Source organism: Lepisosteus platostomus, chromosome 9 (assembly GCF_059453375.1).
Source record: "Lepisosteus platostomus isolate fLepPlt1 chromosome 9, fLepPlt1.hap1, whole genome shotgun sequence".
Classification (NCBI taxonomy): Eukaryota; Metazoa; Chordata; class Actinopteri; order Semionotiformes; family Lepisosteidae; genus Lepisosteus; species Lepisosteus platostomus.
The window spans coordinates 59680003-59923795 of record NC_142619.1 but is presented as its reverse complement, the minus strand read 5'-3'; the positions used below and the strand labels follow the sequence as shown (position 1 = coordinate 59923795).

The following is a 243793-nucleotide window of genomic DNA, read 5'->3' as shown; positions in this document are numbered from 1 at the left end:
CAAATCTACAATCTGTCTGTAACGCCTGGGAAAGAGCAAGCTTTGGTCCTGTTGCTGTTGTTATATTCAGCTAAGCAGTTTCAATTAGTTTTGAGTTATACAGAATTCTCTATTTCAGTTTGTAGAAGGGTCCTTCAGGAACCTCCTGGTTTCATAGACCAAACGTTCCTGAATCACACAGGATTCCCGAAAGATTCTGTATTCTGTTCTCTACTTACTGTACCACCTCCTTCTCTTACTACTGTAACGAATACACCCCTGCGCATAACAGGGGTGCTGGCCGCCTGGTCTGAGGAAGGTCTTCTTTATTAGCTGGCAAGACCCCTGTTGAGTGATGCCAGAGACCCGGGTTTGAGCCCATGCGGTGAGGGATGAACTGGGGAGGGATTTGCTACACTATATACCGTACATTCACGCCAGAATCCTGCAGGAGGCCGGCGCTGTCAGACTGCAGTGCCTGTATCAGGACCACAACTGCACCTGAGAATCGAGTGGCTTGAGCATGGCATGAAAAACACTTTTCCATCCCAAAGGGTCTCAAAGAATTTGTATTTATAGGAGGCATCCTTATTCATCACAGCCCACCTGGGCGACTCACAACAGTTGAATTCAGGGAGACGTCAGAGTGGAATTTAGACAGGAATTAACACATTGGGAAAATATCAAATGCACTAGATTAGAACAAAGGAAATGATGAGTTCATGGGTGTCTCGTCCTCTTAGGAAAATTCCCGCTCTCGTTTTGATGCCCACCGTTTTCATGTGGAGGGCGGAGGGCTGTGTTTCAGGAAAGCGACAGGGCGCTCTGGGAGAGGGACGCTGGAGCACGATGATGCGAGTTGTTCACTGTTCTCGCAGCTCAGACCGGGGGCAGCGATTCTGCAGCAGCTGGGGAGGGAAGGAATATCGGCCGGAGGTAAAGCGCTCATTCTGCTGTGATCTGCAACAGTTCGCTGGCACTGGGAGAAGAAAATAACCTGGAGGTTTTAGGTGCTGTAAATCGCTACAGACAGTATGTGGCCAAAGAAAAGGGTAGGAGTTGATTGCGTTATGTTAGCACCCAGAAGTGCGCACCGTGAAACAAGCTGGGCGTTTTTAAAATGCGTTGATGCACTTAGGTACTTTGTTGTAGAGTTTCGTCAATGATGGCTTCATAATTCGTAAGAATTATTAGTTTTTAACGCAGTGTTTTTGACCTATACTGTTACATCACATAGAGTTAGAACGACATGACCGGTTATTTTGATCAATGTAATGCGCGCCATAGCCATTTATTCGAAAAAGAAACGTTTGCCATATCAATGAGCACCGTTTCCAGCTTTCGCGATATTATCGCTACATTTTGTAATTCTAGCAATAAACAGAACACTGCCTTAGTTAGTTTCCTGTAACTTCAATCAGTGTGCTTGTAAGGAGACGCTCTTTCGCCGTACCTAAAACCACACAGCGCCAGGCTGATATGATTAGTTCAAGAAGGGAGCTGCGTCAGCATGGGAAGGCTGCAAAGGAACAGGTAAAGGTTTATTCCTTCTAAAAAGAAAAGAAAGGAAACAGCGGTGGAGCCTTCTTTGGGTGTGAACATTGTGTTTCCTTTCTTCTCTTTTCAGCATGGAATAAACCTTTTCTTGTTCCAACATGTTTATAGTTCAGTATTGTGGTTTGGCTTAGAACTTTAGCTAAACTGATCTACTGTATACTGACTACAGCTGTACAGTACTGGCAGATAAATTATAAAGAACTGTTATGTCTCTAAGTAGAGTCTATAAATAGTTCTATTAATAACCCTTAGAATTAATGAAGTGCCTTGAAAAATAATGATTTGGTATCTATTTAATAGGGCATGCAAATTAAAGTAAATGTTAATGGATCTTGGTAGCCTAGCAACAAAAAGGGGTTTCCGATCACAGTGCATCTTCTAAATTTGTGTCTGGAAAACTAAGATGCACAATGAGACTTTAATAGTTCATAAAGAACAGTAGATTTAATTTAAGTGTACTTTGCGGACCTGGTGAAAGAATTAGCACAGGCTCGTGCAATTGGCTCTGCTTTTGAGGAATGTGTACAAAGACACAATTGTAATTTGTATGATTGTATTGTGTTTCTTATATACAAAAGTCCTATAGCACACAACACTGCAATATTATTATTTAGTTGGCGTGTAGGGGGTGTCACCTGGGTAAACTCACCAAAAAATATCACTTTGTAGATTTATTTTTCAATTTCACGTCTCTCTTGAATCAAAAACCACATATAAAACAACACTTCAATTTTATGTTTAGTAAATCTGGAATTTACTCCATTTACTAATTGCGTCTTCCAATTCAGGGTTGCAGGGGAGCCAGAGCTTATTCCAGCAAGCAACAGGTGCGAGGCAGTGTCATGCCCTCGGCAGCCAGAGGGCGCTCCTACTCTGTCCTGTCCCTAGTTTCCTGCCTGGCTGGCCTTCCGGTCCCTCTCTTTCCCTTGGGCTATATATTTCCAGGTCTTGCACTCTGCCCTCGCTCAGCACTGACGTTCGGAAGTCCTGAGACCCGCCTAGCACCAGGTCGCCCCACGTCCACTACCTGAGGGCATAGGTTTCTATATGGCACTCCAGAACTCTTTGCACTAACGAGCCCGGGCCTTTTTCCCATTCCGCCGCTACGCATATGGGTCTTTTTCCGCTCTCCTGCTCTCCACGGTTAGTCCCTTTGGACGTCCGTGACAGGCAGGATACACCCCGGATGAGACGCCAATCCATCACAGGGCACACACAGACACAAACACAGCCATGCATGAAACTGGAGCACCTCGAAAAATCTCAACATGCAAACTCCACGTAGATATCTCCACAGGAATTGAACCCACGGTCCCAGCACTATGAGGCAGGAATGTTAACCATGGTGCCTATGTCCTGCCCACTATTTACATAGCAGTTCAAGTAGGGAGCTGCATCAGCATGTGTAGGCTGCAAAGGAACAGGTAAAGGTTTATTCCCTGCTGAAAAGAGAAGAAAAGAAACAATGTTTCAGCTGTGGAGCCTTCCTCAGGTGTGAGGCTCAACAGCAGAAACATTGTGTTTCTTTTCAGCATTTCATTATTATTATTTTTCAGCAACCTTTATTATTATTTATTTCTTTATTAGCCCTATACAATTTCTTGCATTAGGAATTCATCTTTTCACATACCCCAGCTTTTCTCCATGGAGACACAGACAGGGAGAGAAGCCTGGGGTCAGAGTGCAGGGTCTGCCATTGTACGGCACCCCTGGAGCAGTTGGGGTTAAGGGCCTTGCTCAGGGGCCCAACAGAGTAGGATTCCTCTGCCAGCCGTGGGATTTGAACCAGCAACCTTCCAGTCACAGGCGCAGATCCTTAACCACAGAGCCACCGCTCCTTGTTCCACTACTTCCGTATATTACCATCTATTTCTTAAAAGATTACAGTTCACTTGCATTTGTTTACCGCAAAAAGAAAATAATTAATTTTTGATGATCATTCCAACATACAGATCTAAACATTTTCGCTATTTTTAATAAGTATTGACAACTCATAGAGGTTTCTTGCTGCACTCTACAATTTCTTATTTCACGAGGAATAACAACACCCGAGAATTCGATGTGTTTGAGGAGGAGTGTTTGTGTAAAGTGATCTTTTTTGGCTTAACAGACTCTACACACTTCACTTCTGGAACACTAAGCTTCAGAGAACACTTCGGCTAACACAGGTCTATTTGCATAGCAGGGTCAGTAGCTGGTCATCTTACGGACTCCCGGACTCTCCCCGGCTACAACTCCCAGCCGGTGCTACGATACCCTCGGCAACTGGGTGCACTTCCTCCTCACCGCCAGGCGAGGGCGCTACAATACTTTCTCCAATTTTCTTGATAACTTTCGATTCACCAATTATTTTTGTTATACCCATCTGATCTGGAATAGCTCGCTGTGTGCTTTCACTTCTCAGCCTGCGGGTACAGACCCTGTGACCGCACACAGGAAAGAGTGAGGAAGTAGACATTCTCCTCCCGCCCACAACCCTGCAGGAGCAGCACTGACTGGAGGGGAGAAGCGTCCCTCGCCTGCGAGTGCCACGGGCTTGCAGCAGGGGGCGCTGTGCCACTGAGAGCCAAGAGAGCTCTGTTTTACTAACCCCACCCCACCCTCGGCAGCACTCAGCCACCTGGCGACGTTGTCACGATTATAGTCCCCCCTCCTTAAGGGCGCTCCAGCCCTTTCACTTAAGACTTTATTCTGTGCACCTGATTACTATTCCCAGCCCACCTTAAAAGCCAGGCGCTGATGCTCATCCGGTCTCTGCATCTGATTTCCGTATCGTGCGAGTCCGGGACCTGGAAGCGCCTGGTCCCGTTAAGGTTTTAATCTGTTCCCGTTCCTGTTCCCTGTCCGCCGGTTCCGGTCCGGCCTTTGTGTTTTAATTCCGCGTTTTGATGGATCTCCTGGTTTTGGACTTACTCGTGTGTTTTGGATACTCTAAGGATTACTCTTTTGGATTGTTCGCCTCGGCCACACCTCCCCCATGCACCAGCGCACCTTGGACAAGCCCACCTGTCTTCAGCCCCGTATTCCTGCATGACGTTTCCCTAGTGTTTCCCCACTTCGTCGGGTTGTGTCGTCTGCATAGGGTCCGGAAAGAACTGTTCGTTACAGACGTCACCCACACTGGAGCTTGCGATCATGTGGCTCGGTCTGCATGAGGGCTGGCACCTCTACCGGCTGAGAGGGTTAGGATGAGCCAGCTTTTGTGTTTGATATATCTCATCGAGATCAGACTAGCTGTCTTTTTTTTTTTTGCCTCCATTTTGTTCAACACTAACAAGTTCAGTTCCTTCAGCTGTCAGTGTAGTACAATCCCTTCAGGTCTAGACTGTATCTGGTTGCTTTTCTTTGGATGGATTCCAAAGCATGTCTTTTCCATAACAAAGTGACTAAAATTGTACTCAGTAATGCTCAAGACGTCTTACTAGTTAGTACATTTTTTTAGTAACATACTGTAAAATTCCCTTAATTTTAATTAGGTGATTTAGCTATTGTACCAACATTTTGACATTTTTAGTGCTTCTCAACATGTTTAGGTGCAACTGTCAATAATAACAATTAACTCTTTTTCCTTAATTGCCTTTTCCTATCTAATTGTTTCCCATTTTGTATTTATAGTTTGTAACATGTATGCAATACCCTACACTTGTCTACATTACATGTCTGACAGGTGTTTGGCCAGTTGTGAATTTTATTTAAAAATTTATTTTAATTTCATTTGCGGCATCTACAATGTTTTCTTATCTTCATGATTTTGTATGATCTGCAAATATGATTATAGTTTAGTAATTATTCAAGTTTACTAATTAATATGGTAAACCATACATATACAATATATTTTACATATACAATGGTATACTTTTTTACAACTCGCTGTCTCAGGAAGGCTGGAAGTATCGTTAAGGACACCAGTCATCCTGGTTTCTCACTTTTCTCCCCCCTTCCCTCTGGTGAGCGTTATAGGAGCATAAAGGCACAAATGTCCAGATTCAGAGAGATAGTTTCTTCCCACAAGCTGTCAGATTACTGACCTCTACCACTGGCTCACACTGGTGTTTTTCTTTTCTCACACTGCTCGTCTGACTTGTTTTAAGCTGTATGTTATTTAACTTGTTGTTGCTGCTGCTGTTCTGTGTTCATATTTTTGGTGATTCTTTTAATGTCTTTGTATGGGACCATACACGTAAATAAGCATTTCATTGCACTTGTGCATCTGACAAATAAACTGAACTGAGCTGAAGCTTCCTGTCATTGCTGGAAATGTTCTATAATGTTATCTACTATTTCCTTAAAAACAATCCATGCAGTATGTATGTTTATCTTAACAAGTCAGTTAAGCAGGTCCTATCTTTTTCAAATCTATGCTCACAATCCTGTTTCCTTAGGATATCTAGTTGTTCCAATATTTTTATCCATTACCGTGCATGTAAACGTAGTTAACGTATTGGCCTAGAATTACGTCGTTTAGTTTTCTCACCCTTTTTGTCAGTGAGCAATTCCCCAGCCCCACAGTACTACCTCTGTCTTCAGAAGGTGTTGAAAGGGTCAATGTCTTACATTACATTTTTACTATTGTTAAAAGATGAAGTTGATTATTCAGATTATTGATTATTCAGTTATAATTTAGAGATTGGGTGTGGAATTAAATAAGAATCAGGATTTAGGGACACTCAGCTACTTGATTGGGTCATGAAGGTTTTGGTCTTATTGAGGCTATTTGTGTTTTTTTTTTAATTTTCCATTTGCAAGACAAGAAATCCCCCCCCCCCCAAAAAGAAAACCTCTTGTGTAACGAACAGTTCTTTCCGGACCCTATGCGGACGACACAATCCGAAGAAGTGGGGAAACACTAGGAAAACGTCATGCAGGAATACGGGGCCGAAAACAGGGTCCAAAGTGCGCTGGTGCACGGGGGAGGTGTGGCCGAGGCAAACAATCCAAAAGTAATCCATAGAGGGAATCTAAAAACACAAGAATAAGTCCATAGCCAGGTGATCCATCCAAACTAGGAATTAAAACCATGAACCGGGTCGGAACCGGCGGACAGGGAACGGGACCAGACGCTTCCAGGTACCGGACTCGCACGGCGCGGAAACCAGATGCAGAGCCAGGATGAGCGTCAGCGCCTGGCATTTAAGGTGGGCTGGGAAAAGGGATCAGGTGCACAGAATTAAATCTAAAGTGAAAGGGCTGGAGCACCCTTAAGGAGGGGGGACTATAATCGTGACATCTTGTTAAAAATCACCCAGCTTTCATAAATGCTAAAACCTTGAGCTAATAACACATCGGAAGAGAAAGGTGAGAAGCACAGGATGTGCTTGTGTTGAGCTGGGTGCTGGTCGTTTGTCACCTGTCGTGTAATCACTTCCTGCTAACCCTGGTCCGAGAAACCTCTGTGCTCTGTGCAGACTCATTAGGACCGAGAGAGATTTGTTTATACCCAGGAGACACTTCTGTACCTTATTGTACAATAAAACATTGACTGTAAAATAAAATGTACCAGTGCAAGTACAAATTCAATTTAAATGCAGCATTTTCGACTTTTTCTGCCTGACACTTGCACATGTTTAGAATTTATTTTTTACCGGTTGTTCTCTTTATTTCTATGTTATTTTTTTCTTCTGTGCAACAGTGGTGTGTGTTTCCCAGCCAGGTCATCATTGTAAGAGAGAACATGTTCTTAGCTGAATGATAATTGTATGAATTCTTAGTTGTATGACTTTAGAGTTTCTTTCACTATAAAAGGTTCTGGTTTTGATTAATGGAGTAGCTGTTTGTTTAGCTGAATATGTAGTCACTATTTAATATTGTCGTATGCTGGATTATGACGTACAACTCTGGGGATTGTATTACTTATTTTAGGTATTTTGTACAATATCTGATTCTAAATCTTTGCTAAACAGAAGTCTTTTATACAGAAACATATATTTTTTCATCAACAGAGGATACCCCACCCGTGTTATTGACAGGGTCCTCACCTGAGCGAAAAACAGCCCTCGGACCATCAACTCGATCAGGAACTCCTGCCATAACAACAGCATTCCTTTGGTGCTTCCCTTCCTCCGTAACACACTCTCCATCCCCAGGACCGTTAACAACAACTTTCCTATCCTACAGGATGATCCCTCCACTGGGGCCCTCTTTTCTGATTGCCACATCATCTCATATTGCCAACCACCTAATCTGCATAACCTTCTTGTTCACAGCTCCCTTGACCGCCCTCAGCAGCCATCCACACCAGGTATATTCCCCTGCAACAGAGCTGTATCACCTGCAAGTACACAGCCACCACCACACTCATTCAAGGCCCCTCAGGACAATTCCAGATCACCCAGATGGCATCTTGTACCTCCAGCGACCAACTGTATCTCTTGCAGAAAATGAAGAAGTAAAGGTTTATTCCTTGCTTAAAAGAGAAGAAAAGAAACACAGTGTTTTGGCCTTCTTCAGGTGTGCTCTTTTCAGCAGGAATAAAGCTTGGCTTGTTCCTTTGCAGCCTACCCCTGCTGATGCAGCTCCCTACTTGAACTACGTATGTACAGTACAGTGTATACAATGTTAAAAATATCGGGAATAGTGTTTCAACTTCAATACTACCCAAATAAAACGTAATTATTTTTTAATTGGAGTCTATTTTGTGACTGTTATGGGGGAGAACGGCTATGTATCAGGGATCTGAAAACTACAACAGAAAACCCTACAGATTAGTGTACAGTATAGTCAGTGAAATGTTTTAGCTTCAGACCTCACCGTGTAAAGAAACTAATCAAATTAATTAAAAAATTTTGAAGGTAATATCCTCGATAACCACATTATATGTCTTTTTAAAAAAACACAGAGAGGTTTACTTTTTCTGCTCTGGTGTTACCAAGCGCAGCCCTGACAGTGTGATAAACTACAAATCCCAGACGTCTGTTTGGGTGCCGCATCCGGTGTGCGTGCGCCAATCAACCGGAAAAGCTTTACATAAACAGGAAAAAGATTCCGGACTAAGAGGTGCTGGAGTTCTCAGGTAAGGTTTGAAATTGTGTTATATGTAAAAATAGAAAAGTTAATAGGCCTAATATATAGTTGATTAATGTAGGCATTTATGTTTGAATGTGTACATTTATAAAATTAATTAGGAAGTTCTGTATATTCGGTGCAGCAGTCAGTGATACACTTAATTTAAACTAGATTACGTATTAATCACTTTAGAAATAAGGAAGTTCGCGTCATGAGTATTGCACTTCAGAGTAAACCATTGTGCAAATTAAAATATTTTATTTCAACATGGGCTTTTATGTATCATAATGAACATAGTGCAACAGGGGTGACCGTCGACACATTCGTTGTTTTTCTTAACACTGCCAAAAACTTCTGAGGATGTCAAATCGGTTCTCTGGTCTGGATTTTCATGATTTATAAAACAGTCGGCAGTTGCGTGTCCTTGGGGGAAAAAATGAATGAATGCTGCCCGTGTGATAGTGATCGGACAAAATCATTGGACAGAACCGTCGGTTAAGTGTCAGAATAAGGGAAACTTCTTGTTTGCTCATTGGTAGGAGCTGTAGATCAGGCTGTATGTTTGTCTTATTCCAGGATTCAGGGGGTTGGGTTCGATTTAACGGTTCCCGGAATACTGTACGCGTTCTGTGTTTCTTTAAATCCCAAACTCTGCCCCACTGATAGTTTAGATATGCTTTAATGGTCCTTAAAATACTTATAAAAACCGTAGTGGATTATGGTACCGAAGGATGAGAATCTTTCTGCGATCTAGCATCGGAGAAACAACGTGCCTTCTATTAGGACGTGTGTTCTTACGTGTCAGTCCCCACAATTTAATAATACATAATCCAGAAGGGGCTGCACATTGGTGGTGGTGGAGGGGAGTCCCCATTACCTGTAAAGCGCTTTGAGTTGAGTGTCCTGAAAAGCACTATATAAGTGTAAGCAATTATTATTATTATTATTATTATTATTATTATTAGCGCGTAAGAGTTAATGTTTACTTTAAAGTAAAACCAAGAATGTCTCAACATTACAGTTGATCATTCGGAGATTCTCCTGTGGTCCCCGTGACTGGAGTAGCCTACATGTAGCTCATCAAAGCTGCTGTTGTTGTTCTTGAGCAGCTCTAGCAGATGCCTTGTTCTGTGAATTAAAACATGTGTTTGTGAAGCACAGAGTTTGTAATACCTCTGGAAACCTAATTCTCCAACAGCAATGTTTTGAAAATTGTACATCTACAGAGACCTTTCTAATAATGGAACAGAAAAAGGATTCACAACACCACAGCCTTCTCATGAAAAAAGGTGAGGCTGTCTACTCAATTCAGATTAGGCCGATAAAGTCTGTTAATAATTAATAATAATAATAATAATAATTGCTTACACTTATATAGCGCTTTTTTGGACACTTCACTCAAAGCGCTTTACAGGTAATGGGGACTCCCCTCCACCACCACCAGTGTGCAGCATCCATCTGGATGATGCAACGGCAGCCATAGTGCGCCAGAACGCTCACCACACATCAGCTATTAGTGGGGAGGAGAGCAGAGTAATGAAGCCAATTGATAGATGGGGATTATTAGGAGGCCATGATTGGTAAGGGCCAATGGGAAATTTGGCCAGGACGCCGGGGTTACACCCCTACTCTTTTCGAGAAACGCCCTGGGATTTTTAATGACCACAGAGAGTCAGGACCTCGGTTTTACGTCTCATCCGAAGGACAGCGCCTGTTTACAGCACAGTGTCCCCGTCACTATACTGGGGCATTAGGACCCACATGGACTGCAAGGTGAGTGCCTCCTGCTGGCCCCACTAACACCTCTTCCAGCAGCAACCTTAGTTTTTCCCAGGAGGTCTCCCATCCAGGTACTGACCAGTTCTTTCTGTGATCACCCTGATTCCAGTTGATTGGTATTGCAGGTGAAGCTGGGGGGTCTGATTCTCTTAGGGTGGTGTATATCCATTCTTTCTCATCTTATTTTGCTATGCTATGAATTATTTCAGAGCGGTGTTGTGATTTCCTCCTTCTTACAGTGGAATCATGCGTTCGGAGCATGCCCCCTCTGATCGCTGGGATGCTCTTCACTCGACCTGCTGTGGGGTGTATTCTCTTCACGGTTGTCAAATGGCTTTTGTCCCCATGTTTTGCAGAAATGAGCTGTACGATAGACAGAGTTCTGGCTGACGCTAAAGCCCTTGTGGACAGGCTGAGAGACCATGACAGTGCTGCCGAGGTGCTGATTGAGCAGACAACCTCCCTAAACAAGCGAGTTGAAGCAATGAAACAGGTAACGCTGCCTTTTGGCAAACAGCTGTATGCATTTTGTGTCAGAAGTCGGGAAGCAACAGTGAATCACTGAAGATCAAGGGGGTGGATTTCTGTTCTCAGACCACTGTCTGAAGTTAAGGAGCTTTGTGCTTGTGAAATGCATGCCAAAGAAATAGATGAGAGATTTCGATCACTTGGTTGCAACAACACAAGGTGCCTACTAGTGCAAAAGAGCAACCACAAGTGAGAATAGGCCATTTAGCCCAACTAGCGCACCTGACAGTTAGTAGTGAATTGACCTCAAGATCTCATCCAGCTGTTTCTAGAAAGAAACCAGAGTATCAGCTTCAACAACGTGGCTGGGTGGCTTGTTTCAGACTCCCACTACCCTTTGGCAAAGACAGATCTCCTGTTCTCTGCTTTAAATACATTTCCACATCTCGGTGCACGAAAGCGTATTCATGTTGATGAAATCTGGAGAGGGCTTTTTGAGATGCACCTTTGATTTGCCCTCAGTACCAGGAGGAGATCCAAGAGCTGAACGAGGTGGCAAGACACCGGCCTCGGTCAACCCTGGTCATGGGCATTCAACAGGAGAACCGCCAGATCAGAGACCTGCAGCAGGAGAACAAAGGTGAGACTCGCGTGCCACGAGACGAAACACATCAGCAGAATAATCATTCGTATCTTAGAGAACCACACCTTTTCATCTCTTTTCTTTCCTCTCCATTTGAATGTGTGGCTGCAGTCAGCACCATTCAGACCCGAGTGAAGGCTGATTCCACGCTGCTCAGCAGAAAGAAAGAGCACAAGGCTTCAGCTGCTGAGCGTTTCGGACACTTTCTCACCTGCCGTTGTTCTCCTGTGCTTTATATCCCTACGTCCTCCCTCTTTCTCCCTCACACCTGAAGAAGGCTCAATAGCCAAAAAGTTTCTTCTTTTTTACTTGTTTCTTTGCAGCTACACAAACCCTTTCAATTGTTCAGATGTGTTAAGTTCTTCAATTTTGGGTAGTTTAAGATTAAGTGAAATCCCATTATTTTTTCCACCTGTCCATTCCTTAAAAATGTCCATTTACTCCTATGATAGAAGTCCTCAGTTCACAAAAATGATCTTCCAGTGAAAGTAAAGGCGTTGTCTTGGGTCACACCTCTTGTTAATATTAGCAAGAAAACAACAGTAGTTGGCAAAGAGTTGGGAAGATTAAGCATTGTCTGAAAGATGTATTGTAAATTGCGATTGTACCTTTAGCAGATTCCTTTTACTGAGTTACTCAAAGTAGTCAGCTTAGTGATTATTTCCTCCCCCTGGCCTACATCAGAAGAACTGAACAGTAAGTGTGTACATTGTAAAAGACTGCTTGTCGGTATGAGCCATTTTTGTACCTTTGCAAATCTGTGTCTGTTCTTTTTCACAGAACTGCGCACTTCTTTGGAGGAGCACCAGTCAGCTCTGGAGCTCATCATGAGCAAATACAGGGAGCAGGTCTTCAGGTTGTTAATGGCCAGCAAAAAAGACGACCCTGTCATAATCACAAAGCTGAAAGAGCAGCATTCCAACGTGAGTATCAGATTCACTGTTAGATTTAAAGGACTTTTAACTTTGTGTGGGCTTCTTAAACCTTCTTCTTAAACCATTTGTTAGGCATTACCCTTGGCATTCACTTTTACTGATGGCTTTTTTACTGGAATAATCAAGTACCTGACCACCGTGCTGCCCCGGATGCCTGCAGTCAAACACTGTATAGAAAATGATCCTTAAACCCGCTGGCACCTGGAGTGCTTAAAGGTTGTTTTTGTGACTTGGTAACATCCATTGAGACCGATGGGGGTTTTGGAAGTAGTATATACTGTATGATGTCATGCTGGATGACATTCATGTACGTAGCTGTGGTGCTTTCTTCAGGTGTCACTGGAAAAATACATTGTATTCTATTGTATGTACACTGGATTAATAATCCCCTTGCAATTACTCCATTTTATTCTCTGCTCTCTTTCTGCACAGGTGTGTTTTAGTGCTGCTTTCTTGCATATGCTTGTGATAGCAGTTTCTTTTTTGGTGCTCCGAAGTAATACAGTAGTTCAGAAATAGTTGCTTTATTGATCATGATATTCGTTTGTGTAACCAGTGGCGTTCTGAATTGTGTCATCAGGCAGATCTGTCTTTGCAGGAAATGCAAGCTCATATTGACAAGATCAGTGAGATGGCGACAGTGATGAAAAAGGCCATTGAACTTGACGAAGACCGGGTCTGTGAAGAGGAGGAACGGATCAGACAACTTGAAGTGAGTGTTCAGTGCCTGAAGAAGCAGCTGCAGCTCTTCCCTGTCCAAAGCCATTGATCCATGTTTGACTGCTCCGCTGGCCTCATTGTATTTCTTTGACTGTGCGATATGAAATACAGATTTCGTTTTACAAGCAGTGGAGTTGTTTGTGATCTATATCCCCCCAGCTGTACTCTCTCCTGAAACGTTTCTATATGGATTTTTGAAAATCTTTAATTGTACAATGTAGTGCTTATCATTAACATTCTTTGCCGGTTCCCCAGTGTTATTCCTCTTGCTGAGGATTTATCTTGCAACACAGATTGTGTTTTTGTAGTTATCATAAACCTTGAAGAGTTCAAGTCAATCCCTGAAAGTTCTCTTTTTTGAATTTTGAGTTATTTCTTGCATGCAAACTCTGCCCGTATTATTAACAAAAGTGGACAGCAAAATGAAATGCCCACATCGTCCTCTAAAGGATTGCAGTCGCTTGTTTAAATGAGGGGTCGTTTTTGTGGTTATTTATTTAACTGTGCTCAGTGCTGGGGAGAGTATGTACTGGTCACACTACCAGTGTGAGCAGCAGTTCAGAGTCTCTCCAAAACCACATTTATCAGCAGGAGCTGATCTGCACTGTTAACAACACATGTTGTTTATTGGGGTATTCAATACACTGTGATGTACACAATGCACAAAGGAGTGTGTTTTTAAATGAACCACTACAGAAATGCAGAAAATCTGGATTCAGTGGGAGGTTGCAGAGATTAACCAGTGCGCTCTCTGCCTCTGCACATCTTCTTGTCGCAAATGATAGCAGGATCATTGTTCTTCACTGCTCTCCTGTTGACTGATGGCTTGCGCACGGTTTTTCGTTACTTCTTGCCTTTAGGACACAAATAGTAGTAGCAGGATGTACAGCTCCTGCCTGTGCTGGGTCTGCTGTAGGTGCTTCCTCCTGACCTGTATTCACATCACTCGCAGACCGGCACTCTGCGCTAATAAAGATGTACAGGAAATAATGACAATAAAGCATAGTGGCAAAAAAGCGCGAATAGAAGCAGCACTAACTCGAACTTCTGTTTAACTTGTATTTAATCTTTAAAGTGTGCATAAAGCAGATTATGAAAACATGAACTTTGTCTCTTATGATCTTTAAACAGTATATTTATCTCATTCTGTTTGTGTACATGAAATAATCTGTCAGAAGGCCACAGAATCAGGCACTGTACTAAATATAACGCCATAATTTTCAGGCATAATATTCACTTAGACTGTTGGTCTATGCTTTACAAGGAAATGTGTCTATAAAGTAAGAGCCTAACCTCATATTGAGAAATCTGGAGTGGCTACTTGGGTGTTGGTGTATTCACCTTTCCTTAAAAAGGAGTCCCATTCTTCAGCTCCTAATAGGGGGTTAGACCATTTTGATGAGAGACGGCAAAGAAGAAGTAAAGTTTTTTGAAAGGCAGATTACTGTAGGACTCCCCGCTGTCAGGAGTGCTGATCTGTTAATCCTGAGAGATTTAGGTTACATTTTGTGAATGAGAACAAGTTAATACTGTATGTACTTAAAAACTGAAATCACGCATAATTTAATAAATGAGTAAAGTAACTCTTGAGCAGCTATAGTGAATATAGGAATTAGGGTCTTGCTGGCCAGACCTGTAGAAAATTTCTGTTGAACCCAAGCCCAGGTGTCAGGTCTCATTGTTATATAAATTGCAATAAATGTTTGGTCTCAGCCCACATACGAAATTAATTCATTAATCAAAATGCAGAGCTTTATTTTATCATACCAGATACTACATCACAATCTTACCGCAAGAGTGAATTCAGAGACTTGCTGTTTTATTTCTTTTAAACATGACTGTATAAAAGACTGTATAAATATAATTATATTTATGTAGATTTTCACATATTTTGAAAGCTACTGTGAAACGGAAAATGCTTTTTTCAAAATCCTAACCTGATGTAAATTTTATTATTCCACAAAAACACAGGAGTTAAGGCACAGTTACTGAATGAATATTGATTTTTTTTATTGTGATTTCTGTTCATAACCAGAATGCAAAAGTCTGCTTCTAGCTATACAACATCAGCTTTGATAGTCTTGCTTGCCTGCCCTTGCACTTGCTTGCCCTAATTCATTAATTTTCATCTCTTTTCCTTGATCTGCCGACTCTAAGATATAAATGCCCAGCTGCGCTGACGGTACTGTTCTGGGTTTTCACTCAAAATTCATATTTTCAGCTCGAGAACAAAGGGCTGAGGGAGCTGCTCAATATCAGCCGCGAGGCTTTCTTAACGCTGAAGAAAGACGACACGTCCGAGAGCACCTCGCTGTCCGGCCTGGTGACGAGCACGGACCTGAGCCAGAGGAAGAGCTAGGGGGCCGAGGACCGGCGGCGAACGCACTCGCTCCCCACGGGCGACGGGATCAGGAAGGTGTCACGCTGGGCGCAGCCCCTGAGCCTCTGCTTTTTACCTTTCCTAGCTAACTGTGGACGTGAACGCTTGGTCTTGGTTACGAATTGCATCGTGAACGGACAAAATGATGTGCTCCTTTTACCTTTTTTTAACTACTATTGTACAGAGAGATGCATGAATCCTTTAGCTGCAGCTGCAGAGCGGTGAAAGAACAAAGTATTTGTTGTTGTTGAATTTTACCCTGTATGTAAATGTTTCTGGCCATGTGAGAGAACGTATCAGTTAATATATTAACTATTTTATGGTGTTACAGATGACTAAGGGTAAGTCATTTGTAATTCTATAAATGCCACTTACTTATTTCCTGAAGTGAAATGTATCCAAATGTATCATACCACGGGGTATAGCACCAGGTGTGTTCATGATAATGTCAAGACTGGAATCAGAGTACTGTTCTAACAATAGGTAGAAAATTTTTAAATGACAGATGCAGGTTATCAAAACAAAGTTCATCATTAAGTTAGTCTTTGTTAAGAAACCTGGACTTCTGCAACGATGATTAGTAACACTGCGCAACATCCACACTACTTCGCAGTGTGACACGACACTTTTTTTCCTAAAGGTGTTCTCCCTGCTGTATTTTCTGTCTGGTTTCCTGTAGATTTATATAAAAAAAGGAATTTTAACTTACATGCTGGTAAAATTTGTAGTAATGTTTGCTGTTTTTTTTTAATTAAATCTTGAATCTTAAAGGCGAGCGGTTCCAGAGAAAGGCATTTCTTCTGAAGTGGATATCGCGCGCCTGTTTCTTTCTGTTTCCCGTACAGAGGTCTTCGATGTCTCTGAGCTCCCCTGAGGGTCTAGTGGGGCAGTATGGGGGATAGTTCATTAGGGCTGCACCTCTGGTTCAGGACAGTGGGTCTTGTGACTGAAGTGGTTGGAGGAGTCTGCCTGCACTTCCTCATTCCTCACTGCGCTCTCCTGTGTGCCGCAGGGTCTGCAGCACACACAAGTGACGGGCAGATCTTCGGCCTTGTATGTGAGAATACTGGGTTGAGCAGAAATCCTGAAGATTTTTGTGGCACTCAGAAATAAGTGTTTATCTGTGCTTTTCACCTATATTTACAAACTGAAGACGATACATTTTTTTTTAGGTTATATTATTTTAGAGGAAATGGCAATCATCTTAGTTCTGATAATCGGCATAATCAGCAAGGTAATGACTATTCGTCATCTGATTAATTTCAATGAGACCATCTCATCTACCTTACTGCATTAAGTATTCTAGATGAAGATAATTGAATTGTATGCATTTTTGCAATATGAAACTGATTAAATTACACCAGATTGGATAATCAGCCTACGTATGCTGACCCAGATTGGATAATTACTAAAATGTCATTGTCTACTGCAAATGTACATGCTGTCAAGTTCTGCTAGTCTGCTAAATGCTGTGTGGTTTTCATTATTTATCTCAGATTACAGAAGATATACTTTTAATTGATGACCAAATAACATACTGTAAATAACCAGTTAGTGCTTTATCTCAAATGAAACTGGTGAAGTTCTGTACTGTATAATCAAATGTGTTATGATTTTGGCAACTGAATGTCTCTGAAGAAACTAGGAGGTAGTGTCCTAAATTTTACAATAGCTTGTAAAACATTGCATCATAAAACATGTGTACAACATTTGGAAACAAATAACCCTATCCATGAATTTCAAGTTAAGTGAAATTCTAAAGAAAAGCCTAATTCAGTTCTATCATTCATTTACTTTTACTTTCACCTGCTTAAGAATTCTGCTGTGCTTTTGTAAAGCAGTTTATAAACAGACATTTTGAGAATTGAAATGATTTGTGCCCCGTGCATCTAAAATACTATTTAGTATGAACAATGTAGTCTTCAGTTATTCAACCAATGAAGCAGAAAACAATGGAAACATTAGTATAGACACAAGGAACACGGATGACTCCCTGTTAAACATTACTATATATATATATGCTATAAAATCACACATCTTCCCTTTGATCAGCCTCATTCATTACAGTACAGCAACTGACAACAGCGGCTTGATATTTATAAATAAAAAGATCTTTTTATTGTGAAAAGTAAATATTTTAATGTACAAGAAATGCTATCCAAATATAATGAATGTTTTGGCTTAAAAGGACTGTATAATAACAGGATGTGTATATTTTGATGAATATAAATCTAATAAAATGAGAACTATCACGTGTTGGCTCTTTTTATACAATAAAGTTTAAGGAAAATGGATGCTGCAGGAGTTAAATCGTCTTGTTTAAATTTTAAGCATTACATTGCTTTTTATTTTTTAATAAAAATTCAGAGTGTGACAAGACAAAGGGAACAGCTGTACAAAGTGAAAGTGTACAAAAAAATACATCTACATATGAACACACACACCAGGCCCTAAGTATTAGTTCTGGGACCTGGTATCTCTAACCGTTATCAGTAATTTGATGGGTAAGTTGGCAGACACCCATTTTATTCGTATATGGAATAAATCCTGAATACTAACGAGATGGTTCTCTTCAGAATTTGCTCATCGCTGGAGCACCGTTTTTCTCTTTTTCTTGCAACTTGTCAGACCTCAATGGCTCGATGGCTTGAGTTAATTGGTTAAGAAGTCAACTACCAAACACAACTGTGCATTCCAGGTCTCACGCAGATGCTAACTAAAATTTGTAGGGCCCCGTCACTTGGAAATGTCTACCCATGACCGTGGGCATAAATCTGTATTTTGGTACTTCTATATAAGGCTGTGGGCCCATTTATTTGAGTATATTGATCACAGTACCTTCAAAGAAGGGGGTGGCATTTTTGGTTCGACTACGAGTTCAAGGGTTTGTTTTTGTCTTTCACTACGCAAAGTATTGACAAGTTCAATGATTTAAGCTCATGATGACTTACGTACAGGGTGACACCTCTCCTTGAATTCCGAAGTGTTTATGCGAGGGCATTACCTCTGACCATAAAGCATGTGGATCGCTGCAAGCTGAAAAGATCACTTCTTTAAAAGGAGCAAGCACTTCACTCGGGAATCTGACAATTCAACTTCTAAACTTCAGTGTCCCCAGAAGCAGAAAATTACATCAGCTGTGGAACTAATTCTAAATAGTTGTTTGCACAGAATTATTCATGGGCCTTGAAATATCTCCAAAATTAAACAGGTATAATGTCCCCACACACAAACTATAAGACTTAAATTGGCAAGTTATCACTGTTTATATGTTGGACTATTGGAATACTGCAATATTTAAATAATGATCCATGATTCTGATTGGCACTTAAACTTGATGAACTAGGTTTCACCTGTAAGGGAATATTTTACTAGAAACAAACAAAAGCATCAAGTTAGAGAACTGGAAACATTTTCCACACAAGAAGTGGCTTTGAGGCTGAAACTTCCTTTAGGTAATAGGCTGTTCATTAATGAGTAAGATGCACTCAACAGTGTACATTTTTCCAAACATCAAACCTTTGTTCCTGCCTTTAGGAGATCTATAGGACAATCCTTTGCAATTAAAGTTTTGTAAATTAATACATGGTAAAAGAACAGCCTCGTCTTTTTTGTGCAAGACATTTTCATACTCATCTGCACAGTTTAATTTGGATGTTTCAATACATCCATATCTATTAATGTATTAAAATGTTGCCAAGTCAGCAAACAGGAGCAATGTACAACAGATGTGCCCAATTAGCAGTTGCCTTTTATGAATAATACTTAACTGGCATACTTGTGAACAAATGCTTTACTTGGCAAAAACCACTGAAGACTGTTAAATTGGCAAGAAAACCAATTTCTCATCTCTAAAAACAAATCTGTGCATTGTGCATCAATCAAACACTTTCTCACACTTGCAAAAAAAACAATATTTATTAACACCAACACACAAGGTTTTCAAACATTCTCTGTAAATCTTGTGTGCCTCGTGGGGCTTAGGAAATCACAAATGCATGCCTTTTTTGACATTTTACAGGTGTCACAGGGCAAAACAAACTGAATTCCTGATTCTCAAAGGCTATAAAGCACCTGAAAGCAAGCAAAAATCTCTAGGAAAACATGATGGGGTTCCCAAGACAGATTAAAGCAGTGGAAATACTCTTGCCTTTGAGAATAAATATGCTGATCTTCACTGCACAGTACTTTATCTTCTTTTTTCCAAATGCATACAAAAAATGTACTTTTCTGGTTTTCTACCGTGCATGTTACAAAGAATTTGTCAAAAAAGTCATTTATAAAAAAAGGGCAGGCACTCTAACTGGGGCTGATACAGAGGGATGCCTAATTTATATTTATATTAGTTCTCCTCTTTTGGAAGATGTATACCCCCCTTCGCAGTTTAAAGTTCTATTAAAGTTGCTTTTCACAATAATGGAAAAAATAACTTCTTGTTTTTTAAATATACTACCTATTGTAAGACACTGAATTACTTAAACAGCAGCTGGACAAAAAATTCAAGGTGAAATTCAAGGAAAATGAAGATTGCATATATAAAAAATACATACTGTATGTAAAAAGGATTCGAAGTGCTTCCTTCCTGTGAGTTGAAGTGATAAAAACTAGTGTTTTTAGTCGATAAGCAAAACAATCAAGAAGCGCTCACTAAAAGACAGTGCTGGTTTTCTTAATCTGAGTATTTAAAAACAACTGTGGATTTGAATGGTTCTAGAAAAAGGAACAACATAGTGACGGCTTTAAAACACGATTAACTCAAATGCTGAAAAAACAAATTTCCCATGAAAACGTGCTACATTTAAAAATATTTTAATGAAGACATGGGTGATGTATTTTAAAGCCCTTGATAGTTTTACAAGAGGGAATATGTAAAAGAAGCAAACGTACTGTCTGTCAGAAACACAACCATGAGAGATATTGTTACAGGGGAAGGTAGTCGCTCCCAATACAGCTATGTAGTGAGCATGATGATCCAAACAGTTTCCTCTGTTCCTCTCATCTCTGGACATTCTGATGGTGTAATACGAAGATACAAACATACAAACCTCCAAGATTAAATCCTTTACAGGAACAATAACCTCATGTAACAAACTGCTTAACAAATTATGTTAGGTAGGTTCAGAGTTGTTTTGGATTCCACACCATCAGCTCAAAGCACATACAAACTGCCCAAACCAACCTGGGATTCTTAATTCTGCACGAAGAAACGTCTTATACCTCACTGAGACGCTTAAGACAGATCAGATCTTTAGAGGGACGCATTTTCCATCACCTTCTCAAAACCCCTGACATAGGAACCCTCCACTAGAAAATAAACAGTAGCCCTTTGGAGTTCTTGGTACCAGGACTTTTTGGGATAATTTGATTACCTTTCAGAGAAACATAATTGCATGTCGACAATTGTTTCGCAAGTCCTGCAACAATCCAGGTTGTTGCGCAGTCGAAGTCAAAACCCTGGTATTTGCTTCAGTAGTGCAGCTCCCTACGCCGGGACCTGGCTGGACAAAGGGAATAAAGTGACATTTGGGGTGCAAACGGACAATAACTGAACATCAGTTCCACAAGCCGTTCACTGACAGTACCAAAGGAGTTTAAATGCTGGTGGCAAATCCTTAGTGTGCCTTACTCTACCTCACCACAACGATCATGTGCGCTTACAGCAAGAGAGCTTGTTCTCTGACAATCGGGGGATTGCCTTCACTGCAGTAACAGATGTGTTAAAAATACTATGGAATGGTGCCACTACAATTTCAAAAATATATATTTTTTTTTTTTTACTGTGGCTGGTACGCTCCAGGTGTTCAGGAAAACTTCCACCTTTTCCGTTACGTCCCAAGGAAGTCTCGGTTTTCAACAGCACCTTGATAATACGGCAGGTGTCTGGGTCATCGGCGCTAGAAATATTCCAGATAACGTGCTTTCGGCTTCCTTGGAGGCACCTGCAAGCCTGATGGAGCCCGGACGGAAGGTCGTTATAAAAGTAAGGGAGTTCTCTCTCCTGCAGGTTCCCTCCGCCGAAACATATCCTGCACTCTGCTTTTCAAGCGGCTCCGCAGCGAGGGGATGTGGTAGCTGGGGTCCAGGATGTTGGTCTTCCGCCTCTCCCTCTCCTGTTTCCACATGAGGTAGGGGCTGGGTGGGAAGAAGGGCCTGCTCCTCTCCCGGTACAGCTGCAGCACCACGCCGCTCACCGCCAGGACCGCCCACACCGTGGTCAGGATGTAATCTGCAAGAGCACAGGGAGACACCTCCATCCCTCAGTTGCGAATTTAACAAATCACACCTTTCACGAAGAGCAGTCGCAGAGCCCGAATAAGCCATCTGAAAAGGCTCCACCGATGCTTCTGAAGTTCAGAAAAATATCTGAAGCAGGAGATGACGAACAGAATGGAAAATGTGATTCATAACGAGGGCAATAACTACAAATAAAGGAATATGTTTAGTGCTTTTCCTCCTGCATGAAGCCATACTGCATGTGCTTTACATTCAAGAACATGTACCACTGAAGTACGGCTCTCCCTGTAAGTGCCACACCAGGTAGCCGTGTGAGAAACTGCTTCGCCGATGGAATTATTTCATCAACCTGTAGGACAGAACAGTATACGTGCTTCAGTACAAAGGAGGAGCGGTCATGCTCACCTATTCCTTGAAAAGGCACGTTTGTGAAGGCTCTGCTGAACTGATTGTTTAAGGCTCTCTTCAGGACATCTAATGTAATGTAGGAGAGGCTGGTGTAGATGTAGCTGTTCACAGCTAAAATTACTGCATAGCCGCCGGCAACTCCACAGGCAGTGATGTTCCCCTAGGGGAAATGAAGCATTTTATCATCCTGCACCCTCTGAAAATCACCAGTTAAGACTCATTATTCTGAAAATATACCACTTGAATTCAGCTACTCGACCAAGTTATTCTATACTTGCTCAACAGAAACACCCCACTAAGTGTAGGTGCTAAAACAGTAATGTGTTCTTTTTTTCCTGTCAATAAGGCAACAAGGGAATTAAATCAAGAACTAAATGGTCTTCTGCAGTACAGTGCCAGAGTTACTGAGTTGTGTAGCTAGGAACTGGAGGTGCTGTCTGAACGGATGCTGAAAGATGTTCCCAATCTCTCCACTGAGGAGGGAGGGCGGAGAACACACGGGCTTGGAAGCCCGCTCCTGGAGGAGGAGGGCTGGGATAGACCGCTGACGGGCAGAAGCAGGGAGCTGGAGTTACTTGAAGGCAAGAACCCGGGTTCTGAATTAGATGTGCGTGAATACAGGAAGCCACTGGAGGGAGTGGAGTAATGGAGTAGCATGAGAAAAACAAGAAAGATTAACTATTGTAGACGTGCCTACTTATCTCTATGATGTCTACTGTTAGATTCTGGATCTATGGTAATTTATACGGTAGTTTGAATGCTTCTCCTCTGCAACAGCCTTCTGTCACATGTGTCTTGTTGCACTTAGGATAAGCTTTGGGATGCTTTCAGCTACAGAGTAGCTCTCGAACTACACAATTAAAACCTCTTATTCAGGAAGCTTAAGATCTAATCATATACATGTACTGAGGAAAACTACTCTGTTCATGTTACTCTTCCAGCAGGAACAGACAGAAGTCACATGCTGTTATTCGGCATGTGGTCTATAAAAGAGCTGCAGTTTCGAGTACAATGGATGTTTGAAGTAACGGACGACTCATGGACGCGAATGACAGGGTGACCACGCACGTGGTCAGTAGTGAGATAAAGCAGGTCTAACCACTTTCTGTATTAAAGGGAATGTATTACGATCTTACCTCCCTGGGCCACCTGAAGAATATCAAAGGAATGACCACAACAACGCTACAGAATGTTGGCCAGAACACAGAATCCGTACGGAAAATGGACAAGTCTCCTGGAGAGAATAAAAAAAAAATGTTTTCAACATAAAATCCATCTTGGCATCCAATGCAGTAATTATGAACTAAAACAGGACACACTGATAAAGCAGATGCCACATCTTTAGTTACAATTTTAGTCCACAAGATGTCCCACTACATCCATCTGTTTTGTGACCACGTCCTTCAATTCAGAGTCCCGGGGAGCTGGAGCCTATCCCAACAAGCAGCGGGCATCCTGGACAGGACACCAACCCACTACATAACCCCCACAAACTTAGGAACAGACGTATTAAACTATAATGACAAACCACGGTTACTACAGCCCCAGATTAAGCATGCTGTTTTCCAAACTAAAGGACCAAACACGTTACTGAGGTGTAAATGTATTCCCAGCTACCGCTGACTTACCTATCGGGGTGAAGAATAAAAGGGAAGACACAAGGAACCCCAGGATCAGCCCTACGATCAAGACGCAGAGGAGCACCAAGCCGAACCTCCACCAGCACAGAACCAGCAGAACCCCTCCAGCGGCGCCCCCCAGGGCGGTCAGGCCCAAGCGCACTGCCGGACACACAGAGCACTCAGACTTAGGGCTTCGGCTTACAGAACACTTTCAGAGCATCTGAAAATCCCTGCCAACATCTTCTAATGTCAGAAACGTCTCTGAAGGGATCCAGTCCTTTCTACCCGCAGAAGAAAAAGAGCAGAAATAAGGAGAAAAAAGCACCCACAATATCCTGACCTTTCTGTTTGGGTATATGTCACGAAGGGTGCTAAAAGCTGGGCCAACACAACTGCCCTGTGTTTTCTGTATTATATTCAAAGCTTTCTGACCCCTGTTCATGATTTACACAAAGTCCTCTATTCCCTGGCCATGAGATTTGATTTAGCTTAATAAGCAGCACATGAAAGAAGATAAGGATTATTACGTTAAGTTACATAAAATTCAGCTTCCTCCCTTCTAATAACTTAAGGTCAATGTGATTGAATTTCAAAAGTACTATGAAAAACCTAATTTGCAGAAGCCATCATAAACCCCAAAGTGCCATCAAAGTAACTTATGTACTGCAAACTAATCATGGAATATCAATATTTTTTAAGAAAGCAAGTGCACGACTGAATGTATTTAACATCTGTCTACAATTGAATGATTTCACGCCAACTATATGTTATTCCATTTGTTTATTTAAATGAACAAGGACAAATTCTTGTTTTTAATAATGACACGGCCAGGAGGCTTATGAAAGCATAGCGGAGCAAGAGGCCAGATCTGACAATCGGGACAAGCCACAGGTGTGCTGGCTGAATAAAAGCACCTTTCTGTTCATGGAGAGGGGCAGCAGATGTGTGGACAGAAAACCAAGCTTTCAGAAGGAGAAAAGAAGGGATGTGAGTGAACTGGTCCTTCTTTGACATTGGAAGATAACATCAGAAAGGTTTACAAATGGTATATCATTAAAGTTACTTCTTGAAAGAAGCCATTGTAGGGACTTCAACACGGCTGGGCAGACAGACTTGAGCTGAAGCCTTTTCTGTTTTCTTTATTATTGACACAAGTCAGTTTTTGTCACTATAGCAGTATATCAGACAAGCACTGCCACGCTTATTTATTACAAGCAGGGGTGCCATATATTCCATCTGAATGTACAGTAACTGAGCATGTGAGGTCATGAGAAACAATGTTTCATTACATGACTATCACTGTCCACTTAATTAGCACAACAGCCACTCACTGTCGTAGTCCAGGGATGTCACTCTTGTAATAAGAATGAAGAACAGGAACGCCACAAAGACAAATCCCATACAGAACAGTTCTGAAGAGAAACAAAAAGTTGCATTATGATGAATACTACCTAAGCAACCACAACAGAAATGCTCATGCATAAAAAACACAAAACATTTTAAATAAACCAAGTCCATTTCTGTGGTCCTGGTTCTAACTAATCACTAATCAGTACTAATCACATCCTGAATCTCCTTCACCTTGTGTCCCTTTCTTTTGCTATTACCAACAACAGAACTCCTGTGAAATCAAATCCAACTTCTGCTATTTCATCAGTGTCGCTTTTACTGCCCTTCATGCACTGTTCCCAACAACGCCTCGCCATCACTAAGGGAAACCCGTCTTTCAGATCTCCATCTCAAAGTTAATTTGCCACAACATCTTTCAAACAGGAGAATTCTTACCAGATTTGAAAAATCTGTGCCCGAAGAAGCAAACAAAAAGGCCAGCTATACCAGCGATGGTAAAAAAGACCTTTGTAGATATTCTTCCTGAAATTAAAAACACATACAAATACTGTGTAGGGTTAAATATATTCAAACTACATTGTTGCTTATACACACTTGAGAGATCGGAGTAACAAAGTGGTTCTTCAATATTTATTACATATTTAATTCATATTTAAGGTTTTGAAAATGATTTCAAAATGATTAAATTCTATATCCATGCCTGTTTTTTTCCCCACAAAACAAGCCTTCGTCTTAAAAAGTATCTGTTAACATCCTGTACATTCACAGGAAGGAGATCTTAAAAAGTGGATCAACCTTCTTTATTATTGTACATCTAAAAGTGAGATTTATATTTTTTATTATTTGTTTAGCAGATGCTGTTATCCAGAGGCACTTGCAAAACTGACAAACCTACATCAAGTACAAAACAAAACATTCAACAGAAAAGAAAGAGTGCAACAAAGAATGGCAAGAACAGAGAAGCAGGCACCTTAGAACAGTGTCAGTGAAGAGCGAAGTGAAAACAATGTCTACTGAGCGGGAAGTAGTGTTCAAATAAGGTGTCACTGACTACAGAAAAGCAGGAACCGAGTACTGTACTGGTGAAAGTTCCCAGCAGTGTGATCAGAGTTCAGAGGTGCGGTCTGAACAGATGAGTTTTAAGGAGCAACGGAGTACTTCTGATTTCAACAGAGAGCTCATCTCAGCCCTGCAGAGCCAGCGATGAGCACGCACTGGCTCTGGGGATAGTGAAATGCAGAGGAGCAGGGAGAGAGAAAGGGCAGGAAAACAGACTGGGCCAGAGGGGTCAAGAAGGAGTGTTTTGAAAAGGATGCGCACATTTTGTCTAGTGCAGGATATTTCAACCAATGTTTGCTGTGACCATGGACAAACATCTGGAAGTGAATCCAGAAGCAGTCCACATGCTTTCCAGCCCATCCAGCTGAGCTCTGACTTAGACAATGCCCTACCCACAGCTAGAATGCAAACAGTACCAAATACATCCTCTCAGAGAAAAACTCTAGTAGCAGGAAAGATCCAATGAGACAGGCGATACATACCCAGAGTGTAGCAGTTGTCCAAGTTGGAAGAGAAATTGCAGGCATAGGTGTGAACGGGAACATAGGAGGCAGATGAGTTTAACAGTGGATCCCGCACTATAACGGAGTAGATCACCCCCTGGCCTGGAACAGAGCTGAAGGACACCATAGTTTTGTCGACTGACTTTAACATCACCAGCTGTAGAAAGAGGAGGAGGATAAAAATGTGAGGAACAGGGAACTAAATGCTGACATTGATCAATGTTCTACACTTTTAAGACTTGTGGTGTAAGAACTACCTTCTTATTCAGCACTTGGATTATATTAGATCTCAGAATGACCTTTTGACCCACCTGCAATGTATTCCTAGAATATCAAACTGAAAAGCTGCAGAAACATCCCCCTACCCCTTACCCCAGAATGCACAAATACAGTCCCTGACGTACGTGCCATCGGGAAGGTCACTAAGGAAGGCTGCACGCCATGCAAATACTGCTTCTGTTAAAACAACAAACCCTAGAGCAGGATGAGAGTACGAGGAGACAGAAGTACTTTACTTCTGTATTTCACCTGCACCTGAGACCTGCCCAGATCTTGCATTCTTTGCCTTTTTTTTTTTTTTTTTTTACAGTCGAGAGACTTTCTGTAAGTAAGAATTCCATTGTACCAGTTCATGCACTGGTTACATATGGCAATAAAGTTCACGTTTTACAACTGCCTCTCCAGGTAACCCAGAGAAGGTATGAAACCTTCACTGAACCTGCGAAAGGATCCCTTTGGCAGTGACACTGGAGGAGGGACTGTACTCACTTTTTTGCCATTGAGTACCATCTGCTGCACACTGGCCACCTTCTGTATGTGATCGATCAGGACCTGTTCGGAGAGGTCGTTCTCTGGCAGGAAGTACTGGTAGACGTCATACTCCAGGCGCCAGCGGGAGCTCTGCCCGCTGTTTACATCGCAAGGTGGTGGAGTGCGGCCCCTGGGACACAGAGAAGGGAGTAACTGCCGGGTTCCTGGACTGGATTGAAAAAGGGACTGGGAGAGTGCCAAAAATAAACTCGGAATCCACAGAGGAGCCGTTAGCCAAGGAAAGGAGAATGTTATTCCTGCAATGCCACATGCCCAAATGTAGGCAAAGGAGAATTCTCTTCCAGTATATCATTAATGTGGAAAGAAGGTAGTAAAGTGTAGATGCACAAACACTGTAAAACGCGTGCAACATAAAATCGGAAAAAGTCAAAGGTTAAATTTAGAGGGTTCTATGTCATTTCAGATACATTTTTTGAAGTGCATTTGAACACAAGAACAGGAAGCACTTCTTTACCTAAAGAACTGTGGGACTATGAAACAAGCTGTTCTACCCAATATCCCAGCTTCTTCCAGGGAACGGCTGGGAGAGATCTTTGGATTCATGATCTACTACAGTACCTAACCGACTAGGTGGGCTGAGTGCCCTTCCCTCGCTTGTAATTGCTCTTTTCTCAAGCATGTGGAAAAGGAAGGAATGCTCTTCAGAGCACTACAATACCTACAGAATGGCCATTTGGCTCATTGTCCCTTCAAGCTCCATTTAAAAAAAAATATTCTGGGAGCAAACTCCCCAGGCATGAAATCCCCTTGAGCCCTTGATTTTGCCAGTGGAATCCCAAACTATCTGGCGTTAACCACTGCTCAGACTGCACTGTTTGATGAAATGAAAAAATAACAGGAATTGGAATTTTAGGCAGCTGGGAAACGCTACCTCGCGTAACCAATATTCGCAGGTGCAAACTGAATGATGGTCTCGAACAAATTGTACTGCAGGTAAATGTTGGGATCAACAAGGAGGTCATACTCAGTGTTACAGCCTCCAGGAACAGGGTCTGCAGAAACAGAAAATAACATTTTCATTTTATTAATCCTGCTACATTTACTGAAAATATTAAAATCTTAAACTTCGTTCATGTAATTGGAACATTTAGAAACACTCAAACATCACAGGATGCTTTAAACAAACATTAAAATAGTAGCCCGGAGCATGAATTTGTAAAAACATAACCAGTTAACGAGAGACGTAACTGAAGAGTCTGAATTATCAGAAAATGGAAAGACATCCTGTTGTTGAACACCACAGAGATGTGGTTTTTAATCCTGGTCCGGGAGTACCTCTGTGCCTGCTGGTCTTTGTTCCAACTGGGCCTTTAATGATCACTGCAGCAAGTAACTCATCCATTTCCTTTTTTTCTGCACTCGGGCCTTTTTTAATAAAAAATCCTAGTAGAGGTTCTAGATGCAGATTCTGGGTAACTCTGGATCTTCTGTTCTTGCTATAACACAGTTCTTAATACAGGCTAACGTATTTCATTTGTTTAAATTTGTATTCAGCTCTTAAAAAGCAGAATACATTTTGTAATTGGTATGAAGCATGTGTAAAAATACTTCGTTTCAGGACTGCCCTTATTCAGGGGTGATAGCTATAGTATAATGAACTGGACTTAAAAAACAACAACTGTGGGATTGTCTGATACAGTATCATTCCTACCACTGATGATGCCTTTTCATCATCAATGGATCACCAAATAAGAGGAGACGATTCTTCATTCTCAAACTGCATGAAGTTCGGTGTACCGAACTATGTAGGAAATAAGACTAAGTAATTTTTTAAACCAATGACTGAAGGCAGAAACAAAAACTAAACCAGCAAGCATATACAGTAGGTTCCCTTCCCTGGTTTCTCATTTTTCTCCCCCTTTCCCTCTGGTAAGCGTTATAGGAACATAAAGCCACAAACTTCCAGATTCAGAGAGAGAGTTTCTTCCCACAAGCTGTCAGATTACTGAATTCTACCCCTACCACTGGCTCACACTGGTGTTTTTTTTTCTAAGATGTATGTTATTTAACTTGTTGTTGCTGCCGCTCTTTTGTGTTTTTGGTGTTTGACTTCACAAGCTGAACGATCTGAAACCTGTCCAGATTAGTGTAGCTGATGCGCTGTATGGCTTGTCTGCCTGACTAGGAAAGTTCTTTGAAACACAAAACTTGTATTTCTGCACACTACCTTACAAACAGGAAACAGTTGTACAGTATTTTCTATTTTTTTATACGCTTTATTGCACACAGCATTGGAGACACAATAAATACTGACACATACCTGATCAAAAAACCAAACTAAAGGATACAAATCACTATCTGGAGACTCGCCATGCACTGCATTGCAAAATTGCATGTGAGCCAAATAAATTTCAATAATTATTAAGTTACTGTATATGTATCACACAATAACAAGATGTATGTTATTTAACTTGTTGTTGCTGCCTCTCTTTTGTGTTTTTGGTGTTTCCTTAATGTCTTGTATTGGAGAATTTATTGTTTATTGTGCGTATGTCAATAAACTGAACTGAACTGTAGGTTATCAATTAGCACTGGTAATTAAACAAAAACCAGCAGACACAGATGGACTCTGGGACAAGGATCTTCAACATCTTACACACAGAAAGACACTCATTCGATAAATCTTTTCCTTAAAGACAAAGTGAAGACAGCTGAACTTCAAGTGCTGTTTAACTCACGGATTTCCCCGTAAGGTAAGATCACACCCGTGCCAGTAATGGCGCTGCGCTCAGGAGACCGAAGGTACCAGGTGAGGGTTCTCTGCAGGCGCATGAGAGGGAAGAGCAACCCTGCATCGGAGCCATTCAGAGAGGAGCTCGAGGTCAGCACCTGAAATCAGGGCAAAAGGGTGGTAAACTGGCATTCCAAGTTATTCAACTAGCAACCGGCAACTTCTGATAAGGAGGAGGTCTATGTGAAAGTCATTTTGTAGCAGGGAAACAACAGCAAAGGGCTGTTTAACTCACGGTTAAACGGCACTTCGTTAGCGGCATGGCTTCATGCCTTATTCAAGTTTTGCTTAATGATTATGTTCCTAATGCTGCTCATCATGGTGCAGGGTCTTGGCTGGCCCAGTCACTGCCACAGTCTGTAGCACACACAGCGTTAACAAGACTCATGACTCTCTGGTGCTCGCTGCTGTAACTTGACCTCTTGACAAGCAACATCACTTGACTTTCCCTCACTGTGTCACGCTTGTATCTTGTCTGGACCCTCATTCCCATGATGGGTGTGATGACCAAAAACCTTCCTAGAGAGGAGATAAACCTCAGACTACCAGAAATCATTTTTTACAGATCCTTCCAAATTATACCGCAGAAGTTCAAATCAACCATTAACAATACCGACTAGTACAAAAACAGGGAAGCGAAAGAAAGCAGTTTATAATCTTGGCTAACAACAGTTAACAGAAAATATCTTTAATTTAACAACCAAAGAATACTATATAATCTAATAATTACACAGAATTTAAGTTTATTTGTTGTGTTACAATAGACAAAGACATGCTTGTATAAAATGTTTTGCAGTTTAAAATGCTGCACATTTTAGAGACCGTATATTGATTTATTTTTAAATGAAATTCATCCACGAGGAAAAAATGAAAAGAAGCAAAAAAAATGATTTGATGGGAGGTAAAGCTCTGTGCAGATGGAGAGTTCCCACACTTAAGTAACCAATTTACTTTAGATCTAGGAGCTTGCTTTTGTCCCAGTATATCCACTATAAATCCACTAATGTCTACTTAATTGGCAAAACCGCCCTGTACAGAAAGAATTACCAGGGATTACTGAATAGCTCTTAGCTACGTCAAATTAAGCTTAAACATTCCTGGCAGAATCCCCACTTCAGTTTTCTGTTGAGGTATAAATACTGGAGGCTTTCAAGCATTGCACATATCCGAAATTAATATTAAAGTTAATCTTAAGGGCTGTGATCATTATGCACTGTTATATTATTGGCATTTCCAAAACCTTTAGTTTTCTGTCTCCCCAGAGCAGTATAAATCTCCGGCCACAGCAGCGGCTCCTACCCGGTGATAAGACACGGTGGCATTCTGGTGCTGCGTGTGGAGCTGGAAGGTGATGTAGGTGACGTCTGCGGGGATTCTGGGTATGACAGCCTCCACAGTGGCGTTCTGCAGCAGACTCACGTTCCGGGACCGTCCCAGCGCAAACACGAGGCGGCCTGGGAAAAAAGAAAAAAAATTTCAGCCCACGTGGCAAATTCCACCTTCGAACACGAGGTCGCGCTTGAAGAGTTACAACAAGGATGAGCCTTCTTTCAAAATGAGGACAAATTTAAGTGCTTCCTTCTACAAATCCGCCCCCGACAGTCTTTAATATAAGGGTATTAAAAATGTACTAAGTTAACAGTACATAGTACATAAATCATATAAGATAGCAGCAGCTTAAGCAGTAACATAGCCGGGCTTTACAGCTATATGATCATCTTTGTCTCTTGATAATTAGTTTACCGTGTTTTGGGGAATTGCTTCCATGATTAGTGTTGCATTAGAATTCCTTAAATCTGAAAAGGGAGTCGAGACAACCTCAGGCACTCTCAAAATGAGTTCATGCAACCCAGATTCTGTACTTTATTCACCTAAAAAGAAGAGGGTTTTCTTGAGGTGTTTGGACACTGCGGTTCACAGTTTACAGTGCCACCTTCTGCTTATTCTTTTACTTCTGTCAGCTACTCTGGGATTACAGGGGTGTTAGAGACGCCACCTTTTCTGGGACACTGGAGCCCTGCTGGTGTTGTCATTGCAGGCTCACTAGTAAGTCATGTGAGCTGAACGCTGGAAAATATCTAAAAGTATATGAAACAGACTTTTGATAACATCAAAATCTTAACAACTTCTCAACCTCACACGGGGTCCCAGGAATTTTCTTGTTTCCTTGAAAATGTGCTTATCACAACCTTGCCAGACACTTTAACTGCTGCTTTTATTGCCTGTAATCCATTTTTGGATCTCTGCTGTGGATTAGAGCACATGACTGTTTAGGTGGTGTAAAACACTCTTTAAGATGGATTAGCAAAATACCTGTGTAGAGCCAGATTTACAGGCCCTCTGGATTGTGAAGAAGAAAGCTCAAATCCCACTATGATATACTACAGAAAAAAAACTATTATGATTTAATTGCTTTTAAAGTATAAAAGCTTCCGGTTATAAATTTAACATATCTGTGAAGTAACTGACCTAAACAGCATGCTCTCACAAAATGATAGGGTTTCACTTGACGTTTGCAGTGTAACCAAGTTTATTAATAATAGCACTATGTGGCTTTAAAACAGTGTGTGGACTACAAACATTTATATAGCAAAAAGACCTCTGAAATACTACATTAATGAATGCAACATACACAAGCTTAGTGTACTTATTAGCGTTTCTCAACCAAAAGAGCCAGCTGGCAGCGTTTCAGAACACTTTTCCGGCGAGCAGACCGTCTGTGATACAGGTCGTTTTCACAGTTTCCTTTTTTATGCAAGATTTGTCCCCATAGCCTTTTACCTATAAGGCCTATGTGTAAATGCTAGAGCACATGCTGCAGCTTCACGATCTGACTTCACGAGCTGAACGATCTGAAACCTGTCCAGATTAGTGTGGCTGATGCGCTGTATGGCTTGTCTGCCTGACTAGGAAAGTTCTTTGAAACACAAAACTTGTATTTCTGCACACTACCTTACAAACAGGAAACAGTTGTACGGTATTTTCTATTTTTTAATCTGCTTTATTGCACACAGCATTGGAGCCACAATAAATACTGACATATACCTGATCAAAAAACCAAACTAAAGGATACAAATCACTATCTGGCGACTCGCCATGCACTGCATTGCAAAATTGCATGCGAGCCAAATAAATTTCAATAATTATTAAGTTACTGTATATGCATCACAAAAACTTTATTTACGGCTCAATTCACCCCAAGGAGCTTCACACACAGGAGGGGACCCACAGTTTCCACCACTGAAGGGTACATGTACCTGACTGGCTATTCTGCACCCCTGACCCCACAGCACACCAGCAGCCAAGCAGAGGAGCAAGACACTGCTTCACCAGTTGAGTTAAGGAACAGCTTGAGAGAAACCAGATTGTACAACACAAGGGTGACCAACAGTGAGCAGGAGACCAGCCTCAAATGAGCAAAGCCAATGAGAAGCCGTGTATACATGGGAGAATTCAAAGATGTATCACAGAGCCAGATTTAGAACCTTATAAGTCAGTAACAAGATCTTGTATTGAACACGTGACTTACAAGTATTAGTAATTAGTAAGTAATATGCTGCCAGAGTCTAGTGTGAGCTTACAGCCTACAGAGCTTTGGACATTTTGCAGCACATATTACCCATAGAGCAAAGACTTACAGAAATCAAGCCTTAACATTATAAATGCATGAATCAAGCACTCAGTGTCGGACATCGATAGAATATTCCTAATGCGGGCAATATTTCCAAGACAGAAAACAAAAGACGTCTTAATCAAATTTTTCACACGGGGTTCAAAGGACAGGAGAGGATTAAGTATGACTCCCAAATTCTGCACTAGGGGCGACACCTGAATGGGGAACTCACCCACCATTAGTGTGAAACTCTCCAGCTGATATTTACTGCCCAGACCAGTAAAACTGGTTTTGTTCTTGTATAGTTCCAAGGACTTGAGTGTCAGTCACAGCTTAATGTCAGACAGACAAGAGATAAGTGACAGAGATGGTAAATCAGAAGGGGGAAGAGGTTATGACATGGATCTGAGTAGTATCTCCATAGCAATGAAAGTTAAGACCGTGTCTGCATGTAGCCTGACTGAGAGGAAGCATATAAGTAATACAAAGCAAAGGACCCAAGACTGAACCCTGCAGCACACCGTAATTGACCAGGGACATGAGGGATTTATGCGAATCAAAACACCGCCAGTTGATCACGTCTGAAAGGAGCCAGTTAACTTCAGTACAACTGATAAAAATGTATTCGAGTGTTCGAGCAACACTCAATCATTTACCGTAAAAACTGCATTAACATCAAGACACATAAGAATACTTTGGCCCCAGAGTTGAATGCTTAAAGCAAACCATTCACTAAACTGACATGAGCAGACTCAGTGCTATGATTAGTACTAAATCTGGACTGGAAGGGTTCAAAAAGCTCATTTCCTACCATGTGAACCTGTAAGTGATCTGCAATCACATGCTCTAAAACCTTAGATGGGAATGGTAAATTGGAAATTGGTCTGTAGTTCATCAATATATCAGAATCCAAGCCAGGTTTCATTAGTATAGGAGTAATTAATGCAGTTTTTAACGCAGTAGAGACCACTCCCATGGAAAAGGAACAGATGATCCAATTAGTGTATTAATTAAAAAATGAGAAACAAATGAAGAAATCCTTGACTTTTCACTTATATTTCATATTTCAGAGTGAAGTTAATGCAGCAGAACTTACAATAAGAGGCGAGTTGGCTTTCTGTGACATTCTCTGTGCTTAAACACTTTTTTAAACTTTAAACATGCATTTTTTATCAAAATAAATAATACAAAATGTCTGTGATAATCCTTTTCAAATGTACTCAAGGTACTGGAAGCGTCTCCAGGGATTAACAAATTGAACAAGCTTCTCATAACAGACATAACTGTCTGATTTGGCCTAAATGTGATGAAACAGCTGTTTTTTTAAAGTTATGTTTACAAAAACCCAATAATTTAATGTTGTTACAGAATAACTAAATTACGATTGGTAATTAGTCACACTCCTCTCATGTTTAAATATACGCAATTCCTCAGAAATGCCATATGAGCCTGGATAATTGAATTTTGAAAAAGCCTCATGATAAACCTCAATGCTTTATCATGCATATCTTTTATTTGGTGTAGTCCTAATCCATTATAGACATATTTTCAGAATAATACAACCATTGTTTTTGAAAAGACTGAAATTTGATCCACCAGATGAAGCAAAAACAAAAACCCGTAGTCATTCTGGATGAACGTTTTGAGACGATCTGTGGTCCCCAAAATGGATCAGTGCACTTCAAACTAGTACATTACTGGGAATAACGGTGACATCATTCTTAAAACTGATACATGTTAAAATTCTTAAAAATAAAATTCTTTGTGTAACACAAAGATTAAATTCTCCGGTACATAAATGAAAAATCCTGACGTTGTTTGTAACGTCTTAATTCAGCAATGATAAAAAAAACAACAACAAATAAATTCTGTTCAACACACTGCAAACCTGCGGTGAAGGCTCCATCAGCTGCTATGGGAAAACCCGCCCTGTGTATCAACCGAACATGAGAGGCTGATACGCTCCATCTCTGTATCCTAGCGCAACAACCTTGACGCACACTCCCCATCAGCCATTTCACCAGCTGATAGGCAGGTCCGTGTCAGGGTTACCACTCTGCGACTAACTACCACCCATCCCCTCATTACTTTTTTTTAAAGTGTCACTATCCAGGTAAAAGGCAAAAAGAAACTGATGATGTTGGTGCGGGAGAGGTTCGGCTGACGGAATTCTGTCTCTTTCTTTTTACTTGAGCCCTGCCTTTGTATCCTTTTTAACTTAAAAAACTGAAAATAAATAAAAAAAAATCAGTAACAGAGCCACACCGGTATTATATGTGTATAGAACTTTAGTTTAGTTCGCAAAAAAAAGAGAAAATTGTCGTGCTGTGGAAGTTGGTGTGTTTTCTTTCATTTGTATGAGAGAGAGGTTAAAGAGAAAAAAGTTTTGGTTCGAGGCTGCAGGGGGTGATGACCAAGATCACTCCAAAGGCACCTGGGTCCAGGTCAACTGCAAGCACCTGAGGTCCTCAGCTCCAACACTTCACTCACATACTGCGGTTTTCTCGCCTCCCTGCCACGCTGTAGCGCACAGTAATGTGTAATTCTGGAAACTGCATGACTGATGTATCCAGCTCAAAGCTAACTCGCTCTGCTTTCGCACGAAACAAAAATAAACCGGCTTCCTCTGCACAGGCAATGCCCGCCTATTTGGCTGCCCGGTTTGAGCTTTAAATGGTTGCTCGCGGTGTCCTACAAAGGGAGAGGAGTTTTAAAGGCAACGTGGGGAAATCGACACATTTGCAAACGTGCAGATTGGGGAATAACTTTGTTTGGGGGCGCGTCAGTGGTTGTATATGATAGACAGATACTTTATTGATCCCATGAGGGAAATTGCAGTGCAACAGCAGCTTAACACACACACAACACAGCCACAGTGTAACGAATTATATAATAATAGTACAATACATACAATACAATACAAGAGTTACTCACAGTCCGGAAACTAGAACAGAACAGTACACAGAAAAATCGTGCGTTTCAGCGGCTGAACGTTTGCCTCGATCAGACTTGAAAGATCTCCAGACGCACGTTGTGTAAATCGGGGCAGACGGATATATCTGGATATATATATCTGGAGCTATGCAAGTTTAAGAATAATTACGAAGTCATAAGATCTTTTCCTGGAAAAAAACATAAACATCCAAAAATGTGTGTCCTATATTTAAATGCACGACCTCGGAGTCGTGCCTGAGTTTAGTCTCTTTCTCAGTTTCAGCGCTGCTGGGGAATCGGTCCGTCAGGGTCCGGGACCGAGTTTGACACCTCTGTGCTTGAAGAGCCTCTTTGAAGATCGTCTTCGGGTTTCTCGTTCCAAATTAAAAATCCCCAAACTGCCTCCGTCTGCCCCGACTTGCACAACGTGCGTCTGGAGATCGTTCAAGTCCGGTCGAGGCAAACGTTCAGCCGCTGAAACGCACAGCCCGGAGCTGCGCTCGACGTTTTGCAGCCCAACACTTAATCAGACAAGTCTTCATCAGATAAGGAGCTCGGGGTGAACAAAAAGGCTGAAGACCCATAAACTACCCCTGAGCAATGCATACTGCCATATGACGCTAAAACCCCCACCTATATTATTATTATTATTATTATTATTATTATTATTAACTGAAAGAATGACGCCTGGACTGCACGGCAGCTCTTCAGTGCCAATTTCCCAGGGTCTGAGGGTCAGGAAGCGTACATTGAGAAGGAATGCACATTAAAAGTCTTCTGCCTCGGCTGCTTTCATCTCCTCCCGTGTTTTCGTATAATAAGGCACTGGATCAGCACAGGCTGCCCGTGCTCAGCTGCTGCAATGAAATAAACCCAGCGACGCCAGAAAACAAAAGCAACACTCACCGGGACTCGAGACCTGGGACGCTGCTCCATCCCACAGCATAGCAACGAAGGGGACCAAGAATATCCCCCACAACGGCCGGAGGAACATGATTATTACCGTGCTGCAGCGGCTTCAAACGCCAATACAGCTCAAACGACAAGAGCCCGCTGCTCGGTCAGAAAGTGAGGCCGGCCACACGCCGTCTGTCCATGGTTAGGCGCCTGGGCGGTGAGGAGGAGGAGACGGTCCCGGGTCCGAGCCGGTCTCTAAACCAGCGACACCAGCCGGCAGCTGCGCGGCGCCCCGACTGCCCGCTTCAAGCGCGCGGAGCGTCCGCCCCCCCCCGCGCGCCGCCGCGCATCCTCACTCGCGTCCCCGAGCACCCACTTCCGCCCGCAGCAGGGCGCTCGCCCCGCTCCGCCCCAGTCACAGCCAACAGCCCCTCCGCGCCCCCGCGGCCCACGGTCCGCGCCGCCGCTAAAGAGCGCCCACCTGACCCGGCGGCTTCCGGGCGCGTTGCCGTGGTTACGTAAGATCGAAGACCGGAGGAATCCAGCCCCAAAATCTGCAAATACAATAGGGTGATCGTTATTTTTTTTTAAAAAAAAAAAAGGTCGTTGACCTTCTTCGAAGAAAGAAAGAGAGAGGAAAAAAAATTGCCAGACCGAACAATGCTGTTTTTTTGTTTGATTTTTTTGAAGGCGATTTCGACATTTCAGCCAGGCTCGTTGCTCTACCCGTTTGGGCAGGCCTCCCGACAGCTCGGCAGGTCACTCTGGGATTAGCTGGGGACATTTCGCCATGGCCAATTGTATTTGTAATGCGGGTGATCCTATTAAAGCATCACGCACCTCAGATCGCGTCTGATAAAATTAACCCCAGCTGCTTCCTTGGTCAGCCGTACCTGGGCGAAAATAATGTGGATTCAGCACATACTGTGTACACAGAATAACCTTAAATCCACTATTTACAAATTTCACAAGGACCAGTCCAGTCCAGTTTATTTGTCATATGCACAAGTGCAATGGAATGCTTGTTTGTTTGTGCGCTCCAATACAAACACATTAAAGGAATCACCAAAAACAAACACATAACAACAGCAGCAGCAACAACAAGTTAAATAACATACAGCGTAAAACAAGTCAGACGAGCAGTGAGAAAAAAAACACTTCAGCATGAGTCAGGGGTAGGGGTGGAGGTCAGTAATCTGACAGATTGTGGGAAGAAACTAAATCTGGAAGTTCGTGCCTTTATGCTCCTATAATGCTTACCAGGGGAGAGAAAAGTGAGAAACCAGGATGACTGGTATCTTTAGCGATACTTCCAGCCTTCCTGAGACAGCGAGTTGTAAAAATGTCCACAATAGAGGGGGGCTGTACCCCAATGATGGACTGCATTGACCTGATCACCCCCTATAACGCCTTCCAGTCAGACAGCGAGCTGCTGCCAAACCACACTGTAATACCACACGTGAGCACACTCTCAACAGCACACCTGTAGAATGTGGCAAGGACAGCTGAAGATAAACCAGATTTCTCAACTGTCTGAGGAAGTAAAGGCGCTGTTGTGCCCTCTCTGTAGAGGAGCCAGTACAGTTGACACTGGTCAGGAGTTACAAGCCGAGCCAGAGAAGTTTTTGTTGTTCTAGTATTAAGATACTTAGCCCATTTAGTATCTTAGTAGATACCTCAGTAAGGTGTTGCTGAAGTCTGATCTTGATTAAATAAAAGCATGATGTAAAAGTAAATGTTTATTTTCCTGTTTACGCTTTTCTACAATTTATACACACTTACATAAAATACAATTCATATGCTTAATAGTTATAGTTCGTTGTTTTGAATGGAAGCTGTCTTGGGGTAGCAGCATCAGGCGGAAAAAAGTTTCAAATGGCACCCGATTTGCCTGTTTTATTGCTGGAGTCATTCCACTGCATCTGTTAAGAGGCACACCTCATGTCGTGCAATACTTCGTGGTTACAAGTAAACACTCGTTTAAAGAGAGAAAACTGGCTCAAAACCAAATTATTTCATGCTCACTTACAAGATCTAAATTTATCCCAACTCAAACCCTTTGTGCATATTCTACAGCAGTGAAATACCAGACTCCCCTCTGTGACCCCGTAAGTACGCCTTTCTAGAGCCAGGAAGAGCGTGTCAAGATCAGCGCCTCTCATTGGCTGAGGCCGCCGATCTTCCTTCAATAGGAAGGCTGCTTGTTAGGACTGGACTTTCCCAAACATGGCGGATCGGTTGACACAACTGCAGGATGCTGTAAATTCTGTAAGAAATGAATTTGGTTTTCTAGGCAACGTTGAACGAAATTTAAATGGTTATTAATAGTTTATTTCATGATCTCTAATTATCGAGAACGAAAAAATACGAACGGTTACCGGTTTTATATTGTCGGAATGTTTTTTTTAATAAGCTGTTGATTATATGTTATCCTGACCATTTGAATACTCGTGTATTTAATCTTTTCTAATTTATAAATTGCTTTCGGTGTAGATTTTCCTTTTAAAAACTCAAGCGAAATGATTTATTAATATCTGTAAGTTTGTAACAACACTCCCAGATAGTAAGACTTCAGTAACTGTATTCGGATACAGTTCTGTCTCCCTGCTTAATGAAAGTTTAAACATTCTCTTTGAAAATGCTAAATACTCCAGAGCTGGCGTTCTTGGTTCTGTTTGTAGTGAGGTATTTGTACTGTCGTAGCTCTTAAAAGCGAAGACCCAAATCTGTGATTTCTAGTTCCACTCGAATGATTGATTTTTACCAGTTTTCTGGCCTTTGATCTTAGTCTTGCCCATAATGACTTTCAAGCAAATACTTTTCAAGATATCTCCTGTGCTTAACTACATTCCAGTTGGGTTTAATATTATAGTTCCCATCTACCTTTCTGAATAACTTGGATTATTTTTCGGTGATGTGCAGACGGGTGGCGATGTTACTGTGAAGCATACCGTAAGTGTTCTTAATGCTATGTGGGCCAGCTGAATAAATTCAGCCAAGTCAGTGAAACTAAACTAAGGGGAGATGAAATCAAGCTGCATGGTTTTCATGCTAATTTCTCATCTCGTTGTGCTGTTTAATAGCCGAAGAGATTTTAAAACTACTAGCAGGTAGTTCAGTTTAAGAGTTTGCCGAGCAGAACTGAAACGGTTCTCTTGGAAGTAGAAGCTGAAGACTCAGGTTATCCAGGACCTTCTGTTGAACCTTCTGTTGTCGCTGCAGTTGGCGGACCAGTTCTGCAACGCCATCGGAGTCCTGCAGCAGTGTGCGCCACCAGCCTCCTTCAGCAACATTCAGACTGCCATCAACAAGGACCAGCCATCCAACCCCACAGAAGGTCTCTGTCTGTTCTCCTAAGATGATCTCTTGTCAGAGATAAAGTTACTGGTGGGGGGGTGGATATTTTAATATTGTGTAATACCTCAGTAAAAAAAGAAATAAGGATACTGATGAAGGTCAATAACTGTCCAATAGCTATTGAAGTGTTTACCTGTACAATTCATAATTAATAGGTTTATTCCATGCTGAAAGGAGAAGAAAGAAAACGCAACATTTTGGCTGTGGAGCCTTCTTCAGGTGTGAGAAAGACAGGGCAGACAGCAAAGATTAAATAGCACAGGAGAACAAAAGCTGGGAGAGTGGAGGAGGCGGGAGCAGGGGAGAGGCAGAGAGGCCACTCAGGCGGTGCGAAGTGGAGAGAGGTGAAGAGAGGACTGAAGCCGAAAGCTGCATGTGAATAGAGAAGATCACACGAAAACAGGTCTGTCGTTGAGAGAAGGGGGAAGGCGTGAACCAGGTTTCTGGATATTTTTTGTTTCTGATGTCTTTCTGCTATGGGAGTAAAGAAACCCTGATCAATGTGATCATGGCCACCTGAGGTGAAATGAGAATCTAAGGGCTTGGAGAGATCTTTAATCTTCACAGCCCTAACATGTTCTCTGAAGCGGTCTCCGAGTCTCCTTCCTGTTTCCCCAGTATAGACAGCTGGGCATTTCCTGCAAGAGATACAGTAAAAGAGGTCACCTGGGTGATCTGGAATTGTCCTGAAGGGCCTTGAATGAGTGTGGTGTTAGATGTGTACTTGCAGGTGATACAGCTCTGTTGCAAGGGAAAGTGCCTGGTGTGGATGGCTGCTGAGGGCGGTCAGGGGAGCTGTGAACAAGAAGGTTATGCAGATTAGGTGGTTGGCAATATGAGATGATGTGGCAATCAGAAAAGAGGGCCCCAGTGGAGGGATCAGCCTGTAGGATGGAAAAGTTTTTATTAATAGTCCTGGGGTTAGAAAGTGTGTTAGGGTGGAAGGGAAGCACCAAAAGAATGCAGTTTTTAGGTCAGGGGTTCCTGATCAAGTTGATGGTCCGGGGGCTGTTTTTGGCTCAGGTGAGGGCCCTGTCAATAACGCTGTTAGGGTATCCTCTGCTGATGGAAAAAGGAGTGCATTTTGAGGGCTTGGTTCTGGAAATCCATGTCATCACTGCAGCGTCGTCGTAGCCGAAGGAACTGTGAAAAGGGAGATTTTTAGTGTGTTTGGGGTGAAATGAGCAATGAGTACAGGAGATAGCTGTGTGAATCTGTGGGTTTGTAATTGACTGAAGTAGAGAGTCAGGGATGATTAATGGATAGGTTTATGTCTAGAAAAGGAAGAGTATGGAAGATATGTTAACTGTATATTTGAGGGATGGGTGGGTTGGTGAAGTGATGCAGGAAGAAGTTCATAATTATTCACATAGTGGTGGCCATACCAAAAAACTGAGCTTGGCGTTTTTTTACTCTCTAACAGAAAAGGCTTTTTTAACAGTTACAGTGGTTTTCAGTGCATAATGCATTTGTTTAGAATGTTTGCGGTGGGACTTCAGGCCAAAAATAATAGCACTAAAATACACAACAGTATTTTTGTACTAAGGAAGGATGAAGTTATTTTCTGATTAAATCATTTTCCTTTGTGATTTCAAAGTGTCAGTTTTGTTGGATGTCTTTCCATGAAGAATAAAACATTTGATTTTTTTTTTTAAAAAGGCACTTTTATCTTTGCTTGCTCAAATCCAGCAATGCATGAATATGCAATTCTAGAGAAGCTGACAGAGCAAGGAACTGACCCTCAGTCATCAGAAGGCAAGGATATATCCAGTCACTGGGCAGAATGGTTTTAGAGCCCCTGCCAGAAGAAAAGACTTGGTTTTCATTGGCAGACCTTCCACTACTGTTCCCAAACAGAGTAATCCGCAAATCTTTATCCTGTTGAAAGCTGCTGGAAAGCTGTCATAATGGGTGAAAGGTGCCCTTCAGTTCAACACATCGCTATCCTCAGCGCAACCTCACCTGAGTTTGAACCGGCCAGAAGACGGGGAGGGGTCTGGGCTACAGGCATTCGAGAACAGAGGCCCGATGTACCAATGGGTTGTATTTTGATGAGTGAGTGTAGCTGGCAATGTTGGAAGTGCGGTGAACAGCAGAAATCATAAAAACCTTTTCCTTCCTCTGTAAGATTTCATGATTGCCATTGGACTGCATTTTCTCTGAGTCACTCTACACTACCTGTTTACGATAACTGCCAGTATCTACTCATTTTCCACGAACAAGTCTAAGCTTGTTACATTCCCTCTGGCCTGTTACTAATATATTTGGCACATTGACATCACAGCCTCATTCTCAGCTGTACAGAAATCCATACCGGTTTTCTTTTGTTGGGAAAACTTCTATCCATTTGCATGTGATGGATTCTGATTTTGTACATGGTCTTTTGCAGACACTGGAGTTCTTGATTAAGCTACACCTTTATATAACTACTTGTCCTATCCTTAAACTTTCATGAAAAGGTGTGATGATTTTTTTTTCTTTTGCTGTATGTGATGTTAAAGTGTTTTCCTTCTAGTAAATAAAGATACTGCAACTAGTTCTTGTACTGTTTCCCTGATGAGACAGTTTGAGTGACCTCAAATTGGATTACCTCAAAACTCATGCTGGTAAAAGAAAATACAATTTCCTTCAAATACTTGAGTTTCCAAGTGAGTACCGCAGGTTGTCTCATGTTTTGGGTTAAGGCACAAAAAAAGGCAGTGTAAAAAGTTTACTTCTGTTTCTCCCATGTGTGGTTTCTTGTTTAGCTGGTGGGAGGAGGGGATTACCATTTCAGGCACTTGTTTGAGCTGTGCAGCACATGGAAATATGGTATTAGTGGTCTTGTCAGTAGGATAAGGTTATTTAAGTAATCTTTTAACCAAACTGTGCATGATGTAGTGAAACAAATGAGACTTCCACTAATAAGCATCTGATACATTACAGGCTTTACAGGAAATCACACTAACGTAATCCAAAACCAGGTTCTAACAGAACAGGGGTCTGCAACTTGTTAACCTCTGTATGACTCATGATATTGTGCTGTTCCAGTCCAAGGTTGGTTTTTTTGCTGTGTCTTTTCCATTTTAGAAGTATCATATTTCTTACCCTTGAAACCCCTGCATTCTGCATTTTTTCCCCCGCCCTTGAGGACATTCTCATGGTGCTGTGTCCATGTTCTGCATATTTTACACCCATGTAGGATCTGCGTCCTAAAACCTTTGTTTGCTTTATTTAAAGTAATCCTTATCGTAGTATTTGATTCATTTTGCACCATTATTCAGAAACTACCAAACAGGGCAGTGATGTTGTGATGCTTTGGCCATTCTCTAATCTGGGAAAACAGAGAGGGTTTTAATTAGGCTTCTAGTTTTAAAGCTGTCTGGAGGAACCAACTTAGCTTCCTTAGAATTCAAACAGTAGAAAACCTGTTCGTGCAACACAGTGTTTTAATCCAAGTTCTCAAGAAGAGTGTTTTGTCTGAACTTTTACGCTGATTAAAAAAACTACATGGGATGATGCACAGAAGAAGACATTATATATACTCCCTTGGTTTATTGAAAAATCTGTAATGGAAAATTTTGTTCCCATTTTCACTTGATGTTGACCTTAAATCTCACTTGAGGTAAGTACACAGCTTAATTTAGTCTGCTCCAAAGTTGAAGATGTATAGTAGGTGGCTTGTCTCTGCTTTTGTTCAAATGCCCTTTTTCTGCTTTCAGAATATGCCCAGTTGTTTGCTGCTTTGATTGCCCGAACTGCAAAGGACATTGATGTGCTGATCGACTCGCTGCCTAGTGAGGAGTCAACTGCAGCCTTACAAGTAAGTTTCATTTTTTCGTCTTTCTCTTTTATACTGCCAGAGTTTGGAACTGCGGGGTCCTCCCATATGGGGGGAGCGTATGTTTGTCTTTTTTATTTCAAACTGGCTGGGCACTAGGTTTACAAGGAATGTTTTGCTTTTCTGCGTTTTTTTTGCCACCATCTTGTTTGTTTTAATCAACACCTTTATGGGGGCAGTAAATACATGTGTTTTAGGCACAACCACGATAAGTATAAAATCTCTGAGAAGAAGTCCTTTTCAGACCTTTTTCCAATTGCTTAAGTTACTGTACTATTGGCTGGTCATGGTAATATTTTGGTATCCTATACTAAATGTTGCTCATCTCACAGCCTATGAAAAACGAAGTCTTGTCTGGTGGCTTAACTGTCCCTTTAATAGAGGTTACCGAGGAAAGAAGGCTGTCTATCTTACTTTTGCATTTCAGACGAAATCTGACAAAATCACCAAGTACCTTACAAATTTGTCACAACAGGGCACGTTGTAAATATCAAGGTCTAAAATATAGATTTTACTGAATTCAATATTCAGAGCTTATAAAATGTCCATGAACCAGGAATAGCTGACAATGGCTGAATGAAATCTCAATCTTCAGAAGAACTGAGCTGTGTTACTGAATGCTTGTTTGGGTTAGGTTAGGTGAGAGCAATGTCCTCTGCAGCTGCCTGAGAGGCAGCACAGTTGCTTTTACATCCAGACCACAGAATATATCTTTATCAGTCTTATCAAAAATCTTAAGCAACCCTCAGAGTTGTTTGGCTCTTGACACACGGCTAGCTTATTTATAGTACATCCCTCTGCATGTGAAAGAGCTTGAAGACAGGATCCACTGTGGGGCTCTCAGCTAAATCAAAACATGCTCATGGGTTTTGTGTTTTTAGCAGCAATGGCTTTATGGACAGCAGTGTGTGTCACAGCATTGTACATCTAGCTTAAAAGCCAATAGAAAAACAGGCCTATTTGGGGAGACATTCATGTGTGCGATACAGTTTTTCAGGCTTTGAAATGAGTTTCACATCTTGGATAGTGGGTGTGTGGCTGTCTATAACAAGCCTACATTTCATCAATCAGTGAAAAGCTGAGGAAAGATTCAGAGCTGTCCTGACTTTGGTCAGTTGGAACACTTACTGTAGGCGTTTGAGTTTTTAGGGTTTCCCAAGTAGAAAAATGACTGGTCCTGTCAATATGGTTTTGCATAACGGTTTTGAAAGAAGAGTGATGCAGTGCTGCAGCAGCACGTGTTTGGGAGTTCACACAGAAGACTTTAAATCTCTTTAAATGAAATGCATTGAGTGTCATATCAGTGACTTAATTTTCCCAGTTTGTATGTTATTGAATATCAGGGGTCTGACATTTAGGTGTTTTATTTTCTGATGCCCCTTTTGTGTTTGTTACATCAAATTCAGTGTTAAAATGATTGTATAGTCATATATTACTTAGTAAGTACCTGCTGCAATGTTGCACTGATTGTTTCTTAACAAAGCTGACTCGTTATGCACTCTTAAGGAGGTTTTGACACAATCCAACTGCCATTTCCTTTTGTTACATCACATCACAACTGGCTTTAGGTCAACTGAATTGGGTTTGCCTTCCTGTTGCAGTTAAACTATTTTCCATGAATGTGATTAATCTAGAACTAAAAGCAGAACAATATCTAGAACAGAATGGCAGGTCAATTGAGATTTTTCTGCTAACTGTTTGCAAGGAGATGTGTAAATGCTGCGTGGTGTAAAACACAAATGCTGTGATTTTGCTGTTTGTGGTCTCACAGACATGAAGTGTTGGCACTGTTTGTAAATGTTACCTGCCTATAAGCAAGCTTTGCTCAATTTAGTGTGGATTTGTTATGTCATGTAACCCATAATGCTTAACCCTAATACTGCAAACAGTTTAGAACAGACTTTGAGGTCCCTGTGTTCAACTTATTCCCAAGAGCATTTATATTTTTGCCAAATAAAGAGCTTAAAAGGTGGATATGCAGTGTGCTGGAGTATTACGTTACAAAGCAAGAATTGTCTTGTATGGATTTTTTTTTTTGCAATCGGAAGATTTGTTGAAGGCACATGCCTCAGCAGGATGCAAAATGGCACATCTTGCTCATGTAGGGATATGTCTTTTTTTCTGAGGTGTTGTGACTCATTTCAACTAAAGGTTTAATTGCATGCAGCACTGTCATACATGCTTGGTACCACAAGCGTGCTGATAATCAGAGATATTTGTCAGAATATGAGCAAGTTCTTTAATAAACACCTTCTAACTGTTTACTTTTATCTTCTGTTGTCCGTGGCAGGAAATGGGATGTGGTAATATATCTTCAGTAAGCAGTTCCTCTTTCACACTTTATTACAGCCTTGGTGCTGCATTCAAGTGAGAACTTTGTGCTTCTAACATTAATGCTGGATAATTTTATATGTAATTAAAATCTGTGCTTAAATTTACAAACATGCCCGTTTTTATCAGACGTTATGCCAAAAAATAAAGCACATTGCATAGTTTCTGGTATAACTCAGGAATTTGGCAGTTTTTAGAATGCTATGATTTCAACGATGAGATAGTTCTACATTCTCTCAATGAAATGGATATTTCACTGTGCCTTTTAAATTAACAACACATCCATTGTTGAGACCTTGCTTGGTGGAAAAAGCCAATCCTTAGCAAAAAGAAAAGATGACAAACATCTGGAACCCTAGCTTCACAGCTTCAGAGTCCTGGGTTCAAATCTGTCAGTCTTTGAGGAGCTTTTATGTTCTCCCTGTGTTGGATATTTCCAGGTGCTCTGGTTTCCTCCCATAGTTCAAAGACATGCTGTCCAGGTTAATTGCCCTGTGCATGTGAGTGTTTGCTTGCCCTGCAATACAGGGGTGTCCCATCTGGTGTCCTGTGCCTGACGTTGAGACTCCTGCTAAAGCAGTGTTTCGCCTTCCTGGTCCTGGAATATTCCTGTGCCTTCTGTTGTTGAGCTGCTGATGAATGAAACTTACTCTGCCAGCAGATTTATAACTTCTCACTCGGTTCTTAGTCTCACAAGTCATTTATATTGATTTCAAAGAAATAATTCAAATGGATCTACATTTCAACTTTTTGCTTTCTGAACAGTTTACCAATTGCTGCTGCCGCTGCACAGGGGGGAATGATGCGGTCAAACTTTCTTTAACCCAGAGTTTAAATTCCACTTTGTAAGTCTAAATGGCAGAAATTCTGAAACCCAGCTTCTGATACAGAGTTGATGCTTATTTTGAACCTTTTTTCACTGTCCAGAGACGGCAGAGTGTTTTTAAAAACAAGTCATTCTAGCAGAGGTCCAGTAAGCTTAATGCTTTATGAGGTGGAATGAAATCAGGAGGTGACTCCAGTGTCAGGACTGGGAAATGCTACTCCGGAGATAAATTGGCCGCCGCACTGAAAGTAGATGGGCCTGCTGCTCCTTTGACAATGATTGCTTCACAGTTCAGGAACACATGTAGAGCTGATGCCATCACACAGCCGAGAGGACTCGTATCCTTTCATGAGGCAAAACTAGTAAATTTGTCTGGAAAAATTGAGGAAAAAGGTTTGTGAATTCCCCCCCCCACTTTTTACTTTACTTAGGCTGCAAGCTTGCGCCAGCTTGAGGAGGAGAATCACGATGCAGCAGCTCGACTGGAGGAGGTGGTGTATCGAGGGGACATGCTACTGGAGAAAATCCAGAATGCTTTGGCAGACATTGCGCAGTCTCAGCTACGGACGAGGAGTGGAGCACCCAGCCAGCCAGTTCCAGACTCCTAGCAGCAGGGGGCAGCACCCAGCTGTACAAACACAACAAGCCAACACATCTTGAGGACTTTTTTCTTACATTGAAAGCAAGATGCTTCCATGAATGCCAGAGTATGGCAACTATGTGGGAAACTATCATGTTAATGATTATTTAGCGCTTGCTTTTAACTGACTGAAGTGCCCATTAGAGATATTTTCTGTACTTTTTGTTAATGTTAACTTCCTAATATTGTACATTGTGTATTTATATCCTTTCATGTCTAATTCTAGACACATGTTCACTACTAGGTCAACTAAGAAATCCAAAGTTTTTTTCAACCTCTTTTTTTGTTGTCAGTTGTTAAATTGATGAAGTGAACAAGGATGACTTTAAACCCCTAATTTAATTAAAAACAAACACATAAGTGATGACTGTCTGTGTACTGTTGAAATGGCATGTGGCTGCATCCCATGAGCAGCTGTAGTTAGAATAATGCCAGTTACTTGGGTGGTGCAGTGGCTCTTTGACTAAGGATCTGCGCCTGTGGCTGGAAGGTTGCCGGTTCGTATCCAGCAGCCAGCAGAGGATCCCTACTCCGTTGGACCCCTTAACCCCAACTGCTCCAGGGGTGCTGTATAAATGGCTGACTCTGCGCTCTGACCCCAAGCTTCTCTCCCTCTCTTGTCTCATGGAGAGTAAGTTGGGCTATGTGAAGAGACAAATTCCTAATGCAAGAAATTGTATATGGCCAATAAAGCGATCTTATTCAGACATTAGCAAGCTGCAAAAGTGCTTATCAGCCTGTAAGATGTCTCTTTCAATGCAGGTTAATCAATTTCTGTTAAAGTTCCATTAAATCTGTTCCTCCTTATAAACAGATGAGCAAGATCAAGCAATCTTCCCCAGCAGCCCCTCTAGTTCACTCCATTGCAGTGTTTTACTCACACAAGCTCCTCGTTTTATTGATCATTAGCCATCTCGGAAATGTAAGTACTGGTTGCCTGAAGGAAAGGGAGTGAGCTGCAGGGGCAACCTGTTGAGGCCCTCCTGACCTTCCCCCAAGCTAGGCTGGGTGTTTTCTGCCTTTTCATGGTGGGGGGAGCCCTTTTCAAGAAATCTCTCCCAATAAAGAGCTGAAATCTGTAGGTGGGTGTAAAAAATTACTATTGAAAAGGATCTTAGACACTTCAACACACTTCATCATGCTGTCAGCACTGATCTGCCCTGTGAGAATGATCATCTTTACACACCCAGCCTGGAAATAGCTTCACACTGTGCCTTTCTAGCACCTGCTTTGGAGAACTCCTGGTTGGCCCTGGCCGCCTTGCTGAAAACCCCTAATCTATAATTTTTTTTTTAAATACATGAAAAATACTATGTGCCCTAAGAAGGCTATATTTGGAACTTTAAATACAAGCTTTCATTTTTAATCAATCAAATTGGTTATTTACCCTCATTTTTACAGTTAATATATTAATCTGTTTTCAAGTCACATACTGTACTACAACTTTAATGAAACAGGTTACAGGGATTAAAACCGGGAGAATGTCTGGCTCTGCGTGACTGAAAGTGTCCTCATGGCGAACAGAATTTGGAAATGGTTTGTCAGCCGTTCGCTCTCCGTTCACTTAGGTTAGTTGCTTCAGTTCTACAGTCATGTGAAAAAGAAAGTACACCCTCTTTCCATTCTGTGGTTTTATATATCAGGACATAAAATAATCTGGTCCTTAACAGGTCCTAGAATTAGGTAAATCTAACCTCAGGTGACAAACGCATAACGGATTCCACCATGTCATTTAACAAAAAAAAAGCCAACATGCAGAAGCCACATGTGAACAAAACCAAGTACACTCCTTGATTCAGTAGCTTGTAGAACCACCCTTTAGCAGCAATAGCTTGAAATAAATCATTTCCTGTGCGAGTTTATCAGTCTCTCACATCAATTCAGCCCACTCTTCCTTACAACAGTGCTTCAGTTCATTGATGTCTGAGGGCATTCATTTATGCACAGCTGTCTTAAGGTCCCACCACAGCATCTCAATGGGGTTGAGGTCTGGACTTTGACTTGGCCATTCCAACACCTTGATTCTTTTCTTTTTCAGCCTTTCAGTTGTAGATTTGCTGGTGTGCTTGGGATCATTGACCCAATTTCAGCCAAGCTGTCAGACCGATGGCCTCACATTTGTGTCTAGAATACTTTGGTATAAAAGAGGAGTTCATGGTCGACTCGATGACTAAGGTGCCCAGGTCCTGTGGCTACAAAACAAGCCCAAACCACCCTTCCACCACCGTGCTTGACAGTATGAGGTGTTTGTGGCAATACGCTACATTTGGTTTTCTTATCAGTGGTTTGGTCAAATGCAACTTTACAAACCCAAGCCATACTGCCATGTTCTTTTTGGAGAGAAGGGGCTTTCTCCTGGCTGCCCTTCTAAGAATGCCATACTTGTTTAGTCATTTTCTGATCATACAGTCATGAACTTTAACATTTAACATGTTAACAGAGGCCTGTAGATCCCTAGATGTAGCTCTTGGGTTCTTTGCGATTTCTCTCAGCATTATACAGTCTGACCTTGGGGTGACGTAGCTGGGACACCCACTCCTGGGAAGATTGGCAACCATCTTGAATGTTCTCCATTTGTAAATAATCCTTCTCACTGTAGAAGGATGAATTTCTAATTGTTTGGAAATGGCCTTATAACCCTTCCCAGATTGATGAGCAGCAACAGTTGCTTCTCTGAATCCATTGCTGATGTCCTTTCTTCTTGGCATGATGTTAACACACACCTGAATACTCCAGACCAGCAAACTGCCAAAAGTTCTGCTTTTATAGAGGTGGTCACACTTCCTGATGCTCAACTAATCAGGTGCATTTGATTAGCAGCACCTGGCTGTTAAATACCTTCTTAATTGCTGTGGAAGCAGTAAGGGTGTCCTTAATTTGTCCACATGGTTATCTGGGGCTAGATTTGTCTAATTATAGAAGTTTGTGAGGACCAGATGATTGTTATTTATGCCCTGATATGTAAAACCATTGAAGTGAAAGAGGGTGTACTTTCTTTTTCAAATGACTATATATCTATGTATATACTATGTATTTACCAGTCCATGATAACTGCATTGATTTCACATCTTTAGCATAGCCTCATTCAGTTGTTTACTTTAAAACCCCAATTTTGGGTGTGTCTGACAGAAAACTGAATAGATTGCAGAACAGGGAATTCTCAGTCAGAAATTCTTGACATTATCAAGATTAATTCCAGAGATTATCAGAGTTTGAGTCCCTACAGTGTAAGAAGTAATTGTTGGTGGAATTGAATGCTTTCACTCTGAAATGTGATTAAAATAGTTCACTTTTCATTTCCTCTTCACGTACTACAAAAGGTTTTGTGGACTTTCATTGTTTGCATAATTATGTAAAGAAATATACATCACTAAGAGAAATGGGACTGCTGTTAACTAATTCAAGATTTCACTTGTCCATAAATTGTGACAAATTAGCATGCCACATTTTCCCATTGTCTAGGAATCATTGTTTATATTGCTGATTCACCAACCTGAATGTAGATGTTAAGGGGTTTAACAAAGTGTAAGTGAATTTTAAACTGAGTCATATTTCAGATACATTTGAAAGGAATTCTAAGGATTACTGATGATGTGCATTAATTTAATCCGACATTCCGGCAAAACGTAATGAATGGTAGAATGAGAAAAAAAGTAATCCTAGGTTTTGTAAGTATATATTTTTGTTGAGCCTGAAAAACTCAATAAATTGATCACTGTTGGGTTGGGAACTTTGATTAAGTGAGACATAAAAAATCAGACATGCTTTGGATATTAATTCGTTGATGTAAGTGCCTGCTTTGGAGACCTCTCTCAGATGTGAGAGAAAAGGGACGCCTTTCTTACAAGCACTCTCAAGTGAGCATTCTGTCAGAAATACTGAACTTTGTTCTTGCAGTGAAGGGGAACTTGTGGTTTGGGTTATTTTAGTGAGCTATGTAAGGGCAGTGGGTGTGAGAAAGTAATGAGAGCAATGGTACAGTTATTGCAACTAGTACAGACCTGTTTTAATATGAGCTCATGTTGCATGATGAGCTAATGGGCTTTTTTTATTTCATGTGTTTAATGATTCTGACTACCTTCCTTTTTCTGCAGTGGCCACTTCTGTACTGAAAGTACCTTTGAGCCCAAATTGCTTCTTCTCATTTGCAATCTTCCTTGTGCTGTTTTATCACTAAATGGCGTTCCACTCGTTTAATGTGATTCTCCAGTATTTTGGTGCACCTCTGTAAATTACGTTTATTAAGTTAGCTTTCAGAAAACTGAGACACTTCATGTTACGTGTAGAGACAGAAATGTTAACCAGATCTGTCTAGACCTTAGTAAGACATTAAAGCTTGATTACTAATCTCTGCCCCTTATTGTTTACCCATTAAATTAATTTCCCAGGACCCTATATATAGATTTGCTTGGGGTAACAATTAAACCCAACAGATGTTTTTTCCAGTATTGATCAAAACCTATGTTGAATGTCTGGCATATTTTTATTTGAATTAATAATTCAGATTTTACAACAGTTTAATTCATGTGAGACGCCTTCAGTAATGGTTTGAGCAAAACCAGCGGCTCTTTATGTGAACAACATAGGTGTTGTCAAGCAATGAGGCAAAAGCAGATAACGGCTAACAGTCCCTAATAGCAGCATTTCCTGTGCTTCATTCCTAATGAAATTTGTGCTGTCCGTGAGTTGGAATTCTAGGTTTCCTGGCCTGTTTTAGAATGGGTTTTCAATCCCTTATCATGGCAACATTTTATTACCCATGAAAACAATTCTCTAAACATTCTCTTAAAGTTTTCAATTTAAAAATTCTCTGAAATTTTTAAGCAGCAGGACTTTTGTGATCACTTGGTCTCATTAAAAATGGTTTGAAATGCAGTGTACAGAGCCTATATTCAGTAAATCCTACAGAAGTAATTTAAACTCTGGACCACACTTTCCATTTCCTTTTTAAAGAAATGTTCTTCTGCCAACCTGGAAGGAGTGATTTACCCCAAACCTGAGTATTGCACTGACTGTGATAGAGCAGCACGTCTGGAGCTCAGAATGCGGTTGGTCAATGGCTGAGTTTGACCTCGGTCACGTTTATGAATGGGAAAGTAATACAGTGTGTAATGTATCAGTTAAAATATACCCTTTGAAGAAAATTTGTTTTCAGGGGATCTAACCTTTTTAGGTTTCATTGGTGATACATTTACCTTATTTCTTATAAAGCATTAGCTGTTTTATTTAATTTTCAATGTAACAATTACCTTTCGATGTCTGGAATGGGATGATATGTATTTATGTAATTCTGTTAATATTATGATAAGGCTGGAGAAGCACCAAAAAAATGCCACTACAATGCCTTAATGTTGTAACCCCCAATATAATAGATGTATTTATTTAAGACTCTTAAAACTGAAAATGTGAAAGCAAAGTGACAGGTCACGCATTAAGGATATTTAAATGCCTTCAAATGCATTGTTACCTACGTCTGATAGAATGAGATCTTTACTCGGATCAGCTATTAAATTGACTTAATATTTACCATAGCCCAAAAAGGTCTGTGAGATATCTTAAGACAATGTGAATTGTAACTAACAAAAAAAAGATTTATATTTCAGGCACATTTTCAGTACATTGCCATCATTCTAGACAGAATGCCACACAACTACATTTTGCTGTTCTTTAAACATCCACATTGAAGTTGTCAGAGGACATTCTGTAAATATTAATCTTTTCCACTTAGAGTTGACAATATACAGTACAGTATGTGGCCAAAAAAGGAAAAAAACTGCTCTCTACATCTCTCTTGGAGCAGCAGTGATGAATAGTGGTTCGGTCTCTGAACTGCAAACAGGAGGCTCAAATGCTTCAGTAAATGCCCTACTGTGTAATTCACTTACTCCAAGTCTTCTTTTTAAATACAAAAATGTTCCTAATTGACATACTTGGTTCAGTAAAGGATTGCTCCCATCTCCTTGTCTGTTGACACTGAACAGTTTCAAAATGAAAAAGGGTTACAATATTCAATGTTTATTAACAGCACAATGAGCCCCCATGTTATTACAATAATTTAATGTTATTTTTAAATTCAATTTTTTTTAATTTTTAATGAATATGAGAGGCGACGGTTGGTTTCAGTGATTTTGTTGCCCCTTAGTTTTTAAAACTGAGAAAAAGAGTTAGTAACCGCTCGACTGTCCACTCCAAATGGAAAGTTTCCGATCTCGAGCCACACTGGATGAGCTGGTGACACATTCTGCTCTGTGTCACGTGACACATTCAGCACCGCCAAACCATGCGTCAGACGTCAATCTGCCCCTTACAATAGCTTGGTACAGGAAACTGCACCCTCAGCTGCCAGCAATATTTGCAAAACTGAGGCAAACAGGTGTAGCAGGGCAGCACCATGATAGTAGCCATATCACCCTGAAACTGGCAGCCCACTGAAGCTCAGCAGGTGTGAGCCTGGTCAGTACCTGGATGGGAGACTCCTGGGAAAAACTAAGGTTGCTGCTGGAAGAGGTGTTAGTGGGACCAGTAGGGGGTGCTCACCCTGCGGTCGGTGTGGGTCCTAATGCCCAGTATAGTGACAGGGACACTATACTGGAAAAAGGCGCCATCCTACCAATGAGACATAAAACCGAGTCTCTGTGCTCCATGGGTGTTTCTTGAAAAGAGTCGGGGTGGGGTGTTACCCTGGCATCCTGGCCTAATTTCCCCCTGGCCTTCACTAATCATGGCCTCCTTATAATCCCCATCTCTAAACTGGCTTCATCACTCTGTCTCCTCCCCACTGAGAGCTGGCGTGTGCTGAGTGTACTGGCGCATCATCCAGGTGGGGCTGCACACTGGTGGGTGGTGGAGGGGATCCCCATTACCTGTAAAGAGCTTTGAGTGGAGTGTCCAGAAAAGCGCTCTATAAGTCTAACAAGTGTGAGGAACTATTTATTATTATTATTTGCGTGTGCACAAAAACTGCAGTAATTATGGTAATAAAAACTCAAGCTCTTAACATGCACAGAAAACAAGACAGCTGATGCTCTTGGTGGTGTCTCTCCCACCTCAACTAAGCTCCACCATTGATCCAACTAAATGCAGCCTGTTTTGGAAGCCTGCTTAGACCTTGGCATGGCTTTAGTGTTGAAAGAGACAGGAAGATTGTATGTTAAACAAATGACATCTGCTACCGGCTGATAAGGGCGGCACATGGACATTGTGTACCAAACCCCAAAAAAGGGCTTAACTGCTTTTCCTTTGCATGTGTCTTAACCCTAAGATTTCATTCTAACTCCTTGAATCCAATCAAGTTAATCACGGTTTGATGACGAATTTAAGAAATTGCAATACAAGCTATATTGAAAACAAAGCCCATATATGTCTGCTGTCCTAGGAACTTACGTATGTTTTGGCTTTGGTTAATGGGACAACACTAAGAATAATGGGTCTGCTCAGGCACCAATCCAATTTACAGTAGTTAAATCATCATTCTTACTTTCAGGAAATTATAAAGAACTGTACAGGGCAGATAAGGGGGCCTTTATTACAAAATAAATCTTCCCTCTGCTTTGTCTGTCCCACATTCTTGGAAAAAAAAACAAAACAAAATGAGTCGTAGACTGTGTCATCATGCTCTATTTTTAAAGAATTATGACACCGACATCATCTCATTTAATGATGTCAAGCATCTAAGTCCAGCCCCTACAGAGGTGGAAGTACCAACAGCAGACGTTGACATCATCATCAGCCGAGCGCCTGGAGGAATTGAACAGTCCCTAAAAGGAGCTGCTGTGGTCAAAGAGTGCCCGTCGTCCCTCAGGGCACTGTGATGTTAGTCCAGAATTGTCGATGTTAGTAATGTCCTTTGAAGTGTAACAGTAAGTTTCACTGACCAGCAGTATTTGACAGTACACCTAAAAGTTTCAACTCGCAGTAGGTAAATTCACTTTTTTTTAAAAGAGGGACTTGTGCTCCCTTTTATTGCAAACAGCACGTCTTAGTACACAGAACTATTTCCCCGTCTGCTTCTTGTCAGTGACATCACCACCTGAGGCCTGTGGTATTCACAAGACCCACACCCATTTTTAACCCTTCGTTTCTGGAGGTCAGATATTCTGCTCATGCAGTTTAGTTATAAAACACTAAAACTTTAAGCTGGTGATATTATTTTTTGTTCACATAATTTTGCCATGCAAAAGATTATAGATAGAGTTTTTTGCAGCAGGTAAAATATTTCAATTTTGCCTTTTGACAGGATTGTCTTTCTTATGATTGATACCATTCTTCACCCCTCTGCTCTTCTTAATACCACCTTCCACGGTCTCCTCTATTGTTATTGTTGTAATTATAATTGTGTCCTGTCTTGTGAAATCTTCTTATTTATTGTTGTAGTCTTCTTATTAATTGTTATTGTCATCCTGTAAAGCGCTTTGAGAAGCCACCTTTAAAGGCGCTATATAAAATAAAGTTTATTATTATTATTATTATTATTATTATTATTATTATTATTATACACAAAACTTTTTTGTTGCTTGGAAATAATGAGTAGGATTCCATTTTGTTATATGTTACCTTAGTATTTTAAATATGAATTGCAAAAATTGGGTTCTCCATTTTAGAACAATAGCAAAAATCAACTTCTCTTTCTTTTTAAAATGTTTACATGATTGAACAGTTAAGTTGTGAGTGTTGCAGAAGCACGCTGTGCATCTCACTGACTGACCATGAAGGTAGAGACAGAGGCTCAGGGGTTCACATACAGTTTCTCTAAGTCCTCTTAATACACTAATGCCACACGAGTCTTCACACAATACAATGTGACTGGAAGTCAATGCACATTTACCCATTACACTCATGCAGGAGAGCTTTTTTGTGTTGATCAGAAGTCACAGGAAGCTGTTGAGAAGATTTTGGCTTAAAATAGTTTTAGCTAATGCAATTGCTCTTCATTAAATGCAACAACAAATGGCCCATACACATTGCTCCAGGAAGAGAGAGTGACATCATTTACAAGAATGAGGAAATTAAAAGGCAGTGCTCAGGGCATATTGCAAAAGCAACAGAGAGTCTCCAGGGTACTGTGACCCATACCTAAGGAATAAACAGGTTTCTCATAATGGCTAGATGGAGGAATGATTGTTTCACCACTGTGCCACAGAAATATTGGAATGGGTCCTAAGAAATAAGAAATGTGCATTCTCTTGGAGGTGGTAAAGTTCTAGCAGAGGAAGAGGACCATAACAAAGGTTACAAATGAGAGAAAGCGATTTGGCCCATCAACCACATACCGTAACTGGGCTGTTTCATTCTCCCACAACCCTTTGTGTAAACAAGTGCCTCCTTGTTTTCTCTTGTTTTAAGAGTGCTCCCACATAGTTTCCACTTGTCTCTTCAGGTTTGTTGATTCTGAAGAAGACGTTCACTGGGTTGACTCTGTCATGACTTTGAGGATTTTGGATACTTGTATGGGGTCAGCTAATAATCTTCTCTGTTCAATTCCTGCAGGCTGTCCAGTGTAGGTTGTTCCCTTCAGCACCAGAGTGTAACTGGTTGCTCTTCTCTGGACTGATGCTAAAGCAGCAGTATGTTTTTATATAATATGGTGTCCAAAATGTGCACAACAACCCAGACGAGGTCATTCAAGTGTATTACACAATTTTAATTCGACATCCCTTCATTTCTAAATTGTGTGCTTTCAACTGCACAACTGTTTCAACTGTTCTCCGCATTGTAAGAGGAGGTGTAATTGGATAAAGGATATTTTCTGGGAACAAGCTGATGACCAGAAGCTTCCCTGGAACCCCTTATCCTGGAGTGAGTCTACAAACGGTGACTGTAACATTCATAGTACAGTACATACTGTTCATCAAACGACATCATCCAGGAGCCACAAAAGAAATGTGATATAAACTGTGTAAAAAAAATGGGTTGGCATTATGTGAATCACCCATTAAAAATCAAATCTGACGACCACTCCAACAGAGGGTTAACATTTCCCCAGCCCAGCTGTGTGTACGAATGGGTGCACTCTGTGGCTGACGTACTGTGCGTCCTGTAAATGGACAGAGTGGGCTCACGCCTCCCGTTCTGATTAGTCGAGACGCGCGGTCACCGCCCCCCTCCTCTTTTCTGATTGGCCGTGACGCCCGCCGATCACGGTGACGCAGGGATGCGTGGCGTGAGGTCTCTGTGAGCAGGAACAGGAAAGACTGGTTATATTGTTACTAACAGGGGAGAATCTACAAGGTTGGCGCTGCTTTATTGAAAGAAACAACTGGCGAAGTTTCGAAAACATTACCTTGCTCAAATAGAGGTTTTTTTCTACGTCTGCCGGATTACCAAAAAGTGCACGGATTTTTTTTTAGACTAGGCACAGGGGATGACCCTCAGCTGAATTTGCCTTAATCTTCTGAGACTTGTCTGGGCTCTTATTTTCCTTTACAGTTTTGACCGAGGTTTAATTCGTAGGGAAATTATCTCCAGTTCCAAATCGGAGAAAAAGATCGCAGGAGGACGCGTCGGTGAGTGTAAGGATATTTTCCAAACTTTTATTTCCGAAGCGTAGTTGTTATGCAGCTCCAAAATCTGTTTGCATTGGAGTGTGCAATGGGAGATGAGATTTCCTAGCATATTTTTGGAATTGCTATAAAAACCCGAGACAAATGCCTCACATGACGATAAAACACATCACTTGATATAAGAGATGGGATAATTTTAGCGTATCTGTGATAATTTTCCTTTTAAAGTCAAGGCGGTTGTGGTATTTTTAGAGAGCGTTTTAGCTAGCTTTATTTAAAAAAGAAAGTTGCAGCTAATCCTATTTTCAGGACGCCGGGGCTCTAGCTAAATATGTTTGTATCATCATATATTTTAAGATTAATTCTCAGTTGACCTCATCCCCTTTGATAAGACAGCCTACTAAGTGCTTCAAACAAATCATGGTTTTCAATAAGGTTGAGCGATTGCACCTTTCGTGTCAAGGTGATATTAAGTGGCATGGTTTGTGTCGTGTTTTCCGGAGAAAACGCCAGCGGTATATAAAACTCACGATACATTTTGTCTGTTGGATGTACCTCTTAGAAATCTCCTCTTTCATTTATTGCAACAAATAGCAAGTCAGGTTTACTTCAAACACCACAGAGCACAGTCATAGTTTCCCCTAGAGGTTTACTTTCAGACTTTTCCGTCTGAGCTTTCTTAGTATTCTTCCAGTAGTTCGAGCTCTTTTGGAGACAGTCCCTAACCTGCTTCTGTCACAACTCTTCATATTCTCCTCTACATCCGTTTTTTAAGTTGTCCATAGCGTCACATTTGAGCCCCATATTCAGAATTAGCCTTCCGGTGTAAACATAACTTTCTAAATGTGTTTTTGATGCTCATTCTATCAAGGTCTGGCGCCTAGTGGATATGGACTGATCTCTCCAACGCTAAGCTTATTTCCTATACAGAAATGTCAAATGTTAAATTGGATATCTTTGCATGTGAGCATCTACGAGTTGGATACCTTTTGGAAAGTTCTGATCGTGCACATTGGTTTCACAGTGAACCCTGTTTCAGTGGCATGATTTGCTTGGCTAAGATCCGTACTGTGAGTCATGTAATCACAGCCTTATCCGTAGTAGAAATGTACATACATTTTCTTGGGACCTGCTGAAACTCCCTATAATAACGTCAGAAAGTAATTCAAGAAAGCCCCCAATTTACAAAAGATTATGTGCTGGTGTAATGTTGAATTTAATTGCAAATACATGCAAAAAAGGGACATATTTATGTTTTAATTTGACCCTTTGCTACTAAATGACTTTTTTTTCTATGAGTACAGTAAGAAAAATATCAAATATATGAACAATATCCCCATTCAATCTTTAATAATTCCAAACCACACCCCATACATTGATGTGATTTTTTTCGGTAAGCAGTTTTTTTATTTTACAGCTTTGTATGTAGAGAGATTTGTAATCCTGTGTCATCTTCCGATATGAACACTACAACTCTGCAGTTCAAGCCAAACTTCAGGTTTTTGTTGGAGTGAAAGCAGCCTGAAGTTTTCTGAGGTTTGATACTCCCCTTTACCGCCTCTGGGTTTGACCTGAAAGAGCAGCTGCAGCGCGCGACACCTTCCGTGGTCTGTAATTGCACAGTGAGGTTTCTGGTTAGGACTCTGTCGCGATGCGGTTGTAACCATCCCACCTGCCAAGAAGGGCCTTTGATGTTCAGGTTTAAGAATCCTTTTTCGCTTCTGCTCACACCGCGCTCTGCAGCAGGTGTGCCTGTCTGAGAGGAGTTCTGTGGTCTGCCACGCCGTGCCTCAGGAGCCTATACCCCTGCTTTGTTAGTCAAATGTGCTGAACGTCCACATGGTCCTTATTGCACTTTCTCTTGCCTCTGCAAATAGCATGGGCTGAAAGGAACCGTTTATGAAGTTACGTGTGCTCACGTAGAGCTGGCAGTCAGCCGGCCCTCGAAATGAGTTGAAAGCGCAGTAATAAGTTTGTCTTCCAGCTCTAACCACTTTCATAGGTCCTGTAGCGAGTCTTGATCTTCTCTAGTCAAGCTTAGTTACCAGCTGTGTCTTCCACACCAGTGTGTTTCTGTGCTTGCGGTTCTGTGCAGCCCATCCGGCACTGCAGGTTTCATATAATATGTATAACTCTGCTGGGATTTGACAAAGCTGGATCTGCGTGCATGTGGATGAACCTTACTCAAGCATATCGACGCTTGTTCTCCTACTTTGGTTTACTCGCAAGAGACCTTGCCACCCGGTATATAAAGGTGTGCCTATTTTGGAATATTATTTATGCCTGATAAGTACTGGGAATTTAATTTCACGCACCATCTTTGCTGAATTCATAGTATTTTAGAAATGAATGGTACAACTATCCTTTGGATAGTACAAAACATTAGGAGCCTTAATGCACTCCCCGGTTGACCTGAACGTTTAAAGAAGTAGATAAATCTGAACCCCCAGCCTTCATTTCAAATCCCAGTGAAGATCCTGATGAAATCAAAGTTTCTCTTATTTTTTTCCAGTCCCTAATCCCAGGTTCTGTTTTCTGCTTTGTCCTGTTCGGTCTCCTTGGTCAAAATCCCACCGGCAATTTCTGGGTCTGACGTAGCTGCCTGGTGAGGAGTCATCGTTTTGATGGGATCCCTGTTCTAGACCGGAGGGTGTAATTTAAAGCTCTGATGAGATCATTGAATTAACGTTTGAATAGACACTTCTCAACATTAGTCTTTTAAGAACAATGGACTTTCAGAAAATATTTGTCTGAAACTGGAGATGCTTGGGGCTGACTGGCAGGTAGCCCTTCGGGTACTGACCATAAGTAATACAACATCTGCCCTTTGAGAGTTGTGAAATGTGTATCATGTGTAAAATGTCACTTCGAGACTTTTATTCAACATTGATATAAAATAAGTTTTAAAACTTCAGAACATTATTTTCCCCAGGCACAGTTTTGTTATTTTTTTGTACTTGTAATAGTCCTTCTAGACAGAGTCTTGTGAGGATGCAGTAGAGGTACCATATGAATTCCTCATTACAATTTGAGAGAAACATAGGGTGTCAGTGGTTTGGTTCAATTCCAAGTTAATTTTGTCTGTGGTAATGCAACACATTATTATAGCCTGAAGAATGAAGGGACCACTAATGAAGGATGGCTAGTGTCCAACATGCAGTCCCTCAGCTGGGTTAGTGCTTACTATCCTGCACTGTTACATTCTGTCTTTGCAGGTGTTGATTTAAGTTTTAACATAAGGACAGTGTTCACAGTGTTTACTGTAGTCATTCCTGAGCCCATGAACAGTGGGAAAGAATGCATTTAGGATCCACTTTCCTTGCAAGGGTAATGATTATTCTTCCATTGTGTTCAGATATACATGTTGTAGATTGTAATCAAAATAAAATAAATTAATTCTTGAAATACATTGTCGTGAACTTATGTGTCTTATAATGAAAGTTAGTCTATAAAATAACCAGTTCATTGAGTGCAGAAACCATGTGAAAGGTTTTGGATTTTGACCCTTTGTAGGTCAGCGAAGTCGATGAAAGGGGTTAGAGTCCTCAAGACCCTACATCTTTCAGGAGAGATTGCAAAACTGTTATTTTCCTTTCCTGGAATAAAATGACCATTTTGTTTCAGAGTGCTGTTAAAACTCTTGAGAGAACGTTTAAATTTCACTTGATTCCAGTGCAGTTGTCCTAGGGACCAGTGCCGTTGCCTAGCGAGTTATATGCTGGTGCTGGGTGACACAAACCACAGGATTCGCGAGTTCCCTTAATTGAGCAAATTACGTACTTCATCTATAAATTACCAAAGCTCCTGATGTTTCAGGGTAATCTGATGGATTGGCGCATGGATCAGGATTGGGGGCCCTGGTCCCCTACAATATCAGAGCCATTTGGCCTGTCTAACCTCTTTGGTAGTTAATAGCTTGCTCTGTACTCTCACAACGTAGCTGTGAGAGTAGAGAGTACTGTGAGAGTAGCTGTGAGTTAGGCAGTGTAAGGTTCTTGAATGTGCAGTGTTATTCTGGGGGAAGAGGGATACTGCTCCACTGTACTTTCTGCAGGGTATCGGATTTGATTTGCAAGTACAAATGAGCTTCATCCTAGCAGTGAAGCCCAAGTACACAACAGCAAATAGTCTGACCTGGAGACATTGTGTCAATACTAACAAATTAAGGTAACTGCCCTGAGTAAGTGGCATAAATCTGATTTAAAGCAGCCTCAAGTTCAGGTTATTTTCTTAGGTAGGATATTATGACTGTTTGACAAGCTCAAAAGCCATGGTTAAAGTGCGGGAGACGGATTCCAGGAATACATTAACAAATTATGAACGAATGTACCTTTACAAGGGCTGTCTCCATCGTGTCTTTGTATAAACCCCGACTGAAAAGATTCAAAGAGCTCATTTGAAGTGGAATTGTATTTGAGCTCCCTACCCAGTCTTGCCGCAGACTTAAAAGGAATGCATAAAAAGGAGAACTGGAAGTCAGACAATTGGTATGAATTACATGGAGGTCCAGGTCAGATTTGATTAATTTAGGCCAGATTTCAGTGACTTTTTCTTACTCGCCTCATCAACGTTGAACTCAGGGGTGTAGAAACAGGGACCGGGACACAGTAGGTCTCTTTTAAGCAGCCAGTTTAGTCACATAAGCAGCCTCAACACCTGTAAAATGAGAGAAACTCAAACCTGTGTAAGCAGAAGAGAATGTAGTTTTCATGACTGTGGGAAGTGAAGTCAACAACTGGTTATCATATTTTTGTGGTACAATTGTGTGAATGTCTTGTGCTATGTTATTCAGTAGAGAGTGGAAAAGGATATTATCTGGTCGCAACATCATTGATAGTGGAGAAAGGAATAATAAGTTCATTTTGGAACAGGTAATAGGTTTATTCCATGCTGAAAAAAGAAGAGAGAAAACGCAACGTTTCAGCCGTGGAGCATTCTTCAGGTGTGAGAAAGACAGGGCGGACAGCAAAGGTAATGTAGCGGGAGAACAAAGGCTGGGAGAGAGGAGGAGCGAGAGGCGGGAGCAGGGGACAGACAGAGGCCAATCAGGAGGGGTGAAGTCAGGATAGGTGAAGAGAGGTGTGAAATGAAACCAAAAACGAATGGAGAGAATTTAGAAGAAAGGTAGTCTGTCGTTAAGAGAAGGAGGAAGGTGTGACCCTAGCTGCAGGATAATTTTGGTTTCTGTAGTCTTTCTGATGTATGAGTTCGGAAAACAGTCTTTGAGAACCCACCTGAATTAGTTCATTTTGGCTTCTTAAGACTGGAGAAGGAGGATCTGGCTGCCTTAAGAGTGTTCAGAAGCCTGTAGATGAACTTGAAGGCACAAAACAGCATCGAGAGCAGGGGGCAGACTGTCCGTTTTTTGTACAACAGGAGGAACGAGCAGAAGAGAGATGTTTTCCACATTAGATAACAGAATCCTAATAATATAAGTTGGAAGTACCAGGTTCAGTATGCAGCCTTGTGATCAGTAATGCCCAGCTCAAATGCTTCTAGGCTGGATTGAAAGGGCTGGAACCTCTGCTCCTGACAGACCAAGTTGTTAAAGTAGACTGAGATGGAACCCTAGTAAAGGCTTTTTAATCTTGTCCTTGACAGAGGAGCCAGGAGAGTGCACACATTTAAGAGCCGCAGTGTGATCAGACAAATCATTCAGAAAACGGACTAATAACAATCACCCAATTTTACTAGAGAGTGCTTTTCAAGAACCTTTGGAAGTATGGGTTCATGACTGCAGGCGGTGAGGTCAACAAATGGATTGATGTTTTGTTGTGAAATAATACCCTGGATATGTTATTGTTCAGTAGATGGAGGAAAAGCAGACTTACTTACTAATACCTGCACAATTTCATTTCCCCATAATCATGATGTACAGATGTGCAGATCTTGTCACATTTCCTGCTGTGCTGTTTTTTTTTAGAACTACAGAGACATCTACCTGATGCTCAGCTGTGAAATACTGTTTTCTATTATACTTCAGTATTATCAGTCGTGGAGTCTTCAATGATCGGGATTAATCTAAATTCTCTTTCACTTTCAACTGTAAAAGTGGTTCAAACTCTTCAGGTAAACCTTTGCCCTGCTAATGTTTTTACAAAAGAACTGGGACTGCATTCTTTATTGTTGATCAGTTGTTTGCAGTATGCTTTATAAATACGACAGGGTGAGATCTTATCAGCTGCAGACCTGCACAGAGAACCTTTTACATACAGTTGATGTATGGAGGAAGGCATTACCTTGGTCAGCTGTGGAGGAGATCTTCTTGAACATAAATTGTACTGGAGAGCATTCCTCTCTCTTCTTTAAAGAATTATGTTTCTGTGAGAAATTGTGAATCACCTTGTGAGACACAATTTATAGATGAATGCTTTCATAAGGTATCTTCAAGTCTTGAAAGTCATTTTTCCCAATTAAGTCTTTGCTAAGGGGAAACTGAATGTTGAAACAATTCTAATTCAAGAGAATTTTCTCTCAAAAATAGCTGCTGCCATGATCCGCTGTAATCTATTAAATACTTTCTTCTGTAAATTTATAACCGGGCCCTTAACAGTGATTATATTTTCCAAACACATCAGTTTGCTTTTATTAAGTAACCTTAGGTGGAATAATTTTCTATTCAATAAATGTTGCTTTTGCTTCATTTAAAAACAATTAGTGGCTTATGGTAATAGCAGAAACCATTTTTAATATTTCAGAAACAATGAGAAGGAAGTGATAGAAGGATTATATCACAGTGATGTCCAGTTTTAAATACCTTGTAATTACCTGAAAAATAAGTGTTTGCAGGTAAATTTAAATTAAACAAAGATCGACTTTTATCATGCCAAGCAATTGCACAGGACATGTGTAATGCCACTTTGCGCTCAGTAACGTGGGGTTGGGAATTTCATATGTGAGTAATAATCCCTCATCTTTTTTTGGCCATCTTGGGATTTTTATCTGTATTCTTAAGAGGAGACTTGGTATCTGATTCAGCAATATGGCTGGGTATCTTGTTACAGACTCCTAAATGTAGTTTTCTTTTTTTCCCCACTTCAGATGGCTTTTTGCATATATGTGGTGTATGTGGCAGTTGATTTTTCTGTGAAGACTGGATCTCAGTGACCCAGAAGACTGTGGGAGTGTGGAACATGTTTCCCAGCATTCCACTGAAGCTGACCCCTGGCTTCTTTCAACAGGCTGCTGACCACCAAACAGGCCAGACTGGCTGAATGGCTCCTCTCGTTTGTAGCCTTTCTACATGCTTCTCGTAAATCATTATGCTCTTGGCATAATGGTGTCTTGGGTGTTTTTTACTCTGCTCATTTGTGAATGTGTTTTTTTCTGAATCACACAGTGCAGTGATGGATGAAACCCTTTTAAAATTCTTTTAAGTGATCTGATAATTAGATCTCAAGTTTACAGAAGGTCTTTCGTAATGTTTTTCATAACACGCACAGACAAAATAAGTTGTCTTAGTACATGGAAGATGAAAAAAACATGACACGAATGCTCTTATAGTTGTCATATTTATAGTAGTAGTAATGTTACACAGCACCTTTTATAAATATATCGCAAAGCTCTGCATGTTAGACATGCTTACATATTTATAGTGCCTTGGGAATTTGTGAAGGGCTTTGCATTTTCAGCACGAGATAATCTGAAGATCTCTTCATTTTCTGTTATGCAGGATTTACCTAGAAAAACTCTACTTGATGGTCCTAAATCCCACTGTAAGTCTTTAAAATAGTAAGAATGTAAGAGTTTGCAAACATGAGGCCACTTAGTCCTTGTAAGCTTGTTTGGTTTTTTCACAAGTAATTGATCCCAAGATCTCACCCAGCTGTTTTTGAAAGACCTGGTGATGTTGTCTTTGACAACGTGGATGCGTGTTCTGGACGTCCCACAACCATTTGGTACTGAATACCCATGTCTCGAGGTTCCACTTGTGTCCTGTGATTCATGTTACATGGCCTCGTTCGTGTTGTTTGTTTTATTTAGCAGAAAGAAAGTTTGTTCAAAAGGTCTGGCAGGCCTGATGGATCGTCATGAAAAATACCCTTCCTCTTCATGGCAGTTTTATGTTGTAACTGCGCCGAGAATCGTTTTCAGGATGTAAATGGATTCCACAGGGGGAGCTTTCGCGACAAACCGCTCGCTCGTTTCCACTTGGCCTCCTGAGGCTCCTGCCCGTGCCCGTGCCCTGTGTGCTTGTTCTGAGAGGATGGGCGTCATTGCCAGGCTCCAGTCAAGTACAGATGGAGGTTGTTGGCAGCAGCTCTTGGGTTCCTGCTCTGAAAGGGATGCCCGACGCCTTGGCTCCTTCTTGATTGTGTCCTTTAAGACCACCTTGCGGTGGCCACTCTGTGTTCAGTAGGTGAAGTATAATTTTGGTCTTCATAAAACACTCTGTACACGTCTTCACGAGTTTATGTCAAATTGCTTTAAGCTTCAGTAAAGTCATTTGGGTAAAGAATTTGCTCCTTGTTGCTTTTTCTGTTTTTCTGGCATGGTGATTGCCCCTGGTTACACTCCACCCCCTTCCCCACTGAGCAAGAGTCTCAGTGAATTGTTCCACTTCTGCAGAGATGACTTAAAGAGCTCGAATTAGTCCGTCAGTTATTTGTCTTGGCACGGGTGCCAGCCTGCAAATCTGTAGTCTGTTGACTTGGCCTTTGTGTGAAGGGGAGCAGCTTCCTGGCTTGGAAAGGCGAACCAGGGTGGTGAACATCTTGTCAACAGACTCCTTGTTTACCAGATGAAGTCATTTACAGTTAATGGGTCAGACTCGCAACATTCCAGTACAGCGTCTGGATTTTCCTGCACCTGCCCATCTCCTTCCTGACCACAGAAAATGTGTATTTGATTAGAATTTGTATTCAGGGGCTTGGCCACAGACCCCTTTCCATCTGCTCTACATGAAGAACCTCTTTCCCTTCTTACGGAAGGGAATTAGTGCCCTACATGACTAAGGAACCCCGATCTTTTTCGCAGGAGTCATGTTAGAAATGACGGCTATTAGGAAATATGGTTCTAAAACATCAGCACAAAATTATGAATGCTTTGCAAGTAGCAGTTAATACTCATTTTTAGTGCATGAATGAATAGTTTGTAAAATGATTTTTAAAGATATTGTTTTTTCTGTTAATGTGCGCTATCGTAGAATACAAGTTTTAGACACATTTTTTCTGGACTGAACTTATTTGTTATTAATTTATGTGGCTATATATTTCATCCAAACCATCTTTCATTTGTACCTACTTATACAGCTGGGTGTTTTACTGAGTTAATCTCTTGTGAGGTACAGTACTTTAATCAATGGTACAACTAATGTCCTGAGCTTTGAGCCCGCAAACTTAAATTAATGAGTCTAGAGCCCTTAAGACTATTCCACACTACTGCTTTAGGGTTAGAGTCACAGGTTCAAGGTTAGGTTTATTGGATACATTGTGGTTGTAACATCTTCGTTTTGTAAACATGTTTCAGAAAAGGAAGTTTACAAATCCCATGAAGTAAGGATCACTTGATGCCTTCAAGTCACAAACACCAGATATTGATCACTTAAGCAGGTTACATTCCTTAAACGTTTCAACACAAACATGCAAACAGCTTACATAAACTGGCAGAGAAATTGCCCCCAGTCTCCCAGATGATCTGAAGAGGTTATTAGGCTGTGATTGGCACATTGTGTCCATTGTGTCCTGCTGTAAGGTATGGTACCGAAGGTTATTCCATAACATTGATCTGTGAGGGAAGCAACAAGTCTGTTGTGCCCATACCCATGTGTTGGCAGGCATTATAGTTTCGTAATATTCTGATTACGCTAGTGTGTCGTGCTGTACATTGACCAAAACAAATTGGCTTCCTGGAGGTTGCATTAATAGCCCTGCACTTCAGTGTATCATGTCTACCGAATCAGTGCTGTTCCATTATAGAGATTTCAGCCTTACCTTTGCAGATTTTCTTGGTTTGTGTTCTATTACTGCCCAGTGGGGGTGCACATTCTTCAGGAACCATGATTCTTTGCTGGTATGGCAGGATTTGTCATCCGTGTGCAGACTGCAGTTGTGTGGCCCTGTGAAGCTGAGTCATGTTGCCATTGTATGAGCGGTTGCACTGGTTTCTGGCAGCTCTGAGTCATTTGATGACTGCAGTCGGGTTTGCGTGTCTTCCATGGCATTCAGTCTTGTGTAAGACGCAATACCTCTCTTGCTTGTGGATCTTGTAGATGGCCGCTCCTATTGTCTCACGTGGTTGACAGGGGCTGTGCTGGCTGGAATACAGTCTTAGTAAAACAAACGTGTCTGGAGGTTACTATATGACGGACAATCAGTCCAAGCACATTCTTGCACTACTGGTTTGTAATGAGAGTTGGGAGGTGAGCACCTCTTGCAACCACAGTGGTTCAGCTGGTGTTCTGTCCTCTAGGACATCAGTACTGGCTCACATGCTTCCAGGGAGCAGAGGAATAGAAGCGGAGGCAATCCTCTGACACTTGGGTGGCTAATGAGAGGGCAGAGTGTAGTGTGAGCTATATACAGTAAACTTGAGGAAAGTGGCTTTGACTATATTTAGCATCCCGTTAGTGCTGGCACCCCCCTGAGCACATTGCCTGCTGCATTTCCTCGCTAGACGTCTTTAAGGTCACTTCGGAGGCTGTTATTCTAAACTGCAGAGTTGGGGAAAGAAAAAGGATCAATTGCACAGAGCGCACTGCATGGCGTCAGCAGAGCTCTCTGAATGGCGGGGTGAGTACCTAGCAGCTCACCCCTTGCAGACACTGGAGTTGTCCGCAGTGCTGTCTTCTGTCCTGTCATAAGTGCTGGCTCACCTGCTTCAGCGGGTTGCATGGATGGAGGAATCTTTGTGTGGTCAGCTAGGGCAAAGGATGCTACTCATCTGCTTCCATTTCAACAAACCTTGTTTCAGAATATTTCACAGAATATTTACTACTAATTCTATAAAATATGTATACTATATATATCATATGACAGAATTGTAATTAATTACTATAAGGTTGTCTTTGTTTCATTCTTAATTGTACAATTGTTTGTGTGTGTGTGTTTTAAGGAGTGTCCTACATGATCTACAGTATATTACAGTAGCATGGAATTCGTTTGGTCATCTGTAAATAAAGGATCTAAGTTCTGAAATCCTGTCTGATGTGTCCCATTATGCTGATACAAGCAGTTGTACCTGAGGTTATGGGGGAAAAATGAGGAAGAAAGGGCTGGTTGTTTTTATGGTATAAATCAGACGTAATCGCACGCCTAGGACTTAATGATATGTAGTGAAATAAGCATTTTCATTGTTTGGTTCTAAAATGTGTTGATGCGGTTCCTCAGTTTTAAAATTGGCATTCATTTTTCTTTGTGGCTTATAACTGTTATGAAACCTGGTGGTCTTGGTCTGTATACTGCGGTATCGTTTTCCAGATGGTAGTACAGAGAACAAGCTGTGGTTAGGGTGACTGGGGTCTCCGAGGGTAGACCTGGCCTTCTTGAGGCATCTAACAGAGTAGATATCCTCGACGTTCAGTACCGCGCAGCTGGTAGTGTTTTGAGCCAGTTTCACCACCCTCTGGAGTACCTGGCGCTCTTGGGGGGGGGGGGGGGGGGTCTTCTGACCTTGCGTTGTCACTTGAAACATTACAAGGGTATCTTTCATCCACTAACAAAACAGTGCTCACGTAAGGCCCCCTTCTGTGCTTATCTGATGCAACTAACTGGGCTGTTTTTTTTATTATTTGATAAAATTGTAGGAAGAGAACGAAAAAAAGGAAGCCAGCGTTGGCAAGGCCTGCAGCTGTTCTCGAGTCGGCCCGGTCTTGTTCCGGACGAGACGTGTAGCACACCTGTGTACGAAGTGGCAAACGGGGGAGGGGGGGGATTCACTGGGACTCGACTGGTTTCCCAACCTTTGCTGACCCGAGTCGCACTTGTTTAATTAAAGTGCTGTGTGGCGCCCCGCCGCACCCGCCTGGGATCAGTTAAAATACGCTTCGCAGATGTGGGGGCACCTTCACGCGTGATGGGCATCGCTCAAGAAGGCCCATTGAGCAGTAATCCTCTTTGTCATTTTACTGCTCGCTAGATTTATTCTCAGCCACAAAGAAAGAGGAAGAAAAACAGGTAACTGAAATATTTTCAAATTGGGTAATGTCTTGTTTGAAATACTTTTAATTGTAATAGCCTTGCACAGTGAAAAGTCATTTTTTTGCAACCTTAAAGTTCGTGTTTTGTAAATCCTCCTTTCATTAGGATTATCAATATATGCAGGGCACTGTAAAATCTTGAAAAAATGAAAAGCATGAAGTTTAAGCTCTGTTTAATACTAAAAGATGTCTGAAAAGTTAAAAGAAAACGTTTTCGTTCCTCATTGCTGAATGCTTGGTTTTGTTAATTTTTACTTAGGAGATGTTTGCTGAACATTGTCAGTAATCTTGTGCAAGGCTCCAGATAAAAAAAAAAAATCTCTAACTTAATTTGAATTTCTGGCATCTTTCTCTGATTTTTATTCATTCAAACCAAAGGCATCTATTGGGTCTTTATCTGGGTGTGTAAATATCAAATCAGATTCATCCCCGTCTCTTTGTAAATCCTTTCTAAATCCTGTATTGCTGCATATTTTACATTGTTTAAATATTTTCAGAAATGACGGCAGTCTCTCTTCTGTTCATAGAGTGGTAGCCTCATGGAATGATTTGAGAAGATTCACAGGCTGTGTTTGGAAGGATATATATTGTTATACAGTTCCAGATCAGAACTGGGTCTTTCAGGGGGTGTACATTCAACATGCCACTAAAACTGCAAGTGTGCCTGGGTCAAAGATGCATTTGGGTCCATTAATTAGATCTTTGAATACCTGTTTTTTAAGAAAACCTAGTTCTCATCTTTGTGTCTGCTGAAAATCTGAATGATTTTGAATTCTAAAGGAACCGTGTGGTCTCTTTCCAGTTACTGTATCACTCAGTCATCACTGCGGGCATTAATGAAGTTTTCAACACATTTTAAGCAAAATGCAGTGTTGTAATTTCGGTGAAGTCACTTGCAGTTCTCAAAAAGGAAAACGCTGAACAGCTTTAACTACTTGTTCCCTCCCCATGTGTCTTTAATAAAAAACCAACAACAATGAAGCAGTGACAGGTGGGGACTGTAGGGAATTGTCTGATTACCTGGCCTCTTGGCGAACTCTGAAAACTTCAACCAGGCCACATTTCATTCATAGTTTTTCATTGTATCGCCTCCAGAGCTGCTGCAGACTGAGCCCTGCACTAGGTGTTCTGTTGCCTAGCAACGTGCGAGTGCTGACATCACCACTGAACAGTGATTAGAAAGGGAAAAGATCAACTACAAACGATAAGAGATGGAGAGGTCGGGCAGGTGTTCAAACCGGAGTTCCTAAATAAAAAAGGGGTACAGCTGTGATATTATTTCTGCAGATTCCTACGTGTGTGAAAAAGTTTTAATTCATTACTTTTTCTCTGATATGACCTTGCCAAAATCCTGCAGAAGACTTGTTTGGCACACTGGCTGAAAAAAAACACTGAGCTAGACTGTCAGTGACGTGTGCTAGGGTGCCATTATAAGGAGAATCCTCAAACAGAAGAGACTGAGCTACAGTCACAGCTAGGACAGAGGTGCAGATCTCTGCTAGCCAGGCCTGCGCACTCTGGAGCAGGAGCCTGGAGCACACAGCTAGGACAGAGGTGCAGATCTCTGCTATCCAGGCCTGCGCACTCTGGAGCAGGAGCTTGAAGCACACAGCTAGGACAGAGGTGCAGATCTCTGTTAGCCAGGGCTGGGCACTCTGGAGCAGGAGCTTGAAGCACACAGCTAGGACAGAGGTGCAGATCTCTGCTAGCCAGGGCTGGGCACTCTGGAGCAGGAGCTTGAAGCACACAGCTAGGACAGAGGTGCAGATCTCTGCTAGCCAGGCCTGTGCACTCTGGAGCAGGAGCCTGGAGCGCACAGCTAGGGCAGAGGTGCAGATCTCTGCTAGCCAGGCCTGCGCACTCTGGAGCAGGAGCCTGGAGCACACAGCTAGGGCAGAGGTGCAGATCTCTGCTAGCCAGGCCTGTGCACTCTGGAGCAGGAGCCTGGAGCGCACAGCTAGGACAGAGGTGCAGATCTCTGCTAGCCAGGGCTGGGCACTCTGGAGCAGGAGCTTGAAGCACACAGCTAGGACAGAGGTGCAGATCTCTGCTAGCCAGGGCTGGGCACTCTGGAGCAGGAGCTTGAAGCACACAGCTAGGACAGAGGTGCAGATCTCTGCTAGCCAGGGCTATGGGTAGATGCAGCAGAGAGATATTCTCTCTGGCAGAAGACCTTGGGACAGAGAATGGATTAGCAAGACTTGTCATTCAAAAGAGCTGGAACAAAACAAACTAGTCGATTATTTTTTGTAACGAATGATTTATAGGATTGCAAGGTGATTATGAATATGTGAATCTGCCTTTGCATCTTTCTCCTCAGCGTAGCTGTTATACCGTGCGATTCTGTGTTAGTGCTGGTTTTGTAAGCTTGAGAAAACCACGAGTGCTGTTAGGCTGTGGTATGGGTGTGTTTTCCTCTTGCAGATTATCAAAGAGCTTCCTCAGTTACAAAACTTTCTTGAGGAGCTATACGGTTATCTTAGTTCTGTGACTTGCCTGCCATTTCTTTATTTTTAGAATCTAGGTAAGGAAACCTAATATAACGCACAAGAACTTGATTGTTTTGTGTTAGAAGTGGGTTGAATACAAGTAAAAGAAAGAAATACTCCCAAGTTACCGTTACTGTAATAAAGTAGTTGCAATACCTATAAAAAACATTTAAAATCTAAATTGCACTCTTGCTGTACTTAGCTCAGTAATGATACTAAGATCTCCAGACTCTAGAAGATGTGTTCTAAGTTAGCGGGGCAGCCACTTGAGCAGAGCTTTCAAACTGCTTAAATAAAGAGTAATGTTGAGACGAACCGTTAGTATGTCCTCTGATCCCTGTCATGTTCTGCAAGAAGAATATCATCTCATGCCTTCAAATGTTTAGAGTCCCTCAGTGCAGACTTAAAGAAAGTTTTCATTTTGTTATCCCATATTCAATCAATAAAGGGGTATTGACTGCAAGTGCAGTTAGTGCTTATGTGTAAGATGAAGAGGTGTTGTGCAATTTAAGGGTCTCGGGTTAATTGTGGGGGGAGGTAACACCTAATGAAGGCTCCACAGCCGAAATGTTGTGTTTTCTCTTTTCTCTTTTCAGCATGGAATGAACCCCTTACCTGTTTCTTTGCAGCCTGTGCATGCTGACGCAGCTAGCTAATTGAATTATAATAACTGTGTACGTGTTGATGTCTTATGTTATTTATTTTGTAATGTATAATGTTAATACATTTTGGGATTATCTCCGTGTGTGAAACATAGCTGCTTGGATGCAAAGCAGATTTGTGTGAAATCGGACAAAGTGTTGTGGTATAGTACGTCAGTGTCCCACAGGTAACTAGACTCAGCTGTGACGTGTTTACCACATTCTGCTGCAAACAGCCACGCCTTGCCCAACTGAGCAGTGCTGTTATATAATACCCTGGCGGCAGAAACTGAGTTCGCCTTAACCCCTACATTACTTTGCACTGATCTGTGCTTCAGTGATGGATGTGACAAACGTGTTCAGGAGAGCCGACGATGCACATTAAAACATGAGGGGGAAAAAAGGGGTCAGTAAAGCGTCCAGGATTGCTTGACCTTTCACCTGTGACTTCCCTGGTGCCAGGAGGCTTCCAGTGATGTCAGGTGGGGGGCGCAGGCCGGTCTGTCTGCCCCCCGAGAGGAGGAAAGAAAGGTTCGGGTGGGCTCTGATAGGCCTCTCTGTGTTCCCCGTGGCTGCAGGCGAGTATGGCCATGACCGGAGGGACTCCAGCATCCTTTCCCATGAGCAATCACACGCGCGAGAGAGTGACGGTGGCCAAGCTGACGCTGGAGAACTTCTACAGCACCCTCCTCACGCAGCACGAGGAGCGGGAGATGAGGTAGGCCCCTGGTCTCGCGTGCCCCCACGCCCCCCCCCGTCTCCCCCCGGCACCCCCTGCTGTTCCTCCTCCACAGGAGCTCGAGAGCAACGGTGACAAAAGGTGTAAAGAGATGTTTTCCTGACTTACCCTGGAAGTGAAATCCCTGCGGGATGTGTTAACATCTTGCACTTTGTGTTTTATTCCTCGGTTAAAGAAATGGAGGCCTCTAAAATGGTCTGGGTAATAATTCAGGCTTGTCTGTCCCATAACCTGCAAGACCCTTCTCAAAAACATTGACCCCATCATTCCATTATGTAATATACTTCAGGTGTTTATTTTGTAACCTTTCTAGTTTAATTGCTTCTAAACGTTTTAATCATCACACCTGGCTATCTTATTCCCTCTGGGCATTTGAATATCCGCAAGCAGCACATGTCCCTGGGGTTTAAGAATGACTCATATATTGACAAGGCAGCTTTATCGACATCTAGCAGCTTTAAAGACTGCCTGAAGCTTCTGTAGACTTGTAACTCAAGACTTGGTCAGTATTTGGCCATAGATGTTCGTGTACTCATACTTGTCTAATTGTGTGAAAGAAGGCTCTTTATATAAGAGCTTGTGGACAGGTGGGCGCTGCCCCTTTAACAATCAACCGAGCAAAGACTCAGGGCTGGTCAGTCCCTGGATGGGAGACCTCTAGGAAAAACCAGGCTGCTGCTGTTAGTGGGTTTTGGTGAGCCAGTTGCTGGAATTCTTTCCTCTGCGCCAGCAGCTCGGTATCGGGGAGAGGATCGCTGTTCTATAGCAGGCACCATCCTCCAGAAGAAATATCAAATTAGGGCTCTGCCTGATTCGTCATTCAAAATCCCACAGGCGCTGTTCATAAGAGTAGGGGGTGTTAATCCTGCTGTCCAGGCCGAGCCTGGGCCTGGGAGAGCAGCTTCTTGCGCTTGTGTGATCTGCTGAGCAGATCTGAACAGACTCTCCACTACAGGATGAAGTGGTTCCCCTCCTCGAGCCTTGGAATCCTCTGCAATTTATCATTGTTACTTCTGTTACTAAGAGATTCCCTGTAAGCCAGATGTTTGATGTTGGCGCCTTGTTTCAGTTGACAATTGAAGCTGTTCCTATCACAGTGAATGCAAGAAGCTTTTTTTTAATTCTGCTCTTGCATGATATGCCTTTAAAAGTTAAATCGACATTTTTTTATATTTGTTTAATGTAGACAGTTTGGAATTGACTGACAGTTGGCCAACAATATTTTCTGCATATGACTTGAGCTTTTTGCAACCTATGTAACAACGGTTGTAGTTTTTTTGGTCAAATTATTGCAAAAAGTAGATGTTGGTTGAAGAATGAGGCACGTACACGGTTGTAGGATTAAGACTCTCAGGTGTTACAATATAAACATAAAAAATGTCCACTAATGCTACCCTAGTGTTGCTACTATTAAATCCTCTTTGACTGTTGATAGAGCTTAGTTTGCATGAGAAGAAACCAAGCCTGGCTTTAGCTACCTTGAGTTTACATGAGTAAGAATCTTAAAAGTGATCACGACTCAAACTTCATGAATCTGCCGACTTGGCATGGTACTTAATTTGTCACATTTACCACATGTAGCAATCAAATCTCATTGACTCATTATCATCATTATGTTAATCCATCTGGATTAATTGATTTTATAACAGTGACTAAAATTTCAATAATAGGAAGAGAAGACATTGAATTGTTTCTGCATAAAGAAGGAAGTCCATTGAAAACAGTATAAACTTTGCACAGCTTTGATATTTAAGCCTGGTTTGTAATCAATTTATACTGTTAATTAGTAGGTTAAGTAGATAGTAGTAATGAGTGGGTTGTAGATAAGTATTTTGTGTGGTCTGGAGTCTTTGACTGCAGTGCCATCTAGTGGCAAAATGTGTTTTCACCTTGCTTCATGAATTCTGCCATTTAATTGAATTGCATTTCCCCTGCAGGCAAAAGAAATTGGAAAAAGTAATGGATGAAGAGGGCTTAGCCGATGAGGAGGTAATGCACCTTTTCTGTTCTAAATAGTTTGGTTTTAAGTTCAGTTTTCTTAATATTTCTGTTATTCTGGGATACTAGTGTTTTATCTCATTCTGTCAAAACCAAACTAGAAAACATACCTGTTCCTCGTGCTGCCCTGGGGGAAGGTAAGTGTTTGAAATCCATTAGCAGCTCAAGTGGCAATTAGATATCAAACCAACATTGATTCAAGCCATCTACAAATGGAAAAATGGAATGGAAAAAAAATTGCCAAACAACACGCAATAATAACTTTCAGTGTTCTGAAACACTCACTCATTCTGAAAAAAAGTCTTTTACAGCTGGTGTAGTTATTATGAGCATTTTATTCCAGAGATGAATTGTCCTTGAAAATAAGAGTCGTTGGATCTTGAATTGTCCTTTTAAAAACAAAAAAAATGTATATATGTCCTCACAGCGAATGCAGGCCTGTGTGATTTGTTCTTCAAATCACATATTGATTTCCTGATAGGAGGTTATGGGGGAGGTGATGTCTGCGGTTGTCTTTTTCTAGCTGAGAGTAGGCTTTTGCATTTACTGAAATAACCTGCGTCGGCTGTTCTGTGACCCCTGCAGAAGAAGATGAGGAGGTCCCAGCACGCCCGCAAGGAGACCGAGTTCCTCCGCCTCAAGAGGACGAGGCTGGGGCTGGATGACTTCGAGTCCCTGAAGGTCATCGGGAGGGGAGCCTTTGGAGAGGTCTGTCCTCTGCCGGGCGCTCAGATTCTCAGTGCTGTGATTCCAGTATTTCTCTCTCCATGTAAGCGAGCTGCTCCAATGTGTCACCACCTGTGTTGCTGCAGGTACGTCTAGTGCAAAAGAAGGACACGGGCCATATCTATGCCATGAAGATTCTGAGGAAAGCGGACATGCTGGAGAAAGAGCAGGTATGAGGAGTGCCGTACTTCCTACTCCATGCCATTTCATACAATTTAGTTCAGGAAAGTTTGAACCTCGTTTTTAACTCCAAAGGTTTTGTTCAGGTCTATGAAGTGATTTGTGGTGTAAAGCCATTTTTTTCAATCTTCATGGTAAAAAAGAATTACATTGTAAGTTAAGTCTTTATTCTTTTTTTCCCCCCCCTCACCTTGTCTAGGTGGCTCATATCCGGGCTGAGAGAGATATTCTTGTGGAGGCTGATGGCGCCTGGGTTGTGAAGATGTTTTACAGCTTTCAGGACAAAAGAAACCTCTACCTCATAATGGAGTTTCTTCCTGGAGGTGAGGGATATGAAGCTGGGGCCGCGGGCGTGGTCTGCGAGGGGAGTCCAGTTCCGGTCTTGAGGGCCAGTGTGTCAGTGGGACGGAGCTTTTTAAAGCAGCAGCGAATGAAGAGCTGGGAGAAGCCGTTAAATTGGTCTAGTTGAGCCAGTAACCAGGTTTATCTTCAGCTGAATTGGAATTAAAACCTGCTGACCAGCCCAGCTGTGGACACCAGGGGTTGTCTACCCCTGGTCAACAGACACCAACCAAAGCAGTGTGACTGTGCGTATGACCACACTGCTCTGTTCACAATGTGCTTTTTTGTGTCTATTGCTGGTGGGGAACGCAGATTTCTTTGTCAGATTAAATGAAAAATTATTTATTTGGAAATTGATTTTTTAAAAGATTTTTAGTATATACTGTAGCTTCTGGAAACACAGTTTTTTATATTAAGCATGTAAATTACTGGAAGCTTGCTCTGTGTTGTTTTTGACATTGCTTAGATTTCAGAATGAAGTCATTTAGTCTGTAAAGACCTAGCACACATTTTATATAGTGAGACATTAAAAACCGCTATTTAAGGAAAACCGAACTCCTGTTGCCCTCTGTCTGTGCAGGAGATATGATGACTCTGCTGATGAAGAAGGATACCCTGTCAGAGGAAGAGACCCAGTTCTACATTGCTGAGACTGTGCTGGCTATAGATTCCATACATCAGCTGGGGTTCATTCACAGAGACATTAAACCAGATAACCTCCTACTGGATGCCAAAGTAAGGAGCATGATGCATTGGCTTAGTTTTGGATATTTTGCATTTCTGTTGGATAGTTGCGCCTGGGTTTCCTTCAATGATCTGATGGTGATCTGTGCAGCAACATCTTTGTCACACAAGCCTTTATCCACCACCCTGGCTAATTAGTTGGAGAATTGTCTCATAAGGCTAATTTCTTCAATGGTTAATTATAATATGATTCTCATTGAATAAAATAAGTTTCTTTAAAAATAAAATACAGTATCCCTATACAATTCCTGACATCAGACTTAGAACTTTTAAATATCTATCTGTTCAGCCAGGATTACAAATACATAAAATACTCTTCGGTAATTAACATATACAAAAGTTCATTTTCCTGAAGGCTTACTTAACAGTTGAGTGAATTCATTTTTGTCTCAATATGAGTGACCTGTAAAATATACTTCGAAAATAACTAGTATTGTTAACAACAGGTGTTGCAACAAATTATAAAATGGCATATCTTAATTATGGTTCGGAAGAGACCATTACCTTAATAAAGGAAGGTTGTAACTAGTTTGTTATAGTACTTCATTCCTTAAAGAAGATAAGGTTACAAACTAGAGCCCATTTAGTTAATTAAGCTCGTTTTTCTTGGATGAATTATCATCTAACACCTTAACCAGCCTTGTTTTGAAAGAAGCTTCAGCATGGCTGGGCAGCTTGTTCCAACCCCCACAGACGTGCCTCCTGTTCTTGGTTTCAACCGCACCTCTCTCTGGTGTTCATTAGTGTGCTCTGGATTGTGTTTCACAGTTGGTTTTAAAGAAGGCCGCCTGTTTGACTTTATCAAGGCCTTTGAGGATGAATGGGTGAATGTCTCCTCATAGTCTGCTCTGAAAAATAAATGTTTAGTCTGTTGAAACATAAATGCTTTTTTTAAATGTTAATATCACAAATGGGAAGGTGACTACAAACATTTTATTTTACGGTCTTTCAATACTGGATTTAATAACCTGTCCTTTTTTACAGGGACATGTCAAGCTGTCTGACTTTGGTCTGTGCACAGGGCTGAAGAAAGCACACAGAACAGAGTTCTACAGAAATCTCACTCACAATCCACCCAGCGATTTCAGTATGTTGTCATATGGTCTTGGCATGTAATGAGGATTATACTAACATACCTTTGTTATACTTTGTGTATTGTGGATCAAGATTAAATCTGTTGTTTAAAGACTAATTTTGTAACACCACCTTGGTCTTCTAATCAGTAATGTGTTCATATTTTGTTATAAGGAAGGGGTTGAGATCTGAAGATCTACTCATTCTCTCTCTGGATCAAAAAACATAGTTGGGGATTTATTTAATATTTTGTGTTCAGCTATTTGAGCGTTCTGTCTATTGTTAATGGTTGTACTAAAGGGAGCTTTTTCCTGCAGCATTTCAGAACATGAACTCAAAACGAAAAGCTGAGACATGGAAGAAGAACAGGCGACAGCTGGTGAGTTCAGTTCTGAAACGTCACAATGTCATTTTTTGGTGAAATAAACTGCTCCACTTTTTCCTAACATTTAAATCTGCATGCGTGTTATTAAGGCAAGGGTTAATGTTAGGTATTTATTTTGATCTACCAGCCAATTCCCAATTTGTAGTGTCCGCAAAACCAGAGCACTTGAGGCAACAAAAAAAAAAAGTATCCGTGTGGAATTGAGACTTGCTTGTCTTCTCCCAAACAGACACCAGGGCTCCTCAATGGGTGGGCTGTGGCCTGAATGTGGCCCTCAGACGACAACCCACTGGCCCATCCACAGTCTTGTATACATGCATGTCTTGGTCTAGAACTTACATCAAAAAGAAAAATATTCAAAAGAAAAATCCAAATTTTAACATCCTATGTCATATCGTGGTTGATACCATTTCTTTGTGTACCTGACAAAATTGTGTGCATTATGCATTAGTAGTGTGTTCCTCAGCGTGCATACCTCATACAGTCTGGGCTCTCTCAGTTCTGCTTTCAGTAGTATTGTGTGTGCACTGTGTGTGCTCTGCACGAGTACCTCTGTGCTTGTGGTGGTGCTTTAGTTTTGAAAGCTGAATAAATGTGTTTTTTCCCCCGTTGGCCCGAATGGGGAACATTGGCTGGTGCGATTCCAGCAGCCGCAGTTTGCAGTCCCTAGCAAAGGCGCCGCACTTCTGCTCCCTGCGCAGGAATGTGGTGATGAGCAGCAGCAGCTCTGACTCCGCGTTTCTATATGTCCAGCAGAGGCCAACGTGCTCTTGCTGCATGTGCCTGGGTTTGAACAATGAAGGAACGTGCTGGATGGGCTGAATGGGTCACCCTGTTCTGGAAGTCATGTCATGTCGTGCTGCAGCTTGGAAACTGAGGGGAAGCTTTTAAAGGGAGTTTTAAATATTCCTCCACTGAAATATGTTTTAAGCTATATTGAGGAGGTTGGTGGTGTACAGTAGTGATTACAAGAAAAGGTTCTCTTCTTCCTTTTTTTTCCCAGTCTATTTTTTTCGGCCTTGACGCTGATAATAGGGAAGGAGCCTTCTGACAATCAGAACTAAAGCTGGCAGGTTTACATGTGGTAGGACACTGCGCTCACTTGGGCTTCAGCAGTGCCAGCGTGTGAACAGAGTGGTATAATATGCACTGTGTAACAATTGTACTACTCCATATTCTGCATGTGTCCAATGAACTATCACATGTTCACGATCAGTAAATTAACATACTGTCGCGTGAGGTTACTGAAGTCTCGGGCACGCTGGTGTAAGGGGAGCAGGGCTTGGAAGATGTCCTTAACTATTTGCAGAGACAGGTAGGACCAGGCAGATGAGAGAACTACATGTCAGGCCTGTACTGCTCCACAGCCCTCCATACCCCATGCATGAGCTGGGGTACCCTTACCTCTCCATACACCTGCATGAGCTGGGGTGCCCATTCCCCTCCATGAGCAGGGGTACCCATTCCCCTCCATACTCCTGCATGAGTTCCTCCACTCATTCCTCAAGGCCGCCTGGGATTGGGGGCAGCACCTGGTTCAGCTACCAGTTGCTCTCGTCTCGTCTCCCATCCTGCGGCTTCCTGCCCTGGGGTCCGGCCTCTCCTGCCCCCAGGAGGAGGGGAGAGCTGAGCACTTCAATAATAAGTATTATTCCTGTAGCTATATCTGCAGCTGTATCACCCTGCAACTTGCAACTGGTAACGCCCTTAAGCTCAGCAAGTGTGAGCCTGGCCAGTACCTGGATGGGCGATTCTGGGAAAAGCTAAGACTGCTGCTGGAAGTGTTGTTAGTGGGGCCAGTAGGGGGTGCTCATTCCGTGGTCTTTGTCAGTCCTTAAATCCCAGTATAGTGACTATACTGTACTGTAAAAAAGTTGCCGTCCTTTGAATGAGAATTAAAACTGAGGTCCTGACTCTCTGTGGTCATTAAAAATCCCAGGGCGTTTCTCGAAAAGAGTAGGGGTGTTACCCTGGCTTCCTGGCCAAATTTCCCCCTGGCCTTTACCAATCACTGACTCCTAATAACCCCCATCTCTGAATTGGCTTTGTTACACTGGTTTGCTCCTCACTGATAGCAGAGTGTTGTGAGCGTAATGGTGCACTCTGGTTGTCGTCTCATAATCCAGGTGGTGGGGGGGATCCCCATTGCCTGTAAAGTGCTTTGGGTGGAGTGTCCAGAAGTGGAATTATGTATTATTATCCTTGCTATAGCACCACCTGGATGATACAGCAGCAGCCAAAGTGCGCCAGTACTGTCCCCAGTACCCTCACCTATCAGTGGGGAGAACAGAGTGAGGAAGCCAGTTCACCTCCACACGGTATAGAATTAGTGTTCAGTAATCCAGGTTGTGGAAAAATGTGGAAATTGATATTGAGAGAGTAGGGGATGCAATGCAATTAATTTAACAGGTTTCTCCTTGCTTGAAAGAACATCTGAATGAATGTCATTTTTTGTTTTTGTTACAGGCATATTCTACTGTGGGAACTCCAGATTACATTGCACCTGAGGTGTTCATGCAGACAGGGTATAACAAACTGTGTGACTGGTGGTCTCTGGGAGTTATCATGTATGAAATGCTCATAGGTAAGTTTGTTTCATACTGTTCTAGTAAGAATGCTGAAGAGGGGGGAGGAATCCTATCAGGTGAAAGCAAGTGCTAATGCGTCTGACAGTGTGCATCAATATAGTGTTGTGAGGCAGTTTACTTATTTTGATATTTTTATCCCAAACCACTTATTCTTTGTTGTTGTTTTTCAGGATATCCTCCATTCTGTTCTGAAACACCTCAAGAAACGTACAGAAAAGTCATGAACTGGAAGGAGACTCTTGTCTTCCCTCTGGAAGTGCCCATCTCAGAGAAGGCAAAAGACATGATTTTAAGGTTTGTGCTCTATGGGATAAGACATGCTCTAGTAATTATACATGGGGAAAAAAAAATAGTAGTATGTGAGGTTATGCTGATTGTTTACCACGTGTATCAGGGCTCATTGTGAACCTCAAACAGAGTGACTGAGACATAATCTGATGATAAATTGGATTGTGTTGAATGCACCTGAGCCGGGAGAGGATTTCCTTGCCTGCAGGGGTGCTTGGTCTGTGGACTGGGTCTAGATGGGGTCTGAGACACTGATCACATCCTGGCAGGAGACGGTGATAAATATACTTGCAAATAACTGGCATTGATCTGAATTTTCCTGCAAGTAGAGGATTTTGTTTTTCAGTTTTCTTTCTTCCAAAAGTCCAATTTTCTGTTGCAATTCCATTATTGCTACAGTAAACAGAATCTAGTATCTGTACATGGTACTGTTAAACAAGCTCTGTTCACCATGTGGAAATCCCTGAGAATTGATTGCAGTTTCTCTTACTAAAAGTAATAAAAAAACAGCTTAATGTTGTGTGTTCATGAAAATCAATTTTCTGCTGATGATTCTTTTAGGTTTTGTACTGATGCAGAGAACAGAATTGGTGCCACAAGTGTGGAAGAAATTAAGAGCCATCCATTCTTTGAGCCAGTTGACTGGGAACACATAAGGTATTTGTCATGCATGCATGCACTGCGTTCAGCACAGTGGCTTTTAGCTGTTAGTGTATGGATTTAAATGTAGGTTTTTCATTGTACGTTTCATTTCACACCTCTCTACACCTATCCTGACTTCACCCCTCCTGACTGGCCTCTCTGTCTGTCCCCTGCTCCCGCCCCTCGCTCCTCCTCTCTCCCAGCCTTTCTTCTCCCACTACATTACCTTTGCTGTCTGCCCTGTCTTTCTCACACCTGAAGAAGGCACCACGGCCGAAACGTTGTGTTTTTGTTCTTCTCTTTTCAGCATCGAAAACCTACACAAACCTTTGCAACCTACACATGCTGACACAGCCACCCACCTGATTTAAATGTATTAATATTTGTTACACTTACACAAAAAGTGTGTTTTATTAGCTGATTGTAAAATTATGATAACTCTTTTAACGACAAAACATTGTGCCTAAAAATTTATAGTAAAATAAAATTTCACAAACATACCAGGATTGCCACTGTCGCTGAGCTGCATGTGCAGGAAGTCCTTCTGACCTCTCGAGTCCTTAATGGGGTTAAAATCTATCGTCTTCACCTGATATCCTTGCTTTGAGTTCTGCTCTTTGCTTTCTGCTGAAACTCCCATTATAAACCACTACTAATAATCATGGGCTTATAATGTTTTTTACAAACTGTTCTTAAGGAGTATTCATTTTGAATGGTTTATGAAGGAGTCAGGGTGGTGGTTTTTAGCTTCATTTAAGTAAGGTGTTACATGTATTTTACAATGGAGAGCAGAGTTCAGAAACCAAGTTTTTAGGGTGCCTGTCAAATGCTGTGGAGGATCCTATTGTAAATGCATCACTACCCCCTCTTTTTTTAGGGAAAGGCCAGCTGCCATTTCCATTGAAATCAAAAGCATCGATGACACATCGAACTTTGACGAATTCCCTGAATCGGACATCCTCCAGCCTGGTAAGAGCCCTTCCTAACTTTCTTATACATCTGAATTTTAGAAGAACTTGAAGAGTTTTAACTGGGAGTTATTGATGGGGAAAAGAAACACATTTCTTATGTGAGAAGTCTTGATGAGTCCATTTGTAGAAAATTCTTGGCTTCTCTCCTCATTTTTTAATTTTATTAATCACAATGCAGGTAGGTACTTTTATCAAACCTAATGTGCAGTTTGAGGAACTAATCTTTAGTTTTGCATGATATTTGTTCAATGTTTCTTGGTGAGATTCAGGTTTTACTGCCTAAATATTTCCCCAGTTCCTATAATCAATTAACCCTGCACCACACCCTGAATTTTCTGTCTCCTACTAAAGGTGTCTTTATAAAAATGAGTTTAAATAAATGAGAAATGTCATTTTTCAGTAGTATTGATTGTCTCCTCTTTCAGTGGTAAATGCAACAGAGCCAGACTACAAATCAAAGGACTGGGTTTTCCTGAACTACACCTACAAGAGGTTTGAAGGACTGACTCAAAGAGGCACCATCCCTTCCTACATGAAAGCAGGGAAGCTGTGAGCTCTGGAGGGGAGGAGATGGACCTTTTTAAGCTGCAGTGCCTGAGCCACTCAGCAGTTCTCAGTATTGGTACACTGAGAGACTCCTGGAGACAATGGAGAATATCAATACAAACCCCGAAATTCTACAGGATTAGAATTTCCAAAGACTACTGAAGAGGCTCCTTTATTTTGAGTTGGCAGAGCCAGCAGCTGTTCTCTTGTGATTTTTTTTCCCCCATCTTTGATTTTGTTCTGTGTTCTGGGACTGTAGAGGTACTGGAGTAAGTTAAACATATCCGTTTATCTTTCTTGCGCCCGTGTATAGGGTTCTTCAGGGTGTGATTCTGGGTTTTATCTGTACTGTATCTGTATGTAAAGCACTAAAACACGCAGTCTCCATTTTCACTTCCACATGACCCAGTGCGATGACCGGCAGGCAAGATCAGTGACTGCTCGTGTTCAAGCTACGAGCCTCCCCTGGCAGCGCAGTTGGGAAGTGGTATGTGAGTGGGTTACACCTTCAGAATAGGGGCCCATTTCACCTTAATTTGGGGCTTTTTTTCAGCATGATTTCAATCAGAAACAACTGAGTTGGTTGCTGAAGAATATGTAGACTTTTATCACCTTTTATTTATTTATTTTAAATGTATAGAATGATTCAATATGCTGCATCAATGAAATATGCAAGTAGAACATTGTGAGGAAAAGAGCTTTTTAAGCAGTTTTTTTTCTTTGTTTTCTTTGAAACTGGTTTATTGGAAATGATAAATTCCGATTGCCCGTTGTTTCATTCCCTCCACAGTGGGTGAATGGGAGACTCGGTTTCTGTCACTTTATAAGAGAACGGGAAGTTTTGATGTGTAAAAGTCACTGCAAGTAAGTTTATTTCTCTCTCCCGCATAACAGAATCCAGGGTTTTTACAGTAAACTAGGACAGACAGCAAGCTATGACTAAGCCCTAAAAGGTACCAATTATTTTAACAGATCACTTGCGTTTTCAACCTGTAATGTCAACTTCAGTCCTCATCTACCAGGGTAAATGTATGTTTTTTTCCACTACAAGTTGTCACTAAAAATGTAAAAACAAGGGAATTGTATTATTTTGTATAGATCAATGTTAAACAATATACCTCTTGTTTGAATAGATGAAGCTCAGAGTTATACAAAACAGGTTTGAAAATTAAAAAAAGTTTACATTGCTTAATCCATTTATACATACCGTATTTCAAACACTGGTATAAAATATGTTTGTCTTGTTATCTTCCAGATTTGATTTGAAGGTACTTCCTGGTTTATTCTAAGATTTTCCTCTGCTTAAATGTGTACTGTATGGCTGTTTAGCATTCAGGTCATGATTTAAGTTTTGCAGAGTGATCATTAGCCAGCTAAGCAATCAAAAATGACATTATATATTAAGCTGAGGCAACTCCGTAATATGGCGGTGTTGTTTAAAGAGAGCTTAGTCCTTATTGTACAGACTGGGATACATTATGGCATTATGGGCTCATTGTTTTATGTACATTTTCATCTAGGTTTTAAACTATTACTTGTAATTGTTCATTTTGTTCTACAACTGCATGTTCCATGTCCATGCATACACTGCCCATAAACAATGTTTTGCTTTTGTAGAGCGTAAAGGGACAGACTAATAAGAACTTCAAACACTGTAGCAAAGAATTTTTTTTATTTTTAATATGTTTAGGATGAGGGGAACTGTATAGCAGGGAATTTAAATAATATATTTACCTGGCAGCTGGATTGCTTTCCTGTTTGCTGGAGTTTAACATAAGTTATGGTGGAAACTCCAAAAAATAAAATACTTTCAAGTATGCCAAATGCCTAAATGTTTTTCTTTTATATATACACTATTTTGTTATCCATGTTGGCACGCTCTGACTGCTAGATGTTTAGACAGAACAGTTGCTGTGTTCAGAAGATAGACGTGTGTGAAGGTGAGTGTGCATGGTGGTGCATCTCTGCATTAGAGGAGTTTGGCTACATTTTAGTGTTTCAGTTCTGTTAAATCATATGATCTATGATTTAACGGCCTGTACCAAAGATGGAAGAGGAGGGAGGCCTATTTGAATACATGTGCTTAGACCTGAAATGGTTCATATTTTCAGTGTCAAATGAAGAAATGCATGCTATGAAAATGCTGTTTTAAATATTCTTATTTTTAGTTAAAGCCTACTATGATTTAATGTGAGCTACATTGCAGGTTTGAAAAGCCTTTTGATTTAAGGGGGAACTGCAACAATGTATTTATATTTCGGGGTTAGAAAGAAACGGCATTGATGAGTGCATTTCAGACCACTATGGAAGTAAAATGCAGGAAGGGCCGCTTCACGTCGCGGTTCATGGGAACTCTCGCTCCCGCACAAGACCAGCAGTTTACGACTAAACGCGCTTCCACAACGTTCACGTTTCGTGCTCCTTTGAAATTTGTAATGTCTTTCTATGCCATCAATCAGTGCCAAAATCAATGCGTTTATTCCGTTAGTGAGATTTAATAACCAGTCAGAGATTGGGACAGCAGTTCCTCTTTAATACTCCGCAACACATTTCTGAAGCCCGGGGCTCCTCGTCTCGCTCTCTGAGACCCAAGTGTTCTTGGTTTTGTTCTAGCTCACCCCTGACATCAGTTAACTGCTTGTCACTTTTAATCGGACCTAAACTTTAATATTTTTTATGCATAATAGCATGAATCCTTTTAAAATGTATTCTTAAAGCTTTTGTATTAAACTGGAATTCTATACTAATTTACTAGTTTATGGCTAAACACAATTGCTTTATTCTGGAACTGGTCCAGCCACATCCTTAAGTGCTTTATTCACAAGCCCTTGAGCAAGGCCACCCCATGGTGAAGATCTGACGGGAGCTCATGGAGAATATCACGAGATCTGATGGAATCGCACTGAAAATATAATGATAGCTTTGACCTAATCCATCCCCTGTTGAAGATCTCAGGGGAGTTAATGGAGAACATTGTGCCAAGGCTGCCATTTTTAAATGGAAACTCTCAGACAAAACAAGAACACTTGTGTTATGTGGCACACTGCAACTGAACACTTGTTTACACTGTAGCTGATTGGATTGTTCTAAAACCATTTACAGTCCTTCACCTTGGCAGTCAAATGCAGGAAATGCAAATTCATATTAAAAAAAATATTAACAATACATTTGGGGAAAACATGAAAAACTGTCAGAAAACATGATCCAGATGAGCAAAAGCTTGTTACTTGTTCTCTTAGGTAGAAGGTGTACTACATAGGCTGGTTTTAATGGTAAGATAACATCACTTTATTAGCCCTATACAATTTCTTGCATTAGGAATTTGTCTTTTCCCATACCCCAGCTTGCTCTCCATAAGACACAGACAGGGAGAGACACTTGAGGGTCAGAGGGCAGGGTCAGCCATTGTACAGCGCCCCTGGAGCAGTTGGGGTTCAGGGCCTTGCTCAGGGGCCCAATGGAGTACGATTTCTCTGCTAGCCGCAGGATTTGAACCGGCAACCTTCCAGCCACAGGTGCAGATCCTTAGCCACAGAGCCATCGCTCAGTTCTGTATATAACTGTATATAACCTGGCATAATTTAAGATGTCCAGAATGGTTTCTACACAGACGCACACGCAGTTGCACCAGGGCCAATTCTCCCTGAAGCCAAGTGATGTTTGGCTTGTCTTTAGACTGTTGGAGAGCGCCATGTGAACACGGAGAGAACGTGCAAGCTCCACACAGACAGCACCCAGGTCCAGAATTGAACCCGGGGCTGCAGTGCTGTGAGACAGCAATGCTAACCACTGCTCATCCAGGCTCTAATCTTCAATAGGTAAATTGATGAAAGCATTTAGAAGAAATAACAATCTATCTGAAGACACATTCACGCAGCAAGGCGTTTCCTTGGACAATTTGCGTGAAGTACCTCCCTGAAATGTTACAGCAGGGGCCTCCCATCTAGGAGTGGAACCTATGGCTCCTCCAGCCCAGCGCTACTCTTCCCTGCTGCCCTTCTTTCATCATCTGAGTGGCTCCCAGGTGAGTTTAAAATTGGTGAAAGTGTGTAAAGTTACTACAGCAGATGAGATGAGTTGTGCCAAAGTGTTTATTTCCAAAGGAAAGTGCCATTATCGATTGAAGGGCAGCGAGCTGCCGTGCATGTTAACAATATCTTTTTTTACCTTACCTTTCTCTCTACCTAAAGCAACAATTACTCAGCAGAAGCATACCGTAAATGAGATTCAATAATGCTTGGTTACAACTTTAGATCCGACCAACTGAATTTCGGGATACAGATACCGCGCGGTGCACCGCGCCACCTAGGCCCCCCGAGAGTTTCTGAAAAAAAGAATTTCAGATAGGAGCAAAACACCACAAGTCCTAAACCTGACTTGGGCCCCAGAATCCAGCGCTGAGCTTAACAATGGTTTAATTAGAGTGTGAATGCTAACCTTAACCTTACCTGGGGTGTCAACTGAGCATTTCTGCGATCTCTATCCGAGCCTCTCTGGGCATCGGATTTAGACATTTTCCCCGAAACCAAAAAGTATAAGTGGGAAACAATCAAGGCCATTGATCAAAGCCCGTGAAACGGAATGAGACTCAATAATGCTTGGTTAGAACTTCGGGATTTTTACATGTTCCCCACACCAGGGGGCGCTTCTCGATCTCTTGGCTCAGATCACAAAGTACGTGGCCTGACCGCGGCCTGGCGGCTGGGCTGGAGGAGAGGAGTTGATGGCTGTGAGCTCCTCTGTTGGAGTTTCTGAGATGTCGGCCGCCGAGGGACGCGCGGGTCCGGAGGTGACTGGGAATCCTGCGTCGAGAGAAGGACAGCTGAGGGACACAGTCCGGGTTATCCTGAAGGATCGTGAGAAGAAGGACTTGTTGGACAGACGGACTTTTTGGATTTGGAGAAGATGGATGTTTTTTGTTTACAAGACTGTGGCTCAGGATCTGCGTCTGTGGCTGGAAGGTTGCCGGTTCAAATCTCGCAGCTGGCAGAGGAATCCTACTCCGTTGGCCCCCTGAGCAAGGCCCTTAACCCCAACTGCTCCAGGGGTGCTGTACAATGGCAGACCCTGTGCTCTGACCCCAAGCTTCTCCCTGTCTGTGTCTCATGGAGAGCAAGCTGGGGTATGCGAAAAGACAAATTCCTAATGCAAGAAATTGTATAGGGCTAATAAAGCAACATTATTATATTATTATAAAGGCGTTTTGGATGTTACTTTTGCTTCTAATGAACTTTGTGTTTTGGTTTGGAGGAAATTGGAGAATGTGGAACCATTGAATTTGTTTTTGTTTGAGCCACTTTTTGTTAGAGAATCAAGACCTTTGTTTGTTCAGTTATTTAATCCTTTTGTTCCAGAGGTCGATATTGTTTTTTCTACAGAGATATGTTGATGTCCAAGGTCCGGGTATTAAGGTTTTAGACACAGAAGAGATCTGGACAGGCAAGAGGCGATTTTTAATTCATCTCTGGCCCAATGCTGCACAGTGCGGAGGGGTGTTACACCCACCAGCGTCCTTTTCTATGGGACTGAATCGAGGTTATTTGTATTATTTGGGTCAACCGACAGGGTTTTGGAAGTGTGGGGCACAAAACTACCGTGCAGTGCAAAGTGCCATCCAGGCCCCCAAGAGTTTCTGAAAAAAAAAAATTCAGATAGGAGAAAAAAAACACCTGTCCTAAATCTGACTTGGGTCCCAAAATACAATGCTGAGCAAATAAATAGACTAAGTAGAGTGTAAAAGCTAACCTTAAACCTAGCTGGGGTGTCAACTGAGAATTTTGAGATCTACATATGAGCCATTCTGGTCATGGGATTTTGACATGTTCCCCAAATCAAAAGGCACGAGTGGGACGCATTCAAGACCGCTGATCAAAGCTCTTGCAACTGAAAGTGATTCAGTAATGCTTGGTGACAGCTTTTGATCCGACCAACTCAGTTTCTTGATATAACGACAGCGCCATCCAGACCCCCTGGAGTTTCTGAAAAAAAAAACTAAACTATGTTGCAAACCTAAATCTGTAAGTACAGTACTGCTGTTAACTTAGTGCTATCATTACATTTATTTTCTTATTTTTGAAGAACAAGAAAAAAAAACACAAAACATATTTTTAATATAACACATAAAGACCATTCTTTATAGGTAAGACAGCTCAGGGGGAAACAGCAAAAAGTGCGTCTCCATACAAGAATGAACATACAAGTACTGAAAGAATAACACCTGCTGAAATTTCACTCTTCCTGTTCTCAGAGCTAATCAGGGTGGAGAAAATGGAATTGGCTATCGAACCACAAAATTAAACGTGGCGTACGTTTTCTCACATTTCTTTTCACTTTTATCGTACTTAACCACTCTGCACACTCCCCCCGACACGGATTCCCCAGCACTGCAAGAATCCAAGTTTCATGAGGTTCCTTCTTTTTCAAGAAAGACTTTTTGTCGCAATTCGACAGAAGGTCGACACTTAAACAGAAATGAAATAGTCTGAAGATGGATACACATATATATTTGACAATGCATGGTTGCACAGCGTGCACTGTTGACGGCTCCTGTCTCTAGCCTTGCTCTCAACTGTCGCTACTGTGACAGACAGACGCGGACGCGAGTGATACATTTTCCCTCAGCTGATCCCCAGCACAGTCGCCACACGGTTGCGCGTCTCTCTCCCTCAGCGGGTAAGTCTACTCCCGGGCCTGACCCCGCCGCCTGCCGGCCTCTGCGGCGGACTCGCCAGATTTCAGTGAATGGACGCCCAGCCGCTCCTGCTGTCGCTGGTGGTGGTGGTGGAGAAAGGAGGAGGAGGAGGAAGAGATACCTCTCTTCTCCTTCCGTGTGTTCCTGGAGTTCAGCCCCGCGCTCTGATTACCTCGTACGCTCACTCGGCACGTTTCTGTGTTCACCCCCGCCCCGGTCTTCCTAGAAAAAAGAGTCAATTATAACCCCCGCCCCCCTCCCTACACACACACACCTCCCCTCCCTCTCAACCTCAATCTCTCTCTCTCTCTCTCTTTGCTCCACCACAACAACCAATATACCACTTCCTCCTCATGCAGTGCAGTCCCGGGCCCCGGCGAACCGTGTCCAGCCATGTCGGCTGCTGGCGGCGATGACAGAGCGGCAGGAGAGCAGACAGGTAACGTGGGGGGCAGTCGGGGCGCACGGCCGCGGAAACGTGCGTGGGTGGGTGTGTGTGTGTGTTTTTGGGGTGTGTGTGCAGAGGCGCCTCGGGTTCCCCAGTGCCGGCAGCTGCGCTGTGTGGAAGGAGCGGTGGAGCTGTCGCTCTGGTGCCGCTCCTGGCGTTCAGACTTGGTTGCGCCTGAAACTAGGTCAGTAGTTTAGTAGATCAGATCCTCCGGGCTCCTCGATTCGTGCGTGCGTGGGGCTTCGCGGAACAAAAGCTTTCGCACTGCACTGGGTTTTGTGTGGACGCGTAGTGACATTGAGTGAATCGGGGGGAAAAAGCATAGCTGGGGAAGCATTTCGACTCCAGCAATTCCGGACAGCCCCGCAAAAAGTGTGCATTAACTTTTTCACTATACTTCTTGAAATGGACATTACTTCGTTTTGAAAGATTAAAGGCGACACTTCCACTTTGTTTTAATTCCGAATCTGCATTTCAGGTGATCTCGGTATGTTTTTGGTACTTAAAAAACCAAACATTTAAGATCAACGCCGTTACTCGTTGTCGATGTTTAAACTAGCCTATACATCAGCCCCCCTGCTTTTATTGAATTGAGCTATGAATCTTTCTGCAAGCCTTACGTAAATACAGATTTTATTCCTCCATAATACAGCGTAATTCTGATAACAATCAGTGTTCGCGTGTCATACTGTAATGTTTCCCTTCACCCCGATACTTGTTTTTGGCTTTAGATAAATATAAATCTTGGGGTAGATAATATGGCGATGGCGTAAAAGGTATATTATGGAAAGAGTTTCCCTAAGTAGGTCAAGTGCTGGTACTCAGTGTTTTCCCGAATTTACCCTTAAGAATTGTGAATCGTACAGTCTAGTTCAAGCTATGATTGTGAATATACGGTACTGCTGTGCTTGTATTTGTGAAATAAAAAAAACATATATATGACAACTAATTACCGTAGCGACACTTTCTCAATTACTCTATATCGATGCGAAAACTGGTTTTATTTATATAAAAAACCATAAAACAAACCAAAACGCAAGGTGTTGCTTATTTGTTGGGGGGAAAAATATAAGGTGACAAGTTTGGGTTTAAAAAACAAGGACAAGGATAAAAACTTTAGATGAGTTTTTCCCCTCTGGGTCTGTTCGTTCATAAAATGCATAAACTGAACGTGACAGTTGTGGGGGGCGGGTTATATAATATGTAGGTCAAACAAGCCTAGTTATTTTAAACGATGCTCTCATCCTTTCACACTGTGTGCCAAATCCCCGATTGCGTTACGAAATGTTGCTGAATGCAATCATGTACAGTACGTTTTCATTTGTTTTTTAAAGGCGTGATTGAATAGAACGCACTGCGATGTCCTTCACAGATACTCCAAATAAAATTAATTTAAAGGCGTTTTTTTACATAACACAATATAGCCCGTTTTCCACTGTTGCCAATTTAACCACGATCTTGTAGAAACGAATGAATATTAATGTTAATAGATAACAGTACAAGCATCCTTCTCTCACATTATTTTTAACGCAACATTTGCATCATCAGTGTGTAACAATAGTAGTGATCTTTCGTATCTTTTTAAATAAAAAATTGTTCCAATGTAAAATGTGTACATTTGAACTTTCGGGTATTGTTCATGCTGACTGGTGTCCTATAAGGGCAGATGTGTGTTGGACTAGAGTTAAAACCAGTCAAAATACGCTAATTCCCTTTATTCTCTGAGATTATTGTTATTCCGAACCAAAAAGGACAATTCCCCCAAGAAGTGTCTGTGAAGTGTGTCTGAAGTGATTTTGCACCTTGTTTTCTGCGGTATACTTGGACCTTTTCTGGTGGAGAATTACGTGGTTGGTATGTCCACACAGATTCCAGGGATCCTGATCAGAAAACTCACTGACAAGTTAAAAGAACAAGAAAGAGTTCTCAGAAGTCGAAGATGGAGGCTGTTGTCCTATTGCTAAATAATAAAGCTTTATTTTATATAGCACCTTTTTTAAATAAAGGTGGCTTCTTCAAGCACTTTACAGAACGACAACAACAATAAAAAGTACACAAGATATGCATGATGAAAATACACAATGAGAGGAGACAGTAGATGGGGGTATTGAGTACAGTAGGAGCAGAGGGGTAAAGAACAGAACCAGTTAAGTAAAGGATCTTCTAAAGAAGAAGACTGAGTCTAGAATGGATGACATAGAAAAATGTCTTGGCAATAGGAGTAGACTGGCTTTTTGAGTGTAGGTTTTATTGCACAGTAAAGTTATTTTCTACATCTTTAACAAATGCTCTGTCCTGCGTTTGAGACATCGAGTACCCAGTACGATGCTGGTTTAGCTTTCTTAAAAATGATATATCATATAATCTTGCGTTATTTTTTCTTAATTGATCATCTCCTCAAAATTCCCTGTCCTGTTACAATTCTAAAAGATGAAACTGACAAGAGTCAATTTTTCTGAACACGTCTGTGTTTATTCAGGTTAAAATGTTATAAACCTTTAGTTGAGCATTTGTGTGGCACTGTCTTCTGTCTTGCAAGACTGAAAAATGTCATCAAATTATTTTTTTTAATATAGAGGCATTTTTTGGGGGTTCGATATTGGAATGCTGATGTTTATAAAAAAACATTTTAGTGTTGGCGAGAAGTGTGTGTGATTAAACAGAATATAGAACAAGATCAAATAAACATGCTTCCTCTTCTTTGCAGAAGACAAATGCAGAAACCCTCAGTCACTGTCCTGACCTCCCATTGTATTGTTCCAAACCTTTGGGAAGGGGTAATAGCTGTGATTCTCATCAACAAACCTGTTTTTGAGCTCTTCTGCAAAACCTTGTGTGCTGAATTGCGTAGATTTTATTGAATTAGACTGAATCTGAAAAAGCAAACAGCACAGTTTTACGAACAGTTTACACACTTGTTCTCATATGGGTTTCAGTGGGTGTTTATACCAAGTGTGCGAGTGTCCCTTATTTAATAGTTTACAATTATGGCCATTTTCTAAAACGTTACAAAAAATAGTGCTGCGTATTTGAACTAGGTGGTGGGAATAGTTTTGAAGAACCGTTTTGCTAAAACTAAATGTACTGTCATACTACATGAGTCCAGAAGTTTTGTGTGGCTTGTATAATACATTTTTTGAAACACTTTACATAGCAGAAAAATGTATAATAATGCGGTTTAAAATAAACTTTCACTGATGTATACTGATTGAGTTTATCTGGTTTGACACTTTGTCATTTTGAATGTGCAACAGGTCTCGCAGGGGGATGAGCCCGTTAGGATGACTTAAAGGTGAACTGCAGTCAAATGTTGAATGAAGTGCAGAATTATAAACTTTGTGAAAGTACTGTAGGCTCACCATGCTGTCGAGGCAGATGACAAACCACTGGGCACTGACGCCGTTCCCATCAGCAAGTTTCTCGATGAGACTCAGTGTGAGATGCGCTCGGATAAGTACAGGTTGTGCAGCAGACATTTCATCCCAGAAATATTCTAACGTGATCTGCATGCTAAGGTAACATGTAAATATTATTTGTTGGCAAAACCGTCTCAAAGTTGATATATTGAATTCAATTCAATTCGGCTGCTCAGGAGACTGCACGAGCTGTGGTGTAGCTAGCCCCCCAAAAATATAAGTCCTGCTTGAATTTTTATATTAGTATGGTATATTAGTTGGTTGGCAGGCTGCTTTTTACTTACAGTACTTAGAAAAAGTCTACTTGTACTTGTTGATTTGGTGAAAATATTTAAAATTGATATCGTAGTAAAACTGTCTTGTCTGAATCATGTTTCCAATATAACAGGGCTGCTTTCGCATCATCGGAAGTTTTGTGGCCTCGTTCTGAATCGCAGACAAAGACGGCAACATGGTGCCGGTCATACATTGAAACTCGTCTCTTTTGTGATGTAAATTGGAGTTTGTACACATTACTGTGTACCTGGTAGTTTCATTGTGGTCTGAAATCGTCATTGCGAATTCATTATAATCCCAAAATGTATTAAATGAATATTTTACTCAGATATTTATCGAAGAAGAAATTGACAGCGTTCCTCAGTATCAAGGAAGATTGGCCTTTCTGTGCCAAGAGTATTTAATACAGAAGTGTTACAAGTATTAGAAGCACTTAAATCATAATCAGGGCCTCGGGACAGCAGTATTGAATTGCAAACTAATGCAGTGTCTAAAACAATCAGGCCAATGCGTCTGTATAAGTTTTAATTCTGCAAACATGTTAAGATTGTAAAAGGATAACTAGAACTAAACCAGTGAATTATCTGTCCGGTAGCAGGATTGGAGGGGATGGACAGCAAGGATTTGGAAAAGGTTGATCTTGCTTAAGTGACATATTGGTTATTTGAGTAAGCAAAAGCAATAATGGAAACCGAGCATGTTTTTTTCTGTAGCGTTCGATACATTTCCTGCTGAAAGATTCTCAAACCGCAGGCAGTATACACCCAAGGCAGTGCATGTGTTTGGATTGAGCATGGTTAATGTATGGTAAACAGAGGGTACAGCTGAGGGGACCAGTGTAACTTAGCGGGGTACTGAGGGATGTACACAAGGACAGCTGCCCCTCCTAAATTATCTCAACGATCTCGAGTCTAGTGTAGGTAATAGTGTTCAAGAAGATTCCGGAACAGAAGGATCGGCCAATGGCATAAAAGCTACAAAGGAAGACTTGAAAGGGCTTGGAGTTCAAGACTGACAGATGACATTTGACCTAGACAAGTGCAGTATTACATGCAGGTAGCAAAAACACTCTAAAATGGGTGACGCGGAAGTTGAAGAGGTAGCTTGTGAGAAATGGCCGATCATTTACATTTTCACAATGTGGGGAAGCAATAAAAAAGGCAAACCATGTTAGGATAGATAGTTACCTCTATAGTGACCCCCCATAAACTAGTCAGCCTGTGTTGGGGTAAGAAGCAAATGAAGAGAATGCCCCAGCATGGGCTCGACCCCGAGGCCCTAGAGCTGTGAGTGAGCAACTCTTAACTATTGCTGTACCGCTCTAGATAACACTGAACAATTTACAATTTGCCGTGGTTAGTGCATGTAAAATATTCTTTGCGTGACTAATGGTACTGTTTAAAATATTTCAGGAAAAATTAAGTCTTACTCTTAATTAACATTGTGAGTCACACATTGCACAGTTCTTGAAGTGCTTCATTATGCAAATTGATTGTGCATGGTACTGACCACTTATAAAATTACATAATTGCATCTGGGAAATGTCACCAGTATAAAATTTACATTTATACTTTTAGGAGACACTAAGGCATCATTTACAGTAGCCATCTGTCAGTACTGTGTGGGTATTTGCTTCAGAATACTTTCACTGTTTGTTTATAGTTCCCAAATGCATTTCACACAAAATCATGTCTGAAACAACATGAATAGCTCAAGTCAATCTCCATGATATAAGCTAAGTAATAGAAGTCGGTTACAGTACTGTGCATGTTTCTGAAGATGAAAGATAAAAGAAAATTGGCTTGTTGCTGGTGTCTTCTCTAAAGATTTTCCTTGTCATTATAATGCTCAAAGGGCATCTTGTATGCTAATGAATTGCAATCTTATTGCAAAACAAAGCAACATCTAATCACCATTGAAATGATAGATGCACTGATGTACTCTTGAAACATGGCGGTAAGATTTTTCTGGGAACGTTATATTCTGTACATTTAAATATGGAGCAGAAAGGTTTAAGTAGTAATGTTTTTTTTTTATTCATACAATAACGACTTCTGTGTTGAGTGTTAAAGTTGCTTTAATGAGTTGATTCAAGAATGTAGAAATTTCCATACCGAAAATAATTTTAATAGATACAAGGACAGCAAAAGATAACACCTTGCCAATTTCAGCAGTGAAGGGCATGATTGAAGGCAGCCTGTGTCCGTGAGAGTTGCCCAGTGAGTGAGCTGTTCTGCTTTAACGATCCGTAAATGAGTCCAGAGGCTGGCGCTGTGAGAGGGACGGATCACACCCTGCAAGGTACAGGGTTACCAACCATCCCCGGCCCGGTGCATCACATTCCCAGGGAGAATGAACACAGGAGTGAGCCATCTGCATGCTAGCAGGCTGTATAAGAGGAAGCTGGCAGCTGAGAAATGAAATTGCCCTCTTCTTTGAGAGAGAAGATCCCCAAGGAGATGGCAGAGAGTGATAGGGGGGGGTTTGTTCCCCGATTGAAAACTCTCGTGCCCTTGGACGGTCCTTCATGGAAGCCAGCGTGCTGAGGGGTGTTGGAGCCCACCAGTGGGGTGGTGGTGTCCTGTGGGGAGGAGAAGGTCTTTGCTGGAGACTGTGGGCAGTCTTGCAGCTCAGTGGTGTTTTGATAACGTTCTTGAGCCAGCAGTTTTCCTAACGGACATGGAAAAGAAGGAAAATGTCCATGAGCGCACAGCGCTGGGGTTATATTGGTGAGACGTCAAGGCCGGCTTGCGCTCCTGACCCATTCTTGAGATTCCTTTTCAGTTTGGTCCTGAATCCTGTAGTGACTTTAATCTCTCACATTGGGATTGTGATTTTATAAGTAGATTGTAAACTGTATTTAGAAAATGAAATACCTTCCTCCACAGTTTGTGGAATTTCATTAGCAAAGCCTTTGGAAAACTTATGTGCCAGTTTGAGTGATATGAACACCAGTCCACAGAATAATCCTGCTAAAGAATGGATTTTAGTGAAGACTTGTGATGGAAGTAGGTCAGCTGAAGAAGGGGGTTGAACTACTCTGGAAAAGAGTTTGTTTGTAGCAATGATAGTGGTTCTGCCGTGCTAGAAATTGAATGGCACTTGATGGGAAAATTTGCTCTGATAAGAATGAATCAAGCAGTGGAGATCCAGGATTCCTTGAAGGCTGATCTGATAATTAAAGAACATTTATTCACAGAAGAACCTTTTTCATCTTTTATGATTTAATAATAGGTTATGATGGAAAAGGTAAGATTATCTAAGAATATTATTAGTATTATTTTAGGTGAGCACTTCTGTCTAAATAAACCGTTGCGTTTGTGATAGTCTTTTGCTCTGTCTGGACAGCAGTCACAATACCACAGAACATACCTTCAGCGTTCATCGCTCATCTGACTCTCATTTTTCCTTTCATGGTGACTAGTATTGTGATTAAGAACTGTAAACTCTTACAACAGAGAAATATAATATTTTGTATGATATTTGTTTGGTGCGATAGAATAAATTCTGCTGTTTAAGTGTGAAGCTGTACAAATCAAATCTTTTTGCCTGCTTTGTCTACAGAGCCACCACTGGGCAGGCCACTTATCTGTGCAGGAACCAAACTCATTTCTGTCTGACCAGTGTTATCTTCTCGTGACAAGATAGATGTTGTAAGCACAGTGGAATAGCAAGAATATCACTGCTGTCACCACTGAAAATCTAATCTCAGAGCGGTAATGGAAATATAAGTGTCTTTAACCTTTTCTGAACCTTTCTAGAGTAAATGCATTGTCTGGTGTTCTTTTTGGCAGGGATTTCTGCAGGTGTGTGTTTTGTCTAAATGGCTTTCTTTATGTGTGTGTTGTAAATGTACTCAGAGGGATGATTTCAAATTAATTTGTGTTGGCTCAGAACTTTGTCAAATACAAGCTGTAGAAATCCTGTGGGGATCATCATTGTAATTTCTTTTAATGCAAATGAAAACAGACAAGAGCTGGAAGTGAAGTTAGTGTGATCTGAGCTACCTGTTCTCTTAGTTACATATGGGCTGGGGATTAAGGTTTGAATTACTGTGTCGGCTGTCCTGCTTTGTGCTTGGAGTGCTGGCTCTACTTCTTTTCAATGTTTTACTTGTTTGTTGGAAACCTCTACATTATGAGCAAAAGGTTGTTTTCAGAATCCAAAGGTTTCTTGTTTGTAATCTTGTGATTTGGCTTTGACAGGGGAAACCACATTATGTCTGGACTGTACAGTTTCGGAGATGTGTAATAGTGTCTGTGTGGATGTGAAAATCACTTTTTTTAAAATAAAAGCTACGTATGTCAAAGTGGTATTCATGTAGCTGTGTCCTATTCCAGCTACATGTGTAGATACCTGAGGTCTTTGTAACGGTCTTCTTCTCAAATTATGTTTATGCCTGCAAAAATGAGTGAAATACGTTTTTTGTCCAGCTCAGTAGTGACCTCAGCATTTAAATTAATTATTCAATTGGAACACGGCAATCTACTTACGTGTAAAGGCGTAGGTAGTGGGAGAAAGAGCTGAGCTTTATGACGTTTGACAGCTTTGGCACTTAATGCAGTTTAGAGACCATTCACAATGAGCCACTGCCTGCCTGTCTGTACTGTGAGGCCTGTAAATAATGCTTACTCTAGCTGTGGGTAGTGTCCCACTGCTCTAATTTGTGCTGTTTTTAAATGTTAAATTTTAAATAGACAAAAGCTAAATTTCAGGCTGTAAAAAAGAGGTCATGTCTCCTGTCTAATATAAACCCTTCTGTACAGTTACAAAATGGGAAGTAGTTTTAAACCACATGAAATGACATATTCAGAAATGAAATTGGGAAAATGCATATAAAGAAAAAAATAAAAATAGGGAAAATACAAAAGGCAGGGAAAATAAAGCAGAAGGGGAGGGGTAAGAAGTTTAGCTCGGAGTGAAAACAATACGCGCTGAGCAGTAGATGACCTGGAGGTAAAGAGTCTTTCACTGGGCAGAGTGCTGTACCTGCTGGTGCTGAAAGTTCACAGCCGTGTCCGAGAGATCTGCTGTGTGGACAGATGAGTCCCGAGGAGGGGCTGAGCATTTCGGATTTCTACAGCTTGTTCATTCCAGCATGAGACTGAACTGGTCCTGGAGGCAGGGAATCGGAGAGGAGGAGGAGGAGTGGAGAGGGCAGGAGGAGGAATCGGGACAGAAGAGGGCCTGTGACAGGAGTGTTTCAGAGCCGATGTGTGCAGCTGCAGGGAGCCAGAGGAGGGACTGGAGTGAGAGTGTGGTGTGGGTGAGAGGAGGAGGAGGAGGGACCAGGAGGGCGGCAGAATTCCTCTGAGCTGGACAAGAGCAGCACTGGCAGGCAGGTCAGCACGCGGGAGCTGTGATTGTCCAGGCAGAAGACCAGGGCCTGAGCTCGACGTGCAGACAGGATAGTGAGGAAGCAGCAGACCCTGCGGATATTGCTTCCAAAGAAGTGGCTGGAGTGAAGAGTCGGGATCAGGAACCAGAGAAGTCAGAGTTTCTTGGAGATGGAGGGTTAGAGGAGCTGGAATCAAGAGGAACCGAGAGTGAGAGTTTGGTAGCAGAGGGGTAGAAGGGCAGGAATGAAAGGAGATTAGACTGAGTGATCCAGTTTGAGAAGATAGGAGGAAATGGCAGCGATTCAGGCATTAATACAGCAGGAGACCTGAGTACTAGAGGGAGGCAAAGAGCAGATCTGAGCATCAGCTGCTCAGAAGTGGCATGAAAAGCCATGGGAGGTGATCAGAGGCCCAAGGGTAGCTGTTCTAGAATTGACATTTGAGAGGTTCGCCTGCTCTGGATCTGTTAGTAATAGACCCATTTCATTGTAATTTACCTCTTTATGGGATTTACTACAGTACATCAGTAACATAAACTTTCCCTGAATTGAAGTCGCACCAGTGTAACTTGTTTGGGAATTGATTTTTTTGGAGGTTCAAAGCCCTGATGTATTCAGTTTGTTTGATGTGACAGCCATGCATTTCTGACATGTTGTATACACGGATTGAGCCCCAGGACATACTTCCTGCACATGTGTCAAATTTAATTACAGGCTAATCATTTTCCGTATATAGCTTCAGATCCACGTTCCAGTCCGTCTACAGGACCTGTCCTGCTCCTGTTTCCCCACTCCTCGTGATGTGGTTAAACACAAGCCACAAGCTAGCCTTGGCCTAGTCGTCACATAGGTGGTACAAGAGGGTTAAGTTAGAAACTAAGTAAAAAGCTCTTGCAATCCTGTAGAAGGTTTCAATCTGTTGAAATGAAAATACCCCCCAACGTATTTGCTAAAGATACTTTACAGTACAGCAAAATGTTCTCTATGGAGGGAACCTAAAGACCTGGTGATGTTTCTTAAACTTAAAAGTCTATATTTAGAATAGAGTGAAATGTCCTAGGAACATGCAATGTCTTGCTAAGTCTTTTTTAGGATTATGAATTAAAATTAATCAAACTAAAGACCAACAGAAGATAAAGAACAAGCTATTTTTAAGAACTTTAAAATGCAGACAACTAAATGACTGCAAGAAGAACAGTTTCACAGCAAACGGAATACCAAGACAGACAAATCAAGTGTTCTGGCTATGCCTCAGCCCGGAGAAAACCCAGATGTATTGTTCCTCTATCATTTTACTTAGGTCCAAGGTCAGAACATGGCAGAAAAACATGTAAGATCGATTCACCCAACGTTGTCGTTGTGTATCATGCTGACGCACAGGATATCAGAGGAAAAAACCTTCTAACATATTAAGAAGAGGGGCCACATTGACAAAATGGTGAACTGGAAATAAAATGTCCATCCACTTCGAAGGGGAAAGGGAGCAAGATTGTATGAGGCTAGCTGGTCTAGTAGCCTGCGGCTTAGGAGGGCTTCATGTCCAAGCCCCAGCTCTGCCACTGACGGTTGCTCTGTAGCTGCCTGAGCTCTGTGCTTCATCAGAGACACTGCACCACTCTGTAAATAACTTGGATAAAGCACCTAGCAAATGATCACCCTATATTGTTTTTGTTATTATAAGTGTATCCAGGTGGATGCTGCACATTGGTGGTGGTGGAGGGGGTCCCCATTACCTGTAAAGCGCTTTGAGTGGAGTGTCCAGAAAAGCTCTATATAAGTGTAAGCAATTATTATTATTATTATTATTATTATTATTATTATTATATAATAAATGATTGTTAAAATTCTAGAGTGTTAATTAGTGCAAAAAAAGGGATAGCTATCCAGCAGTAGCCACCCACATCCTCAGAGCCCTGGTTATAAGAGTAAATTGAAACAATAGGAGTAAGAAATAGTCATATTCAGCTTCTGAAAGGGGTTTTTCTTATTAAACAAAAGTGCCAAATTTCTCTGTGAAAGGAGCAGATATAGTGGACACCAGTACTATAAAACAGGATATCTTTAGATTTTAAAAGTTATGGAATTCTGCGTGAAGGATTTGCTCTTTGCACTGAATACTTCACTGAGCTGTTTAATGGACGGGCTGCAGGGCAGTGAGTTAATGTATCTGCAGGAGTATCTCAGTGTTCAATGCATGGCTCCTGGCTCTGTCGTTGGAGTGTACTAATGTCGTTGTTAAACAGTTTGAATTTAGGAATGATAGAAAAACTCAGTGGGGTGATCAATGCAACTCATTACAGGACAAGAATTGTTGGCGTAGCTACACTGTAGCAAAAGCTGTGTAGATGTATGGCAAATTAAATAAAAGAATGTAACATGGAAGATATTGTCTAGGTAACAAGAATTGAGCCTTTAAATATCAAAAGAGAGGTTTTGAAAAAATAAGCCGTGGAAAAAGACTGCTCACTTGTTAGTCATCTTCCACAAACATATGGATAGTCACCCTTGACTGCACCAAGATAGCTAGTCTGTACCACACCATCACAGGACTTTGAACCTTCCAAAATGTTATCGAATTGATCCTTAATTGCTTAATTAACCCAGTTGTTGATGATCATCTTGGTAATTAAGGATTAGCTGGAGTGAAGGGTTGCAATGGAACATAAGTGTCATGCCTGTCCACCCCTGCTCTAACACTGGCTATTAAAAAGGCCAAGAGAATTCTTGAATTCATAAAAAAAAAAAGACGTTCAATCTTGTTCTTTGTAATGCAAAAAAGGCTGTACTGGAAAGTTCATTTAAAGAGACCAGGAATAATGTGAGATTGAAAGACCTGTCAAAAGGCCACAGTAATGCGTCTCTTTAATTTGGACCAGGGACAGTATCCGATCTGAAAGATATCTCCAGAGCCCTTAAAGATGACTTCAGACTCGGCAGTGAAACACAATGGGAGAAAAATACTCCTACTTCTACTTCCCCTCGTTATCACAGAAACTGTAATTTTGTAAAGAAGAGTTGTAGGTGTTCGGAGCAAAATGTTTCATGAGTGTCATGGAATCTGATTCACTGGGCATTTTGAGTGCATTTTAATGAGATCCTTGAATCGATAAGTTCTAAGCAACTAAATAATTCACGTTGGGTCTCATGCTTTTTGTTGGCAACCTTTCCACTGTATTATTATCACTGCTGTATAACCTTCAGTTGGTGGTTGGAAGGTAATTCTGAATTGCAGTAAATATGAATTTGGAATAATATGAGCACACAGCCAGGCAGTATGGTGGTGCAGAGGTCAGCATTGCTGTCTCTCAGCACGGGGGCCCAGGGCTCAATTCTGGACCTGGGGTGGTGCTGTCTGTGTGGAGTTTGTATGTTCTCCCCATGTTTGTGTGGTTTTCTTCCCATGGTACCAAAGACATACTGGTAGGTTAACTGGCTTCTGGGAAAATTGGCCCTGGTGTGAGTGGGTGCGTTTGTGTCCTTTCAGGGGAGGTTCTGACTTACAGGCGTTCAGTCATCACCCCACAGGAGGTAGCTCCACTCCATTGGCTCCTGTGATGGACCGAAGCCTGCCCAGAGTGCATCATGCCTTGCACCTGTTGCTTGCCATCTCCTCTCTGCCTCTGAATTGGAAGAAGCAGTTAGAAAATGGTTGGATGGAAGAGCACACAACTATATATATATTTTTTTATTTTTGCCATTAGACTTCAGACTGGTCGTTTTTTGCCACATCACTAGAGTTCTGATCAGGGGTGGGTTAGTAGTAGGGTTGTGCTGCTGTCATGCATTGAATCTACAGTACAGGATGATCCACTTGTGCCACTTATCATTTGTGATATTAATCAATTTCTAAAACTTTTAAAGTGACACAACATCTAAAAGGTTACCTTTGTTCTTTACTTTCTGGAGCGGCAGATCTAGAGTGAGATTGTAATATATAATTATGAACTGTGAGAGTATACTCATGCAAAGTATTTTATGTGGTCCCTATTCAGTGGAGAAAGCAAGCATGTTTTATTGCACAGCTAGTTTTCTTTAAGTGTAACATTAAGATGATGAGAAATGAAAGGAGGCCTCTGTTTTTTTTTGGTTTCCTTAATTCTGTTGATTTTAAAATGTTACAAAAAACACAACTCCTGGGGAAAGCCGTGTTCAAAATGATGTGGTTGTTTACACATTGACCTTATTGTAATGCTTCATTCACATTTAAACAACAGTTTCTATAGAAATTCGTGAGGCAGGGAGCTCAGACTTGTGAAGAGGCATCAGAAGCAGGCCTTGTCGTGAAAAGTTCCTGAACTATGTTTCACACAGTGTGCAGTTCTGTTACAAGCCCTTTCTCTGAAGAAATAACAGCTCCATGATTCTCTTGCGGTATGGTTATTCTAGCTTCTATAAAAGATATTTCAAAGATCTTTGTTTTGTTTTTCTGAGCTGTATGTGTTTATCATCTTTTTAGCGATGGGAAAACATGACCCAATTTTTGTGTCTTCAACCCTTCCTTTGTTGTTGATTAAGTCATTAGGCTATTTGTTTCTCTCAGCAATGGAGAAGCTGCTGGCCAAATTCAGTTTTTTTATGAATGAAAAATGTTAGTGTTTAAAGTGTATCATTACCAGTACAAATCCTGTGTAATCCTGCTCCAGTTCTTCAACTCAAGACTTGGTCTTAAAAATCAGGTTGCTGATGTGTCAAGTGTTATTTAGGTCAGTAGGTCTTTAGAGCAGGGTTAAAAATAGGATCTAGGGATCAGAACAGTGCCGTTAAAGTCTTTGCTATTGTCCTTCAAGCTGCATGACCTGTTTTGGCGATTGTAGGACATCGCAGCAAACTGTACAGCACATACAGTAACTGGACAGGTTGGCTGTAGAGCTGAGATGCTGTTTAAATTGGAGGTAATTTGTATGTGCACGATAATTGAAAATACTTTCTTAATACTACAGATGATTGGTATTCCCAGCCTTGCATAGAATGTTTTATAAGTCCTGTTCACAAAGTCTGAAGTCTTAAGCTGTTTATGACCATTGGGGAAAAAAAATATCTTAATCTTATGTTGTAGTAGTATGGGCTATAACAGATGTGTTTGTGTAACGTTGTGTTTGTAGTTGCAGACAGAAGCTTTTATCACCTCTTCCTCTGAGGTTGTATCTAGTGAATGCTAATGCACAGATCATTAAAACACTGGAAAACAAATGCATGCATGACTTTAGAAAAGCAAAGGTTGTGTATTTTAGATATAAGAAAGGGGCCATGCCACTGTCTAAGTCAGCCAGTATCACTCAGTTGGGATAATGGCAAAAGTCAAATAATGAAAGCAAAATGGCAGACTTAAACTTTCACTTGCTTCACAAGTTTCCCAAGGAAGATATCAATACTGCGTCTCGGGTGGAGCCCACACAAAGCTCTGCATTAACCCTTATGGCCTATAGGAACGTAGAAAAATAGCTCTAAGCCTTTTGCCACCTGCAAAGGGGAAGAGAGGAAGTTTTAAACTGAGCCATGACAATATGCAGGATCGAGGTGAACACTGGCCAAAGAGCAAGAAACACTGAAAAAAATCATTCTTGGCCGCATTCAAGGTACACATTCTACAGTGTTTCAGTCTGTGTAAAGAAGAAAAACATTTTTTTACTAATTTTTTATTTTCATTGAGTCATTGTAGCTGAATTATTCTACGAGTGTATTGTTTCATTATTCTTGATAATTGTGTAAAACTGATCAATTTATGTTTCTGATAAAACAATTTGTGCACATCTTGTATCAAATAGTCAATTAAAAACCTAATAACATCCACATGGGTATATTATAGGTACAGAGACCTTTTAAGTCGTGCTGCCTGAAAATATTCAAGTACAACAATGACAACTGAATTATTTTTTTGTATTAAAGGAAGCATTCCTACAATATATAAGCAGTTCTTATTGTTTTCACACAGAAGCACAAGTTCAGCCCATAAAGGACAAGTATTAGAAAAGGCAAGAGTGTTACATACTACTGTACTCGAAGCACTTAAGGTGGACAAGACTGCAGGGCCTGAGGAATTGATATTCTCACATGTGCACTGAAGGAAATGAGAATATATTCACCTGCCATTATCAGACAGACCACCAGTGGTCACTAAAGGTAGAGTACACCCCGTGGCCGGAAACATTGAATTTAGTGTCCATCCAGAATAAAGGGGATAGCAGGTGTGTGAGTGTGTGTCTGTGTGTCCCCTGTGATGGACTGGTGTGTGTGTGTGTGTGTGTGTGTGTGTGTGTGTGTGTGTGTGTGTGTGTGTGTGTGTGTGTGTGTGTGTGTGTGTCTCCTATGATGGACTGGTGTCCTGTCCGGGCTGTGTGTGTGTGTGTCCTGTGATGGACTGGTGTCCTGTCCGGGCTGTGTGTGTGTGTGTGCCCTGTGATGGACTGGTGTCCTGTCCAGGGTGTGTGTGTGTGTGTGTGTGTGCCCTGTGATGGACTGGTGTCCTGTCCAGGGTGTGTGTGTGTGCCCTGTGATGGACTGGTGTCCTGTCCAGGGTGTGTGTGTGTGTGTGTGTCCTGTGATGGACTGGTGTCCTGTCCAGGGTGTGTGTGTGTGTGTGTGTGTGTGTGTGTGTGTGTGTGTGTGTGTGTGTGTGTGTGTGTGTGTGTGTCCTGTGATGGACTGGTGTCCTGTCCAGGGTGTGTGAGTGTGTGTGTGTGCCCTGTGATGGACTGGTGTCCTGTCCAGGGTGTGTATGTGTGTGTGTGTCCTGTGATGGACTGGTGTCCTGTCCAGGGTGTGTGTGTGTGTGTGTGTGTGTGTGTGTGTGTGTGTGTGTGTGTGTGTCCTGTGATGGACTGGTGTCCTGTCCAGGGTGTGTGAGTGTGTGTGAGTGCCCTGTGATGGACTGGTGTCCTCTCCAGGGTGTGTGTGCCCTGTGATGGACTGGTGTCCTTTCCAGGGTGTGTGAGTGTGTGTGTGCCCTGTGATGGACTGGTGTCCTCTCCAGGGTGTGTGTGTGCCCTGTGATGGGCTGGTGTCCTCTCCAGGGTGTGTGAGTGTGTGTCTGTGTGCCCTGTGATGGACTGGTGTCCTCTCCAGGGTGTGTGAGTGTGTGTGTGTGCCCTGTGATGGGCTGGTGTCCTGTCCAGGGTGTGTGTCTGTGTGCCCTGTGATGGGCTGGTGTCCTGTCCAGGGTGTGTGTCTGTGTGCCCTGTGATGGGCTGGTGTCCTGTCCAGGGTGTGTGTGTGCCCTGTGATGGGCTGGTGTCCTGTCCAGGGTGTGTGTCTGTGTGCCCTGTGATGGACTGGTGTCCTGTCCAGGGTGTGTGAGTGTGTGTGTGCCCTGTGATGGACTGGTGTCCTGTCCAGGGTGTGTGAGTGTGCCCTGTGATGGGCTGGTGTCCTGTCCAGGGTGTGTGAGTGTGTGTGTGTGCCCTGTGATGGGCTGGTGTCCTGTCCAGGGTATATCCCACCTTGCTCCCCGTTGCTTGCCAATTAATTTACCTGCCTTGTCTGTTCAAATAAATGTCAGTTTGTTTCCTGAAAGCTTCTGTTACTGGTGTAACAGAAGTGTCCTGTTTCTCTACAGCTCGCTGTAATACTGGATGTGCAGTGAGGATCTACCATTAATACTGTATCCTGATATCAGAAGGAACAGCCAGTGCCTGGAGCTGTTGACGTACTGTAGCTGGTGGCTGCTACAATACAGATTTTATCACACTGGCAGATTTCACCCACTATACTGGTTTTTAGTCACTCTGAGACCATGCACATGAGATCATAGCATTTGAACATAGTAATAAGGACACACAGTAATAAAAGCCTTAGATAAATTTGTAAAGGTATTGGCACAAGTGTGATTTTGGTTAAATAATTATTATATCACCACAAACTTTAATTGTTATGACATCACATTCGTACTCTAAACAAAAAACCTGTCCAAATACGTTTGATCACATATAATTAACTTTTAAATACATCTTGACTACTAGTTAAATCTCGATTCTAGAAAGGCAAGGCAGAATGTATATATGCCTGTAGCAGTGGGGTTTGGCCTATCACTCCTTTTGTACTGGAGAAGAAGGCTCCTGCTGGGATTATAGCTGTATTAAAAGAGAGTTTGAATAAGTGGGTCAGTGGAGCAGATATAAAGTTGTATAAAAAAATAGTTCAAATGCTTTCAATTTTCCAAAGCTCAGCTCATACTTCTAGTTCGGCTATTGGCTGTGTTGTAAAACTTTAGGTATTCGGGATTTTAACTGCATTGAACTCAGCTGAGTCACCATTATTGTTAATTGACCTGCCAGACCCTCAGCTGGCACTAACGAAATGATGACTGAATAATATGACCGTTCATTTTTATCTGTCACTGCAGTGTGCTTGGGCAGCACTGTGGTCTGGTCAATAGCCCTTATGCCTCACAGCTCGAAGGTCTTGGGCTGGAACCCGGTCTGCGGTGCTCTTCTATGCGGAGTCTGCACGTCCCTGTGGACGGTAGTGTTGATGGGCTACTGTGAACTGGTACTGGGAGAAAGGAGTGGGGGTTCATACCTGGTGGTGTTTGTTCCCATTCAGACCATTACTGGTTATGGGACTATAGAGAAATAGACCACAGGTGAGAGGAACCCTTTGTGGAGCAGTTATGTGGCTCTTATGTTCTAATAAGTAAGACGTTTAAAAATGAGAGAGTAATTATTTATTCTCCATAAATGTAACTTAATTCGGGGAAAAAGAAGTGTGAGAATTGATGTAATGGTGTAATAGCCCATTCTGGAGCTTCTGATGGCTTGTGGGAATTTTTTGTCATTTGTCTGAAGGGAGGCCAATTTGTGGGTTTCTCAGACGCCTTCACATTGTGCCAGACTCGGTTATTGTGCTTTAAATTAAATTAGACAGCGTGGGGGTAAACTGAGGGCTGTTGGGATTAACTCTAAACCACAAAACTGATGCTTGCTTTTTTCGACAATATTGCTGAAAGAACCATTCAAGGCCCTTCAGTTGGGATGCGAAAAATTCTGTTCCAGCTCATGAAAGTCAGGTCCTGTCAAAGCCTGCTCATAACAGTTAGTTTTTTTTAAGTTGAATCACAAGTGGAAGAATTTTTCTGCCACGTCTAGCACATGCCATGAAACAGTGGTCACTTACATTATGTGCCCTGGGGTGTTGGAGTGTGAGAAGCTTGATTTACTTTGAATTTTAGTGGATTTGCTTATAATTTGAAACTAATGTAATGTTTAAATTGCCTTTTAATAGTATTGGTAGGTTTTAATTTATCCTCATAAGACTAGTGCTCTAGTACGGAGTTCATTAAATACAGTTAAGGAGGCAGCAGGAGGAGAGGGGTAATCTGGAGCAGTTTTTCTCAAATGCAGCCAGCAGTGAGTTTTCTCATGGCTACAGCAGTAATTATGCCATTTACTGATTCCTATCTCTTCATTATTAGTTGGACATCACTTATGAGAGTGAATTTTTAAATATACTTCAATATTGCTAAGAGATTACCGAGGCAATTGCATTGTATAATGTTTCTGTTTTCTTGGACAAGTACAGGCTTCAAAGTGTCTGGACTTCAGTGTGCAGAAATGCAATAATCTATTGTGCTTGATCTATATTGACTTCTTTTCATGATGCTGCCTTAATAAACAGGAGTAATTTAAGTGAAGCAGCCTTGCAAGTGCAGGTGGCAACTCTCAAAGACCAAGCAAGGCGGCAGACTGAGTCTCACACCATCTTGTGCCTGTCCACCACTTATTTCTAGAGAGCTGTGTTTTGACTGAGCAAGTCTGCTGGTATATCCATCCATCTGTATCCAGGCAAACAATGGACTGAGTGGACGTCACAGGACAGACAGACACAGACACGCACACACACCAGGGCCAGTTTTCCCAGAATCCAGTTTACCTGCCAGCCTGTCTTTGGCCTGTGGGAGGACACTGGAGCACCCAGAGGAGACCCACACTAGCACAGGATGAAGGGCCCCATCGGGGCAGAGAGTAGGCCATTCTGGCTTGTTCTGTAGTTGAGTAGCCTGGTGAATCTAAAATTCAGGCCAGCCGCATTTTGAAGGAGCCCAGATTTTGGGCCTCGACCACCTGGCTGGGAAGCCTGTTCCAGACTCCAACAACTCTTTGTGTAAAGATGAATGATTCCATTTTATTTTCACACTTGAGCTCCTCCCCTTGTTTTACTGTACAGTCTGCGGTCATTCACCAGTTGAGCCACAGTATAGTTGAGGGTTTTGTTATACATTTTTTTACAGATTATATCCAATCTCCATGTTCTCCATGACTGAAGAGGTTTAGTCCTTATGCTTTTTAGTCTTTAGGTCTGTATGCGACAGTTTCCAGAAACCAGGGATGATCATCTTTGATGTTTCTTGAGCTTTTTGTGATATAGTGATCAAAGTTATTTAAATTATCCTAAATGATTCTTACTAGTACATTGAAAAACATGAGGATAACATCTCAGACATTTTGCACACATACTGTACCATTAATTTATTTATTCTTCCCTACATTTTCTGCCTGAATACTAGAAGAATCTGCAATAATTCTGCTACAGTGATTAAGCATATTTCTGTACATTGTGTTGGTAGGCACATGTTTGTAACCTACCTAGAATTAAGAGAGTTTCTGCAGGTTTTCCATAGAGATGTGTGCTGTCCATTTAGGAGGTCAATTAACATTCTAGCATGGCTTTTAATCTCACTGTCCTCCACAGGGGACAAGTGCCAGTGACCTGCTGTACCAGCTTACATGCTACCTGGGCAGCCAGAATTAGAGATCTATCTCTCATTAACCTAAAAAAGAGCCACCACCAATCCTTACTTGTAGAATAAAAAAATAAGGCAACGTGCCAAACTTGTGCTAATGCTGTATTATATTACTAATACAATATTAAAGTGTGTGCCATTTGTCACTTTGCCTTAGATGCATCAAAGCATGTGGAAAAATGACAAATTAAATGTGCCTGATTTTTTTTGTTGCATTTTTACAAAATATAGTAATTATTAAACATGATGTATGCTCAATAAATGAGTTGTGTTGAGGGGCACGACGCGTCTCTCAGAAACCTGACCGGGATGGAGCGTGCCGCGGCCCTGAGGATGACTCATGTGTCTCTGGGTTCCTCCTCTCTTTCAGAGGATGTGTTGGCCGAAGAAAGCCAAGGTCTCTCTGTGCCCCTGTCCAGCTTGATGCCCCCGGCTCCAGCCACTGGCGTGTCCTCCGGCTCCCCTGTATCCAGCATGGACCTGCCCCGGAAGCGGAAAGGAAGCACTGACAACCTGTGAGTGATCTCCCGGCCGCGTGCGAGTCTCACAGCAGCGGAGGAGCTGAGGGGGGACACGATGGTGGGGAATGGGGGGAGGCCGATGTGTCTTCTGATTTTTGTTCCAACTAAGTTCTTCGTCGCAGGTCAAGTGACTGACTGGTGTTTCTTTAATGCGGCCACTTGGGCTGAAGCCGAGGTCAAAAGGACACACCCGCTGTGGGAGTCTGCCACATCGTCACTCCCACTGGCTGCTCATTCTACACAAGCCGTCAAGAGCTCAGTTTATTTAGAAATAAGGAAGCAAATACTCAGCAGGATGAGGAGAGATCTTGTCGGAAATACACCTGTACCTCTTTTGGCAAACATGGTTCATTCCCAGAAACCCTTTCATATATCGAAAATTCATTAAAAAGAAAAACCTTTATTTCTTATGGGGAAAAATTACGATCCTCTCCAGACCCTAAAAATATCAACCCTATTTTCACCAAACAATGACAAGAGACCCAATAATAAATAACATTCAAACTTAGTAGTAAAAAAACACTATTTACCTAGTTAGACATCAGTAATCATACCTACTACTATCATACTATGCAGTACTATATAGTAACTACTTCATTTGATTTTTGTCCATTTAAACACACTTAAAAGTTTTCTTTTCTTAACACATTAAGGCTCCATAATAAATTCTAAATCACAGGTTTTTTTACATGAGCAGTAAGAGCACACACGACAGTAACGCACAAAGCAAGATGTAGTGAACTGTATCGCACGTCTTTCCTGCCACCCCATAGGCTCTGTGCCCAGACTAGTCGGGAATGTGATGCAATGAAATAAAAATCCTGCCTGTGACTAAAGCTGTCTCTTAAAAAGGTGCTAAATGAATGGGAACCTATTTCCTTATTCTAAAACACTGCATCTCTAACCAATGAAAGTCATTTAGTATGTGGGTTGTACAATTAGGAAATCCATAGTTCTAACACTATAAGACAGTGAAGTGCATTGTAAGTATACAGCCTACCTGGATAGATTCTGGTTCCTTAGACTGCTGAAGGACGTACAGTATCTCTCTCTCTCTTGGTTCCATCAAATCTCCTCACTGCCTTCTGTCTCTTTTCTACCATTTTTAAACCTCTTTTGAGGACTATTTCCTATGCCTGCCTGACCTATCCATTTGAAGGCTGTCATAATGACCTCATGCAGAACGGAGGGGCCACTGTTAAATTCTTATGTTCTAAGGTGGCTGACTTAATGGTTTAATGGAGAAGCCTGGGTTAATGATTAGTTCCATTCTTTTGATCATTTGTGTCTTTGTGTCTTGTGTAGTGACTCAGGACACAGGGCAGCTGCATGAACACTTAAAACAGTGCCTAGTTCTAAATTTACTGGAGAGAGTAATGTGTTTTAAGGTAAATGAATCCAAGAAACTCAACAGTGTTGTAGATTAATGATTCCAGGTGGATATTAAGATAAGATCACTTTATTGGCCATATACAATTTTTGTATTAGGAATTTATTTTCACATACCCCAGCTTGCTCTCCATGAGACACACAGACAGGGAGAGAAGCTTGGGGTCAGAGCGCAGGGTCAGTCATTTATACAGCTCCCTGGAGCAGTTGGGGGTAAGGGCCTCTGCTGTAGGATTCCTCTGCTGCCCGCGGGATACGAACCGGGAACTTTTCAGCCACAGGTGCAAAACCTTAGCCACAGAGCCGCCACACCGCCCCAAGAAAGATGAGCCAGGCAGGAGTCAAGCCTACAATCTTCTGATCCTTAGTCAGATGCGTTATTCATTGCATATCCATTGTATATTAAATACATATACATATCCATCAGACTACAATTCATCTCTTGGTTTGGTGTTTTTTGTCTTCTAGGGATCCTGTTGATGTCGATATGGAGGATGAACAAGACAGGTACATTTTCTAAATTAGTAGTAGTAGTCTAAATTGAAAAACCTTGGGGTGATATTTGATTCAGGCTTAACATTCGACCCACATGTGCAGCATATTGTTAAACATCTTTCTTTCACCTCAGACATATCGCTAGACTACGCCCAATGTTATCACTAACTATGGCTGAAAAGCTGATCAACACAATTATGTTCCCTCGAATTGACTACTGTAATGAACTACTTTCTGGGGTTTCTAAATCCACATTGAACAAACTCCAGTATGTCCAAAATTCTGCAGCCAGAATCCTGACCAGGTCTAGTGCAAGTGATCACATTACTCCTATCCTGGAGTCCTTGCACTGGCGTCCTGTCAAGTTTCATGTCGACTTCAAAATCCTCATGCTCACCTATAAGGCTCTGCATAGCTTGCTACCTCAGTACCTGTCTGAAATATTATTGCCCTACTCCCCACCTCGCAACCTTCGCACTTCTAATTCTGCTCTCCTAACTGTCCCCCAAGCCCGTCTACACTCTGTGGGTGACAGGGCTTCTCCTGTTATGCCTCAGAGCTCTGGAACTCAATCCCCAAGGATATTGGAGTCACCTTCTCTAAACTCCTTCAAATCCAGACTCAAAACCCTCTTCTTCAGAAAAGCCTTTACTTAACTAGTTCCATTCTTCGCCCCTCTGCTCCTACTCTATTTAGCACCACCATCTACTGTCTCCTCTCATTGTGTATTCTCATCATGTTTATCTTTTTTTAATTGTTTTTGTTGCCGTTTTATTTCTGTAAAGCGCTTTGAGAAGCCACCTTTAAAGGTGCTGTATAAAAAAAAAGTTAATTTTGCCTACGGGAGCTGCTTACATTTGCTTGCTTACATTTGCATTTAGTGTTTAAGGCAAATGTCTGCCCTATTTAAAGTGGATCAGATGTTGACCTTAAGAAAAATAGAAAAATTTCAATGTAGATTTTGTTAACCGGATGAATTCTCTGGGAGGCACAATGCTGGGGCCCCTGGGTGCTGCTAGTGCCTCTCAGCTCTGCATTTGGTTCTGTACTGGAATGCCTTCTGTGTGGAGTTTGCATGTCATCTGTCTTTATTTGGACATGCTCAGGGTGTAATTCCTTGTGCCCTGTGTTTTCTGCGTGTTTTAATTTGCAGATGCCTTTTCAGCAAGAAGTGGTTTTCTGACAGCGGGTATACATGGGATATCTAATCCTTTTTTTACCTTTTGCAGAGCTGAGGGAGATGACCTGCAAGTAAAAGTGAAGTGTTTTAGGTATGAACTTTCCTCTTTGTGAATTTTTGGAGTTGTGTACTTGAGAATCTTTCTTCCAGTTTCATAAAAAAAATCAGAAATAACTATTTCCACAGTGAAAGACGGAAAGACAAATACTTAAGATCTCAGTAACGTATTTGCTTGGGCAAACACATTTAAGAGATTACTGAAGTTTAAGTCTTAAGATTTATAAAGTACATTCATCATTAGTACTACATTTTACCACGTACCATGGTAAATTTCAGTGCTATGAAATTTCGAGATGTAATTTCATATAGAGGCTGATCTGTTAGATATTCAGTTATGCTTATGAATATTTTTATAGTGGTTGTCCATTTTATTGGTCTTCTTTTTAATAAAAAGTCTAATGAATTTTGTTTGTAGCTGTTGTAGATGTCAGTCCCATCAAATCAAATTCAAATCAAATCCAATTCCCTTTAAATCCCTTTGAAACCAGTGGTGTCACACACAGCTTTAAAGTCCTGCTGTGACCAGTGCAGCCCTGTCTCCACCTTCAGAGCCTCCTGCAAAGCACAGAGTTGTGCCTCTCCAAAAGACCAGGTCTCCTGCTCTGGGGGATTTCAGCACTAATTGGGGTGTTGTCACCTTCTGTCACAGGCACGGCCTCTGAGCTAATTTATATTGGTGTAATAACCGTCAGTAGAAACAAGCACATTTTTTGATACCAGTGGCAGATTAGCTCAGGATTCTGATTTTCAGTTTTGCTGTATAGGAGAACATAATGAATATTGGCAACAAGGAACTGCTGTTCCCTGGTTTTGACGTTCCACAGATGTTTTAATTACAGCGAATTAAAATGATCCGCTTTAGGTTTACTTGCATGAAACAAAAGAGGAGAAGGAGACACATGCTTCTCTCTAGGCAATGTCATCGGAAAACTACTATAAACTGGATTGTGCATATCAAGAAAATGACTTGGAGTTAGGTGGTCTGAAATCACTGTATTGGGCAGGAGAACCTGGTTTTCCCGCAGTGTGACAAAGAAGGATGCGGCACATCTTAGGTCATCTTAATGTAGTTTCTAACTGCAGTCGTTCTATATCGCCTCTAGAGAGCCACACAGCCAAATCGAGAAGAGGAGGAGGGACAAAATGAACAACCTTATTGACGAGCTATCTGCCATGATCCCGCCCTGTAACCCCGTGTCTCGCAAGCTAGACAAGCTCACTGTGCTGAGGATGGCCGTGCAGCACTTGAAATCACTGAAAGGTAAGCATTGCAGACAACCTCCCCTTACCTATAATGCATTGTCAGCCGTGTGGCGATGTGGGAATGCCCTTCTCACTAGATGTTTACACTGGTATAGAAGTGCCTCAAAATATGATGACAGCTTGCAGGAAAGTGGCATTTTGAGAAAGGCTGCTATGCCTTTAGGTAGCATATTATGTGCATCTGAAGTCTCTTCTCCATTAACTGGAGGCAGGCCTGAGCTGTAGTCATGCTGGATTTTGTTTTCCGGTTTCCCTGACTTTTCTCATTGCTAACCAGGTGCCACCAGCTCTTTTGCTGAAGCCAGTTACAAGCCTTCATTCCTGCCTGATGACGAGCTCAAACATCTAGTACTCAGGGTAACTGACTCTACTTTACCCTTATTCCTCCTGTTGTTGTGATCTGCTTGGGAAAGCAGTGATCGTGAACAGGTTTATTATGATTTCTGTTTATGGCCAAGAGCCTTGAGTGCTCATGTGATCAAAAGAAAAACTTAAAACAAGCAGTCTTTTGCTCTGGCTTGGAGAGAATACAATAACAAATAAAGAAAATAAATGATACTATTAATAAAGAAAATCAAGAATGTAGTACATTATCCATCGATAGTGTTTTATGAATGTGATGCAGGTGGTTTAATTCTCCACTGCTGAATTCAAAAGAAGAGATTCTATATACAAATGTAATCTGTTATCTGAGGTACTGTAAAACAGCTGTTGATAATGGATTTACACACTATAGACAGATTTATACAGTTTTTGAGATGGCATTTAAGAGAAGCATTCTACTTCCTATTGTTCTTAAGTGTATTACTACAGATGGGCTCTATTAAGGTAAAAAACAACCATGTGTCATTATCAAAGAATGCTGCTAATGCTGAATGAATGATAACATTGATCAGTTTCAATGTTCCCGATTCCTTTTAAATATTTCGTTTTTTATTTATACTCCTTTTAAAAAAAATTGAAATCCAGTTTTTTTCAATGTTTCATGATCACTTTACCCAGGCAGATGTTTGAACAGCACAGTGACTTAATGGAATAAGTTATTGTTTCAGAATGGAAATAAGTGTCTAATGCTTAACACGTAAACACACAAACTGTAACATCATCACAGAATTTAGAAATGTTTTTATCACTGCAGGTATAGCAGGTCATTAAATCATAGGCAGACTGGCTGAATATATATTTCAACAAGATTAATTAGGACACTTTTGCATTGCTGATTTCTTTAATCACTTTGTATGTTGCAGTTGTTTTTGAGAAGTGCACTTGGAGTCTTACACTATAACCAAGATTCTCTGGACGGTGGAAATGCCTGTTCAGTTGTATTAACAATTTTCCTTGTTCACGTTAAGATTACCCTTAAGTACTCGGACAGAAGCCCTCTTTGACAAAGTTAAGGCTCTCAGCTGTTTAGGCTGCACCACTGCACCTCTGATGAATCTACCCAATGAATGGCATGTCTCTTCTGAGCAGTGAGTACCAATTGGGCAAGCCTGAGCCAGCTAGGTGTTGAATGCTGAGGTCCTCTCTGAGCTAGGCACAGCCAGGGATTACACAAAGACATTAGAGATGGGACTTGACTGTAGCCTGGGTGGAGTGAGTCGAACTAGTTTGAGCTGGGTTGAAACAGAGAAGAAGAAAGGCTGTTTCATCAGTGCGTCGGAGCTCCTGAAGGTGGAGTGGTGTTAACTCCTGTGACTGCCCGTTGTACAGGCTGCGGACGGCTTCCTGTTTGTTGTGGGGTGCGATCGGGGAAAAATTCTTTTTGTGTCGGAGTCGGTTTCCAAGATACTGAACTACAGTCGGGTGAGTACTGGAGTTGCACAGCTATTGCTGATAGTTGGTGGTGCTGGAATTGTACAGTTATAAACAGAATGAAGATCCTTTGTGCTTAATTTTATATATTAAATGTGCACTTCATGTAATATGTATACATTTGATCCATGCATTATTTTTGGGTTCTTGCAGCGGTTACAGTAATGAAATGGTATAGATGGGCAAAAAGTGGTAGAAGAAAGGTTGAAGCAATTTAATTGTTTAAGGGTTCATTTAAAAAAAATAAAGTTAGGGATAAAGAAATATATTTTTTAAACCCTTTCTTCATACAGTATACAGTTAGGTAGAATCTTCTTGGTGAGAGATGTTTTTCTTTCCTTTCATTTATTTAATATTAAATTTGTACTTTTTTCTAGGCTGAATTGATCGGACAAAGTCTTTTCGACTATGTGCACCCCAAGGATATTGCCAAGGTCAAGGAGCAGCTTTCTGCTTCCGAGGTTTTCCCTCGGGAAAGGCTAATCGATGCCAAAAGTAAGATTAAAATCGGAAAACTGATTTCCCAAACTGTTCCAGAGTTTACTCTTCATAGCGTAATTCTCCGTCGGGTTAGAATCAGAATTTGAAGACGTAAAAGATTAACAAGGTTTTAATAGGTAATTGTCTAACCACTTCTTCCATGGCTGAGAGGCTGGAGACCATCCCAGCAAGCAATGGGCACAAATCAGGGTACAACCTGGGCAGGAGACCAGTCCATCTCAGGACAGAGGCCCGGAGACGTCCTCTAACCAGGGCCAGTCTTCCCTGACACCATTTGACCAGCCAGTATGTCTCTGGACTGTGGGAGGAATCCAGAGCACCCCAAGGGAAACCCACTCCAAAGCGGGGAGAACATGCGGACCCTAAACGCAGTAGCGCGCCAGGTCCTGAATTGAACCCTGGGCTCCAGTGAAGCGAGGCAGCAAATGCTAACCACTGCCCCACAGTGCTGCCCTCATGTAGGCTGCACGAGTTCAGAAGATGGCTAGAACTCGTTCCAGGTTTCTCAGCGACATACGGGCTGGGCTGGGACTGATGGTGCTCTCGTCTCCAGCTGGGTTACAGGTACAGACGGACATCCCAGTAGGTACAGCTCGCCTGTGCTCGGGAGCTCGCCGGTCCTTCTTCTGCCGAATGAAGTATAACAGGGTGGTCGTGAAGACAGAAGACAAAGACTTCAAGCCGAGTACTTCCAAGAAGAAAGGTAAGGATGAATCTGGAAGTCGCGCTTCTTTCCTCTTAAAACACTTCGCCCGAAGCAGCGTCTGTTAGAGTTGAGGACTGTTGCTGGTGCTTGTCATAGAGCAATTTTCAGGCTTTACATGGTGTCCTTGATTACATACTATAGATTTAAGTGCTGGCTGATGATGGTTTTTTTTTCCAGTTACAAACTATAATCAAAAAGGTGCCTTTTGAACATAACATTACAATAAAAACATTTTTGACCACTTATTCTGTTGGATGGATACAGATATGTACTGAACATTGCAAACAAATGCAGACATTAATAGTGCACAATTAGCTGTCGTGTCTGTAAACTGAAGTGAATGCTTTAGTCCCATAAACCTGTTAGTTTTCTAAACCCTAGACATGTCTGTTTAAGGTCACAACTGTCATGGTCTAATGGATAAAATGCATCTCGATATTTACAGCTGTCTGTCTTGTATATCTTAAATCCCCCTAAACCCTCGTTAACCTTTAACCTCCCTGACATCTCCTCCAGTAATCCTCGCAGATTAATCTTCCATATTATATAAATTTAAATTGGCAATATTTTATTCTTTGCTATTTTGCTTTCTTATACATAAAGTCAATTCCAGCCGAAGTTAACTCGTGTAAGTTGTGCAGAGAAGTCACGAGATTCACCGATTAAGTGTTTTCACCATTATCACTACTATCACCGTTAGTGTTTTTCACCATGGATACTGGGGAAACAACAGACTCTTGAAACTGGAGGAAGAAAGGGTAATCTCATTCTCATATAGATGATTGCAGTTTAACAGGCTCCCTTTTCTTTTAAAGAGTGTGTGTGACTTAAAACACGTAGGAGGAAATTATCTGGAAATGCGTATATGTACATTAAAGATTAGGAGGAAAGAGGCTGTCTTTTTATGTTTCATAACGTGCGACACCACGTTTTTGGATCGATCGGAGCTTGAAACAGGGGGTGTTTTAATGTGCTTGTGTAAATGTCCAGATTGTAGTAGCATGAGAGTGAGTGTGAGATGAGGACACCGCAGCTTGTGTTGGTGACCCTTGACCCTTGTACTGTTGTAGAGTTTCAGAGGTACTGCACTGTTCACTGCACTGGCTACATGCGGAGCTGGCCGGCCAGCCAGGTGGGGGTGGAGAGCGATTCAGAGAAGGAGAGCAATAACTTCAGCTGCCTTGTGGCCATAGGACGCCTGCACCCTCACACACTCCCCCCAGCCAACGGGGAAGTCAAGGTCAAGCCCACAGAATTCGTGACACGCTGCGCCGTGGATGGGAAATTCACCTTTGTGGACCAGAGGTGAGGCCGAGCGTTCTTATTTCCCGTTTTGCTCACTTGCCAGAATTATAAACTCTATACCATCTAAAGCGTAGTTACAGCTCTTTTTCTTAATCAGTTTAGTATGTAGACCTACCTTTTTTAAAAACCATGGTGTCTTCTAATAAACTCATATTACACATTTTTAACTATCTTTAATAATGCTTTTTGACATCACTGTAGTATTTTCAGTTTGCCATGTTTTGACCTTGTAATATGTGAATTAATTCAAGGAGACTCTGGCACACATTAATATGAATTCAGCTGTGAATTGGTTTCCTTTTTACAGTTTTTTTCTCATTTTCGAATTGTTCTAAAACATTTGTTTTTCATAAATCAACAGATTTATTTTTCAGGTTCTGTGATCCATATGATGCACATGGTTTTGTAAATGTATTGGTTATTTGCCATTTCCCAGAAAATTGTTATATCACATTTAAAAATGTAAATGCAGGTTGAACTCTGCTATTAGTTTTGAACTTAACATTTTTAAATTATATGTATATTTAAATTGAGGGAGTAAAAACAAATTGCAGCAGCAGCTTTTTTTCAACAGCTGCCTGAGCAAACTATGTTTTTATTGCCTTTTCAACGTCTGTGTATTAACAAAGAGGGAGGGAAATGCTGAAATCTAAGTTGTACTTGAAGAAACGAGTTGGTTAAATTGATGACTGGCAGTCATCTTGGATTTGGTTGCCATGGCAATCACTTCCACAGTCATGGCCTGCAGTACCTGTAAGTTAAGGGGCTGGATTTGTGCCAGTTTCAGCAGCACCTAGAGAGCAGCGTAACCCCTTTTTTTAGTATTTTATTGTCAGTGAATGTAATCAGCCACTGAAATGTAGGCTAATAAACTTAAGTCTTTGCAGCTAATAGGCCTAAAACTTTTTGATGCCAGATTTTTCTGGAATCTTGTCAATCTCTCTTCTGATGTAGTAACTAAGGCCCTGTGGAATTCAAGGGAGGATTTGAACAGCCTGACTATTGGGTTTTCAGGCCAAAACCTCAAAATTCCAGTAAAGGTCTTGGCAGGGAATTTTATCTCAAGATTAAGGAGGTATTTGACGAAGCCCAGAACAGCAGTTATACATGGAAAGCAGTGAATTGCTGGCTAAGTACAAGTACACTTGAAGAAGGCTCCACGGCCGAAACGTGTTCTCTTTCTTCTTTTTTTAGCATGGAATAAACCTATTACTTGTTCCTTTGCAGCCTACGCATGCTGACGCAGCTACCCACCTGAACTACTAAGTACAAATAGGACTGGTTTACAGTTTTTATTTTTGCCATGTGACATCTAGTTAAAATTGAGAATCCATTTGGTCGATAAGTAAAACACGGATTCCGAAATTATGAAACAGTTGTTTGTTCTTAAGTTCAAGTCTTCACTGAACTGCTGATTGTTTCTCCTTCATTTGTAACAGGAACACGGCCGACAGGTCGCTGATCGCTCGTTCCCTTATTTTTGTCTGGCAGTCTGCGTCTCACTTAGCCTCCAGTGCGTCTTTTATTTCCACCACATGTCAGCAGATGTTTTGTACGACATAACCATCTAAATGCTGCCCGAAACAGAAAAGTTTGTCATCTAAGGTTTCAACCATTTATAAAACAGATCTAAACCGCTTGTTTCTTTACTAGGACACTGAAGTAACTTAATAAGCAGTTATTCACAATTCAAAAATAAGGTGTGTTAAATAAAAAACAAAGCTTCATAGTCCTTTATACAATTTTCTCCAATAATGAGAGATTGTAATCTTTTTGTGCATGTTTAAGTTTGAGCAGTCTGCTGACACACATTGTTGACAAGGTGCAAAAAGCAGCAGGATCTATTACTTTAAAAACTCACCCAACGATCAGTTTATATTTGGAAAACGCCAGGATATGCACAGCAATGCATGTTTGCAGAAACCCGTTCAAAGCCATCTAAACAGCAGTTCAGGTCAGGCTCTAGAAATTGGTTTTCAGCCAGGAGTTGCAGTTTTTTATCACACAGAAAGTGAAGTTGTGTTGCGAAGCTTCCCAGGAGCGAGCAAGCGGAGAGCAGAGAAAACAAAGTAACTCAGAATTGCCAGAGGCTCCTGATGAAGCTAGAGTTGGAATAAAAATAGAATAAATCACAAAAGGGTACATGAATTACTCAGACTCATGACGCGCTCCATCATCCTGTATTGGAATAAGTAGTTATTGAAAGTGGATAGGTGATGTGCTTCCTCTGCTCGTACTGTGTGTCTGTTGCGCCTCATTTCAGTGCATCAAACTGTACCCGTGGCTACTTCAGACCAGTGAGCGCATTGCACTAGGCTTTTAATCTACTCAATAGTCGAGTCGGAGAGCATTACATGCCATTGTTACAGAATTATATTAGCCAGGAAATCAATGCTGTTGATTGCTTGTACTCTAGTCAGGTTATGAAACCATGGAAAACACCAGAGTTGCTAGCTTGTTTGAATTTCACAGGGCCTTAATGTAACCAATGTTTTTTTTTTCTCCAATGTAGGGCAACCACCGTTCTGGGTTATTTACCACAGGAGCTTTTAGGGACATCTTGTTACGAGTACTTCCATCAAGATGACCTGGTACATTTAGCAGACAGACACAGAAAAGGTAGAAGTCAGACCTAAGGAACGTGTGATTTTTTTATTTCACCGTGTTGACGTTTTTCTGAACAGGCATGTCTGTGTGTAAGGTATTGCACCACTTTCAGATTGTCATACACAATGAAATAGAATATGCATGTTTAAATCAAGTTATAGTGAATGTTTTTTTGTCTTTTGTTTTTTGAAGTATGCGCCTATAATTCTTTTACTCGGATCAGGCTAATGTGTTTCTTCTGATGTCTTTGTGAAAATCCCCCACACCACCTCCCGTCCCTCTCTAGTTCTCCGGAGTAAAGAGAAGATTGAAACAAATTGCTACAAGTTTAAAACGAAATACGGCTCTTTCGTCACACTGCAGAGCCAGTGGTTTAGTTTTGTAAATCCGTGGACCAAAGAAGTAGAATATATAGTGTCAACTAACACGGTCATATCGTAAGTACTTGTTGCCATCACATGACTCCATAATGGCCTTCCTCATTACATAACATAATGTGGTTATTCATGAGGTAGTTTGGATATCAAATGCTGTTTAATTCTAATTAAGAATTTGTAGAACTGCTTCGTCAAGTTTCTGCTTAACCTTTATCTTTTGTCATTTTAGATTTTGTTTTTGATTATAATATAGGCTTTCATTTGCTTGAAAGCTGGCACATTTATGCTGTTTGTGTCTTCATAATCACTGTTTTGGGCCCTTTTCAGAGCTGTTAATTTTTATGCAGAAGGAATAGATTTATTTCTCTACCAGTTCTCATTCAGCTTTGTAATATGCTCATTATTCACAAAATAACGCTCACATCAAGTTGGACGTGTCTAGAAATTGTACACTAGCTCTTAAAAAAACTTGCCTCGGGTAAATATAATTTCACTCTTTCACAGTGAAATGATCTGAACCCATCTGTTCAACCTAAAAATGCTGGGATGCAATTTTTCTATCATTGTGAAAGATAATGTATGCGGATGCCTCCAAAAAGAAAATTAATTCAGCCAGACAGCAGTATGTCTCCTTCAGTGGCCTGTCTGTGCATGACCACTGACCTAATGTGCCTTGTTGTTTCGTGAAGGGGTGCACACAGTAGTCCTAGAGACTCCGACGACAAACTGGAGCAGCCCAGCGATTCCAAGTCAACAGAAGGTGAGCCGAGCAAAGTGATTCTCAACATGCATGCTGTAACTACCTCTGGTGAAAATTAGGTCCTCAAGCGGATCAAATCTTTCCACTCTGACCCTCTTTGACACCCCTAACTGATGAAAACTAATGTACCACAAGAAATAAACAAATTGTTTCAACAATTTGAGAGGGATGTGACTGTAAACCAGTTTTGAATTTGTGTAAGTTTTGGGTGACATCTTATCCTGTACAATCTTTTAAGATCCTATGTGGTGCACATAAATGATGAAAAATCTCTTAATGTATTTTTTCCTTCACTCCCCTCAGAAGTATCCAAGAAGTCTTTCCCAATAATCCCAGGGATTTCCAGTGGGCCAGGAACTATGATTTATGCTGGAAGTATAGGGACCCAAATTGCAAACGAGCTGCTAGATTTTAATAGGTCAGTAAATGGCATTAGTGCAATGAACAGGAGTCTTAAGTGTTCATTGTAAACGCTAAGACATTTATAGAATGAGTTTTTTAGAATGTTGTGAACATTTGGTTCTTAATTTGAAGGTTTTGTGTTAAATTGTTATTAAAGGTATAATAAATTATCTTTTAACGTTTTGATATCAGGCTGTTAGGCCACAAAAGTATTAGGTATAATTAGGTGTACTAAATTTTAAAATCCTTTATTTCATTTAACAATTTGGTGGCAGTTTCCTGCATCTTATTTTTTTATCCTGTGAGACATGGCTGGACAGAACTCTCTGGACCTCGCTTTTTTGCATGCGATAACATGTTTTTAATCGACAGTACCTCATGACATTTTTCTCAAAAGTAAAAGTGTTTTTCCTTTTCTTTTAAAGGTTAAACTCCTCTCCGTCTAGTGGAAATGCAAGCCCTTTTAGTTTACTGCAAGACAAATCTCCCCTTGCTGTACCTCCAGCCAGTAACGTGAGTCCTCCGTGTCCCATTCACTCTTCTTCCTCTTCATTCCTTTGAACAGAAGTGTTGACTAAATGCCAACGGCTGTATCCAGAAGAATTTGACCCATGTAGTTTAAAAGAATCGTTAGGTGTTGGCTTTGGGGGAATGGCTGGGCAGCTTGTTCCACACTCCCACAACCCTTTGTGCAAGGAAGGGCCTCCTGACGTTTTGAAGGCACTTCCCAAAAATAATTTGGTTACTCGAAGTGCACCAGTTCATTTTAAAAATGTGTATATAAAAACATTGTTACGAAATATATACTGTTTTTAGGGAATGTTAAATTAACATTTTAATCTATTTATGTGGCACTTGGGTGTTTCATTGTGTGGTTTTATGTTGAGTGTAGAGTTAAATTATTTATGTCCTTTAATCCTTTAAAGTAAAAAGCCGCACTGTGTTCATCATATTATATTGGTTCTTTACCATGAACACTAAAACAGAATAATTTAAAATGGCATGAAACGTCTCTGATTTTACCAGGGGTCTCCAACCCAGGCCCTGTAGATCCCTGATCCAGTATGGTTTATAGGTAACCCTAAAAATTGGGAATGCTTTAAAATCACTGATTGGTTAAGCAGATCATGTGATTTGCTTTTTCAAGTTTAATCTCACTTTGTAGTCTTAATGTGGTTATCTTTTATTAAACATATAGCAGGGAGACATACTTGGAATGTTTAATAAAATAATCTAACGGTAAATATCCACATGTGAATAAGAATGTGATTCCTGAGATTCAGTAACTGTTGGAGTCTCATTTAACATCAATGACTTCAACTAGATATGTTCTCTCACATCTGCTTTTCGTGAAGTTTGGATTCTTCCTTCCAGAACTGTTTTACTGGTGGTGAGGGGTGAGGGTCTCCTTGCCGGAACAGATTGGTTCAGGTTGTGCCATGCCATTTCAGTGCTGTTTGGATCTGGGCTTTGAACCTCTCAAATCCAAAATGCAAAATCTCTTCATCCGTTGTGATGTAGGTCTTCTTCATGATCTCCTTTCAGCTCGGCCACAGCTGAAGAATGGATAACCTGACCTTCTCTTCCCGAGTTTGCAGACACAAAGCTGATGCAACCTTCGTGGTTGTGTCAATGAAAGCAAACTGTCTGGGTCCTGAAGCAGCCCCAAGCCACCACCATCGTGCTTCAGCCTTCTTTTCTTTTATTGAAGGGCTGTGTTTGGTTTTCACCACACAAAACCTTGCTTATTGTGGCCAAAAAGTTAAACTTGTGACTCCAGAGAACATTTCTCAAATAGCCTGGTGTTCTTTTGATGAATTTGAGAAAGCAATTGATTTTTTCCTGTTATCTTCCCATTCAGTCCCACAGACATAAGCTATAGTGAAAGAGGTCTGCAGATCCTTAGATGTTATCCTGGAGCCCTTTGTGATTTTCTGGGTTGCTAATGGGGAGAGTTTGGTCCCTGGTCCCTGCCAGTTGGTTCATCCACCAACTCAGACCTGAAACATCAGACTGGTGTGAGATCCGAAGATGCCACTGGGCTCACTGTGCGCTCTGCTGTCATTCTCAGGTGCCAAACGGAGAGGTGGTTGACTCGGAGGTCCCTCACAAGCCCAGCCAAGAAGGTGAAAGTGGGGGTGCGTCCTTTTCAGGTGGCGAAACCGTGCCGAGTAAGGGTTTCGACACAGACGTGCGTCTGGCTCCAGGTTAACTCGCCAGTCCTTGTGCATTGTGCCGTAGAACCAGTCAAGCAGCTCATGGAGCTCTCCCACGGAGACGCTCCCAGGAGCTCTTCCACAGAGCCCTTTAGAGTTTGAACGGGCTGTTCACGGAGTTCCTGTCCGGATGTCCAGTTATCTTCTTGTGTGCTCCCTTCTGTCGATCCAGCTGTCTGTGTCTGTGTCTGCCTGCTGGGTGGGTGTTTTCCAGCCCCACTGGATGTGCTCTTCCAAGGCAGGTGTGTAGTCTGACCTCTCCTCTCCCTGTCTTGCAGGTGACAGCGCCCAACTGGACCTGGACATGGTGGTCGGGCCCGGCTTGGGTAGCCTTAGCAACGATGAAGCAGCCATGGCTGTCATCATGAGCCTTTTAGAGACTGAAGGAAACCTTGGAGAAGCCGTGGACTTCAACGAAATGCATTGGTCTCTCTAGACTTGATTTTTACTCGTCTTTTTTAAATATCTTTTCTAGGTATTTCACCAGCTGTTTGATATATGTATATTTATATTTTGGAGGTTTTATCTGCAGACTTGAATTTTGCTTTCAAATCTGTTAAACAGTCTGGGGTGGTTGTGTGTGACCACAAGGAACACTGGTTGACCATTTTATAGCTTTTTTATACAAGTAGTTGTTCAACAACAGCGTTCCTCTTTAAATGCTGTCTTAATGTGTTCATAATATCAGTACAATGACTTTAAGGCTGTGCCTCTCAAAGAAAATTCCAACCCCTTGAGTAAATGTTGAATTTAGCTAAACTACTATTTATTTTTCATAATTGTACAATGTCACGTTTTTAAGTGCATTGAAAATGGTTTGTGTCCTTTTATGTTGTACTGATAAGCAAAGGTAAACTTGTGTAACTGCACATTAACTATCAAGATACATTTTTTTTTAGTGACCACTGATTTCTTTTTAAAAGAAATATTGCATCTTCAGGTGAACTCCTTCTTAGCTCATGGTGATTTAAAAAAATATATCAACTCTTGAATTCAGTCATGATAAAGTTTGCAGTTTTGTTTTCTAAAAGTAGGGTGATCATATGGCTTTCTGAGTTCACCATTGTAAGTTAAGACAGGACAGGGTTTTAGAACTGTGCTTGGTTCGAGAGAGGTCAAAGTGCAAAATCAGCTTTGTGTCTGTGTTGAAGATGATAATTGGTGATGAATTAAACTGGTGATGTGCCTGAACAAAGTAAATGTGTAATATCCATCAGCTGTTCACAAACCCCTGCCAGTGGTCACACCATGTGAACAGATGTGTTCCTCATTTGCTCCGAAGTGTCTTTTTGGGGTTTGTTTTATAGCAAACGGCTGAGGAGTTATGCATTTATTGTATGGAGGCACGATTTATCAATTTTTGACTTGGCAGAGACATAATCCTGATTTTTTTTAAATTAACCTCTCTCAATTTAAGCACACTTTAAAATGCCGTTCTCTGTTCTCTGTGTTCCAGTGACCCTGGTCACCCAGTATGGCAGGACGCTATGGAGGAACATGCAGTGTAGAGCCACAGAGATGCGTTATTCGCTGCCTGACTTAGTGGAGTAAATGTTTTTATAAAAACTACACTTATTATCCTTGATCCCTCGTGAAGTGTTGTGGAAGGGTGATCCATCCTAACAGGCAGCGCTGAAGCTTCCAGGTGAATGAAGAGTTCGGACAGGGACCGTCAATTCTAGTCCTTAACGTCAACAGCTGCAAGCATTTCTCCCCATCACTGTTTCTCGTCAGAGCTGCAGACGTAGAGTTAGCGTTGAATTCCATGTCTGAAGCTGAAGAAATCACTGGGAATCTTCACTAGAACGTACTGGCATTCAGTGGTTTACAAAGATGTACAGTAGTTGATAAAAAACCATAGTGCATTAAACAACAGTTATTAAGCTCATATTCTGGAATAGCACTGCTTTTGAATCCCCGTTTCTTTTAAATGATGATAAGAGGACGTTGTGAACCCAAGTTGTTTCGGTTGTATCATTTTTCTGACCTTCTTTATGATCCATCCCGGTTAACGGAGTTTATTTATCTTGTTTCCATGTACTGTACGTGCGGATATTTTACTGCAAGGCACATGAGGGCTCGTGACAAAAACTTGTCTGGAAATAATAGTTATAACATTACCGATACATTAGCCACCTGCCTCCAGCTGCGATTAATTTTTTTACACCATAAAGCAGCTGCTGAAGACTGTGGCCGCCTGCCGCCAGGGGGAGCTGGACACAAGCCGTGAAGATGATGTATTTTTTCACGCAGGTGGTGTTAGGGGAGTTCACAAAGGTGTGGCCATTGTATATTTCTTTTGTACTTCCCCAAAATTACTTCAGTGAAGGCTGTCCAGAGCTGTGTGAATATGGCAGCAGTGTGATCAATCCTGCAGCACAACGCACCGTTCACTTGGTTAGAACCCTGAATGTGAATTTAATGATATGCAAAGCCAAAACAACAGTTCTGTGAATAACTCAATAGCACAGAGGTCTCTACACATTGTCCTTTTTTAACAGTGCTGTAATTGCTGTAGAAGATAACAGAAGGACATGGAAGCCAGTGATGTTGAGATTTTGCAAACGGGTTCATTACAACTGTAAAGAACATGCTAGTTTTACATTCATACTGCAGATCTGGGTATAACTCAGGAAACCAATATGAGCAGTGATAATAGCTACACTGTCTGCTGACACGTGCACGCTTGTAGTATAGTTCACTTCTTTTGTTTATTCTGATTTGCGAGCAGAGTTTCTAGCATCACAGGCTTTCTGTTGTGTGGTACAGTTGGGTTTGGAGGCTGCTCGGATCCTGGTTCGGGCTCCAGGTTCAGAGATTGCATGAACTCTGCTTTCGCACGGATCTGTTCACACATTCTAAGTACCCGATGCACTGAAAAAGTCTTGTTTGGGATGGCAGATATCCCAAGATACGCAGGAATGCAAGCAAGTCCTGGAGAGCTCTGGTCCATTAAGTCTTAGAGGCCACTTGAACTGCTTTTAAAAAAAACAGAAACACTTGGAGGTTCTTGTTCAGTGAAGGGAACTTGAGCCCTTTATGTCTTAGGATTATTTTGATTTTTGTTCCTGTGATCTCTAAAGTAGGCTGCATGGTCTCACATCATATGATGAGTTGCTCCAGGTCTAAGATATTGGTAATTTAGTGGTGAACAGACCCTGCTGGACTGCGGCTCTCCAGGCCCTGCTGCAGGGTGCGATGCCGCACGTACGTTGAGCTGTAGCCATGCCGATTACATGCTCCTGGGATTTGCCTCCCGGCTGTATTATCTTCTGAGGTTCCGCACAACCTTCTGGGCTGCAAAAGAACAGATAGAAGATCATTCCTCACTGAAAGACGCAAAAAAATGCAATGCCTCTGCCAAAATAATAGCCAAAATGTGTTCTCGTTTCACTTTTCCGTGTGGAATCAACCCCTGCTTGGCCCTGTGTTTTCTTTTTCCTTGCTGTGTATGGATATGAACTGCTGGTCTTGTTTGTATCTCCTGGCTCCGTCATGATAGCGAAAGATTTCAGCAAGGTGTGAAACTAATTTCTGGAAAAGTTAAAAAACATAGCATCCCTTTAAACAAAGTCAGGAACTTGCTGCCTACCAAAGTATTTAGCAGGATTTGTCTTTTGTGTGTGAATAATTTGTGCATTTCACGAAAAGTTACTTATTTCCATGCCTATACAGCAGTGTTTTTGTGAAGATTATTTTAGATCTACTGGCAGCCCTACATTTCTGTTTTTAACATTTTGAAGCAGAATAAAATATTGCGATACCATTTAACCTTAGAAGCTAGTACTGCACTTCAAACTGTCCTGCATAGATTTTGAGAATTGTTTACATTCACAGCCGTTTGTCCTTTTCTGCTGCTGATCTGTTTTATCCCTTATGTAAGAAGTAAAAGGACAGGCTGTGATGAATAGAGAATGAGGAATGTTAACTGATTTGGGAGTTTTGCTGAATTCAGTCCTACACAACAGCAGTACGCTCTAGTGATGACGCACTTCCAGATCAGACCCCTATTCCTTTAATTCCTTGCGGCGTGCAGTGCATGATCTACTCAGATGCTTTTCTGTTTTTAAGATCTTAGTTATTTTTTTAAGTGTGCCAGGATAATGCATTTTTCAATCTCAGCTGTTCTATAGAAGACCAAATCACAGAAACTATATTTCATTGGGGAAAAAAGGCCCTTATGGCTTGTGATGAAGAAGGACACAGCAGAAGAACAACCTGCCTGTATTTCCAATGTGCCTTGCCACACTTCAATTCAGACTGCTCCTGGGTGACATGCATGGTTTTGTAGAAAATCCATAAGGGTGCATAACCATTATTGCTACACACTTTCTCAGTCACGACAGTAGGTGCTTTTCTCAAACTAGCAGTTTAATCTGAACTGTTTCATTCCTGCCTGAAATTGAGAGAAGGCTGGAGCAGAGGGAGGATGCGTAAGACAATGACTGAAGCTTTTCTTGGGTGTTTAATAGTTCAGGAGAAACCTGTTCCCTTCTGGCATGGCAGTGATCATTTTAGTAAGCAACCAGTGACTATTGCATAAATCAGAATTTTGTTAATTTGCTTGTCAAGTCACTTAAATGTCATTGTATACTTGTCCTGTTCTGACACAGTGAAACAGTAGATCTGCAGTCGGAATGAGCCCATCCTAAGGAGGACACTGCACATGATAAAGTGTTTTTTTTTTCATTGAAGTACTGTATATGAGTAATATCTGGATTATTGTAAGATGGGCCTTTTTTTTCCTAAGTAAAGACCGAAGACTGGGAGCTGCGAGCCAAGTCTTTCTTAATTGCAAATATTAATGCTTTAATTGTAGACTGTTATAGCAAGCATTGGCCCGATTAAGTCACTGTTGTTTTAATATTATGTGCAAGTTATTTTGCAAATGTTATTCTCTGCATGCAGTTTTATAAATGGTCTTGAATTTCGAACGAGCGCTTTTTTTTTGTTTCTTTAAAGGGGGAAAGGTTTGCATTTGCCTTAAGTCTGTCGAGAAATATCATGGAATGAGGTGGTGTGAGAAATCAGGCCTTTGGAAAGCCTCATTGAAAAGTATCATTGTACTGTACAACTGGTTACAAACGCTTCATTTCAGAATCTGAAACGCCTTTGCTCCAGGTTTTGACTTCTTGTGTGAAAGCAGGCTGCATTTTGTTGTTCCTTGATGTGATTTTGATGTAGACCCATTTTCTGACTTGTTTTTGTTCTAGTTTTTACCACTCTAAGGGAGGCTGACTGAAGTGGAGTCAGGTAGTAGATGAATCCTCACAAGCCCTGATGTTTTCTGTATTCATGCTGAAGCACTTATGTTAAGACCTTTCATTGTAACGTTGCTGCTGGTGACAGGACAACTGTGGGACAGAGATGATACATCTCTCAAGGCCGTCCTGTATAAACATTTTAAATAAATGTTAGGTTCCTGTGCTTTCTGTATTTTGTGATATCTCTTAACATACCTCAAACTAATTGGGAAAATACTCTTCTGTTATCATGTGGAGTGGAAGTCTTTGTTTGGTTCTTATGACGGGTTAAAAAACGTTTTAAAAAGTGCTGGAACAGTGCATCTCTTTGAGGGTGCTTAAATATATAAAGTGTTAAAAACCTCGTCCTTAGAATGCAATTTTTTTCTTCATTTTGCATTTGAAGGAGTTATGTTTTAAATTGATACATTTTTATGTGCACGTTGTTTGTGAAGCAATATTGCTGATTTGAGTTTAAGGTAAATGTTTGAACATGCTTTGCTGTCTGTATTTGGCCGTCATGGCTTCGATTCTATTTATTCTTATTAGAAAGACGTATCCAGTCACTGGTAAGAGGTCAGAAAGAGAAGGTACTAAATATTTTACCTAAGGTAATGCCCAGAAATGAATCTGAAGGAAACATTAAATAGCGATTAAACCTTTATCAATCTATTGTTGCTTCATTCCCATATTTTTAGTTTTTGTCTGTTCCATGTAAGAATTTAATCGTAATGCATTTTTTTTAGGTTTTGCTCGTTTTTTTCTCCACGTTTTGTCCTCAGGTTTTAAGAATCTCTGTTATTTGTAGGTATGTTTTTACGTTTAAGTGATTTTAATTTTGAAAGTGATTTTTCTTCTTTCTTCTTTGACGTCCTGAAAGCACTCAGGATAGATTGGGAAATCGCAATACTGGGGTGTACCACAAGGTGGCGAATGCTTGCTTGTAATTGAACTGTTTTAATTATTTTGGAAGTACTGTACAAGGAAGCTAGGAAGGCCTGGTCTCAGTTTAATTATACAGAAAAGGTGCTACGTTTTCAATAAAAAAAAATCATTTTCTATGCAGGCTTACCCTTTGTAATTATTTGAGATCTCAACAAAATTGCCAGAATTACAAAGTACAAAGACAAATGAGATGTGCTTTTACGATCAGTTCTAGATCTTTATTCAGAACAAAGTTTCCTTTTGTACTTCCTTTCCTGCTGTTGCCTCAGCTTTTAGGAAGTAATAAGTGCTGAAATGAGCCACAGAGGTATGTCTGCTGTGTTCTGTTTGTTGAGGAACCAGTGCCCTTGAAACACTGTTATCAGTTACATTCTTTCAGGAACATCTTTGTTTGGTGGTAAACAGCCCTTTTAGCCTCTGTCCTGAGCTGCTGGAATTCTGCCTTCTGTTAGTGGTTGAAGATTAAAGACCTGGGAGAGAGGGGGAAAGATAAGTCAGTCTTATCCATGACAGGTCAGACATTCCACTGGGTAAAGAAAATAAACCTCCTGCAGCCAAAGTGCTCTGGATTCAAGACATCTCTGGATTTTAAAGGAACAAGTAATGGGTTTATTCCACGCTGAAAGGAGAAGAAAGAAAACACGTTTTGGCTGTGGAGCCTTCTTCACAGATAGAATAGCACAGGAGAACAAAAGCTGGGAGAGTGGAGGAGGCGGGAGCAGGGGAGATGCTGAGAGGCCACTCAGGCGGAGCGAAGTGGAGAGAGGTGAAGAGAGGGCTGAAGTCGAAAGCTGCATGTGAATGGAGAAGATCACACGAAAACAGGTCTGTCGTTGAGAGAAGGGGGAAGGTGTGAACCAGGTTTCTGGATATTTTTTGTTTCTGATGTCTTTCTGCTGTGGGAGTTAAGAAACCCTTCTTTGAGAATGCAGACGGAGAGATCAGTGTGATCGTGGCCACCTGAGGTGAAATGAGAAACAATGGGCTTGGAGAAATCTTTAATCTTCACAGCCCTAAAATGTTCTCTGAAGCGGTCTCCGAGTCTCCTTCCTGTTTCTCCAGTGTAGATGGCTAGGCATTTACTGCAAGAGATACAGTAAATAAGGTTGCTGGAGGTACAAGATGCCATCTGGGTGATCCAGAATTGTCCCGAGGGGCCTTGAATGAGTGTGGTGTTAGATGTGTACTTGCAGGTGATACAGCTCTGTTGCAGGGGAATATACCTGGTGTGGATGGCTGGTGAGGGTGGTCAAGGGAGCTGTGAACAAGAAGGTCACACAGATGAGGTGGTCGGCGATATGAGATGATGGGGCGATCAGAAAAGAGGGCCCCAGTGGAGGGATCAGCCTGTAGGATAGGAAAGTTGTTGTTAACGGTCCTGGAGATGGAGAGTGTGTTGGGGTGGAAGGGAAGCACCAGAGGAATGTGGTTGTTAGGCCAGGAGTTTGTTTTTGGCTCGGATGAGGGCCCCATCAATAATACGGGTGGGGTATCCTCTGTTGATGAAAAAGGAGTGCATTTTGAGTGCTTGGTTCTGGAAATCCATGTCATCACTGCAGAGACATCGTACCCGAAGGAACTGTGAAAAGGGGGAGATTTTTAGTGTGGGGTGAAATGAGCTGTACAGGAGATAGCTGTGGGAATCTGTGGGTTTGTAATCAACTGAAGTAGAGAGTCGGGGATGATAATGGTTTATGTCTAGAAACGGAAGAGTAGCAGAGGATATGTTAACTGTATATTTGAGGGATAGGTGGAAGTGGTGCAGGAAATGCTCTATTGGTCATTAGAGCATGTGGCATCACCGAAGAAGGCTCCACAGCCAAAACGTTTTCTTCTCCTCTCAGCATAGAATTAAACTACTACTTGTTCCTTTGCAGCCTACACATGCTGACGCAGCCACCCACCTGAACTACTTCAATAAAATAAACTCACACAGAGCTCAACAGAAATAGAGCTGCTACTCCAACCTTTCTCAGGATTTTGATGAAAGTCCTCAACAGAAGCTCTGGGCATTGATGGAAATTTTTCACTTTTAAAATGGAGTGTTTTGCTGACACCTTTAAAATTTTTACTTCTTATCCTTCAAAGGTAACTGATAACACTCTTGTCCCGTGAGATAGTTCTCCCAGTATTTTAAATTTTGAAATATTTAAAAGCATCATGGCCTAATGCACTTTAAAATGGAAATGAACTTCTGGAAATGCTAATTGCATTATTTTGTGATCGTATTTCCTGCTTTCAATCTGTCCATTACACTTTGCCTATCAATGAAAAGGCTTCCGTCAACGACCAAGAGACCAGCAGCTTTTCATAGTCTCTTTTTAAACTTGACAGCATGGATCAAGCCAGAAACACACAATAAATATTTTTTCCGAGTCATTGGACTTGCATGTAAGATTATTAACTTTGCTGATCTGTCAGTGTATAATATATAGACTGTCTGTTTTAAAGCCGGTGCCTATGCAATCAGAAGAACGTGTCCAAGGGTGCTGTAGTGCTCTCATAGAAGCAGCACCTTTTAACAACCATTTACAAGTGCTTATTGGATTCAGTCATGTTTTGGTTACGTATCTGTCATATTTTATAATTAAATGCAAAGCTTGTTTGGCCTACCTAGAAGGAAATTTACCTGCACCACATAAGCTATTGAAGTGTTAGAAGCACATATCAATCAAGGAGGTCAAACACGGATACTGTCAATTGGAATGGTTTCATGGGTCATGATCTGGTTTTTAACTCTTCATTTCAACACATGAAAGTCACTTATTGAAAACCTGTTAGAGTGGTTTTTGTTCCTGGAAGGCACGGGGTGACTGCGGGGGTGTCAGTCTCCCCCTTTCCGCAGCCGCAGCCATTGTTTGACATGCTCTTAATCTGATGTATTGCAGACCAGCAGGAGAGAGAGAAAACGCACACAGCCCGATGAAAGGAATGCAAACCCTTCCCGTTCCTTTAGGGAACACCCCACGTAGAGAATAGGAGCTCAGTGTCTACTTTTGCCATTCTTAAAAGTCATTTAGCATTTCAAAATGGACACGAGGAATTTAATTTAATAAATGATCAAATGCATGGATGCATAAGACCTCAAAGCCCCTGTTTATTTTATGCTCAACAGTCGGTGAATAGAAGGTGTTTATTTTCAGGGAGTCTTTAGTGCAGGCAAGAAAATGCACATGATCATTTTTATTGTGGCTTTAAAAGGGCCATATCCATGACTAAGGGAAGAGTTCAGACATGAACAAGGAGCTTTTGTTTGGGAGAAACAAACGTGAAGGGCGCCACCCACTATCTCTCCACAAATATGTGCAGGTGGCACCGCTCTTTTTTTGTAGAATTTGGCTAAATATACCATATATACAGCTAGAAAGCTGGAAAAAACATGCTTTTTTTTAAAAAAAGGAAATCTTTGGTTTGAAGCCATGCATTTATTTCCAATGAATGTGTGTTTCTTTTAGCTGATTCCAAGGCCAGTTGCCATTCTTGCACACTGCAGACTGGTCCCTCTGGCGAATCTTTGACACCTTTCTGGAAAGACGAACACCTGCTATGATTAGCCATTTCCTCCCGTCTGCTCTCGCCCGGCTGGACAAGCTCTTTCACGCCTCTTCCCTGCGGCGGAGCTCGAGGGCGACTTGGGTGGCGTCGTGTCTCGTCGCAGGCTTTTGGCATAGTCTACAGTTTGACACGTCTATTTGAATGAGAATACCATGACTCGTGCGTACCTGGGTGTTCAGCTGTATAAACTGTCTGTGGACTTTGCACACAGATGCACAAACACACAGCTCTGTTGGCTGGGGGTCTGGACAAGTGGCTGTCAAGGACACATGCAATTTGTTGCAACACTGAAAAAAGGTGGAAAAATAGATCTTGTTTGTAAAAAGGCACTCGGTACGAAAGCAGTTGCAAAACGAGATGAGGTTGTTCTGCCCATCCAGCCATTTGAGAAGTTAGCAGCTGATTCATCTAAGGGTCTCGCCCAGCTGTTGCTTAACAGAAACCAGAGTTTCGGCCTCGGCGTGGTTGGAAAGCTTGTTTCGTACTCCAGCAAGCCATTCGGTAAAGAAGTGCCTCCTGTTCTGCTGATCCTGACCGGCCCTTCTGCACCGCAGGGCCACAGCAGAGCGGCTGAAGTGGAGGAGTGAGAAATCAATTGCAATGGAGCTTTAGGGGTCCTGCCTGTGTAAGCCTGGAGTAGGATTTAGCCAGGACTCCAGGATTAACACTTCTACTCTATAAAAAGAATACAGTATCAGAACTGACCGTGCTCAGCCTTGCTTAGCTTATAAGACCTCATGAGGTCAGGCTCCACCTGAACTTCTTAATTCTGCTTTTCTTTCACCTCCTGAAAGCAAGCGGTCTTAAGTTTACATAGAGGTTACTCCCTGTTTCATATCCCCCAATTAGCATTTTAGTAAAAATAAATAACTTTTGTAATTGATCTTTTCCCGCTTACTTGACCTTGTTTCTTCTAAAGAATCCTGTCATTGAGAAGCCAAATCATAGAAACAGTGCCTGGAGCCTGACATGCTGGGGGGTGTGTATCAGAGCAAGCTAGGCTGCTGGTGTTTTATCCTCTCCAGCATGTGGATTTGGAAAGCAGCTAGAATTAAACTTCCTGGATGGGGGTGTGGCAGATCCCTGCTATAGAGGCTTCATCGTACCCTTACTCCATTACAAATGACCTCTATTTGCTTTGTTAACAGTTAAGATTAAAAGCAGGTAGACTATAAAGGCCTATTTTGCACCATTAGAGTATGAAATATGAGTAATTCAGAGCACTGAGTAATTCTGTATACGGCATGAAGGAGTTACTGGGAATGCAGTTGTTGGGTAGTTCTGCCACCATGGCAGTTATCCATATTTTCCTGCCAATACAAACAAATACTATTATATAACATCTAACTTCGCACAATATACCTTATAGCCAGCAATATAAAAGCCTCAGCACGGATATGGCCTTTCCCCTGGGTGATAAATTGTCTCGTTCTTATCTTGGGTCTTGGGATTTTTCTTGGGACTCCAATTATCTCCCACTTTCCAAATACAGTGCATGTGGTTTATGTTGATTGGTTTATGGACTAGATTGTCCCTGTGAATTTATTCATGTGTGCGTTTGACCTGCGAAAGACTGGCATCTCTTCCAGAGTCTAGTACCACCTTGTTGTTGTCACTGCCCTTACCGGGAATTAAGGAGCTTTCTGGTAGTGGGTGAACGGGCGTTCAGGTGGGTATTTGATTTAGTTTAATCCAGGCTTTAGGATTGACAGGCACTTCGGTTAAAGATGAAGACGGAGATTTGCTGAGCTACATAAAAAAAACATCCTGGCCATGGTTGCAAAAAGTACATAAATGGCACAATATGTTAGGGGTGGTTTCTGTATGTTTTCTGTGTCTCTTCAAAGCAGCGGCACCTGAGGAGCTGTGAGAAGTTTCTAAATAGGTCAGATTAAGCCAGAAATGAGCAGAATCAGGTCATTAAAATACAAGACCCAGATGGACAGAAAACCTGGAGGTACACAGGTCCTCTGGGCTTCCTAAAGTTAACAATAAGCAACAAAAATTTAATCAAATACAAATTTCAAATTGATTTTGGAAACACAATTAGTGTAATTGATTTTATGTTTATTATACTAAGTATTAGGTGTATTTTGTGCTATGCACAGTGTGCTTAGCTACTCGGAACCAAACAACTTGCTAAAACATTAATAAATCATTAACTTGCACTTAGCCAGGTTTCACGATGGTGCCTGTTCTGCCTACTGAAGATAATTGTGTCATTCCTGCTTGCTGGAAGTTGCGCATTGAATCAGATGCTCTGCTTTAGTGCCATTCCGTCAAAATGCAGAAAATTGGCCCCATTGCACACTGGCGCTGCCTATGAAGGCAGACGGATGTGCCTGGCCAGGCTGTCATGTTTGTTTGCTGTGTGTTCAGAACCTACATCTGGAACTCCCCCCAAAAAAGAAAGAGTGGCTGCAATGTGCTTGGAGTCCATTTGTGGGAAATGTGTTGACGGTCAGTGTGGAGCTGCTGGTCCAGTTTCCACCGTGTCTAACCGGTGGGTTTCTGCCGATTGCAGGAAAAGCACATCTCCCATTGAAAGCCTGCAAGAACCCAGCAAGCCCCGTTTCCATCTGCCAGGAAGCTGAGAGAACCCGCACTGATTAATCTTTATAGCGACTGCGGTGAGCCTTTACTGATGGTGTTTTTAACCTTGATGGACCTGTTAGTAGACAACGGGTTTGCACAGTCCGTGTTACACTGTCTATTGAACATAAGATAGGTTCCCAACAGCAAGAGGTCATTTTGCCCATTTGGTAGTTGTACTGTTAGTAATTGATCCAAGGATTCCATCCAGTTATTTCAAGAAAAAAACAAGCCTGGGCATCGGCTTTGACAGCATCACTGGGCGGCTTATTTCATAGTCCCTCCACCCTTTGGATAAAAGTGTGCCTTCAGCCCTGATTAGTGTTATCCAGCAGTTTCTTGACATAAGCCAGGATATCGGCTTTGAGAGCAAGGCTGGGTAGACTGTTCCAGATTCCCACAAACCCCAACTGCATTAAGCTAACTGGTGGGGTGGTTTAACAAAAACACACCTGGTAGTCCTTAAGGGCAACCTAAAAAAAAACGAATATAAGCTGTCGGAAAGAAAATCACAAGATCTTCGTTTTTTAACTGCAATTTCTCCATTTGTTCAAATTGATTATGCTAACAATTGGTATATTCTCTGAACAGTTGCACAAATGCATATGACTGTGGTATTCCCGTGAACTTTAAATGTTCCTTTGCTTTCACCATAATGAATTATGTTTCCCACATTAGAGGTCTGCATGGGCAGACATTATTTATTCATCCATTTTTCTGACTGCTGTATCCCATACAAGGTTCCAGGGGAGCCAGAGCACATGGCAGGGTACAGCCTGGGCAGGACGCCAGTCTATCATAGGGCACACACTCGCACCAGGGCCAGCTTTACCAGTACCCCATTAACCTACCCAATGTTCTTTGGACATTGAGAGGAAACTGGAGCACCCAGAGGAAACCCACATGAACACAGGGAAAACATGCAAACTTCATGCCGACAGCACCCCAGGGCTGCAAGTACACCCAGAGCCCCAGCGCTTCAAGGCAGTGATGCTGACCACGGCCCGGCCACGCCGTCCCACTCATTACCCTACATAATGGAAACCTGATATAAGGATATTGCTATGGAATATTTACTGGGGTATTTTGCAAAATCCTGTATTGATCACCACTACTCCACTAAGCTTGGAAAATGAAAGTGCTATAACATTCAGGGTAACTATAAGGTGCCATTACTATCCTGCAAGTAAAGATGATTACAAGACAAAAGATCTTATTACTATCTTATTTCAAAGATTATCTGGAAATTGTGCTTTGAAGACCGTTTCTTCCCTGATGGTGAAAAGTCGGTAGGTACCATAACAAAATATATTTTGTTTTATGCAGTACGTGCTGTGTTCATGATGGAATATCCAGAATACGACAGGAACAGGTACTGGCTACAACACACACTGAGCCCAGTTCAAGTTACACACACGGTGCTTGTGACAATTTTGAAATCCTTTAATTCTCATGGGTCTTTCTAAAATTCTGACCATCAGTAAAAAAAAATGATTACAGCTCAATGCACATACTGGATAACATTTCAATTTCAGTGCAAACTATTTTAGTAAGAAAGAATACAGCACCTTAAGAACACCTAAATATTTTACTTTCTTATTTCAAGTGCTAATGTTAAAGATCTATCATAGATCTAGATCTATCTTCTCATAGTTGTATAGCATATTTAACAATACATTGCTATTTTTTTTATGTTACTGGTAAAGTTACCATTATGGTTAATGAATAACCAATATTTTACCTGTTCTGATTAAATATTATTTACTAGACAGACTATTGTCAACTCTCTTGCCAAATTTGACCTTTTCTCTTTTAAAGTAAAAACAGGTTAAAGAGAGACGATCCTGATAGGCAATAATCTAAGATTACAGTTTGCGCATTGATTACAATTTTGTGGAACGAAGCATGCAGTATCATCCCTGCAGTATTTAAGATATTTTCCAGTGCATTTTTACATTCTTTCTACCTTTGGAATTCACATTAAAGAAAAGGAGATCATGTCCTCTTAGTAGTTACTCGACACTTTTTAATAAAACTCATGAGAACAGTTTGTCAGCTAATATAAAGAATCAGATTTTGAAATGCAATAAGAAAAACTACATTTATTAAATTCTTTTAACCATTCTCTTAACACAGGCTTATAGACAAAATATAGGTCACTGTAATGCTAAATGCTAAAAATTTACATACATCTTATTACAGTTTCGTGGTGCTTTTAAAAGTCTCAAAAAAAATCAGTGTGGTTCTTCTTTTCCCATTCATGAGATGTGTGGCTGCCAGGAGAAGATCTAATGTAGCAATGTGTCTTCTACGGTACTCTCTGAAACAATTGCTGTCAAGGGCAGATCCAAAAACCTGTTACAAATGTCTACAGTAACTACAGCTGGCCAGTATAGCACATGATTCATTTGTCAAGCGAATCTTTGTGGGGAAAAAAAGGTTTCATCGCAGTTCTAGATGTTACAAAAGATGATTTCAGTTCGGGTTGTGGAGAAATACAGCCGAATTGGATCTCTGGACATAACAAAAGGTTCTCAAGGGTGGGGTTCCCTGCCAGTGAGAGGATCTGTGTCAATATTGGAACTGGCACATAACTAAGACTGGCAGCAGCAAAAACATCTTGTTTGTTTATGCTGAAGGAAATGCTCCCATGCTTCCTGGATACTGCTCGACCATGGTGGCACGACAGTGACACAAAACAGACAGGTTTAAAGCCCTGACTGGCCGAATCATTTTTCCAGCCTAAAATGCGGTTCAGGATATAATTTACTTGCTGAAATATAAAAAAAACCTGAAGTCAGACATCCCAAGAGCTCAAAATGCCTGCAGCAAAGCATTTCACATGATTACCGAAGGCGTTTGGTGGGCGCAGTGATGTGACAAACTTTAAGCAGTTATTACCTCAAAGGGATCTGCAATAGAATAGTGACTTTTAAACTCTGAAATTGACTGTGTCCCAATACCTACGTGCATGTGACAAAATTATCAGATATATGAATGGAATTACCCAAAACTAAAATACATATTGTTCATATTAATGTTAAGATAAGATCACTTTATTGGCCATACACAATTTCTTGTATTAGGAATTTGTCTTTTTTCGCATATCCCTGTTTGCTCTCCATGAGCCACACAGACAGGGCACAGAAGCTGGGGGTCAGAGTGCAGGGTCAGCCATTTATACAGCGCCCCTGGAGCATCTGGGGTTAAGGGCCTTGCTCAGGGGCCCAACAGCGTAGGATTCCTCTGCCAGCCGCGGGATATGAACCGGCAACAGAGGCCTTCCAGAGGCGCAGATCCTTAACCACAGAGTCACCGCACCGCCCCATCTTATGGACACAGACTAATTTGTGAACTGTGAAGGAGTTGTTTTTTATTGAGCATTTTTTAACAGCATCAACCATGTGGTACAGCCAAGTCCTCAGAGCTACAGCTCCTGACCCAGCCCGGGAGCGTCGAACACCAGCATCCTCTCCCACAAGCGTCATCACGTCAGGCACTTCCTGTGCCACTTAGAGCTTGACTGGCCAGAAGCCAGGCTTGTGTGTTGAAGAGAGGACTGATATGCACATCACTGGCCAGGAGAATTCGACTCTGGGCATTACTGAATGAGAAGGGGCAAATAAACCCTACCCACTCTCATTTGTATCTCTTCTTATATTCCCAGTGTTGTAGGGCTACAGTGTACAGACTGTTTTCTGCTCTTCCACACCCCTGCCTTTTCTTTTTAATCTTCTCATGCATCTGCAAAACACAGCATTCGGATCTCCTGCACAAGGGGAGTTTTCTTAAAAACAGCACTTTGTTCATTCAGGTAATGGAAACAGATAAAATGCTGGGGAACAGCTAAGTCATGGTAACAACAGCATTATTTTCATAGATCTGCTCTTTGCAAAGATGTAGTATATTCTAGTAATATTGGATTTCCAATACTTCAATACATCAAAGTTATTACATCATGATGTGTCATGGAGCAAATTCAGAATTCTCCTTTTCTTGGACATACAGTACAGTACAATCTAAAATGTAAATTACCAATAATCAGGAAAAACTTGCCATATCAATCTCTTATGGTTCATTTCATTTGTAACCCCTCCCTCCACTTTATTGTATTTTACAAATACTCTTTAGGTATTGTATTATATGTGTGTATATATCAGGGGGCACTAAAATAAAAGATTCTGAAGTCTAAAAAGATAATGTAGCTAGTGCCACGTAGGTTATGTACAGGAAACTTCCACTGCTGTCTCAGGGTAAGTTAATTGCTTTTATGGTCTTGCAGTTGATGAAAGCAGCCTTCTTGAATCCAGCCTGAACATAAAATGAAAGAGAAAAAGAGACATTCAATGCAAAACATCTGCCTAGAAATGCACTCCACTCATGTCAAACTGAACCAGAGATCAATTCATGTTGAAACTAGAAGAGATTCTTCGCACACACATAAAAAAAAATTAAAAACCCTGATTCAATGGCTTACTAGAGTTTAGTAATTACATCTAGGCAAAATCTAGGCAAAATATTTAGTGTACACAGAAATGATAGAAGTGATGAAGAAACTGACCTACTTCCTTAACACAATCACTTTTTATTGAAAAAGATGTTGCAAAAGAGACTATGTGGGCACCAGAGACAGGCACTCAAAATCCTGACAAAGTCAGCCCTTAGAAGGATTTTAGGACCAGCAGGGAAATATGGGTCTGAGAACACAAGGGGAAAGGAAGAGGGCGTTACTGACAATCTTGAGGTCCTTCAAGAAACGACTAGTCAAGTTTAGTCTTGACCTTTCAACTACAAGACATCCCATGCAAGAGAACCTGAATGCCCTCCTCTTGCTTGTAGCTTTTCTTAAATGCTTGTACTCAGGACACGCCTTCACGACGTACCTTTCTGTAGAAGTTGTGGAGCTCGGAGAGTCTCCACATGGCGTGGAGCAGGGTCGCGGCTGCTTTGGCCCCTCTGGTAGGACCGTACCTGAAAGCAAGGGGCTCGGCGTTTGAAAATGCAATTTTACATCTTTAAAAAATGTGTCTTGTGTGCCACACATTTTCTCAATAACAGACGGGTAGGAGAACCCAGGAGTCATAATTACAGTATTTATCACAACATAAAAAATTTAGATAGAAGTTGTATCCATGAATCGTTCAGCTATTAGACAGGTTTTGTGTCTCCATTTATTTTGTTTTTTGGCTAAGGAAGTTTTGAAATGCTGTGTGGTTGTCTGGTTACATACTGTATATGCTCAGCTGCTTCAGTCAGTAGTGAAAGAAGGACACGGGGCCACTACTGAAAACTTAAGGGAATTTATTAAGGCAAGGGAACAGGAAACTCTTTGCTCAAAGCGTCATGGGTTTCGGAAACGTATTTCCCAGCCAGGTGGTTGAGACCCAAACGCTAGGCTGTTTCTGTTTAAGAAACAGCTGGAAGACATTTTAAATTCACTCAGCTACTAAACTACTAAACAAGCAAGATGTGCCGCATGGCCCCCTTTCATTCACAGACCTTCCTTCTGTTCATATACACAGTGAAGTCATGATGGGTGATGGGGGGCCTGGCAACTGAGGAGCAATACATCCATGCAAAAACCCAGCGAGTCCCGGTTTCCAAGAGAGAAACCGAGAAGAGAACAAAATAAACTGCTTTTCCCAAAATGCTCAGCACTCCTGAGATAAAAGGTTCCAGGAGGGCTCACCTGTGCTCCTGACATGGTATTTAAAAGAAGATTTTGTTCAATTTAGGTTTGAAATGTGACTGGCAGGACACCTGCACCGGCTCATTAACTGGGAAGGGTTAAGCAGAGCTCTGACAGGGCTAGTCTTTATTGCTTTACTGTACAGTTTCTCATCTTTCTTTTAGTATTGAAAGCAAAGCATGGCCTTATAGCATCTTTGAAGTCTGAGAGAAACAACAAATAAAGCTGGTTTTGGTTAATCAAGCTCTGTTAAAATTTTGTACTGTGACCCGGACATATGCTTAGTGGAGGTGGAAGTCAGTACTGCTTAATAAGCAGTATTCTTCTTCTCATTTAATATTCTTTAATGAGCACCATTTCTACGGCAACCTCTATTGAACACTTAGTCATATTGGTTTAAGCTACGACTAACAATGCTGATAGGTCTATGTCTTGCTAGATAGGTCCAAAAAGCAGCCTTTTATCTTCATGTATGTGAAGAGAGGAACACATGACAAAGAACACCAGGCAAAGAGTCAGTTTAATTTGACTAGTAAAAGGGATGGATCAGCTGCTCTAATTTGTTCACTCTGATCAACAGCATAAGAATCTGATGAGGAGGAGCTTGTGTTGCAGTGTGACTGCAGACAGCATAGTAAAGGCCGAAAGAGTTGAGAAAAGAAATAATCACCCATTGTCGCTGGTGCTGATGCTGATGATTTTATTCATCCCTTTATTGTTGACGATGCTGCGTGCGTTCTGGGTGTCATCCTGGACCAAGTTCATGAGGACGCTGCAAATGGACACGGTGGTTTCTGGCGGAACATCTGTGCTGGTGCCAGAACCGGGCAGAATCGTCAGGAGATCCGGCAATATCTGGTTTCCTGGAAGAGAAAGTAAAACATGAAAAGACAGCCAACATGCATGGTGAGGCCTGCGATACCTCTGATCTGGCCCGTGGGAAAAGCATGAAATGGTATCAGGCTGCTGGAAAAGCAGCCTCCACTCTGGCTTATAAAGTGATAGGAGTAAACCAGTTCTACAAAAAAGTAACAAAGACCAAAACAAACTGAGTCTAAGAAATGCAAGGTTAACCATGTTAACAATGTAACAGCCAGTGGATGCCACGCCCAGTATCACAAGAGGTAAATCCTGGGGTTCTCCCTCAAAGCCTGTCTTACCCATGTCCCTGTGCAGCTCTTGGTACCGGGACATGTTCCTCAGCAGGGACACGGCTGTCCTCTGCACACCGCGGTCCGCCGACTGAAGCATCTTCTGGATGTGCTGGAGGCCGTTTTCCTTCCGGACAATGGTGTGCGCGATGGAGTTCGACAGCTGCGTTAAGCAAATGTTGAGTTACTCATTTAGAACGGGGATCCTCAGGCCTTGCTTTGCCCTGGGTGTCCCCACTCGTGGATATTTTAGTAACCACCGCCTCGGCAATTTCTAAAAGTCCTGGGACATACAAGCTGCAGTCAAACAAATTTGCAATTTGTTAAACTGTGTAATTGAGAGATCATCTGGGACTAAAGTCAGAATATCCTTCATTCTGCGAGGACCTAAGTTCCCTTTACTGAAAATATGACTTTGTTAATTGTCAAATTAATTGTTATGACTTAGTTGATCAATAACATTTAAAAAACAGATGATTCAAACTAAACTTCAGTGGATACAAAAAGTCTAGACACCTTTATTGAAATTGCAGGTTTTTGTGATGTGATGCCAGAAATCAAGATAAATCATGTCAGACATTTTTTCATCTTTAATGTGACCCTGCAACCAACAAAATTCAAGATAAAAACAAATAATCAATTCTAATTCAGCACTAGACACTGCACAGAGACATTACGAGCGTAGGAAATATAAAACTGAACAAACTCATAGAAGAATATTTCATGACCATTAACAGAGTTAAGCTGCAAGTTAAGCAGCTTCAGTCGCGATACATAAGAATAAAAAGGTTTGAATGAAGATGGCAGCACTGTCTGAACTACATTTCCCAGGTAGATCTGTGGGCAAATGAGTAGCTGCTGGGCATTCGTCTTCTGGAGTTCAGAGAGTAGATCCTCTGTGAAGTCCTACCAGAGGGAAAGGGACAGACTAAGAAACAGCGAGTCTTGAGATGTTGAAAGTTTTGTGAAGAGAATTGCAGAAAGATCTGGATTTGTCTGGAAGACGTTTGTGATGAGTCTCAGAGAGAGACCAAAATACTGTGTTTGTTTTGAAGCCAATACGCAGCTTAGCTGCCCTGTGAGTTAACCAGATAATGAAGTATTGAGCTAGTAGCTCCAGGGGAGCTTAGGCTTTTGTTTTGTTTTGGGGTTATGCTTGGGTTTGCCTAATTCCTGCACTGTAAATAAAGAGCACGGTTTCTGAACTTTACAGCTGTGTGTTGGTGTGTCTGTTGCTCTGGACCCGCCCATTTGAAAAGATCCCTTTACAAATTACATTCTATGACTCATGATCCTTTCCCAGTATAACAATGCGTTTGCGTGAAGGAAGACAGAAGCTTCAGCAGGGGGCACCGTTAATGTGTGGGGCGATTCTATCTGTTTACCAAGCTGCTCCCCGCAGTGAGGTTTTGCAGAGACCCGATGGAGGCCTCCTGAGTGAACTTCCTGGTGCTCTTGGCGATCAGAGACAGGTACATCCTGATGGTGATGGGGCTCCATAGCCACTCCACCCCTCGTGGGTTGCTCTTCTCTTCTGGGAAGGGTACTCTGCTTTCTGGGGCCTAAAAATAATAATAATAAACTTTATTTTATATAGTGCCATTAAAAGTGTCTTCTAAAAGCACTTTACAGAACACAAACATACACAGTGAGAGGAGATAGTAGGATGGGGGATTGGATATATTAGGAAAGCAAAGGATTAGACAAAGGCTCAGTTCCATACAAGCCCATCCAAAGAAGAAAGTGTTGTCTAGATATGAAAGAGCTCGGGGAAGGTGATTCTTTGATATCCTTGGGGAGAGGTCCAGAGCTCTGGGGCATAACAGGAAAAGACCCAGTCACCCGTAGAGTGTAGACGGGCAGACAGGAGACCAGAGTTAGAAGAGCCAAGGTTGCGAGGTGGGAAGAAGCACGATAGTAGCTCAGACAGGTACTGAGGTGCCAAGCCATGCAGAGCCTTATAGGTGAGCTTGAGGATTTTGAAGTCGACGTGAAACCTGATCGGAAGAAAATGAAACAAAATAAGAAAAACGAAATAGGAAAAACCGCCTTCAGTGTGAATGCAAAGCTAGGCTGAATCTCAACAAGTGCATGTTCAATTAAAAGAGTTAAGTACAGTACCACTGCAGAACCTATAAAAAAGCATTTGCGCTGAAAGACTGAGTGAAAGGCCATGTGGACAATTCCGGACAAGCCTTTAACAACCTTTTATTAAATACCTCTCAATGTAGACCTTACAGAACTGACAATAAAGTGTTTTCTGGAGCAATGATGACCTTTATTAACCAGCTATCTCCATGCATGAAGTAAACTTCTTAAGTGACAAATAGGTTGCTTTTGACCAATTATTTTAGTAATAACAATACATTTTCCTCTTTTGCCTGCAATGTCTAAACTGCATTAGATTCACCCACGTCATCAGTTTTAATAACGTACTTCGTTAGGCTTTGTACTCCGAGACCCAAAACAGCCAGGTGTACTGTTTGGTGCCGCCAGGTTCTGTCTTGACTCGTGGATCTCCTTGATGTATTTCTGGGGCAGTTCAGCTTCCATCTGGTAGCAGAGGTTGTGAAGTATACACACACAGTTCTCTGTGGACTGCAGAACACAGTGAAGTGAGAGACTGTGAGCACATGCCTCAGACACACAAGAATATTGATAGGCTGAGCTCCTTTAATAAATAAAAAGGGCAAATAATTTATGTTAGGTACAATATGCTACCAACGTTTTCATATCCATTAAAACTATACTGTGCATCTTCTCAAAATACATTCTTACAGTAAACACACAAACACTCTCTTGAGAAATTAATGTGGAAGTACTTCAGAACTCACTGGAGGAAGAGGACTGTTTCACTCATTATTCCCCGTTCTGACAATATTTTGGTATTAAAGAGCCTCATCTTGAAACCAATTTTCATTATACTGATATATAAGGCAGGCAATCTCATAAGCTGTACAATGTTAGCGATTAGTTACTGTACATTATCTGTCCAACAATTAGTACTTATGAAAAAGATTTCGGTGACCAGGATGTGATGCCGCACAGGGATGTGCCTTGTAAGTTGTGGCTTTTCCTGCAGTTTGTATCGGTCTTTTTCAAAGCTTCCCCCTTACCAGGATCAGCTGGTCATCCTGCTCCAGACAGTATAAATTGAGCGCCGAGCAGTGAAGAAGGTGGTGTTGGTGAGGGAGTGAATCCACTGAGGATCTCAGATTGCCCAGCACAGACTGCATCAGCCCGTCTGAAGGTTTGTAGCTAATAATAATAATTTTTCTCATCTTTGGCTGGAAGGGTAGCACTACTGCTAACTTATTCTTCCCTAGCTCTGGACGGAGGGCCACTCTTTTGCTATTAATTTCCTCTCCAGCTCAGGCTGAAGGGTAGTGTCATAGCTCACTATTTTTCCAGTAGTCCTGTGGGTAGGGCTGTTATTTATCCTTACTTTTACCACAGGGCAAGACTCGGAAAAATAAAAGCCTTATTTTATCTAGATAATATATCTTGTGTGGAGGGTGTGTCTTGGGGTTTTGGCTATGGCGGTCTACCCCCATGCGGCATCAAAGGTTATCTGTGGCGAATCCAGGCCTCCGACATGTATCAAATGAGGTGCTGTTCAAGCCGCAGACCTCCAATCTGGATGGAGGGTTTTATTAGATGAGTCACTCATGCTAAGATATGCGCCTTTTAATGAGCACGATCACCATGTGGCTGATGATAAGAATGAGATATTTCATTATTCCCAGGCCAAAAGATAAAAACTTTTATCTCAAATGTTCTCAGTTTTGTAATGAAACACAAAATTCTATAGCTATTGAAAGAAATGCTATAAGCATTCAAATTGTTTACCTTGTCATCTGGTTTATAGTCGGCAATGGTTCCCCGGACATAATGCACAAGTGAGTCAATGAAAGAGTCGCAGGATCTCATCGCCTTCCGTCCCTCCGGGCCTCCTGAACTAATATTCCTAGGAAACGAATAAACATTCCCAAATTATCTTATTGTTTTGTTTAGCACTGAAAAGGACAACCCGTAACAAAGTGCTCCTTTTTTGTCCTTTCAGTAGAACATAAAATAGTAATGCTTCGTTATATACAAGGTTGAATGGCTTTCGTTTCTTTGTAACCGTTCTTATTTCCTCACTGGATCCATTATTACAGCTGAAAATACGATGAGTTTAAACTGTGACCAGGTGGAGAAGATCAGCACTGTACTGTTTTCAGGCAGAAGTGTCTTATACAGCACGTTCTTTGTTCGCATTTCTGTTACAACACCAGTACCATTTGTCAAGCTGGAACACCTGATAGCTCTTCAGGCTACAGTACTTATTTAATGAGTGAAAGAATAAAGGTTAGAACGATCACAATTATAGCAAAACCAGAAAATGAAACAGTGAAATTCTCTGAAATACAATGCATTAAAAATACCCTGTCTTTTAGCTTTTACGTATGTATTACCACACTTTAGAAAGATACAGAACTCCTTTGTAAATTATGGAACAAGGAAGGACCTTTTGCATGCAAAACAATTGGGGAATTAAACATTCATTATATGCATACAGTAATTTCAGAAAGATTACTGCACTACAGAAAACACTACAGAATTCTGTGAACGGACTGTTGAGGAGTGTTTTCCCTTCTTCTTGCTTAGGGAAAAAAAGCAGATAAAATGTAATCTGTTAATCTGATTTAAAAGTAGAGGCATTCAATCTGTTAAAAAATCTCTAGCTCTAAACTCTTTATTTGGGCTTCAGCAGATGATACTGTGCCAAAAGCGATGGTTCAGATAAACAAATTTATTCATTTATGATAATTTCGAAAAATCAGGCAACTGATTAGCAGGTTAATACGTTTTTAACATTAAATATTGTACTTTTATTTGTAAAAGAGTGGTGTCCCATATCCATTTCTGAGGGTGTGGATCCTGCAGGGATGGCACAGGGGTGCAGTGTTCAGCATTGCTGCCTCACAGCGCTGGGGCCCTGGGCTCACTTCCAGACCTGGGGTGCTGTCTACCTGGAATTGTCATTCTCTCCATGTGATAATGGGTTACCTCCGGGGGCTCACGTTTCCTTCCACAGTCCAAAAACTTACTAGTTGGCTAACTGGCTCCTGGGCAAACTTGTCCTAGGTGTGAGTATCTGTTTGGGTGTGCGTCCTGCCCAAGGTGTACCCTGCCTTTCTCCAGCTGACTCTACATTGGAAGAAGAGGCTAGAAAATGGATGGATGTACGGATCCTACAGGGTGTACAATTCCACAACTTGTTGAAGAACTAAGTTAATGAGAGAATGAAAACTAGAAGCTCAGCAGATACTGAAAACCTGATGCTGAGCACACTTGCACTGAACCAAAAGATCTTCAGAAAGAGAAGGGGCCAGTCTTTCACTTTTACAGCTGGTTTGCTGATTGTACATCAACACCAAATATAACTAAAACCTTGAATTTCAGAATGAGAAGACTACAATCAAGAATGTAAAGATCCTATTACAGCATCACCCTGTACAGTTAAAATTCTTGTTTCAATATTTTATTCATTTTTAAAATAGTGGGGAAAAATAAAACACAGAACTAAATTTATAGCAGAAAAGTTACAAATGAGAAGAGGCCATTCAGACTACCTAAGTCATGATGTTGCTGGTAGTAGCTACTACATTGAAAGATCTAATCCAGTCCTTTCTTGAATGAAAAGGTACTGTATGTGCTTCAACAATATAGCTAAGTAGCTTATTCCAGACTCCCACAATCTTTTCTGTAACATGATGAGCCCAAATTGTACACAATATTCCAAAAGACATCTTATTAGTGCGTTGTACAATTCCAATATTTGTTACTTCTTCACATTGCCTGAAGATGAACGTGATGTTTCAAAAACATTATTTTTATTTTTATAATTATTATTAATCATCAGAATTATCATTGCCACTTCACAATAGGGACTCCCCTCCATCACCACCAGTATGCATCCCTACCTGGATGATGCCCAGTCTGCTCCCCACACACCAGCTCTCAGTGGGGAGGAGACCAGTTTAGAGATGGGGATTATTAGGAGAGTGGTAAAGTCCAGGGCAAACTTTGGCCAGGACACCGGGGTTAAAACCCTTTTTTTTTTTTTAGAAAAGCCCTGTGATTTTCAGCCTCCCAAGAGGTTTCCCATCCAGGTACTGGCCAGGCTCACTCCTGATGAGCTTCAGAGAGCTGCCAGTTGTGAGTTGCAGGGTGATACAGGTGCTGGCAATGTTTGTCAATGTGTTGTATTAAGGTTTACCATCTTGTATTTAAATGATTATGTATTTACTATGACTGCTGTTGATTGCATTAAATGTCATCTGCTCTGTGTTTTCCCTGAATTGGAATCTGTATGAATCATTTTGAATTTCCTTTGCTTTTCTGGTAATCCACCTATTTTGAAATCATCTGCAGATTTGACCAGATTAATAACTATATACAAATCTAGGTTATTAACATGAATTAAAAAAAAGCAGTAGTCCAGTGGTACCCCACTAACTGTCACCTCAAATTATTACAAATTTATCTGTATTTAGTTTTTGATCTATACATCAGATTCTAAATCTAAAGACATGCACTGCCTGCAAACCTAGTCTTTTATGAGAAACTGATAAGTCTCTGTATTCATTAAAGAAACAAATTAGATATACTGGACACATGAATTTCCGAATCGTCCCAAATTCTGATGTGCTGTATACTATTTTTTATACTACTATACTATGCATATATATAAAAAACTATACATTACGTAATATATACGCTTACATAATAAAAAAATCATTATACACAACAAGTTGTTAGAATTGTGATGAACTAAGCCTCTGTAAAAAAAAGTTAATTGGCTAAATCAATTACATAAGCAAAACGTCTTGTGCGTTACCCTGTGGGCTCAGGACCGGCCGAACGAGTGACATTACTGCTGCGTACAAAACTTCTGCAGAGAACCACTGGGTAACAGGAAGAAGAGGAAGCAAAGCTATCCTCTGCAAAGGCAGTGGAATTATTACACAGGTGTAAAATGAAAATGGGCTCGGTATGTACAGGTATGTAGCCCTGGTAGTTAATCGTCTTTGACTTTCAGAGAAATACAAAGTTTGACTTGCCTTCAATCTCCAAGCTTCATGCAGGGTGCCATGGCTCTTACTTACTCTAATTATCACTTCCAGAAGTTTAGAATTAGAATTTGTTTTGAGTGGTCTATAGCTAGCTGTGAGTGGGGAGAAGCATCAGCACACGTTCGCTGCGAAGAGACAAGTGAAGCTTAATTCCACACTGAAAGTAGAACGAATAAACAGCTGGCTTCTGGGAAAACTGACCCTGGTGAGTCAAAATACACAGTGTATGTACAACTTCTCTTGAATTGATAGGATACCATCAGGCCACCATCAAATTTGTTTGAGGTGATTCCACCTAAGTTTCAACTAAGTACCTGCAAAACTTCTGTAACTTCTAATTAAATATTAATTACAGAACTCGGATTAACATTTGAAGAAGTTATTCATTTAGCCCATCACTCATTGTCCTTCAATTGTCTAAATAGTCTCTCATCCTTTCTTTAAAGAAATATCCTTTATTTCAGCCTCCATTGTAGAATCCCCCGTAAGCCAATCAGACAATCCAAAGTACTGTAATAAAAGCTTAATTTATAATGAATTATTAAGACTTGCAAGGTCTTCATTTGGACAGGTTGCCTGGCAACTTCACCTCACGATAAAGCTGTTTTTAAAGAGCTGGGGAAGCTGGGCTTTCTGCCAAGTTGCCGTACAGATTACAACTCTGCCAGGGCTTAGTCACTGCTCAGTCAGACAAGGATCAGAGGTGTGTCACTGTGAAAACTGAGAAAGTGCAAACAGTGCAGCTGTGTGCCTGAACTGATCTGGCACTTTGGCAAAAATGTGAACAGGCATGGCGGAAAGCTATTAAAGACGGGCTGACTTGAAAAGAGCCACACACGGGGTGTTTATCTTTACCACTAAAAGTTCTCCTGACTGCCTATGAAAAAACAAGAAGTGTGGTTACTTTCAAATGCTGAATTAAACGGCCACTGAGGAAAAACAGGTCTTCGCGTGAACTTGTGAGAACTGACGTGCCAGCACAGTGCTGCACAGTGACAGTTTCGCTCTTGAACAAAACAGCCTCTGCCCTAGCATTCGCGGCAGAAGTGAAACTTTGGTTTTTGGCTTTTTGTAGCGTCCCTGTCCTGAAACATCATTGGAAAACAAAGGCTTGGAATTGGATTGGGTTACTACTTATGGTTCAGGGTCAAATTAGGCCTTGTTGAAAGGCTATAGCTGATGCATATTTGTTTAATGTTCTTTTATGTTGTCCTGTGTATTTATTTAAGTTTTAAGTGGCTGCAACAGCCAAGCAACTTTTAAAATAGTTGTATGCCTTTATTTTGCACACATGAACAGCAGACTATATTAGGAAAAATACTGTATACCTGAGAATAAATATCTTATTTGCAAATTTCTAAACTTAAAATATGGATTTAGTATTTATAATAGATAACATACATAGCTTAAAACAAGTGAGTCACATTTTATTGAATCATTTATAAAGGAAAGATTTAAATTAAAATATTTATCAACAAAAATAAAACATGCCATGCTGGGATAAAATCACTTCTTAAACATTTTTAAAAGTGAAGGTATCAAAGTTACTGATACTGAGGTATCAAAGACGTAAAACTGAGGTCCTTACTCTCTGTGGTCATTAAAAATCCCAGGGTGTTTCTCGAAAAGAGTAGGGGTGTAACCCCGGTGTCCTGGCCAAATTTCCCATTGGCCCTTACCAATCATGGTCTCCTAATAATCCCCCTCTATGAATTGGCTTCATTACTCTGCTCTCCTCCCCACTGATAGCTGATGTGTGGTGAGCGTTCTGGCGCACTATGGCTGCTGTCACATCATCCAGGTGGATGCTGCACATTGGTGGTGGCGGAGGGGTGTCCCCATTACCTGTTAAGCGCTTTGAGTGGAGTGTCCAGAAAAGTGCTATATAAGTGTAAGCAATTGTTATTATTTTTAAATTCAACATCATGGGTGTGCCTTGTTAATCTATTTGCTCAAATTAGGTGAACCAGATTTTATTTGGATTTTATTTCAAAATAAAATTTTATTTCATAAAACTCCAACCTGTCACTATCACTGAGGGCTGGAATTCCCACATCTACGAACAAAACTGTAAATTTGTAGATTTGACTTAAAAACAGCTGGAGAAAAAGCTGTGCTGGAATGACATGTCTATGATCAGATTCAAGTTAATCAATAGGGTGCTTCTTTCACCTTCAAAAGCAAGAAAGGGCATAGAGCAAACAGCGCTGGGCAAACCTTTTTTGACCTTTTCTGCTGTGCTGAAGAAAACGCTTAAAAAATATCAAAGAAGAGAAGACCTTTCGAGAATGAAACTTACTATACACAAGCTTGCAAGGCTCATCTTGACGGTGGAAAATGCAAGACAGACATACGGTCACAAAGGAGAAGGCGGCCTTTTCAGTCTGGAATTAACCTCTACTGATGCCTTTGCAGCTGACACGCTGCACGCAGATATACAAACATCTTCTACAGATGGTTGACACCTCTATTAAGAGTCAGCAACAAGGACTGGAACATAGTTAATGGAACAAGAGCACAGTTACCACCTGAAAGCAGGGAAATGCTAATCCTGAAGAAAGAAAAAAGCGAATGAGTGCTTGTATTCATACAACCCTAAAGGCAAACTGCAAGACCAGAGAACATTAGGATTTACTTTTCTTCCCATAGCAGACTCTCTTTTCAAAGTCTACATTACATGACCGAATAAAATACTAATTTGTTTTCTATTGCAATTGCCTGCCTCTGCCTCCCACTGGGCTATTTGATTTAGGATTTATTGGCTCTCTCAGCTGCCTCCTGACATGCTAACTGATTCTCCATTACGAAGTGTTCAGATGATTTACCGCTGCAGATGATTTACCTGCTGGAAATTATCTTATGAGTTGAACACTGCTGTACTAATTAAATTACTTTGGTATCAATTCAAAGCAAAGGTGTCAGCAGAGATACATACCTGACGCACAAATCCTGTTTTTAGAAACGGCCTACATTTTAAATCAAACGCCTTTCTAATTCCTTAGTTTCATGTGCGAAGATCTCGTCTTCAAAAGATGCCGTAACCAACTTTCAAAGCAAAAACACAAATTAAGAAAAGCCGCTGCTCTTGCCCTGCTCCCCCCGCCTTGGCCCGCTCTGCGCCTTCAGCCCCTCCTCTGCTTCACCCCTCGTAACCACTTGCTCCCCGAGTTCCTTGCCCCTGCTGCCCACGTCCAGGTCTTGCCACATTCCAGTCGCTCTCTGCATCTGCCAGTTGGCTTTGAGTAAAAAGGAAATGAAATCCTCTCTCGCCTCCCGTCTGGCTCCAGACATTCTCACTCTAACTCAAACCCGGGTCACTCCCGACAGCTCTACCACCCCCGCAGCACACAGCTGGATTCCTCTCTCCCTCTATGCCCCTCTCCCACTTACCTCTTTTGACTTTCATGCCATTGAATAACTTCCCCTGCTCGGCCTCTTATCACTGTTCTCTACCTCCCTCCTGGTGCTCTCACTGCTTTTAGCGAACAGTTGGATTTTCTCCTTTCCTCCCTCCCTGCTCTCTACCTCAGTAATCTTGGCGACTCCAAACATTTGCCTTCTAACTGTGACCCCTCGACTGCGCTACTTTCTGACTTGCACTCCTTTATCTTCTCCAAGAGCCTCTGAGTTCCCTCTATCTCCTGTTTTCATTGCATTTCTGCTCTGCACCACTGCTGCTTCTTCCCCAGCAATACTGGCCTGTAGAAAATGAAACTCAACATTGTTTAGGCCAAGTGATCCATACTGGATATAGGAACGTACACTATACATACCGCATGGGTGCTACAGAGCTAAAGGAAGCTACACATGATGATCGGAGTGTTGATGGAGACCTTTTTCTAGGTCCTCATTAAGACAATGTAGGGAAGCAATAAAAAAGCAAACAGAATGCTTAGGTACACAGCAGAAAGTGTGGAATTTAAATACAGGGAAGCTTAAGCTCTGCAATACACTAGTACAACCTCATCTAGAATACCGTGCGTTCAGTTATTCCCCACCATACCACACAAAAAGATATGATAATGATAATCTTAGAAGGAATTCAAAAAATATCAACAAAAATGATTCCTAGCCTCAGGGGACTGTTGTATGCAGTCAGGTTGAGAGAGATAAAACTCTTCAGTCTAGAACAGATAAACGGGTATAAAATTTCTAAGGGGTATATTCATCCCAGAGGACTATTTCAAGGACATTGGGTCACTCTTGGAAACTTCATTCAGGACAGGGATTTCAGTCAGGACAGAGAATAGGTAACACTTCTTCACTCAAAAAGTAGAAGGTGTCTCGAACAGGCTTCCTAGTATGGTGGGTGATGCCTAGACTCACGAAATGAACAAGAAGGTGTAACAATACGGGTTTTTGGGAGGAGCCAAGGCAAATACACAGGTAAAAGTCAACAACCGGAGGTACTGGTGTGAGGTCAGCAAAAAGACAGAAAAGGAAAAAGAAAAAAAAACACACTTCTTGGAACAGCAGCATCCAGACTGGAAGATAAAGACCAAGGCCAAAAGAAACTCAACCTGCCCCGGTCAACTCTCACGGGGGGACTGGAGAGGAGAAAAAGAAAACAGAAACAAAAATACAGCCTTAAGGCTCTCTCCACAACCCCTTCTGGGACTGTTGCTCTAATGTCTCCCCTTGCGGGGGTTCAGGAGTAGAGTCCTGCTAGCTCGTCCTTGCAGGGATGTGTTCAGTGTGATCTTAAACAGTTAATCCAAAGATGTGGCTCATCCAAAATTAACCACCTCTGCTGTGGTTGTCAAGGCAACAAGTCGCCCTTAGACAAGGGCTCCGCCTCCACACTGAACACACACCGCGAAATGCCACAAAGGGACGAATCATTTCTAGAGCTTTCTGTATTATTGGCAGGGTCTGCTGCTTCCTCACTATCCTGTCTGCACGTCTAGCTCAGGCCCTGGTCTTCTGCCTGGACAATCGCAGCTCCCGCATGCTGACCTGCCTGCCAGTGCTGCTCTTGTCCAGCTCAGAGGAATTCTGCCGCCCTCCTGGTCCCTCCTCCTCCTCCTCTCACCCACACCACACTGTCACTCCAGTCCCTCCTCTGGCTCCCTGCAGCTGCACACATCGGCTCTGAAACACTCCCGTCACAGGCCCTCTTCTGTCCCGATTCCTCCTCCTGCCCTCTCCACTCCTCCTCCTCCTCTCCGATTCCCTGCCTCCAGGACCAGTTCAGTCTCATGCTGGAATGAACAAGCTGTAGAAATCCGAAATGCTCAGCCCCTCCTCGGGACTCATCTGTCCACACAGCAGATGTCTCGGACACGGCTGCGAACTTTCCCTCTGCTGTCCTGTGGTCAATTACTCTTGAACTGCAGGTGGTGTACTGATAGATGGACATTGTTTGCCCTCTGCGCTGCAATGGCTCTGCACTTCTAAAATCTGCCTCACTGTTTACTCTTGTCACTTGTATTTATATGGTTTTTAATAATACCTGTATTGTTATACAATGTGTCACTAACACCTTTTACAGTTCTGTGTAATAAAATACTTAATGTATATCCATTCATGTACTGTATATATTCATGTATATTATAGCCTGCTTATGTATATTCAGTACAGTCATAAATTGCTCACTAAACGTTTTTCAATGCAGGAAGGTAAATAAAAGAGTTTTAATTTTAATTATTAAGACAGTTAGCCAGGCTGAATATTTTAATGTTAAACCTCCTGCATAAAAAAGCTGACTCATTTTCCAAAGACACAAATAGTAAAAACTGAATGTTTTAAATCATTAAATATAAAATACCTTAAGAACACCTACCATATTTGTCTAGCTAAAAAGATAATTTGGTTTATTGTTTAATTGACCACTGCAAAAAAAAACACCACAAGACACCAGGATCTCCAGGAATTAATTTAAGACAACCATGTCCTGAATTAAAATGTACTACATTTCTAAAAATTCTCGTTCTCTGAACAAAGAGAGTTTTCAAGTGCCTCATTGTCAAACATGGCTATAAAGACTTGCATTATTTCTAAAGAACCAGAGATTTATTTTTCCTTTTTTTTTCTGTTCGAACACTGGAATGTAGAAAAAGGCAGTGAAATTAGAGGCTTTTAGATCCAGCTAGATTCGTTGGCCATGGGGTTATCTAAGGTCATCACAGCGCATACTTAGAGGTTACATACCGCAGACAGCCAGTAGCATTGTAGAAAAGGTCTGGATCCACCAGCAGGTCTTCCTTTGGATAGTCTCCATCTGACAGCCCTGAGCACGGGATAATGATTGTGTCTGTGATAGTCTGGAGGGCCTCTTTGGCAAGATAATCTTTCAGGAGGTCATGGGAGGATAGGTTCCACAGCAAACCTGATAAAGAAAACAATTAATTATTATTGAAGTGTAAAATCCTATGCCACAGAAAAGAAAAATCCAAATGTGGACTGCTAGCATGCCCAAAACAAGGGGCACTAGGAAATCATCTAGGTACGTACAAGAGCCAACACACATTCATCATTGACCAGTGCAGTTCGATCTGAGCCTTACAGCTCTTAGTTTTTGAAAGATGAAACACAAACCAGAGGACATACCTTATATTTAATATAGCCAGTATGTACTATAAAAACACCAGACAAATGCCCTGTATTTAGTAATAATATATTTGAAAACTTCCTATCTCTCTCCTGGGACACAGAACACACGGGAACACAGGTGGAAGTGGATTTAAAACAGGAGGCACTTTCTTACCCAGAGGATTGTGAGAATATGGAACAAGCTGCCCAGCCATGTTCTTAAAGCCCATACCCTGGCTTCTTTCAAGAAATGGCTGGATGAGATTCTTCATCAATTTACTACTTTGTGTTCTGTAGAGGCCCAAATAAGAGGACACTTTAACCAGTGTAACGGTTAATGTCTTTAACCAGTGTAATGGTTACTGTTTGAATAGAACTCATCATGATAAAAAAATAAAACATGTCACAATCAGCTGGTGTCTGGTACAAGCTACCCAGTCATGCGGTCACAACTGGTCCCATTAGATCTTTCAATAATCCTCAGATCCAGTAGTTACTGCTTTAGCAGCCATGTTGGAGGATGGTCCCTCCTATCATACAAAGTCTGTTTATGTTCCTGTGTGTTCTGTGTCCCAAGAGAGAGATAAGAAGTTTTCAAATATATTTTACTAAACACAGGGCATTTGTCTGGTGTTTTTATAGAGTACATGCTGGCTATGTTAAATATAAGGTATAACTCTTAACTACCCATCTCTTAACTGAAAACTGATCTCCAGATGTGATCTATAGGCAATGATACAGAAATCTTGTCCAATGATTCTTCAGTCACATTTCAATTCATTCCAGTTACTGAATGTTGGATTGACTAAATGGGCTGTATGGCCTCCTCTCTGTTCTCTTATCTTTCTTACATTCTCCAGTCTTGTTTTTAACTCTGTGTAATAGTTAAGTAAGCATAGACAATGGATGCATTACTAACTTGAGTATTCTGAAAGACTCAGAAAACCCAATAAAACTGTTGAGCATGACTGTATAGGTCTGACATGAACCCACAATCCTGATGCTTCTTGTTTTTTTCCACAAGGTTGAAGAGTGGGCATGTCTGAGTTTGAACATTGCAAGTAAGATTCCAATAGGGTTTTGTTATCATTCCTGCTACAAGGTCACTGTTTCTCCATTCCTGTGGTGAGCAGAGCAAGCCTTTTAACTAAATTCCCATGTGTCCCTTAGATAAAAGGCAGACCTGCATACTGAGAAGCACACAGTTCAGTTTCCGAGGATAATAAATCGGAATGGTGCTGGCTGAAAAAGGTTTTATGATTTTGTTACATTTCATGGAGCGCAGTATTGACATTGCTGTGTACTTTAGTAAGACAGAATGCAATCCCCTCAAAAAAGATCAGACAATGCTAAATTAAAAAAAAAATAACACAAATGTTCAACTTTATCAAACAATCATCTTTCACAGTCCTAACGGATTTACAGAGCACTTTTCAACCCAAAGGACCCCAGAGTGCTTTAGTGCTTTAGATCCCCCCATTGACCCCCATTAGCCAGCAGCCATATCACTCTGCAACTCACAACTGGCAGCCCACTGAAGCTAAGCAGGTGTGAGCCTGGTCAGTACCTGGATGGGAGACCTCCTGGGAAAAACTAAGGTTGCTGCTGGGAGAGGCGTTAGTGGGGCCAGCAGGGGGCGCTCACCCTGCGGTTCATGTGGGCCCTAATGCCCCAGTATAGTGATGGGGACACTATACTGTAAACAGGTGCCGTCCTTCGGATGAGACATAAAACCGAGGTCCTGACTCTGTGGTCATTAAAAATCCCAGGGAGATTCTCGAAAAGAGTAGGGGTGTAACCCTGGCGTCCTGCCATTGGCCCTTACCAATCATGGCCTCCTAATAATCCCCCTCTATGAACTGGCTTCATTACTCTGCTCTCCTCCCCACTGAGAGCTGATGTGTGGGGAGTGTACTGGCGCACTATGGCAGCCGTCGCATCATCCAGGTGGGGAATGAGGGGATCCCCATTACCTGTAAAGCGCTTTGAGTGGAGTGTCCAGAAAAGCGCTATATAAGTGTAAGCACATTGTTATTATTATTGAAGTGCAGCTCAGACCTGGGACACATGAGTCAGCCATTCTGCACCAGCATATTTGCTGGAGAAGTGGGAAAATACACCAGCTGTATTATTAAAGGACAACTTTAGGCCAGACTGTATAGCCCAGAGAGTCCACTGATAACACCTCTACTCTTCTGAACTGTGCCACACGATCCGAAACACTGAATATCTTGAATAGTTGTGGTTACTATGTTACAAGAAAATATATCATATCGCTGCTTTGAAATGAGTTCAGAGATGAGCAACTAGACACTACTAAACTACTAAATATCCAGGACAAGACCTGTTACAGCATGGAGTCCCCTGGTCACCATACTGGGGCAGTGGTTTAAAGATTCTGGTCGACAGGGAAGATATTGAGTCTCAGTGCTGACCAGTCTCAGAGCCGACCAGTCTCAGAGCTGACCTTTGCATGGCTTCTGAGATCCGACTAGACTTGAGGGTGCTAATGCTACTGTCAGCATTCCTGTGCAGCAGATAAACATCTGGTTATTGTAGTTTTTTTTAATGTGGTCTCTTCAATGCAGGTTTTGTTTGCTGGGCATTACAATGCTTAGTGTAGATTAAGTTCTTTACGTTGTGTTGACACAACACATTCTTAGAATGAGTTACTATAAAGAAAACACTGATACAGCTACCAATACTCATACAGGAGTTTTTATAATGGGGTTTTCAGATAACGAGCGTTTTAAAAATATAATAACATTTGTTGATATATCATGTTTTTTGATATGGTATCATTAATATACATATTATCTGAGGCAGAAAGGTAAGGTCTTTAATCTATTTTTCATTCTTATCAACAATGTAAAGTATTATCCAAAAGTATAGTATAGTATATCATGGGGCATAAATGAAATGGTTTTTTTTTTTCGTTTTCCCATAAGAGTTTTCATGAGGTTCACATGAATATACAATTTTCATGTAAAAACTCAATTTGTCTTTTTCCAGAAGTGAAGTAGTGAAGTGGGGCCCTAGATTCCAGCCCGTCACAGTGCACACCCTGCGAGTGTTAGAGGCAACAATTAACCGGGCCAGCACGTCTTGGAAAAAACAAGAGAAAACCCACACAAACACAGGGGGAACATGCAGACTTCAAACAGAAGTCTCTCCAGTCCAGAACCGAACCTTCCACTGAACCTTTATTTCGCCATGCTGGCCTGGGCTCAGCTCAAGCAACGACAGATAAAGCAACATCTGTCCTCTTAAAAATATCCAAGGAAAGAGGTGCTACTTACCAGTGATTTGCTTCTTGGTCTCTATGTCCCTGGTTCTCTTCAGGAGCCTGAGCAGGGCTGGAATGCCATCCTTGTCCTTCACCTCCATCTTGTTGTCATTGTTCTCGAACACAATGTTGCGAAGAGCTCCGCTGGCAGCCCTCTGGAGCTCCACGCTGTCGCACTCCAGGATTTTAATTAGTTTGGGAATGCCATGCATGTAAAACACCTGGCGAGACAAGGGCCCCATTATTAGTGGCTCCCGATCTAAACTGTATCGTGGGAGAAGGTGAGGTCCACATAGTATTGATAAGAAGAGCATCTAAAAAAATTCAAAAAGAGCTATCGGATTTTTAATCTTTGTTGAAATGGGCAAGAAAGAAGATGAACAAGCTTTCACCCCATTTCCAGTCGCACTGTATTTGACTAAATATGCTCCTTTGTCAGGTTCTTTTGCACTTCAGTATGGAAGAATATCTAAATCTGCATGAAAACATTCAATCAGTTTGCTCTGTTAATCATTTTTATATCCCTGTATGTTCTACATCATATCTGGCAGTTTTCTTTTCTCTTTCTAAAATAGCTCTTCACTCTGTCTCCTTTCCTTTTGAATATTAAAAAGTCTTCTCAGCAAAAACAACTCTTTTGGTCACACTCTACCTGGTACTGACTGTCCGTCACCCATAATGACCTCTCAGTAGCTTCCAACACTCTTCCTCACAATCCACTGCCTGAAAACTCTCACTCTTCACTCTCTGAAACTCAGATTCCAGATTCCAGACATTCTCTGCAATGGTTGTCTTGCTCTCCAACTGCTCCTTCCAATTCTCATGGTGTGGTTCTCTCTCTTCAGCCTGCCTCCCTCTATCTACGGGTGTTCACCAGGTATCAGTAGCAGGACCCATTCTTTTTCATTCTCTTTACCTGCAATCTGCATTAAGAGCTTTTGTGTTAAATCCTTGATTTTTTGCTTTGCTGTCCCCTGCACATTTCTTTCCCGACACTTATTTTTCTAAACAAAGTCTTCAACAATGCAAAACCTTGTTTCCTTTGCAGCTCTCCCCTACACTGCATGCCTCTTCAGCTCTTCCAGAGACCTGCCTATCCTTCTCTCTGCCTGGTGTCTTCTATGATAACCCTCTTCACTGGCTGGACTGCTCACTTTAAGATGCCTGTCCTTACCTATATCTTCTCTTCCTTTGTTACTCTGCCACCCCCAAACCCTTTCCTCTCCTTATACCCCTGAATTCCATAAACTCGTCTGATCTTCTGCTGGCTGCTTGGTTTTTCCTTTTCTTCAATTTCCTGCCTATTGCATTTGTTCCTCTCTTCTTCCCCTGTTGCTGAAACAGGATATCTGGAAAGATCAGGACTGCACCATGTCAGACTCCCTTCTTGAGCCTCCCCTAGTCTCACTTCAAACCGTAATCTTTAGCTCTTGAATGACTGTGATTTCTATACTTCTGCTGTGTTCATAGCTTTTATTTCACTAATTGTAAGCTCTACCTTTAAAGCCCATTCTTCATCCCTGTAGTTCAATACTGTTTGAATTCAGAATTTTCTGTGAACTATTCCAGCTTAAGACTGTCTTATTTCTGCCCAAAAGATGTTTGCTCAAAAACTGCATTGTTAGAAGTTTTTAGTGTGCTTTCTGTCTTATTAGCCAATAAATATTTTTGCCTGCGTGATTAGCTATAAATAAATCTTCAGATGCAATGCAATTGGTATTTTTGAAAGAAGATAACAATGGCAAACATTGTTATAGACTTTATTAAGATTATAGATGTATGCATTAATTAATTTGCATTTTGTGACATACCTGTTGAAAAGCAGCTAGAATACACTTGTAAGAACATGCCCATGAGAAACACACAATGAGCAACACACAAACACACAAAATATCTTACCACTTTCTTAGCTTCACTGCTTAAGAAGCACTGATGTTGGATGACGTTGGCAGCAGAAATCTGCATCTCTATGCTTCTATGAGTGAGAAGATTCACTGCTTTATCCACTGTCAGCTCAGTTATCTGTCCCTCTGCCTTCCTATGAGAAACCAGAAATTATTTAAAGTTTGGAATATTCTCAAATAATTATCCACAATGAAAAAGAGATCATTTTGATTCTTAACATACGGTATGCCAACATAAGACATAAGAATCTGTCTGAACTATATTTCCCAGAAGGTAATAGGGAATGACCTGCTGTCCTCAGTCACCTGACTTCTTGGAGAAAAACAATTGGTTGGCTGACACTTAAAACCAGTGAGTGGAAGCGGTCATGGGAGCCAGCGGATCCCGGATTTGTGTTGCACCATAACTGAAGGAGCAGAAGAAAGCGATCATCCAGGGGGCTTAAAAGTGGGAGTGTTTGGAATTCCCTGAGTCTAACTCTTTAAAAAAAAACAAGTTTATGAGAGAAGAGACTGAAACCAGCTTAGCTTCCCTGCTGTACTTTAGAGAAGTACTGAAGACGTCTAGTTAGACGTTCATGGAAGAGCTTAAGTTATATTTTGTGTTCTTGATTCATATTGCCTCACAGACTTTACATAAAGAGCACTTATGTTTATCTTATGGCTATGTGAGTGTGTCTGTTTTGCCTACTCCTTATTCAAAGATCCTATTACTGTCCAGGCATATCAAATAATAGGGCTTTGTCCCCCATAAAACAACACTCACCATATACTGCGCTGAAACAGAACTGAGAGTAAAAGGTCATGTGGTAAAACCTAATTTAATGAGTAATTTATAATAAACACCTTAACACCTTACAGGCTACATTTAATTGTTATAAACTGTATTAAAAATATTTGCAAAATCAGATCTCTTGCAGAACAGATCAGATAGAATGGAAAGAATAGATTTAAATAAGAAATTGAGGATTTAAACAAAGGCAAAGGTTCAGATCTGCAGGAGAACGTAAGGAAGGCCAATGAAGAGAAGCCATTAGGCCCTTCTAGCCCATTCAATAGTAATGAATTGTTCATCCAGCCGTTTCTCAAATGAAACATTTCGAGGCGGCCACAACAGTCTGCAACATACTCCCACGACCCTTTGGGGAAAACGTGCCTGTTTTTAAATGTGATCAGTTTTAAACGCACGTTCACATACTTTCCACTTGTACCCTCTAGGTGGTGCAGTGCAAAATCTGTATGGAAACTCCTGGCATCACACCTGAAACCCAATACTACAAAAAAATCCTGTAGATGTTTTTTTATACATAATGCTCACTGCAGGACAGTTCAAGAAACCTACTGCGCCTTCACTTCGCTGACAGATCTCCTCAGGATCTCGGCTCCGGTGGCTCTTTCCTGAGCGGCAGCTGCGCTCCTGGCGTTCCCATCGAGCTCCATGCTGATCAGCGAGGAGGGGCCGGAGCCGCGGTTGGTACTCCGCCGCTGGCTGCTCTCCCGCTGGACGAAGGTTTGCTTCCACGTGCTCTGATGGGCGTGGAGCGCGGATCCGTGGCGCCAGTGCTGCCGCATGCTGGCTCCCGGCCTGGCCACCTCCAGGACGTTGGGAATGCTGTGGCTGGTGCCGGGCCTCTGGCTCTCGGCCGCCACGGAGAAATTGGGCAGGAAGACCCCATCATCCGAGGGGGGACCGGGCCTCCCTCTCTGATACTGGCTCCTGCCGAGGTGCTTGGCCCGGGCCATGCTGGGCTTCCGGCTGCTCAGTATTTCCGAATGGGCGTAGCAGCGCTGGGCAGCGCCCACGGATTGCGCTCGGTTCAGTTCGGATGTGCGGTTCAGGAAGACCTGGTTCGCCGGCAGCGTGTGCACCCCCCCGTGCCCCATCCTGTAGTGGAGGCTCGACTGGGCGAACCGGGAATGCGGCACTTCTGGGCTGGACTGCGGCGAAACCTCCACTCTCATGAACGGCCGCGTCGTGCCCTCTTTCAGCACCTGGCCGGAGGAACACGCTCTTCCAGTACTGAAGCCATTCTCATAGCCCACAGTGGAACGTAGCTGCAAAACGTGCATTTGTGTTACAAAAATGTAAGTACACTTGCAGTACACTAAACTGGCAGTCACAAGAGCAACTCATTAATATTACTACTTTTTTTCATCTTTTGTCATTCTGTAAAGCGCTTTGAGAAGCAACCTTTAAAGGCGCTATCTAAAATAAAGTTTATTATTATTATTATTGTTATCATCAGTCTAGGAATGTGTCTTAATAAGTGTTAAATAAGAGGAATGACACGACATTGATGTTACATCAGCAGAATATAGTAGTAACAGATTTATTAAAGGATATTTTTTAGCCAAAAGGGACCCTGGATGGTTTTGAAGTAGTCTTATTTAATACTATGACACTCTAAGGCCCACTGAGATGTCATGCAGACAAGCACATAGAGCACTGGAATAAATATTGTCCTAACTTTGTACAGAACTGAAATCTATAGTAAACAGCCAGCAGCCATATCACCCTGCTGAAGCTCAGCAGGTGTGAGCCTGGTCAGTACCTGGGTGGGAGACCTCCTGGGAAAACTAAGGTTGCTGCTGGAACTGGTGTTAGTGGGGCCAGTAGGGGGCGCTCACCCTGCGGTCTGTGTGGATCCTAATGTCCCTGTATAGTGACAGGGACACAGTAAAAAGGCACCATCCTTCAGATGAGACCGAGGTCCTGACTCTCTGTGGTCATTCAAAATCCCAGGGTGTTTCTCGACAAGAGTAGGGGTGTCACCCCAGCGTCTGGGTTTGCTCAAATTGTGACACAAAAGCAGTCATTTGCTTAGCAACTGCAAGCAAATGAGAAACTATAGAAATTATGATGAGTTTATCTGAGTTGGTTGGCAGGTTGCTCTTTTTTGCAAAACTTAAAGGTATCTAAAAAGCACGTCGCCTTGTATGTGTCGGTTTAATGAAAATATTTACTTTTAATATACAGTAGTAGCTGAATTTGCTTGGTCTAAAGCATGTTTACAATGTGATAGGGCTGCTTTCGTATCATTAGACGTTTTGTTGCCTTGTGGTGAATCACAATGGCAGCAAACAGACAGAAACCTTGTCTCTTGTGATGTAAGCTGGAGACAGCTTTTTCGTGAAAGAAATTAAAGATGGGTAGGTATTAAGAAACCAGGCAGGCCAGGCAGACTGGATTTTCACGCACAAGATTCTTCTTACGTATTTCAAACATCTCCCAATTTATTACATTTTGGAACTGGATTAGAAAGCTGACTTTGTTTGTCCTTTCCAAACACGCACAAGTCCGAGCTCCACATTCCCGTCAGTGCCAGTGAGGAATATTTTCACACCAAGAGCACTCAGCCTGGTGCTATGGTGTAGCAGGCTCCTAGTATATCTTCCAGCATACTAACAAAATTGTTGCAATGCCTTTCTGAAGAGATTAGCAATACTATTTGTTAGCAACAGCTTCACGAAGCCTTTACGACTGTGAGACTGTCTTCTCTGGTCCATATCACTAAGGGCAAAAATCCAGCAAAGAACCTGACAGCACAGTGTTCATTGTCTGGTGACATGTTGCTAAATATGGCTGTCTCAACAGCTTTCCTTACTTAATACTGTGTTAAATAATCAGGGCCATTACTCATCATCTGAGCACCTGAAGGAAAAATTTCATCCCTGCAATTTTAATGGCGTTTTAAGAGGATGCAAATAAGGGATTTAACTCACCTGAGACCCAAAAATTAAATCATGAATTACAACATGATTGTGAAGCTAAGATAAAAGGGCGATACTCATTTCCTACGGTCGGTACTTATATTGAAATGAAAATAACTTCCTCGTGTTTGCTGTGCAATTGTTTCTGAAAAATACAAAAACTGTCACAGGACATCTTGATGTCCTTTACAAAATGAATGTAGACTAACTAGCACGAGTTATGTGCATATCACATTTGTGAAAAACACATTTGCATATGCAGCATTCAGAAAAACTGTTTGCATAGTTTTACTTCCATTAGGGATCCTGCTGAAAGATGAGTCATCTTTGTTAACATGGGTGTAATTCAGTCTTGCAGTTGTATAAAGTTTGGAAATGAAGGCGGATGATTTCAAATGGACTAAAAACTGTTAATATTAATAAATGTAGACAAGGCGAGAGACACCTGGTTAACTAAAATCTGCAGTTCATAGTTATTAGTATACATAGGCTACAGTCAAAGCTGCGATAAGAACAAAAAAACTTTTTCTTCCGAAATAATTTCACCACATTAAATTCTCTATGTTCACGTAGGCAAAGACAATGATAAAAGCTTTTGATCGGTACCTTCTCTGATTTGGTTAGTGATTCCTTTTCATACTCGGATCTGGAACGGTTTTCTGAGAAACTGCTGGATTGTTGAAGAGACCCTGCAATTAAAGATTTCATATCAAAACCACATTAAAAAAATACATGAGTAATACAGTATATTTGGCTACTGAGCAAATCTGAAGAATCTTTACGGGTTTTCATGCTACAGTAGTGCTACACAAACCAATATTTATAAGACGCGTAGGGGGAAATATAATATTTATATTTGAGAATCACCGGACTGGGGTATAGGAACTTGCCTCAGTACAGTAACTGTTATCTGTAGCTGCTTATCACTTTCAATTCGCAACTTTCATTTCAGCAAGACTATCAAACAATGTTTACCGGCTATTTTCATTAAGATCAATACTATACTAACACTTCCTGTACTACTGTAATAAAACACATCGTTTTCAGCCCTCATAAAATTTGCAATTTATTTCTAATGAAAAAAAGGCTACTGTTGTATTTTATTTGCTCCAGGAAAACACTTCAGTGCAGACTGTCAGGAAGCTGTTTAAAAAAAAAAATCTACAATCTTTACTTTTTATGCTTAGTCCTTGAGACTGAAAAGTAAGCAAATTGTAGTAAGGATTAGCATTTCTTAGACTTTCTTAGACTACATACTTCAGCTGCTACATTAATAAAAACCTGCAACCAATGTCTGTCCAGTAAGGAGTGACAAGTGATTAAGATATTTTCTTATTAAGAAATTAACTCAACAAATAAAAAACAGGAATACAATGAACTGCACATGGTAGGTGCATGAATCTACAACAAACTCGCAAGATTTAATAGGATGATTTACCTTTTCTTTTACGAGATCCACATTAGACAAGGGACTTGGGAGATTACTGGCTTTTTAAGATCAAAATCTTTATTTTTTCCCTTAAATTCCCAGAGACATTCGATTCAGGTAAGGCACAAATTTCAACATTAAGCTACATGTTCTACAATCTGAGCTAAATAGAAACGACTTGTCTTTTGGATTGGTGTTAACCACATCATTATTAAGATCCATGATGCATACATAACAAATACCACATAAAATACAATACAAACCTAGGGATAATGCATGCAGTACTGTATATGATTTTATTATAATTCATTCATGATGCCAGTGCATCACCAAAGAGAGCTTGTTTTGTTTTACTTCGTTTAAACTCACAGGTTTGGGGTTTTGTCTTTTAAATGTTCTTGGTAGAATTCCTGGCTCATCAGTTCTACTCCTGGAAGGATTAAAAGAAGATCATGGTCTTCTAGCCAGCACGTGAAGATCAGGGAAAAGTTAAAAACGTTTTTGAACTTTGTTAACACAGTAAGTTCAATTCAGCCTCAAGTCACTCCAAGGGCTTGCAGGCTTGCAGGCAGACATCCCTGCCCAGGAGCTCACAGCAGCAATTTTCCAGCCATCCATTATCTAACTGCTTTTTTCAACACAGGGTCGGAAAGCAATGGGGTGCGCAAGGCAGGGTAGAACCAGGACAGGACCCTTGGATTAATCCTATACACGGAGTTGCGAATTAAGAACAGTTCCGAAAAAACTATGAACATTCCATTCTTGGAATGGCATATAAATACAGGGATGAAAGGTGAGGAAACTCTCTTTTGCTGTCGCCAGGTGTCGATTGCCTGGGCCTAAACGGCCTGGCTGTCCACCAGGCGTCCTCATAAAGAGCTGCTCCAGGAGCCAAGAGGAGGAGGAAATAAAACAGATGTAGGAAACTCTTTACAAATGAAAGAGAAAAACAAATGTGAGGTGGAAGTCACTATGGATTGGCACAGACCTCACCAATAACATATCCAATCAGGCTTAAGAAAAGAAGATGTGGAACAGCACACAGACGAGGTTATCACCACAACTAAATGATGAGCGCGCTACCCGAGGCTTTGTCCAGGGCACGCCTTGATGGACAGACAAGAATCTGTCTGAACCACAGCTGAGCAACTTGACACAGAACGGGGGAATGAAAAGACAGAAAACCAACAAACACAATAATGAAGAATTATTGCAAATCCACAACAGGTACAACATGAGAGGATATGAACACGAAAGTACAAGAGAATAAATCAAAACAAAATGCTTCACGATCTATAAAAAAATATAGATATTGTTACATAATTCTGTAATTGGTCTTGAAAAGTTTGAGTAAAAGATTGGAAAAAATTAACAACATCCAATACAGAATTAAAAACAAAAACAGCAATAATGGAAAACATGGAAAAGGAGTACCCAAATAATAGTAAATTAGTATAATATAGTACTTAGCTAAAAAAATCGACAATCCTGCACATTGATGATTCGGAACAGGCAAGTTAGCAATCCCTTAACAAAATGTATTTATAAAGATGTGAAAGAACTCAAGTGAGCTAAGACAGACATCTGTCACCAAAACGACACTGTAAAAATCTGTATATGGTAAACAGCCTGAGGATTATAGAACAGCCAGACCTCCATTTCCTTACCCTAAAAGCCTCCGTGAAATCTATACTGTAACACTGCAGTATACAGTATGTGATCTGCAGTTCTTCATCTATCACAAAAAGAAAGCATCGACTGGAATCACTTACTGTACCTAGTTTTAGGTACACATTCGATGATCTATGAATCAAAGATGAGAAGGAAATAATTTTGCCGATCCTATTCAGTAACAGTACCGTCAGCAGAAGGACACAGAAAATAAAGTTGGACTTCACCAACACATCACTTTCAATAACCTCTTATCCAATTCGGGAAGCACTGGGCACAAGGCAGAACACCCACAGTCACACCAGGGCCAGTTTTTACAGAAGTCAATTAACCTACAGTACCAGCATGTATCTGGGAAACACCTGGAGGAAACCCACTCAAACACAGAGAGAATATGCCAACTCCAGGCAGACAGCACCTCAGAAATCGAACCCACAGGGCACTCTTGTTAGAGACCAGGGGTGTCTGCTAAACTAGGTCATAACAAAAGAAAAGGAAACTTTTCTGTTTTTCAAATTCAAATTCTTTAGAAGAGCGATGTCTGTAAGGTAGTTAACTATTGAATTAAATGCTGTGTTGAGCCTCACATCTGAAGAAGGCTCCATTGCCGAAACGTTGTGTTTTCTTTCTTCTCTTTTCAGCATGGAATAAACCCATTACTTATTCCATTGAATAAAATGCATGGAGAAGACCTCACCTTCTTTAGGAGTGAGAAAAAGTATTTCTTAAAAAATTGGATTATTAATGGAAGAAAAGCTTTGTCAAACATTCTTTGGACTGAACTGACTTCCATGCTATTTGTAGCATTTTAGGTGATGCTGACCGGTGCTCACAGTTTATCTAAAAATATTCAAGACAGCTGAGCTATCTTCTCTGCTGTACAGATGAATTATTCGCACGCCATGCTTATTTATGTAAAATAGCTGGTGCTAAACCCGTCACACAAAAAACCGCAGAAGAAGGACTTGCCTCGAGTTTCAGGTTATTTACAAAGAGATACCAAAATTACAGGAGAATGTCGCTCATGTGCATTAACAAAAGCGCAACGAGTTCTCGTCTTTGCAAGTAAGACACAAAGGCACTAAATAGCTTCGGGCGCTATTAAGGTAAAAAGAAAACTTATTGCTTTTAGTCCAACATATGAAACAATGTTGTTTGTCACACCAGCTCATGACACATAGTGCAAGTATGGACTTTACTCCACTGTAGCTCTTACCATTGGAAATTCCCCTCCTGGATTTCCTTCTGATTGTGAGCTGCACTTGTTGCTGTACTCGGGAGTTCCTATCATTGACCTGGCTGCCGCACAGCCTGATCTTCTCCTCCGTCGGCAGCGCTAAACTCGTGTCCTCAGGCTGGCTGACAGCGTCGGCCGACAGAGCAGACCTGATGAAATTCTCCGGATGAGTTTCGACTGATGCCATTTTCCCGTCGAATTAACTGATCCGCAGAGTCCCGCGATTAATGTCAATGCAAATAAAACACAGCTCCTCCAGATCAGCCTACTTTTGGAAACTAAAAGCGCGGAACTCATTCACACTCATGCTGCATTCCTCACAGTATGACAAAGAGCTCCAGGATGTGCAGTACAGGGAGACTAATTCCTGCGGTAGTACCTTCTTTCATTCGTTGCGACTAGCTGGTGAAGGGTGTGGCTTCAGCAGGTTTGCCTTAACCTTTAGTTATTGTTTTACAGAAGAGGAAGTTCCTTGAGGGAGGTACTGTATGGGGGCGTGGTGGTGCCTCACGGCTTCTCAGTCCCGGCTCGTTTCGGATGTTTGTCATCTTGTATGCTCTGCCTTTGGTCAGGTGTGTATTTCCAAGTGCCCGCGTTTTCGCTCCTTTCTCTCCTTGGGGAGCGGGAATAAATATTTCTTTAAAATATTGGATTCTTACTGGAAGAAAAGCATCATCAAGTGGTCTGGAAATGTCAAACGGACCGGGCCAGCCTCCGTGCTATTTGTAGCATTTCGGGGGATGAGAGCCAGGCCCTCACATATAGTCTATCCAAAAATATTCCAAGCAGGTGAGCTATGAAAAGACAAAAGAATAAAAATAAAACTACACTGCTACGACAGGCTCCAGGTTGTCGTGACCCTCTTCTGTTCCCGGATGAATAGGAGTTCCGTTGCTTATACCAGCTTCGATTTACAAAGAGGCGAAAAATTAGTCGCCAGCTGTTTAGTAACATTAGTAACAGTTTAGTTCACCTGAGCATGATAGCACATCGAGAAATTAAACTTGTAATGTTAGGTCAGCAATGCAAATGTATTTTAAAGCTGTATTTTAGATTATGAAAGTCCCAAGAAATGCACGAAGCAGCGAATTCAGTGACATTGTATCTCCCTCTTGTGTCCCTTATACCGTAAAGCAAGTTGACGGATCCGGTCAGCTTTCTGCATCCTTCTCCTCGGCTGTGCTGAGGATTATTCGGCAATAACTCAGTAATGACAAGAGTGTCCGTCTACCTATTTTCCCGATATGCGAAACTCTTTGTGTTTAAAGTGCTTAATAATGGAAAACATTTCAATCAGAAGTCAAATCAAAATCAAAGAGCTACTAGAGAACCTTGTAACATGCACAAACTGTTATAGTCCACTAATTCAGCTTCAGCAACTGTACGCATAATCACAAGCATGGGTCTGTAACCATGTTGAGTCTGTAGGTTACGCCAAACCTCCTGTTTTTTAGTTATTAGGCACACTTGAATGATATTGATCAATTATGAAAGCTACCATAGTATATGTGAAGAACTTATGGTGAGAACGTATGATCCCGAAGGGCTTCTGATTTTTGATGGGGTGGTTCCTGGGATTGATTCAAGCCTTGGATGCCTTCTGTGCGGAGCTTGCACGTCCTGTCTATGGCCTCATGGGCTTTCACTATGTGCTCCTCTTGTTGAGCTAAATTAGAATCTCTATTAGCTGCCCCCTGTGTCTGTGCCCTGTATCACACGTTATTGCTCTAAGGGATTGTTGAGTTACAGACGGACAGATGGATGCCACAATATGGTGAAGTGTCAAATGAAGTTCTTGGTTACTTGCTCACTAAAGAGCTCGTGGCACTGTTTGGAAAACTGGGAACATGCTGGCTCATGTGATCATCAGTTTTCCCTAGGGAAATCAAGTTGCTGAAAAAACCCTCACCCTCTGAGTGCAGTCACCACACTTCGCCTGATGAAATCAGGTCATGAGCTGAGAGGCTTTCCTTTTGTATAATGTAAAATCAAGATTCCAGCAGTCAGTGCATATTTTATAGTGCCAATGGGTGATTCACATTATTAAACTGCACTGTGGGTCATCAAAGCTGATGTTTTAATTGCACGTAATGATAACAGGATAAATGGATCTGTATTCACATCAGCTGCCTGTTAATTCATTAGGTCTCTGTCTTCTGCCTTGTCCGTTAGCTGGTCGCTACAAGGTGGATGAAATGAGTCCCCTCCAGAATGTGGAGTAAGTGTTACACAAAGTCATATAATTTATCAATTACAATGCTTGTTACTTTTAATGATCTCTTAACAGGAGCCACAGTGTTTATACGTTATTCCTTGGAATTGTTTTATGCTTTTACACTGCTCCCTTTATTTTAAATGGACTGTTGTTGATCAAATAGATACTGCAGAAGTCGTGAACGGAGTGAAATGTTTGTGCTTCCATTCATTTTTAATCATATCCCTTTCAACAGGGACATCACATTCACACATGCGTGCTTATAAGCACACATGCGGTTCAGGATGAACAGGTCTTTCATCCGTATTCTTACAGCTTTATTCAACACAGTGTCGAGGGAGAGTCGGAGCCTATCCTGGGTATAAGGCCGGATACACCCTGGATGGGACACCAGTCCATCAAAGGTAGAGACTCAGACACAGGTGCACACACACTCACAGCAGAGATAATTTCCCCAGAAGCCAATTAACCCACCAGTAGGTCTTTAGACTGTGGGTAGAAAGTGGAGCAGCTGCAGGAAACCCACGCAAACACGGGGAGAGCTTACAAACTCCATGCAGACAGCACCCCAGATATGGAAGCAATGCTGGCCACTGCGCCACCATGCCGCTTATTAACAGTACTGGCCAACAATAAATGACAAAAATAAATTAGTTGAGGTTTTTTGCTCAATGAGTGCAACAGTGATTATTTGTCAAAAGGGGGATTTCGGACTCATTACTATAAATCTTTTAAGGGCTTTTTAGAAGCACTTTTGTCTTTCTCCATGGTCCCCAGTTTTGCGAACAACAGCATTAAGGCAGAATTATGTTAATGTGAAATGGGTGTCGATACAGTATGTGTCTAATAAACAAATGATAGTATGTTGATATTACTGGGTACATACAAATATAACTTGTGATTTTTATTTCATTCATAGAAACATAACCAGTAATTTGTTGCTATTCATTATTTTTCTAGTGGTTATTGAAATTCACAAGACCAACACCAGCAGAAGCTTTGTTCCTTTGCTTTAGTCTCTTGTTAGATATCTTTAGGAGTAATTACATTAACAACACTATGTTGCACACTTACTGTAGCAGATTAGGTTCATTAAAACCCAATTTGTTAAATGCGTCTGGTTATCTGAAAGTCCTATTTAACGCGCTCAGGGTAATCTAGACGCTGATATATAAAGTGTGGGCTTTTCCATAGGGCTTTTCGTGCAGAAGATTGTGTGGAACATGGGTCAAGCAGCCACATTACCAAGCAGGAATGGAGGGACCTACGTCATGGAGCTTTATGAATGGTATAGGTAAACTTTTACTTGTATTAACATTAATTGAGAACAAATACATTGATTCACTACCATTATAGTGGTTGTTTTTGAAGAGAAGGAAAGATAGAGCTCATAATGGTTTGTATTTGTGCTTATGTTTTCACATGGGGTCATATTACTATACTGCTATATATATATATCACCCTTAAGGGCAGGTTCTAATCCCTTCTCTATAGTCCCTGCGCTAGAGGAAGGAAATCGGATACTTGTCACACGCATGCATAACAAATGCAGAAATGCCCTCACTCATTTAAGACAAGTTTTCAAAGGTTTATCACTGCTTAGTGGCATTGCCGTGTGACTTTTTTTCTCATGTACAGTAGGTAGCTTTAGAGGTGCAAAGAACTCTAAAGAGCACAATAAAGTGAGTATTTATCTTTGGAATGTCATATTTCATGCTGTTCAAAATGCTGTCTAGAGATGTGATCCTTGAATCTACTTCAGAAGTAAGTCAAATGGAGGCTCTTGTGAAACATACCATGGTTGAAAAATCAAAGATTCAGGTGAAAACGTTCTATGTATTTTTGGATTGGGGCTATATGTGTTCAGCTGAGAATACCACAAATACATTGGTTGTTATTTCTTTATAAAACTGAGACAATCGATTTTTAAAAGAAATTGAGAAAGAACAGGCAAGTGTACTTCACCTTCAGGGGAAAGGAATTTATGTTAATTAAATGGGAATCTGTTACAGATCAAGCTAGTTCAGCACTTACAGACAAAACTGCACCTTCAAGCAGAGGACCAGTGCAAAACAGTGCTACTAGCTGGAAAAAAATAACTGACCTGATAAATTAATTCAAATAGCAAATGAGTGCATTTGTATGTATTTTGCCAAACAAACACACATCTCCAAGCAGGAGTTGCACAGATTCAGAGCTCAATAAAAATCTTCGTACAACATATGGGAATTAATTCAAAGCACATTTGCAATATTTTAGTAAGTACATCCTAGAAAAACAATAATACAGTATATGCACATGCACATACTGTATCCACAAACATACATGTTACATGTATCCTTTAATAGCTGTACCGTAAATGATATGTATTCAGTTTATTCATGGATGCAAATTAATCCTAATATAGGTACTGTATGATCGAGCGTCACTCTGATATCCTTTGATATCAAGTTACGTATCCATAAAATAAAAGTGTGCTGCTCTTTTTGAAGAGAGTGATGTTGAGCTTTTTGTTTGATTAACAGACTAGTTTGAAGCCTTGGCTCCCTCTATCTGCTTCAGATTGAGATCAGATAAATACTGTATCTTGTATAAACAGGCTTAAGTAGACAGAAACTATTTCAGCTTTATCGCAGTGACTTACAGTACAGTTAGCATTTTTTTTTTACTGAATTACAAAACTAAATATTGGATTGTATGGCTGGTACAATCTAAAAGGTGGGAATTGTAGGTGAGCTGTATGTTACACACTTAAGTCTTCATTCTACGTCATTTAATTCTCAATCTGCAGTCTTAGCTCAAACTCGTCTATCTTGGAAGGCTAAGCTTGTTATGGGAGCACATGGCTTCTTTTCATTTAGCTTTTATCTGAAGTCTTTGTAGCAGCATTTTAATTAGAGCCAATTTAAAGTAATAACATATCAGTAGGTATTAATAAGAATAACAACAGATATTTTATTCTATATCAAGCTGTTAATCTAGAATGCAGATAATTCATTAGAATTGTGCTAACAATGTTTTATTTAATCAGACAACTTTGTGGTTCAAGTGTCTTAAAAGATATTAATATTAACAAATGTACAAATGTACAGATACCTTTAACACTGATTTTAGCTTTTAATTATTTTTCATTTTGGGAACTTTGATGTTTAAAAATACATGCTTTCCTCATCAACGTTTTAGTAAAAATGATTACATTTATCTCAATTTAAATTGAGATCATGTGTAATACTTTCACTTGCTACTGTATGAACAACAACAATTATATGAATCCAAAACTGCAATGTTTTGGAAATAAAATGTTTTTTTTTCTTTTAATTGAGAAAAGCCAACCAAAGTTAATACATTTTAAACATTCAAGTAATAGTATTTCAGAAGTGTTATTATAAAAGATGACAAGATAAGTATGTTCGATTCTTGTTTCTTTTAGTGAATTTCAGCTCTGAAAAGTTAAATAGGCGGACAGTGTAGTAGTTAGCTCTGCTGCCTCATAGTTGTTGGGTCCTGGGTTTGATTCCTGATGGAGACACGTTCTGTGTGGAGTTTGCATGTTCTCCCAGTGTTAACATGGGTATTCTCCAGGTGCTCTGGTTTCCCTGTCACCATTCAGACATGCCTGATTCGGTTAATTCGTGTCTCTAAATTGTGTGCTTGGGTGTGCGCGCGCGTGCGCATGTGTGTGTTTTTTTTGTGATGGACTGGCATCTTCACATAGTTCTGCATTGTGCCCTGTGCCTCTGGGACCAGCTCCTGGTAGCTGCAGTAATTACCAGGAATAAGCAGCTTTTAATAATGGATGGGATGATAAAGTGCAATTAGCAGTTTATATGAAGTTCTTAAAATATTTGCAAAAGCTGTTCCCAGTGTGCAAACAAGCTTTCTGCAAATGCTGCTGATGTGTGAACAACAAGACAATTGCCAACACTCTGCAAAAAGAGCTGCTGCCATAACTGTTTACACAGTGCTAATGAAGTTGTAGGAGAATTACCAGCATAATGAAATTGTAGCAGAACTGTTCCCTTTTGACAAAATTATTTTTACATTTCATTTGGCTAATATCCATACTACGTTTTTTAAAATGGCCCTCTCCAATTTATTGAATTTGATTTTCTAAGCTGATAACACAGAGGCCTGATCCAGAAAAAAACATGCCATTGAAAGTTCAGAACTGAAATTTAATTATCCCCTTGTTAATTTATCATATCTATGTGAAGTAAATTGCATGTTGTTGAAACAGCTGAGATAAAAAACACTTAAGCACAGATTTATTTTATCCATGATATTAAACAGCTTGATGAGCATTTAAGACAACAATTATGACAGAGGACAATATAAAGGCTACAGACGACTATCCAGTACCAACATTGTTCCTGTACTGACCTTGTTCTTTCTCCTTGGATTTGTTCTTGTGCTCCTGGTCCTGATACCAATCATTAGGGCAGCCAGAGACAGTGTAATAATAATAATAATAATAATAATAATAATAATAATAATAATAATAATAATTGCTTACACTTATATAGCGCTTTTCTGGACACACCACTCAAAGCGCTTTACAGGTAATGGGGATCCCCTCCACCACCACCAATGTGCAGCCCCACCTGGATGAAACCTGTAGCTTTACCTGTAGTAAAGCTACAGTTTCATATGAAGCTGAAACATGTTATTCTTAATCTGCACTTAAGAGCACCACTGTTTCAGCTGTTTTAAAGGTTCCTTTTTACAAATCCTCTCTGGCAGCAGTTTTAATCAAACAGTAGCTGACATCTCTTGAAAGTACAGGAATGCATTCAGTCATTGAAAAAGTATTAAACATAGTGCCTTTGGTATGACACTCCTCTCTAGGTGTTTTTCCATCCAGCCATTTTCTAAACCACTTTTTCTAGTAAAGGGTTGTGCAGGAATCTGGACAAAAACCTGGTTAACAAAGGCCTCAAGGTGGGATACACACTGGGAGAGAGTCTGTTGCAGAGCACACACAGACACAGACACACACACTCTCACCAGAGCAAATTTTACAGAAAGCAATTAACCTGCCAGTATGTCTTTTGACAGTGGGAGGAAACTGGAGCACCTGGAGGAAACCCACACAAACACAGGGAGCACGTGGAAACCACAGATAGCACCCCAGTGCTGGAAAACAGCAATGCCAACCCTTGCACTACCACGGTCTCCTCCATTATAGTATTGCTTCTTTAATTTCACCCCCCCAAAAAAGTTTCAGCTGTGTTGGATTTCCTGTTTAACTTGTTATTCACATTAAAATCTCTTTTATTTTTTTCATTTACACAGAAAATTCATCAACGAGTGCCCTAGTGGACTGATCACACTCCATGAATTCCGCAGACACTTTTGCAATGGAACTGTGGGCCACGATTCCTCGGAATACGCAGAGCAGATATTCCGGACGCTGGACAATAATGGGGTGAGTTACTGGAGTGTGCTGGGAACTGCTTTTGAAAATAAGGGCTTAGCTTTACGGTGGACTTGATTAAAATAAATGAATTACTGTCACTGTTCAAAAACCTTTAAGTCCTTTACTCCAGATGTATTTTCTCTTAAATTAATTTGATGACTTTAATCAAGTGGTGTTAGAAAGCACTCAGAACGAACACTGAAAAGATGAATTTAGTGCCCTCACAGCAGAGTGCCCCTCCATAAGTACATATTGGTAAATTTGATCAGTTCTTACCAGAGTGATCATTATCAGCAACAAGTGTTTTTTAACTCTAGACTGAGTTTTGTCATTATCTGTTTGTATTACTGTCATTTTCTATTCGTGGTGTTGAGCAGTTTGTTCTGTCACAGGACGGGATTGTCGATTTCCGAGAGTATGTCACGGCCATAAGCATGCTGATCACTGGCTCCCCGGAGGAGAAGCTGAGGTGGTCTTTCAAGCTGTATGACAAAGACAAGGACGGGGCCATTACTCGATCAGAAATGCTGGAAATCATGAAGGTTTGTCCTTCCTCTGTTTCTCTCAAACATCTAGTCAAAAACAGCTAGAAAGCAACGCTTTCCAATGGTGCAATGTCTTGGGGATGTGATATACAGTATAAAAAAGACAAAATGAACACAAATTCAGCTTTTAAAGCACTTTAAAAGTCTAGTGCATGTATTGTTAGTGATAATCGCACTACTAAAATAAGGGATAACTAATAAAATAAAAGGGATAAACATCTTTCAAGTTGTTTCTTTGTTGCCCATAGAAAATGTAAAATAACAATAAAAGGGCATTAAAGACGCTGATGTGACCTTAATCAGGATAAGTGTTTTTAGATTAAGGCTTTTCTCCACTAGGTAGAGCCAGATGACCATATTTCCTGAGAATCACTGCCGTTGCTGATTTCTGTTACTTTCTTTGCAGGCTGTGTATAAGATGAGTTTAGCAGCCTCTCTGACTAAAGCAAACCCTCTGACTGCAGAAGAGTGCACCAGCAGAATCTTTGTGAGACTGGACAAAGACAGAAATGGTAACATGATGCATGTTTGAGGGCAATAATTTCCTACATTTATTTCAAAGTAATTGACAGTTGACAGCAGTGTCCCCGTCCTGTAGTAGACTCTTGTCAGATCTCACAGGGTAAGCAAGGCTGGTCAGTACTGAGAAGGGAGATCTCCCAGGGAAAACAGTTTGCTACTTGAGGTGGAGTTGGTTCCTTATGAACCAGAATTTTCAAAACAGTGAAAACATTGGGGGCCAGGCACACAGCACTGTAGCAGGTACAGGCCTTCAGATAAGATTATTAATTTAAATTTCCATGGCTTTGTGTTAACCCTGGGGTCCTGGCTAAATTCTGCTCATTCAGCCCACAGGGCAGTGTCTAGTGGGGAGTGAAACACCCCCACCCCGCTTGGGACTTGTGCAGTCTGACCTCCCCTTTAATTCAGCTGGTGAGGCTGTTTCTCACCTCTCCCCCCGATCTGAAGTGCAGTGGGCTGCTGGTCATGAATGGCGAGTGCGTCAGGTTCAGTGAAAGGGGAGAGGCGTGAAGAGCTTTGGGGTTCACTGGGATCAAAAAATCCCTTAGGAAATGCAAGTAACTTAATTCTCAAAACTAGTACTTCTCAAGGTACATAATAACAATCTTGTTTCATGCTAAGGGGTGAAGACTCTGACAACAATTGTTACAAACTGGGTCAGAGAGCCCAGTGTGGGCTCACTTATTAACAATTAGTAATAATAATATATTAGTAATTTAAGTAATAATATATGGAGACCCACCCTGTCTCTGTAGTCTCCCCCAAAAAGGTAGGTAGGTACTTTATTAACCCCATGTGGGAAATTCAAGTGCTACAGCAGCCAGGGACAATCAACACAGTACAGTACAAATGTAGTAATACAGTAATACAATACAATAAATAATAAAAAAATGGAATAAAGAATAACAAACAAAACAGAAAAAGACACACACACACACACACACACACACACACACACACACACACACACACACACACAAAGGTTTGGATTGTTTTCTGATCACCCAGAAACATATTGGACATTACTAAACCTGCCTGGCTATCGCAGCTGCCTAGATCTGTTAAGGCTGTTGGTAACAGCGCTCTGAAGAATTATAATTCTTACCTTACCTTCCTACTCTTTGCACACAGCGATATAAATAAACTATGGTGTTGACAATCACAGATCTTAATATTTCCCTGAATTATTCTGGACTGAACTGAATTTGACCTAAAGGTCAGTGCTCAGTGTTCCACTCCCCACTTGACACTGCCCTGTGGGCTGAATAAGCAGAGTTGCTGCTGGTTCCTTTGCATCGAGAGGAGCTAGACTGTGCAGTGCAGTAGGTCACAGATTTCACTGGAAGTCAGTGGCTCCCAATGCATTCTGAATCGTCAACCATGTTCACCACCTTGTGTATTTTAGCTACCGCATATTGCATATGGTTGGACGTAACACTTGGTAAGAATGGCCATCAGTGTCTGCATGAGATTATGTCTTACCCTCATAAACAAAGCGAAGACTCGGCAGTCCTTGACAGGCAGAACTGTTTTAATCAGCTGTAATCAAGGCTTAGTGCTTGGCAGGAACGTTCTATACTTGCCCTTTGCAGTACGTGATTAATTCTTGTCTCCTTGTTCCTTTGTGTGCACAGAAACACCGAATAATGAAAGTACACTGGTCTTACGAAAACAACCTAAAGCTTTTTATAGAAATGCTCCAGTTCACTATAGAAACTAATCTCTATAAAAATCTAATTTTCTGATGCCAGAACATGCTTGGTGAATAGTGTGCATGAATGGGCTTTGCTGCTGTCTTTATGTACTGTTGGAAAATTAATGAATAAGTTCTAGAGCACATTTATCTTTTGGAAGGTTTTGACCATTTATGAGGGCTGTCTACATAGTTTCCGAGGAACTGCTCCTACGGTCAAAGACAGCTTTTAAAGCCGTTTTTTATTTTGCTTAAAAAGGAATAATGAATAATCATTATCAAACCTACAATGATGGACAGAACACCTCATCTTCCCTTTACAATGTCACCTGAACTACAGGAAATAATTTGTGCATCACATTGGTCCTCAAAGAAAGTATAAAAGTATGAATGAAAATTAACTTCACACAAATTGCTCTGTGAAAAGAATGGAAGTCTGCAGAACATGTTTTTGTTCGCAAGAGTGTGTGAAGTTTTGTCTGCGACAAAGCAGCTGACAAAAAAGTCACCCCTCTCTCTCTTTTTTCTCTCCCTTCAGCCGTTATCAGCCTTGAAGAGTTCATCGAAGGAGCATTAGACGATGAATGGATACGAGAAATGTTGGAGTGTGACCCCAACACCGTCAAAGTGGAAAGACCTCTGAAAACCCAGCCTCCTGTCTAACTCTCTTCCTCTCTGCCACATCACTTGACATCACAAAGAAGCCCTCTTACCTTTCAAACAGCAGGAAGACACATAGCTCCTTGGCAACAGGCTATTTCTGTGCATTAGTCAGTGTGGTTTGCAAATTTTAAAGAGACACTGTCAATATAGTTTTGTTAAAACATTATTAGTCTTCAAAAAGGGTCCACTGTGATGCTAAGGCACGTGGCTACTTAGGATAAATTTTCCTTTCATTTGACAGAAGGTCAAGGTGTTCTTGCTCTGCTTTGGTCCTGTGTCACCCTGATCTCTAGTTTGTTTGGCACTGATCAAAGACTGCACACTCATTGCATTACATGAATTGTCCAACAAAATGACTTTTTACTTTCCATTTCTGTTCTGTCTAATGCAGGGCTGGCAGATTGGATCTTGGCACAGCTGTACGCAAATAAATTGGAAAGATGTGATCTTGATGAAATCTGCCCCTTTTTTTGGTATTGTTAAAGACAATACTGTATATCCTGCAGAAATTAAACTCTGCTACCAAAATGGATAGTGTGCAAACCAATTTACCTCAGATTTCAACTGTTGTGCTCGTGAACTCAAATAGCTGTACCTGAACACCCTGTCAAATTTTCAAAATAGGCAAAATTACAGGTTGTTTTTCAAAACTTATCTTTATCTGTGTGAATTACAGAGGAAGGTCTGATGCAAGTGTAAATCTAAAATATATTTTACAAAAAGAGTCGAGTCCTTAGCTAAAACTCTTTATGAGAGAAGAACTTCCAATTTTATATAGGATTAAACAAATGAAGAGGACAAGACTTCTCTGAAAAGAAGGAAGGTTCATGCCAGGCTCTTGTGAAGAATACCCAGGCAATTTTGTCAGTCGCAAAGCTCCTTTCATCCAGATAAACATGATGAGCTGAACAGTCTGATCTGAAGCTCAGAGAGAGTTTTGTGATTACGGTGATGAGTGCATAGAGTTAAGTAAATTGTCAATATTCCTATGGTTTTATGATCAAATGTACAAAGTTGATAAATGTGTTAGTTTCCTTCTTCTCCATGTTTGAACAGCTAAGACAACAGTCAACATTACAATAAAGATAAGAAACGATTATAAGGTACAGAATTGGTTCTATCATGCATACATGTATTTTGTTCCTTATAACTGATTAACTCAGTTGGTTAATCAATCATACACACTGGTATCTAATTTCTTGTAATTGATTGACTCAGCTGGTTAATCAATGTGTCCCATAATACTTTTTTTCTTCAAATTGACATTATTGTGCTCTCCTCTCCCATCAATCTTGTTAATTCACCCCCATGAATTTAGAATTGGCAGTATGGTATCTCTCTTATAGTTAAAATGTGAGATAGCCCATTACTAATCAATATTTGTTGGTAATTTGACTCCAGGATAGACCCCAGAGAACAAAATGTGCTCACATTAATAGTCTGCTCAGCCATGTGTGTCCTTGTGCCCTTGATAATTCTGATGCCAAAGGAGCTACCACCTAGAAGGTGCAAACAGCATGTACTAATACAATAATAATAATAATAATAATAATAATAATAATAATAATAATAATAATAATAATAATAATAATAATAACTTACACAGCCCAAGGGCAGATTTGGCCAGGACACCAGGGTAACACGCCTACTCTTTTCAAGAAATGCCCTGGGATTTTTAATGACCGCAGAGAGTCGGAAACTAGGTTTTACATCTCATCTGAAGGATGGCGCCTTTTTACAGTACAGTGAAATACAATAAAACAGGTTACAAGTTTTCACCGTAACCAAGGAATCTCCCAGGAATTCCCAAGGAATTTCACCCACTCTAAAGCCGGTTGTGGTCACAGGGGGTTTCAGGATGCAATGTGAGTGTGGCTCTGCAAGCCTCAGATTTCATTCTGCATTCTGTCTTCCTAGTAAAGGCTTTTACTTGAGGAGACACTTGAACGACCCTACGGCGGACCTCCTAATCTAACCAACAAACCCTCTTCAACAAAGCTGGCCCGATTTCCTTGCTGTGAATAGGCTAAGATTGTCACAGCTGCAGAAAGCTGCCACAGACTAATGAATTTGTTCGATCACCCAATCTGCAAACTATCCCTTAATCAAAATGGCAGTGAAGTCAGATATATTTTTCACAGTAAGCCAGTGATTTAGCTTAAGTGCTCAATTCACTTGCAGGGGTCCCACAGCAGTTATTCTTTGCCTGCACGGTCAGTTGCAATTTAGTTCTCACAGCAGAGAGAAAATCAGCAGAATTATGTGAATTGACAATGAGCAAAGGACAGGGGAATTGACAGAAATATTGAATTTAAAACTGTCTTACAGTTTTCTACACTCTCCTATGCTCCCATGGTTCCTCAGCAGAATGATGGCACTGACACAGTGCTCCTCGTAGAGCTGAGCTGGGCTGAGGTAGCTTCAGTGGTTCTATCAACAACAAAAAACAGAGATGGTTAAGCTTAGATCTTATTTTTGAATGGAAGAGCACTGTTCTGAATTTTAGCATTTACCCAATCATAAATTATAATTTTAGCTAAAGTGGTGAGGAGCAGTTTATAAAAACAGTAGTGCTGTCACCTTCTAAGATAATCTTGTCAGATCTCAGACACTGAGTAAGACTAGGTCTCATCAGTACTGGGGTGAAGGACCTGCAAGGGCTCCTTCTCTCAAAGTCTGGAACCACCTATCAGGATTAAATAATCATGTCATGATTGTTCAAGGCTGGATGGGATTGGTTGCGATTAAAATTAAATCACTTCTTTAAGAAGCACAAAGTGGATCAACAATTTCTTCGTCAATTCCACACAGACAAAGAATTTTATAATAATAAACTATATTTATATAGTGCCTTTAATGGTATAGAGCCTTCTCAAAGCGCTGTGAGAATACACAATGAGAGGAGACAGTAGATAAGGGTACTGAGTACAAAAGGAGCAGAGGGGTAAAGAACAGATCCAATTAAGTAAAGGCTCTTCTAAAGAAGAAGGTTTTGAGTCTGGATTCGAAGGAGTTTAGAGAAGGTGATTCTCTGATATCCTTGGGGAGAGAGTTCCAGAGCTCTGGGGTGCAGCAGGAGAAGGCCCTGTAGATGGGCTTGGCAGACAGACAGGAGACCAGAATTAGAAGAGTGGGGTGATAATATCTAAGACAGGTACTGAGGTGCCAAGCCATGCAGAGCCTCATTTTGACAGTTTCCATCACTGTTTAGTATGTATGTACAGCTATACAAAAGGAAACTGGAAAGGATCCTGTCTAAAGCCTCGAAAATAATACCCACTTCCTGTCTAAAGCCTCGAAAATGTGAACCCACTTCCATTTCTTCCCTTTACGCAGGCTGTACAGTATCTCCCGTTGTGCCTACAAGATTATTTCTGACCCCTCTCATCCGGATCATAAGCTTTTCCAGCTCCTGCCTTTGGGAAAACGCGTTAAATCCTTTCACGAACTGTCCACTTCAACCTCAGCCTCTTTCCCACTGCCATATGAATTTGGAACTCTCCCCTCTTCAGCTATAAAAGCATCTCTTTTACAAGGCCGATGGCCAAACGTAGGGTTCCTGTTTACCTTCACACGTGATTGTGTCCTGCTTGTCTTTTCATTTTAATTTGTATTCTTTTTTTAATGACGTGTGTGTTGTAAGTCTGCTCCATCAGTGTCCTCTTGCCGTGCTGCAGAGCAAATTCTACCAACTGTTGTTGTTTGGCAATAAAGAATTCCGTTGTTCTGGAAATCCAGGTTGCAGCTGTAACTGGTTGTTGCTTGACCAGAACGTGCCATTCACTTTTCTCTGACTAAGAACTCCCAAACCAATGTACAATAGGAGATACTGGGTTAATAGCAGGTGCCTTCCTTTGGATGGTTAAAGATTTAATTCAATTACACTAGAAGTAACTACATTTTGAGTTAGATCTTTTTCTTGCTATACAGATTAATCTTCCCACGTTTCTGTTTGAGATAAAAATACAGTCCTTGGCTCTTACTAATGAGTTTCTATAAGTTATACTCTGTGGTTCAGACATGAGAGCTTTTGAAAACTTCCACTTCACTCCATCACAGATATTTCCCCCCAAAAAAGTGTGTATAAATAATTTGGCGATCATTTTTGTTGGCAAATGAGCACAGTGTACAACACAACAAAACAATTCTGTTGCTCATATGTGTCTCCATAGTTATTGTCCAATGACAACAGTACTAGAAATCTCTCTCTGTGTCTGACAGACAGCATGTAATTTTACCCACTCAAGTGGATAATGGCATGTCTTGTTCAGGCCTCCTGAGGACAGTGTTGCTGTTCAGACAAGTTTGGTTCTTGCTCCAAGGTGCAACTGAAGAAAAAAAGTAGAACAAGTTACTTTTAAAAGGAGTAGGAGTTGCCAGAGGGAGACTGCAACCTAGGCAATTGAATAGTTTATTTTCTCAGATTACAAATACAACTACATAGAAAGAGAGAAAAGAACACGAAAAGCTAAATATTCTGTCTCTGACCTTTGTTGCTAAGACAGGCTGGAATATTGCACCGGGCTCATTCTGGATGAGGGTGAAGATTCTGGAATATCGGACCGGGCTCATTCTGGGTGAGGGTGAAGATTCTGGAATATCGCACTGGGCTCATTCTGGGTGAGGGTGAAGATTCTGGAATATTGGAGAGGGCAAGATAGGTGAAAATTCCAAAATTCCATCTAAACAGAGAAAATGGCTGCATCAATCTCATGTAATTATTAACTAGTCTACATAAAAATTGCATGTTAAGCTAAATTGTATTTTGTTCTAAGAGAGAATTGCAAGGATAAATGTAATTAAATCTTACATAGCAAATTTGAAGTAAAACGATATGTATTTTTTAAAAGCCTCTGGATCTTTTGCACATGGAACTTTTGCACACAAAGTTAGAGCTGGAGAAAGTTGCTGTGAGTCTCTCTAGCACCCTAGTGGGTTCTGTATGTGTCTGCCTTTAAAAGGAGCAAGTTAAGTTAAGCTGACTTCATTTTCCCAACATGTTCTGCCTCCTCCCAGCAGATGGCATTTCAGGACTCAGAATGGACTGACACTCTTTCGCACTGTGCTGCTCAGAATCTCACGCAGGAAGAAATGGTAGGTTAAAAGAGGCAAAATCTGTAATATGAAAAGAGCATATTCAAAAAGGAAATTTTACCAGTGACCACTGGGTTTTATGTTTTTTTTAATGAGTAGTAGATACAGTTCTCCACATTTTTAAAGACATTATGACTCCAGTATGTTTCTTTTAGTGTGTGGTTTTAATGTTCCTGAAAGGCACTGACAACCTATCCAGCAGACTTCAGGACAAACAGTGCTAGTTTAACTTGAGGACATACATGCATCGAGCATTGAAATTACACAGAGACCTGTGCAGGTTTAGATCGAACTATCCAGCCACGGTACTGATGTCCTTTCCCAGGATACTTCAAGAAACTGCTGGATGAGTCAATAGAAGAGAATGGAAATGGAAATTGAAAGAGAAGACTGGAAACATGATTTTTTTTTTACTAAAGTCTTCATAAAGCAAGAGCTGTCTTATGCAATTGGCGTTTTTGTAGAGATAAAGGTCCAGGCAGGTTTCTTGATTCTGACCCCTGCTTTTTATTTTCCAGTTATGCATATAAAACACTCTGCCTGTCATTAGTATGCAGAAATCTGTGTTCTACAGCATGAACAAAGTGCTTTTCCATTGCATGGCGTCAAAGCAATTAAGCTGAATTTTCTGATAAGAAATCTACCTTTTCAAGACATTGTGTCTTGTTAGAGAAATAAATTATGGTTTTCTACTGATGGGTGGTTTCCCTTCTGTTTTCAAACAAGCCTCCATTAACAAAATATACTTCAGAACTACCATTCTGTCACCCCTTTTCTCTTGAGAAGTAAGAGTAATACCAGCTCCTTGTTTTCCTCTCACTGGGGTCACTGCTTCACTGTAGTTCTTTGTACTGGTTTACTCTTGACACACTGCTGTCTGTCACAGAGCCTTGTCACTTAGTTCAGACTGACTACTAGGATCCCAAATGGTTCTCTAAATTCTGTTTTCCTTCTCTTGACCGTATGAAAAGACGAGATCAATTAAAGCGTTTACTCTTCCAGATGTTCCACCAAGTAAGAAAGCATTCATCTCCAGGAATGGTGACCATGAATCAGCCATTGCCTGCTCTCCCCATCGGCTCTCTATCGCTGCACGCATCCGATTTCAGCCCCTTGCTTTTGCCTCGTGTCACCTGCCAAGCTTCAGCTCTTGTGTCTCTTCACCGCTCCGCTGAACCCCCTCTCCATTCTCTGAAGCTTCCTCACTCACTCCTCTCAGGGGTGGATTGAACTACCCACAGAAATCACAGAAATCGGCACTGCTTTGTCCTGGAGCACCTGTGTGCCTGCTCAAGGCTGCACCTGCCTGTAATCTCTCAGATCCTACTCAGAACTACATCCTCCAATAATCCCACACTGAGCTGCACTAATTTGTGCAACTTGCTAATTTCACTTATCAACTGTAATTATGAATTAGGTTCTAAGAGGGTGTTTACATCACAGCTCTGGAGCCTCACTATCTACATAATGTTTAAGATCGTAATATTGCTTTTTATTTGTGTGACAGCTACTGCATGCTGCACTTCTAGTTCGTGCTAGACTCAATTTACAGATTAATTGATTTTTACTTTATTGTATGTGTACAGTTCATCCTTGTACCAGGAAAAAGGCACCTGCTAAGCAAGTAAATCACAGTAATACAAAAAGCTCTTAATGTGTTCAAACATGCCTCAACTGGGGATAGACTGAGCTCATTTTAAGAATGTAGTGCAAGAAAATACTATGTTCAAATAATTCATGAGTTAAACCATTTAACATCAGTCCTGTCACAGAGTAAATAAATAGATCATTAAGGCGAGGGGTAATTTAATAGGGCCTGTACAAGCTGAAGACATTCAGCATTCCTGGTACTGTCTATTTAGGTTCACCAACACTACAAATTCTATTGTCTGCATGCGCTGAGGAATTGAATACAGGAATTTCGCGTATTTAATTTGTTGTGGAATAAGGAAGGAAAAAATAACATATAAATTCAATGAGAAACCGTTTAATTTCAGAAGTTTGTAAATGGCAATCTTTTCTGTGCCCACGACTCATTCATTATCTAGACTCATAGTGGAAATTCTTTTGATCTAACAATAACTGTAAAAGGTAAATTTAGACGGAAGAAGAGGACTGTCATACTGCCTTATTAGAATTAAATTATACTTTTGTTTAACCACTATCAATTTGGGAAATACTGCCCAAGACAAAATTAAAACCTCTGCAGACAGATACTGTAGCATCAAAGACACATTTTCTGTTAAAGGTTTGTCAGGCTTGACTTTTTAAATACACAGGAATGGGACGACAGTTTGCACTCTGTTATCTGTTTGCTGGAAATATTGGTTCATTTTTGTGAAACAAAGCAGTATAAAATAAGGCTGGGATAAAATCCAAAAAGTTAATGCATCTTAAAAGTCAAAGTTACATTGCTCTGCTGTGTTTGTGATACTCAGATGCGGATGTGTTTACATTTTAACAAAAGGTTGCATTTTGTTAAACCTTCAGTCTCGCCACTGCAGTAGTTGCTAGGGACTGTAGTGCAGATTGCATGAATAATCTTTTCAATGATCCCAGAGGGTATAGTTTGGACTAAGGTTTCCATAGAGACTACAGCAGGTCTGTGGTGGACTCCAGATCAATTGCTTAAAACAGATTTGTAATCAACTTTTCCTCTATTGGAATGAGTGGGTTAAAATGTAAATTTCAAATCTATTCATCTGATTAAAACAAAATCGCTGTCAGCTGATGCTCTGTATGTAATATATTGTGAGTCTGAGCGAGAGACACGCACCACACCATTGAAATTTGCTTTCTGTAAACTCTTCTGCACAACGGCAGAGAAAATTTGGTCATGGTTATCTTACGAATCTTATATTGTAAGAAAAGCCTTTACTGAAAACATGCTGAAAGAATGATTTGGCACTGATTGCTTTTTGATACAGTGTTGGTTCTGCTAAGTTTGGTGTGGTTGCAGTCTTTCTAAAATAGCTCAGAATATGATTTATATACAGTATGGTCATTACCATCATCCTGTCAGGTACTGTCTTAAACATAAACGGCATTTGGTCTAATCAGATGAGCAAAGTGAGATTCAATAACATTTTAAAGGTGTAACATAAAAAACATAAGAAACCATAAGACATATAAATTAGATGCTGCTAGCAGCAATAAAATGTTTTTTCTTTGCCCATGTTATACACAGATTATTAACTGCATACTTAAAAAGGACGGCAGTGACTTACATGTACTGATTAATTTCAGAGTTTGACATTTATTCTGGTATTCTGGTAGTAGAAGGTGGCAGTCAGGCCTGTGAAGTCTGAATCATCATTCTGTTGTAGAAGAACCAACACAAATTAAAAACATCTAAATAAATGAGTTCAGGAAGCCATGCTGAATCCTGAAAAGTCCTCTGCAGAGAGATGGCAAAGCACAGGGAGGCATCGGATTTAATGTCCAATAAACGGAAGTAAAGGGACTTCGTGTTAAGAGTCAGATTGACAGCTTTAATTGAATTCATGCTGATGGTACAGGGATCTGTCATGCCAGGTCCCTCTCTTCTCTTACTGTCAGATATTCATATCCTAGGAATGTTTGGTTCTCAAAATTAAAAGAGAAGGATAAGTGGAAAAAAAATGCAGCTGTGCCAACATAAAGTATACACCAAACACCCTGCTAGGGTTTCAAATGAAGAGGGAAAAATTTGTTTTAATCCACTAGAATGAAGGTTTTTTTAATATCAAGATTTGGTTTTATAGTTGCCAGTTAAAAAGAGCCATGGATGAAAAGAGCCTAATGAAATAGCCAAAGGAAACTCAGAACATGATGTCCTCCAATCAAGCAAATACCAGCCATTATAATTAGCACCTAGTCTATCTCTTCACATTTGTGCGCTATGGGGATCAGGCTTGTTTTAGGAGGGTGTGCACGTCGTCTAATCCGCTGTGTGGGTAAGGGCAGCACTGAAGTGAACCAGACTGGCTCTTAGGTTGATAAACAATGATTCCACACTAGGAAAAATAAAATGAAAAACCACTACTGAATCCCAATCTAAAAAAAAATTAGAGAACAATCCTGCAAATACTTTACTTTTTTTTAATGATGAGCGAAATATTAGTCTAACATTCTCCTGCAAAGCCAGAACCTGCTCTGCAAACGAGAATCAATTAGACAGGTCTGCATTCAGGATGTGCCTGATTGTCATTCTCAATGCAGAGCGAGTATCTGCTGGGTGTACAGTATATGAATTCATTGCCTGACATTGAACAGGTTTTTCTCTGAAACAAGGGGAATGCTAAATATAATTAAGGAAATGAAATCAAAAGATAACAAACCCTATTATACCACTGCATCACAAGTAAAAACAATCTCTTAGGATTATTTTTACTGGAATAAATACTAACCAGTTTATAATTTGACCAACCTTTGTATTTGACAGACTCCTTACTGGAATTGTTCACATTGTCTTGAATAATTTCCCTTCACAAACTGTAATTATTTATATTAAATGTGAAGGATCATGTATCATGTCTAGACATATTTTCTTAAAGAGCTGTTCAAAAGAACTAAAGAAAAGCTTTTGGGAGAAAGAAATATTCAGTATTCCCAGTGTGCACAGGTAAAAGATAAAAGATAGAAAATTAATAAAAGATTAAATTAGAGCTTACAATAATAAATTCTAAATGTATTATTAAATAATAATATAACTAATGATATAAAATAAAATATTATATAAATTGAATTAGTGGGATTTAGGATTATGAACACAAGTTTTATATTAAATCTTATTAAATATTAATGATAATTTAAAATACTAAAATATAAATTTTGTTTTGTATACATTTATTTGAAAAATTCAAAGATTCTGAAAGTGTTGCTTCACTCTTGTCACAAGTCTCTTGTTTCTTTTATTTTTTCCAGGACACTCCGGTGGCTTATTTCGAAACCCGTGGAAATTGCAACACTTTTGTGGAGGTTTGGAAAGGTCCAGAAATTCCTATCCAAATGAAATACCTTAAAATTGAATTTCAAGAATCAACACTTACTTCTAAACTAGGTATGTATCCTGTGGTAAAGTATTATTGAACTGGAGGTTTGAAAAGAGTTTTTGAAGAAAAGCAAAACTTTCAGCAAGTGATCCATTTTGTGATTGACAACAGGCAAAGGACATGATTTTGAAAGTGTAGATTTCACTGCCTGCTACGTTTATTAATTAAGTCCAAAGTATAAATGAATGATGAAGTTGCATAATTACAAATTTATCTTAAAAAAGCGGTCGTATCGTGCACAGAAATGTGAAGATTGCCCAACCTTACACCACAAATACAGACATCATTGTAACAGAATCACCACATGAGCATGAAAGTAATCTCAGCAAACATTGATGCAGAAAGACCTCATACAATTCCAGAGTTTAACAGGAATCCACTGAAACAGCAAATACGCATGTTAGCTACAAGCTACAAGGTTTTATTGTGTAGCAGAAAACAGAAAAAGAAAATCTCAATGAGTAGAACGACAGGCAAATAGTTTAATAACATATGTACTGACAGCACACAAAAACCCCTTTATTTAAACTCTGGTATGTATGTATTTTCACCTGTAAACAATACCAATGATAACATTTTGTATCTTGGAAAATGATATGAAGCTGTCACAGTTTCATAGCAAATTTTGTGTTTAGAATATTATGTTTTAGCCCTGTGGCGCATTTATGATGTCTTTGCAAGAGTAAAACAGATGACTTGGAAAGTTGTGATTCAAAAATAGATACATACAGTCATATAAAATTTTAGTTTTAGAGAATGTAGACATACAGTAACTGGAAGAAAGAGGTGTATGGAACAAGTTCCTTAATCTCTTGCATCAAATATAGAGTGACAGAAACCTAGAACTAGTACCATACATACTGTTCAAGGCTTGGGTGTGAAACCAGACATCATGGATAACCAAATATACAAAGTATGTATTTTTTTCAGGTGCTGTATATTGGTTTACATTAGTGTTATACAGGAAGGTTCAATAATGTGTTGAATGTATGTCATCATTATTGTTGAGATACTAGGTGTACCTGTTAAAGGTTGTGATGGCCGTGCCTCCAATCCCCCTCCCTTAAGGTGCGCACAGTGGATATCCACTACTGCTTTCACACAGACTTGCACATTCACCTGTGCACAGGCTTAAATGAAGCCTTCCCACTGCACCATGGTTTGCTAGATTAGGAGAGAGGTGTAACAGTGCAATCACAGCTTTATTAAACCCTAAAAAAAGAACGTGAAAGATCCATTTTTATGGAAAGGGTTGAAATAATTCATAACTGTGGTTAAAAATGACTAATCCTCCAGCTCTCACCCACTGTATATAGACTGAAATTACATTTTATAATGAAATAAAGTACAACTTCTCATTACTTTTCATGATTTAGCCAATAAACTAAAGTGATAAGATGCTAAAAACATGACACCACTCAGGCAGAATATTTTTGCCCTATGCGTCTGTCTTCTGCACCTTCTGATGCGACAAATTTCAGATGAAATATGTTCTGTTCCACCAAGAATGAAGCCAGACAGCCGATAGCTTCTCTGCACGTTACAGCCAAAATTGAACTGGGATTTGCTTCTGCTCAGTGGGATAAAAGCGATTTACCAGATCCAACAGGACATCCATCTTGTTTTCTTAATGGTTTCCAAAGGACATGCAGGACATCGATATAGTCTCAGGTGAGAGGTTTACAGCAAAGTGAGGTTACTTTGGTATGCATAAGGACCTTTCCAGGTTATTACAGAAGACTGTTTAATACACTATGTGAATCACGATTATTATATGTCGCTAAAATTGTGCATACTCTTTTTTAAGAGTGCTTTAACGCTGATCTGTAACAGTTTTGCCAGAACTGAACAGGTTTCAGGTTTTTAAATTCTGTAGCATGAAACTTCTCTGGTAATTAAAATGACTGTTTAGTTTGCCATCATTCTGTAATACAATGTTATCAAATACTCCTTCCTTTAAGGCATGAAAACGAAAAAAGATCTTACTTATAAGCTGTATAATAGAAAAATTAAAAAGCTTATCTGAATACATTACTTGGTATTGATGTTGTGCATAATCCCCAATTAAAAAAAATCTGCAGAACACTATAGAGTAGTATAAAATCCTAAATATTAAGATAAGCATTTTAAGACCGTGCTTGTATTTCTAAAGGTGCTTTTTAAAAAGTGGTGGTTTACACCACTAAATGCAACAAGGTGAATGGGATTTGTAATTTGTATAGATAGATAGATAGATACTTTATTGATCCCGTGAGGGAAATTGCAGTGCAACAGCAGCTTAACACACACAACACAGCCACAGTGTAACGAATTATATACTAATAGTACAATACATACAATACAATACAAGAGTTACTCACAGTCCGGACACACAAGAGGAAACTAGAACAGAACAGTACACAGAAAATCGTATCACACGTATGAATATAAATATAGATGTAACCATAGATATACATATAAATATAAATGTATTGCACAGGTCCCTGGCATATATTGCACAAAAGTGGTTGTAAACGGGAAAAAGAAAAAGAAAAAGAAAGAGAACAGATGTAGCAGTATATGTGTATATGCGTTTAGTCCAGAAACAGGTCACTGTCGCTGTTGCCTCTGCCAAGACGCAAGGTGGATGCGTTGTACAGTCTTATGGCAGACGGCAGGAATGACCTCCTGTAGCGCTCCCTGTCGCACCGTGGGTGAATCAGTCTATTGCTGAACGTGCTCTTCATTCCTGCAAGCCTGTCATAGAGGGGATGGGAGAAGTTGTCCATGATGGCCTCCAGTTTGGACATCATTCTCCTCTCAGCCACTACCTCCAAGGGGTCCAGGTATCACCCCTATTCTAATGAATGAGTTTCTCAAATTCTCAAATCTCACTCACCGTGGGAGTGTCTGATACGGTTCAAACAGTAGTGTCAGGTCATCATAAACTGGTCACCTATAAAAAGCTTTTTAGTCAGAAATAAGGGAGCAAATTGCTAACTAGCAAGCTGAACAGAGAGCAGGCTTGATTTATTATAAAAACTATTCCCTGATTAGTGCATGTCTTAACCCTAGCTTTGAACAAAGGAAATAAATCTAAACAAGCGAGTTGATTCCATGCATCAATTAGCACTGGTGATGAAGAGCCCATTTTGAATGAATACCGGCAGACAAAGGGGTCCGCTGAGCTTGTCACACCCCCGTACACCTGTCCAATAAGTGACTCTGAGAGACTGGGAGAGATGTTCTGCTGCTACAAAGCTGTGGGCCGTTGAATGAGTCCTTAGCTATCATCAGATCTTGCAAGTCTGGATGCTTAAGTTCTGTTAGAAAAGTTTAATTTGCTGTGTTGGAACTTGTGTAGAAATGGATTCCTAAAGTTTTTGCTTTTGCTTTATTTAATTGGAAACCATACAGGCATGCACTTAAAGTTTTTAAAGACCTTTCTTTAAATTAAAACTAAATACATTCAAATCTGTTGCCAGTTCAGGTAATTACTTTTTCTTTGACTGATATTATTTTTTGGGATTTATAATATTCAGCTTTAGTCTGACTTTTTATGAAAGCTTGCTTGGCTCAGATCAAGAGAAGCCAAAGTTTAACAACATTGCAAAAAAGTGTTCTAGAGACACTGTGATAATTAAATACAGTAAATCTGATGAAACTAGATTGTTTGAGATTATTTTTGAAATTGAAATCATATTGACTACAGATTTAAAGAATATTTTAATTTCACTTTCCTATTATAATAGCTTGAACTATGGTTATTATTTCCTATTAAATGATAGTTAAAATGATAAAATAATTAAATATTAATTTTTGTTATGGAAATGTATTCATGTTTTTAATGAATGATTTAAGTTGAAGTCCACAGTCAATACATAGGGATTCTATTCCCTTACTTAGGATAAAGTACAGTTTCCATGTTCCTGATTAAAGGTAACACGCTGCTACTGCAAAAGAAAATGAATATGATTAAAACTCAATATCAAAGAAGCATTTATGCTTTGCTTTTTCCATTATAGCCTGGGCTAACAAGCATGTCTGTTGCTAGAATCTCACAGTGTTCCTCAATGGCAGCTGAACAGCAAGGGGCTTCATTGATTTTACAGCGTATACAGTACCCCACCCCCCCCACTCCCAAGAACAGCAGAAAAAACAAAAACATAACCAGTCATTTCAAGCCTGTTTCCCTGTAAGACTTAAATACATTTTGCATTCCATCTACATGAGCTTTAGAACAATAATAACATTTTTCATCTTGATTAAAACAGCAGTAAAGAAGAGTCACCCCGTCGTTAATCATTAGATCTCAATGTATTTCACAGACGGCAAGCCATGATTCCATTTCCCCTTTTCTCTTTGGCCGTAGTTTGTCAAGGATCTCACACTTATCTCTATAATTCATGTGCTGCATCATGCAGGTGGCCTCCTTTTCCACAGTCTTGTGTTGGGAATTAGGTTATTACTACCCAGAAATGGTCAGTAGTGGTTTCCTCCTTCGTTTTCGTGTGTTAATAGATTTGTATGTTTGTTTAAAAAAATAATGTTTAATTTCTAAGTGGTTAACTGATATAACTGAGGTTAACTGATGGATAAGTGATCTCAAAACGGAGGTGCGCCTATTCAAGTCATTGTAATAATGCACAATATGCGGAATAATGCAATAATTTGGATTTCAATTGGTTTTGAGTCTGTCAGACCCACGTAACTAGCAAACGGTAGATGTCACATTTTAAGCTGGATAGGTAGACTACTGGATGTTTTAGTGGAGATTAACAGATTCACCTTTCCTGCAATTGTACACGTGACATGTGGCAAAATAAATGCCTGGCTGAAAAAAAGTGTGAAAGCAAACGTTCTGTACAAAATACTGTTCAGCGATTATACGGTGTCGGCATTAAAACCTTGCGGTTTCTCCTGTTTTTCATTAAATGAGGGTTTTGTAAATCCAACCTGTGGCCCTTCGGTCTGCAGTCACTCTCCCAGTGATGGCGGCAGGAGCAGAGAGGAGCTTTTCAGGGCTCAAGCTGATTAAAACATACCTGAGGTCGAAAATATTTGCAAATTGATTTATAGACCTTTTTTTATAACTTTCCCATTTGCCCAGCCTCACTGATCTCACTTCCCTGGTTATCGAGTGAACTTGTTTGTTATTTCCTACTTATTTCATATTTATTTCTGCCTGCAATCTATTTCTACAAAGGTTTCAGTTATTTGTAAGTTATGATTTGCTAAAATTTGGAAGTAACAGAGATCTATTCTTAATTTATTAAAAATGAGGGATCTAATTTACTGTATTGTTATTAATGCTCCTTTTTATTACTCTCAATGTTAAAATACATCATCTTTGTAAAGTGTATGCCTTGTGTTCTTGTTTATACATGATTATGTGTTCTTCAAAGCCGGTTAATAAAAGTTTTCTAGTTATTTAACTAATTTATTTTATTGTTCTAAATAGTAGAAAAAACAAGTTGTGTTAGGAGCCGACAATAGGAGTGTCTGTGCAAAATTTGATCTGGGGGAGACCCTTTCCAAGGTCTTCCAAGGCCCAAAAAGCTAGGCCAGCCTGTAACGTAATCCCTCGATTAAGGGCGCTCCGGGTCTTTCACATTTTGCTGATTACATGCTCCTGCCCCCAATCCTGTCCCTCCTTATTTAAGCCTGATGCTCTCGCTATTCTGGGCTCAGCATTAGGAGATGGAGGCCCGTGAGCCCGCCTACCAGCGGGTCCAGGAGAGACCCGACGGCATCGGCTTCATCACAGCGTCCTGACCCTGCCGCTGCACTGTTTGGAACAAATCGTTCTGGAGGCAAAGATCAAAATAAAAATCGTTGTTTCTTTTACATTCGCCACTGTGTACACAAAATGTGAGTGACAAGTTTTCTGAATGGAAGTCAGTCACTTGGTCAAACATGGCTCAAGTGCGGGAGAATTTTATGATGCCTCTCCAACATCTCAGTGACCGTAGTGTGGGGAAAAATATAGAACTTATATATAGAACTTTTAACGGGGAGCCCCTGTATTATACAGACAGTACTAAAAAACTTGAAATGGCTTGAAAGGTTAGGCCATCCTTTATTGTAACATGCTGGGATTCTCCATAACCTACTGCTGGCCCATATGTAAGGGATCATGTATTATGCTGAGCTGGTTTAAAGGCCCATTTCCTGTCCTTTAATTTTCTTCTTTTTATTTAAAACTTTAATTCCCCTGATGTTATTTGACAGGGCTTTACAGTGACCTACAGCTGTGGATTATGTGTGCACACACCATCAGGTTCACTCTCTGTGCAGTGCTGTGATGTGCTCATACTGTACTTGTTTCTGCAAAACTACACATGCAGTACTTGGCCATGGCTCCCTTTTTAGTGCTGAACCCCCTTCACTCCTTTTGGACAAGGCAAGGAGTGCACACACTTCAGGGTCCAGGAACGGGAACCACATTTTTCTTAATATACGGGAAACTGTTACTGAGCAGAGATTAGAACCAGCCCAATGTTTCAGACTTTCCATTCTTGATCTTAATCTAATGTTTTAAATCACTGACGGATCCTGTTTGGCCAATGGTCCAGACCTAAATTGTTTAGTCTTTTGACTATGTGACACAGCAAATATTGGTTGTGTAAAAGTTCCCGGTAGTATTTGATCCGACAATAAAAGTCTCTCCAAATAACCCTTGTGTTGTCTCAGCCGAGACTTTACCAATGTACAGTAACTGTCTGGGAGCAGACACTGTCTTGTTCTGTTTTCTTATATAGATTGAGAAATCAGCTCACTACAGGTGACTCCAATATCTCTGACAACCACATGCATAATGCACATTAATATATTTTGTTTGGTCTCGAGGTCTCTCAGATGTTTGTTCTGAGCTCAACACTCTAGATTGCTCTCCTCCATCACATGATGTAAAACTGTAGCTTTGCATGACCAACAGGAATAAAGAAACATCTGGGTGTCAGAAATGAACCAATAAAGTTTGTTGCATTAGTTCTCTTTCGCTACTCCCATAACAGGGAATGGATAAATAACTGTGCAACAGAAGTGATTCATATTATCAGTGAACATCAGGATTGTGCTTGACCTAATGGGAGTGAGGAACAATTGTTAAGCCTTTATTGCTAAAAATTATATTCTGGAAATGTTTTGCAGAAGAGGAGAAAGCAGGCTTGTGTGAAAATCAAACCATGAACGAAGGTCCTGAAGAACAAGTCATGAAGGTACCGTGCTGTCAGGGTTATTGATAATCAATGTCCTATAGCTCCATAAAAATCTTATTTATATCTCACTTTTCTGGTATTAAACATTTACTATCCATTTTTGCTTGTGCATAACTTCACATGTAAGGGTAGTATGTTTATGTGCAGAAAAACTACAACTACAGCTTTAAAAGCATGCCAAGTGACAAACAAGTTCCTCTCAATGAGATATCACAATCTTTACTGTGAACACACATCTTATTCTAACTGGAATCTTACCTCAGTGGCATCTTCTCATTCTTCTTGGGTTACGTCCTATAACAAAGGCTCTACTTTTCACTGAAAACTATACAGGCCGTTTGCTTCTAAATGTGTGAATTAAAATATATTCTAAAACACTGAGCTGTCAAAATGAATGCTAATTAATTTTTTGGTGTAACAGACATATACTAATAGTATAAACTGTAGAAGTAGACTCCCACTGCTCCCCTCAAAAACATGCCTCACTACACACTATGCAATAATGGTTAGATAGTCCCAGAAATACTGTCTATGGTGCATAAGACATCAAGTATTTTCATGTAGAATTCAAAACATACTGTTGAAAATATAGTCAGTTATAATTGTGAAGTTTTATTTAGCAAATGACCAGGGGTGTTTTGCCTTGTGTTTTGCCTAAATTCCACTTTACACTTGCCCACTCTGACTTTCCTAAAACATTCCAATTGATATAATTGGTGAAGCAATTTATTACTTTTCCAGCTGATCTGCTGTATATTGGGACTGCTGGTGCAGACTGACTGCTGTGTGTCAGCTACCTACTGTAGGTGGTGCTACTTTTCATGAGTGGATTAAGTGGATCTCCTCTTACAGTGACTTGCATAAGTATTCTGACTCTTGCAGGTTCCACATTTCGAACTCACTGTGCACCAACAATTTCCTCAGCTCTACTATGTAACTTGCTATGGGTTGGTCTGACTGCCGTTTGCAGTGATGGAAAGGAAATTGCTGCACTATAGTGGACGGCGTTGGGTCATAATTTTTCCGCAAGTACTCAATTAATTCTGCATAAGCCACTTCAGAATTAACTGAGGCTACAAGACAAATACCGTAACGTGGGCAATAAACACGCAGAAGAGTGGGAATGGAAGTGCTCTTTCATTGATAAGAATGGCATAGGATCACTGTCCTTGAGTTTGGTGCCTTAGACCACTCGCGTATCCTTTTTTTCTGTCAAAATAAACATCTCACAATAAGTACACATTCATGCAAAGTCATGCAAATCTACTACATTACAACAGTTCTTAAAAAGCTTCATTGCCCTTTATCAAACTGAGCAAGTGGATGCTGGGGCTGGATTTGCACAATGAAAGACCTACCACTTGTTGTTGTCCATGCCTTTTCCCTGTGCTGGCTCTGAAACTGCAGTTGTTCAGTCTTCTGCTGGGGGCTCAAAAGATTGATTTCCTCTTTAGTTGCTAAACATTATGCTTTATCTTCTTCTTCAGCTCTCTCAAGTTTCACTTTCACTAACAAGAACTACACTCACCACCCAACAAGAAGAATACCACTCTATTATAGAGGGAAGTTGGGAATCACGACTAACAAAGGCCAGGCAGGTCAGGGTGGGAACCTGAGACCACAGACCAGGATGGGGAATCACAGGACAGCAACACTCGTACATTCACTGAACATGTACACAAACCCCTGTCCTTCCCCCCAAGTCCCAGGAGTTAACAGTTTCCCTGATAGTTCCCAGCTGTCCCAGACAGGTTCCCATCTATCCCAGCATGCTCTGCTGGGGCTGACATCAGCAGCCTCATTCCTCAGCACTGCCTGGTGAGGGCGCTACAATCCGTCGCTGCTCCACACACACTTAAAAGAATTGAAAGATTCTTTTCAGGGCTCACAATATCATTTGCGTGAGAAAAAAAAAACACTCCAGCATCTCTGCATATGCTAGCCACAAACTTTCTTTGCTTGCCATAAACTCTTTCATACATCCAAAAGTCATCATTTTAATTGATGATTATGCCGTCAGCACAATCGGCTTCACGCGCGGAGCTCCAGCTGTATTTCTTTCCCTGCTCGGGCTCGTCCATGTAGAACGACTGGTTCTTCCCTCCGCCTCGTTGTTATATCTACCCACAATGTGGAGCCACTGAAGGATTATGCTGAATTCGAACTTAATTGAACAACGTACAGTTGCTCCCAACTGGTAACTAACTGAAAAACTAACTACTTCCCCTGGAGCCACTTAACATAAGCCCCCCACACCCCCTGGCAGGGGAGGAGCGACTATTGCTCAGTTCCACAATACATCACACAAAAACTGCTTCAGGCCAGCACATTTTTTAATAGATACCCAAACCATCTTGCAGCTGTAACTGCTGTAATTCATGAGTCTGAATACTTATGCAATCAACATATTTTAGCTGTTTCTCTTTTGTTTTTGCTGACATTTACCATAAATCGGTCTGCTCACCTGTAGACTTGTAACAGGTGCAATAAACCCAAAGATTACAATAAAAAACATGTACTGTATTTATCTCTGAGCAGGTGAGTATGAATTGGTGTAAACCATGCAATTGGATAGTCTAAATACATTTTGAATTGAAAGTCCCCAAAGGTGCATAATGTACATGTACAATATTGTATTGAATACACAGCAGAAACACATCTATGAAGCTTTTGCTGTTTGTTTTTGCAAGGGTTATTTTTAATGCCTGGAGTAGATGACCCTTGATATGGTACTGGCAGAACTAGCTTGCTATAAACTTGGAGTGAGCACTTTCATTCAGCCCACACAATAACTTAGCAGCTCCCGAATCAAGGGGAAACACTGTGCCAAATGTTAACTGTGATGCTCTTCCAGACAAAAGCAGACAAGGAAATATACTTTCCATCTGCTTTTCTTCCTGTGTACTGATGAGAGCAGGGAGCATGCGGGGGCTGAGAGTTGTAAAGTAACCCTATTATCCATTAGCTTCACCTCAAACTGACTCCATGACATCAGCTACACACTGACCCACTGTAATTACTAATGAATCAGGGTGACTCATCAGCGTGTGAACAGTAGTACAATTGGAACATGTGAGACTCATTCAAAAAAAAAAATACTGGGAGCATGGCCATGCTGTTTGACATTGTTCATGTTCCAACCACGGGGCCCAGCAGATGGGACAGAGTGTGACTGCCTCAGAAATTACACGGGGTCACATCTCGCTACTGCAAGTACTGTACATACTTTGACTTTTTCCCTGGCATCAACAGCACTGACAATACATCCAGTAAAAGTATTCTATTTCCAGTTTAAATTTGGTTACTTTAGTGACATTATTCCATACACAAACAACAGAAGTGTAGATTGCTGCTGTGGATAGAGTTATAATAAGCTTATAATAGTGACATTACTACCCGTAAAGGGTTATTGTAGTGATGGCGGTCCCTGTAAATGGCTATTTTAATTACATCAATCTACAGTATGTAAAGAGTTATTATAGTGACATCACTCCCTGTAAAGGGATATTGTAGTGATATCAGCCCATGTAAATCTATTTTATAATGAAATCAATCCGTGGACATGTAACTATAGTCATATCACTCACTTAAAGTGCTATTATAAGGACATTAATTCCTGTAGATGACTATTATACTGCCTTTAAAGGGTTATAATGTTGTAATAAAATCTCAGTCTAGTTCCCTGGCCTTTTGTTCGTCGGATAACGCGGTACTGAAGGTGATGAACAATTGAGTCACTTTCAAGAGAACAGCACAGTGCAGACTGGAGATTATTTACACAGTTCTGTCCTTCATTACAGAACCTCCTAGCATGTAACTACAGTTGTGTCAAAGAATATTATCTGGGAATTTATCTGGGATTTTTTTTTCATTTACTAACAGAAAACTACTTCTTCCTGAAAGGATCAGAACCTACCCATCACAGGCACACCCTCACACAGATACACACAAACACACCGGCACACAGACACACACCCACACAGACCTGCACACAAGGAATGATTTGAAAACACCACCTAACCTAGGAAAAATCTCTTTGGAAGAAGCTAGAGCACTCAAAGAAAATACACAAATGCAGGGAGAACAGGTAAACTTTACACAGAATAACCTATTTATAAATTGGATAAAACTGAAATTAACAGAAAATTGGGTCTTCCTAAAGTAAATTTTGTAATATTAGAAATGGTTAACACCTTGATTTGGCATAACTAAACATTCTATACTGCTTTAGTTTGTGCTGTACATTCACATACAAAGGTTTTAATATGTTATTTATGGTTTCCATTATCTAGGATTACCGACTGAACTTTGTGCAGAGCCTATGGTGTCTTAAGACAGTACATAATTCAGCTGTAAACATTTAAATGGAGATTTTCTTTTCTTCAAAGGTGTTTAGCTGCTCATGTCTGCAAGATATCGATGGTGATTTGAATCTCAGTGATGCTCCGAACCTCACTGATGAAGAGGAAGGAGAACAGGATAAACAGAAGTATGCATGATCACCTACTGAGATACAGTGATAGTAGTTACTAACTGTTAACCTGAGTGAGAGAGTATCAGGAGCTACTGTACATGCACATGCTGCATTGTCACAGGCTGGTTGCTTGGAAAATGAGGGGAAATGTTTCAAGAAATGCAAATCACCGGTAAGAGTTTCAGCAGCTGCAAAATGGGGGAGAATTTATCGAACAAGTGGTGAAAACGAACACACAGAAAAGAAGAAGAAGCATATCACTTTCATAATTATGGCTTGTAAACATTGTGTTTCTCTTCCCCTCTCACTCTTTCCCTCCCTCGTTGTCTCCATCCCTCCTTCTCCCTCTCTCTCTCATTCCAACTTCACAGCTAACCAGGCTGGTTTGACCAATGGCCTGTAGGCTAAGGCTGAGGAATCTATTCATGACAAGACTCACACCAACACTGTATGCAGTGCACACAACTGAAAACAGAAATAATCATAAGAACGTATTTCAAAATGAATTTACAGTCCGTAACTACAGTATAAACCCTTAATTACATATTCTTTTGACAAAGAATAATCAGTACTTTTGACAATCTGCTAACAGTGCGTAGCTATGCACATACTGTACATTCTAACAGCTCACAGGGCAAAGCTAATAACAGTATACCGTATAGCTCTCAAATATTGTTATCATTAAGGTCTGTATACTACTATAATAAAAAAAAAACTTAGCTGAAGTAATTGTAATATTTCGGACTAATCCTTCTTTCTACTGTGTAATCGGTGGTGTAGAGTGTGTGGGTGGAGCCATGACTTGACACACACTCGGGAAATGACTCTCAGCTCTCAAGAGCCAGAGTCATGCCACAGCTGCACCTGATGCTTGAACGCTGTTGGAGACAGTTTCATCTTAGACTAAAACTCTTCCACTCTTTCTCTTGAACCCTCCCCCCCCCCCACTCCCTTCAAACTGTGCATCAAACTGAGCATCGGACTCTGTGATCCAAATCAAGGGCTGTAGTCCCTATGGTTGCAACCAGGATTCAATTCATGTCTTTTCAGACACCTATCGTCCGCAGATCCGCACAGCCTACACAAGCAGCACACAGGGTAGACCCCTTTCATCACGCATTAGAACATACCCTCACTAATAAAGAACATCCAAAAATTTCAGTTTAGTTTAGTTCAGTTTCCATGTGTGAGTTGCCAAATTACTTTCTGTAGGAAAATCAGCAGCTTGATGCTTTCATCTTGTGTGTAGGAAGAGTCTGTAAAATAGTATATGCTACTGTATAAGAACATCCAAAATATTCCACCATCACATCAGTCTGTAATTTCCTCCGTAGCAAACATTACAGAAATGTTTTTTTCAACATGGCAAAACAATTTTATTTTTTTTCATAAAGTTCAAATACCATTAGATAATGCCATTAGCTTGTTTTGATAATCCTAAAATGGAAATAACACAGCACTCTGGATGGAGTATTTTGTAACAATCTGTTTTTAATAACAATGTCTCATTACCATGTCATATTATCATAGACAACAATCTTGTCCAGCATCTTAGATTTGGTCTAAAAGACACAGGCACGAGGACAGTAAACTTTCAGGAAGTTCAAACGGATTGACGAAGAAAACCATAAAAAATTGGAAGCTGGTATAAATGCAAGGATTAACTTACAGGTGTTATATGAAAAGATAAAGCTTTGCATAAAAGTGTCAGCCAAATACAGTACATTAATAGAAATAGAGTTTTTGCATATACTGTAAAATAGATGTGAAATCTATTATGTTTTGTTAAAATGGCTTGTTATAATAGAAGACACTGGGTTTATGTGATACTCTCAAACTTTAGGATTGCATATATTCATTCATGTTGTCATTACAGTGTAAAAAGACATGACTCTCAGAAAGTGTTTATTGTTGGCTGCCAAATCCTGTGATTGTTTTGGCTTTAAAAGCAAACTGCTTACATTTCCAAGCTCTGCTGTAACCACAGCTGGTGCACCTGCTCTTGAGAGGACAGCAGGAGATACATTTTCTCCTCATTTGTCTCCCATGCTTGCTGTGCCACACAGAAACATTACCAACAAAGAAATGACAGCTGTAGGTTTGATGGAAAGGAAAACCAGACAGAGAAAAAAAATATCCAAGGAGGGAGATGCTCAATTAACTTGGAAAACAGCACAAGACAAGGTAAGAGTAAAAAATAATTAAGCCTTTTTGTTTGAAAGTTACTCTGGTTTCTATTAGGAAAATATCTTTTCATTAGGCTAAGTAAACCTGAGTAAATCCAATTAAAATGATGCAGGAGTTAATGTCAATTTCTACAATACCCTTTGTACAAGGTCGCACTATAGTTGTTGATACGGATTATGTCTGCACACACACAAAATACTATCTATGAGCATAAGAAACATGATACTAATGGACAATATACTGTGAAGCCCCATCTAACCCAGTTAGCAGCTCATTGATCAGAGGATTTGATTGAGCTGTGGTTTGAAAGTAGCCAGTGTATTGGGTTCAACAACATGGCTGGGTAGCTTGTAACACATTCCCCTAACCCTTTGTGCTAACAAGTGCCTGCTGTTCTCATTTTCAAAATGCACTGCCACATAGTTTCCACATGTGCACTCTGTTTGTATCTCCCTGTGTGTTCTGGAGATGTCCATGAGCTTAACTTTTTTAGTGCCTTTGCGGATTTTGAATACTTGTATCAAGACCCCTCAGAGTCTTCTGTTCAAGTCTAAAAGGTTCAGTATCTTCTGTCTGTCAGGGTGGAACACTGAGAACAACATTCCCGGTTCATATCTTGAGCCCGGAATGTATCTGGTCAGACTTCCCTGGACTGAATCCAAAGAAGCAATATCTTAAGCATTTTGTGAGTAACTTATGTACAATTTTAAATGGGAGTTCATTTCACAGGCTGGAAACATCAAAATAGAAGGCACAACTCCATAGTGTTGGGCAATCAATGCAGGCCAGAGTCTGATGGATGAAATTACACTGTATGTAGGTTTATAGGTGTAACAAACAGTTCTTTCCGGACCCTATGCAGACGACACAATCCAGAATCGCGAGGAAACACAAGGAAAAAGATCATGCAGGAATACGGGGATGAAAACAGGGGGGCGTGTCCAAAGTGCACGGGGGAGGTGTGGCCGAGGCAAACAATCCAAAAGTAATCCAGAGAGGGAATCCAAAAACATGAATAAGTCCATAGCCAGGTGATCCATCCAAACTAGGAATTAAAACCATGAACCGGGTCGGAACTGGCGGACAGGGAATGGGACCAGGCGCTTCCAGATCCCGGACTCGCACGACACGGAAATCAGATGCAGAGCCAGGATGAACGTCAGCCCCAGGCGTTTAAGGTGGACTGGGAACAGGGGTCAGGTGCACAGAATTAAATCCAAAGTGAAAGGGCCGGAGCGCCCTTAAGGAGGAGGGACTGCAATCGTGACAATAGGAGATTAACAAGTTCAAGCTGTTCAAGCCCTTATAGGTGAGCAGCAGTTTTTTTTGTACGTTTCTTATGTTCAGATGAATATTTTACACAGGGATCCAGTATAAGAAAATTAGGACAGATGATATATGCTCATGCATTTTAATTTTGATTAAAATCTAAATTTGACATGAGCCTGAGCCAACAAAAATTTTAGAACATATCTGGATGCTCCCAAAAGCAACAATAATCAACCCTGGGAAAGAAAATGCATGCTTGAAAAATGTTATATTTCAAGATTAAATATATATTTCAGCACATTACAGACAACATGACCTTAAAATGCAAGGCTCAAGCTAAAAATGACCCCAAGATTCCACCTGAAGATCTGTACTGATTCCAGAAGCAATCAGTTCCCTAATGGTCACCTATGTTTTCATCACTCTATCTTGAGTGTTTGCAAACCTGGATCGGCACAGGCATTTAAGCTTGTTGTAGTCTCTCTGAGAGATTATGTAAGAACGCAGTCATTAGCCATTATCATTTTAGTCAGCTTCTGAATTTTTCTTTGACTTAGTTTTTTCCCCCAGTCTAATTGAAGAAAAATGAATTCTCCTTTGATATCTACTTCTTCCTAAATGCAAACATCCCTGGTTTCATTATATAAAACACTGTTATAATTGGTCATCTGTCTATCCACCCACCCACCATCACACATTTTTCAGTTGAACAAAAATTAAATTACTTACTGTACAAGCCATAAACAAAGAACAAAACCATGTGTGAATATCTGAATAGCCATGTTTATGTTCTGTTTTACAGATCAACAAGTTCTTTGGCTATCAGCCCCTTGGAGGAGACCTCAGCTTCAGGTACGCAGTTACCTGAATGTTATGACTCCAGGTGTCTAGGGGTAAATTTGGACGGGTTTGGATGCAGGGGTTTCTGGTGAGGGACTTAGGTAGCGTGACAACAAAAGTTTGGGTGCAAAAGTGATTTATTTTTAAAAAGTGAATAAGTGACTGGCATGTATACAGGACACAATAACACAGGGAAAGGGAACTTGAGCGGTACCAAAGGAGAGAAAATAAGAAAACCAAATGGATCTAGCTAATACAGTGAAGTCTAACTAACCTCTTCGGCGTCTTCACACGCCCTAACATCCCAACACTGAACTAACCAGAACCAAAATACACGAGTGGCACACGCCACCTAACCTAGTGTGTCTAGACTGAAAACAAACCTACGTGTGCACAATGTCGCCCGATGACCTTACCTATACCTTTCCCCTGGTGTACAACACAGTTAACAGTAAGTTCACAGTTAACAATAACACGACACGAGTGAACTAATTGCACGATTAGGGGAAAACGGGTAATACCGAAGAAAATACGTGAGCAAGGAATAGGGTAACAAATGAGCACAAGCAAGGTAAAAAGGAAAGTAACAGGTTCGGGCAAGGTAATAACAAAACACAGGTAATCAAAACCAACAAACAAACGAAGCAGAAGCTAACAAAGAATACGAACACTAGCGAACAAATCCGATCATGAGCTGAAGCTAACCGAAGTTGAGCTGAAAGCTCTCGAGGTCGGAACTTCTTCGGTATTTAAACTGTAGATCTAGTTGCTGACTGGACGGGGGTTAATTGATGATGATGTCACAACTGCAATGATGGTGTAGTGATTGACCAATGTGTGTGTGTGTGGGGGGTACCTGAATACAGGAAGCCAAGAAAAAACAAAAACACGCACGGGGACGTAACAGTACTATTGTACTATTGTGAAAATCAGACTGGCCTTCTTAATAATTTATGGGGTTCTGAGGGGTGACTAATGAAGACATTATGCCTGGCCAAACAGGATCAGCCAGTTGAGTTAAGGATAAAAAGAGTAAATGGTTGTGTTGTGGTGATGTGTGAAGATACTGAGAGATTGGGTGACACAAAGTGAGTCAGGAGAATAATTAGAGTCAGTGCCTAATTGGATGAGTGCACAGTGATTGGTGAAGACACAGAGATGAGGAAAGATGTGAATGAGTGAATGAGTAAAACCCTGAAAAAAGAACAATATGAAATAGAAGACTATGGACCAAAGAAAGTTTTTGCATTGTTACAATTCAGAGTTGATGCTATCTCCTCAATGGACAGCATGGCCAGTCCACACTGTCCACGTTTTTTTAAATATAATCAAGAAGTCTTTGCTTCCCTTAAGTCACTGTGGCTGGAATTGTCATTATACTGTAATTCTGCATATACAGTAGCTTTACTTAATGCATTGTACTGTACGTAGATGTTATATAACACATACAGTATCAAAGTCAAATGCAAGTACTTTTTCTCCTTGTTTCTTAACAGTGTGCACTCATTCATTGTCTTCATTGCAAGAAATCTTTTTTTTTAGTTCTGAACATTAAATTGAGTTTATCAGTGGGTGATCAGTGAGATTGAAATCTTTCCATTAGATCCTTCCAGTCTAGCAAGGAAAGTATTAGTGCAATTCTAAAGGTTTAATGAATGGTAAAAAACATTTCATAAAACCTTATGCAAGTAGCTTGTCTGTTCCCACCTGATGTAGGCTTTAGAATTCTGCACATTCACAATATTATTGCAAAATGCTGGAGACTTCACTTCCCAGGCGGTTGATACTTCTGAACAAAGTTGATTGAGGTAATTTTAAACTCCTGTGAGTGGGTGCCACATAGTATTGCATTTAGCTATTGAATTTTCCCAGTTCATTTCCCCATAGAGGTGGCTAGGATCAGAATAATTAAAAACTGGAAACAAATATGCTAAAAAGCACAATGAATAGAGTGTTTATCTTTTTAGTTTAAATACGTTTTAAAACATGAAGGCCTACTGTTTGTTTTCATTACATTTTCAAAATACTCACAGAAGACCAGATGGCAGTTTGAGTGACCTTAAATGAAACTGACTAGTATTTTCTAATTGTAAAATAATTTGCTGTGTACTCAAGGCTCAATAAACTCTTTGAAGTTGATTTTGTTGTTTGTGATTGTGAAGGTCATTGGAGGAGATGAAAAGTTTGGAAGGAAAAACAATCTGGAGGGAATCTGCGAAGGACACATGCTGTGGTGCAGTGGTGAGTTGAGAACAGTAGAAGTAAGTCTAGAGATTATAACACAGTCTTCAAAGAGAAAAATATGCAACTGAAGTGCTTAAGCACAATGCTAAATGGCAAAAGGAGCTGTCACAGTTGCAACGGCTTTCCAGAACAAAGAGAGAGTACTACACAAATCTTACTACTAGAGGCTACTTATCGTAAAGTACTGTATATTAATAAATCCTCACGCAAAGCAGAATTTTGTAAGGGTACATGACAATGCCAGCTCTTAAATTATGTGTGTGTCACCTTATATTTTAGCATTGTAGTTGTCCTGCCTTTACGTTGATTCTCGACAGGACCTGTGGTCGTATATTGATCCCATCTGGAAAAACTGAGTAGACTCCTTTCACCTTATTCCCTGGTTTCTTCTCCCAAACACACATTCTGAGTCACTCTGTCGATTCACTGTAAACTAGGCGGTGCAATACTCATTCTGAACCTCTCTACAATACCCATCTCTCTCTCCTCACTTTCTCTGTAGCATCATTTTCACTTCACCACCATTTATCTTACAGTCAGACCTCTAAGTACGAAAGACTCATTTATCCCAGCTGTGCCTCATTCTGCAGCTTTCCTCAAATAACAGGCGGCCACCTTGGCTGATGGCCACATCACTGGTCTTGAATTTTGAGCCAAGATGGTGTCTTCCTAACAGAGAATATCACAGGGTATGAAATCAAACAATGCATTTATCTGAATTAGCTAGTTAAAAGTGCTAAGCATCCATTAGTATGATCTACAGGATTTACATAAAGGGAGCAGCAGCTGCCCTAGTCATTGTGCTCTTTTCTTCTTGAACAGTAAATGTTCCCTATTCTAGGGAAAGAATAGGATTATGAGGACAAAAAGTAACCCCAAATGAATGTATTTTCAGAAAAGTATCTGATTTACCACATTTTATGGTAAAGCTTTTCATGAAAACAAACGTGGAGGTGCTTTTATGCACCTGATGTTACTGCTATTTTTTCCAATAACACACCACCCACCTGAACTTCTTGGATCTCGTACACGATTCTGTAGGTAATGACATTGGTTTTATCACTAAAAAAAACTATTATAACAGTTCTAAAGCTCATTAACTCACAGGAAAAGAAAAATGTCTTTCCACTTTGGAGATTTAACTATCAAGATCTTGTTCAGTGTAATATTCCACAGTCACAATTACTTGAGCCCCTTGGAGGGGAGTTCAGCTGAGTTATTGTAGCAGAATAACAAGAGTGTGTTTTTACATGAAAAAAGCCATCTGCCGATGAACTCCTAATACATTAAAAGCTTTAGAAGTACTCCTAATTAATTGCACTCTCTTCAAATCTTAATTACTAATTTCTTGACATTTGAGTTCTAAATACAAATTTGGTTATGGGAATCGGATCAACTGTGATTCTCAAGCAAGATACAGCTTGAGAATGTGACCTTTGTTGTTGAGGTACTGTAATTACTGCACATGGAAAAAAAAAAGTTTAATTATTTAATTTAGGCAAGCATCAGAAGGAAGAAAGAAATCTTGAGCATGTTTTATTTTTTTCAAACTGTGGTGTTTTTTTCCATGTGATAAATAAAATAGGAATTGTATGCAGTTCCATTTGGTCATCTACACTATCAGAACTTTCTCGGGAGTAGAATGGACTGCACAATTCCAGCTGGGAGGATTGCTTGATTTCTTCACTTAAGATTCCCATTTAAATTGCAACAAGAGCTTTCTGCTTCTTGGAAGTGAATGCATTCCGATTACAAAAATGTAACAAATACAGACACTCTTTACTGCATTTAAAAACATTGTATTTAAATGTAATCAATAAAGATTCTAGCATTTTTGTAGATGATATCGTCGGAAAATGACAAGTATTCTAACAGCAGTGCTGATGCTCACGTAGTGACTCCTCGGCTCATCTCATAATTTGAAGGAAGGTTGCTGGTAAAGCTCTGTGGAATTCGCATCCATGAAATCTAGATTCTCTGCAAATGAAATTCATCATTGACCTTTTGCCGAAGTGTATAATTAATAACAGCTTGGAACTTGGTGTTTAGATGCACTTGATTTCACAGGTTATGATGCAAACTAGATAAGTATTAGCATACTGAAGAATTCATAAAATTAAATGGGACGTCTTAATGAATTTTAAATGTGTATTCCACGATTAAGTGTCACATATTTTTAAATTACTTTTATAAGTAATAATATTTACTTGCTTATGTATGCGAAAATATACTGCTCTTTTGAACAGGAGTGCTGCTTTGATATTATCATACAGATTCTAACATCAATAGGAGCTTAAGTCAATAAGGATAAATTATAAACTAATAAAACTTGTTTTAATTGGCATTCTCATTGCTATTCATGTTATTTAACATAATGACCTTAATAATATACTGCAAAGGAACAAGTAATAGGTTTATTCCATGCTGAAAAGAGAAGAGAGAAAACATAATGTTTCAGCCATGGAGCATTCTTCCGGTGTGGAAACGTAATGTTTTCAGGCCGAAACATTGTGTTTTCTTTCTTCTCTTTTCAGCATGGAATAAACCTATCACTTGTTCCTTTGCAGCTAACGCAGCTCCCACCTGAATAATATATTGCTGAAAATGGCTGATATTGTGTACAATTTTGGTTACCAAATTATAGATAAGATACTGCTCTGGAATGAGAGCAGACAAGATCCACCAGATCAGGTCCAGGGCTTAAGAGAATGCCCTTCCTTTGACAGGCCAAAGGAACTGAAGCTATGTAGCCTTGAACACAGAATACTTCAGCTAGAACCTGATACATGTATTCAAAATCCACAAAGCCATTGACAGAGTCAACCCAGCGGGTTTCTTTAGAATAAACAGGGAACCACAATCTAGAGAACACGGGTGGAAGCTACATAAATGTGTGATCAAAACTGAGAGCAAGAAGCTCATCTTTACCTGAGGGGTTGTGGGAGTGCGAGACAAGCTGCCTGGCCTTGTAATTGAACCGGATACCCTGACACCCTTCAAGAAACAGCAAGCAAGATCCTTGGATCAAAAAGCTACTAAGTACCAGTTAGATGGGCCAAATGGTCTCCTCTTGATTGGAACCTTTCCTTTGTTTTAATCCTGTGTAGGGCATGGCGGACAAGCACGGCAAACATGTTACTTCACAGGAACAAGTAAAGGTCTATTCCATGCTGAAAAGAGAAGAAAAGAAACACAGCGTTTCGGCAGTGGAGCCTTCTTCGGGTCTTCTTTTGATTGCACACCTGAAGAAGGCTCCACAGCTGAAACATTGTGTTTCTTTTCTTCTCTTTTCAGTATTGACTAGACCTTTACTTTTTCCTTTGCAGCCTACGCAGCTCCCTACTTGAACTACTTACAGTATGTTATTTCACATGTGCAGCTGTGTAACATGTGAACCGTAGTGTCATGGTAATATCAAAACAGAATTCCAGTTCGTGGTCTATTTTGACATATGTATGCAGATAAACATGTGTGTAGATTGCAGAGTCATTTAAATAATAGATAAGACATTTAAGCAAGTGAAGTAACCTGCTGAAGGCTACATGGGCATTAGACCTTTCCAGTTATTAAAATAAAGCCTTTATCCACTACTGCCCTTAATTCACACAGTTGAACCATACTAACAGTCTACCAACGTTAAAGCATGTTGCTGCCTAACAGGAAGCACAAAGAAATGTAATTCTAAAGCTACTTGAATGTTAGATTTTGAAAGGGCAGAAGCTCTTTGAAGATAAATTCCATTTTACTCTTGAACATGCTGGCTTAGTTAAAGTTTCTGTTTGTCTCAAAGGGTGACCTGCACTGTGAGGTGGCTATTACGCAAAGCCAGGATAGTGCCCACATGTCAGTGGTGAATAAAGTAAGTTCCCTTATCTATATAAATTGCTATAGGGATGAAGTGCTTTAAGAATACAAGGAATTATTGCTGTGCTCAAGGCAGGTACAAAATGAAGCACATGAAGACAAATTACTCCTCTATATCTAGAAGGATTTGCACGTACAGTCACATATCCTACCCTCCAAATATAAAGGCCACTCTTATCCTCCAGCTGGGATTTGTCCTACAATTCAACAAATTTTGATTGCATATTATAGGATAATTATATAAACAAGGCCTTTTTAAAAGGGTTCTGAAAGCTATATTATATTTTTGATGAATACATTTGCTCTATACAGATAGGAAAAATAATTAGGAGATTTCACATGCTGCAGAACAATATCTAGAAAGTACACAGAAGATAAGAGGAAGAGTTCTGCCTCTAAACAATGGTATTAGCAAATAAGTTTATTACATTTCTGGCTTAAGGCATAAGCTGATTAAATAGTGTTGGCATGGGAATGAAATAAAACATGAATCAAATGAATAGGTTTTCTATGAAAATGTCATTTGTGTCTATTTTAAATGAAAATATACAAGAATATATTATTGATTTTTATGCAAATACCCTTTGCAACAGAAAACAATATTTACAATCTTTTTCAGACATCTTTAATATGAATTTTAGGACAACTATAGCCAACTTTGCAATTACAGTATAGCGGCACATACTGTAATTTCAACATTGTTTCACACACGTCATCACTGCAGAGTGTAATGCAGATCTTTAATATTTTCTTTTTTGGATAAAATGGGTGTGTAAGGAGAACATGAAAAGATACTGTAAAAATGTGTAGGGCATGTGTTGAAACGGAGGCTAAAGAAATGTAAATCATGGCAAGAAATATCAGGGGAAGTAAAGGAACGCAGAACTCAGAATGAATGGAGAGATTTAGAAACAAGCTGATCGATCATTGGGAGCAAATGAAAGGCTTGAACCTGGTTTAATTCTGACATCTGGAGCAGGATTCCTTTAACCCTTGTGAAAAGCTGCAGATGGAAAGGTCAGTGTTATCCTGGCTGGGGGAAGTAGAATGGGAAACTGTGATCTTGGAGAGATCTTTGATGTTCCCTGAATCAATCAGCCAGCCATCTTCTTGTTTCCCAGTGCAAATGGCAGAGCTCTTTCTGCAAGCTTACAAAACATGAGCTTTCAGGACAAGCATAACGCCCATTGCATTATTTTGGACAGACCAGAAGGATGTTGTAATAAAATGACGAGTAATTTTCAGAAATTCAAGTATTTTATGGTCTCTTTATTGCTTTTAATATGTTGAAACTCCAGATTATGGGCCTACATACTGTATTGCAGTTCCTATCCAGATGTTTCTTCTGTTACTTTTTTCAACAGAATCCACCTCTAAACACAGGGCAGAATCCTGTGTTCCCGAGGACGTCAACAGAGATGTCACGGCCTTGCAAATCTTTATCCACTTTTGGAAATAGTATCATTCACACTCACAAAGACCACATATGTCTAAATGTTCCTCAAAAGCACAGGCATTTGTTTCCTTCGGGAGAGATAACTGAGAAGGAAACATGCTTCACAAATGCTCATAGTCAGCTTTCACCAGCCAAACCAGGGAAACTTTGTCTCCTACCAGGAGAAGCAAATTATCTCAGCATCCTTCTGTCCTTGCCAGGTGCTTACGATGCTCCTTCATAAAATACTGTAAATGTACTTTGAACATGAGAGATAAGATAAGATCACTGTATTGGCCATATACAATTTTTTGTATTAGGAATTTGTCTTTTTTTGCATACCCCAACTTACTTTCCATGAGACACAGACAAGGAGAGAAGCTACAGTATTTAATTAGACTTTTGTGTCAATTCTTCAATTTATATGCAGGAATAGTGTAATTAGGATATGGTAAAGCACCAACCAAAAACTACAATTATACATCACTGTAACCCCTGTCTTCTGAATAGGTGTGTGTTACAGTAAACATGCTTTACTAGAGAACCATAAAACCTTGAAGACCCTTGGGTTTATCTTCACATTCTTTTATGCTTCAAAAAGCTCAAACCATTGGTACTCGTTGACTGAAACCAAATGATCTATTTGATAAGCAGAGACGTCTGCCTCCTCTGTGTTTTGGTGCGAATGGCTTTTGTTGTGGCATCAAAGTCTCAAAGTGCTCCGAGTCATGTGGCAGAGGGAAATCCAATCAGTCTGCTTTAAGCAGCACAGTTAGCAGGCATAGAATTGGCTCATCTGGATAAACAGTATTTTGACAATGGACATCTGCTCCAGCTTTAATGTTAGAACCTCTGTTACAAAAAGCTATTCAAAGATCTGCCTACTGGAGGATTAAGGCTGGCTCAGAGATGCAGAATGATTGACATCAGCAGCTGTTGCTTCCTCACCCCTTGAATGGCATTTACTATATTTGGTTTCTGCCTTTAGTTAGTTAGTTTATACTACAGTATAATTAGTAATCATCAAATTGGAAAAAATGTGGAGAATGTTGCAGGGTCAAGCAGCACTGAAGTCATCTGAGATTGAAGAGTGTACATTACAATAACTGTAATTATTCAGCAAATAATGAGAGTATTCTGTGTTCTGCTTCAAAAAGGCTTGGCCCATTAAATGGAAATTTAGAAGCAGATGGTGTCATGATTCTGGTCCCTCCCACTTAAGGGCGCTCCGGCTCGTTCACTTTTGAGTTGATTTTGTGCAACTGCTCCCCGTTCCTGCCTCCCTGTAAGAGCCAGACACTCACTCTGTTCCGGGCTCTGACTTGGTGTCCTGAACCAGCGCCTGGTTCCGTTTCCCCTTTCTCCCCCCAACCTTTCTCAGGATCCTGCTCCGGTTTTTAACTTTGTCATGTCTGTCTACAACCCCTCGCCGGATTCCATTCTGGCTTTTAACTTTGTTTTGTTCGTCTTGGATTTATCACACGGCACTGGACTTCCCTTTGGACTTCCGTTTTGGACTGTTCGCCTGGACCACGCCCCCCAGAGCACCTTCATCACGCCCACCGGGTTCCTCTACTAGGCCAGTTCCCCATCTCCTCCCTGTGTGTGTTCACTGCCTTCCGGATTGTGTCGTCTACATAGGGTCCTGAAAGACGCTTCGTAACAGATTGTGGTGTGAAAAACTTCTTGTTCTACACAGGTCAACTGTATTTTCCTATTGCACAGCTACAACGTGAGCACATTCCCTGTTAGACAGGCCACCCACCTTGCTAACATGTGAAATGTTACATAACATCTTTTCTGGAGTGTGTAAATAATAACAACAATAATAATGAAGGCAATCTTTACAATGGATTAACAAAGTCAAACTTAAAAGCTTCACCGCGATCTCGACAGTAAACTAGACTAGGACTTTGACACAGGTTGTAATATTGCCAGGTCCAAAAACAGAAAACAGAGAAGTTCTGTTTTGTTGTGGATTTTCATGTGCTGGAGCCGACACAGCAAGCACAGGGTGCAAGGCAGGATGACAGGACATGTGTTAACACACACATGCACATACACAAAGGTATTTGTCATTCCTTTAATATGAGAAACATTTGTTATTAATTTGTTATTTTTGCATTAGTGGCCACAGTTGTTGCTTCAGCCAGTGTGACCCCAGTAAATATCCAAATCGTCCTCAAGAGCACAACAAAGTTAAAAAGACATGGAAACAGAAAGAGAAACAGAAAATGTCTTCTTTATACAACGGATTGTACAGAACAATCTACCCAAGCAAGAAGGCAGATTCTCTGGATCCTTCAAGAAAACTGCTAGATAACATTTTTGGTTTAATTACTTGCAAACAAATAAGCAAGATGGCCTAGTACATTAAGAAGCACTATAAATATTTTTTACTTAGTACCTAATTTACTACGGATTTGAAATTAATATGAGTAATATATTTTAAACCTCAGTGTGATGATGATCACTTTTTACTTGAGAAAGAGAGTTTAGATGATCCAACTAGTAACTTGCTTGCAACTAGTCTTGCATCACAATATCTTTAAGCGTAAAGACAGAAAATTAGTGCTTGTAAAATGGCTGCATTTACAATAATTAAGCCAATCTTCAAAAGTCTTTGTGATGAAAATTGCATTACATTTTTGTAGTATCATTGTAACACTTCGACATATAGAAAGAAATGAATGCTTATAGAGATTTACCCATAAATTTACTTAAAATAGGATTTACAAAGTAAAAAAGAGACTGATAATTATCACTGGTACTGTATGCAGTTATTCCAGTTTCAGCCTGTTGTTTACTGGACATATGTTTTGCTTCAGTGACTCTTGAGAGAGGGAGAGGGTGAACTCATTTTGACTTGCGCAAACATGATGTTGGACAATTGCAATACAAATACCTACAATTAATAAAAAATATTGTGTGTGTGCAAAAGAAAGCAATATACTGTATGTAAAGAATGTTATCAGTGTGAATATAAATAATTTTCAAAAAGACTGCAGTCATTCCAAATGAAGATGTCAAGCACAGTTAAAAGAAACAATCAGATCAGAATGTACCTAATAATTCTGCCTCTTTGCTTGCAAACCAGGCCTGTTTCTTTCGCATTCAAATAGTTTTGGTTGTAAATATCCTTGCATGAATTTATACAGTTCATTTATATAGCAATTTGTTGTCATTTATTGGCTCATGAAATGAACATCCCCAGCAAATAGATCATTCTCTAGGTATTGAAGCTCTGAGCACAGCCAACAGATAACAACATGAGTGCTTTGCAAAAAAACAAATGCTGAAAATACCACCTAAGCACTGAATAATGGAAACATTGAAAACCGCATAAAACAAATATTTTACAAATATCTGACAAGGAACATACTGTAGTTAGCGTACTTTGTAACAGTAACAATATCTGTGAAGACAAAATTACCATACGTACATGACCAGGTTCAGCCCATCTATCAGGTGATGACTGTGGGTTGTGTCATTAAAAGAATTTTGAATCCACATATTCTTCAATTCAGATCTCAAAAAACCCTAGTAACTCTTCCAAAAAAGACTTGGTATTTTTATCATTGCAATAAAACATGTACAGTAGCATTATTATAGTACTTGTTTGTCAAATCTTGATTAGTGACTGAGTCTTTTTGAATTTCTGCAACTTCTACAGTCTGTGCTTACTTGGTATCATCTGCAGACTAGTTTACTAACTATTCCAGAATCCAGATCACTGATCTAGATTAGGAAGAACAGTGGTCCTAGTATTGATCCCAATACTCCCTTAATTGCATACCATTATGAGCACTCATTCTGTTTCTTACCAAGATAATCCAAATTAATGCATTACATTGAATGCTTTGAATGCTTATGTTTTACAGTTTAAGTATTTAGAATCTTTTCTGTGGAACTTCGTCAGAAACTTTCTGAAACCCTTTTATCAACACCATGTCATAGACTACTGTATATTTGTATTCACACTGTTGCCTTTTCCATGTTGACTAAACTTATGTGCAGTGGTTCTCAAGCCTGGTCCTAGAATCCCTCTGTGTGTGCTGGTTTTTGTTCCAGCTGATTATGTGCTATTACTGGTCTGCTGGCTGGTTTAAATGTTTTTCTGCACTAAGACTTTTATTTCATAAATACCCTAACTTGCTTTATATTTAATTACTTCAGTACACCAAACTTTATGAAGTCACTTTTCAGCTTTCTAATTAAGACTTTGCTCTCTTATTTCTGCTTAAACAGCTCCTAATACAAGTAGGTGATCAATTGATGATAGACACAGCTAGACACTGTTTTGGACAACTCCCACAGTTAGTGTTTGACTTCAGTTGGTTACATTTCAGCTCATACACTTGAGTGAGAAAAATCCTGAAACTTGCTAATTAGCACAGGGTTTATGCCAATTAAAAATATTAGTCCATGTTTAAAGAGCTAAAAGCAAATGTAAGGAATATACCTCAAATAGAAAATTTACATAATGTCACCTGTGATTAAGAACTTGGCTGGAGAAAAAAAAACAAGGGGACAGAAAGGTAATCCAGAACGAGGACTGAGAACTAGTATCTAAAAAGCATACAGAGGATCCTTCAGTATAATATTAATTATTGTTCCCATAACCTTTCATTGAATTGATTTAAGACTATTTTGGTGCAACTAGGTTGTATTGCGTTCCAGTGGATGGGTGCTACAGTAGCAGTTTTCTAATGAATGGGTTCTAATCAACGTGCTAAGCTTAAAGTTAGGAGAGCTGCTTTCAATTCTGGCTACATGGATTGATATTAAAAATCCAGATACAACCTCAGAAAAGCCATCAAAATAGCTAAATACAACTATAGAGTTAAATTAGAGTCATATTATCATGGCTGCAGTCCCCGGAACATGTGGAGTGGAATACACACCATTACAGACAACAAAGCGCAACTCGGCTATATCACACAACAGTCTGCCTTTCTTCCTGATGAGCTAAATTCATTCTATGTTCTGTTTGAGAACATAACACAATAACGCTGATCCAGCCAGGAGGATGCCAGTAACCCAAGGTGAATACCCACTGATCATATCCAGAGCAGATGTGTGTAAAGTTTTTAAAAAGACTGTGCATGTGCAGACCAGCTGGCAGATGTCTTCTCGGACATATTCAATCTTTCTCTCCGAAAAGACATCAAGATAGGGCGGAGCAGTGGCACTGTGGCTAAGGCTATGCGTCTGTGGCAAGAAGGCTGCTGGTTCAAATCCCTTCACCCCAACTGCTCCAGGGGTGCCATATAAATGGCTGACCCTGCACTCTGACCCCAAGCTTCTCTCCCTGTCTGTGTGTCCCATGGAGAGCAGGCTGGGCTTTGCGAAAAGACAAATTCCTAATGCAAGAAAATTGTATACAGTATGGCCAATAAAGTGATCTACTGTATCTATCTATCTTGCTCAGTCTATAGTTCCTTCCTGCTTTAAGAAAACCACCATTGTTCCTGTCCCTAAGAAACCCAGAGTCAGTTGCCTGAATGACTACTGCCCAGTTGCACTCACATCAGTTATCATGAATTGCTTTGACTGGCTGGTCAAAGCATACATCACCTCTTCATTGCCTGATACCCTAGACCCACTGCAATTTGCGTATCGCCAGAACAGGTCAACCGAGATGCTAATCGCCACTGCCCTCCATACTGCCCTTTCAAACCTGGATAAGAAAGGAACATACTGTATGTGAGAATGCTGTTTGTTGATTACAGCTCAGCATTTAACACCATAGTGCCCTCAAAGCTCGTCATCAAGCTCCAGGACCTGGGACTGAACACCTCCCTCTGTAACTGGATCCTGGACTTCCTGACAGAACGTCCACAGGTGGTGAGGGTGGGTACCAACATATCCTCTACCCTGACTCTAAACACTGGAGTCCCCCAAGGCTGTGTGCTTAGCCCTGTCCTCTACTCTTTATTTACCCATGATTGTGTCGCCAGGCATAACTCAAACTCCATCATGAAGTTTGTGGGCGGTACAACAGTCATCGGCCTGATCACAGATGATGAAGAGTCTGCGTACAGGGAATAGGTTGAAAACCTCGCAGCATGGTGCCAGGAGAACCACCTCTCTCTGAACATCAGTTAGACTAAGGAGGTGATTGTGAAGACCAGGGAGGAGATCACACACCTATCTAAATCAATGGGACTGCAGTGGAGAGGGTCAGCAGTTTTAAGTTCCTGGGAGTTAACATCTCAGAGGACTTAACCTGGACCCACCACACCAACACCGTGGTTAAAACAGCACGGCAGCACCTATTGTATCTCCGTAGGCTAAAGAAGTTTGGCATGCCGTCACATATTGAGGCCAACTTCTACAGGTGCCCTATTGAGAGCATCCTGACCGGCTGCATCACTGCCTGGTATGGGAGCTGCTCCACCCGGGATCGCAAAGTACTGCAGAGGTGGTGAAGTCAGTGCAGCTCATTACCGGCAGTGAGCTACCAAACATCCAGGATATCTACTCAGCTAGATGTCTTAAGAAGGGCAGGTCTATTCCCAAGGACCCCAGTCATCCAAATCATAAACTGTTTCCTGGTAAATGGTATTGAAGCATGTAGTCAAAGTCCAGATTGCGGAACAGCTTCTACCTCCAGGCAATAAGACTGCTAAACAGCCAAGCTGCAGTCACTTTCAGCCACCACCCTAAGGGTCTTTGTTAAATGGTCAGGTTACATGGACATACAGTTTTCCACTGTATTTGGCACACTTCATATTGCACTATTTGGAAATAATGCATTGCACACACCCTGGATATGTTGCAGTTCTATTTATATAGAGTTTTATCATTAGTTTTTTTAATTCAATTTTTATTGCACTATTATTATGTAACTTTACTCTGTAAATTTTAATTTTGTGATTTTTATTATTATTTCCCCCTGGTGAGCTCGCAGAAAAGACATTTCATCACCAGCAATTACTGCTGCAGGCTGTATTGTTGTGTATTTGATAAATAAACTTTGATTGATTGATCGATTGATTGATTGGGTAATTCCCCAGCCTTGAGGTTGTTAATGATGGCCTATGAATAACAGCTCTTGTTTACCTAAGCTCAGGAATCAGTACTAGGACTACTGCTCTTCCTAATATTCATCAATGATCCAGAGTCCTGAATGGTTAGAAAACTAGTTTTTCTTCACCCACCTTCCATCCTTCTCTGTCTTTAATTGAAAAAAGTGGAACAGTTGCAGGATGTGCAGTTTCTTGACAGATTCGTTTCTAAACGCTTGCTTTGGATATTGGATTCAGCTACATTAATAAAAACAATATTATAACTTAAAATGTAAACAAGTGAATGTCACCCCAATTCTATTTTTTTTCTTATTTAGTGTCTGTTTTGATACTGTACGTACCTCCACTTACATTTTTCTTATTGACAACTGGCAGAATCAACTCTGTAGAACCTCTTTACACAGAGGGTGGTGGAACAAGCCAGCCTGTCATGTTGTTGAATGCTGATATTGTGGTGTCTTCCAACAAAAAGCTGGCAGAGATCCTTGGATGCTGTTAGCAACCAAACACCTTATGTTCTTGCATTCAACAAGGTCTTTGCTATTTGTACAGATACAGCGTATACGAAGCAGAAGGTGGTGCTTCGCTATCTAATGAGCAATGATGGATTTGGTTTCCTTCCAATGGTCAGAGTCTGTCGGAATAAATAAAAGAAGATCATTATTGCATAATTTCGTCTCTAATCCAGAAACTAAAATTGTTCAGCATGCATAAGAAATTTCACCGTTGTTCTCTGTTAAACGGAGGATTATGTCTCTAAAGCACAGCAGCTACGAGGAAGCTCCTGTGGCGTTGAAGGTAAAATAAAGTCTATTAATGAATGGAAGATAATGCGTTTGAGTAATTATTATTTTTGCAGATCAATGGTCACCTCTAATATATATACAGTATATTTAAAAAATGGTCAATTAAAGATTTGTGGATGTCAGAATACCAGAATTTCATAATTCATGCTGACATTGAATATCATTAATGATAAATGCCCCTTTTATATGGCTCTTCAACTATTCCGTTTCATTTTATTATTTTTTTCAAATAAAAAGTACAGCAACTTCCCTATGTTCCTTAATGTATAGGGAGAACTGGAATTATTTTCCCAAAATGTTGAATTTTTTAGATTTGATTTAGATATAGAAATAACCCCAAAACATAAAAGATTATCCTTCCGTATAGAGTGACTGTCCTCTGTCTCTTATTGCTGGGACTACTCTGTGTGCCTGTTTGACTGATAAGCTCAATCTAAAACAAATGCAATTAAAACAAGTATATTTTAAGAAAATTAGCTTTAAAGGACTCCAATGCAAATAGATAAAACTTCAAATTCATTACACAAATTGATCCAATTTTGCAAGGCCAAGAACAGTTTAATACTTGAGATTAAGTAATCTCAGCAACCTTTCATTTAAATGCCTAACTCCCAGCGAACAGTTCAAGCTTCATTAGGTAGGACTGCATGCAGGGTCAGAGAGACAAATTCTACTTAAACTTAGCAAGAAAAAGATCAAGACTCCAGCACAAAATTAATCTCTTGATGAATACCTTGATTGGGATTCATGCTCACATCTTCAGTATTCTGTAATTCTTTTGAGTAGTTTACGATAATGGCCTTACTCACTGCATTGCATAAATCAAAACAAATGCTGTGGAACAATTTCTTTATTTTTCGAAAGCATAATGCCTGTTGACCTTCATCATGGCCTATCAAAACAATTCCCTGCTGTGAATGTGGTGACAAATTTGTTCTTGTGCATTATAAAAGTAGCCATTATAGAAAATTGCTTGTAGGGTTTAATGATTACACAAAAAAAGAAAGTGCTAACATTGGAAATCACATTTTTTAGATGCAGCTAATATTACAGAATTCTTCTGTTGATGAAGTGCATTTGAAAACATTAATCAGCAAGCAATTTACTTATTTTTGCAAAGCATTACATATTACAGAGTCAAAAAGGTTTCAGCCTCTTTGTTGCTATGTATTTTTAAACAGTTTCCTGGAATATTCAATTGTGCAATTTAATCAATTTCACTTACGCTTTGAATACTGACTGCCTCAGAACTGTTCAGTCACAAGGGGGCTTTCTCACAGATTTTGACAAACTCATTGTTGTGACACATCAACCAGAGGAAGTGCTTTACTCTGTAGAAAGCTGATGTGGGTAACTGCATTAGGTGAGTAGTTCACTGCAGGCAGCAGATTTGGTTCAAAGCCTACCTGTGTTAGACCTGTTGTAAGATTTCTTTAGTAGTGTCAACTTGCAGGCTCTAAGAATTCATCCAAAGCGATGTTTCAGCAGTTCAGTCAGAAAGGCAGCTACTGTACGTACTATACCAGAAAACCCAGTCCTGTCTCTCACTGAAGAGTTCTGATAACTACTTGAATAACCACATCAGCAAGAGCCCCCGGTACTCATTTGAAAATGAATGATCAGCACCCTTGAATCAGCACCAAGAAAGGAATTTTGAAAGGTGATTCAATAGCTCATTTCATTCACTTCACTCCCCCTCATCCTGCTGAGGCTTCACTTTACTTTACTTCCCCTGACAGGGACAATAGCAGACAAACTGTGCTCCATCCCAGGATGGATTACTGGTTAAACAAGCCAAATAAGTTAACTCAAAGGCAAGAGTACATGGATCTGTGAGGTCAATGGAAAAAATAGTCCCCCATAGCTTTGTACTAACAAGAAATGAATGCTAAAGTATGTAACACTGTAGCTTTAAAAGTAATTGTGCTAATGAATGACTAGTTGTAATTTTATATCATCACATTGATACAATAATATTTCTGGGTTAGTAAAGATAATACAAATAGCCATTTATAAGGTTGATGCATACTGTACAAAAACATGACTTGTAGAAATGTGGTGCTCTCTTCATCCTGATCAGTACCTGGATGGGAGATCTCCTGGGAAAAACTAAGGTTGCTGCTGGAAGATGCGTTAGTGGGACCAGTAGGGGGCGCTCACCCTGCGGTCCATGTGGGTCCTAATGCCCCAGTATAGTGACAGGGACACTATACTGTAAAAAGGTGCTGTCCTTCAGAGGAGACATAAAACTGAGGTTCTGACTCTTTGTGGCCATTAAAAATCCTAAGGCACTTCTTGAAAAGAGTGGGGGTGTTTCCCCAAATTTCCCATTGGCCCTTACCAATCATCATCATTGGCAAACTCCATAGCGGAGCGTAGCGGTGTCCATGATGCGTCGCCTGCCGTCCAAGCCGTGTACAGGCCTATAGTCAAAGGTTTCAGGTCGTCCTCCACGGTGTGAAGCCAGGTCTGGCTGGGTCTGTCCCTTGGTCTCTGGGGTTTCTGATGTGCCGCAGCTGTCGAGCGATGATGAAGATCCCGACACGGGGCAGCTCGTGCGGAGTCGCCTCGCGTTGATCGAACGGGAGACTGGTTGACAACCGGTGGTGCGTTGAACTACCGCATGCGTTGCGTGTCTGGTACAGGGGATCGGCAGGATCTTCTGCAGGCACCACATGTCGCATGCGTCCAGCCGAGCGCATAAATATTTGGTCAGCAACCACGTCTCGCATCTGAAGAGCATTACTGAGGTCTGATCATGGTGCCACACTACCTTTAGCGTCATAGTAGAAGGGCCTGTGGGCCCAGAGTGTGCATGGGCAATGGGAACAAATGCAAGTCGAATTACATCATGGCAGCACAGTAAATAGTTTTAATAACATTTCTACACAGGTAGACACCTAGTAAGACATGGACTAATTTCTCTAATCCTCTTCATGCTCACTGTGGATCCTTGACTTCAGTAGAATGGCTCAGAGAACTGGCACACTTGAAATACAGTGTACACTGACTCCAATGGAAAATTAACACAGTAGGAATAGTTTGTGGATTTATTTAAGGTTCAAACAATATCCTTCCTAAATGAAGTCATTACAATACATGTATTAGCCTGCTAGCCCTGCTCTCACACCATACCCTTAGATGCATAAAACACACTAATTGAACGCTTGTGAGAATTCTGCATTTCAAACAAATCTATCACTCAAACGCATGTGAGACTATTTAACCAAGAAAATTATTTCCAAGCATTTGAGTGTCTGAGGCCTCTAGTAACAGATCCATCATTGTTTCAGTATATATTAATTTCCATGAAGAAACCAGACAGACTAATGTCTCCATATTAAAATGAATGTGCTTCCTCGCTTGAATTGTTTGAAATCTTAAGGATTCCCCTATGTCCTCCACTTACACTATTGCGACAGACAGTATTCTAGAGTTTCCAAATTCATATACTGTACATATAGACGGTAATGTGATGGCATAGAAGATTTTCCTTCCTCTCTACAGCATGAAAGGTTTGCAGGAGGTTAGGTTTTGACTGATTTTGTTCTGTGTGCATTGTCTGCTTGGTTAAACAATGACATTGCCGTGTCTTGGAGTCAACCTTTAGAACATCTACTCTATTCTCACCATACAGACTTCAAGATCACAATTAATTAAGACTTGATCTTCAACACAAAGTCTCTTAAAATCATCAAAAACATGACGAATCTACTTACACTCCTAATTATCACAACCATTAACTCCTTACAGGCCATTCTCCTTTCTCTTTTGACAAGGGGATTCACTTTCTTACAGATTTCTTCAGTGACTGATATGCAATATGATATTTTAACCATTGAATGATCCACATACTGTAAGTCTCCTTCACAGAGTGTATTGGACCACTTGTGGATGGTATCTTAGAAGACTGGTTCTGTTATACAGGATGGGGAATAACAGGTTGGAGAAGACTGCTTCAGGGTTATTGACAGCCTTATTGCCCTTTTCACTACAGTGGGGTGATCTAGTCACAGAGCAATAGAAAAACTAGAAAGTCAGACTCAGGCATCCACAGAGGGAACAGAGGGAACAAGAGCTTCTGCTCACTCTGATAGTGGAGGAGGAAAGAGTGAGCCTATTAAGGGGTAAAGGGGAGAGGTCATGAGGACAGTCCAATGTGAGGGGTGGTGAATGCTATGGTACAGTTGTACATGTTCTGGGAGTGTCCAGATTTTCTTAATTAGTTCTGCAAATAGGTCTCTCCCTGTTGGTCCTTCCATTCTAAATAGGGATGTTCTCTGTTTCACTGAGCTATTAGCCTTTGCATTCCCTCTTCTGGTATTGCTGGATCCTGCCCATCAATGTCCTGATATCATTTACAGGACATGGGATATTCGACTGCCAGGATGCATCCTGCCAGCAGGGGGAGTGTGGAACCTTAGCAAGCTGCTGATACAGTCAAGCTTGTGTGGGAATTCGACTGTAGCTGTTTGAACTTTAAGGGGTCCTTAGGTGAAAGGTCAGAGAGCAGCACCACAAGAAGGTATCAGCGAGGAAGATTTGTATGAGATGGTGAATGGTTATTTTTCTTTTATTGTTTGGGAAGAGGTAAAAACAGATCTCCAATTTCGTGCTTTTTAACATTGCTTTCTTGTTACAGTGATAATGACTGTTTCTGTGATATTACACTTATCTTCAAGGGACACTCTATGCTAAACCAATCATCGCATCTCAGTGTGTTTCGTAAGAGCAGCATCTACTCAATGATAAACAAATTTCATTATGGGAAAGAAATATGTCAGAAGAAATATGTTTGTGAAGCACATTAATGAAAGATGATTTAAATTTAAAACTCCAGGAGGTGCAATTTATATTTGGAGACAGCAGTATGAGTGCTTTTCCTCTGGTAAGGCATAAATACGACAGATGCCATAAAAGTCAACAGGGCTATCGGAGATGCAAGATACGAGCTATCGGAGATGTATTTTAGAGCAGGCATGTCTCCATGAAGCCAAGGGTACTGACCTGGTTACAGAAATGTAGAATGCATTCATACGCCTTAAGCGCACTTGCATTAAGATGAACATATTTGAAGATAAGTGGCGTCGTGCCAGAAGCTTGGACCTAGTGCAAGTTTAATATTTTGTCGGAAATCATGTTATATAAAATGCTGTGACATTTAATTTTTCTGTGCAGTTGCTAGGTTTGGTGTGGCATGGTTGTAGCTGCAGTGTCACAGATCTCTGGTCCTGGGTGCTGCTCTGGGTGGGGCTATATTCAATTGGCACATTTCAGCAAGAGTAAGCTGCTTGTAATCCAGCCCTCCCTGCCGTAGAAGATCTCTTACAATGCTGATCACAAGAGAGATACTGCAGGACAAGGCTCGGGTGAAGCAGCAAGACACTTACTGTTCATTATTATATCATGATATTGACCCAGAGCACGTTTTAGATAATAAAGAAGCTTACCTGCACACACATTGCTTTACCTTGAATATCAAGGTCTGATATTTTAAGTCTGAAAGTCAAACATGTTGAACATTTACCCAACAACAAAGTCATGAGAAACGTTATAATAAGAAAAATGTATTTAAGTTTTTCAGGAGATTTCTTTGGATTATTGCTCGATCTGTAACTAGAGGTGAAGATATTTTTTACTAACCATCAGTAATTCTTTAAAAGGGCATTATGACAATTAAATTATGATAGTACAAATACAGTGTGATACAGGCTGTCACACAGTTGTTGATACACAGTATATGCTCAGCTTTCTTAATTCTTTATGACAGATCACCCTGGGTACATGGGGGAAGCCATCATCAAAAGTGTCTCTGTCGTTAGCTCAGATATATAAAAATAGATATGATATACTGTAGATATGATAGATATGATATATCATTTTAACCCCCATCCATTTCTCTTGTCTTTTCAAGTGCGTGGAATTACAAAAATAGGAAGTGATTAAACACATGATAACAAATACAGTAGTTTCACGTGCCTGCCTGTAAGAAGGTAGTTAGCTAATGAATGGCTTATATTAAGCAAGAATGGAAGACATTAGCTGTAGAACGCACAAAATTGATTCTCCAAAACGAATTACACTGCAATTAGTCCTGATTGAAAGTAGTCTCTTGGCAGTTAGGGGTACCCAAGCAGTTACAATTGTTTCTTCTTTTTCTGATTTAATGTTCACACTAAGGATTTTGTTTTGGATCTGACTCAACAGGTAGCACCAGCACATATGCAAAGACCACTCAGCAGAAATGGCACACTGCCCGGATGTCAGGGTGTGATCATTGCCTAATCATGAGAAACAAAACATGCACATTTAGGTGGTAGAAGAAGTGGTCCCTTGCTACACATCATATTCTCTACATTTCACAGAATGATCGTTCATCTGGAACCTTTTTCTAGAAAAAGCAACCACTTCGTTCTAACTATTCCTTACAATTCTCACAAGGGCGTCATGCTTTTCCAGTAATCTCATGTACTGTATTGCATCTCGTGAAGAAAGTGCCCTGCTAGTTACACTGGGAAACAGGAAGAAGGCTGGCTGACCAGGGAACACAGAGCCGGTTTCTGCTGCTCATGATTACACTGAGCTTTTTGTCTGCATCCTTTCATGGGGAGTCAAAGACTCCTACTCCAGAAATCCATATGAAACTTAAATTATCTTTACATCTACGGTACACTGAAACATCAGCTGTTCTGCACACTACTGAAATGAATTCTGTCTGTGTGTATTGATTCGATTATTTTTAGGGTTAATTTGCTTATTTACAGTGCCAGTAGGCTTTTCTTATCAGTCTTATCATTCTGGTGCACTGACTATCAGCCACTGAAATTAAGGTGATGTCCTCTGTTCATTCACTCTTTTCTGATTTACATTCCAGAAGACCTCATAATTAAACCAACAGCAGGTTCTGATGTTGTCTCATTATGCTGTTTAAACTTTTGGTTCTTATCAGACCCCTCATGCCCTGAATGATAAGGAACTCGAACACAGATCGAGTCTCACAGATGCACTGAGTACGTAAAGTCTGACACGCAGTCCTTTCAGAACACTGCTGTCTTTTAGAAATGCATGCAATTTACTCACTTTGATTGGAATTGGTGACATATCAGTAGCACCACAAACGTTATAAGAACACATTAATAAGGATTGACTGTGTAGATTACTGTATGTTGACACATTAGCATGAGTAAACCATTACTTGCTCTCAAATTTATTGGCTTGTTCATTCAGTGAGATGATGTCTATCAGAAAGCTATGCTAATGGAAGCCAGCCTGATGGTGTGTTTTATATTATTTCGTCTCATCCTGGGGTTAATCCTGCATCAGCAAGGTCCACTTGTCGGCACGCCCGTCTCCATTTGGTGGTTTGAACCAAATCTTTGAGCTGACGTTGCCATTACATGCGACCGAGAACAAAGTAATGTAGCCAAGTCATAGGGGGATTATAAGGAGGCATGGGAAATTTGGCCAGGACGCTGGGGTTACACCCCTACTCTTTTCGAGAAACACCCTGGGATTTTTAATGACCACAGAGAGTCAGGACCTCAGTTTTACATCTCATCAGAAAGACAGTGCTTGTTTACAGTATAGCGTCCCCCTCACTATAATGGGGCATTAGGACCCACATAGACTGCAGGGTGAGCGCCCCCTGCTGACCTCACTAACACCTCTTCCAGCAGCAACCTTAGTTTTTTTACATTAGGACCCACATAGACCGCAGGGTGAGCGCCCCCTGCTGGCCTCACTAACACCTCTTTTAGCAGCAGCCTTAGTTTTTCCCAGGAGGTCTCCCATCCAGGTACTGACCAGGCTCCCACCTGCTTAGCTTCAGTGGGCTGCCAATTGTAAGTTGCAGGGTGACATGGCTGCTGGCGGTGTGGCTTATATTATTAAAAGTATAAAAAGAAACATATTATGTGTATTCAGGTAATTCCATATGTTAGTTTTAACACTTGATATCACTGCATTAAATAGATGTATTTATCAATTATTATTCATTATTTTGCAGTAAATACAGGATTTTGTATTGCGTGCATTATTTTCTTGGACAACAAGCCATTAAGCCCTATACTGTATGTATTCTAACCTCATCTTCTCAGTACATCTACCAAAACTGCTAATTGTCTTAACATCTGAATTTTCTGGCAAAATAGTGAGCCTTCCGGAATGGTTTTCATTATAACTTGACATTTACCTCGTTATGCTACTGTACCTCGCAGAAGCAAAATATCAAAGGTTAATTGTAGGTGAACACATGCAAGCATATCGGCCATCCATTTGGCGGCAGAAAACACCAGACCAATGTTTCAAAGAAGCAGGGTTTGCCAGTGGTTAGAAAAAATAGCATTTCATTTTTGTTCCAGCACATGGGTATTTCTAATCTTTTTTTAGGCCCCAAAGATTTATGTGCAGCAAATAAGTCCAGTGAATGAGAGTGGTGGGAGAGTGGCTCCCACTCCCACTGAAGGGTTGTGAGTTCAAATCCCAGGCTGGACAAAGCTCTATTGCCTTTGAGTAAGGCACTTCACTCACACTGCCCCAGTATATGCATCGCCAGACTGTTCCTATACGTCAGACTTTGTTCTCAATTGACTTACATGATAATAAACTAAAGAAGTGAGTGAAGAAGACATTATACAATAACACAGGAACCTGGTCTATTCACTGGCACAATTGTACAATGAGAAAAGATTTACATCTCTGTATCTTCAGTATTTGTGAATGTACAGTACATGTTAATTTGCTTTTAAGGAACAGCTTCTACACTTTAGGTATTTTATTTAGAATGTGTTTGAATTAGAAACTTGGAATTTCTTAGCTTTAATTAAAATTCATATTGTATTGTGCATGCATTTTGTTTGTGCAGGAAAATGACTAGTTGGCTATGCAGTTTGAAGGGAATGATTAATAAAATGTACATCCATGTAAATATATTTCACTGGTTACAGCAAAACTTTATTTTGCTTTGCATAGCAGAAATGGAAGATCACAAGATATTCAGGTAAATGCAATGTGTACAGCTGAAAGAGTTATTAAGAAACCGGCAGTATATGTTAATTGGATAGGCAATTGTTTGCACTGACATTTGATACCATTTGTAAGTGGGCTTCCCTTAGGATCAGAAATGGCAGCTCGTGAAGGGGAGATCTAGCTGCAGCATAACGTGATCTTAAATAATTCATGCTCATGCATTGTTGTGTAATTAAAAAAGTATTCCTTGCTGACTTTACTTGCACATTGCTTTTCCATAGTCCATAATTACAGTCAGCCTCCATTTGGCTTAGTGTTACAATTTGTTCTAATTTACCTGACATTGCCCCCCCCCCCCTTTAAAAAAGACCCTCAAATGTTAATTGTCAAATAAGCACAAACTCCTTTTATTGAGCATCACTTCTTCTTTCCCTTTTAAGCAGTTAAAAAAATGCCAAAGGCAAAACTAATATAGTAAGACAGAATAAATTGCAGGCAAGGCAACAACTTTCTAACAAATACATCCAGGAAAAAAGGTCTGTTCTATGCTCTGCAGCTTGATTGCACAAACAATTCAATAAAATCATTGCTCATGAAGTGAAAAAATGCAAACAAAAACCGGGCCAATAATTAACAAAATGTCCGCTTGAGCAGCAACCATTGATGTCTTTCTGCTGCACATTCAATCAATATTTTTAATTTGTTTCTGAGGCTGTTGGCATGCCTGAAGACAGTTGCTGTTTGGAGCTGTGCGGTTGTCTTACAGTCTGTGGATAACTGGGCTTTGCAACCTAGCAGATCACCTCATCCACCTAGGTGTGAATTAAATTTCACAAGCAATGGCATCACCCTATAAGAAAATGCAATTAGGAATGTTTATGGAATAGCTAGAGGCAGTTTGGCATAAACCCACCTGGCTTTAAGAGGAGGAATTCAGGACCTCCACACAGAGAGAGCAGTTCATATTTCCTCTAAACCACTTTGAGAAGCTACTTAGAAAGTTGCAGTATAAAATAAAGTTGTATTATTATTAGTGAGATAAAGAAGCAGAGATTTGGACTCCAAGTATGCATGGTATGATGATTGCCTGTTGAACATGCGGTAAAATCTCCATTAAACCTCTATTACTCATTGTTAAGACTAGGGAGGAAAAGACATTGTGGGTGGTATAATAGACTCCATTTTCGGAATCATGATCAGATTTATTGAGTCAGACTGAAAGCCGGTTAAGACGGCACTCTGACACATACAACGGAATTCAAAGCCTCATTACAAACATCAACAAGATCATTTTAGGCCCCAAAGCTTTTTGTGCAGCAAACAAGTCCAGTGAATGAGAGTGGTGGTATGGCTCCCACTCCCACTGAAGGGTGGTGAGTTCAAATCCCAGGTGGGACAAAGCTCTATTGCCTTTGAGTAAGGTACTGCACATCAGGAGTTCATAAAATCATTAGAGAAGAAAGCTTTGACGTGTGTTTTGTTGTTAAAAAAGAAAATATTTACACGACTTGGAAGCAATGATTCTTCAAAACATGATGGTACTGCATTTCATATCCCCACTGTGCTTCCTGTTCCTAAACTCTTCTTAAATTGAAACTCATTTGATTCTCTACTCATCAGAACTCCCTCGGCCATTGTCCGTACTATTACAGAGACAGCCAGGTCACTGCTTCCTCTTTCTCCCTGACGTCCCTTGAATGGCTGGCCATCTAACAATGCCACTAACGTTGTTTCTGAATAGGCCTTTTATTTTCCTCTAGGCTTTGTCTGATTGAGACCTGTATCTTTCCAGACAGTCGCTATTGCCAGTCCGGTATCATTCTCTTTATAAAGTCCTTTCTCATTTTCCCTTTTCTTCTCAATGAGCTGGAGCTCTTCTCACCACCTTCCCCTCAGTTCCTGATGTGTCCCCTGATGACCTCCAGCTGATCTTCTTGATCAGTCAATCCTCCCCTCTCCTTCTCCAGCCCAGCAACCTTTCAGAAGGGGCGTGCCACGTTAGCTCATGCGCTTGTTTTTATGGATTTGCATGTCATTGATTCATTCTTTTTTAATGTCAATGATAACCATGCTTCCATTGTCATTATTAAAAATTATATTTAAATATAAAAAGATGAATAAATTAATATGCACATCTTGGTATAATCACTCTTGCTTTATACTTTGTACACTTTAAGCAGCACGCAAACCTCTGACTGTTCAGTTAACCAGCTACAGAAGAGACAAAGAGCTGACTTCATGTATGAAAATACCTATACACAACTACAGTGTTGATTAAAATGATGAAAAATGCCAATTGCGATCTACAACAGTGCTTTGAAATCTGTGTATTTTTCTTGAAAATCTATTGACATCTGAAAAAGCATATCTCAAAAATAAATAGGTGTTTCAATGAAATTAATTTCAAAATCCTCCACACACGTCCACTGAAACACTGAAAAATCCATGTTGCTGGTATCAAAGGCATCTAGTTTAATCAGAAAAGGAAAAATCGAGCCAACTCATTGAAAATCCTTAAATCTGACAGAAATTTCTGATGCAAGTTCTCACATGTACTGTACGCTCAAAACATAGCAACACAGATCACGCATACATTTTAAAAGTTCTTTAAGATGGTGGAAATAGCAGAGGACTGTGTTTTTTGTTAGGAATTTAAAAACATTTTAAGAGGAAATTGAATGCAGCCCCCACATGTGGTGTTTGGATGCAGCCTGTTTAATATGCCTGACTCACGGTTATGATAGACAGAGTTTGCAACACTATAGTTAGTGTTCCTGCCACCTGGTTTTCATGAAATTATTGCACTGAATGTTGAGGTATCAATGAACTGAGAAAAACTGGCAAGTATTGCAAGAAATGCATTGAACATTTTGAAAAGACACATAACAGTTGGAACTGCACACTGTAGATGGAGGTTCCATTAATTTTGTGGCAACGTCGGCTAGAAAAATTTGTTTTGCAAACCATTTTTCATTGTGCAGTTTGGGACCTGTTTCTGACAAAATGATCTTCATTGCATCAAGACAATCCACACAATACAGCATGCCAAAACCTTCCCGCGGCTTTACACTTAAGTGTGAAAAATGTTATGAGTGGCATGGATTGTGAGCTTTCCAGTGAAAACTAGCCACCAAAAAATAATGCATAAAATAAACAAAGTGAATCGTTCTCTACTATGCCAAAGAGCTTTCACTGGGTAACGTTGCAGAGAAATACAGAACAGCCAAACATTGGTTTATTGATGTAATTTTTTAACTTAATTATTAGACTTTTATAGCACATGTTGCTTTCACTGCACGATGCTTTTACATGCTAGTAATAGCACTCCTGCCATAGGTTGCTCTAGTCCTCTTGTTTTCTTAAGTGACTCCAGCTTCAAGCCCTCCTAACTTTTGTCTCTTCCACCCTTTTCCCTCATCCACCGACTGGAAGGACTGTCAAAAATAACTGCTTTCATGCTTATACAGTTCTCATGTTCATAAATAAGCCACATTTTTAAGCCAGGGAATCAAGAAACAGTTGGATGAAACACTTGCATCAATAAACTACTTGGAACCAAACGAAGCCGATGGGTCCTTTTCTTGTGTCCATTCTACTCATCTCTACTCCGCCTCTCGGCTCTTGGCAGGCACACATACAGTGCATACATTCTCTTTTCTTTAACTCAGGTATCGACTTTTGAAATCCTCTAATGTCCTGATCTGTTTGACCTGTCCAAAATCTCCACTCACCTGTAGGGAGCTCCTCTGTCCTGAGCTGAATCTGAAAAGGAGCAATTTGCCTTCTGACATGGACTTCCCCTTCCAGTTCTCAAAAGTCTTTCTTATTTTATTCCTGGGTGGACACCACTCAAGGGACATGCAGTAGAACAAATTCTGCTATATTGTTTGTGAAAAGGATCTTTGATGTTTGAACTTAGAAATCAAGGTGCCTTGAGTTATCGTGCATATAGAGTTATTCAGTGCTCTCAGCAAGGTGACTTGCTTTAAATCTGGACTTAGAAAGTTGGTGTGCTTGTAGGTCCTTTCAGGACTCTTTAAAACACCAGCACCTGAAGAGATGAAAGATATTAAATTGGTCCAGTTTAGCCAATTATGAGTTGATTTAGATCATTAAGAACTGAATATATCCAGTCACACCGGCCCTCTAAGGCTAGGATCAGAGACTGCTCTTTCAAACACTTTATTACTCACACCTTTTCTGCCTATAATTAAGTACACTTTAATTGATTATTAAATACATGAGCATATATCACCTGTTTTAGCTTACTTGCACTATCTTCCTGTGGATTTTAGAAAAAAAAGATTCAAAATACCACTGATCACCTTTAAGGGAGTCTGCAGGTTTTCATTCCAGCTTTGTCTTAACAAGCTCAATCAGCTCTTCATTGGCTTAAAGGAAACAATGTACTTAACACTGTCTTCCAGCTCTTTAAGTGCTGGGGCTTTGATGCCCTAAACAACAGTGCACATACTGTACCAGCCCTCTAGAACCCGGACTGCCCATGCCTACCATAGAACAGTGACTTCTGTGTGACCTACAGTACCATCTGAACAACAGTCTGTCTGACTGGCCAAGGTTTAGTTAGATGAGCACAGGTCTTTAGTGGTAGGAAAGATAGGCATTGTTTCTAACAACTTTTCTAGAACTGAGTGCAAGACATTCAGGCCATCAAACATCTTGTTTTTTAATTACATTTTACTCCTTATAAAATAGGGTGTTAGTGGCTGTGGCAGAGTTATCTGTTTAGTCTAGTGCCGTTAGTGAAGTAGCAGATGTGCATTGGGTACTTTAAATACAGCCTTCTGTATATAAATTGTAAAAAAAATTAACAGAAACACAGAAAATATTAGATGAAAGTAAAACTTAAACAACCTGACACAAAGCAAACAAAATATATGGCTTGCATGCAGCTTATACTGTGTTTCCAACAGCTGATGGTGACTCTCAATGTTCTAAAGTGTTTTTTGTTAGGAATTTAAAAACATTTTAAGAGGAAATTGAATGCAGCCCCCACATGTGGTGTTTGGATGCAGCCTGTTTAATATGCCTGACTCACGGTTATGATAGACAGAGTTTGCAACACTATAGTTAGTGTTCCTGCCACCTGGTTTTCATGAAATTATTGCACTGAATCAGCTGGATAAAGGCCAAGGCGCTTTAGCGAGTTTGACTGGCAGCATGAATTAAATTTTGTTGTACATATCTGTAATTTATATGCCACAGTCTAAAGTTGAAATAATGATATATATTGGAAGCTGGACAGTAGCTGGAACATAATTAATGCCCTTTCCCCTCTTATTGCTATTAAAACAATGAGTAGAGAATTCAGAAATTTCTACATTCTTCTCATTAAAAACCCTGAGATTCAGGGGTCAAATCTGATCTAAAACATTATGTGCATTGCTGAATATATTAAGCAATTCTAATTGCATCTTCCCTTGGGGTATACTATAGGAAATGAAAAACTACAGCTGCCTTTGTTCTGTTCTGAGGAATTGATCAAAAGGTCACAACAGGTCAGAAGACAAACACTGTTGACCATAAATAAACTGTTTAAACAGATGAAATGCATTTATTTAGATAAATGCGGTAGCTTTTTTATTCATCACCTTAACTATTTACAGGTTTTCACTATGCTGTATATTGATACAAGCTGGCTCCTTTTCACCCACAGCAAATGAGCAAAACTTGTCTCTTTTTAAAGTGAATTATAGAACAGACATTTCTCATTAAAGCAACCATAGTGGTGACTGATGTGTTGGAAAAAACAAAGACTGACCAACACACTGTTCGCACAGATGACCTGCAATACCAGACTGTTCAGAATTGGCCCATGGGATTATTGGAGAGGTTTAACCAGACAGCCTGGGAGGGAGCAGGAATGGACAAGCACGGCTACAGCTGGGAATCTGCATACAGTCAGTTTGTTAATGAACCCCAGCTGTCAACATCGCCAGGATACTCCCTCCCCTCCTGAGCCCTGTGCTCAGCTTGTCCACAGTTTAGAAAAACAAACAAGGAAGGACCCTATGCAGTTTTCGGAACCACAGATATCCTAATCCAGGTAGTAAGGGTAAATATAAGGCCGGGGTCAAGAAGCAAGTGAAAGTCCAGAACCAAAAGTCAGATTAGAAATCAAGCGCCAGAGATATGAACCAAGAAACAAGATCAGGAAACAGGCCGAAACCAGAAGCCAGGCAAGGAGTCCAGGGAGTATGCAGCAAAGGTAAGATCCAAAGCTCTAAGTGTTAAAACAATACTGCCTGAACAAAAAATGCAGGGTTTAAATAGATCTGGGGAGGGGAGGTGTGGAGAGGTAGGGACGCTGGGCGAGCAGGGATTGGCTGTTACCGTTTGGCTGATCTGCACCTCTGCTGTACAGAAGAGGTGAGCCCTAGAGGTTGAGGTGCCCTCTGCTGGTGGGATGCTGTAACACCCTGGACAGGAATGAGCTTTATTGGCCTCAGTCAGGAGGACTTATAGGAGCAGACCTGAAGGAGAAGAATTTGGGGGGTGGTGGACATAGACGTTGCACAAAGGACACCGGAGGGGGAAGAGAAGGCTCAGGACCTGCAGCTGACGAAGGACTTGGAGAAAACAGAAGAGGCAAAAGCTACCACATTGTTTGAGTGTAGACTACATGGAGCCAGATCCTTTTCTTTGCTGTGGCGGAAGGAGGCACACCAGACTACTAGACAGAGCTCTTTCTGGAGAACAGTGATGGTGATCTTCTCTTCGGGGACATCAAGTTGGGGTAACTGGGGCCCATGAGGGTTCATGTGTTTCTGTGAGTGTGAGTGTCTCTTGTGAATACTTTTTTTTTCTGTGTTCCTGTGGGAAGTACAGTAAACATAGAGGTACTGTAACTGACTGTAGTCATAAGCGAAATAAAAAACTGGTGACAGCATGTGGGGTAACTGTCTTCTCTGGTCTGTGGGTGCTCTGGTGGTTCTGGGAGCCTTAAAATGACCAATCGCAGGGGAAAAAGGGTCCTAACAACCTTAAAATTGCTAGGTGGTGTAGTCAACCACAAAATCAAAAGTTCCAGCAGAGGGTCACTATCTATTTACATGCTTGTCACATCCGTTCATAAATTTAGTAAAGCATAAAAATTTCTTAAAGTCAGGGCTTAGTGTTGTGATAGGTTGTGGTCATTCAATTATTTCATATTGATAAGCATCTTATAAGAATTCTCTTTAGGCCTGAAACACGCTTTGAGCAGGAGCTCTGAGTTTGGATGTCAACGTGATGCCTGATTATTAGAACAGACAAGGGCTGACCAGCTCAGTCTTTGATACAAGTTAATTTTTTTTAGCAGACAGGGTACTAGAAATGTATCATCAAGGCATGACCCGGAGGACAGAATGTATTTAAATATTGTGAATATGTAAGTCATAGTTGCATAGTCCTATGTGGATATATAGCTTATAGACCCATGCTAAAGTGCAAGTTAGAACTAGTCAGACACCAGTTAGAAAATCCATACATTCTAAACAATCCATGAAATATTTTGTCCATTTTAAGCAAATATAAGTCCTGCAGGACACAGAGCAACTAAGCATTTTCTGTCATACTGTTTTTTTCTGTCATTTCAGTAAACTTTAACATAGCATACAATAGCACTTGCTTCATTTTGTCTCGAATAGAATCACCGAAAATATAAACAAAAAAATTCTGTGTCTGTGCCTCCTATGGAAAATATTGCCGGGATAAAGGAAAAAATCTCTGTCTTCTGCGTGGAAAGCACTTTGTGCTTGTCCGTCCTGTTTAAAAAGACGTGAGAGGGTTCTGGTCAGGTGAGGTAATGCAAGAGCACAGAGAACTGTAGGACCTGCAGTGTGTGCCTGTAGAAAGGGCAATGATGAGGCGTGTGGGTTCTTTATTGACATGCACGAGGCTTCTCAACTAGAATGCTATCTTTTTAATCTCAACAAACACTTTCAGGAGCATATTCCTTTCCTTTCACATTCACCACTTCCCTATTTAGCAAACCCAGGAATGACTGTTTGTACTGTAGCTATGGGTGTATTTACAATAGCATCAACGATGCTTTCTGTTCAGTGTAGGCTTTGAGTATCAATGTCAGATATTCCACAGAGATTTGCAGATACAAGCATTTG

The 243793-nt window shown here is 40.8% G+C and overlaps 7 protein-coding genes across 21 annotated transcripts; 5 read left to right on the top strand and 2 right to left on the bottom strand.

Moving 5' to 3' along the window:
* Window positions 1-8397: 8397 nt before the first annotated feature.
* Window positions 8398-17715, top strand: fgfr1op2 (FGFR1 oncogene partner 2). 2 transcript variants are annotated; one of them, XM_088645916.1, is made up of 6 exons: window positions 8398-8545; window positions 10674-10810; window positions 11308-11425; window positions 12209-12351; window positions 12962-13075; window positions 15305-17715. In XM_088645916.1, exons 2-6 carry the CDS (start codon window positions 10676-10678, stop codon window positions 15440-15442), a joined length of 648 nt encoding a protein of 215 aa, XP_088502042.1. In that variant the 5' UTR covers window positions 8398-8545; window positions 10674-10675; the 3' UTR covers window positions 15443-17715. The 2 variants fall into 2 exon arrangements, with proteins under 2 accessions (XP_088502042.1, XP_088502040.1); XM_088645914.1 differs by lacking the exon at window positions 8398-8545 and adding an exon at window positions 9764-9827.
* Window positions 17716-19362: 1647 nt separating this feature from the next.
* On the bottom strand, window positions 19363-38069 carry tm7sf3 (transmembrane 7 superfamily member 3). Its single transcript, XM_088645913.1, has 12 exons — window positions 37655-38069; window positions 31501-31655; window positions 30149-30299; window positions 28342-28462; window positions 27408-27579; window positions 26619-26796; window positions 25513-25599; window positions 25059-25139; window positions 23734-23886; window positions 23242-23339; window positions 22103-22265; window positions 19363-21689 (listed from the first exon to the last, which is right to left on the bottom strand). The coding sequence occupies exons 1-12, from the start codon at window positions 37740-37742 to the stop codon at window positions 21436-21438; spliced, it is 1701 nt and encodes a 566-aa protein (XP_088502039.1). The 5' UTR covers window positions 37743-38069; the 3' UTR covers window positions 19363-21435.
* Window positions 38070-39828: 1759 nt separating this feature from the next.
* LOC148655348 (serine/threonine-protein kinase 38-like) lies at window positions 39829-87431 on the top strand. Of its 6 annotated transcripts, none has more exons than XM_088645907.1 (16): window positions 39829-39913; window positions 40868-40982; window positions 44704-44804; window positions 74963-75102; window positions 77061-77112; window positions 77707-77829; window positions 77934-78017; window positions 78227-78350; window positions 78950-79104; window positions 80098-80200; window positions 80505-80566; window positions 83039-83156; window positions 83331-83454; window positions 84010-84105; window positions 84968-85059; window positions 85487-87431. In XM_088645907.1, the coding sequence occupies exons 1-16, from the start codon at window positions 39872-39874 to the stop codon at window positions 85612-85614; spliced, it is 1659 nt and encodes a 552-aa protein (XP_088502033.1). In that variant the 5' UTR covers window positions 39829-39871; the 3' UTR covers window positions 85615-87431. The 6 variants fall into 6 exon arrangements, with proteins under 6 accessions (XP_088502033.1, XP_088502038.1, XP_088502036.1 ...); XM_088645910.1 differs by lacking the exon at window positions 39829-39913 and adding an exon at window positions 41158-41405; XM_088645909.1 differs by lacking the exons at window positions 39829-39913; window positions 40868-40982; window positions 44704-44804 and adding an exon at window positions 58776-59121.
* Window positions 87432-92581: 5150 nt separating this feature from the next.
* Window positions 92582-134412, top strand: bmal2 (basic helix-loop-helix ARNT like 2). Of its 7 annotated transcripts, none has more exons than XM_088645899.1 (18): window positions 92582-92737; window positions 112882-113026; window positions 114890-114928; window positions 116146-116187; window positions 117260-117417; window positions 117697-117776; window positions 119133-119225; window positions 119612-119729; window positions 120289-120438; window positions 121512-121746; window positions 124259-124365; window positions 124640-124790; window positions 125420-125490; window positions 125794-125908; window positions 126318-126405; window positions 127964-128099; window positions 128387-128534; window positions 129565-134412. In XM_088645899.1, the coding sequence occupies exons 1-18, from the start codon at window positions 92692-92694 to the stop codon at window positions 129614-129616; spliced, it is 1974 nt and encodes a 657-aa protein (XP_088502025.1). In that variant the 5' UTR covers window positions 92582-92691; the 3' UTR covers window positions 129617-134412. The 7 variants fall into 7 exon arrangements, with proteins under 7 accessions (XP_088502025.1, XP_088502027.1, XP_088502030.1 ...); XM_088645901.1 differs by having other exon boundaries at window positions 128387-128583; XM_088645904.1 differs by having other exon boundaries at window positions 92583-92737; window positions 127964-128018.
* Window positions 134413-142448: 8036 nt separating this feature from the next.
* On the bottom strand, window positions 142449-174566 carry pkp2 (plakophilin 2). 3 transcript variants are annotated; one of them, XR_015941247.1, is made up of 14 exons: window positions 174153-174558; window positions 170443-170525; window positions 167468-168180; window positions 166121-166259; window positions 164235-164442; window positions 160555-160732; window positions 151133-151250; window positions 149720-149881; window positions 148669-148845; window positions 147293-147446; window positions 146803-146995; window positions 145327-145414; window positions 144570-144754; window positions 142449-144536 (listed from the first exon to the last, which is right to left on the bottom strand). XR_015941247.1 is itself a non-coding variant. In XM_088645895.1 (13 exons), exons 1-13 carry the CDS (start codon window positions 174358-174360, stop codon window positions 144692-144694), a joined length of 2484 nt encoding a protein of 827 aa, XP_088502021.1. In that variant the 5' UTR covers window positions 174361-174558; the 3' UTR covers window positions 142449-144691. The 3 variants fall into 3 exon arrangements, 2 of the variants coding, with proteins under 2 accessions (XP_088502021.1, XP_088502023.1); XM_088645895.1 differs by having other exon boundaries at window positions 142449-144754; XM_088645897.1 differs by lacking the exons at window positions 142449-144536; window positions 144570-144754; window positions 145327-145414; window positions 146803-146995; window positions 147293-147446 and adding an exon at window positions 147453-148189 and having other exon boundaries at window positions 174153-174566.
* Window positions 174567-174646: 80 nt separating this feature from the next.
* Window positions 174647-186329, top strand: LOC148655345 (guanylyl cyclase inhibitory protein). Its single transcript, XM_088645898.1, has 7 exons — window positions 174647-174745; window positions 176704-176792; window positions 177583-177682; window positions 181681-181813; window positions 182197-182346; window positions 182756-182861; window positions 185103-186329. Exons 1-7 carry the CDS (start codon window positions 174711-174713, stop codon window positions 185225-185227), a joined length of 738 nt encoding a protein of 245 aa, XP_088502024.1. The 5' UTR covers window positions 174647-174710; the 3' UTR covers window positions 185228-186329.
* A 3920-nt stretch (window positions 186330-190249) lies between these two features.
* LOC148655344 (uncharacterized) lies at window positions 190250-225857 on the top strand. Its single transcript, XM_088645894.1, has 9 exons — window positions 190250-190321; window positions 195227-195362; window positions 202486-202553; window positions 206942-207042; window positions 209094-209211; window positions 211286-211335; window positions 213486-213564; window positions 217358-217426; window positions 218796-225857. The coding sequence occupies exons 1-9, from the start codon at window positions 190319-190321 to the stop codon at window positions 219108-219110; spliced, it is 939 nt and encodes a 312-aa protein (XP_088502020.1). The 5' UTR covers window positions 190250-190318; the 3' UTR covers window positions 219111-225857.
* Window positions 225858-243793: the final 17936 nt, after the last annotated feature.

Coding starts and splice junctions, on each gene's coding strand:
- pkp2 (XM_088645895.1), bottom strand. CDS start 174,360: ATGGCATCAGTCGAAACTCATCCGGAGAATTTCATCAGGTCTGCTCTG. Junction 170,526..174,152: donor CAGGAGGGGAATTTCCAATG/GTAAGAGCTACA, acceptor CTTTAATTGCAG/GGTCTCTTCAACAATCCAGC. Junction 145,415..146,802: donor ATCAGCACCAGCGACAATGG/GTGATTATTTCT, acceptor CCTTGCTTTCAG/GTACGGTCCTACCAGAGGGG.
- fgfr1op2 (XM_088645914.1), top strand. CDS start 9,779: ATGGAACAGAAAAAGGATTCACAACACCACAGCCTTCTCATGAAAAAA. Junction 11,426..12,208: donor CCTGCAGCAGGAGAACAAAG/GTGAGACTCGCG, acceptor TCTTTTTCACAG/AACTGCGCACTTCTTTGGAG. Junction 13,076..15,304: donor AACGGATCAGACAACTTGAA/GTGAGTGTTCAG, acceptor TCATATTTTCAG/CTCGAGAACAAAGGGCTGAG.
- LOC148655345 (XM_088645898.1), top strand. CDS start 174,711: ATGTTTGTCATCTTGTATGCTCTGCCTTTGGTCAG. Junction 176,793..177,582: donor GGGACACCAGTCCATCAAAG/GTAGAGACTCAG, acceptor GCTTTTCCATAG/GGCTTTTCGTGCAGAAGATT. Junction 182,862..185,102: donor ACTGGACAAAGACAGAAATG/GTAACATGATGC, acceptor CTCTCCCTTCAG/CCGTTATCAGCCTTGAAGAG.
- LOC148655344 (XM_088645894.1), top strand. Junction 195,363..202,485: donor AACACTTACTTCTAAACTAG/GTATGTATCCTG, acceptor AATGTTTTGCAG/AAGAGGAGAAAGCAGGCTTG. Junction 202,554..206,941: donor CTGAAGAACAAGTCATGAAG/GTACCGTGCTGT, acceptor TTTTCTTCAAAG/GTGTTTAGCTGCTCATGTCT.
- bmal2 (XM_088645899.1), top strand. CDS start 92,692: ATGTCGGCTGCTGGCGGCGATGACAGAGCGGCAGGAGAGCAGACAG. Junction 117,418..117,696: donor GCACTTGAAATCACTGAAAG/GTAAGCATTGCA, acceptor ATTGCTAACCAG/GTGCCACCAGCTCTTTTGCT. Junction 124,366..124,639: donor AGCAGACAGACACAGAAAAG/GTAGAAGTCAGA, acceptor GTCCCTCTCTAG/TTCTCCGGAGTAAAGAGAAG.
- LOC148655348 (XM_088645907.1), top strand. CDS start 39,872: ATGGCGGATCGGTTGACACAACTGCAGGATGCTGTAAATTCT. Junction 40,983..44,703: donor GCCATCCAACCCCACAGAAG/GTCTCTGTCTGT, acceptor TTCTGCTTTCAG/AATATGCCCAGTTGTTTGCT. Junction 77,830..77,933: donor GGAGGGGAGCCTTTGGAGAG/GTCTGTCCTCTG, acceptor GTGTTGCTGCAG/GTACGTCTAGTGCAAAAGAA.
- tm7sf3 (XM_088645913.1), bottom strand. CDS start 37,742: ATGTTCCTCCGGCCGTTGTGGGGGATATTCTTGGTCCCCTTCGTTGCT. Junction 31,656..37,654: donor GTCCCAGGTCTCGAGTCCCG/GTGAGTGTTGCT, acceptor CTTTTTTCCCAG/GCCGCCTCGTGTTTGCGCTG. Junction 22,266..23,241: donor TCTTCAGGTGGCCCAGGGAG/GTAAGATCGTAA, acceptor CATTTCCCCTAG/GGGAACATCACTGCCTGTGG.